The 288,358-nt window shown below is 41.0% G+C and overlaps 5 protein-coding genes across 35 annotated transcripts in view; 3 read left to right on the top strand and 2 right to left on the bottom strand.

Moving 5' to 3' along the window:
• Positions 1–512: 512 nt before the first annotated feature.
• On the bottom strand, positions 513–191,613 carry KCNH1 (potassium voltage-gated channel subfamily H member 1). 6 transcript variants are annotated; one of them, XM_068939746.1, is made up of 12 exons: positions 191,491–191,613; positions 177,452–177,575; positions 177,101–177,207; positions 166,996–167,124; positions 158,303–158,421; positions 150,269–150,661; positions 138,176–138,605; positions 98,361–98,560; positions 94,419–94,671; positions 77,427–77,623; positions 6,954–7,616; positions 513–2,669 (listed from the first exon to the last, which is right to left on the bottom strand). In XM_068939746.1, the coding sequence occupies exons 1-12, from the start codon at positions 191,561–191,563 to the stop codon at positions 2,592–2,594; spliced, it is 2,766 nt and encodes a 921-aa protein (XP_068795847.1). In that variant the 5' UTR covers positions 191,564–191,613; the 3' UTR covers positions 513–2,591. The 6 variants fall into 6 exon arrangements, 5 of the variants coding, with proteins under 5 accessions (XP_068795847.1, XP_068795849.1, XP_068795845.1 ...); XR_011140411.1 differs by having other exon boundaries at positions 2,586–2,669; positions 6,573–7,616; XM_068939748.1 differs by lacking the exon at positions 6,954–7,616.
• Positions 191,614–205,971: 14,358 nt separating this feature from the next.
• On the top strand, positions 205,972–235,232 carry RCOR3 (REST corepressor 3). 14 transcript variants are annotated; one of them, XM_068939749.1, is made up of 13 exons: positions 206,053–206,235; positions 206,920–206,976; positions 213,519–213,602; positions 214,256–214,333; positions 215,876–215,928; positions 217,763–217,924; positions 218,288–218,412; positions 220,033–220,129; positions 222,907–223,125; positions 224,792–224,869; positions 225,670–225,727; positions 231,275–231,516; positions 231,950–235,232. In XM_068939749.1, exons 1-13 carry the CDS (start codon positions 206,094–206,096, stop codon positions 232,292–232,294), a joined length of 1,740 nt encoding a protein of 579 aa, XP_068795850.1. In that variant the 5' UTR covers positions 206,053–206,093; the 3' UTR covers positions 232,295–235,232. The 14 variants fall into 14 exon arrangements, with proteins under 14 accessions (XP_068795856.1, XP_068795853.1, XP_068795864.1 ...); XM_068939750.1 differs by having other exon boundaries at positions 206,054–206,235; positions 220,033–220,111; XM_068939756.1 differs by lacking the exon at positions 206,053–206,235 and adding an exon at positions 206,421–206,507 and having other exon boundaries at positions 220,033–220,111.
• Positions 235,233–235,315: 83 nt separating this feature from the next.
• On the top strand, positions 235,316–264,021 carry TRAF5 (TNF receptor associated factor 5). Of its 6 annotated transcripts, none has more exons than XM_068939767.1 (11): positions 235,316–236,945; positions 250,515–250,739; positions 252,789–252,846; positions 254,103–254,204; positions 255,099–255,263; positions 255,705–255,782; positions 256,165–256,239; positions 256,505–256,597; positions 258,175–258,315; positions 258,834–259,002; positions 260,436–264,021. In XM_068939767.1, exons 2-11 carry the CDS (start codon positions 250,525–250,527, stop codon positions 261,011–261,013), a joined length of 1,674 nt encoding a protein of 557 aa, XP_068795868.1. In that variant the 5' UTR covers positions 235,316–236,945; positions 250,515–250,524; the 3' UTR covers positions 261,014–264,021. The 6 variants fall into 6 exon arrangements, with proteins under 6 accessions (XP_068795868.1, XP_068795866.1, XP_009667261.2 ...); XM_068939765.1 differs by lacking the exon at positions 235,316–236,945 and adding an exon at positions 237,444–237,537; XM_009668966.2 differs by lacking the exon at positions 235,316–236,945 and adding an exon at positions 237,855–238,288.
• Positions 264,022–264,223: 202 nt separating this feature from the next.
• On the top strand, positions 264,224–277,003 carry LOC104140282 (RNA-binding protein with serine-rich domain 1-like). 3 transcript variants are annotated; one of them, XM_068939776.1, is made up of 7 exons: positions 264,224–264,661; positions 266,316–266,387; positions 266,620–266,757; positions 270,569–270,621; positions 271,254–271,337; positions 271,569–271,661; positions 273,179–277,003. In XM_068939776.1, the coding sequence occupies exons 1-7, from the start codon at positions 264,592–264,594 to the stop codon at positions 273,227–273,229; spliced, it is 561 nt and encodes a 186-aa protein (XP_068795877.1). In that variant the 5' UTR covers positions 264,224–264,591; the 3' UTR covers positions 273,230–277,003. The 3 variants fall into 3 exon arrangements, with proteins under 3 accessions (XP_068795877.1, XP_068795878.1, XP_068795879.1); XM_068939777.1 differs by lacking the exon at positions 264,224–264,661 and adding an exon at positions 265,635–265,823; XM_068939778.1 differs by lacking the exon at positions 264,224–264,661 and adding an exon at positions 265,814–266,225.
• A 722-nt stretch (positions 277,004–277,725) lies between these two features.
• The window catches only part of RD3 (RD3 regulator of GUCY2D), a 44,861-nt gene continuing 34,228 nt past the window's right edge, over positions 277,726–288,358 (bottom strand). For all 6 annotated transcript variants that reach the window (XM_068939775.1, XM_068939770.1, XM_068939771.1 and 3 more), the window contains one exon: positions 277,726–284,014. In XM_068939775.1, the coding sequence (XP_068795876.1) occupies positions 283,717–284,014 (298 nt within the window). In that variant the 3' untranslated portion in view covers positions 277,726–283,716. The remainder of the gene's footprint in view (positions 284,015–288,358) is intronic.

Here is a 288,358-nt window from a genome sequence, read left to right on the forward strand (position 1 = left end):
GGATAGCAGAAGCCCCTTAGACCTCTGTTACACTTGTTTTAAACGTTATGTAGTAGGCACCAGGTATCGCAACAGCGAATGCAGTGCAAAACACACCCTGACAGCATACACGTGTCCCCTCAGGATATCCAACGATCATTTCGAATAGGCCACAGAGAGTCGTCTGGTGATCCTTGCTTTTGATCAGCCGTCAGCTGGGCTGCACTGCAATCTGCAATGCAGGATGCTGCCTATGGCCCTAGAAATTATTAACTTTACAGAATACTTGAATTCAGTTACAGTGACCCTGATTTTCTGATTTTACCGATGCACAGCAGACTAAAATCTAAGGAAATAACCTGAACTGTTTATGACCGAACCACTAATATCAAACGTCTCTATCGATAGCGCTTGAGACAAAAAACAACAGCAACAAAATTTCTAGCCAGAAGTTCTAGACAGTAACTAAAAATCCCCTTGTTGATATTATATGCAAATATTTAACACATAGAAAAGTACACCAAAGCCAACGGTAATGTATAAAATAGTTTATTACTATAATAAATAAAATTAAACTTTTTTTTACAAATATTATTTGTGCTTGTTTAAAAATGTTGAATAGGGATATCATTAATGTAGGTGGCTGCATTTGTAACTGAACATTCCAAAACAGTGCATATATAGAGAGAGAAATATATACACACACTGTCTATCTACTGGCAGCAGCTTTGCTGACCACAAAAATAGTATCTACTCATTCTTTTTTTTCTATTCATGCTTCATTGAACAAAGTGACAAATGCAAAGGAAAAGAAAGAAGAGTATTTGGTGGATTTCTGAAAGGATAAAAACAACTGAAATACATTTAAAAGCGCCAAAGCAACTGCGTAACTGCGTATCAATAAAGTGTCCATGCAGTGGTGGCTAAATATCGAAACGCAGACAGGTTTCCAACAGATGTACAAATATTGATTGTATGTAGGTACAATAATATAACACATTCATTAGAAAACATCATATTTCTTTATATAGCAGTTCATCCTGATACAAGATTATTGAACTTCTTTCATCTACAGCTAAAATGACGCTTTTTCTATGTTAGTGGTCACAGATTCAGTGGGAAGAAGAAAAAAAAAATCATTAGCCTTTCAGAACAGTTAGTGAAAACCCCACACTGTTTTGTTAACATTAGGTATTTAAATCCAGTTACAGAGATGTTGTGGGATTACACATCAAATATGTTTACACAACATTCAACAATCAGCTTGAAACAAATTACAGTCGCAGGTAAATTCACATTAGCTTTGTTGAACTGTGAAAAATGTTTGAAACAAACACTTCAGCGATATGACGGGTTGGCTCCCTGATATACAAAAGTGTTTAGACAATAATTATGTCTCTCTGTTTTGTAAGGGGGAGAGGGCTATTGGAGTAATTTATTATACTAATAAGAAGGCAATAAGTGGAGAAATAAACGTAATTACCAACAAGTGATTTCCATTAGATTTAGAAAGCTAATCAAAGTGCTTTATCTTTAGGCCACACTGTAAATACTACAGAACATTAAGAAGGAAGTAGAATGGAATCACAGTTTGAATTATATCACTTATGACAGGGTCTTAAGGCTAAATGTTGAATATATCTTATTGCAAAAAGCTTTATTTTTATTTAATTGAATCAATGCTTGCCACAACAATGTGGTCAAAACTAAATCAGATTACAGGATACAGTAATCTACTATACCCTACCTCAAATTTCTGGAGCTTTCCCTGCATGGGACTCTCTCTGAAAGGTTTGTCTTTATGAATCAGAAGTGCAGCTGAAGTACAGACTTTGTTATTGCCAATACACCCACAGGAGACTACGTGGAAATGAAGAATTCAGTAGAGCTTTTCAACACCTAATACCAGGAAAAGAAAGCAGAGGTGCAGTGACAAGGCGTTACACTGCCCGTGAAGAGACGGAGAGGCTCAGCACCTTAGAGACAGCCCCTGGTACCAGGAGAAAGAAATCCATTTATTCCACAGTCCCTCCTGCAGGAGAAGCCATGAGAATCGCTACCACATCAACTTAGCTTTGGAGATACTGAGGGAGCAACAAATGATGGCTTATGCACCATGTTCCCACCAGCTATGAACAGGACGTTTGCAGTTCCCCATGTATTCCTGGTTGCTGGCTATCGCAACGCTTGCCAGGTCGTGTCTCAGTCACTGTATTAGCCAGACTAACAACAAAAACTTGAGGCCCAGTGGGAGAAACTGAAGCAAAGTCATGGCCTGAAAAGTTCAGCAATTAGCAAACAATATACTAACTAGGACATTCAGTGGATATCTCCTGGGAAGATTTAAGTTCCCTTCTTGAACCATAATCATTAAATGAGGGATGTGCTGTTACTTAACAGAAACGCAACTGGTAGACTTATCTATACGCAGACATTATATATATATATATGTGCGTGTGTGTGTGTGCATACACACGTCTGCACAAGTGTAGTCGTACACACTGTTGTTTATATAGTAAAGATAAATCATGTATTACATTGTTTCACAAACTGCTTAAGAGCAATTGGAAAAATATCACCAGTTATGCACAGCAAATATCTCGTTCGGTTCATTAAAGTGAAGTACCGTAGAAGCAGAACATCACCTTCGAAGCTGTTAAACAGGGTGTTCGCTGGGATTCAGGGCAGCACTGCGAATGAGATTTAAAGCAAGAATGGTGTTTTTACAAGTATATCAGTAATACCAGGCAGAAGTAAATGTATCTGAACACAGTAGGGTTGGGGGTTGGTTTTTGCTTTTTTAATCCTGTACCAAATACAGGTATACTTTTTAATATTTAATTCTTTCAATAGTTTAAGCACAAACTTCTAGAAGTTCCCATTTTACCAAATCATAACCCAAATTCCTCCTCAGAACTACCCGCTTTGGATTCAAATCTAATTCCAGCGCAGGGTAAAAAAGGAGAAGACAGTGTCCTTTTGGCAAGCACAGGTTCTTTAGCAGGTTGTTAAATGGCTGAAGCACTATGCTAGAACACTGTTAAAACTGAGGGGTTTTTGTTTTTTCCTTTTTTATGGTATGTCCAAACATTTGGTTGTAAAGGGGCTGAGTTTTATGTTCAGAGACCATTCATTTCTAAGCCGAAAAATAATTTCGGTGAAAAGGCTTACCCAACACAAGAGAAACAACAGAAAAAGGAAAAGCTGACAAATAAAAGGACAAGTAGCAATTACAGTGGGTACCCACACCATCCAGCCTTAGGCATCTAATTTTAAGGCTCAATTTCACCGTGGAGAAAGACAGACTTGTAACACAGGCGCTTTCCGTCACTCTCTAGAGGAGAATTACTGCATCTCCTGAGCCTGGGCACCTACAATACATCTCCTAATTAGTCTGAAGTTCAAAGGAGTGAACTTCAGCCCCTTGCAGCCGAGGTTTTGCTCACTTCAAGCAGCTGGTAGCCAAGGGAATCCAAAGATTCCAACCTCCTCCTAAGTAATATATTCTTTTCAAATTCTCTTACAACATATAGGGGTTATTGAGGGATGAGGCACCCTCCTACAACTTGTTTTAGTATCTTCCAGTCCATAAAATCTTAATAAAAGGGGTCTGACCTCAGTTACATCTGTGCAAGCCTGAATGACATCGGCTGCCGTCAGCGCTGACTGCAAGCAGACGCTCTGCAGTTGTCGCTGTAAGGAGCAGAGTTTCTCTGGAATGCCATGCGTGTGCCAAAATCAGATTTTGCCTTTATCTTCAGACACGTGAAATTTTGAGTGTAATTTCAGAGCATATTACAATCTGTGATGGCTCTACAAATGGATCATAAATGGCTTTACAGGCTCTTATAAAAGCCTTGTAAAGGCCTTAAAATGGACTCCATGCTGCACCCACCCATTGTCATACAGCTTGTGGTTTCTCAACGGTACAATACTGCACTGAACTTCAGGCTACGATAGAAGCACCCCAGAAAATGGGGAGCTGTGTTCCTTTATTCACAGTACTACGAGTGGTGGTGTGGCTAATTATGGGGCTCGTAGGGTTAATCTTGCCATGACTCCAGCACTGTGCAATCAGCAACATCAGAATAACCTTTAACATATCCCTGAGGGCACATGAAAAGCACAGCTGAAACACATGAACTCAGTATCAGAAACAAGGTGTGAGATAATCTGCACCTGCACATTTAATTCTATGCCTGTGCTGCAATACTTGAGATACTAGACACATGCTTTGGGGGTCATAACATTTCCTCCCTCACCCACCTGGGATAATTTAATTTCCCTGTTGTGCAGCTGCACGTAGACGGGTGACGCTTTCTGAAAGTGCCTGCTGAGTTCAGGAAGACTTTCTGTCTTCCAAAAATTGTACCGAGAAAAGCGAGTGTTGGAACGTATGCTGAGGAGCAATTTGCTTGGATTATAAAACCGGCTCCAAGTTAGTCTCTATACAACATTGCTGGAATTTTGGGGCATCAGTTATGAGTCCTTAAATATTAGTAAATCTGTGGTTTACTTAGGCATAATTTCACTACTCAGTGAATTTACTGACTGAGGAGACTAGAGGGAAAAATCATGTAATAGTTTCTAATTGAAATCATTGGTGTATGGATTTTTTCTGGTAATCATGACACAACTATTACAGTTAACTGTTGTCATCGATGGTGATTAAAACACCAAACAGACAGTCATGTTGGCCAAAAAGAGCTTTTCTCAGTACTGTATGTCTTTGGTGCATAACTTTAAAAGACACCAGTTAGCGCTGGAAAAAGCTAACCAAGGAACCACAAATAAATTTAGGAGACGGGACCTGAGTTTCACAGCAAGTCCCCTCTCTAATGCCTTTTCTTGTGAGGAAAAAAGCAACCTCCAGATCTGATTCCAATAGCTGTTTCTCAGGCGTATTTCAATCATTAGCTATGAACTTACAGGCTGTGGCATACTGAACCAGGGTGCAAAATCCTTGCAAGCCGATCCTAACCCAGCTGCCTCTGGACTTGGGGATTATGGTGTTGCACTCAGAAGAATTAGCATCTTTCAGAGCAGGGTAGTTACCCCAGGACCAGCTATAAACAGATAAACTGATTTTTAAGACCTAAGCGAGTATCGTTGCACAGCACAGCCTCACGCTATGTCACTTCACCAACGGACCTCGCACTTGCTCAGCGACCTCTGATGCAGATCGGCACCGCACCATGCAGATATTAGGCCAGCAGCAATCCTCTCAGATTGGTCATTTCCCTTGCCTCCTGCTTTCCTAACATGAAGTCTTCAAAGAAACTTTTGGTTTTTTTGTAAATGAGTTAGTACCACGGAAGAACGGGAGTTAACTACTCCCATTCTGTGGAAAGACTTATTGCCATTAGGAATGAAAAGCCAGAAGTGTTGCATGATGCTTCTGATCTCTAACCTACTGTTAAGCAGTGAGCATACTGGATCAGTGGAGAGAATTTACTGTGAATATACACCTATATCCTGATAGGATCCCATTTATGCTACCCTACTTAGTGAATAACAAATAATAGTTTTGATAAAGTGCTTGAATCTTCCTCCAAAGAAGTTATGAAAATATAAGTTTTGAAAACATCTCCTTCTTTAAGAAGCAGATTTTCTTTTTCCTTGCTACAATAGCACTTGCATACAGTAAGCACTGTGTTTCTACCTCTATTACCCATTTGTTTTCTAGCTAGATTAAATCAGGAAAAATAAATTTGGATGTACAGAAAAATGCCACAGTCTGAAATCTTTAAAAGTTCTGTGAAAGCCTTTGGCTACAATAAACATTATCAAAATAGAAACTTTTGAAAAATAATTTAACTAGAATTAAAAGTGCAGATTTGTAGCAAAAACAGGACATAAATGCCACAATATATTTTCAGGATGGCTCATCAGATCTGCAGAACTGGTTAATGACACTGATGCATCACAGTACATGCTACAATGGGCTGTGCTCAGGCACACAGCACATCTGAACTTTCCTCCTCTAGCTGTTAAAGACAAAGGTAAGAATATTCAAAGACATCTGAGACAGAACCTGAGTTTTTGAGAATCAGTATCCTTGCCCAGTGAATGAGAACGTGGAAGATCCCATTTATTAACAAATGTGAAATACTGTGACTATTCAGGAGGATATTGCTAAATGCAATGAGTTTAGCAATACGTTAATATGTAAATAAAACGTACATTCTTTCCACCTTTTTAGCCCTCCTTTGACCACCCCAAAATAACTTTGATATCAAGTAGCATACTTTTGACTGAAATGACATGCACACCTCCCACTGTTCTTTCCATTATTACAGATTCGTGAAAATATACTGTGACATTTAACAGGCTGTACAGGTGACTGGGACAGTGACAGCAGCAGCAAAAAAAAAAAAAAAAAGCTGAAAACACAAGCACCCTGGGCAAGTCCTTATCATATAGGCAAAAACTGAGCTAACTACATAAGGCATGCTCCAAAAACCTAAGAGGTTGCCTGGCGCTCACTGGGCTGGCTGCTGTGGTCAGAACTCTTATTCCCACAACTCTGAGGGAAGAGGAGGAGGAGGGGGAATATGCACCGATGGAGAAAAGAAAAACTTTATAAACTGTACCCTTGCTGTCAAAAAGGCTTCACAGTCAGCTGCCATCTTGACATGAGGTTGCAATTCCTGTTACCGTACCTTTTTACACACAGGGAACATGCTTAGTGAGCTGGTCCCTCACTGGTTTTCATCAAGAAAGATTACATTTAAAATGTTGGGGGGGGGGGCTGTTTGTTTACTTGTTTGTTTTTAAAAAGAAACACCTCAGCTAGCTCCAAACATGTCTTTTTCTGACTCTGGAGACTGGGGCCTTGATATTTCAAACAACTCCTGGGGTGACTGGGAGCTCCTTCTTGAGGTTAATATCCTAAGTATCTCAGCAAGCTGTTTTTCTATATTGGTCATTTTTGTGTTTAAAGCCTTGATGTCCTCTTTCAGCTCGTGTCTCACTTCTAGCATGGTAGCCTGAAGAGTCTGTTCTGGGATAGGGTAGAAGGAGTGCTTGACCTCTGCGAGGACTGGACTGCGGTCCTGCGGGCTTCTCGTCTCCCCGGCGTTATCCAGGCGCAAGTCACTTTTTGTAATGCCACTGTCACAAGAGTCTGTCTTCTTCAGGGTAGCTTCTCCCGAAGCTTTAGTTCTCTCTGGTAAAGTCTCCATGGATTCTGCTTTAGAGACTTTGTTCCAGTCTTCGCCTTTCCCACAGGCATCTCTGAATTTGGCCCAGCCTTTTCGCCGTGGGTAATCCCCTGACACTTTACACCCTGTGTAGTCCGATGTCGGGGCCTGTAACTTTGCATGATCAGATGCACCAGAAGTTGAAGCAGACTGGTACGATACAGGGGTTGCTGGGCTCTCCCGCACCGTTACGATGCTGGCTTTCACCACCGAGCGTGCCGAGGAATGCTCGCCTAAAACGTTGCCTTTCTCCACGTCCAGGTCATCTGGATCTCTTCCTCTTTCTGCGGCTAGCCGAGCTTCTTTCTGTTGCCTGAACCTCTGAAACAGCCGGCGGACTGGGTGATCTGGTGGTAAGATCAGAGGTGCTTCGTTCTTCCTTTTCATTCTCTCCTCTTCTTCACGTTTCACGTCGCTGATTTTCCGGAATACAATCTACAGAGAGGAAACATATTTCGCACCGTGATTAACCGCACGCTCTTTAGGGGGCAAAGGTTGTAGAGAAAGAATTATCTGAAAGAATTTAACTGACAATTGCAGAAGCTACGCACATTCATAGTAACATTCCTGCAACTTTCAAGTGTCTTATGTTGTGTGGAATGTGGTTTATTTCTTTAAGAGCATACATCATCTGTCTTATAGCACCAAAAAAAAAAAAAAAAAAGGAAAAAGGAAAAGGATCGTTCCAGTTCGGAGAGGTCATCAAGGCAGTGCCATTGCAAATATGATGATCCCGGGAAGTTGCTCGTTCTATTTTGTGTTATAAGTAAGTGATTTCTTATGTTTGTTTTCCTGAGTCTATGGTTTAGCAACAGTTTTCTAATATAGCAAAGAACCGCTCCCATGTCTCAGAGCAGTCTCATCCTAGAGCTCACTAGCTACACATCATGCAAAAGACCTGGTATTATTTTCGTGCAGCTTGGCCACTAAGGGGTTTGTACTGCAGAGATTACTCAGGACCCTCCAAGTAGCAGACAGAGTTTGTAAAGTGCTTTTTGCCCTCCCTTTCCTCCCAAGCTCCCTTCTAGAAGCAAGTTACAGATTAGGGATGAGGCAAAGCTCAAGCCAATCCCACAGCTGAGGTACAAAGACAGTGGAAAATGAGCCCTGAGAGACAACAGGAAGCCTTCCATGGGCAGATTACTACAGCAGCTTGAATAGCATCACATTTTTATTAATATCCTTTTTTATGGAAAAAAAGGACTTTTTGCACAAAGAAGAAAGTAATTTTCAGTCTGCTCCCCTAATTATATCTTCCTGAGCCTGTAGGCTGAGTGATCTGTTGGAGCAGCCAAAGGGTCTTACAGTGCTGACGAATGCCTCATACTGCCCACACATCTCCAAGATGCAGCAAGGGACTTCTTCCTTCCCGAACTTACTGGCAACATATTCCCTTCAAGAACTCCATGGGTTTTTATATTCGTATTGATATTTTCCAAGCCAGAAGACTCAGGGTACTCTCCAATGCAGTATTAAAGGAGGTTTGGTTTGAAAATGGAAGGTGCCCTACGCTGAGATTTTCAAAAGGGAGTATAAAAGATATAACCCCCAACTTCCACTGAAAACTGACATCTAATCTCTTTAGCTGCCTTTGGGAAAACCCACTCCAAATCCTTATATTCCAGCACAGAAAAAATCTGCAGATTCAAATGGTGATTAGAAAACGTGTAAATAAACTCATCCCTCTGTTGCAGAGAGATTTAAATCACACAAAATGAGTGTTTCTCCTGACTTCAGTGCTTCTTGACATTTTTGCCATTGTGAAGTGAGGAAAAACAACATCTTAACACTGGGTCTTGGAAAGAAGAAGTTGTCAGAATCGGCAGTGTTTCCTAGACACAAAAGAATAAAATTAGCAGGAAGGATATTTTGTTTCTAAGCTGCAAACAGGAAGCTAAGTATAAGAAAAGAGTTCAACAAAACAGAGTACTTGAGAGTATTTTTTTTCTCCAGGAAACTCAGCTGGCCATGGGATCAGTACAAAGTGGCCAAAGGAGCCCAATCCTTAGAAGCAGAAGAACAGCACTTACTCGCTGGGAAGGGATAACTAATACTCCAGGCTAACGGCTTCCCACGCACGGACAGACGGCCCGGCGCGTTAACGGGAGGAAGGGTGTCAGTCCAGTGTACAGCACGGCTGCACTGGGCGCTCTGCTAGAGCAGGGATATGAGGCCCCGTCTCCGGAGGCTCACTCAAGCAGCAGGCTAAGGCTGGCCTTGGGAGCACAAAGGCTCAGCAAACAAAGGCAATGATGAGCCAGGGCAATTAGCCTGTGCAAACGTCTGCGCCCCTGAACACCGCCTCTCCCAGAACTCGCGTGTTTGGCGCTGTGCCAGCTGGACACGCGGTTAACGGGAACGATGCCGCTTTGCAGGTGAGTGTGTCTTGGCACAAGAGCGGTTTCAGCCTGACCTACTGATCTAGACTGTGCCTCTTCCCTAAACGTGCAGAAGGGGTGTGTGACAACGGCTGCCCTCGCAGGTCTCACCAGGGAAGGCGTTTGGGCACTTTAGGGAGCTAGAGGCCAGGCCGCTTCACAGAGTCCTCCTCTAGTCCAAGCCCTGTTCAACGCCAGCTGCTCAGGCCCTTGTTCGGCCGGTCCTAGAGTACCTCTAACTATTTAAGGACTGGCTACTGTCACAGAAATGATGGCTATTGTCACGTAAATGGGCAGGCTATTTGACAGAAGCTGCCCTGCTACTGCATCACACAGATGAAGAGGCAGTGCAGCAAGTCCCAAGCGGTAATATATTAACAGCCTAGCCCAAACCGTATTTGTACTAGCTCTTAATTCTCATGCCGCAGGTAGCCCAGGCTTGTGCTTGAGTACAAGTGAAGCAAATTTACTAGAAAACACAAATGGGTGAACACCGAGAGGCCCATTAGCAGCAGTGCACAGGTTCTCAAAGCTCCTGCTGCTTTCCATTTTGCTGCCCAGGTGAGACCTGTTTAGGCTAAAAGTGTCTGGACGTGGAGGAGCTGCACGGTGGTCAGCTGCAGCGCCCTGTACAGACCTTCTCCTTTACCTTCAGGAGATCAGTGTGTAACAGAAGCAGGAACACATGTGGAGGCAGTGATTACTCGAGACACTGCCTTTATCACGGGCTAATTGGTACTACGCTAATGAGATCCCTGATTTCCTTCTTCCATATGAAGCCTTACATCAGTTACAAGGCAACTGCACCACAGCAGTAATCACTGGTATTAATGCAAAAATGCAATCCTCAGGTATCCGTCCTGTTCAACATCTTAAATACATATACATAAATACATATACATCTATGCACTCATGCAGTACAAGTTGAATCTACACACACTTGTCGGGTGACACAGCTTCCAACTCCCATATTGGCTCCTTTTAACTAACTCATAAGACACTGGATAAATATCTATCAGACAGCAACTTATCCTTAGGAAGAGCAGTCAAAGCTGTCACTAACCTCCTCTTCGACAAGCTCCTCAATGCCATATTTTCTCAAAACAGCTCCATAGCTCCATACTCAGCAGAATTTTAACAACCATGCAAGCCTTAGCAGTAACTGAAAAGACTTTACACAACTGCATTTTGGATTTCTGTTGCTGTTATCTTTTTTAAGATTAAATGCCAGCCCTTACAAATAGAAGTAGGAATAACTTGTTTTGGATGGACTACTTTCCTGCAATTGTTGAGGGAAAAGCAATGTTAAAATGGTTACATAGTTTCAGCAGCATCCCAGGCATTCAGAAAACCTGTTTGTTATGCTGACGTAGGCACATCTGCACCCACAAGCAGGAAGAGTACAAGGGAAGAGAAAACGGGTTTCGTTTGTTACTAGGAAGAACAGTCTGGCCCTTCCTCTTTCCTTTATGGCAATTTTCATGTGGAATTTGACAGAGCTACAAATATGGACCTTAATCAAAGTTAAAACCCAAAATATTATGGCAAAGATGCTAAGATACTTTTTAGCTCGCTTCCTCTTTATCACTCTTTCCAAGCATTCATTTTTGTCTCGGAATGGATACTGCTTATTTTGTATCCCTCCTAGCATGTGTTACACTCCAACCAGTGCAAATATAGGGCACCTCTACTTTAAAAGCTAGGTTGTTCTCCATAATATCATCTTCTTCAGGAACTAAGCACAGAGGAAAAAGTCTAGTGGGAGCGCTTTATCAACATATGAAAAACGAGATACAGATGAAAGGGTGAGATGAAATACTGAAGTGAGACGAAATAATAAGATATGCTGGCCAAAATTTAAACACCAGGCCTAAAACACATTATACGTCCCTTCTCAAGTCTACTTTCGTAACTCCATCTTCAATAAAGAGGTTTTAGGTCAGGTAGCTTCACTGGAAAGCTTTCCAAGCTGTCAGAAATGAGAGTACTGTGGGGCTTCAGCCTAGATTTGCAACAAGTTTGAAAAATAGTTCTATTAGGCACAGATTACTGCAATCATCTCATAAGCATTTGACTGAGGCATCCAGTTATGATGACTCAGTAACAATTTTATTATTGGACAATGCACTCAAAGAAATGGAGAAACGCACTCGCGTGTCCTGTTGCACTCATGCACCCATATGTCCCACTGACCTGCGACAGTACCCTGGGGCCACATTCCTGCATGCGCATCAAGGGTGTCCAAGGAAAGAAAGACAGGATTACACCCAGCACATTTGCCTTCCCTCAATGCTAACTAGCTGTGAAGGTGTCACAGTCTTTAGCAAATTTGAGGGAAAAATTCTGCCTTTGTAAAATCCTGAAACAGTTCTCAAGCTGTAGAATCAACACATAGCTTTTAGAGATTAGGGCCAGGATTTCTCTCCCAGATATCTAGAAATCTGGGCGGACATATATGAAAAAATGAAATATCTATTTGGTTTTCAAATGCAGAGCGCCCAGCAATGGCAAACTTGAATTCATCTCTGCTCAGCACTGAAGAGCAAGCATCATTTAAACAACTCAGCATGGACATTTTTCAGTAATATGGCTTTCATCGATTCCTTTATGATAAGGCCAGAAGAACCAACCGTGATGTGACATCCACTGTAAGACAGGCCACAGGATTGCCCTGAATGGGATTCCCTGAAGGGAATCTTATTGCAACTACCTCACATCCTTTAGAAGAACATCCAGACCCACATTTAAAAACTGACAGCAATAAAGAATCCATCATCACATCTTGATAAGAGATTCCTGCAAGTTTTGTTTCACGATTGAATTGGCCTAGCATCAGTGACAACTTCTGTTCCTTGCTCCCTCAGGCACTTAAAACTTCACCTTTAGGAACTGATTCTAGAGTCTTATGTTTAAAAATCTCTGCAAGGTATTACATCTAGTCAGTTTGTGAAGGATTTAGAAAATAACTTTTTGTTGATAGTAAACAGGCAAAATCCAAATGTTTAAAATTTCCTTTTAACTCTAAACTTTCCAACTTGAACTCTTTGAAGACGTCTGAATTATTTCCTACCTTCCAACATCTTTAACTCCAGCTGGCAGTGCTTAAATTCTCACTCTTGTACAGAGGCAGAATATGTAGTAGATCTAGTTAAGTATGAAGTTCCTTTCAAAAAGTCAAGGAAAAGAAGAGGGGACTGGGTACTCACATTGCTTCATGAAGACATTTCAGAGCACCTACACTAAATTTTCTTATCTATCCAAAAGTTATATGTAAGCAGGCCATTACAACATAGGAACACCTTGCAACAACATAAAAGGCTGACACGCTTAACAAACAACAGTGTTATCTCATTTGACCAAAATATTGATACAGTAATTTAAATGCCTACTTCCTTTACCCAAAGACCAGGGTATGGAGGAGAGGAAAGAAGACGGCAGGGCTGTACAAAATCAAACGTGGCGCAAAGAGCAGTTTGCAGGAATTGATTGCGCAGTGTCTTGTCCAATATGGGAAGTACAGCATCAAATGACACTAGTAGGTGTCACGCACAAGCTAAAGTACAAGGTTCTTCCCTCAGAGGTAGCAGACGTGAAATATGTTAAAAAGGGATGTTCTGAATGCAAAAAGTTTGCACAGATTCAAGATGAAGCAAGTACTTGGTAGAGAAAGCCATTGACAGTTACCAAACAGACAAAAACTGTATCCTCCTCAGGAAATCTCCTGAGCTAAAAATAGTTGGAAGCTGCAAAAGTACTTGTGGGAAGTGTCACATGCAAAAGTCTTGTTCTTATTGCTTCCTTAGGCATTTCCTTATGGCCATGGCAGGAGCTAGGATCCTGGGCTGGAAGGGCCCTTGGCTGACCCACTACAGCTGTTCTGATGTAATGACACAGGCTAAGTCACTCCTAGGGCCTCATCATCCATCCGAGCACATTATGACTGGGCCTTCATGATCCCAGAACGCAGTCAATCATAATCCGAAAGATAATACCTGTCTGAAAACCTGCATTACAAAAATAAAAGTACCGCTCCTAGGAATCTGGAATAATTTAACCACCAAAATGTAAAGAATCATCTAGTCCTGCCTTTCAGTGTGTTAGGAGTGTTTCTTCTGTCTTTATACGGTCTGAACTGAAAACTAGCTAACTGAGTGTTTTGTCTTCAAATAAAAAATGATTGTCCTGGAAACAGAGCGGTGAGCTGTAGCCTTCTTTCCAGAAACTCTGCTGCAGAGAGGAAAATGTCTTTATTCTTAATTTTTGCAGTGGGACACGCCTTGAGTCCACCACTTCATATGTGATGACGGATCACATATGAACACATATGGACATCTTTTTACATCTATGTATATTAAATTTACCAGCTGTTTTATCACCCAGTCACTTAGTAGCCACTTAATTCTTTGCCGCTGGCCCTCCTCTTTAGTACTCTAAATAATATAGCACTGCCTGCAAACTCTATTGCCTCCTGTTCATCCCCTTTTTGGATCATTTATGAATGTGTTGACTACTTGTACATATACATCAAAGGAGGTCCTCAGGGAACACCTAGGCTGCCACCCTTCCATTGAGAAAACTGACCATATTTTGTTTCTTGTCTGTTAACCTGTTATTTATCCATGAGATCACGATGGTTTCACATGGTTTTCTAACACAGCACGTTAGAAAAGTGGAATAGAAATGAGGAACTTTGTAAAGGAGAACTAGATAACATCCCTTTGCATCCTACTCTGTCATTTAGGCTATGCTGCTCGGTTTTACAGACATAAAAAGATAAAGCGTCAGAATTGCTGTACTAAACTATTCTGGTCTAATTCCTCTTTAATCAAGAGAACTATCTCATATAATAGTGACAAAAAATCTGTCCTTCCAAAGTCCTTGAAAAATATGTAATTTGAACAGCTAATCTCTTCCACTGGACAGAGTAATCACAGATATACCTGGATTAATCCCTTGTAGTTCTCCCACTTGATAGAAAACAGTAAATCAGCAGCACACTTTATGGTTTTGGGGTGAAATGTTCAATACTATGGCCACAATCCTGTAAGGATAAAGTACACTCTTCATTTTCCACGTGACCACAGATCTAGACAAACTATGCATTCCTGTGTGCTTTTGAAAGATCGGATCCCATGCTACTGAACAACGAGAACTAATATCTTTCAGTCAATTTTTGAAAACTTAGTGATCCTCAGTCCAGCCTAGTCATGATACTCGCTGAGTATGTTTTCCCACAAAAAATAATTACACAGGCCAAATCTGGAGCTGCTGTCTCATTCACTACTGAGGAAGCATTCCCATTGACGCCGACAGAAAAAAAACACAGTGGAAAAAAAATCAGAAGAAAATATAATTAAGGCTGAACTTTCAAAATTGTTGAAGGTTTGAAAATCTGAACTTTTAACATCTGAGCAGATTATTCATCTATTTCAGGCAAGATTTACTCTCCTCCCTTCACTTATGTATAGAAAGAGGCAGCATTAACAAAGCCATTAATGTGTTGCACAAGGTAGCTCTGACATAGCTTTGCAGCTTGCCCAGGTTTGAATGAAACAACTGAAAATGGCATGTTGTTTTGCTACAACAGGGAGGACCACTTCGTGCACACGGGGAATAAAGCACTCCACTGTCTCTGGCTAGTATTGTAATGGCCTGCCCCCGGAGGGGTTTCACCACCTCTAAACTGCTGGCCATCCACAACATAGAGCAGAACAATGCTGTCTGCAGAACAATAGCAAGTCACACTCTGTAACACTCTTCCCCAAAACATATGCACGGTTCCAAGCAGGAAACAAACAAAAAGGTGGGCACAAGTAATGTATTAGTAACCATATTCTAGTCTAGTCGCCATCCAATCGAAATTGCAACCACAGTGCCAACACTGCATGAGACAGTCTTAAAGATGAGGGGGATGCTCCATTTAAAATACATTATGAATATATTGAAAATCATATCCTGTCAAATGCTAAAAAAAAAATCTGCCTGAATCTGAAGTGGAAAGGATCTTTCAGCCTTGCACAAAAATAGCCGAATTTCTTTTCAATTTGTAAGAACTGATCCAAGACTCACAGGAATAGATAGAAATAAGGATTTCACTTGTTTCGAATCAGTCTCTCATCACGGAGTTACAATTATGAGGCTCCTAGCCACAAAGCTGCTGCTATTATTAGCTCCCCAAGCTTCCCTTCTTTTCACCTCTATAGCACGCGCATACACTGCAAGATTTGGCAGGTCTTCCTCAGCATTAACAGCAAGTAGCATGGCAGCATTTTTTTGCTGGTGCTTAATAATTCTCTTTCATGGATACAGAAACATTCACACAGCCTGGAAGCGCCAGATATCATAAACAATTAAAAGCTTAAAATTACTTCAGACCATGCTCACGGAAAATGGACGTAAGCAAGAAAAACAATCAGGAAAAAGCCATTTATTAGTACTCTGCCCGTCTAGCATCTGCCAAGAACTGATGAAAATATCTTCAGGCTGATGTTAGTCTGATGAAAATTGGAGCTAATCTTTTTTTTTTTTTTTAAAAAAGAAGAAAGCAAGAAGAAAGAGAAAACAGAGAGAGAGAGAGAGAGAGAGAGACAAGGCTTGACAATAAAGATGCTTTTGACTCTGAGGTTAAAGAAACTAATGCTGCATGCCATCAGCATAGTATATGATGGTGAAGAATTACTACAGCAATGTATTAACAGGTCTCGAGAAAAATGGTGGAGAAATGAGACTTTGTGTCTTTTGCAATTACATGTGAGGGCTTGTCAGACTGGTGGGAATTATTGGTCCTACCTTTTCACAAAAATATAGGCTCAACCATGCAGGCTCATGAATCTTCCCACTGAAATCTACAGTGGATTTCATGTCCGTCACCTGTTACCGTAGAAATTCCTAGGTTAAATGCTACTCAGAGTTACATCTCTGGGATGTAAAGGGAATTTGCATGAGAAGGTATATAGGTACACAGGTCACATTTATGTCAGACAAGAGTGCCGACTCCATTATACACATCATGTTTGAAGACACAATCCTCAAAATACATACACTTGTTAAAAGGCTGATGCAACTGCCCTGGTTTGTAGTCAGTCCTAGGTTGTCTGGCTTTGACCTCGGGTTTCAGCAGATGATTTGTGCATGGGACTGAGGGCCACATGCAAAAGCACAAGTCTGCCATAACACTGCAGATATCAATAGATTTTCTCCAGATTTACTGTCTACAACAGTAGGCTTTGGTTTCCAGCTGGTATCTGCTTCTGAAGAGGAACAGATTTCTCTCCAGTTAATGCCACATCTCTCCATGGTACTCCCAAACATTTCTACTTTTTGAGTAATAACCTGAAAACGTAAAACAAACGAAGATATGGAAGGTTCTGGCAGCAGGGCTGTAAAGGAGTGGAGGTACCAGGAAACCTCAGCTACACCAGGCACACAACACAGTCCAAGAGCTGCTGGGGCAGTCAACACTGCCCATTAGACAGAGGAGCGTGTGCTTACCTCTTCAAAAGTCAGACTTCCGTGCACCACCAGACCATTAATATACAAGTGTTTGGAAGAAACACAGATTCATAATTTAATGAGTACCCACGTGAATAGAAGTAACAAAGTTTTTAGTCTATACAAAACAATATGTTACTGTCATGAGCACCATCAGCTTCAACAGTACCGAAGCTCTTCTCTGTGATGGCAAACGTTGTAGCCTAATTACAACTTCTAGAAATCCTGACTTGAATATTACTGTTTAATCACGTCACTATTATTTATTTATAAGTTCTACACCACTCAAGACTCTAATCCCTAATGCAAAACTCCTCATTCTAATTCAGGCTTACAGGCTACACTACTGTCTAGAGAAAAGGAAAAAGATTTTACAAAGAGACTATTGAAAATAAGACAGCATTCTATGTCCAGAGTAATTAGGGGAAGCGATAGACAAACCTTGTATAACTTGATCCACAAACTTAATGGCTCTTTAACAAATTCTGAGGCATCTAGAGGTACCTTTTCCCAAAAATAGACTCTCAAATAACGTCATTGGTAAAGTTAGACAGCCACACAATTAAAATGTCAGACACTGGTCAACAGTTTGGATAGACATTTGCAGTTATAGCACATTATATCTCAGTTAGAGACTTCCTCCTCTAACTTACGGAAAGAAAAAGAACAATACGAAAAGCCACAGAAATATACCTTGCTAAAGATCTACTAGCACTGTATTATTTCTGAGAGGAAAAGCAGCTGCTACAAACAAATATTTAAAGTGCAGGCAAGAGATTTGCAGAGTGGAGGAATGTTGCACTAGCTGAGAATTAAAACGTCCCTCAAAATCCGAAATCTCTGTATGAACGTCTAGTTTGTAACAGATGAGGAAAAACTAATGCTTCTGCTGAGAGGTTCTGCCTGAGAGGTGTCAGTAGTTTCTAGCAGCAACACCTGTAAAACAATATTTGGTTTTCTTCTGTTTTTATTTTTTTGCCCTTTAGCATTCGGGATACTTTTGTATCTGTGCACACGCACCAGACACACAAACAGCTCATGGAGCCACATCTCTTATTCTAGACTAACACACCACCTTCATCCTTGGGCAGACAACTCTGCCTCAAGAACTGCTTTAAGCAGAGCCCAAGGCAGAGCAGGAACTCTCCAATCGCTCACTTACCTCTCTGTCACCTAAGTTACAACTCCACAAAATGTCACATACTCCAACATCTAAAGAGTACAACATGCCTTCTCAAGAGTCAGAACCTGTTTCCCCATACTCCCCATGACTTGTGGCCATTTACCAAGGAGTTCTTGCAAGGAAACAGGAAATCTGTGCGAGTTCACTTCACTTGGGATTTTTCCCCCTCTGTCTATCACCGAGGGACAATTTGACTTGACCTCTGAGATTGATGTGGAGGTTGTGGAGCTTCAGAAAGTAGTGATGTGTTCAGATAATAATTAAACTTAAATTGTAGAGTTTGTTTTCAGTGATAACATTTTAAATAGTCTAGCTTGTCACTAAGATAATTTCTTTTTAGCCAGTGTGTTTCCTTTATGCCCCTTTTTTCTTTCATTTGTCTGCTTTCTGTGATTAGGCTTATAGCGATTGACAGGTATTTTACTTTCGAAAAGGGTATCACATATATTTTCAAATGTATTCAAATCCATCAAGTAACATCAGTCCCACTAGCTTTCAAGTCACTCAGCCGCTTTTGAAATCCCATTCATAAACCAAGCCATACAAATACAATGTTCAGTGTCCCTGATGTATAAGGCTCGTGCTGCTCCTGAAATGCTAAACTGAGAATTGCATTAAGCCCAGCTGTAAGCTCCTTGCATAAATTGCCTAGATAGCATGAACTCTTCCTTATGTATTTCTCTCTCTGAGTTAACAAGCTTAAAAATTGAGCAATAGTATTTTAGAAAAACAAACTAACCTGCAGCTCTGCATAAAAAGAAAATAAATCCACTAGACTAGCTAGCCCAGTACGACAGCACAGCTGTGCACACCCAACTGCTCAGTTCCAATCAACTGCTCTGTTCTTTCCCTTTTAAAGAGCACTGTTTGGGTATAAATGAGAAGGAAGCAAAATGTTAATGACTGAAGGAGAATCAGCAATTAAAAGTACATTGCTCACTATTTCCCGAAGAAGCTGTCAAATCTCTTTAGCACAAAGAGCCAGGGGCTTAAAACCTTGAAGGGAAAGAAACTGACTGCAGCAAGTAGCCTCAGATCTTCTAGTTGCAGGGAACTCCTCTTAACTAGCAGTTCCCAGGAACAGGTCTCCGACAGTTTGCTGCAGTCTGGTTCCAGGTGGCAGTAAGTGATGACCCTGTATCTTCCTTGTCTAGGGTCAAAACTGATAGCTGTCTCCCACCTGGCAAATGCACAGGTGAGCTAATTAAAATACCCCAAGATTGACACATCCCTCCAAATAACTTCATAAAGAATGTTTTAGAGCTGTAATTCTTGAGTTTGTTTAACGTGTTTTTATTCTGCAAAGAGAGACAGTAAGGTCCCACGGCAAAGAGTGCAGATTCAAATACTCAAATAGGTAGATGCTTTCTGTTTATCAGCGTATTTCATTCATGGATCTCAAAGCATTTTACCGCAATTCATCAATTGTCCAAATATGATCCACATCATTACTACTGTTTATTATTTATATAGCAGAAATGCTTAAGGCTGTATTGGCTTTTTTGTTTCCATTCAGGCATGGACACAGAAAAATGGCATTATTCAGTGAGGCAAAATGTTATATTTCATGGGAGGACAGTACAGATCCAACACATATTGCAACAGCTGATGTCAGCCACACAAGAATTTACGAGTAGCTGAAATGTTAATTGCGCAAGATGTTCCTTTTTGTTGTGACTGGTAGAGGTTCACTGTTAAAAGTTCCACATCAAGAGAGCCTGAATATAATTTGTCAAAAGACTCGTGTTTCCAACACAGCTAACTTGAACATTCTGAATTTTTGCTGAAGAAAATAGTCGGTCTAGAAGAGGAGAAAATAGGATAATTTAACAGTAGCATATTGTTTCCTGACAAACAGACTGAAATATTAGTTTTTAAAACATTTATGACCACGTGTATTAAAAAAATGACAAAACTAAGTCTGAATATTGCAAATCACTACCTGTCTACCTCTGTTATCAGGAGCAGTAGTAACTGCAAACTCCAGCATCGCTGGCACTATCAGGGATTCTTGATGGCGCCTGATGGATGATTTGAGTTCCTAAAATCAGTCTTTGGCCCAGCCCTCATTTATATCACACCTCTTCCACTTGCATATCAGCAGACACGTATTCACAATGGTTTATTCATCCCCAAATGCCATTTCCGTTACCATAAATTCAGACTGAATTTGCAACTACTTTTGTTAAAACACTATGTTTAGAAAAAATATGCTTGTGTCGGACTCTTGGACTACATAGTCATGATGTTTTCTCCCTCTTTCCAAGCAGTTGATAGCCCTCACATAGGTAGCAGAAAGCAAATTCAATTGTCCTCTCTGCCAAAAGGATTTGAACACCCCTTTTCAGGAGCATGCTCCAGTCACCACATTATGGACAGAGCCACTCAGCCAGCACAAAAACTCAATTCAAATTCAGAGATGCGGAAAAATTCAACGGAGTGAAGCTCTCCCTCCCCTTCTTTGCCTCCCCCGAGCTGTGCGTTGTGACAAGGCAGTTGTGATAAGTGATGTCCATTAATTGCTAGCAAGACACGAGCCAGTTTCTTGGCCTCCCTCTTGGCTAGGATAGGTAAGTTACTCTAAGCAGAGTTGCTCTGTCGCCCTTGCCGTTCCACCTTGGATACACAACCGTTCAGCAGAGCAGGTACTGGCACAGAGAAAGTGTGTCTTCTAGGCTACAAGGCCAGTTTCCATCTTCCTCACCAAATATGTCTCCAAACAAGTAAAACAGCTCAAACTGGAAGGACTGAAGGAAGTTCCCCTGTTCAAAAAGCAGGAATTTGAACTAAGGTCCCTTAACATTCAGGCCCGTGTCATATCCTGGCTGCTAAAGGGCACAGAGATGGCACATTCACTCTCTTCCACTGGAGCTGTTCCACTTTTTATGAAACAGTTGAATATGCATTAGGCTGGACAGGGCAGGAAGATGACAAAAATGGAGCTACAGCCTGTAGATAAAGGCCCTCACCAGAGAGGTAGGATGCTCACGTTCTAATTCCTCCTCCAGCAAACGCTTTCCGTATTAATTCAGAATAGAAAATATCAACTGGAGAAGACACCCAATCCCAGAAAACTCCTTGGATGGTGGTTTTGGCACTCTCTCCTCATCTTCTCAAGTCAATGAGGACATTGACCTTCCTGAGCCTGAAAGCTGCCTTACTTTTAACTAACAGTCACTTCATTCTGCTTTCCAACTCTAACTCTTCATTTCCCCAAACTAAAATATTTCATTTCAACTTAGGGGCAACACTTCATTTAAGTTTTCCCCTCTCCCCTCATTTTCCTACCTTGCTGAAACAATGCAAAACATTTATTTTTCACCTGAGAGGCAGGTTTGAAGAGCACAGACTGCATCTCAACATGGTTATGCCCTTTTAAGCGATCAACAAAATATTGATCGCTTAACTACTGTGCTTTGCCATCTCTTCCTCTCCCATGTTCTAACATCACATTGGCTAAGTTTAAATAACTGAGGTGAGGTCTCCTTGCTTCCTCATAAGAGGCACTGTAAAACAGTTTTCTCCTTATTCCGTTGCTCTGAGGTGAAGAAAGAAAGAGGTGACACACAGCTCTCACCCTTGCTACAGCTTTTTATTGAGGAAGCTGCCTCTCCTCCACTGGTAGCACTGGAACTGTGACTCTTAACTCCTATAACTAGCTAACACGCTGAAATGTGGCATAATTGGAGTTTGAGTTGTACCGGGATTCAGCAGGAGCCACCACCAAAGCCACTTCTCAGGCCAGGAGTGCAGCGGAGCCTCGTAATCTCGACTTAACTCCTCCTACCCTGCTGATAAGGGGCACACATGCCAACAGTTAGTTCTGTGTGTGTATCTATGTCTTATATTTATACAGCAGAATTTTATCTTTTTTATAATAAGAAAGGTATTTTCAACAAGCTTGCATACTATGCTGTATATTACTCATTTTCTAGACTCATGTTCTGCACAAAATGATTACCATCCCAAGTGAAAGAATATAAAACACCGTCATTCTGACCAGAAATAGAGGCTCTAAACAGCATGCTGCACTCGCACTTTCCTGAGATGTGAAAAGACTGCAGACACGGGGAGGTCGGAGAGGCTTCCGGAAACCTGGTGGGTTTCATGCTGCTGTTGACCTTCGGCAGGTGGTGTGATTTTCTACTCTGGCACCACACTGTTCTGTTTTTATGCATAGAAAGATGAAATAAATGTTTGCAACACTCCTTATACAACTTGGGGTACACAACCAGGGCCTTGTGCAACTTGATATCCGTTTGGGACTATTCCCCGTGCAAAAGGTGCTGTAAAAATTTTCTGTTATGACAATGACTGTACTTGACTACAGTGCACAAATTTGCTTAACTGTTCAGAATTAAGCAAACAAAACCAAAAATCACTCTCTTTCTCCCTTCATGAACTCTCTTCTTCTTTCTGCTCTTTCTTATGTCTTTGTAAGACAAGAAGTGTGCAGGAATTACTAGTCCCACAACTCACTTAAATGTGTTCACATGAGAAGACAGATGATGTTACACTAGAGGCATGAGCTGAGACATGAAAAACATATATCCAGAAAAGGAATGTATTTCCTTAGCAACTGAAGACTGTGGCAGCACTTGAGCAGTTATGTACATGTAGAACTAAAACCAGGTGCCTCAAAGGGAGCGTCTCAACATACTGGAAACAGTCATTTAATGGAAATTCTAACCAGAGAGAGCAAAAAGACACTATTATCCAAAATAATATGGTAGACATGGATCTAAACTCCAGCAATGATAACAGCAGGTAAAGCCCATTTCACTGCTCTGAATCTGAGTAAGCAATAGTCAGGCCAATCTGTTATCCCTGGATGTGCATATTACACAGTGACATAGTTGAACAATTTAAGAGAGACCTCAGAGAAAATAAAAGTGTTTGCACATTCAGCAAACTATACAGGAGAACCTCTTTCTGATGGTTTTTTTTTTTTTTTTCAACTAAGAGAGGTTACAGTCCTCAAAAACGCAGAGCATACAATTATATAAGCAGCATTAGAGACTGAAAGCTGAATTTTGGCAAGAGCATCCATGTTTCACATAAAGGAAAAGCGCTCTCAGTTTTTCATACAATGACATCCTACCGAAATAACTGGCTTTTAGGACCATCTCTCTCACCATGTAATAACCCCATTTCTCACGGCCACTTGCACATCATATAGAATTTGCCACCTAACTTCTTTGCACCCTTTTGCAAATCCCAGGCTTTCTCTAAGAGAAGTTTGTACTGAAATCGTAGCTCAAGAGCAAGTGCACCTGGGCCATCATCGTGTCTTTCTCATCACAGGCTCCACCGGGGCAGGAAAGGGCGAGCAGATTTTAGATGGCTCATATGCTTGTCAGTGACACAGCTGCTCCCCCCACCCCCGCTGTCCTCTCACTTGCCTTTAGTAAGCCCCTGAGCTCTCCCAGTGTGCATCTTTATCATCAATCTGCCCACAGCACAGGTTTATATCAGCTTGTGAAATTAAGTCCTTAAAAGGCCTCTGCCTGGCTCTGCGGTGCCTGCCAGTGGCATCCTCCCCCAGCTGGATGCGGGCCCTGGGAGCACAGAGAGAGGCAGGGATGCAACCGCCCGCGGCTCGCCCAGCCTCCAGCACACCGGCCTCGCTCCGAGGATTTTGGCATGCATGACCTCTTAGGAAATTAAACAGCTGGTTTATTAATAAAAAGGATTATTTGTAGAACATTGGTTGTGGTTAAAACAGCTAAAATTTAAACTATTGGTCTTCAAAATCATCATCTTTGGAATATTATAAGTTGAAAAACTGTTACTTCAGAACGTCACGCACTTTTTCAGCATCCATCTTAAATAAGGCTGCGTATTGCCACCTATTGTGCAGGCCAGCTGCCCTTAGCACATGCTCTCTGGAACTGAATTTGCTGAAAATATGAATTACAACAGCATCATCTGCTTTTCCTTTGTTTGCTTTTTTTTGCTCTTATATCACCTGCACCCAAACTTCCAACCCTGTTCAGGTACAGAGGTGATTAAAGGAAGATCCTTTTAACTTTGCTATTAAAGTTTCTTGCTTCAAAGAGCCCCAGGTTTGCCAGTAAGGAGAGTGGAGCCGGTCATGAATGGCTAGTTGCCTGCTGCTGGTGTAGCAAGCAGACCAAAAAGGATTAAGCAGAGGCACAGAATCCCTGTTAGCTAATTCAAACTACTTGACAGGAACTATTGTAACTAATCAGACATCGCACAGACATCATCTGTGCCAGGCAGGAGGGAACAGCATTCCTGGGAGGAAGGAGGGGGCTTTTCTAACTGAACAGCTATTTGTCATATTATGTTGCATTCGATTATCCTCTTGAATCCATCACTCACTAGATACGCACCACTTCAAAGCTTTAAAGAAGCACTCCTCAGACAGACGAAATGGCTTAGCTCAATGTGAGAACACCATCTCAATACCTCCCATACACTGGCGGCAGGGAGAAGCTTGGCTTATCTCTGCACCGCATCCAGCTACATTTGATTAGGCTAAACTGGTTCCTCCACTCTCTGCAAGTATTTGGCCAGTGTGCATGTACTGGTTATTTAAACTGCATCTTGCAAATGATCCCCAGCATTGGTGCTAAAGCAGTGAGTCACTCTCCATTGTCTGAGAATTTCCAAGGCGCTTACATGTTTTAGTACAACATATCGTTCTCAAGGAGGCTTCTTCACATTCAAAAACTCTTCAAGGACAAAGCTACAACAGGCAATTACTGAAATTAAATGGATGATGAGGAAGCATACCATTCTTTGCTAAGACACTCTAAAATTCGTTGTTGGTTTTGTGGCTGTTTCTGTTTTTTACACTATCAGACAGAAAGCTACCCTGTTACTACTGTGTCCAGAACTTTAACTGTGTTTACAACCCTAATGGGCACAAGGCCGAGGAAATGGCACGTCTAGCCTCCTGCCAGGTTCATGCAGCAATTCACAGACCAATCACACATCACAGATGTGACCTGGCTGCTCTGCAGCGTCTAGCTCAACCTCAGCAAAGTGGGAGTCCTATGGCAAAGCCACTCCTTTTCCCTTCTGCTTACCTCAGGACAGCCAAACTGACCTCCTGAATTGCATGAAAACATTTTGATGGCTGTGGTGGCTGCTGTTGACAGATGAAATCAGAACTCGGAACAAATCATGTTCCCTTTTAATAGAAATAGAGCATTATTTCTCCTAACTGCAGCCCAGCAAGACGATGCCTTATTTATTTTATAGACAGGGAACAGAAGACTGGAGGAAGTAAATGATTTGTTAAAGGCCAGTAGGGAAATCTTTTGCAGAGCAGAGAAGTGGACTATTATCTCCCAAGTCCTAGTTTAATATCCTAAACAAAGGTCCGTCTTCCTCTTGTAGGCTTGGGACTAATTGATCATAAGTTTTCTAGGCAGCTAGTAATATCAGCAACTGCGGAGGTCCTGCAGTGACCTAAATACTGCATAATGCTGCATAATGTCAATAGGCTGTTGTAGGAATACGATGATCCTACTGTTCTTTGCTGGCTTTGCAAATAACCACACACACAAAAGCTACACTGGGTTTCTGGCTAACCAAAAAGGCTCCAAACAACTCACAGACCAAACACCCAAAGGGAATACCGACTCTCCTATGTCCTTATTTGAAGTGTAGGAACAACCTGTGCAATAAATTTGCAAATGCATGAAATACTGCATAGAGATGTGTTTTGCATACAAGGGGACCAGGACTAGTACACGCCAGACCTCCTCTGCCTGACAGCAGCACCTCGACTATTTTTGGTGCTTGCTAATTTGGCCTGAACAGAGGCACCAGAGTCAGGAGTCCGGGACAGAGCTCAGCTTGCTCTCGGGAAGGTCAAAAACTCCTGGGCAGTGGAGGATGCAAGGGGAAAATTCATCATCTCTGATAAAGCCATTGTTCCAATTAGGTCTTTTAAAGCCAGGTATTTATAAGAGAAAACCTAAACACCTGAACAGGACAGAGTGACAGATCTTCTCTCCCTTTACTTTGCCGAAGCTGAGAAAGGGCCTGGAGTCAGATGTATGTTTTCCCTCTTCCCACACCTACCTGCCAGATTGAGGCCTAAATTTTGTGCCTAAATATAGCTGGCACCCTCTTAACACTGACATTTTAAGTAACCAACAGATGTCACCACAGCCTCTAACACACTGCTGGGCATAGTTTTAAAACGTCATGATTTTGCTGGAAAATGTTCCCAATACGTATTAGGTTTAACAAAACCAAAGAGCAGACTACAGACAAGGTTCAAAGAGTTTAACAGATAAATTCTTTTTAAATAACATACAGGAAGTGTGTGTCACAAACACTAGGCTCGGAAAATTAAATCCTGTTCTCAGATGAAGAAATAAGCATCATCCATACAGTTTAATTTCCTGGTCACTTTCTGTCAATTCTGTAAATACCTTGCAATAGATATATCTCCTGCACTCTGTCACGTCTAGGAAATGGACCAAGAATCAACACACAAATAACAATCAGAAGGAAAAAGAAAAACACGATTGATGCAAACCAAGTATGTTGGATTGTGGTTTTTACAGGCAGCTTGCCAGCTTGCCATAAACTTCAATCATTATACTTAAACTCGTCCCCACAGGACATTTACAGCACATCTCATTTTAACTTTAACATTAGGCCCCCATTTAAAAGGATTTTTTAAAGACGAAAATAAAAATTTATAGTTCAGAGTCTTTAGGTCACAAAGATGTTTTCGTATACTCAAGGAGCTCCACCAGCAGCTGTCTTCCAGCAGGCCTCTTATGCAGCCCTCACAGGGGCTCCAAGTCAAAGAGTTCGCAAGAGTTCCCCATGGTGTAACAACACTGCAGGGAAAGACGGCAGATATGTGGGAAGTCCTTCATTTTAACTGCAAGACTAATGATCACTGTCAAAACATCTGTCTTGCAGTACATATCAGATTTAGTTTTGTTATTAACTCATGGTTTCAGGCAGAACTCAAATCTGCAAATAAACCTCGAAATTTTTAGTTGCCAAAACCAGCAACTTGCTATCTCATATGATCCAGGAGCTGTAACAGCGTAACATAGAAAACATACTCAGGATCGTATGGTCGAGTGAAAATACCTCGGGAATCCTCCTCCCACCCCAAGCAGCCCCTGCTCCAAGGCTGTTCGACAGCTGCTCTGTGCCCCCAGGAGAGGAGGACGGGGAAGATCTCTCCCTCCTCGCATCCTGCAGTTGAAAGAAGATTAAATTTGTCTCCATATTCAGAAGGTTCTTTAATCGCCTTAGGAGACAGCTGTGAGCCTAGAGGGATTTTCAAAAGTCGGGTTTAGACACCTAATGCTTACTGGGCAAGTTTAATCCCATCAGGTACCTATCTGAATCTACAGGTGTTTAGATTCTTTCATAAGAAGAATGGGAGAATGGCTTTGGGGATCAGAGCCTTTCTCAGGACAGGCCACATTTTCCAGTTAGGCACAATTAGTGAAGCATCAACTATTGCAATGAGGCAGCACCTCACCTCCTCTGCCACTGCTAAGTCACAAGTCTTCATAAACCCAGCACCTTTCAGGAACTAGGATGGAGGTGGCAGAAAACAGCAGGTAGACGACTCTCTCCTGCCCCTGCCTTGCATAGGTTCTAAAATCCAGCTCTTTCTACAGGAAATATGTGGCATTTGTGGACACAAGCCAACCATTTTAGGAAAAAGTGGGTGACTGCTAATAACTTCTTCAATGATGCAAGACAAAGAAAACGCTTTAAGGAAAATCGGAACCTCAAGCTCAGGGTACTGCCTCCCTGAATCACGTCCCCTTGCAGTGACCAAAACATTGTTTCTCTCCTTGTCTGTGACAACAAAATAATTTCGAGTTTTGCAGCTTGACAGGCAATAAGATCACGTGGTTCCAAGGCACACAATATCGGCACTAGGACAAGCAGGCACCTGACTAGATGGATGTCAGCTCCTGTATGATAAATCTTATCAAGCCTGATACAGTAACCTGTGTCAGTTACAATAAAAAACTCCGATACACTAGAGTTAGCATAATTACCTATCTTTTTTCTCATGCAATAGTTAGTATCCAAGTATCTGATGATTTTTGGTCTATATTTGCTTCCTACTTTTACTGTATACATTAACTACAGAATTAAAGAATTAATTGAAGAAAGAGGAAAAGGACAAAGTAACTTCACAGTCCACATGTAGGATATGAGAGCTAATTTTCTAATTGATTCTTTCAGCTAGAGAAAAAAATGGAAAAATCTTTTAATATATGAGATGCCTTATTCTCTCATATTTTAGAAGATCATAAGTGAACTTTAAAATGAATGAGTTCTGAAGCTATTTTGGGTAGCAAAACTTCCAACAAAACTTAGTAACTTAGGATTTGATCCAAAATTTATAAAGCAACAATAGTCAATTTTACATTGTGCTGTGGCACAAGCTTCAGTCTCTTAAATAATATCTTTCCATTTTCATACCACCTTTTACATAGGAATCTTAAACAGATTCAACTTCATAACAGCTTCTGAGGCAAGAAAAACACTACACTTTTTGGTGCCTGGATGAGAAATGATCAGAGTAAGTAATCAGCCTAGTTTCCTCACTAGATGCCTGCAGCAGGGAGAAAAGCAAGGCTAATTTTCCCACCAATGTGAGACATTCGTTGCAAGAATAAATATTCCAAGGATTCATATATGGTTGTAGAATAGTTATATACAGTACACTGAATTAATAATGCAGTAAATAAATGATTTTGACTTACGTACTGCAACAATAATATCCTACATGGTCCCTACTTTCAGTTCACTGTGATCAATTGCTCTTAAGCAAAAAGGAAGATATACCAGAAAAGCAATGATTCTACTACCACTTTAATGTATATCAGAGGAATTAATTTACTCTGGAGCATTAATTTGACCATGCCCTACTAGACTTAAGTGCAGATTAAAAGTTCCCTTCAGGTAAGTGCAAGTTGATTTCACTCTTACAATGGTGTGCAGATCCCATGAATTTGCATTACTCTAAAGAATCACATATTGCCAGGCAGTCTCAGGTAAGCTTCTCAGGTAGAAGGTACTGCATACATAAAGTGTGCAATTTGCATATCTTTCCATTGCTGGAGGAGGATACCTCAGTTTATGAATGCTGGGGGATTTCAGCAATTGCAAAATCAAAACCAGTTTGATTTAAATGCCTAAACAGAGATTAAACAACTAGATTTTCAACAGAGTTGAATTCCCCCAACCTCCCCACAGCTCAGTGCCTACGCACCAGTGCTGACCTCAAGTACCAGTTCTCAGCCTCAGCGAAACCCTACATAGATAGCCCTCGTCCACACACACGTGCACACGCATTCAGAAGCTAATTACACTGACACAAGGTTCAGGCTGGGCTGGAGTGTTAAGAAATCCTAGGCTTCGGCTGTCTGTGACACTCTCCTTTTATGCCATGGTCATTATTTATACAGTTACAAGCTCTGCCCTCCAACTCAGGACTCCGCTATTACGAGCAGTGCTAAATTTATCGGTCGTTCTTTTTCCACAGCATTCGGCATGACCCAGTCTCTCAAGCACTGGCATATGCAACATCCAAACCCTGCACAGCAGACAGAATTAATTTCCTCATAGGTTTTTCTCACTGCAGTAGCTTTATCCTTTCCAAAGATTAATGAATTCATCTTTGCAATGTCCTGTGACATCACTATCTCATTTACAAGCGACTGCTTGACTGCTCCTGGTACAGGTTCATGCTTAATAATCAAGCCAGAATGTGTCTTTAATATCAGTGCATACAGCTGATCCTTTAACTTACAACATTAAGGATCAAAGCAGATTGTGACTTATATGCATACAATAAGGCTTCAGATAGTCTATAAACAGATGTATGGATTTTGTGGAGCCTGAAGGATGACTTTGTGGGATTTGCTGTCAGGAGCATTAAAAGTTGCATATTTTCAAATAGTCAGAAAAGGAGGGAAATAAGCTAGCCTCAGTGCAAGTGCATCTCTCTACCATGCCAAAAATAAAGCAGGATTTTTGATACATTTAAAGCATATTGCAATGCAATATTTAAACATACACCTTACCCCATACTCCTTTATGTTATGTATATGTGAGAATTTCGGGAGAACTCATAAAACTATACTATGGTTTATCTTCCTACAGGATGGTTGTTTGTCATTTTTTCTAGGCAACTCTTTAAGGAAGTGACAGATAGGAGGAAAAAACAGCAATCTGAAGTAAAGAATTTCCTTCTCTGACAATGAAAAGTGAACTTTCAAAAAATACAAAAATCCACAAGAAACAATGTCATATGTGCCCTACATTTTTGTAATGAGAACCACTGCTATGGGAAAAAAAAAAAAAAAAGTCTTCAAAGACCTCTGTATGCTAGGGCAGTAGAAATTTTCCTTGAGTCTAAGGGAAATTCAGACAGACAACAGCCATGATTCAAGAAAATTTATCTTCTGAAATGTCTGCCTTATCAATTTGACACATTTATATTGAATAACATGAAAGAACAAAAACTTAAGAGGCATGACTCAGCCATACAGTAGGCCAGGATTCATCTTTCCTTCCACTAAAACGAGCTTGAAGAACCTCTGGAATGCAGAAGCGTTCGGAAGCAAGCAACTTGAGGACCTTTATACTTTTCTCAAGATACACAATTGGGAATGATCGGACAGAATTAACGGGTGCTGTGCAAAAACCCTGCGGTCACAGTGATATGACTGTTGCTACATTGCTGTTATGCAGCCCATGTATATGGAAATATATATTTCATATTTATGTGCTTCAATATATTTACACTGCAAGCAACAAAGATTTCAGGCAATCAGAAACTGCTTCCTACACTGAAAAAAGAAATCGTGGCATTTGGATTCTATTTCAATACAGCTGACACCAAGAAAACAATTTTTTGTCATGCCAACTCTGTGCAAAGCCACGGTGACCCTGAAAAAAATAAATTGTCAACTTTCCAATAGATATCCACTACCAGTCTGCACAATAGAGACAAGATGCCTCATCTAATGGGGATTTCATTAAAAACAGACAAGAAGAAGCACTGAGCTCCAGTGAGGAGATGCTCCTACTGCTGACTAAGGTGTAACGGAAACATATCACGGACAGATAACTTTTGAGAAAAGACTCCCAGTTAAAAGTTTCATTTCCATCATGTATTCATGTGGAATAACTGTAGCTAGCTTGTTTCAGATAGTACAGAAGGCCAGGCTTTTGAGATTTGGCACACAGAATCCAAAATGTTACAGACTTTCTTAGTCTCCAGACTTGTTTCAGAATCAGTTGCATTCATTTCTCCCTGTTTTCATTTATAAGAAAACATATCTGGAATGTCTCACTGCGGACGGCCACAGCATGATTGTAATGCTCCTGAAAGAAAATTTTAAGGTGGGTATTGAGCAGAAGCTAAGCTCCTCAACCCAGAATGAAATCGAACATCCAACAAATGGCTGAAAGTGAGATACCTAATCTTCATCACAACAAGAAGGTAACATCTTTGTCTGGTGCACTGGAATTACATTTGCAGGAAATCTATTTAATCCCTGAAAGACGGTTTTGCTTTGTTTTGGTGTTCAAGCTACAGCACTTACAGGCCTAAGTTCCCTGTAAGTCGACGGCACTTCTCTTGAGCGCTGCAGACTTTTATAGCTTGAGCTTTCGAGGGACAAAAGGCTTTGTGACAAATGAGAAGAAAGATCAAAAATTTCAAGCGTCTAACAGCATCTTACAGAGATGTTCCAAAGCTGCCTGCATGCAGTCATTATTCTGCCTTTATTCCATGGCCAACATCACTTCCTCACTGTGCTACGGTGTTAAAGCCAATGGATGGATTGTGGACCTTTTCACATTCACGTTTTGCTAAGCCTGAATCTTCAATGTTCCAATTTTACTATCCTAGACAATAAAAAAGGCCTACTGAACAGCAGTGAACAAATGCGTTATACAATGCCTATTAGATTAATCTTTGCTTCTCTCACCTGAGGTATGCTTTCAAGCCTGAATCTACCTTCAGGCCTGCAGTGCAAATCCTCTGCAAATTTAATGCATTCAGGTTAAATGCAATTGTGCAGCCTAAGTCTGTGTTTTCAGAGATTTAACTCTAAGAAGTGAGAAGTAATCAGGAACCCACTTAACACATTACCATTGTATCCTGGCTGTTAAATCCCATCAAAGGCAAGTGCATGCACGCACTTGCTGCTCAGGGCGTCCAGTTCCTGTTCCCATTCTAGAAGGAGCTCTTCTGGACTGGGCTGCTCCAAAGTGTAGATGTGTATGTTCAAAATCTGGCTTTTAATAGGCCATCAGTAATCTCTGCATACTGCTCTGTATGTCCCTTAGGATGAAGAACAGGCAACTTTCCAGATCACGTGTTTTTCACATTTATGTAGGAAAACACAATGAAGACATTAGGTTGACCTGAATTGGGAGTAAGCAGCAATTATATGGCACATTCTAAAGCCAACAGATATAAAAAAATGCAATTGCTGATCAGAAGGGAAAGATTTTAATACATTAATGCCAATGACAAATAACAAAACTTGTACTCACATGAGCTTTCCCACGTAAGAGTTACCTGGGAGTTTTAGTTATTTTTCTTTTTACAAACCAGTATCTATGCAAATCAGATTTGAATCTAAAATACAGTACTCAAGAAAGGTGTGTGGATTTACTATAAGCCTGTGGATTCAGAATCCAAAAATATTAAAATATCTTCTAGAAACACACACTTTTCCCTCTGCCATAGATAGTATCTTATTCTACTACTTTTCTGGTGATTCATGGGAGTACAATGCCAATTTTCTTCCATTCAACACTCCTGCACTAGAGCAAGTAAAAGTTATCGCTCAGGCTTAATAAACGGGGATATACAGGCCTTATTGCTCATCCTTATGGGATGAGCAGAATTGGTATAACTTTTAAACTGGTTTTATAACATCGCATGCGATCGATCACAGCTGAACAGAAAGCTCTTTTTCAAAATGTAAGATAAGCTTCTGGCATGATTTGCTTTCAGTTTATTCATAAGGCACAGGCCATGCCATTGCAAAAAGCTGGCTGGGAGAGAGCAAAGCTAGGGGACACCTCAACTGAAACAACAAGCCTGTCCCTTGCATACATGACCCTCGCGATAAAACACTGCATTCCCATCTGCATGATGCTGCACTATAGAAAGGTCAGGTATACTGTATTACCAACCTATAAATAATTCAGGGTTATAAAGCTTCTTATCTGATGTTGAAAATGCAGAGGGCACACAAGAGTGCTCTTTGAATAAAGTCTGCATAAACCTTACAGATGTGGGTGTAATAGGCCTTTACCACAGCACTGCTAAAGGATGCATTATTCCCTTAGCCCACATCATACTCCCCTGGCAGGTCTTTGGGGTTGTCTGCACAAGTCCCTGGTGGACGTATGCTGCAAAGAAGTCCAGCTACCACAGCTCCTGCTTCAGAGGCTGAGTGCACAGGCTATGTTGGGCTGAGAAGCTGCAGAGAGGTAATTTACGTGCCTATGGGCCCTTTCACATTGGATTTTGTACAAACACAAAATAATAGCTGGTGTTTTCCACAGTGAGCTTTAATCTAAACAGTCACGAGGGAAAGATATACTTTCTATCACACCAGTGCAAAAACAGGCATTTATCAGAAAGCAGGATAACACCGCCTCCATACTTCTATGCTCTAAACCCGCATATTGCCGCATCTGCAAACTTAAATGGGCAAAAATCAGTGAATAAATTCTGCTGGCAGCTCTGCTGCCCCTATGTTACTGTGCCCATGTACTGCCATTCTCATGTAACACACAGTTTCCTTTCTCTATTTCTCGTAGTAGAGAAATTTTAAATAGTACTATCAGAATTTTATTTTCACAGCTATTCTATTTTAGCATATGACTTTTCAAATTGTTGAAGTAGACTAGACATTAAATACCAAGCTGCCATTTTAGAATCTCATCTTCCGACAATTATTAACAAGAATTCATTTTCTTTCTTCTTTTCCTTACTAGTGACTTAGAAAGTTCACCCTGCTTCTGTATGAAACGAACAAGGAAGGAGATGGCTTTGAAAATGACTCGGCTTTATTAGCTATATCAAAGCTAAATGTTTTTCTTTCTAGATGACATTTTAAAATATTTGCTATAAAGCAAAACGATACCCTTAATCTATCTGAATCCTTTTTCCTCTTTATATATTTTCCCACTCTCTTTTTATGGATTAGAAAGACAAAAACGCACTTCAAGAAGAAACATCTTTTTGATCTTAAAACATACAATCTGTCCATTGTCTCCTATCGAAAACAGAAACTACCTTGATTTTCCAGACTTTCCTTTCCTTTCTGCAATGAAAAATTGAAAATGACTTCAGTATGCTTAGAAGGCCTTAGACTAGAACAGCATGGTCCAAGCTGGCAACTCTGCAGGCCAAATTCATCCTTCAGGATTTTTCTACCTGCACAACTATCTTTTCTACAGAAGAGACTGGGAACAGCTGCAGGGGTATGTGAGCTCAGACTGATGAATGTCTCTGCAGGTGCCTGCGTGGGGCCCTGTATTTATAGCCCAAACTACAGTCCCATCTCCACTTTGGTGGCAGGCGTGGGATGGTGATGTACTGAACATGTGGCCCTGCACTTAGGAAGACTTATCAATAGGAATGGAGTTGGGGGCAGGGGGCAAAAGTCGGATCCACCTCTGACAGCTGGTGAAGCAATACAAATACCTTTATCCTTGCTGATTTTTAAAATATCAGTCCAAAGCATGCAATGTACTATACAGGCATAGAAAAAGAAAAACTCTCGCTGTAAAGGGAGGAACTGCATCCTGTATTACATGGCTACCATAAGACTACTCAGAGACTGCCTTGAATCACTTCCTCACAACTTCAGCCACACATATCTAGCAGCAAGCTACCTGCCTGACCGGGGTGAAATGCAAGGAAGCAAGTCCTCCGCCTCCTACTCCAATGAACCAGCCGTACAGCAGGTGGGAAAACACAAGTCAGGACAGGTAATAAACGCAGCCCTTCTCCTGGGGGCTGCAAATTACTATTTTCTTGGAAAAAGGGGGTGCTATTATACTTCTTGGGGCAACAAACCCTTCTTAAGGTGCCTTGAGGAGCAGCACAGCTATATGCTACAATTTACAGAGTGATTATGAACTGTAACGGAAGGCCATGCTCTCCAAGTTAAATCACTCCTTGTACAGGAATGAACTTTGCCAAGAGACCTAGGGCACTCAATCAACTTCTCAGAGAGAAAGTACTGCAGAACTGCAGTAAGTGGCAGAGCAGCACCTCACATGGGAAGGGGACAAGGAGCAAAGAATAACAGCAAAAATTGTCAGGACTTCCTGTTTTTAAGTATCTTTCTTTCTTTTCATTTGTTTACCTTGTGCCAAAATTCTTATTTCTGATATAAAAAAGGAAAGCAAGTCCCAAATGTATTATATAACTAGCCTAACAATATGGTCTTAAAACTTTAAAATTAGTGCTTAAAATGCTCTTTTCATTTGGATTTGGTGAGACAAATAATTAATATTAATGCAGGCAGCACATTATCAATTTACATTCATTTTCCTTTTGCTTGTGGTTTAATTGCTGTAAATTCCCTGCTCACTCTTATTACTCACTGCTATTTTCCTGCTCCCGAGGTAGCTGCAGGAGAGAACTCTTGGCTGCTATCTGTCTGCAGCATGTAGCTGTCTCTCAAGTAGCTTTAGAGCATTAAGAGTCATGCTCTGATAAATCTACTCTGGTAGGAACAGGATTAGGCCTTATGTTACTTCAGCAGACCAGGATTAAGCTTTGAATCCTTGCATATGTTACACACATGCTTACCAGCCAAACACCTTAGTGATTCAAGAGCCCTGTGGTACTTCGGCTTTGTGCTATTTGTTATAAAGGTTATTAGGTACTTCAGTCAATGTAAGTCTCCTGTCATACTAGTCATGGGCTGTGTTTGGCTGGACATAGGGTTCAATGAACAATGCCCAACGAGCCACTATATGGCAATACAGCACAGCAAAGGCGAGCATGGCTGCCCTGGAAGACACAGCAAGCAATGCTGGGCACAAAGCATCGCATCAACAGCCCACAGTGTCTCTGTGGCTGCTGCAACACACCAGAGACTAGCCGAAGTAAAGGTGGGTGCAACGCCCAGCAAGTAGCAAAAAAGGGTCGACCACTGAGGAAAGTTCAGGAGATGACAGAAGTGACAACAGACACAGGCTGGTTCAAAAAGTGTGTGGAAGCATCTGCTGCGCGAACGTCCCCTGCACCAAATGCCTACTCTGGCAAAGCTTTCTTAGCAACCAGGGACCCAGGAAAGGAGCCATGAAGGGACACATCTACATCCATCCTGTATCAAAAGCTTTGTGCGTGTGTATTCAAAACAGCTATCTGGGGAAAAGGGAAGCTTCCTTCGTGCAGCAGCCCTGAACTGGTTTGGTGTTAGAGCACCAAACATCTCACTTATTCAGTGACCCAGCTCAAAAGGACATTGCCCCTTCCAAATAATACCAAAATGGTGAGAAATGACCAGCGCAAATAGCATGTTCTCTGAAAGTCCACAGCATGGGACAAAATTTGCCTTGAAGACTTCCATTGCAGCTTCTTGTCACCATTTTCTGATGAGGACTGTGACTTCAGGTCACGGTCTGACCCAAATGGGGCAGAATTGCAATTGCAAATGTAAGTAACAAGTAGCTGGTCAGAGCTAAGGACCTCTCTAACTCTACAAAGAACAGAGATATACAGATATAAATGACTATAGCAGTATTTAAGAAGAAAACCCTACACCATGCAAAATACACAGATACGGAACTACGTGATGGACACATCTGCTGGTTGGATTTCAAAGTGAAGCCAATCTTCTGACGTTCTAAAGAACTTCAAAAGGCAAAAGTGAGTCCTCTGTCATCTCTCATCAACTACAGCTGCAACCTTGGAATGAGTGATAACGTCAACGAATGGAAAATCTATCCTGATCAATGATATGCATAAAAGAAACTGCATTACAGCAGTTAACTGCCTAGCTGAGTGAACAGTCCATTCAAAAGTCTGAGAATCCCATTCTTTGTCAAACAAACATGCAAGAACACTGCAAGACACTGGAGAGAGACTTCCCTTGGCCTAAAATGCATGGCTAAGCTACCCAGGTAATCTTTATGTAGTGACTTGTGACACTGAAGATACCAGACAAGTCAAACACTACAGTACGTGGAATCCACCACTTCTTTATTGTAAAGAGAATTTTTATTAATATATTGTCTAAAGGTTACGTGCTTTATTATATACCTCTAGATGGAAGTAGTCATTGTAAACCACTATTTAACATTTTGCTTAAATCTATTTTGGTCTTAAAACCCTCATTAACAGATAAATAACCCTCATTAAGAGATAAATGTGAATGCTCTTACGTGGCACACCCTGTGAACATGACTGGCTTTGAGGCTTTGCATGCGCAAGGCCTGGCACGTTCTCTCCCAAAGGCAGTGTCTGCTCTTTGTTTTCTCTATTAAGATTTAAAGCACCATGCAGCTAAACCATGTGTAAGCAACAAGGGCCTGAAGATCCACTTGAGCAGACACTTTCCATATTAAATGAATTATTTAAAAAAAAAAAAAAATCAGAAAGGGGCAGTTTTGGAGAAGCAGAAAATGAATCTTTATCCAAGCTTCCCCTCCCACCCCAAAAGCTAAGCCTGGCTTTACTTTCAGACATGTTTAGCTTCTTTGTAACCCAACCATCGCTGTTGCAGCCAGGCTGACTGAAAGGTGTCACCCACAGAAATCCCTTCTCCAGCATCTGCTCCAAGAGGAGCAGAACTGCTGCAGGAGGAGGACCACAACTGAAGCTGAGCATCGACTGCACTGAGCAGGTTTCCCCTAAGACACCAGCAGCCACTCCTTCCTCAGCTCAGTGGCAAGGTTTTCGAGTATGAAAAGGTCCTTGTAAGGACCTTGTAAGGACCAATGTACGCAATGTGTACATTGCGTTCAGACCACGAAAAGGGCCATTAATATCCTTCTCCACAGGCTAGCTTCCCAAATACACGCTACAGGGATGGTTCTGACAACTGGGGTTCAATTTATTTGCTTTGTAAAAATGAGTGGAAGAGTCTGCTTAAAACCAAATCCTGTTTCTCACATGAGGCAGATCCAGACCCTCCGCACCCAGCTGGCAAAGCTGCTCAGAGCCAACTTGCATCAGAAGGACAAAATGTCAGGATAAAACATGTTAGTGGAAAAAAAGCCAGAGCAGAAGACCTTCCACAACATGCAAGAACCATTTGCAGGGGAAACTGTAGCTATCCCTTTAGATAGCTTTTGTGTAGACTTCAAGGGAGACCTTGGAGGAAGTGGTGCATGGCTGCATGGCTGGAGGAAGTGGTGTAGCTCTGTCTGAGAGTAGGCACACTCCCTTCGAGGGGAGCCACCCTCTGACAGGGGCCCCAGTCTCCAAGGGCCAGCACAGCAGTGTTACCCGCCTCCTCAGGTTCTGGTCAGAGAATTTCAGAAATAATTGTGTATAGGTCACTTCTATTGCCGTTGGTCAAGCTGAAAGCTCTGGCTTATAAAATATACATAGCATAGATAACAACAGGATTAGTTCCGTTTCATCTAATTCAGTACTGTTAATATTTTTCATAAAAAAGCACTCAGGATTCTGCATTGCAATCATCCAGGCATTACTTAGTTATCATGAACTAATTATTATAGACAGTTTGCAATGGCTGCACATTTCTGTCTTCAGGAAACAGATTAAATCACCACAAGATATCTAGAGCAATAATCACGCAAGAGTGTTAACAGTGAAACCTCCATTTGCTGGCTCTTTTTCCTTAATATCACAATCAACTGAATGTGATTCAGTCATGAGGCTGCCTGTAGGACCGTCAGTAAACATTCAGTATGAATACGGTGCTGTAGCAAAAATGCTGATAACTTTGATTGAAAAACACAAAAAATATAACCTCACTTCCACAATTTTTTCCTCATAGTGAGAAAGGAGTGTCTTAGTGCTACACGGCAAACCGATTTAAAGAAAGTTTATCCTTTCCTCCTTCACAGGTGGTCAGGCAGAACAAACGGTAGCAAACACCCAGGAAAAGAGAGAGAGCAGACAGTTTACAGGAATGCAGGACATCATTCATAGGCAACAGAATTTTCAGTGATCTACCTACCAATTCGCAGTAATGTAAATGAAAGCCAATCTCACTGATGTTTATTTTTCTACCTGGACCTCATCACTCTCCTGAAAATCCTTTCCTGGAATTTGCTGGAGTTACAGCTACAGAGATAAAAAGCAGGCATTTCACCTACACGAGTCTTTTAGAAAGCAATTCTTCGCTTCTGGTGCTTTGCCACCTCCAATTGACTGATAATAAATTATAGCTGTTGGCCGAGTCAAGGATTGCTTTAAACACCATCATCTGTAAAAACTCATAACAATTTTTTGGTGCTAGGCTCCAATGAATGGAAGATGACAATGTCAAAATCCATTTGGAGTGACATCTTTACTGTCAGTATTTTGTAAACAATCTCAAGGCTGGTCTGGGTATCAAAGGAGCATTTACATTAAATAGTTAGTTATATCATCTAGGTATATATAATGCACAAACCACAATTAAAGATCTTGGTTGTTCAGTTAAACGTGGTGCCCTTCATTCTTTGAAACAAAATTCAGGCATGTAGGAACCTCACAGTGCTGTCAGAGCATTTAACTGGAAACAGCTATTTTCCACCCTTTGCTTCGAGGTGCTGCTACAGAACTATTGTTTTGCTCCTGATCACAAGCTTAATGGGATGCAAAGTTCCAGAGGTTAGGGATACAGGTTTGCAGACCCCATTTATCGATTTTGCCAGTATTCAAAAAGAAAAGGGCAGAGAAATGTTATAAATACAATGAGCTTTCTACCTTGGTCAACCCTACCCCTAGCCAGGGTTGAAGCCAAACTAGCTAAGCCAAGACTCACAAGAGTTTCTTAGACCCGTTTTTATGAAGAGGACCACATCAAATATAATGTAACTTGTGTTATCACTCAATTGCCTAGAAATTACCAGGTACCTTCATATTACTATTGGAAACCTATTATCATTAACAAACATATTGATTTCCATTTAAATAGATGTCTTTGAAAGGGACAATTTCCTCTTAACAACATGTAGTAGCATATTATGATCCCCTACTCGACAGGTTGTCCTCTACTTAAGCTATGCGTGTGAGAATTAGTAAAGGAGCACTTTGCTCTTTTTGTATTTTATGATTTACGGTAAAACGTATGCAAGAACGGAGCTTCTTCCTTTAATGTCCTCCCGATATGACCTAAATCTGACTTGGAAGAACAGTATGTCATATTTCTGTCTGCACAAACTGTGTCAACAAACAACGTCCATGAAATCCATTCAGCGTCCATATTTTTGTTAAGATGACAACTTACTAATGGTTATGTTTCCGTGATGCGTACTTCACCTAAAAAAGGGGCCTTGATATTGCTCTGCTAGTCCATTAAAAGAGGATTCTGTAATCTCTAAGGTGCATCGCTGAAAGGAAAATCTTTTGCAGAGCCTACATGTCCCATTCAGATTTCATCAAAAGTTAGGAAGAAATGGAGTCATTCTGTCACGAGGCTAGTAACACCATGGAGCAGAGGTCCAAAGACTAGCAGGGGTGGTCAGAGATGTTCACCACAAAAAGAGACAAAAATTATTCCTGTGACATCTAATGACTGCTGCCTAGTTTGCATATGAGTGAGTTCAGAACTATTTAAGGGCGGAAGGGCTGGTATCTGGAGAAGATTTTACCCTACTTGTGCCAAGTCAGAGGACAGTACCCTTCCTTCCAGAATCAAGTCTTAAAGAAACTGTGAACCTCTCTTCTAGAAACAAAGCTTTTGATATATAAATATGCAAACATAGACTAGTAACAGCACCATGAAATTCAAAAAGAATAATTTGCCAGCAACACCTAGACTCTAATTTTAGAAGGAAATAATATATTTAAATTATATTGCAGATTCAACAGTTCATAACAGATTTCTCTCAATTACCATGAAAGAAAGCTTTTCTCTTAGCTCTTCTATAATACTTATTTGGCTTTTAACTAGTTTCCCTACAGTCATATACTATAAAGGCATAGGCAAATTTTTATACTGTAACATCTTAAAAGCTGCATACCTGAAGCTACCTTAATGTTATTCTTTATTGAAGTCAGCACAGTCAAATTATTTTATCCTTCACAATCTTCAGATAGCTGATGCAACTGCATTAAGAGCCAAATACGATTGAGCCATTTATTTTGCCTGACTGTTGACAGTTCTAGCACGAGTAGGAAACATTTTAGATTAGCTGAACTAAAGCACCCTTCTAGCAAATGAACTGTTGACAGGGTATTATTTTCTATAGTTCAGTGAATTTGTTAGAGTTCTCAATATTTAAATTTGCTTAAAATGAAAGTTCCTCTGGGTTTGAATTTTATCTTTATACCTGTTTGTACCACAATTTACTAATTATTACCTCCATTCTGAATGGGGTACCCGGGAACGGGAGTAATAGAAATATTTCAGTTATTGCAGATGTAAGGATTTACCTTCTGCATCCCTCTGTCCAATACGGAGCCAGAAAGAACTTATTCTTTAGGGGGTTTCAGAGATTATTTTTCATAAATTTTACTTTAGCCAAGATTTTGACTTCTGCTCTTCCATGTAAAATTCCTTGTCATTCTCCTACTCATCAGATGCCTTCATAACTTCACTTCTACTTACTGATCTACCCACACCCTCACCTGCATGGACTCTCTGGTTATAGGACAAACCCGTAAGGTTCTTCTCGGCTCTTGTTCTCTCAGGGGAATTACTTCAGACTTATGTTGCTGCCAGAGAACGAAGTTGGACCTTTACAAATGACTATGCAGAGGATCAATAAAAAGCTAAAAATAAACTTTCCAAATAACTCTATTACAGTACATTTTCTCTTCTGGAAGTCCATTTTGGCTAAGCACATCCTATAAAAGGGCTTTACCCTTTTGTAACAGATTAACGTTGTGCTGCAGTCTTCACTGCAAAAAATTCATAAAGGCCGGGACAGTATAACAGGGGTAGGCTGTTGGACTGCAAAGCAATAGGAAGCAAACGTACCCTACAGAGCCTGTGTGATTTCTCCATGAACACAAAACTCAGTCACAAGTGAAGGGCACTGTAGAGTCATATCATCCTACAAAAAATGTGCTTGTAAACATGGAGGAGCCTGTCCCTAAGGGTAGTTAAGTGCAGGAACTACCTCCACCTTTATATTTTTCATGGAGAATTCAGAAAGCTTCTCACCCTCTCCCCCATCCCTTCCCTTCATGTGAGCCACGGGCCTTTTTACACAGGCGTTTCCCTGAAAGCACTACTCACTTCTAGGGCCCACTTTCGACCAGGTTCATCCTTCCCTGTAGGAAAAGAAACACTTCAAACACAAAGCAGCACAGATCTTCAAAATCCTGCAGAGGAACTCCTGGCCTCTACCCAGTTCTGTTCATCTTTGAGCCTGCTATCCCTGGTAGACGCCATCAGCTGTGAGCCGGAGCTCCCGGAGAGCAGGGACCGCAACTGTCTCGGCCTAATCCCCGGAGAGCAGGGACCGCAACTGTCTCGGCCTAATCCTTGACTGGGATTCCTAGACAGTGCCATAATATAAGGAACAGTGGAAGGAGAGATGACTTTTGTGATTAAGGAAGGTTTCAGTTTCACTTTGATGTTTAATTGTCCGCAGAGTAGCCTTTTCTTGCACTGTATATGCTTCTGCTCTTCACATTAGCTCTTTGTTGAATTAAATGACTACCCAGCCCTCGTATTAACAAACTCCTGCAATGCTTTGTTTCCCACAGCAGATTCCAGATTCTATAAAATACATGGAAACAAAGGGCAGATTTTGGGGGCAGGGACACAGGAAGGAATGGGGAGATGTGCTCCTTACAGTGAACAATTTATATGGATACACTTCTGTGCTCTTCTATATATAACATGATAACAATGCTTTTGGGAGCACTAATAGGCTCACTGTTAAAAATGGATTAGGAACTACATAACTGTTTTCTTTGCTGGGTCATGCTTTAAATAGGCTAAACAAAAATTAATTCATTTTGCAATCAATGGAGAGTTGAGTGACACAGCATTCTTTTTACTGGCTCTTCATCAGGAATGCTTCTGCACCACCAAAATTTTACAGTACATATTCAAAATTAACAAACAAAACCCACCAGTTGTAATGAATGTTGCGCTAAGTTTTCTTTTTAGCAGGAAAAAGTATCAAGACAAAGACATTGTTACTCTTTCGGTAACCCCAGTATAAATCAGAGATTCCTTTCACATTGACTTTTCCAGTCATGGCTAAATGATGAACAATCATTTAGCCTTTTAAATGCTCGCTTCCCTAAAATCTGATCTAGCGTAGCTGTTTTCTCTGACACATCTTCGAATCCTACTGCAATAAAGCCATGCTTAATATTAGCTATCAGCAAACACTGTCATGAAGTTAACTCTTTTGTCCCAAGAGGAATTAGAAAAACCACCCTTATTTAAGTATTATAACCTCATCAAAAACGCTAACTCTTACTAAGGTGTTATTTTTATTGTTTGAAAAGCATTAATACCGCTACTTTAATACAACATACCATATTTTTCATCTAAAAATGCTGCTTTAGAGAAATTATTAAGTTATAATGAAGCGACAATCTAGTGCAGGCAACAGAATATACCATCTGACAGTGAAATGGCACTGACTAAAAACATACTAATTTATCTTCCTACTCTGTCAGAGAAAGATTTTGCCTCTTTTAATTATATTAAATTAAACTGAAACCATAAAAACCTTAATCTAATCTCCTTGTGACAAGGAATCACATCAGAGGTAGATACAAATCAGTGCTACTTTTTCAACCTACTTTCCCTGCTCAGGCCAGACAGTGCATTTGCAAGAGGCAGAATTAGCACAGTGGTATGATTTCAGTGACTCACATACACCCGTTATTACATAATCATGCAGAAAAGGATGTAGTGGCCTCAGCTCAAATTGATTATTTGTGGAAGCAATTATAACTATGAGCAGAATACGGCAGTTTGTAGATGCATTTATGCAATAATTCAGAGGTGATGGAAGCAGTAACACAGGAAGGGCATTTGCTGTATAAGTTATTTGACTTAATGTTTCAAGACTGACAAAACCAAGGTGTATACAGAAAGACACCATGCTGGAACAAATGCCGAAAGTGGAGGGCTTGGAGAAACTTCAAGCCAATGGATTTTACACAAGTGTGTGTGAACATATGTACACCCAGACATTTCTGTGTGGTAACGATATGATCTGAGAGGGCAAGGAAGAGGGCGTGAGGAAGGGGAATGCCAGACATACTTATTGATCCCTTCTGGGCTCTGCAAACACCTCTGGCTCTGGCATACTGTAAAACATGGAATTGCCTTGGCAGATATCGGATTTTGCACCTCAAGCATTAACACAGTCACACAGGCAAGGACCTAAAGGCCCAAGTGATTCCTTCAATAGTAAGTGGAATAAACACAGCACAAAACAGTTTGTGCATGGAGGACAGGGGAACACACGCCTGGAAGGCAATGATCAGCTCCTCCAAGTCCAACCCCACGCTAGAGAGACAGCTCCACCCTTTCCATCAGCTTGTCAAGCTCTGTCTCAGACCTAGTTTGAATTTTTGCCTCTTTGAAAGCCAGTTTTAGTATCTGACCCCTTCAATAATTAGAAACCTTATATTTTTTAATCCAGTTTATCAGTGTAGCTCTATTTGGCATTAATCTTACTTTTTCCTTTAATAAGCAACAGTCCTAAATTCCTATCTTATTTCTTCTCATCATTCACCACTAATGTTTTGTATCAAAAGCAATGATATGCCATTCTCTTCCTTCAGATTAGTGAAAACATATTGGCAGAAAACTGCTTGACCACCAACTTTAAAAGGGTTGGAAGAACAGTATGTTTTAAAACCAGCACATGAGAAAAACAAAGATTTTGATACTGATGGAAGCCATCTTGACCTAAGATCATTCTGTGAAGCATTCTTTGTGGCCAGGAAAATAGTTTTGAAAAGCCAATTTTGGCAGTAAGGGCAGGTTCCTCACTGGCAATGAGGTTGTTCTGTATCTGTTAAGAGGCAGTACCCTGTTTCCTATTATTCTGAAACTGCCGGGATTTCTCCACAGTTTCTTCAGGTAGCTTTTTTTTTGGTACTGTTCATACTTACCGATTATAAAAAAAGAGCCATATCCCTAAGTCATCTTGTTACAATAGGTTTGTTTGTTATTCAAGTAAACATTATAGGTGGGTCAAACAATTAGTTAAACAGCCCACGTTTAGGGCTTTCTCCTGACCACTGACATAGCAGTCAGTCTAGTAGGATTTCCACTCAGTGCCTTAATCAGATGCCCACAAGAGCTTACAAGAGCACATACATACAAAATGTATAACATGTATATGTTATATTTCTACGAATTAAAACATCATTCTGCTATACGAGTGTACGCCTACATCTTTATAGGAGAACAACAAAATAAATGCCTGCGCAAATCTTTTCATATCCAAAATCTTTAATGAAAGTCCTGTGGCTTGTGACTAGATCTTTTTCCCTTTCCTTAATTTGATATTGAAGCAGCTATCTTGTAAATAAATATTCAAATAGGAGGTAATCAAACTTTTAATATTATTTCAGTGCTTTTTTTTTTTTTTACAGCTAATTTAAATTTTAAAATTTGTTAATTTAAAAGATGTTGGTTATATAAAGAACACAGGACCAATAAGAGGCCTTGTAAAGTCAGAAGGATATAAAATAAAGGGCTGGTTTTTTTCCTCTTTTCTTCATAACAGGGAGAAGGCTTAAAGTTATCAGCAATATTACTGCTTACCATAATCATCAAAAGGTCATGAGACTAGCTTTGGAATTTAGAAGATTAAAAACCAAAAATACACTGGTTTTTAAGGTTTTTACCATGTACATTTCCAAAGATTTATAATTCTAGGGTTGCTAAACACAGGAGCTTTGTTTCTTGCATAGATGCTTTTGTCCAGGAATTGTGCCATTAGGAAAAAAACACCAAATATGGTATTTTCCATGCAATCACAGGAGCTGGAAGGCACTGTGACTCTTACATGTTATTGTCTCTCTTAAACTATAAAGCGTTTTTTTGGATGGCCTAGCTCTCAGAGCAATGGAGAACAGCGCCTGCAAGCGAAAATACTTTCAATACACAAAAGGAAAGAACTAACTGTTGTTCTATAACGGTAGGTTGGCCAGAACTCAGAAGACTATTTCAAAGTTATTTCAAACACAGGGTTAAAAAATTCTTCACCATCACAGGAAATGAGATTCCTGGCCTATCCTGAACCTTTCGGCTTATACCATCTGCTCCACCTCTCCGTTCTGCTCCACGTACTCTCCTGCAGGCTCCCCCTCCTAACTCCAGTGAGACAGGAGAGAAACATGTTGCTGAGCACTGGACAAGTGTAGTTTTTTTTTTTTTTTTTTTTTTGCAGGCTCTTTCAGTCATACTCTCATTTCCCTAATACTGCAGTGCAGGCAGAAAAACAGTTAAATACAAGCCATTCATCATCCAGAGATTACGCACAGAAACGGTGCCAGAAATTAATAAGTAAACCAGAATATATGTTTTTTTAAACAGAGGTAAACAGTAAGACTCTCTCAATCAGAAAATGGAAAAACCATTGAAAGTGATCACAGCATCAAAATCTGAAAGATTCAAAGCAGCTGCAGGAAAACAGGGAAAGTGCTTGGGGAGCGTATCTGCAGATTCATTATGCTTTATTCCAGCAACTTAACAAAGGCAGTCTCAAATGGATTTACAAACGGCAAGCGCGCCGTGGACGTACAGACCGTGCACAGCCCAACACAGTTCTGCATTACGATTAGGTTGCATGCAGCATTCCCGCCACCATGTAACCTAGAGGCTAAACAGCAGCAGATGACAGAAATAGATGGGGGGAAGGAAGAGCAGGAGGACAGGAAGAGCCTTATTGCCTGCTGCTGGGGCGCTGCTGGCAGGCTCTGCCTGGCTCAGCTCATTCGGCAGGTCTAAGCTAGGATTAGACTTCTCTATAATTCCAAGTACATTTTACCTTTTCCACAAATTAAAGATTTAAAGGTAATAGCAAAAAGCAAACTATTTCTATTGCACTATTTTAATTTCATTTTTCCCTACTTCAGGAGATGCTCAGCACTGGGGTTTTTAAAGAAATAACAGAGAGAATTACGACTTTGCAAGCAAAATCATGGACTTCACTGTAGAAAAATGAAGTCAATTAAGCACCTGAAAACTGATATGAATGCTTAGCTACTACATTAAACTGCAGAATGAATGGAATAAAGTCAAAGCAGGCTAAAACATAATTTTAAACGTCACAATGATGTACATTTGGAAAAGAAACAAACTACAGCCATTTCTACTAACGTCAATGACGTCCGTTCCACAGGAATTAGTTAGACAAGTGGCCCACCCAAGTTCCCATCTCCACACCATTAAAAGCTCTTAAATTCTAACAACTTTGCTAGGGCCAGTGCTGCACACTGTGCACCACTGATAAAAGGCACTAATGGGCTTTCAAACATCCTGCTGTGTGGAATGATCTCTCACTTTTCAGCACCAGCTTCTCTTCCAGAATTGCCTAACCTGGAAAACACACAAGATAATGCCACTAATTACTGCTATTTGTGTAGTACTAGGAGTTCATGAAGGTTTTTAAGATCTATTTGGTTTACGAATTAGTTGAAAACAGTGCCTGCCAGACCATAGATAATTCTAAGATAAAATAGACTTCTCTAAAGCATTACAGACCAAAATTTCCTGTGTGTAGTAAGCATGGGTAGGTTGAATTTATCAGTGAAGAAAACACAAGAGTGTAGTAATGACGAAAGCCTCTCAATCAAGTTGGCCCTGCTCAGGTTTGTGGAAAGGTCTCGTCCACATAGCAACATTCAAAAACATAAACCAGAATCATGGCAGCTTCACACTATATTATCTTTCATTCCTTTCATTCCTTGGTGGAATGGCAAAAGAAGAGATATACATAGTACAAAGATCAAAATTAACAGAAGTAATTTTTGTATGCATAAGTCCTTTAGGTTTATCCAGAAGACACCATGGAGAACGGCATTTAGAAGATGTATGCACAAAAAGGAAGGAAGAGGCAGAGAACAGAGGAGGGCAGATTCAATGCTGGAGTGGCTGTCATTATAGAGAAGGGAGAGCAGGGTTAGGCGACAACGCTGATGACAAATAACGTAGGGGGTCACCTACACTCAGGATCTCAAGCCTACAGGCTGAAACAGCTGGAGTATCTGAATTATTCAGACAGAATGTATTGCAGTGATACTATACGGGAGACGCTCAAGCACTTTGAAGCCAAAGTCTTACAACTGGCTTCCTTATCATGTCTGGTGGGACAGCAAGGCGTTAACAATGCTGTACTCTGCACAGCCCTAAATGGCCTGGAACGCAGCCATCCTCCGTCATAACTATTCTACTCAGAATACCCCCCCCAAAATGCTTGAAGAAGCTCGTTCACTTCAGCTCTCTCACTTTGCTGTATCCAGCAGCTCAGCAAAGCTCTGGTTTAACAACAGCTAAAGAAGGTCCAATTTACTGTGCATTTTGTACGAATTTTTTTTGCAGTACTGTTGACGATATAACTGACTGATAATTCTACTGACTGTAACCAAATTTAACTAATTCATTACAGATGCCATTTAGTACATAAGCATTTTGCTCTTGCATTATTAAGTGCTTTTAGAAGTAATAAATCAATTAAGAAACACAGCAAGAGGCTTTCTTTTTCAGTGCTGATGAGATATGGACTCTGTTAATTTTAGATGTCAAAACCCATCGTTAAAGTAGTATGCCTACTACTTTAAAATAAATATCTATCCATCACCCTTAATTCCAGTTTTAATGCTTGCACTGTGACACTGCTTTACGTTTGAAGAACAATAGGTTGAAAAATTACCTCTGCTGTGATTGGTTATTGTTAAAAATAGAAAAGGAAAAGAACTATCCAACCCTCTATTCCTTTTCTAAGCCAATAAAAGATTGGTTTTGCTTTTGTTTTTTACAGTATGTTCTTCAATGATCTGTCCAAAACAGATTGGCACAGCGATTTCAATGTCTTTTGGGGCGCTTTTTCATTAACTAATACGTTCCACCAGTAATGACCTAAACAGTGTTTGAAATGTTTCTTGCTACCAGAACTAATTTGCATAAAAATGTAAAACCCAAGAGACGTTTTTTTTTCACCTTGCACCAGCCAAGGAAATTTCACTATCTAGCATGTTATATAGGAACATATATCTACGTAGGAAATAATTTGGCCCCCACAAAGAACAAGCAAAAGTGCTTGTCCCCAAGCCCAGTTGCTACTTGTGAAAAAGCGAATTGGGAGAAACCCGGGAGTTGACATCTGCTGGCTTTGCACTACTCACTCAGTGCTACTCACACACGTACCAGCCAATATGTTCATTTTTACTTCTTATTTCTCCCTGACACTCATCTCTGGCCTGGACCACAACCACATGAAAGATGACTTTTCCAGGGCAGCAGCATTTAGTCTGTGCATCAAACGTTGCATGATTAGTTTTCTCATACTGCTGTTAGTGGATATCCTCTGAAGTATTCCAAACCGCAACCCATCCTCTCTGCTATCCTTATAACCAGTGGATTCCCTGCTAGCCATCTCACGATGAATAAAGTGCAAAAAGTTTGGTTAAAAGGTACTTTTCATAAAGTCTGTCAGCCTTCCTCAGCAATGGCAAACAAATCTGATTCCATTCATTGGCTCCATGGACAAAACCAGCCGCGTATTCTCAGCCATGCCGTGAAAAACATGGCGGTTATGACAGTTTAGCAGAATATAGGGAAAAAGCAGTTTAAACATTTTAAAAGAAAAGAAATCCATATGTTCCAGAGGGAAACATTCTTATGAATTACAAAACAAGATCTCTGCTTCCCACTCACATTCCCCACTCAGACACCTCATCCTTCCAGTGGGAATGAGGGAAAAAATGACTGAAGGTCAGTCAGTTACAGTGTAATCCAAAAACAGATTAAAATATCCCTCTGTCTTTTCACCCTTTTTAAGAACCCAGGCATTACTGTAAAGTATTACAATGGCTGCAGTCCTACTAGCTATGTTTTGAGTTTAAAATCAAGAAGTAAATTAATAAAAACATAAATCTGAAAACAACAGCAGGCTCAAAAATTATTTTCTGCTTCCTGCTGACAGACAGACTATTTGTTTTTAATTTCCACCCACTGAGCAGAAAGCAGTAAGCTCTTATAGCATTTCTTGCATGCATGTCCAAAATTCATGCTGCTCAGTCCTCAGAAAAGCTTTGCATTACCATCTCTTGTTTTTCCAAACGCCTCTGCTGTGTGAAAAATAAATAGCTTCCCTACTCCATAGCACTATTCACTTAACATTGTGGTGCTAAATAAATATTAATGCAAGACTAGTATCAGCCTCTCTTATTAACATTAAGTGCTACCTTACTCTGCAAATATTTTCATTCTCTTTACTTCTTTAGTGTAAAACCTTGCTCTGTTAAAGGAGGCAGAGCCTGGCTCAGCCGGCAGCACCACCTGCTCCTCTTCCCCCCCACCTCAAGCCAGTCCGCTTGGGCTCCCACACTGCAAACCTGCCTCCTCCAGGAGCGAGCGGCTTTGGTGGGGAGGAGAGCACCGGACAGAGACACCCCCATCAGCTCCCGGGCAGCCCCACGCTCAGCCCCCCAACGCACCGACGCCCGACAGCGTAAGCACGGAGCAGGCTGGGCTAAGGGCTCCAAAGGAGAGCGCGCGCCTAAGCTGAACCCCCTAAGCATTCAGGTACAGGAACAACGGGTCATGAATGTGCACGTACAGCTACTTGCACCTTTTTTTCCTCTTAGGTTACTAGAATAGAATCTGACAAACTCCCTTGCTTTTTGAAAAAATGGCAAAATATGATTCGGCTTGTAGCCAAACATCCAGGCTTGCATCCAGACTGCCTGCAACTAAAAACAATGCTTTAGTTCAGCCCATACACAGGTTGCATACATTTTTTCTTCTCTGTATCTTCCACCTAGCAATGTTTCCAGATTTTCCTCAACGTTTTTGTAACCGCTCTAGAGTTGCTGAGCAGTCCTTCTTTTTAATCCCTTATTAAAAGGTCTGACTTGCCATTCCCAGCTTTTCAAAATGCCACCTATAACTGAAGAAGCACTGAAAGGATGAAACGTGTCTGTCTTCACGCAATTTCTTCTCAGGTTTGTGCTCATCATTATCTAGATGCTAGCTAGCTGAGACACCTGCCTCGATTGTAGATGTAGAGCACAACCATTTCTCTATGCCTGGCTAGAGTATTTGTCCTCTCAATCAGATTTCTTATACTTTTCTCCTAAGGAAAGAAAACTGAGCGATAACAGCCTACCAAATCACTCATTATCAAATCCCCTATATCATTTTAGTTAAACAATTTTAAAACGTTCACTCTCTGTGTACTTCCATAAAGTTCTAAATGGACAAAATCTATGGAGAGTCACTGACCAAAAAATTCTCCCTACCTTCATTATGTTTGTTATTGCAATCTAAAATATAATTAAGCCTCCGAACAGTTACTTCTCTGCGGAACAGATGGCACAGCCTTCCTGTTTTACCTATTTGCAAAATGAGTCAGAGAAAGGTCACAGACTGCTTTTCCAAAGTGATCTCTGCCTTGACCATGTCCCATTTTAGACCTCTGATTTGACACAGGTATGGCTAGACCTGCAGAAATGTCACAGCTTTTCTGATAATCAGGTCCAAAATATCTCAAATTAGACAACCAAAGATTTGAGTGCCCCAAAATCAGAAGCATCTGACTAAAAAGGAGAAGCTAGGTAATTTCTATCAAGATCATTGCCATAGTAGCTAAGATATACACAACAAACAATGTATTCAATTGCGCAGAATTTCAGATTGATCAAAACGTCATAAATCAGAGTTAATTAACAGCAGTCACAGAGAAGGTTTGATGATTCTGTAAGTTAGCTATAAAAAGAGATTAAAGCTAAGAGAGGGGGAAAAAAGCATACACCTGATGGTATACTTGTGATTTCTGAAGTTCACAATTTGTACGCAGGAAGACTAAAGCTGTCTTATGTCCATTTTTGTGTGTAACACTAGGAGCACTAAAAAAAATAAAGAAAGATTTAAGCGAGGAGTCTGTGCTTTATTTTCAACTTTCTAATTAGCAGTCAGATTGAAACTTTAAGAGTTAAACCGGTGAGTAGTCTGAGCCCTTAGCTAGCTGTTAAATCAGTCAGGAAATGATACAAATCCAAACCAGAAGTAACAACAGAAGCTCTTGTACAGAGATCTGCTGGGAGAATAAATTCTTTATAGTGAAAACTGTTTTCATATAAACTCCGGGCAAACCAGACCCTGGATTTTGGCTAGAACACGGTAACACATCGCTGGGGCAGAGCCAGCCGGTGCGGCTAGCCTGACGCGGCTCCCGCTGCAGAAGAGGTACAGGTTTGATGGCCTGGAGTTTTGCTAAGCACAGCCAGGCTTCAGAGAGAAGATGTGGTTCTCCAAAAGAGGGAAAATATCTGACATCTGTCTTGGGCTGTACAAACTCAAAAAAAATGCTGTTTTATCTTGGAAACAAACTCCTAAGAACATCCTCAAAAGATGTACTTTGAGTCAAGCAAAATGCTTCATTTTATTCTTTAGGGTTTCTTTTTTTCTGCTAAATTAAATCAATTGTAAAATGAAACATCTGACTTTGAAAACATGAAAACAATTTTTAAATGATCATTGTTTCTCATCATGCTTTACTGCCAAATTCAGCACGAAGTTGTGAATGACTAGGAGTCCCACAGGTACCTTGGGGGCGGGGAAGAGGAAGGGAAGAGGCAAAGGCAGCTATTCACATAGCTTGCTACTGACCTTCGGATCTCCTTGCCATGGCCCTTGTGCATACTAAGTTTTAAGGAGATTCAAAAGGTCACAGGGCAAACTAATTGAAGAAAAATCCATAGAGGGCTATTGAATAGCAACAAACTGCTTCTGACCCTTTCCCAAATTTGTTGGATGCCAGGAGATTATTCCAGAAAGTACTATTATATTTGCGTCCTGCACTAGGCAATACCACTGGTCACCGTCAGATACCGGATACCTGGTGAGATGGACCTCTGGAGCAACGGCTTTACGGGGACGCTTAGGCTTGTAAGGAGGTTGAATAAACATTGCTACAAAGTATCAACCCATTTAGAGCCACACAGCTGTGGATTCCAAACCCACGATCCCAGACCACACTCATCCTTTTTTCTGTGCTACAGAACTGACAGAAAAGCAGAGATCTCACTTTTATCTTCATTCATCAAATAATTTCACTGGCTTTGCAAAATGGTATTCCCTCAAAACAAAGGTGGTTTAGAAACCACAGCACAGAAGGTACAGGATTCAAATATATACTCAGCTGATCCGCTTGTAAAAATGCAAGTACAAGCACTTTCATTTGTCAGGACATACTGAATGACTGCACACACAGTTCTGGAGCACAACTCCATCAAGCTAATGCTTGCAAGAAGATATGAATATACAGTAACCCTGGAGTTTCCTCTGTGCTCAAGTTTGAATTTTAAAATGGTAAGATAGGTTTTTGTCAGGTCCAAGATTGTATATCTTTAAATATTTCAGCGCAAATAATTAATAGCACTAATCATCTTCAGCTGCTCTTTACTTTGCTTAACTAAGTATTACATCAGAATTTCAGCAAACTGATAATACGCTTTGCACTTAAAGAATACAGACGAGTTCATACTTCTTTAGAAAACTGGCATGAGTTTTTCTTAAAAAGGTAACTAGTATATGCAAAATACAAGACTTCAGTTTTGGCAACAGGGTAAATTAGAAATTCTGAAGAGTCTCAGTAAGGAAAAGAAGAAAAAGGAACTCAAAGTCGAGAACTGAGATTTAACACACCTTGACAGATAAAATGGCTCTTATTATACTGTTCTGTAATACTGAAATTCAAAGATGCCAATGCATACCCGAGACAAGAGCTAGAAGTGGGCAGCATGTGTCCCTGCAAGTTCTTTGGAGTTTACTCCAAACTCGCTCCTTCTGCTCCAGAGCAGAAGCCAGAAACAGATTTACTGGCTTTACATTTATTTACTTTTAACAGCGTATAGATCTACTAATTCTTAGCAAGCAAACATAGGACCTGAAGAGCTACATGCAGTCTCCCAGACTTTATCACAAATTCTTCATTGCTTATAGGGAATGTACTGCCATCATACAAAGATTTGAGAGGAAAGCAGAAAGATGCTGTAACAGGCACAAAATTTATATGAGTGATTGCTGTTTGCATTCCAAAAAAAGAGCTCAACATAACAATGAAAGATTGCAGAAGCATCCCATTGTGATTCTTGTTAGAATAAGTAATACTTAGTATTCAACCAGATATATTTACAATAATGTAACAGAAGAATGCAGTGCACACGAGCAGAGTCTGTTACTGTTCAGGCTGACGCACAAGGTTAGAAGAAAATCACATTTCTATTTTTGGTCACTGTGACGTTGAGTGCATGGGGTGCGTGTAAGACTAATAACTACCATTTACTGATTGCAAACGTTTAGCAGGCACGCCGACAAACTCTTCGCTGAAGCTCTGCAGAGACAATGCCATGGAGGAGATTTAGTACGTGATGGAAAAGCTGCCTACCTCCTTGTGCTGTGAGCACTGGGCATCACCGCACCACAGCTCCATCTCCCCAGCTGCCTGGGCCTCGCTGCTCCTTCTCATGGCACAGAGGGTTAGGCATAACACGGGGCCCTGTCCGCTTCCCAGAAAAGAAGGCAGCTGCAATGAGCCGCAGCCAGCATGGGACCCTTCTGTGCAGTCTGCTCCCCCTAGCCCCCCCCCCCCCCCCTTGCACACGACTGGGGAGCAGGCTGTGGGCTCCTGGCCATCGTCACTAAGGATGAATGAACGAGTAAACTGAGAGAAGGGTCACCGAGGTACATGGGCATTCTCATACGCTATATCTAAGCCTGCTGTCATGGATGGGGCTGTAGGTACCTTTCACACCCCTAAGACAGATGGTGAAACAAAGCTTGCTGTGGAAAAATCCAGACAGCCCTTCTTCAGTCCTGCTCCTAAGGGGCCCGGACCGCATCTGGCGCCAACCAAGTTGTCCTGGGAGGTTTTCAATGGCCTGTGGACGACAGATTGAGCACCCCTGCTCTAGGTAATTAATTTTTAATCTCACAGCAAGAATTCAAAAGAAATAACAGTAGGTTAATACAGTGGCTGCACCAGAGACTGCAGGACTGCGTTGTTTAGAGTTCATTTAGGGTTACAGAGCGGACTGAGCTCTGCCTCAGTGTCTGAGCTGTAATCAAACCCATGACAGGAGACTCCAGCTCCAGCCAGCCCAGACAGAAACCTCAACAAGACAGAGTGCCCGGCTACATTTTGAGGCCAAAGTCAAACTGCCACAACAGCGCAAGGGAACAGTGAAATTAAATTGCAGGCCCTCACTCTGTGAAACTTTACCATCAGATAAATGACCACAACACCACAAATCAGGCACTGTGGAAGCATATGATTAAGTCAAGGTCAGTTGTCTCAACACAGAGTTTTCTAGCTAAAGATAAGATTACGATTACAATGCGGCTCTAAAAGATTTTCTATAATTTGATATTTCAAATGACAACTTGAAGTGGTATGTCACTATGAGGCGCACTAACACTGTGTGAAAATGGCTGCAAAATGCAGGCTTACTTTGTAGGCGTCTAGTTTAAGAGGTATTACATGTTGCTGGAAGTGCCCCCTGATTGACAGGCTCTTTTTCAGGATCCAGCTTATCCACCTCAGAAAGTGCTTGAGGAACTGGACTAAGAATCCGGCCATCTGGGTTTAGCTCCTGAGTCTGTCACAGACTTCCTATGTGAACTTGGGCAAGTCATTTAGGTCAAGGGATCAAAACCAGAAAGATGTAGAGTATCATTCTTAATAAGGCTAAGTGACATTTATGGACAACTTGACCCTGACAAGCTTATGAAATGCCACAAAGCCTGTAACACTTTTGCAACTCCAGCCCTTCAGACAGAGGCTGATTAATTCTCCACCATTACAAGAGGAAAAATACACTCTCGCCCTAGACTTTTCTGCTTCAGACCAAGATCTTTGACATATTGACTGCTCCTTGCAGGCAGCAACAGGCAATTGTGAGGCTCTCAATTTGCTAAGGGCATTTAATTGTTGTTGAATTGAAATAATGAAATATCAGCATGATAATCACTGCCCTCAGCGAAGGCACAGGTAAACAGGAACCTTTCAGCACCTTGCAGTAACACTCATCACTGCCCAAGTCTGAGGTCTGGAGTTTCATAAGTAGGAATAGTGTCAGACAAGAAAATAGTCATGACGGGCATACTTTGTGCTCTAAGCCAGATCTGTTCAAGCTGAAAAACCAAGCAAGTTTATTATTCTTGCATAGCAAAGACAATTCACTCGCACAGGAGAAGCCTGTACTATGAGTAACGTTTTCTACCATCTCAGCTCTCTGGCAGAGATTCTGTCACTTCTCCTCAGATGCAGAGCTTACATATTCACCCCTTTGTCATTCTGAATTAGACTACAGATTGATACACAATATACAATTTCTAATTACTGTAAACCACCAATGCCAATCCTCAGTACCATAAGTCTACGGCGATTACATAATATACAATCTCAACTTTCCACTGAATTTCCAGGGAACATAAAATCTTGCTCAAAGTTCTTCTCTTCAGGTCTATAACTTAATTCTGGGAGTGTGTTAAAACTGTTGAAGTTCTAGGGGGAAAATCCTTGTATAATCTTCTGTCCTTTGGTATAGAACAACTATATTATAAAAACAAAGCTTGCTTGTGCAGGACATAAAGGTTTCTTATGGGTCACGAATTCCACTAGAAATAGGAACCCCCAAAACCTTTAATCCTTTAGTAGTTCATCACTGTTACCCTGGCTTTTTCTAACAAAGATAACTCCACATGCATAGAAAATTTAATATATTTACATACTGAAAAGTGAAAATACCCACCTCTCCCCAAGGGAAGAGCCATGCTGCTGGATGCTCTAGAAGGGGTTAAGACCCTACACCAACAAGCATAATATGAGAACCTGCCCAGAATCAGCAAGAAGGAAAGGGACCAAGGAGCAGCAGCATGACCTGCAGGTCACAGGAAGAATCTGCAGAACTGGCAAACCAGGGAAGGAAAAAAGCCAGCAAGAAATGACAAATGTTTTTTTCTAGGGAAAATGTACGTACAACAGTTGAATCCACCAGCTAGTTGCTGCCAAGAAGGGGAAGGTCTCACTATCCTGCCTTCCACTCCAGCTCCTTTCTTCAATCCTGTTTCCCAGTCACCTGTTTTCCCTCACTGATACCCAATGGCACTCACTGGACCTTCCCAAAACTAATCCCACTGAAAGATCAGAAAATCATACTCTCTTTTTTGCCACGTCAGTGAACTAAGGGAGCCTGCAGAGGGGGTCTGAACAGCGTTGGAGCTGATGGATGCAAGCCGGGAGCATGCAGCCAGAAGCAGGGATAAGGAGGTAGAAAAAATTCCCACTTTCAGCCACAAAGAATTACTAGATTAGGTCAAGCCACCTCAGGTAATTTTAAGTTATTTGAAGCTACTCAAACTTCTAGAATATAGATTGTCTTTCACAGGAATTTTTGAGAATAACCTGAGAACCCCTCTGTGTAACTTTCTGGATTAGTAGCATATTCCAGCATCACACATGGCACAATGCATTTTTAGAAGACTGCAGCATTACTTGAGCGCAGAAAAACTATCCCTCTGAAAAAGAATACTGAAAATTTTCCCACAGTTATCAAATGTTATCCATTCTCCACTCTTCAACGGGGATGCAAAACTGTTTTTGATTACCAATAACTTAACATCCTTATTGCTACATATAGAAAAGCTCAGTTTTTCCCAATATTTGCAACATCTCCTTAGGCATAGAGGTCTCATGGAAGAAGTTGCATGAATGGCTCTTTACCTCTTCCAAAAAGTGAAATGCCTAATAGAGCAATAAGAATGATAATGGTCTCCATTATTAAAGAAATGATCACAGATCATGAAAGAAGAACTATTCCAGGGGAGGATGGCCATTAAGAGAAGACTTCCAAGTGATTTGCTTGCAGTTCCCAATGCTATTAACGGACAATAAAAAAAGAAACTTGAATAAAGATAAGAAAGATGAAACAAAGAGGGTGAAGATTAAAGAGCTACTAGGAACAGAAAAGACAGAAATTAAAAGCTAAAAGAAAAGTGATTATCTACTTTTTAAATACACAGTGTACCAGGGTAGTTATTAAAATAGGACAAGTCAGTTGTTCCAAGAGACTGCAGGAAGTGTTTGCACCAAGAGCCAAACTCATTACCTGGAATTATCATTAGGAAAAGAAAAGAGCAAATACCCACGGGCTTTTCCTTGTTCAACTCAACTTGACCAGTAGGTGTCACAACAGTCAACATTTTCGTTGTACAGCAATTTCAATTTACTTATGTACCTAGTTCGAAGAAAGCTAAATTACGGTAGTTAAAATAAATCATGTTTAATTAACAAAAAAAGTCATTAGTCTTTTCTATGGCTTTCTATCAACTATTTCAAGTATCCTTAAAGAGCCTGGAAAATACGCAGAATAAACAGATTGTCAAACATGTCAGCAAATATCACCACTCTCATACCTGCACTTAGAGCTTTTGTGAGGCATTAAATAATCTGCTGGCACAGGTAAAAAGAAAAGCAATACTTACTGCCCACTCCCTGATCCTATTAGTGAGCCTAGTTGGCATGCAGCGCTGCGGTTTTTTCCCAAACACATTGGGCCCACGAACTACAGCTAGCAAACGTCAGGCTGCCACTATACTGACTCAGAGCTGGAGCAACATGGTGCACAGATGGAAAAGGATTTCAGAGGAATTTCTAACAAAAATCATTACTTCAGAGGAAATGGGAAACAAACATGTCCAAGTGAGTTTTTTTTGGCTTCTTTTTCACTTGCGCATATACTCCAGTAGGAAAACTTTGGGCTGAATGTTTTCCTACCCTTCTCTAGCACTAAGGGAAGCAGATGAGCTCCGATCATGCTTTGATACAGCAAAAAAGAAAAAATGCATATGATGGCATCCCCTATCATGAGTCTGCCTTCACGCGTGGCAGTCAGCTGTACGCACATAAAGCCATCATGACTTTGTTTGGCCTTTCCTCTGGAACATATGGTGATTTACTACGCAGTTTCCAGCAGGTATTGATGCTGTTTTGAATTGCACTTAAATCCTGGTCTTCTACTACACACACAAACACACGTGCTTTATGTTTAGGGGCTTGTCTACCTGAGAGCAGAAGAGTCCTGCTGACAGCTATGCAGCAACTGCTGAAAGCCTTTTCCATATGAGGGCAAAAGGTACCCAGACATTTAAAGTGGGAGGAAGGAGCTTCTGTGTTTTTTGGGGGACCATGGCAATTTGCTACAAAGCAGGACGGCTTTAGACAGATGACCTGTGCCCGCAAGACACCCTACCCCAAGTCTTTCTGCTCGATTGAGCACACCAAATGGTCTATGTTTATCAGCATCCAATTCTGCCCCATCTCTTTCTGCCTAAATCCCACTGGTTAGTAGGTTGCATAAGGATCCACAAACAGATCCCTAATACATGAAAATGATTAGATATGCTTACTAATAACCCCTGAAGCTATATTTTTCATAGCAGGCAATCACCTGGCAGGTTATGCAACTTAACATCCAAGATCTGAGTCAGAGCAGAAAAGAGGGAGGTTATAAACACATCAGCTAAAAAGGCCCTAGATTTAGGCACTGCTCAGTCCATACCAAGACATATTCAAGATATATATTTCAAGATATAGCAGCTGCTAGGACTGGATCCTCAAAACCTCAACAGCGTTGGAATAGATGACAGGTTTCTTTTCTCATCAGTAATGGAAGAGACAAGGCAACAATTAATCCTCTTTTTCCCATCAGAAAATACATCTGTACATTTCTTCTTCCTTTTTTTTTTCTTTAGTATGAATATGAAGAACACGGCTGAGATTTATCAGAGTCAGAAATTTCACTCAAATTTCATAAAATGAATAGAAACATCAAACATGTCCTGTGAAACACCAAGACTGGCATATTCTTTTACTGCATGCTTTTCTAAAAAAAATAAAATAAAATAACATTGGATTGCCACTGTGTAGTTTGCTAATATTTACATAGCAATATTTGTAACGCTCCTGAAATCTTTCCGAGAAGAAACATAGTTTGTCTTTTAAAAGACAGAATTAATTCCAGTGAATGACTTTTTAGCCTTTCACTCCCAGGGAAAAGAACTCAACTGCTCACAAGATGCATCTCATCAAGGGAATATAATACTGGACAGGGCTCTACTTCAACTGACTTCTAGGAAGCTGTTACCACTTGCTATTCCTGGTACAAGGCCCGTCATAGACCTCACCTTCTTTAACATGGACAAAGAAATCCTACTAAAACAAATCACTACACTGAACATACACTTACTTCCCCAGGATAAAGAGATGAGAAAGAATAAATCTCATATGACAGATGTTAGTGGTTTTGCTTTGTGTCTGACCAGAAAACATGGTGATAAAGACAGAATAAAAGCCTACATAAAGAGGAACAGAACTAACATAATAAACATACGTATGAAGAGAGAGAGCTATCACTATTTCAGTGACGTATTTCAGAAATAAAACAAGTTAGGTGAAAATATATTACTAATAGCACTTTTAGAGCCCACAGAATGAATGTCTTCCAAGCAAGAAGTCTGTGTTTAAACTTCTTAGCTTAGGGTAAATTAAGAGAGCCAGCTAAAAAGCACTCTGATTATTTACACATTTAGGTTAGTACTTCACCCACCTGAAGCTCCCATGAAAAGCTACTGACTGCTGGCTTTGAGATTTGAGAAAATTTTATTAAGGATCAAGAACAACATGAACTATAGTGCTTCACAGTGTCACGCTCAGTCATCAGAACAACAGCTTTCAACAAGGGACTTATTAAAAAGTGAGACTTCTGGGTTAAAATAAGATTGCTGTTGCTTTCCAAGGCCTCTGTTCCAATCTCATCTAATAGCACATACTTACAGATCCATGCTTAGAAGAGACAAATCAGAAAAAAGCCCTGATGTTCTATATTAAATAGTTTCCTGAAGACTAGTCATGGCCTTGTAACTCAGGGTCTCATGATATACTCCATGTTGAGAGGGGAGACATTCTCTGGAAAGCATGAGTTTCAGGGGAAATCAAAGCAGGAGTCTGGCCTGGGCAGCAGCATTAGAATCATAATCGAAGAAATAAAAGGAGCTTGACGGAACCCTAACAGCCACGAGTCAACGTATCTCAGGCTGGTATCAGGAAAGGCAGAGATGCTCTACCAGGGCCCAATACAAAGAGCACTTTAATTTCCAAGGTCTAGCAAGCAGCTTGTTCCAAATCTGTTGTTTACTCTACTGGAATACAAAACAAAATCAAAATTATACCATTTGTCTGTTTCTCCAAATCACTTTAGATATCTACAGGCAATTGAAGCTTTGTAATACTGAACAAAGATTACTTGGACTGCAAAAGAACCTTTACCAATTTATATCATGCTATTAAAGAAAGTATTTCTGAAATCTTTTCTAATTCATTCTCTTCCTGCATTAAGTGCAAGTTACAATATCTATACGCTCAAGGAAAAAATAAAACAGGAAGCTTTCTAATAAAATGATGATTAGACTCTCCTAAGATAAATATGCGGGAACAAAGGAGCCAGTGATCCAACAACAGCCAAACAGCAACTAGCATTAGCTACCTTTACACTACCCACTCTCAAGTAATTGGCTTTATATAATCAATAATCTTATTACTATTGCATTAAAAGATTTCTTCCCATCCTACTCCTACTTGCTCACCCTTGTCTTGTGCTCCTGACCACACAGATGGCTGATTCAGCATTTCTCAAAATTAAGGAACTAGAAACCTTTGGTGAAAGAGAGTTCAAGAAGTTCATATATAGGAGCATGTGCCATTGGCTTCAGATCCATCTTAGGGGGCTCCCACCCAAAAAACTCATTCCAATTTGTATCTCTCTCTCTCTCCCCCTCCATCTCTGCCAGAAGATACCACACACTGAACTGTGATGGATTTCAAAGCAACAGCTAATGCTTTGAACAAGTTTGAAGTTTGTGCTAGCAACCTCCGAATGATTAAGAACAGTAATCCTTTTTCTCAAACCAAGTTTTCCTCCAGATCAACTAATATTCACACTTTCATGGTAAAATTAGCAATATTCATTGTTTCACGGCCTACGTATTCTTGGAGACCATGCATGCGAGACAGCCTCAGGCTGGAGTCCGGGTATCATCGTTGTTGCAGTCCAACCTGGTGCCTCCAGCAGGCTTCAAGCAGTCTTCTGTGCATCCTTCAGCAGGTGCTTACAGGGAACTGCCACAGATCGCACCCTCCTTTGCAGCTAAACCCATTTGGCCTTGGATCCACAACTCTTTGTCCACATCCTGCACACTCCTGTGACCTAACACAGACCTACGGAAGGGGTTCTGCCTGGCTCCGCTACCTACTAGCAACTCTTAAGGTATGGTAAAGGGGAATGCAGAAGGGCTTCCTCAACTGCCTCCCTAGGCCTGTCTGGGGTCATGCCTAAAATGTTACCCCCACACACACATATTGGCACTTGTGCCAGTGGACCGGGTTTGCCCACAGGGGTCACAGCATCCCTTCTGCCTCCTTCCCCAGCTCTTGGCTCTGTCTCCTGAGGATGTAGCGTGCCAACTTGGCAATACGAAAGCACTCATGAAGCACGAGATGTACTGGCTATCCAGACTGACACAGCTGGCCTAAACCACCTTTACAGGTTGCTTAGAAGGTATAGGGCACAGCTGCTGGTGGGCACAACAGGGAAAAACATACACACACACACACACACACACACTCTCAAGGGAGAACGTGACCTGGCAGACACATTCAGGCAGAGGAAGGCAGCACAGTGTGCTGAGACTGGTTAGGCCCATCCCAAGGTCGCACAAGGTCGCTAAGTGAGTCTGGATAGTCTGACAATCTCATATTCAGTACTCCTCCAGCAACTGTGGAGATGACATGTTCTTTCCCGAAGCTGGGAAGACTGCAGGATACAAGTGCTATACTTCTTCTGGACCTTAAGGTGGCAGTCACACATGGTCACATGGGAGGAGCAAGATGACGTCAGTCACACATTATATGGATTACCATGTGGAAATGCCCATTAGGATTGCTTCTGATGAGCACCAAGGCTCAGGCCCAGCAACATGGCCCGCCCCATGAGAGAACCAGGCTCCATACGCATACCACGCAGCTTGTAAAGAAGCAGGTTGGGCAATCCTCTTTCTAGCATGCTTTGTGAAAGCAGTAACACGTGATGTAATCTTGCCTCAGATTTCCTCATAGCACCTACAGTGGTAGGGCTAGACTCAGGTACTTTCTCATCCACTGAGAAAGTATCTCAAAGTACTGTAATGGCATTAGAAGGTGCTCTTGACTTCTTCATCCCCTTCCATTACCCGATTTAATAATGTTCCTCAGGAGCCAAGAGAGTGTGGATGGCGGGGGACTTCTGGCTTTTTGAGGAAGTAGGGCTTGCTCGTAACAAAGCACCAATGATGAAACTTTATTACTCCCAGCAAACATTACTTTCTAGCCTTGGAGCTGTCTCAGCGTAAGAGAAGAGCTCATTTAAGCCAATAATGATCTTGGACCATTGCGCATTCCTACTGTATTAGCCATTCCCACCAAGGGGAAAAATAGTACAGGAGCCAGTATCTTTACTGGGATACAACTCATTGATTCTGGAGACAAAGGCCAAGGAAGTATCCTATTGAATAAGGAGTTTGGTAGGCATAAAGGGATCTTAATCAGTTTCACTGATGAAACTCAGTAACCAGGACCATAGGAAACTAAAAAATAACCCCCACTGCCACCCCTTCAAGCCCCACAACTGTTTTATGCCTGAACAGCGATGCTTGTGCGGTACAGTAAAGTGTACGTACCAGAAACAGATACCTGCTTTTGATCTCAGTCTTACTGTGAATTTGCTCAATGAGATCGAGGGAAATCATCAGTAACTAAACACAGTCCTGTGATTGTCTGCTCTCTTCCAGCAGAAAACGAAAAAAATGCGAGAAAGCTAGTGTGTCCATACACAACATGGATCCAAAGTAGCCAATCATCTGTATAGAAATAATGAGACTAGAAAATTTGTTGCACATATCAGCAAGACTGTAACACCTAAAAACACAAGAGCATTTACAATGTTTGTCAATTTCCTAAAAATATACAAATGATACTAATGATACAAGGCCACCTGCTAGAACAAAGTTCAAACACTGTGATATGCTGCTACAATTTCAATAGTAGGTGACCTTGGTATTTCAGATTCCCTCAGTATCTCCAGGGACAGGTACTCCTCTAGTTGTCATAGACCCCTAAATCACGCAGTTTTATCAAAATTTCCCTCACTTCCATCTACATTCACCTTCTCCTCATGCCCAATGCACTCCCTCCTTCAGCAGCACTTACAGGAAGCTGCTAACTAAGCGCATGCAAACAGCTAATCCTTAAAACAGTACTGACTGCAAGCAGCTCTATTGCGACTTCTGCTGGCAGGAAAGGGCTCTCAAATAGTGTGATCAGAGGAGTTTCTTGATGGCCCCCTAAGGAAAAAGCTGGTGAATAAGACAATTTCAGGTAGCCCTTTACTGCCTTTATTTCGTCCACCTGGTCTAGGAAAAGACTGATAGAAAATGAGCTACCTCTGTCCCAATCACTTAGTGCTCCGTCCCACAGACATGTGGATCAGACTCTACTGGCTGCTCTGTTTGCCCATTTTTTTATATCCATCTCCACAGAACGATACCCAGGTGCTCCAATTCTTTTCTCTCCTCCCTCTCTCTCTGCTGGATGTGCTGTTTGCCTTGCTCAGCTACTGAGAGGATCTCTTTGCACATGCAGTCTCCAATAGGCCAGAGGGATAAACTTGTGCTATAAATACCATTTTTGTAGTCTCGCTTAGCACACTTGTCCTTGTTTTCACTCTCACTCAGTTGCTTCCTTTTAATACACTTATTATTTACTATTGAATACTTATTATTCATAGGGTAACTTGTCTTTCAGACAGAGGTAGCAAATACAAAAGTCCTTTATGAGACTGCAACACAAGGTAAATTATATTAGTCTGCTCTTCCACAAGACACGGCATAATTCAATGTACTACAGTCCACGTTGCAGACCTTCAAAGTATGATACTGTATGTAGAGTACAGACCTAGAAAATTTTGGTTCCATTCCTCACTATCACTGAGGCAATAGACAGAGGTATATTACTTTACAATCCAGAAAATCACTGAATACTCTACCATTTGAGCTTCCCTTCATATAAGGGCAGGCAGTCACTCAGTATTTTATCAAAAAAATAAAGAAACATAACCCTACATGAGATCCTTGAATGAGAAGTGCTCCATCTGCATACCTTAAAATGCTCAGTAAGGAAATTCCAGCCAACATACAGTTAATGACAAAATTACTAAAGAAAATCTGGTAGGGTCCTTATAACTGTAGCAGGATGCCCCACTCCCATAGCAGCTCTGTAGTAACACTAATGGGGTTTCGAAGATCTTAGTGATGGGGAAAAAAGGCTGCACCAAGCAATATACAATATTTAATAATAAACGTTTGGAAACCACAATGAGAAAACCTCCTTGTATTTCCAAAATTACGTCCTCTTATCACTAGCAAATATGCTAGAAATACTAAAAATAACAGAGTAACGAAAAATTTAAATAAAGTATCCTAAGTTTCTGAAATATATTACAACTCACAAGCCACAAGTTTTTCAAACTCCCTTCACGGTTGCATCTGTGTTACATGAAGGTTTGGGGATGAATGGTGAAAGTCATTTCTGAACCGTGCCTTAATTATCAAAAGCAAATTATGGTTTTGAATGTTACTGACAAAGAATATCGTAATGTTTTTATATTAAAGGACAGAATTGTTCCCAAATGACATCCCAAATGAAAGCGTTGCACCATTACTTCTTTGACTTATTCCAGCAAATTTGTCATTGCACTAAATGAGAATCTCCTCTCTCTTGCTGGTTGATTAATTAAAAAAAAAAGTAGGCAAGGGAAATCAAATGTTAATAAGATGTTTCTACGTCAGTTCTAATAGCAAAGCCAATATCCATTTGTTAGGGCTAACATTTTTTGTTTCCCTATTATTCCTCTATATCTTAACCTTAACACTGCAAGGGTTGCAGTGTCCTCATATTTCAGTTCCAGCCTAAACTATCTGATCAAGTATGTGATGGAAGTCACCCGCAATTTTGTGTTCTTTAATCAAGATTAAAAATAACTAGCCATAAAAACATTTTTCCTGCTACTACACAGTAACAGTGAAACCTTGAAGAACAATTAACACATTGCTCATCCCCTTACTCAGAGGAAGACTGCAACATGCATCATGTCTGCAAAACAGTACAAAGAATGCTGGAACTAACATCATGCTTTATCCAACATTTGTACAAAAAAAAAAAAACAGGCATAAACCTTGACAATGAGAGAAAGATTCATCTATTCTGGTCTTTATAAAATGAAACAATAATAAAACAAAAGCTGAGTATACAGTTAGCTTTTTTTAAAAGGTAATGTCCTCATCTTTTGGGGTTTTGGTTTTTATATTTTAAGAATAAAGGGAAACATTTCCAAAAGGGGAACTTAATTCTGCTTTTTCACACAAAGACAGTGCTTACGGCAATTTACAAAGCAGATCACCCAATGCGTTACAAAATGATTTTGGCAGGAATTTTCTTGGAGCTTCTGATGTCAGCTGTGTAAATGAATCACAAAACAATTTTGTTGCGTGGTATGTTTATTACAGAGAACATAGGGGGAACAATGAAGGTTGAAGTTTATCAGGAAGATGCAGGCAAACCCTCTAAAACGTTATGATGAGGGCACACTATCTTTAGAGGAACTGAAAGAAAAGACAGAAGTTGGGCTGAAGTTGCATGTTTCCCGGGGACACAAGCAGGAGGGGACTTGCTGCTGTAGGTGTTGTTTGCTGTTTGCCAAAGTCACAAAGACTTGGAGTAATGCATGTGTTGAGCTTTTCCCTTTTTCCATTTGGAAAAGACTGCACAAGATAGTGACAAGGAAAATGAAGAAATACTTAGGCATATGGGAACAAAAGCACACAGCATTCAAGTCTGAAATAATGTTTTTAATTAGGTATCAGCTTTTCATATTCATAAGGCTGTACTAATTAAAAAATGGCATAAGCAGATTCAGCTCCTGATAAAAATCTGGTGAAAACGTTATGCAGTCTCACAGCTCAGTTAGGAAAGAATAAGGAGACAAGGGATTTGGACCTCTGGTTAATTAAGATCACTTCATGTCCAGCTACACAGTCATTTGTGGATAGCGCTGTTCCTATTCTAAGTCCTATATGGACAGCATCTGGGGACATGGAGTACACAGAGTAGCCTACCACTGCATGCTACTGCTTCATTTCAGGGAGATATTACTGAACTCAGTAAAAATGTAATTGCCATTACATAACGACACTGAAGTTCACACCCCATTTTGGAATGTGACAGGTGGAAAGAGAAAATGAACTGGAGCACAAAGAAGCGATATCAAGAGGGGAAAAAATGACAGGGTTTCCAAGAGGGGCTGAGTGGAGGTCCCCACTCCGATTGCCTAATTTAGAAATTCTAATTTAGAAAAACTGCTGTAAAAATGCTTAACACATTCATTTACAAAGGGTTTTCAAATTGTTTCAGAATGACAGGTATCATGTTTCAAACTGAAGCATGTAATCCAAAGAGGAATTTGAAGTAATACCACACTTCCTTTTTGAGGAAGTAACCATACACAGTTTGAGAAGATTACCAGGTTGGCTGGTGCAAAAATAGTACCAAATAAACTGGGGCGGATTCATTACCCTAATCTCACAGTATTTCTATCAGTTCATGCACCGAGCCACAGCCCAATACTACACCTTCCTTACCACTTGACTGAGCTGTGGCTGTGGTCATAGCAGGTGACTGGCAAAATGCCATATCAAGTTTTGTTTGCAATTGGTTCATTCCCATGATGTTAAAACCTACCGGATTTTAAACGCAAAAAACTTTCACAAGGCCACACCTAATAGTTACTCCACTTCATGTTCAGCAGTCAAACACTTCAAAATATCATACTTGAATGAGCAGCAGCCAGTAAAGCAGGTTTACATCAGACACCGCATTACCTGCGTGACTCTGTTGGGGCAGGCTTGAGAGTAAGGAACGTGGGTTGTTCCTAGCTGCATCCCCCAGCTCTGTACACCAAGATACTTGTTTAAAAGACAATCAGAGGGCTGATTCTCAGGGATGGATACGGGAAAAATAGAAGGTGTCTAAAGACGTAGGATACTTTGATGCAAACCTCCCAGTATTCATAATTCATAATTCAAATTGCTGTTTCATGCAACAGTTTTAACAGCATTTCTGTCACACGTAAGGTGAGCTACTTGTTCTATGACTGCCCTGGTGCGTATCAAATGGAGTCCTCAAAGGAGCTGTGGAGACCCTGCTGGGGCAGGGAAAGAGGACAAGGACCTCCTCAGTCTTGCCATACAGTAACTCACAGTTAAAGACCCCAAAATTTAAGCAAGAAAAACAGAAGTCCAGTAGCTAGGCCTTGGTCTGGAGCAGGGATCACAAGGTGTCTGCACCATATCAGCGCTAACCTCCAGAATTTCATTCCTGGAAGCTATTTCAGCTTCCACTGGAGAGCTGAACCATGGACCAGTTCGATCACTTGGGTCACAAAGGTTGGTTTGCTCAAGGATGTAGTTTTGCCACTGTAACTCAGCTTCCATATTGCACAGGTACCTATATTCTCTCTCCTTCAGGGAAGGCCTTCAACAGATTGACTGTTTGGATTTGTGGTCTGGGGAATTAGCCTTTCAGTGACCATACAGGAGACCAGAGGATCAAACCTGCTATCTTAGGAAATCACACCCTTTTAGCAGCAAAGTAATTGTTCTAGAGTCAGCTGCTTCCTTCACCACATTCCTGGACCACCAACACCAGAGGTCATCTTTAAAGTGGAAAAAAAAAGAATACAGAAACATATAAGGTCACTGCTCTGACTCTGGTTGGTCAGTAACGCTCCCCAGTGTACGAAGCAGCATGAAACCTTACCAGGGTGAAAGCAATCAGGAAATATAATCACTAGGGCACAAAGGTTACGAGAACACTGACATGATCAGTGTGGTTATAATACATGACAAAACATGACACATACAGGCAAAGGCATGGGTGACCATGCTCATATACTTGAAAAAGTGCATATTTGATAAAAGTCATTTTATATGTGTGTGTATATGTAGGTATGTATGTATATTTACATATACCTACACATACAGGGATGTCAGGCCCCAATATTTACAAAAAAAAAAATGAAAATGAAGGAAAAAAGAAAAAGAAAAAGGAAAAATATGGTGGCCTTGAAACTCTGGCCAGTCAGTCATAGTAAGTAATAGAAGGTAGACTGTAAGCTTTGAAGAAAGGGTAGAAACCCTTTGATTTTCCATGGAACATGCTCTCCATCTTTGCCAGCATGATCCAAAATTGGACTAAGGAACCTCAGTACTCTTAGCTGCAAGTAGGTGGTTGTGCACCACACACATATTGAAAACAGTAATGAGACACTACACAGACAGAGGCTGCTGTTCAGTCTCCCTTGTGTATCTGCATTATGCTTCTCCACTTTATCTAAGTGAACGCAACAGTGAAAAAAATACCAGTTTAAACTAAGGATGATCCTTCTTACCGTAAAAATAGTGGTAAGCATTTTATTGTTTACACAAGGAAGACAAGATTCCCAGACCGCATACAAGGAGTTATGCTGCCTTTTGGATTATTGTCTTCTGTCACAGTTCATTTAGAATTTCCCCAGTTCCTAAGAAATTCATTTTCTATTTTTAAAAGGCTTAGGGAAGCTATTTTTGGAACCCTCATTCTTACTAAGTAACCCTTATCTATATTATAATTATTTCTATGCTTTAGTCAATGTGGGTGGAGGGGAGGGATCAAAGTAATAGATTTTTGTCTGTTGGGATAAACAAGCTGATGTAAGTGGCTGCGCATGTTAAAAATGTGAAAAAAAACCCTTTTTTGTTAACTTTCTATTACTCATCTGAAAATAGCTTCCCAAAAGTTCCCAAAAGCCAAATATGCCAATTCTTTAAAGACTAAAATATTCTGAGAATAAATTTTATTTTAATTCATCAACTGTATTAGCTATATTTTTCATGTACTCAGAATAGGTTTGTCATATACAGAAAGAGCTTATGAACACTACAGATTTTGAAAAGGTCAGACAGTTTTTTTTTTTTTTCCTTCCTTTTTAAGGCAATATTTTGTAGGTTGTTGAGAAATTTCAGAAACAGTTTAAGCAGGTCTACTCAAAGTGTGATTAAAGAGACAAAACCTTGATCCTATTACTCTATTATTAGATGAAGTGATTAACCTACATTTCAGAAGGACCAGAACTTGTTCCATTTACCACATTTCTTTGAAATACTGACATATAATTGGAATGTCTTTCCAGTTATTGGCACACTGACATAGTTTTCCATACTTAAAAAACATATGGGAAATAGATAAAATTCTGTCTTTATAAATCCATTCCGTACAATTTTAATTCTTAATTTAGTTGTCAAAACACAAATGATCATAAGTACGTAGGGATCAACATGGGAATACCTACAAACCTATGAAAACATAGAATAGGAACTATTATTTTTATTGAATATACTTTGAGGCAGTTAAGGTTTCTGTATCAGCCTCATTAAGAAGTCATATTCTTCCATTTTAAGATGAATTGTAATTGAAAATTCATCTTTATCAGCTCTTTCATCAATTTCTTTTATTAATAGTTATTAATAGTTAATAATCACTAGATTACTTTTGAGTTTAGTGGGATTTACTGGTGAATGATTTATCAAAATTTCAACAATTTAAATCTCCTTTGGGGAAAAAATACTTTTCTTTTTCTACAGTATATTAAGTTATTTTGTGATAACAGTTCTACAAACATGATACCACAGCATTTAAACACATGTAAAATTGCTTATTACTCATACTTGGAGAAGGCATCTCAAACAAACAACAAATATGTCAAACCAGAATTCAGAAGGGAATATCTATTTAAGAACATTTTAAAATGCTTTTCACTACTTACCTATGTAAATCAACTTAGCTTACAGCTACTATTTACATAAAAATGTATCATGCATAGAATACAAGCAGCAGAACACACTCTTAGTTAATTACATTATGCTACTGTATGTATACATCCCCATTATATAAAATATACCACTCATGTGCAGCCAGACCCTCCTTAACATTAGCATAGGATCCTAAGACTCAAGACGATAGATATTTAAATAGAATTGAAAGAATCTTATAGTAGAAAAGTTTGGGAAACTAAACTTTAAGATGATGTCTTTGAAAGCTAATGACGTTACTCTGGGCTGAACACTTCCCACCAGTGTAGAAATATGGGTGTTAAATGCTTACAGTCAGCCAAATCCTCTCAAAGTCTGGATATTAATGCTTTATCTGAGGAGGTCCAACAAGCTTCAGGAGATGAAAAGGAAGAAATTCAAGGACATAACCTCCCCAGAGCATGGGTTTTCAATTCATTGATAGTCACATCACTTAAATTACACATAGCAGATCTGCAAACCTAACACCACAGAACATGCCTCAGAGCACTTTCGGTCCAGGGTGTAAAGACTATTTGCAACAAAAACCTGTGAGCTAGATAAGAGTTATCTGTCAGAGATGGATAAAAGTTAAAATAACCCATCCAAAGCCAGAGACAGGATAGCAGCAAGAATGCAACATGGAATTTACTTACGAGGAAACAGACTTAAATTTTGCTTAGACTGGCACAGAGAAAACGGGGCTATGAGAACATTCAACTACGTGAAATCGTTTTAAAAAGCAATATGGAAAAGAAGAGATTTGAGTACTTAAGCGTTTGTTTACTTTTTTTTTTTTTTTTTTTTTTTGGAAAAAGGACAACTCCACCTTCTGCTCAGCAAATAATGGCATAAGCCCCAAGCCACAGACCCACGCAGATGTTTCAACCACGTCCAGTGCCATGGGCTTTCAGTGTTATGAGCTGCGTGTCAATCAAGAATCAGTGAAACACCTCCACCTCCACCTCCCATAGGACTTGTGGCATTGTTTTTGGTGAGTACAAATGCACTAGAAAGAAGTAGGCTGTCAATTGAACCATTCTGAAATGGTCACAAATGGGTCAATATTCTAAAATTAAATACTTTCACATTTCTCATTTACATTAAGAAAGCTTTGTTTAAATCTTCCAGCAATTCAGTCCTCTGTATCAAAAAGAATTCTCGGATACCCTTCTGATCATGAAATGATGGAAAATATTGGAAAACTTGTCATGTGGGAAAGCAAAATCCAAAGTCTCTTTGAAAACAACCTGCTGCCAAGCCCCTCGAGATTTAAAAATCAAGGCTTGAAGCACTGTTAGCTGAAATGCTTGATCTGAGAGAGGTTCTCTTTCTAGCTAGAACTGATAGGAGAAAACAAAGAAAGGTGAAGCTAACACTGAACAGGAAAGCATAATTATATTTTAGAATAGTTTTTAGAAAGAGGTGGTGGGAACCCTTTCCACACACACAATTAGAATGGCATGGAATAAGCACACCGCTAAACGTACCAAACCATGCAGTCTTAACGCTGGCAGGGAGACAGACTATTCTGTTGCAATCACTGCACTCTCACAAAATGATCTTCTGACTGGGAGCTCTGGATTTAAATCACTAAATCACCCTTGCTTGCTTGCTTTGTAAAAATGCAGTGTTGTTTGCCATTCTTCTCAGCCTGATAAAATTCCAAATAATATACCTGTCTCCTACTGCATTCTTTTTTTTTTATTCCAGGACACAGATTTTAACTGCTGGGAAAACTACTTGCCCCTTCTGTCATGAGGCTCCAAAGCACTTAGAATCAGTTGTTTAATCTCTATCCAGGCTAAAATGGCTTACTAGAGAAATCTCAGCGTCATAAATTATGTATAAGAGTTCTCTCTTTTGTATAGCATGAGTGATCATCTGAGCTAGAACATCATTTATGGCTGCAACAGAATGAGCTGAGCAAATACACCGTGGTACAACTTAGTATAAGTAAATATTGGTCACGAAGTGCATACACACAGAAAGAAGCATCTGCCAAAAGCAGAATGCTTGCAAATGTTGTCAAAGGCCCTTCACTTTCCTCCAGCAGGTGCCTTCACAAGAAAAAGAAAGTGACAAATAGACAGCATGCAAGCTTCTCCTTTTCCTTAAATTATTACTAACTAGGGGCATGAAGTTCAGACTGGAAACCCAGAAGTGTTTCAATATTTGTTGGGGAAAAGTAGACCTCCATCCAGCCTGTGAATCCCGCTGCCCTCCAAACTTCATCTAACGCTTCCTTTACTTCTAGCACACCCTCCATAAGGGTGAATCTGTCCCTGGATCATCTCACATATCCTCAGTGTCCCTACTTTGCCTCCTATGCAAGATTCCAAAAAAAAAAGCAGGAAAACACTACATTGACCGGCTTCAATTTCACAACATTGTTACACTAGGAAGCGCCCAGAGAAATCCTACATCAGCTTCCTTTCAGCTGCAAAACCCTCGAGCGTGACAGGCAGCCACAGAGCGTACTTTCAGATTTCAAGACATTAGCGACGCAGAGGAAAAAGCTGATTCTTCCCCCACCCCTCCCCTGCTTCCAGTTAGATGAAAATTTCAATGACTGGTGGCAGAAAGAGTTAAATAAAGGTCTCCTTTCTCTTCCCCTTGAGGAAAAATGTTAATTTCTAAGTCTGAACTCCAGCAGGAGGTAACTAGACAGCTAATAACTTTGCGAGGGGCTGTAATCGCTTGAGGAAACTGCTGGGGAGTCACCTGACAGGCAGGTGACAGTTTGAGAAGAGGACACTTCACTGCTGTTGCTAGAGAAAGCGAGTGAAAGGAACTGGTTTCACAGCACAGCCACTGAGGAGCCCAGCATGCCGTGGGAGAGGGCACTGCAAGGGACCTCCTCCACTGCAAAGTCCTCAGATCTCCCAGCAGATCACATCGTGCAACCACTGCCTTGCTCTAGGGAGAGCTCAAGCAGGAACATGCAGACGGGAGCATCCTGACACCCAGCTCAGCTCCAAGCATATTCAGGAGCGGTAAGGGCAACACCAGAGGGACCGGAGGGAGATGCAGGAAAGGGAAGGTGCCTGTTACTTTGCCTAAATCCAGCTCTCGAGTCAGCTACGGTCAAGAGCGATTGGGTTTGGTACCTCAGAGGGCCTGCACACCAGCTTACTTCTGTCATGGCCATTAGCGAATAGACCCAGACCCAGGAAGGGCTGAGGACACCTGGAAGGTCAGCCTCGCTCATGGGTACCAAAGGGGCTAAGCCAGGGAGTCCCAACCCAGGAAAGGATCACCACAGGAGACCTATGCCCAGGAAATACGTGAGCATGACCAAAGAGAGAACCAGGTCTAGGGCTCCCTTAAGCTAAAGGAAACTTGGCCAAAAAGCACCTTGCACTACGCAGTAAGACTCATCACCTCAGGCAAGTGAGGACATACGCACCCTGGAGAGGAATACCTCAGAGGAATAACTAAGTCTTAAAATATACCTAAGAGATCCTTCAGGGGGGGAAAAAAATCCTAAGCTGCTTTTTAATTTGCTTGGAATCTGTATGAATATATTTAGAATGAAGATACAGTTATCTACCCTTCAACTAGTTGAACAGTTTCAGAGTCAGAGATGAAATTTGTTATTGAAATGAAAAGTGCAATTCTGATATTTATATTCCAAAGGATATGCAATACACCGCAAACACAACTCACAGAAGGTATCGGTTCATCTGAATCCCACAAGACTGCATTTGCAGAAGTAGAGCAGGAGAAGTGTTAGAAGTGACAGGCTGGGGAGCTATTTCTATTCGAGATTCACAGATTTTTTTAACCAGATTAAATTCCAGACTCTAAAAAGTCACTTTCTGATGTGCATTATCTCCAAAGTATCATACCTTCTGTGTATTTCCAAAAGCATACATTCTTTATATTATTTAAAATTTGTACTCTGATTGCAATCAGTCTTTCAATAAAATAAATAAGACTACAGTTCGTTAACCTAGAACCATCAAACTCTCACTTCCATTACTAATCAACACCACTTTTCCACTGACTGCAACTCAGTTAAAATGCAATTATTTAACTAACTTGATGGAAATTGCTATAATCAAACGTACTATTTTAAATGTTTTAAGAAGAAGCTTGATAGTTCACAAACTGTGATATTGTGGTTATAAGTGTTTCGTAACACAGGTTGGGGAAAGGTAGGCTGATGAACTTGGAGGAAGAGAGTCTCACTTCTGGATTAGGCATTTGATTCAAAAATTGGAACTTTTGGCTCAGAGCAGAGCCAAAATGATGCAATTCTGCCAGCGTTACTGTGAGCTTAAAGAGAGTTGGTCCTTCCATGCCCCCAAGATAGCTATTTCTACCTTTTTTTTTTTATTATTTTTTAAAAAAAGTAGACTGATATATTCTTAGACCATCTTACCACATTACCCACGGTGTTATTTTAAACCCTGCCAGAGTCAGTTGCATTGATGCTTCACACGGTCTCAATACCTTAATCTTTCATTTCTTTTATTTAACACCAGGAGAGTATCTGGTTTTTAAACTTAGTTCTTACCAGCAAGCGTCAGTTAATCTTCTTGCACCTGTATGTCTTTTCACTGTCCTGCAGTAAATCAATGGCATTTGATAAACTATCCTATGGGAAAAACCTCAAGTAGAAATTTGCATCTTAGTTTTCAGTTACACCGATTTGCTACCAGAGCTTTGATTGGCTTTTTTTGTGACCGAAATGGGGATAAGATACACTTAACTTGACCAATACTGAAAAGCTAATTTCATCGATATTGATATCACATGCAGACAGAAAACATTATCGCACTATTTTCACTTCAATATGCCTATTACAGGTACAAGAAATCGATACTCTAGTCTTAAAGTCTAATTTTACAAATCAGACTTCAAAGATGAACGCTTTCTATTTTTTTCAGGTATAATTATCCAAGACTTTCTTGGCACCTGGAAGGTATCACAGAGAACTGGTTTTAGGAAAAACAACAAAAAAGAACTTTCCAAAATATATCTTTAGCTAATCTCAAGTATTGCTATATTAGGATGTTCTTTTAAAACACGTATCACTGCTCCATTTATTTTCAATGTAATGTTATTGTCTTCTACATTACATCATCAAATCATATTAACTGAATTATACTTACTACAGTCTTAAAATTCTACACTGGTGGTTCACTGAACATTACACAGAGAATTTAAAATGGGATATTACATTACGATGATTCACATTTGACATAATACCTTGGACTTGCACATAGGAAGAAATGAAAAGAGGCAAAAAGTCAAGGGAAAGAAAAAGGAAACATTAATCAGGTGAGCAAAGTAATTCCAAAATGTGATTGATAAGAAAAGAATCAGCTCCTGATAGAATCAGTCATGTTCGGGTTACTTTTTCACTGTGATGGCAATTGTTCACTTTCCTTCCCTGTAGATTACATTTCACGCCTCGCCTTCCACCTTCCTCAGAACCTCAGGCAACACCCCAACATCTTTTCATTTGCTTTACAAACTAAAGCTGCAGAAAGTAGTGAACACTGTTCATCCGAGGTGCATTACAGTTTACAAATACGTTGAAATCTCTAGAGACGTAAAATATCATTCACATAGACACAGCCCGGCTCCCTATAGAAGTAGCACTGGATCATACACTTACAGCCTTCTGACTTTACATGCAAGCAGTGGCTCTTAGGCAAGCTCTGAAAAAACCTTCCTACGAAAGCCTGCAAAAAATGCCAGAATTCCAGCAATTCACTCTTTTCATACAAACAGTCCTTAAAAGTGGTCATCTCTGTAGCACACTAAAATCAAAGCTACTTACCCTTTTTCTCAAGTTGTAGGTCAAAATGAGATTCCTGGAGAAGGAATGTGAAAAGGCCGTATAGAATTCCAGCACTTTCTGCAAGGCATCTCTCTTAATCACATGAAGATCACAGTAAGTCAAAGCCCTTACATTAGCACAGGACTGGGCAAGGGTAGACTCCTTCCAGAAGACATCGCCAAAAACATCTCCTTTGCCTAGAAAGGAGTAGAAAAGAAATAGTAGCACTGTTTCAATAATGGTATGATTTCCACCAAAAATATAAAAGAATACACAACTTATTTGTGAAATCTAGGTTCTTCTACTTTACACAATCATAAAAAAAAATCGGTCTAGAAAATAAAAAGTCCTTGAAATATTCCATTTATACCCTTTTTCAGTGTCTTTTTGTTAATTATGACACCTCAGCAAAATTTTATCAGGGTAAAACCACAATCTAAAAAACATGTCATATAACAACTATACATTTCCCTTTAAATGCCAGCAAAGGTTTCTCTCAAAAAAAAAAAAAAAATCAGGAAAGGAAGTTCTTTCTTGATTCATATTTCCCTTCTGATCCCTTTCAAAGGGATTAAGAGGAAGCGTTATTTCCCTTTCTTCTTGCAACTGACATTCAAAGGATTTGTTTCTTACATCTACGTTTTTGAGCTTTCCTAATCTGGCTAATAATTACCCATTATTCTGTCAATAAAATCACCTCATTTAATACATCAATGCAGTTACAGGCTGAAATGAAACACCACTATACATCAATATGATAATAAGTTTGGTCTAATCTGCTAGATCATCATCAGAATAGTCAACAGCATAAAAGAGCAGATCTCACATTGCTGGTAGCTCTAATGTTTTTCAGCTGTCTTCTCAACAGAAAATCTTTACTAGTTGCACATGGGCGCACCCACACAATGCAATGGAAGTGTTGTACAAAACAATAAGAATAGAGGTTAGTTATTACCAAGATGGCACTAACAAGACAAGAAGCTGTAGACGTTATGCATTAGAAAACCGAAAACATGGCCACTTCCTGGAAACTTTCCTCCATGCATCTCTTTTCCTAAGTTGTCACGCACATATCTCTATGAGCTTGGGGACAGCCGGTGAAATCCTTGCTGAGGGATACTGCCCTGAGGGCTTTTGCACCAATCTGGGCACTGCAACACATGGGAAGTTTATCAAAATGTGCTTGTGAAACAGTACTCAGTGGGAGCTTCACTGGCTATCCCTGGCTCAGGCTGGGCTCAAAAGGGAGCCTGGAAGAGCAAGTTATGAGCTCCTTTACAGAGTAATGACCTATTTAACATATACGGCTAGCAAGATAAGAACATTCAGTTGTTACCTTGACAATGAATAATTGCACTATTCTTGTTTTAAACAGTATTTTTCTCTTAAATCTCAGCTGTTTTATGCCACCACCGCACATCACTATCAAGACAAAACAACAGAAAAATACACTGTGGTGTTTATCAAGTTCTCGTAGGGATGGACCAGATAGATGGTACTCTTGCCTTGCAAGCAATACTTTGCCTGTAGCAATTCAAAGCAGGAAAACATGTATTTGTTGACTTTACCTGGGCCCTTTTAGATTTTCCTCCCTAAATAATCATGTTCTATACGAAAGTCAAGAGAAACACCACGAATAAAGAGGTCAAGCAAATTTCTGAACTAAATCCAGAACTCCTGTGTCAGCCCTTGAGCTGTACTTCCACCTCTTCCATTAGACTGTGTTTTCTCTTTGAGGGGAAGCTATCTATCAGCCTTGTGGTATGCTACACTGCAGTGCAATCAGCTGTGGTCCACAACAGTGCTCCCATGCTTCCACAAAACCCCTATGCAGTCCACCATCCAGGAGCCATTTTTTCCTCCAAACCCTTTGGGGGAGTGTAGACTCTATTTCCATTTTAAATACATACATACACTGAAAACACTTGCTCCATAAGCACATTTTTTCCCCACAAATTTAGGCAAAGGCACCATAACAACACCTTTTCTTCCACCTCTAGTCTCTTTACACAGGACAGAGCCCATGTCTAGAAATACTATAAAGGCTGCATATCAGCAAACGTGGTGGTAGTGCAATACCCCAGTGCAGTAAGCAACTTTTCTTTTTTTAACGGCACTGAGCTTTCACATGTTCTCATGTAGTTAAACATATGCTTCTTCAACAGACATGCTAAAAATCGGCTAAGAAGATACCTTTCACATACTTAAAGGAGACCAGCATCCACAAGGCTCGTAGACAGACAAACAACAAACTCAAAATTGAAGTGATACAATTTTTAGGCACCATAAAAACTGATACGCTTCACTGGGTAAAAGTGGATTGTTTGCCTTTGGAATAAATATGCTTTATTTGCAGTCTTCCAGGCAATTAGCTAAGCAACTGTTTTGATTAACGCTCTGGAATCAATCAAGTATAGAAATGTGCCATCAGTGAGGAACAACAGTCAGAGCTAATAGTCCAAGCAGAAGTGATAGGAATTCCAGCTCTTTGCTTCTAAGCCTATTTTTTAATATTTCCAGACAAGTTTCCCTTCTTTAAAAAAACAACAATTATTCCACTGCCCTATAGCAGCATGAAGACTAATTAACACAAAGCAAGTACAAACACCATGGTCCTGCTTAGCCTACACAGGAAGTAGCATGCAGTAGAGGTTAGTTAGATCTCACCCTTCCAAAAACTTAATTCTGCTTTTCACGTGACACAGAAGGACACAGCTGTGTCCTTCTACTTGATACACTACCCATGACAGCAACCCCAGTTTCCCCTTGTTATTTTAACTGTCCCCAAACTCTCCCTCCAGCTGCTTCTTGCTACCCAAGGGCAGGCCCTCCCTGCTGCTGCCCATCTGTGGCAAGCAGCAGCACCTGAAGGAGCTGCCTCTGCCAGGTGCCCAGTTAGCCCAGCCAAACAGATAAAAGCAACAGATGAACCAAAAACCAAATCAGATCACAGGAGCCTCGTTTCTTAAGAAACAAATCAGGCTAAAAAAATACCTATAGACAAGATGTTGAACTGCTTTCTATCACTGACAATTTCCTTGAAGTTAACAGAGTCAACAGCCAGTGTTCTAGTCCAAAAATCAATCCTATATTCGGGCTAGACTTCCAAAGCAAAGCACATGTGCAAGCACCACACTGCTTTATTTCAGTTAGGTACATTTTTTAAATGATGCATACCTAAAGCATCAGTCAGGACTGTCAGATTCTAAAAAAATTTGTGCTTGACATTTAGAGAAAAATGGCAAAAGAGGAGCACTGTGCAGTCTCTTTGGTAAGCAAGAATTAAATTTCTACCCAGAAGTATCTGCACTGGATTAGAACAATTGTCCTCCTATACATAATAAGGAACCGCAACCACGCAAGACCAAGGAAGGGGAAAAAAGAGAAGGTAGATTAAGTGTCTGTTTTATTTTAAAAAATCAGTAATTGGAAAGAAAGAACAGTAAGGAGAGACTCCAAAGTATGTCAGAATGTGTTTGGCAAAATAAAGTCTAATGGCAGCAACAGAGAACCTGAGTCAAAAGCCTCTTTTTATATGCAACTCTAGCCTTTGGGTATCTCACCTTATCTCTAAAGATTAAAAAGCTAAAAAATGCAGATGACCATTTGTTTGTCAGTGCTTTGTTTCTCATTGCTAGCTTACTGCATTCTAGACATTTGCCAGGAACACGATCTGTCAGTCACACTTAAAGTGGATGATCGAAGCTTTTACTATCAATCATTTATACTCCCCATTGGATTTGCGGGCTGGGAATCTTTTCCACTGTCAGCTCAGTATGCATTGGAAAGCCAAGCAGTTTACTGCCTTTTTGGTTCGCTTGTTTGTTTTAATTATAATAACAAGTCCCCAAACTCTGATATATTTAAACTCTGAAGAATGATTTTATAAAACCAACACTTTGTGTTCCCATATTTATTCTTTCCCAATCTTTTCTCCACAGCAAATTTCCTGTTCATCTTACAAGTGAAAAATATGATTTCTCTAGCTGCAACCACTGCAAATTCAGACTGAGTCAGGCAAAAGGTCAAGCCACATCCACTCTGCCTCCTAAAAGCAGCCCCAGTAATGAAGACATCATTGCAACTTAGCTAACTGTTTTGCTGACTTTGTACAAGAACCGAACCAAGCTCACGTTTTGTAGCTCTATTGCTGTAATATGCTTACCAGAAAAACACTTACTTTCTTCAGTAATGCAAACAGAAAACATTGAAGAGGACACAGACAGAAGGTGTTCCACCCTACTCCCAGAAAATATGGCTCTATATGAAGCATTTTGACCAATACTTTACTTATATCACCTCCAGGCTCTGGATGTCTGGGAGTCATGGTACAGTTTTGGACATGGGTGAGATGAGGAGGTAAGTCTTCCAAGTCAGTGTGGATTTCAGTAGGATTTCATAGAATCACGGAAGGGACCTCTGCAGATCATCTGGACCTATCCCCTGGTCAAGCAGGGTCACAGGGTGCCCACAACCGTGTCCAGTTGGGTTCTGAATATCTCCAAGGATGGAGACTCCACAGCCTCTCTGGGCAACCTGTCCCAGTATTTGACCTCTTTCACAACAAAGCGTTCTCTTATGTTCAAATGGAATTTCCTGCATTGCAATTTGTGCCAATTGCCTCTCGTCCCAATTGATTTGCATCAGTGTGTGGATTTTCAGCATGTCAAACAAAATTTTTGTCATTCTCAAGTCAATAGTAACAGTTGTTGCAGCAGTGGACACCAGCATCCGTCCTCGTGACTGTCCTTTGTTCAGTCAAAAGATCAAACTATGGAGGGTGCAGCAGGTTGTCAGGATATCTTGGGTCAGAGTTAGAAACACTTTTCAGCTAGAAGAGTAGTGAGGTTCTGGAGCATGGAGCAACCTTCCAATAAATAGAGCCAAAAAGCTGTTTTATTTTCAGAATAGAATAAGAATTTGAGTGGCTGATGTAAAGCATTATATGGTAGAATTACCTGAAATAATTGGAAGAGGAAATCCCCCTTCCAGAGCTGCATTTGTCAGCATAGTTGGACTACAGAAGAACTCTGGTATGACACAGTCTCAACATGACCTAAGGATCAGTGAGACTGACTGAACGCTGCTTGACTGCACCTCAGCAGCAATGCAGCACCAAGCATATCTTGGAAATCACATGATAGGAAATACTGCTACCTGTGAAGCTGATCAGACATGCACAGTAACTGGCAACTTGCCACACCTGAGCAAGCAGACTCCTGGTGCAGCTCACCAAAACACCCACATTGCTTTGAGCCCTCAGGATTCATTCTCAGTCTCCGAAGAGGGAGGTAACTGCCGTAAATGCAAGCACAGATTCTCTCTGTGTGGTTCTCTACTCTAGTAATTGCTCAGTTAAAATGCTAATGAAATTTAAAAACAAAACAAACAAACAACATTGGCCTGAACTTCACTCTTCTTTCTTCCTGAACAGGTTTAAACAGAACCAGAGGATTTGGAGCTAATCCATATCACTGGGTCCTATCAATTGTATTCAAGCATAATTCCATTAAGGACAGTGACTTTACCCTTAGTGCTCACAGCTAGTGATGCAAGAGGCAGACCAACCCCCCTCGGTGATCACCACTTATCCATTTGGCTTCATTTGAAAATCTTTCCCTCTTCACTCACCTCCTCATCTGAGCAAGATATGGAATTTGAATTTTCCTATTTTACAGAAAGAAGAAAGATTTAAGGAAAGTAGAAGCACCACTGCAAAGTAAATTTTCCTCTTGACAGTGCTTTGTTTTAGGCAGCGAATAACTCTCAGCCAGAAAAACAGAACTACAAGCAATTTGGCATCAAGAGGGAGTATGCAGTATCTGTCTCACAGACCAATTACACAACTTAACAGTCACCGAATGGCCTGTAGTTGCGTCCTCCAACACAGTACAGCTAGCAGAAGATGAAGAAGGAAAGTGATTTGCTGCCTTAAGATTTTTCTTAAGACTTTACATGTCTCAGGTTGACCTTGCAAGGAGAAGTGAATGACCACTGGTGAGTTATGCTTCATCTACGTATTACAAAGGCAATGGCTTATCAATTTATGACCTGTTGCACATATCAGCCTACAGAACAGCCAATAAACGGAAAAAATGGAAAGAGATGGACATGGAAACAAAATTTCCCATTAATACTCTGTTTTTGGCAGAACCAAAAGTTAAAGTACAGATTGCCTTTGTTAAATTTTATTTATGTTATGTTGCATTTATATTTTGCCTGAATGAGAGTCAGCATTTTCACTTCGCAAGAAAATGCTATGTTTTATTACACAGTTGGGCTGCCCACTAATACTTTGATCTTAATATTTTATTTGCTTCAAAGAAGCACAATGAATAACCTCTTTTTTCAAAGACAGCAATACAAGACCTGGAGACTGACTGGTGTAGTGGTCCAAATCGGAAGACTACTGTACATCGGGCAGTTAGTGATCCACACAGCAGTTGATCTGAATAGGTGCAGGCATGTATTGTACTGCACACATCACTTGACCTTCAGGACTGTACTGTGCTGCACATACCTCTTGATGTAGGATGAACTTAGTCAGCTAATCATAATGGAAGAGCCTGGAGGTAGCAATGAGGCGTCACTTTATCCTGAAGCAAAGCAACATATTTTATTCCTATGCCGTAGTACTGTAAAGACCACAATATTGACAGACTTCACAGACAGGATCTGCGCTGCATGCCATGGACTGACTGGAGATCCATCTGATGCTGTATCAGCTTGGGGTTCCCAGCATCAGAAGACATGTAAGATTTTATAGCACGCTATTATCTTTTCTGGGACGTTAATAAAATAGTGATCTTTCCTGAGAAAATTTGTGCCTTGCTTGTGGGGTCCAAAAGAACCAGCATCTCCTCATTCAAAATAACTGGAGAGAGAGATTTTCTGCAGGTCTGCCTTGCTGACAAAAAGTGCACAGAGTATCTTCACAGACACATTAACAGAGAAGCCAAAACAGAATGCTAGAGAACAGGAGAGATGGTATTTGCCAACCTCATGTTAACTCCTAAGACAGTGGGACAGCCTAAACATTGAATTATTGTTATAACAAAAACTCTCCATGAGCAATGCTAAAGAGCTTTTCCAAGAAAACGCTGCCAAAACACACACACCCCTAGAAACCAGGTATGGTTTTGGCAGTAAACACATATAATGAGGCAAACATATGAAATGCGTATACACATTAAAAATCCTCAGCATGCCTGGTAGCTGAGGTAAGAACGGATGTGCACGCACGCATGTACGTACAAAGTGTAGTTACTTCATTTCAGAACTTGTCTCAAAACAATTGAAGAGCCAGGCCTGGAGCCTTGTCAACAAAAAAATCATTGATCTAGCGATACATGTGCATGTAGAATACCAGGAGAATGGGAATAGCCTCATTCAGAAGGAAGGGTTACTTCACTATGGGGGCAAGGTATGTACTTGGTTTCATGCAGATGCTTAATTGCTCTGCTGGATCCCAGGACGCAACACAGAAGATTTTAGCCATACTGTCTGGTCAAATTCCAGCTACAGAACTGTGCTCCCTCCAGTAATATCAAATGTTTATCTACACCTCAGAAAGGCTAGCCTAATTACAAATACAAACAGGGAATTTACATATTTACATTCCTAATAGTTTCTTTGCAATGTTTACTAAAACATAACACTGATATTAATACCATGCACAATAAACATAATATTAATATCAACTTTAATAAACAGTTGCATATCTTCTTGAAGCTCAGTTCTGCTTCTTTGTGCAGACTTTGCTTTCTCAGAAATTTAATGCAAAAAGCATGCCACTAAGACTGGTTCTGGTTCCTGGCCTCACTGCGCATTGATGCAGTGAAACAGTGGAGCGAGAGTGCACATACAAAAGGACTCCTAGGTGCTAAACTATATAGACAATTCATAAAGCAGCTCAGCTAGTCAGAATCGTAAGCACAGGGAGCTGTCCCATAATTTTAGTCTATCAGCTTCTTTCAGGATGAAAAAAATCCCTGTATATATGTATGACATCTTATGTTCACCACAGGTATTGTGACTGAAGTCACAAAGGGAACAGTTCTACTTCAATAAATAATTTCCTGTTCTAGGGCAGTGTTACAGTTCTACTTCAATAAATAATTTCCTGTTCTAGGGCAGTGTTACACATAATAAACTAAAATTATGCTTTCAGTGATTTGCCAGGTGCATTCATAGAATCACAATGTATCTGTTCAGGTTTCAAAACAGACTGTCAACATTTTTGCAAACAACCTGCATCCATTGGCCTTTGTTGAAGCACGCTACCTTACAAGAAAAAAAAATGAAAACATTTATTTTAGAGCACTGGATGAGTACCAATGACATGAACTCGTTACTGTTAAGATTTCTATTATTGTTATAATTAATGTGTTTATTTGTCTCTATGAATAGAGAGTGGATTATATTTCACTATGTACTGTGATGGGAAGAACAGTTTTAAATCGTCAGCTGGGTCCTACAAGGATTACTCACAAGACACTGTAGGGCTGCACCAGAATCTGAATCTTTTTATCTGTATTTGTTGTTCAATGGCTACTATAAAAGATGTTATAAATATGTGATCCACGTGCACCATGGATCGCTGTTGCCAGCAACCTGCCAAAAACAACCATCTTCAAAAGGGAAGTTCTTCCATGTGATGGCATCAGACTATGTAAAAGTAGCAGGCATATATTAAGCAGAGTTGTACCAATTTGACAGAATAAAGCATAAAACCATAGAAAATTTCATCTAATTTGAAGTGCCAAAAATTGAACCCAACCTCCATGAATTGGCTGAAATTCTTGACCAAGGCACAGCAAATCCCCCTTCTTCTCAAGTATTCCAGCAAGTAATTTATTAATTGTTTTAAAAACCTGTGTTATTTCTGTCTCCTCCTAATTCTTTTGCTAATCATATGCTTAGATATGCGCTCAGGAAATCTGACTTTTTAGATATTTCCTTCTGCTAACATTCACTGAACACACTTTAGAGAAACCTCCTACTTGTCAGACCTGCCTATATGTCAGTCTGAATGAACAAGCTTTAAACGTCGTAAATAGCACGATACAACTACTGAAGACGAAGCTGGGTTTTAATTTCAGTCATTCTCTTTTCAGAGTAAACCACCATTCACATTACCGTGTGTTTTAAGAAAACTCTGCTAACATCCATTCTTGAGACTAAGAATGCAGCAGCTTGGCGTTTTTAAAACAAAGTCAGATACAACAAAATTTGAAAGTCGGGTGAAAAATGAAGTAGAGAAGTAACTTTTTTGAAGGCTCATCGTTAAATAGCAATAGGCCCCAAAGGCACACGGTTAAATTCTGAAAATTGAGTTGTACACAAAGCAATCTAATTTATGGACACCTGAGTTAGCTCAGGTACTGGGGCAATCTAAGCACAGCAGCATGAGCTCTGTGCAATTAACTTTTCCAACATCTTCAAGCCGGCTGAGGAGCGACCTCTACACGGTTGTGTGGAAGATGTGACGCTGTTCAACTGGGAAGGTCTCAGACAGACAGCACTTCTGTAATACTATTTTCCCTCCTCTAATATAAACCATCCCACTGGCACAGTTGCCCTTACAATTTGCACTACCCTGTCTGGATGCAAATCTGTCCCAACAAAATCTGAATCAAGCCTCTTGAGTCTACATTTGAATGAAATGCTCATGGCTAAATAAGTAAGCTAAATCAATTGCAAAGAAAACAAACAATTGTTCTTATAATGTTCCTTTAAGATTGCAATTAGATAAAATTAAATCAGCGGGAATTTCTCCACACAAAGCAAATGGAGCATTTAATATCCTGCTGAAATAAAACATAGCACACTAAGCTCTCTTACAATATCATGTTAAATCCACAAATAGTCCAATCTTGTCAATGTTATCGCTTGGCAAATAATAATAATAATAAAAAAGACCTGTACGTTAAGGACATCCAAATTTCACTTCTAGTTCACAGGCGATCTTAAACAGCATAAAGCTGCATCCTATGGTCCCCCCCCCCAAAAAACCCATACATTCCACTTTCCACCAACAGAGGTAAATACGACAGCCAGGTCTAAACTACAAATTCCCATTCTTTACATTTATTTTGCAAACATCAGTCTGTTCTGAGTTACCGCAAACTCTCATAACCATGTAATGTCTTCATCTTATTGTTTTCCTTCAGCTCTCACAGCAGAAATAAAAGGAATAGATAGCAACAGCAAACTGTCCTTATGGTGGTCAGTGATTTTCCTTGCTCATAATAGATCACTGCCTTGATTTCCCTTCCTATCTCATTCACTTAACCTGCCAGCTGAAAGCAAAATTATGCTCCATATGAGGTAAGGAAAGTCCATGGTCTCCTCCCTTTGGAAGGAAAGAGCACTGACATTTTTTGACCCACATACAGAGAGCAGAAGTGAGGGCAGACACATGGCAGTGAAGGTTCCTCTTTTCATCTGCAGACAGCTGTGGTCAGGTTGACCACATCCCTATTTGCTTAATTGCTAGTATTACTGCTTGCTTCCTTGTAGGGTTCTGCAGTATGTTTTAAAGATGAGGGGCAGGGGACCACCACTCTCTAGGGACAGTGAAGTAAAACCAAATCTCTGCGCAGCCCCCAAAACTTCTGCCTACACTCTGCCACAGGATCCTGCTCTTTGTAGGTCACTGAACAGAGCAGAGGCCTTATGCATAGGCTCCCTTCCTTGCTGAGGAGCGTACAGGGCTGGGACAACACCGTTCCTAACTCATCTCAGTCAAGGCCATGCTGAGCATTCAGCCTATCTTAACCAGACAGTTTCTTCTTTTACGTTCATCATCATTTTCTCACGTACAAAAAGGGTAAATTGCTGTAGTACTCGGTTAAAGGTGAGGTAGCAGACAAGTATTAAAGACAGACTTAGAAACACAGCGATGTGTTCTTGAGGATAGCTACAGCACATCTCAGTCTAATAACAGATCCACAATCCTAATGGCTTTCCATTAAGCCCTATATGCTGGGTTTAAAAACAAAAAAACCTCAAGAATGAGGGGAGAACAAAATGGACCACAACCCCCAATCCTTAACCAGCCAGGTTTGCCTCAATCTGTTTGCTGCAGTGCAGGGTTCAGCCAAGCTAACCGTGAGGTACAACGCTGCAACAAAAATCTCTTCTGCCATGCTTAATTTCATACAGCCGAACCTAGCCCCTCTCTAACGGAATGCATCTGACCAGCACACATATTGTGCAAATAATATTTTTACATTATTTCTCAAGCAATTTTCAGTCATGAGTCAGCCAGCTCTATAGCCATACAAGGAAACCCACAGGCATGCCTTCGTGTGACTGCATGGTAGCACACTCAGAACGAGCCTGCCAGGCACTGATTCAGAAGAGAGTACACAAAGGGGAATGGTCATTGCCTTACTGAACTGTGAGGCTGCATGAATAAACCTGGTGCGAAATTTCCTCTTTTTCAGGTCTTCTTATGACTTCTGACCATGACAGTCAATGGTTTACAGATCAGCACATCTCAAAAGCTATGCACTGCTCACCCAACCTGCCCACGTGACTGGAATCCTCTACTCTTGTCCAGGGTAGACAAGGAAAGCCTTAACTGCCCATTTGAAATCTGAGAAATTTTATGGGCATTCTCTTGTGAGAAAATCTAGTGTGTGCATAAAGTTCTCTACTGACTTTTGATTTCATACTTATTCACAATAATATGAATAGTTAGTTGATCTCTAAAGAGGGTCACAGAGCATAATTTTAACACCATTGTGGTACAAAAGGGAATGTGACCATTAATATTCTTTGCTAAACTAAGAGTCAGCAAAAAAGCTTATTCTTTTGAAAGCTTCCAGCTCAAATAAGGAAAATGAGAACATAATAAATGCAGCACAGCTGAGATACAAGACTTGGGATACCCAACTGCTTTTTGTGCATGGGTTTTGTTCTTTCTTTTTAACTAAACCTTCTAGTAAGTTTTACATTTCTTATCCGTTTACTCAGCTCTGAAGATCACTGAGGTTTTCAATTGTTGTTCTTGTTAAATAATCGCTTAAAGGTTCCCAGTCTTTAATCAGCTCTGTAAAACTAGCCCTGAGTCTTGCTATCCATATGTAGAGGGCCCCCTTGCAGAGATCAAGACCAGTTCAGCAACTATGAACAGCTCCCTTAAGCATAAGTCTGCTTGACAAGTTCTGCTGTAGTCTGAAAATTTAAGGACAAGACACAGCCTGCCCCACTGCTTTCTAGAAAAAAATCTGTCACCTTAATTTCTAAGGTCTTCTCCTTCCTTTCTCAGTTCCAGCTTTTTCAATGGAGTATTTTCCTAAACTTCAAAGATCATCCCAATTTCAAGTAGAAAGGAGTGGACGTTGGACCTAGGTCCAAGAATCATTTGCTTCCTTCAGATTTCCTAGAAAAGCAGGATTTTCTATTCAATCTTGGAGTTCAATTAGGTTAAGCATATCTGATCTATACCTTAGTTTGTAGTAAGGTGAAAAATGGCATTCTCAATCATTCAGATATTTCTACAAACATATTAACACTACATTAATCCTTTTCTAACAAGGCCTTCTGTTACACTGTTTACCTGCATTTAAAGAAAATACTTATAAAAAAATAATTTTGCTGCTATGCAGTGATTTTCTACAGTTTTTATTAAATTTTCCATGCACACATGCAATTGAAGACATAACACCAGAACCAGCACTTCCTCTAGCAATGGTGCAGAGACGCCTAGACTAAAAGGCAAAGCAGAGGCTCAGGAAAGGCTATCCTATTTGCCTTCGCAATGGTGTATCATCTGCTCAAATAGACTTAATAATCAGGAAACTGTTACAGAGTTCTAAACTGCATCTCATGCTACTGCAGGTACCCTAAACACCCTTCCCAAGTATCATAAGCCTTCCTTCAAACCTTTCCTTCAAAACTCACTTGCCCTTTTCCACAGAAACATTCTGGCCACAGTGACTGCATCTTCCTCCTTACATTGCTGAGATATGCAACAATCCATTTTCTCATGCTTCACTATAGAAATGCATACGTTTACAGTGTAAAAAAAAAAAAATACAAAAAGTAAATTAAAAGACAGTTTAGGTCCTCAAGCTCTCCTAAATCAAGGAACGACAACTAGCTATGCAGGCTTAATTCAAGCCCCTTCTACAATCTGACCTCTTTTCCCCACACACGTTGCAAGAAAAGCTGCAGCAAGCTCTTACATTCCCTGCCAGGAACATGTTTAATATAGGCAAAATCTTTTAAGAAGATATTTGTTAAATTAAACTCTAGCAAATCTCTCCTGAGCATGAGCAATTTTTATTTTTTCCAAAGTCTGTGACATGGGCAGGCTTTCAAACGCAGCCAATGGCTCAGCTTGAAGGGTCTGTTCCAAAGCAGAGACACTAGGAGACTGCCAAAGGAAGTGCGGGGACATGGTTGATTGTTTTCTAACAGTGACAAAACAACACATTTTCCCTAACCACATTTGGATAAATGGTTAAGTTTTTAAGCAAGAGAGCTTCAAAGAGATAAGTCAGCCTCAGATGGATAAAGCAGCATCAGTCCAAATGGGTAAAGCTTAGAACAGTAAAAAGCAAAGCAAAGCTGAAAACAGACTCTTAATGGAAGTACTGTGTGACCTATGCTTCTTTCAGTTGTCTTCAGGGCGCAGATTCTGTAATTTGTCTCTATTTTGTATTAAACACTGAGTGCACTCCAGTGCTTTATCCTAAGCAATAATAATGGTGTAAATGGAAGAATAGTGAACTATAGGAAACTGAATTGTATTTGAATCAAGTAACTTCATGTCAGCTAATCTTCACTTCTGCATAAAAGCACTCATACATCTACTCGTTAACATAGAAAATCAGTTATACAGTGGCCTTCCTCGCTGTGTCTTGCTTTTCTGCTGCTCCCATTTATCACAGTATGAATCATAAATAACTTAAAGGTAAGTTATTTCCTATTTCCCTACTTGTTCTTTGTTTCTGTGAAATATCAAATCTAACTATTGTGTTACATGAATGTTACTGATTTGCTGACTTCAGTAAAGTTTGGTATAGGATTCAAAAGTGTGTTCCTTCCAAGAAATCATCAACTTTAATACCAAATTTGTCAATTTCTTTAATCTTTTACTGTAAATGTTGTAAAGAAATTAAAATTTTGAAATTTACTCATTTTGTGCTTCTCTCTATTTCAAATTTACAGGCATTGCAATCTTAGATGACATAAAAAGCAAACAATTTTTCACTTCTGATCTTGTGCAATTTCTAACTCAATATCTGCATTAATCCAAGTCAATCAAAGTCAGTGCTCTGTTATGAGAATACACCCCGAACTGAGAATACACTTGTCACTTGAGTATTAGATAGAACTGATTTAGAGGGATATTATGCAATCTACTCCCAAATCCAGAGCTACGCAATACACTTTTATATGCAGGTCTACAAGCGTAAATGATTTCAGAAGTTGAAGGTGTTTCATATGAACTGGATTTTTTTTTTTTTAAGGATCAAGTTTAGTTTGTGCTTGTTTTATGCAATGCTATACAACAGTCAGACTAATTCAGAGATGCAATTTATTTCTCCATTGTAAGGAAGAGACAGGCTATGGCAAACGGAAAAGGCTCTTTATTAAGTGACAGCTAAAGCTGGGCAAATAATTCACCTTGAATAGTTCATGCAGTTAATTTTTACTTCTATTTCATGGATGTCTGTGAGGAGATTACAGTCACTCTGATGTTACCTGTTAACTGAAATTACCCTACAGAATTCCTCACGTGGATTGCTGTTAGATGCCTGATGTTTGTAGCTCTGTTTAGCTGTGATTGGTAAACAAAACTTACGGCATGCACTGTTCTGGCTGAATAATCAGCAACAATCATGTTTCTTGTGCAATGCAGAGTCTAATTTATTTCCTTGTAGTGCCTTTTTGTATCTGGTGTGCTTTTATCACACATTTTACAGTTTAGCTTAACAGGAAATTTTAAAATATATATATATTGTTGTGGTTCTATTAATAAGAAAAATAACAGCGCAAAGAAGTTAAGGAAGAAAACCTGTCCCAACTTCTATAGCATCACTCAGTAGTGGGGCATTATGCAATGCTGAAGGAAAAAAAAAAAGTCCCACTGATTTAGAACAGGGAAGAAACCTCAGTTAAGCACACTGTTTCTTAACAGGAAAGAGAAACCTCCATGGAAGGCTTCACAACCCGGGGGAGGATGTATGCACACATATGTGAGGATGGAAAGGGATTCCTTAGACCAGGAACTGAAACAAAAAGATTTCACACACACACATCCAAAATGAAATCTCACCCAACAGACGCTTCATTACACTTTCATCTCAGACTACTAAATCCACAAAGAAAATGACAGAGCTCAACAGCTTTAGTGGAAGCTAGTGAGCTGACCCCAAATTTCAGGTAGAGAAAAGGATCAATAGTTACTGTCCAAGGAAAACAGCAATAACATAAAATATTCCTATTCATTCAGATACCAAGGGATCAGCCTCATTTACCTGTAGCCATCATTCTACAGCAGCAGAGATTAGGACTCCAGCTTTTCTTAACACTGATTTCTTCAAGAATCTAGGCTGAGCGTTCTCTAAATTGGACTTTGTAAAACAGAGACGGTACTAGCAAAGACAAGGAGGAATTTTATGACTTTAAAGGACATTTTAAATAACCTATTTCAACTTTCTGTTAAGGACCTTTCAACTTCCCTGTTAAGCTAACTTGCACGGATTAAACAGAGTAGCAAGTGCGAGGCTTTCTGAGGTCTACAAGAGGAGGGATTAGGAGACAGAAAATGACACAAACCGAGAAACTTTAGGTAACGTTTGCCATGTTAATTCATGAGAGTTCAACAAGGCGAAAAGTAGCAAGTTCTTGATGTGCAGCTTTAGACTGATCAGAAGTTTTTAGTATCATATGGCATTGAACCACACAGGCGATCCCAGAACAAAAGAAAACCAGTTATCCTCCTACCTCTCACTATCTTTAGTTTCTTGGTGGCACAAAATATCATGAACTTGATTCCCCAGGACACTAAACTGACCTTGTGCTGTAGTTCTGTGCAGTTCTGTTCAGAAGCAGGAGAAAACTGAGCTCTGCATATTTATTAGCCCCCTCATTTTCCAGTAGAAATTCCTCTTACAAGATGTCGCTGTATGTGTTCAGAAAGATTAAGGTTACCAAGTCATTTTCTTATTTTTTTCCAGGCTGCTATGAGTGACAGATACTGGATTAAGCCACCATGAGAATTTACTTCATCACAAAAGGGTCTGACAGAAGCAAAGGACAAATATCACCTTCTCAGTGCTCCAGTCACCTCACCATTTATCTACGTCTACTGGACTATTACTGTCTTTTCGCCTAGTTGTGCTTCAGAATGTTGTTCGCACCACTGTCAACTTCTTTTTAATGCCTCTGACCTAAAGCTGTCATTCCAAGTTAAAACAAATTGTCTCTACATTTTTATATTACTTTGACTTTGGGAGATGAATATTGTTTCAGAAAGAGATCTTAAATAAAGCTAATTGGAAAATTTTCCCACGAACCTGGACATCGATCTGGGGTGGGGAGAAGGAAGCACTTCAAAAATAAGTTTTCTGAAGTCTTAGGTAGAATTTCTAACTGAAAGAGATGAGGTGAGACAGAGAGAACCCCAAGAATGACCAGAATCCTGATGCTGAAGTAAAGCTTCCATCAACCAGAAAAAATAGGATTGAGATAATCGCCCTCCCTATTTGCCTATGCGGAACAGGAAGGACAAGCCAACAACTCTAAGCAATATTCCTGCACGATATCAAGCAAGTATTTTTCCCCCGTTTCGATGTTTCCAGACAGTAAGCAGCTAACACCATACAGCTGCCAATTTCATGAAAATATGCCTCAAAGCTAACTTGACTGAAGCTTTTTAAGAAGGAGTTAAGTACTTGAGTAGAAGAAGCTATAAAAATGCTCTGTGCAACTGTACTAGCACACAGGGCACGTATAAGCTGTGAAACTCACCCAATATAGCAACGACTTCATCATCCTGAATTACTTCCAAAGACCCCGAAACCACAAAGCAGAGACTGTCGACACTCTCGCCAGCGTGGTAGATCAGATCTCCTGGGGCACAGTGCACTGTCTGAAACTCCATGGCAAGCGCTCGAAGGCACCCATCGCTTGCCAGCCTGAAGGCTGGGTGCTCCTTGAAAACTTTGCGGTTCAGATGCACACAGATGTCTGCTCTCATGTCCTTAGGGCATATCTGCAATACCTGCAAAGGAAATTAGGCAATTAATTCCTGTGCATTGCTTAACTGAGCCACACAATTATCCCTATTTTACTACACAGGGTTTAAGAACTACTTTCACTCTTATAAACTTTTTACTCTCTGTCCATACATTTATTTTTATAACATATGTACACATAGGCCACAATACTAACTTAGTCTACTTCACAGTACCTGAAGGAAAATAACGTTTCAATCTCGGTGACACGCTCTGCTGGAAATTGAATTACCATGATAATGCCTCAGGTTTTTTAAGACAGTAAAATTAACAGCACAGCAGTACCAAAAGTGGTGGATAAAAGCCAGCTTAAGGACTGTTTCCAGTGGGTAGATCACTCTTCTGATAAGCAAGTTCCATGAAAAACCTCACAAATTATAGGTTCCAAGTGAGAGAAATACTGTATAGAGGGAAGTGTAATGTCATATCACTGTATCAAAAAGAAGAAAAAAGTAATTATAAAATGCATAACTCATAAATTGAGCTTTGCAGGGATACAAACTCCCCCCTCACTGGCAGTAATGAATTTTTTGTTCATACATGAAGGGAGTTTAGGGTATGATAATGCGTTGGGCAACTTTTGACCTTCCAAAGGCAATGTTCCTCATGACACTTCATGTTCTGTTTACCAAGCCAGCTGCAAGCTCCTAAGGATATCTCCGACCAATTTCTTACACAGTCAGGGCTATTTCAGAAGGTCTTAATAAAAAACAGGTAGCTGAGTGGAAAGAATAAAGACGTACTGCTCCATATATAGATTTAAAGTTCCCAGCAAAAACTACAGAAACACCTAACATGAACAGGATTTTGGGATGACAAAATCCCTGGAGGATGAAGTCTGATGAAGCACATCTCAAGATGTAATATTTGAGAAAAACATTCTGAGTAGTATGAGTCTGCCTCAGCTTTTCCTCAAGAATAACTATTTCATCCAATTAAGGAGCAGTCTAGGTGAGCTTCGGACTACTTCTACACATTTTCCTGGACGGAAAAAGATGGCTGCTTCAATGCAAATACTTCTGGGAAATGTAAAGTAACACAGGAAATATTATACCTATGCCTACACCGTGCAATGCAGCTCTGTGCAAGGTCTTTGAGTGGAGAACTGAGCTTGTAGCTCTGTGCAAGGCAGTGGTACCCGCTATTATGCTCACTACTCCAAAGGCAAATGGCTCTACAGCCACTAAAATCATCTTTGGCCCACCTCCAAGCAAACCTGCTATTACAGACACCGCTCCTGAAGGAGAAACATTTCTATAGTGCCTAAGTGTTGGGCACTCATGGGCGACGCTCTCGTCTGCCCCAAACTGAGCAGCAGCAGAACCTGCCAGTTCTCAGTCTTCAGCCTCACAAGAAGGGGCTGGGGCAGAAGGAACAGCCTTTAACATGGAACAGACACAAAGACCATGGCTGTTTTTGCAATTATCTTGTTTACTCTGGCAACAAATGCATACTCTATTTGCAGATGCTTGCCAAAGTTTGGCACTGGAATTTCACACACAGACACTTCACAGTTACTTTAATGCTGCACACAGAAAAGGCTGCTGTCACAGAAGTAATAATAAGAAAACCTGAATACATAACAGAATATTTAAAATGATGCTCTTATCCAAAACCCTCTTGGTTTCCCCAGTCTAAGAGCAAGTTAACTAATTTTCCTTTCTCCTTTTAGAGAAATTTTCTCCAGATTTCATGAAAATTAAGAAGGATTAAACATACTCAAGAGCTGAAGGCAAATGGTAGACAACTTTGACTTGCATGGGAGATGAACAGATCATCATGGCTTAATTTTAGTATTTTTCAGCAGCTCCTTGTTAAATTTTGTTATTCAGGCGTTTCCTAGACTTACAGTTTTGTGTTTGCTTTTAGCCGATTATTCACTCGCTGACATACCTGCAGTTAACACCACTCTGATGCATTTGGGGCCTACAAAATATTGCCAAGTGATTCTGGATGAAGTTTCTCTTTAAATATTTGCTTCACCTGTAGAAAGCTGCATTGCATTACACAGCAGCACAGCTACCACTGCTCTGTTATAGGATTGATACATGTTTTATTCGTTGTATGACATCCTCTAAGTTATACATAGGCATCAAACCAATGGAGCTCAGACCTGAGAATTTATGGATTGGCACAATCATTAGTCAATCTTATATCTGTTAGCTTTTGCTGTGAAGATGAAAGATGGTTTCTCCGTTTTATAGTCAGCACTACCAGCAGTTCAGCTATAAACACACCAGTTACTGAAATCTACATCATATTATGCTCTTTGATGTTCTGGTAATTGGAGGCTTTTTTTTTTTCTTCTTCTATTTATTAAGATAACTCTGAAAGGCCTACAGTGAGTTGTATTTAGTTTGGTTATTCTGCTGTCTCCAAAGGCACTCTTGAAGCATTTCTCTTCTTATCAGAGTAAACCAAGAATGAACTTTGAAGATAAGCTAAAATGAACACTTTTTTACATAGCAAATTCTTCTTGCTGTCTTGTTAAAATGATGATAGGTGCTTTTATTGGGAGTGAGGAAAGCATTCATTACGCTGGGTATCGTCAGGTTTGGTCTCTCTACCTTCCCCAAACTTGCCTAACTCAAAACTTGTAATCCCACACACAGACATTTTGTGAGAAAATAGAGCAGCTTCTAATCAGCACTATCTAGCGCTAAAATAACATTTCTTTTTGATAACTAGTATTATGTACAGTGCTTCCTGGAATCACTGTCTAGGATCTAAATGGCATATATGCTGATGACCATTTAGGAAAACAAATAGCACCCTGTCTACTCATTGATCTCCAGGCAGCCCAGTACAAGGCCACATCTGTTCCACTCTTCCATAACGATGCTTCAACTGCTAGACAGAAATGAGATTGTTTGTTCTTAAACCACAGCATTTACAGTTCTGAATAATAAATTAAAGAGCCAACCAGAAGGTTGGTGACTGAAGCACCGGTATGATTTCCTGAATGAACCACCCCACAAATCACATCTCTTTACTGGCACAAGAAAAACAGCATCTATCTCCCTAAAAGCTGGCAACTAACATGAAAGCAACAAGGAGTCTCCTTGTACATTTGTTCTGGTGAAGGGCCGTTTGTTATTTTAAAAGATACAATGGGAATTTCACTTGTAAATTCAAAGAATTAGGATGGTAACATTTTCCTCACATAAGGTAGATTTCAGATACAGTATTATTACAGTAACAGCTTCCAGCTTTCATTAATATCTTCTACCTATATATAGAACATAACATTCAAATTTTATCAAGACAAATCAAATTGTACTTTGTATTTAGATCCACAGAGCTGCAAACAACCTCACGCAACACAGATGTTGCAAAAAAAATCATCTGAAAAATCTCTGAGGTTGTGTAAGAACTTGGAACTTTGTATTTAGTTATTTTATTTTTCTTTATTTACTGAAAACTGAGCTTTTTCGTTCACCACCGTTATACTATTTCATGGCATATCATCTGCGATATACACTCACTTCTACTGCTAACATATGTCAGTATGTCAGAATAGCTGAAATACTATCTTTGAGTGTTTAAAATGAAGGGAAGCTGCTACTTGGTACTATTTAAAGAATATTTGTCTTCTTTACTAAGAAAGTACCTCCTGTTTATTTTAATGAAATACTTTCAGGATGTGACTTGTTTCCTTGCAGTTAAGTTTACTTACCTTTTCAGTATCTATTCCTCTGGACATTGACCAGGTGGAAACAATGTAATCCATCACACGTTCACTCAGTCCTTTGGGGACCTGGTAGAGCTTTAGGAAGTCTCGGACACTGTTCAGCATTTCATGATACCTGTTCGTATTGGCATACATTTGCTGAAATATGGTTGTCACATTACCAAATATGGTCGCATACAGAAGTGCTGTAAACAAAAGAAAAACGATAGATAAAATGATATATTGCATTATCAGTCTGTGTTCTGCTGTGCTGTAAGGCAAGAAACATCAGGTCCAATGGAAACGTATGCAATTTTCGCGCTTGTTAGGAAGGCCTGATGAACCTAAATGTTTTATGGGTCAGCTCCAGCCCTGCAAATTGAGGACCACCCCCTACTTTGGCGAGTCCTCCAACATGGCGTTCCTGCAACACAACTACCTGTATTTGCCCAAAGAATTCAGTAGTATCCAAACCCTAATGAAAACAAAATAGAGGTTATGAGAATTTTAAGGCAAATAGCTTGACAGCAAATACTTTAACATTTCATCTCCGGTTTATAGTGCCTGTGTTAAAATGTCATCAGTGACAGATTTCCAAGCTTTAAGTGCATTACCACAGTAGTAAGTCGAGTCATCATTACCCACCTCAGTGTGACAACAACAATGCATCAAAGCAGAAGATGGAATATGTAATAAACAGCTACCATGGGTCAGTGATTTACAGATGCAAGTTTAATAATACATAAAAACTTGCATTATGTTTGATATTCTTCAGGCAGAAGAACAGCAAGGCCTCAGGCAAGAACTAGAGCCCTCCGACACGGAACGCTGCACAACCTTTCTAACTTCACTCAGCAGTTACAACACCAGCTGATTTAGTCAAGATATGTTTAATAATAAACATAAGAAAGATAAAAAGCCTATTTCCAGGTGGGGAGAGAAACAGATGAAAACACACAGGATTTGAGAAGATCTGCCTGCTGAGGGCCGAGACAGCGGGCTGGTGGCAGCCTCAGTGGTCATGTTTTGGTGGCTGGCAGAGGCTGGGGCTGAGGCTTACCCTCTTCCAGCCAGTCCACCTGAGTGAGTGGGAAGGGGGGAGAGTCTCAAGGGCAGCTCTCCTGTGCTGGGAATTAGGATGGAGAGAAGCAAGTGAAAAGTTGACTGTAGAGAGAGAAAAGCAGTCAGAGAGCAGACGCGCTAATAATCTCCACCCACAAGTGTTTCGGCTTGCTGAGGAAATTCTTCGTCACTGCCTGCCTCCCAAAACAGGCTCTGAATTTTCAGATCGTGTGTGTTCCACTTGGAGATAAAAATAAATACTTGAGAAGTCACAGTTATAAAAAAAATAAGAGAAGATTTTGCCTTATCTGAATACCCCTTTTTGCTGTTTATTTCACCCCTCACTCCCCCTCTTCAAAAAAAAAAATATATATATTTTCTCATCCCATTGATTCTTTTGAGAGTGTGGCTATTTATTCACATCAGCATTATAGCCAGATATCCTTAAGCCAACTAAGATGCTTCAGGGTTTTATGACCAACAAGAAACCTTTAATAATCTGTAAGAGAAACTTCCCGGACCATCTTTCTCCTGTCATCATTGAGAGGTACTGAATAGACACAATTTAAATTTAGACTAGCTCAAGGCTTTTAAACAGCTGTTTCTCTACAGAATTCCTTCTTGACACTGTGACTTTTTTTTTTCCCCTCCTATGACTTTCTGCAGATACCAGCTCTCCCCTTTTCCAGATGGGTGGGAGCTTAGGCCAGGGGGCACTTACTTGGCTTGCTCAGCATAGCAACATCTTTACTTCCTCAGTCCCTTTAAGTGATGGGGGTGCACAATAAAATATTTATATTTGCATCCACAGACCAAACAGTGAATTAAATATGAATGAGGCGCTCAAGCCTGTTGGGCTCCACAGTGCCTCAATGGCAGATATGCTAAAGGCTGAGTAAGAATTTCATGTTTTAGTGCAACGTACCTGTTCCAGATATATGCGCATATTTTTTTGCTATCAGAAGTGACACAAATCAAACACAGCTACTAAAAAGAGAGTAAGGCAGGGAACTCTGCTTTAAGTCAGACAATTCTAGCAAAACCTGAACTACTCTTTGAGGACCAATTCATCAGTCTGCATTCAAGTCTCAGGGGGTTTGTCTGACGTGCTGTATAGGTGCCAGAGAACTTACTGTTTGCAACAGAGTCAGAAAAAAGGTATTTAGAACACCTAGCTTCTAGTTAAGCACCTATGTTTCCCCTGATTTCAATGGCTCCATAAATACTTTTTAAGAATGGTCCTTGGTGTTACATTCATATTTTACTTATTTCCTGAAAGACTAACACTAACATATCTTGGTCTAATGTTTTGTCCTGTTCAAAACAAAGCTTTGTTAGAAGGTACCAAACACAGCTTCTTCCTCCTGCATGTTTTTTGTACTTTATAGCTGACAAAGCTATTTTACATGACACTAGAACTCAGGATAACAAGCTGCAGCATAACCAAGGTAAGCAAACAAAGGTAAACAACAGCACGACAACATCCAATAATATTGCTTAACGGGCGATATCATCCATAGCCGAAACACTGGCTGCTCAAGCTACTAAAGGTGCTAAAACTGTAATTATTCTAGGAAACAATTCTATATTCCGGAATTATCTATATAATTAAGCTAACAGCTATGGATTTATGGATATGATTATATTTGGCCTAGAATGACCTGAATGGCCAGAAAGGTTGAAAAAGGCAGCTCTGTTTCAATTCAATTCAGTTGGCTGGCATCACATTATTAAACCTTGTCCAAGACATCTGGCACACGTAATATACTTAAAGAAAAAACTTCTTCATAGTGTTAGGAGGACACTAACACTCCCAACAGGAGGAGTCTCCCACGTCAGAGTTGGGATCTGAACTCCAGACTTATGTTAGAACTTTTCTTTCTATATAGGAGGACAATCAAACCAAATGTCATGAACAGATACATCTAAAACCCAAATGCAAACTTCCTCAAACAAGCCCATTAAAAGAGACTCAAGCCTTAAACCTGAATAAAAGCCCTGGCTAAAATGCAGCGCTCTAGGTCTCATAATCCTCTGCTTTCATGGAATATTCCTTTCTCCTTCTTCTGTATATATCCAGATACCCAAATTTAGCATAAAAGAATTGCAGGGCGGCTGAAAAAGACCTTAATACCTCTTCCTATAGATCAAGTAGATTAACTTTCCTCTAGAAGTTCATTTTTGGCAGGCTCCTGAGCGTTTCTGCAGGAGAGCAAAGGGATGCCATTTAAAGCTTTAGTTGAATCTTACAGACGATAGACCTTGTCCTTGATTCTCTTGGTGAGATCCAGTCTCACCAACTCAGACGTGCAGTAAAAGTGGATGGCAAGAAGGATTTATCACTTACTGCATTTCAAATTGTTTGCTTCCATTGAACAATAACAACATGTTAGTTTGCTTTGAAATATAAAAAGAAGCAAAATCAGTTTAAAAAAAGAAAGGGAGTATTAATAGGGACACAGTACTACAAATGAATAGATTATTTCTCTATTTAAACTTAATTTTTGCCTGTGATAAATTATTCCTGAAAATCTGATGCAATAAAAGTACTGAAGAATGAAGAAAGGCTTTAAAAAAAAAAAAAAAAAAGGAGAGAGTTACTATAAACGCTACTTAATCCACAGTACTTCATAATCAAACAACACTACCTTTTTCTTGCGCTGGGTCTTCTTCTGCTTTCTTATGCAAATACAAACAAGACCTTGCAATGTTGTTGCCTTAGGCCCTGCTTATACCGACTTTTACAAGGGTCTCTCAGCGACAGTGAGCCCAGAGCCTCCAGCAGCACCAAGGCCGGCTGGCAGGATGCTGCAGTGGGGCAAGGCACCCACATACATCCTTCTATTGCTACCAGTACAATGCTGAAAACAGGTGACAGATTAGGGAGAGGGTCAGAAGCAAGTTCTTATCTCTAGATTTCTGGGCAATCCTGCCTGTGGGTATGCAATTATCTTTTACTCCGGCAAACAGTGAGACCTGCTGGTTCAAGGTCTTGTGACTCACGACTCTGCTAGGAAAGGTAAAATGGAGTCCTCGCTCCATCCCATTACTGCCCAGCTACATGAAGCCTAGTGAATGAAAAACAGAAACTCAGTATTTCATTTTGATTATTATGAGTTGTGCAATCCTATAGCAATTTCCACTGCAAACTGCAGCCACTATGCTCCAGTATGACAACTACCTTGGCAAGAAAAATGATTCCTGCCTACATTAATTTTTTACTAAAAAAAAAAAAAAATCTCAAAATTACAATCCTTAATTTATCATTAGCTAACGATTTTATTACTCTTGAGGACACATTAAAGCTAAGGATTTTTGCAGCCAAAAATTGGGTAGATACATTGGCATATTAAACATTGACCTTTTCTGCATAGAAACAGCTAGGCTCTGTCGTTTCCTTTCTTTTCAAAGGAATAACTAAATGAATCCATTGCAGTGCATTGCAGTCCCAGAAAGATTTCAGAAACAAAGTTGGGCACTTTAGGACAACACAAAACCCTCAAATCCTTGTTTCAACATTGACTGAACACTGTGACATTAGACCACTGCCCTGTGACAGTGGTAGCGCAAGTCACATGGTTTCATCGCTAACAGCCGACGCTGTCTGGAGCCGTGGGCCGGAGTCTGTAGTGTTGCCCTACAGACTGTAGAAACTATCAACTCCTTAGCACTGCAATGTGCAGGGGACCACAGGAAGAAAGAAAAAGGAATTTTAGGGTGGGGAGAACATTCTGGAGTGGGATGATTTTGACCCAAGCCAGGTCTCAAATGCACTGTGCAGAACAGTCATAAATTAATTTGACCCCAAGAGTGTCCTCACATGCCTCAGCTCTGAGGAGGCTGCATGGCGGTCTTTGAGGACCTGCCTCTAAGAATAAGCCTGTAGCAATCATGCCTACACATCAACCAAGGAGAGCAAGCAATAGCCTGTTCCAACACTGCATGCAAGCTGCACCAAGGCAAGGGGACAGCAAACACCGCCTGTCCATGAATGTCAAGATCCCCCAGAAAGGACAGAGAGCTCTTTTCTCCTCCCAGGACGTAAATATTCTTCTCTGGCAAGAGATTAACACATTTACCCCAACAATGCAGCTATCCATTTACAATGCAGTCAGTGTCACTCCATTTAAACCATTAAAACCCCATTTAAAGTGTTTAAATAACATCAAAGACAAAAGTGTAGCAATTTCAATAGCCAATTACTCGAACAAGTGAATCATGAAGGTCAGACACAAGTTGGAGAGGTCACCATACAATCTGCTACTTTTAATGATGTAACAAAGAATAAAGAAATAAATTAAAGCCATTACAGGTCTCAGCTACCATAGCTACATTGTTGTAGCATTTGATTTTAGAACTGTAAGAGGAAGAATTTCTATTTGCTAGAATGAGAGGTTTGCAAATACCCCAATTACAGATGTAAGTGCTGCACATGGTTCCTGAAATGAATCATCAGACAGATGACGACTTGTTCAAAATGCACTCATCCAAAGTCCTTGCATGCATCCTGTGTGCAGAAAGACTACACAGCAACAAGTGAGTCCAACAGCAGCTAGTGAATAACCTCTTCCATCTCATCCCCAAGACCTGCAACTCTTCCTAAAACCGAACTGCCTTAATTTTCACTTCCCGGAAAGCTGTCAAGCTGATTCAGAAAAATCTGCCTGCCTACATATAAATTCCATTCGACAATAAATAAAAAATAAAAAAACTCTTACTTAATAAGCAGGCCGTACTAACCTAAATACTATCCAAGGAGCGAGTACCTGGATTTATAAATGGAGTAGATGATTTAAATGTATAATTGCACTTTTGTTTCACTAACAAATTCCTAGTTCACAACAAATGACTGAGTTCATGCATGGTTGAGAGAAAAGTACAGTCTTGAAAACCTGTCGTACTATATCACTTCTCGCTGAAAATGAAACATAACAGTAAATTAACCATAAAAAATGCATGCCTCAAAGGCATTTTTCAGATAATACATTGTGAGGTCAACACAAAATTAACATCTGATCAGATAAAAAGAAAAGCAGAAATTAATAATTGTATGGATTATAAATTCATTATTTGAGAAAAACACATTGTTTTTAAATGTGCAATTAGAGCAACGTAAGAGCTTATAATTGCTTGAGATTAGGGGTCTTGATTAGTGATAATTATGCCCACTTGGAGGTATATAGTATGTAGTTAAAAGAAAAAGGCTGTTAATTACAGTCTGCAAACAAATTCCAAACTGAACAGGTATCTTATCAAGTTATTGTTTACAGTTAGTTTTGATATTTGTCACTTGTAGTCTTGTAACTTGAAATCAAGCCATCTAAAGTAAGACTTTATCTAATAAGTATGTAACTTTCTAGCATAGTACAGAACTTAAACATGTGGTATCGCTTTGCATCAAGACAGATGCAGAGCTGCTTAATTCAGTACTCAGGAAACTTCGCATATTGGCAACAATTTCCTATTTGTAATCTCTTATCTACCTCTTATTTTTTATTTATATGATGCATAGACATATAATTTGGCTTAGCTAGTAAAGAACAAATGTAAACGACTTAACCATAATCTAGTAGGTCAATTAAAATTATGCCGTTTATGAATTTTCACAATATGTTTACATAACATTATAACATGTTATAAAATAAACCACAATTGCTACTGTCTTGTTAGCATGTACACTAATTCCTGAATTTCACAACTCGGGAAAAACCCATTTTCTGAAGTGAAAGTAAATTCCTAGAGGAAACCCCTCCCCAACCCCCTAGCTGTTTCCAGTAACTGCTAGCTCCTGCTCTTCCCACAGCTCTCTAGTCTCCCAGATTGAACTCCTCCACCTCCCTCCTATTTCACGCTACCACCTTGTAATCTGCATCTCAGTTTAGGTACCCCACAAGCAAGGGCCAAGCGGTAGCATGGCAAAGTTCAAAGAAATGACACACTACTATCAACTGAGCAAGTCTGAAGATCAAATCAAATACAAAGAGCAAAACAGAAAGCCTGACCGTGAGAAAACGTGAGGGATGTAAGCACCAGGCTTTGCAGCAAAACCATTTGATTTCTCTAGGAAGAAAGATGGGAGTTGACAGGCAAATTATGCTAAACTCTTAGTCAAAACCTACTGCAAATCTACTCATGTTCACCATCGCCTTGCTGAAATCACCCAGCTGATAACAGATGGGACATAGAAGGAACACAGCTACAATGAAAAAATCTCCTCAACAGAAGGCCACCAGTAAGGACACAGCTGATAAGGGCAGAACAACAGAGCACCAGCGACATTTTTTCCTTTCCCATTGCCAAAGGAACCAGAAACGCAATGAAATGAAAACAAGGGAAGAGTCACTCTGAGAAACCATTTAAACAACTGCCGAAGACTAGAGTAGCAGAAACACCTATGCACCTTAGAATTGGCTATCCACAGTGTGCAAGAGTCCAAAGGGAAGAGAAGAACAGCCATGGAACAAACACCACAAACAGCTCCCAGCGCTTCTCTCCTCACACCTATTCCTCACAACACAAAGAAAAAGGAAACTGTTACTACAGCAACACAGGCCCACAGCAAATAGCTTCCTATCACAGGAGCTTGAAACCACTTACATTTTGCCAGTTTAAGGATTAAGATGGAAGAAGAGAGGCATGTGTTGGTAAAATGCAGAGCTTCCAAAGACACTGAACTCCAGCACCTCTAACGATTCAGAGGTGAACTTTCTTGAATTTGATTTGCTCTGGTAGCACTCGTGCAGCTGCTAGCCAGAATCGCAGGTGTTGGGCAGCACAAATCTCTTAACTGGTTTTGCTTTTGCCTTCAGCATGTTTGGGCTGAGATAAACAGCATGAGAAAACAAACAGACCAAAACAGATCAGAGCAGTGATCAGAGCCGAAGCGAATAAAAGCCAGTAAAACAAACTTCAGCATCAGCCGTGCAAGAGAGCTCTCCTACACAAACAGCTCTGTCTAAGTTCACAGCGAAGGGCCAATACCAGTTTGCACTCTATGAAAAGCTGCATCTTGGATCCAAGACGCTGTTTCTGAAAAGAGAGGATCAAGGACCCCCTGGCCACCTATAAAAAGGAAGGGTAGATGTTACCTCCAAGGGCCAAGGCCAAAATTCCTACTTGTGTGCAGCATCATGTGAATAAATTAACATAATCCCTGGATTTCACACTGTAAAGAGTGGATTTTGTGAAATTAACAAGTGTACAAACAAGTCAAAGGGCAAACATTGAGACTTATTTCTTTTGACAGCTATAGTTTAGTAATACATTTGCCCTGAAAAGTGCTAGGACTTGTACGGAAGAGGGATCTAACGACAACCACAGGCTCTATTGCAGCGAGTCAGGGTGGAGAAGAGAAAAGCACATTACTAATCAGACACGCAAAAAGTCAGACCTAGCCTGGGCAGACTTGGATATTTTTCTTGTTGTAGAATTAAGGACCAAGAATCTAGCAATATGTTGCGTTTCTGCTGTAAAGAAAAGCCAACAGAAGAAGACACAAGCACGGCACTGAACGGAAATAAAGAGAAGAGGATCCTGGACACAAATATACCTCAAGTGACAGACTTTGAAATCCCTATCAATAGCTTCTCCCACATTCAGGAGAACAGCACTGCATTTTCTTAATCTATGAATAAACAGGACCAAGGAGTTCACCTGACTCTTCTCATTAAAATCACCTGAAAGCATGAATATTTCTGCAAGGCTCTGAACTTCTATTAGTTATTCCAAATGGAGTAAAGTTACTTTACTTCTAAAGGTGCCTCATAAAACAGATGGGAAGATACATGTATTGCCTCCATACACAGATAATTTCTCAAACCTGCAAAGATAGCCATGATTAACTTTCTACACAATAATGACTATTAATTAATTGAACTTAGGACCTTAGCTATTGATCCCAAAAAGGCTTTCCAAGGACCACTCTCTTCTAACCAATGAGCCCACAGAGAGCTCCCTGCAGAATCAAATATGTCAGTCACGTTACAATATGGGATAACAAGAGCAAAAGGCGGGAGGCCAAGTGAGGGGAAATGTCAATAACATTATTCAAAGATTTCTGTAAAACCCAAGAAAAAGAAATGTCATTATTCCGTGGAGACGGCCCTTCCAGTTTCCTCTCCCTGTCTCCCAACAAAGGTCCATCTCTGAGAGCAAAGAGAGAATGGCCAGGAAATAAAGCCATTTTCACAACCAGTTAAAGGGGGAAAAATAATGCAGGAACTACATTTCCTGTAAAGAAAATATCCTGTACAGATACTTACCAGAACATCATCCAGAGAGTCATGAAGGGTTCTGAATATGGAGCAGTATCTTGATGATACTCTGAGTTTTAAGCATGTGTTCTTCAGCAAATTCCAGGCCTTGCTCTAGACCAAGCTAATTTGATTATTGAGAGGAAACTAACTGTACAAACAGATTACAACTGCAAAAACCATCTATATTCCAAACATATGAAACCAGATTCACCACTGGGACACTTTTATCAATAATGGATAACTTTAGTTTAAGGTATTTACTAGCAGGTTTTATCATGGGGAGAATTATTAAAACGGTAAAATCTGATTAAATCCCCCGCAATTTGCCAGAAAGGACACTATTTTACTGTTTTGTGGAATTTTATGGACAATAAAATTTAAATTGTCTAGAAAATTGAAATGGATTTCCATTTCATTCCGCAGCACTAATGAACAGATCACCATTTAAATGAAGACTGAGCCATTTAAGGGCATCATTTTTCTTCCACAATTTATACAGGGTAATGCATGGCCATTTTCAATTACTTGGTTAAAATTAAATCTCCAGATACTGCTTCTAGGTTTCTACTGATTTGCACCAATACAAAGGCTTTTGCTTTGAAAGCTGTTTTTTTTAATCTACCCTCAGCTTATCTGAAATGGTTACCCCCAATTAGGAACAATCTCTGATTTTTTTTTTTAATCTATTACTGAAAGAGAGTTACACATAAAGTAACAGCTAGGGAAAGATTAAAGGCAGGCGTGAACAAAAGGGAAAAACTGTTTTCTTCTCATATCAGGCCGCACACAGTTTTTCTGGCTCCTCTCTTAACCCTATTTGCTCCGTGATTTGTATGATGTTTTCCACAAAGCCTTGGGGGAGGGAAATCTAAAAACAAAATGCAGCAGAGAGGCTCAAGGAGATCATCTTTTGCCTGAACTTTCTAGCCCTTTCTTTACAATTTCGCCGCGCGTCCTGCTGGTGTTGGTACTGCTGGCTCAGGCCCATTGCTGTTGGCAGTGGAGCCTGCTTTTCCAGCAGGCAGCCTGTGGCATTTGAAAGTTCAGAACTGGATTTGAATACTGCACATCCAAGCTATCACTCAGCACTTAAGTAGAATGGATTTTGGTCTGTATTTCCTCCGTCACCGATGCAACACAAGAGTTTCCTAGCTAAAGTCATTTGCCGAGAACTGCCCAAGTGGCACTTTGCAGGGTGATCCCTTTCGATCATTACTCCAGACTTCATTTAATTGAGGTATCTCCATCTAAAGTGAGATATTTATAGTAATCTCCTCCTTCATGGTGATAAATAGATTCAGGTAGATTCTTCCTACTCCAATTAGACTCTTCATAAGTGAAGTTCATAGCTAGCTGCATTTCTTGCTGGGTATATTCAGATCTCAGTGCAGTAGGAGGTACCAAAGGCCTGCTCTGAGGCTGCAGAGATCCCCTTTCTCATAAGGCTTTAAACTTCAACTCATCTATTCACTTAAATGTAACTTTAAACACTTAACTCTACTGCTGTGAGCATGTATGCCTGTGATTAAACTTAAGGACACAATGAGGGGGAACAGAGACAAAGCAGCTCCTAGACCACTAACTTGTAACCACAGATAAAGGCTTTTGCTGTCTCTGTAGTAAGTACATCCCAGTCTTTTGTTCTGCTTTGTCTCCTCCAAGAAAAAACAAAAGGTAACATATTAATGACTATTAATTATCCCAGTATAAAAGCAGAATGGATGAAGGCACTATGGTCTCATTGTGACGTGAACCTAAGGGTGGGTAGGAGAACGCTGGCCTCGCCCAGTCAGATGATATAAAAATTGCACAGCCCTTGTCCTCACGTTAGATTTCCAGGATTAGTTGCATCGCCCCAAAATCAAAAACTAGGTAAAACCTAAACAAAATGCCCCAAGACAGTTGAAAACGTGTGTTTGGGAAGCTTAGGTCTTCCGTAGTTCCGTACCCGATCTACACTCATTAGCACTATTCAAGCTAACTTTGCTTTAAGCGGTCACACTGCAAAACAACCAGTGAGCTATACAAAGGGATCACACTAGCTTCACAGAGCAGTTGTTTTAATCACTGATGAGTTGTCAAGCCCATTCAGTTGACAGGCCAGCCAGCTGGAGTTAAAAGCACCACTGCACTTGACCTGATGGTGGTATGGATAAGGATGAATGGAGACTTGAGTTAAGGACAACAAGAAATTCTCAATTCAGGTTAACTTAGCTACAAAACCAAGCCCCTAACGCTATTGCACGGAACTGGACTGTGCTGTACCTGACTGTTTTGCTTCCCTGTAGCTTGGGATTTGAAGCTCCTGATTCAATAACCTTCATAAGCCAGGTTCCCGAGGTAGCTTTACTTCAATAACCACTGTAAAGCTGCACGAAGCTCTTCAGCTGGCACTGAGTGACCTGCAAATTCCATCTTGCATATACACGTATTTTACTTCTGGGTACAACAAATACAAACAAGTTATGTGACTGCATTTCATACAGGGTTTTCAAACAATTCCCCAAAAAACCTAAAGACAAACTGATCCACAAGAGCTTTTCTCTTTTTGGTGTCACCTTCTCTACCCTCTCTCAACAGATAAAATTCAAACACATTTAAAATGGAAACACAAAATCATTAAATAGGTAGAAATATTTAATGTTGTTTATAACACAAATGCGAATACTCAAGTTTTTAAAATATGTTGGGTAAGCCAATGAGTTCTGAGATAAAGATGACATCCATAGATGAAGACTAATTTGGGTGGTTAAAAAAAATAATTGTCACTGGAATGACTAGGTCTGAGTCATGCTCCTCCCACACACTAATCACAGATGTTCTTGAAAATGAAATCAATAGGTGCATACAGTATGATGAGTGAGATGACAGATTAGCAAAGACACTTAAGGCTTATGAAGAAAATAACTGAAGCAACTGTTTGGGTTTTTAAGGCGAAACCATGGATGACCGCATGTGAGGTGAATATTCTTCTCTGGAGTAGTGAAGGGGGTTTATAGCTTAACCTTCAGGTGTGGGTAATTATTATAGTCTCCATGGCTCCAATTTTACAAGCACTTATATTTCAGGTTGACTCTGTTACTTTATTAAAATTCAGCAGGACTACTTGCAGTAGTAAAGGCAGACATGCATATAGTTGGAGGTTCCATACCTAACTTCTAAAAAAAGTTACATTCAGGGGTAGATATTACTGCGTAGGAGATGCTGCCTAATTTCTTTTTAGGGTAACTGTTACATAAAAATCACCTGACATCTACCAAAATACTTCAGGTAGCTGGGTTTTGCACTTTGGTAAGCATGTTGGCAAACTAGCCCAAAATGCAAGTATATTTTCGTATATACAAATATATATAGCCAAAAGCAATGATATCGTTACCTACCATTGGGACCTTTTTAGAGAGCTAGACACCATGTGTGATGCCCGAACAAGTGAGGCACACAAGAATGACATTTGCAGACACTAATAAACTGAAGCTGGCCAACAAAAATACAGAGGCTCCTCAAAGGTAATGAAACGATTTTCAATGATTTTCAGCTACAGACCTTATCCAGCAGAGTTAGGCACACAAAGCTTTTTCCCTGAGTAGGAAAGAAGAGGAGCAGCTTAGGGAAGACTGCAACTCTACTTCCCTGTAATCAGTATACATCTGGGATGCATTTCAAATTCCAGTGCAGGAGTAGAAACCTGAACTCAGGTCTTCCATTTTCCTGTACAACTCCTTCACCTTTAGGCTACTGAGTATACAGTGGAAGGAAGGGGAAGGAGAAGGAAAAAAGTGTTTACTGTCAGATATGCCCCATTCTCCATAAATACAGCTCTTCACAGCAGGGAAATGAACCCAATTTTTCCATATCCCTGGAGACCTCTAGCCATAAGGTTATTGCTTGGAATGGGAGAGGCAGATGTGTGCGCCCAGGAACACCTACCTCTGCTCTCATCTCTTCACTGAGCAACGTATATTCTGGCAGGCATACTCCAGGAGGGTTTACTTGGCCAACCCAGTAGGTGCAGAACACCTGCCCCGGCACTCCCAAAAGATCCTAGGTGCAAGGTAATTTCTAAGGTCACTCTAAGTCATTTCATATGTGTGCATCAGCAGAACCTTAGGAACCACTGGGATATTAACAGGCTGTAGTAACTGGTAAAAGTAATCAGAATCTCTGTTTAAGTTAGCCCCAGCATATCATCTCTTTTAAGGGTCCAAGCTCAGAGTAAACTTTATTGTCGTGATACAGGTTAAGTAATACAAGAATAGGGGCTACCCCTGAATTTAAAATCGTTTTGTTGGATTTCAGTATGAGAAGTCCTGAGATTTCAGGCCCCACTCTCATACAACAGTGAATCTAGCCTAATTCTGGGGCAGTCTTGAAATAGGGAGGGTTTGTTGATACTGCTAGTAGTTGGGGAATAATTTTCATGACATCAGAGGAGTTCCAGAAGAGGAGTTTTTGCAGTTATTGCATCTCTCCCTTGTTTCAGCACTAAAGCACTTTCCTTCCGTAATTCTCTGCTACATACAGTATCATTTGAACAGTTATCTACCATATCTTCCTCAGTTCTTCCTTCCCACAGACAGAGGCAACAGCAAGAACTTACAGCTCATAATTAGAGACTAACAGTACGAGTTGGGCAAACAATTGTGGTAAATATATTTCATGTCATTTACTGGCAATGAAATTATCAAATTATAAAGAAGTAAAATGCAGAAACTCATTTTAGCACTTAACAGACTGTGGTAATAATCTGCAAGCTCATCTTTTAAAAGCCATGTGAAGCATAGAGCTGTTAGTAGGCTACGTGCACTAACGTGAATATTCGTTAACTGGTTTCAGGAACAAGGCAAAAACAGAACACCTTTCAACAACCGGAATTTTTGATATTATATAGTTGCTATTGGCTGTCAGCTATTAATGATTCTTGACAGAATACTTAGCTTTGATCTGTTGCTGTAATCAATCAGCACATGAGCACCAGACTATTAAAATGTTTTTCTATCAAGCTCACTCGACATGCTTTGAATGGAATCGAGCCTCAGGATTCCTTCCATTTTTTCAAATAAGAGAGTCTACCTGAGAACTACACAGCTAGATTTGTTGGATAAGCATCTCTTGATGCTATCCCTGAAGTTAGCACTCCATGCGTTCAACATTCAGGATTTGGTCACTGTGGTTTCAACTCCCACTGACAAATGATCCTCTGATAAATATTTATCATGCCATCCTCCATTTATCCCAGGTGCACGCACATATCCTTTGAACCCTACCTAATCCTGTCAAATCCTCATTGTCTACCTGGCCCAGAATTATTCCTCATGCTTCCTTCCAGAAGTTCTGTCATCCTGTCTTCTCTCACCTCTTCCAATCTTCTGTTCAATACCCTGTCTACCACCAGCTTTTCAGAAATCTGTCATGGGAACAGTGATTTTGCAGTCTCTCTGCGTCACAGAGCCCGCAAAATTTAAATCAACAGTTTAGCAGACCCATTAGCCTTGCTAGCCTCAGAAGAGAAGCCTAATGACGAGGACAGTATCAAAGTTAAATTGGATGGTCAAGGGAATAGGGAGAGTCTTCACAAGTTGGGACGGGGGAAGAGGGGACAGATGTAAACCTAAAGGAGTAAGGGCTGGGATGGAGGAGCAGAAAAGGAATCGAGGTTAGATTAGGAGGGCACATCAAATAGACAGAAACCACCAAACAAAAAAAAAGGCACAGGTCATGCGAAATACAAAATACCAGACTACAGATGAACTGGTGAAAAACACAGAGAGGGTTTAAACACCCAGTTTTCTGGACAAGCTTGCTTTTACCGCTACCAAAATCCTCAAAGTCAAAAAGATGCATTTTAGTAGTGCTGCAGAGGGAGGGAATAACTGCACAGAGGTATGGATTTAGGGAAAACAGAGTTAAGAGCGAGGGCCCTGCCAGGATGTTAGTCTTGGCAGATTTTTTCAGAACCATAAAAACATAAAACTAAGAGAACTTCAGGCATGAAGCACTCAGCAACAATAACTCAGGACAGAACACGTCTGGATGACTCTAAAGAGCAAATATGTGAAAAATAATCGTGTTCAGCATCGTACAAAGCACAGTAAAAGTCTGAACTTGTAAAACATGAAGAGTTAGAGAGGCAACGCAGATAAAGTAGAGGCACAGAGTGGTTTGCACAAGGGCACGTGGAAGAGTTTGTGATAGAGCTAGAAACTCAGCCCAGACCCACCAACTCCAAGTCTTCTTTCCCTATGCGCTGGCTTTCTCAGTGTTTGCTATTTTGCAGCCCTGATGAAGCAAGCTGCAATTTTTTCACTTTCCCCTTTGCCCACCAGCTTCTTTCCTTAGCAGGCCATAACATCCCTTTTTCTAAGGGACCTTCCTAAGCTTCTAGAAGCTAAGAAACACTGGTTCTCTTTGAACATTTGGTAATCAACTCCCAAGAGAAAGCAGAAATAACACCGTGTCTGGGTCAGTCTCTCTCCTCCGTTTCTCAGGAGAGAGGAATTGTACCAAAAGACTGCTTAATGAAGAAATTGTTTGAGTTAGGAAGACATTCACTAAGATCAATCAGGGAAAACCAGCAGGAGTAGGCTGAGCTGTGGCTAACAAGTGTTGTTTGAAGGCTATGTCAGCATTGTGATTGCAATGCCAGATGCTTTGGACTGTGCAAGTCAGACCAGAGAAACACAGTGGCTATAGTATAGTGCGAATGTTGCCTTCACTAGAGGCTGATGAAAATAAATGTGTGTATGCGTGTGTATGCATCTTAAAGCAAATACTCTATGTTTTTTAGGCAAGAAGTCAGAAAGAAGAAAGAATAAACACTTTAGAACAAGCCAGGGGGACTAGACAAGAAATCTAGAGAGCTTATGGCAGAGGGCACTAAATAAAACAAAAATATTAGGTCCTAATAGCATCCTTCATACAAAGACTAAATAAACAGGTTTTTACAAGCAGGGTGTGAGAGGGAAGACCAGAATTCTTTGTGCTGCTCTGCAGACCAGAAAAAAAAAGCTTCAAGGCCTGCACAGTCGCAAGTCTCAGCAGCATTTTCTCTTGCCCCAGCTCTCCTCATCACTGTGCTACCAGGAACTGCATCCATCCATCTACAGATCCCTGCTCCACAGGTGGAAGGAGAGGAGATGCTGGCTCCTCTGTTCATGCTGCCAATATCCCGACCCACTTCCCCTCCCCATCTGTGCGGATCCATTTTGCCAGGAGCTACTCCTGTTTGACACTCTTTCTCTAACACTCATGAGGCAGAGATGTGAAACAGAATCACAGAATCGCAGAATCACAGAATCGTTTGGGTTGGAAGGGACCTCTGGAGATCATCTAGTCCAACCTCCCTACTCAAGCAGGGTCCTCTAGAGCATATTTTCCAGGGTCACATCCAGACGGGTTTTGAATATCTCCAGGGAAGGAGACTCCACCACCTCTCTGGGCAACCTGTGCCAGTGTTCTGTCACCCTCACAGGAAAGAAGTTTTTCCTCAGGTTCAGATGGACCTTCCTCTGGTTCAGTTTCTGCCCGTTGCCTCTTGTCCTGTTGCTGGGCACCACGGAGAAGAGGCTGGCCTCATCCTCTCGACACCCCCCCTTCTGATACTTATACACGTTGATGAGATCGCCTCTCAGTCTTCTCTTCTCCAGGCTGAACAGGCCCAGCTCCCTCAGCCTTTCTTCATAGGAGAGGTGCTCCAGCCCTCTAATCATCTTGGTAGCCCTCCGCTGGACTCTCTCCAGGAGTGCCATGTCTCTCTCTCTTACTGGGGAGCCCAGAACTGGACACAGTACTCCAGGGGAGGCCTCACCAGGGCTGAGGAGAGGGGCAGGATCACCTCCCTCCACCTGCTGGCAACACTCTGCCTAATGCACCCCAGGAGACCATTGGCCTTCTTGGCCACAAGGGCACACTGCGGGCTCATGCTTAACTTGCTTAACACCAAGGCTCCCAGGTCCTTCTCGGCAGAGCTACTTTCCAGCAGGTCAACCCCCAGCCTGTACTGCTGCGTGGGATTATTCCTGCCTAGGTGCAGGACCCTGCACTTGCCTTTGTGCAACTTCAGGAGGTTCCTCTCCACCCACCTCTCCAGCCTGTCCAGGTCCCTCTCAATGGCAGCACAGTCTTCTGGTGTGTCAGCCTCTCCCCCCAGTTTAGTATCATCAGCAGACTTGCTGAGGGTGCACTCTGTCCCTTCCTCCAGGTCATCGATGAATACATTGAACAAGACTGGACCCAGGACTCACCCCTGGGGGACACCACTAGCCACAGGCCTCCAACTGGACTCTGCGCCATTCACCACAACCCTCTGAGCTCGGCCATCCAGCCAGTTCTCAATCCACCTCACTGTCCACTCGTCTAGCCCACACTTCCTGAGCTTGCCTAGGAGGATGTGATGGGAGACAGTGTCAAAAGCCTTGCTCAAGTCCAGGGAGACAACAGCCACTGCTCTCCCCTCATCTACCCAGCCAGTCGTTCCGTCATAGAAGGCTATCAGATTGGTCAAGCATGATTTCCCTTTGGTGAATCCATGCTGACTACTCCTGATCACCTTCTTGTCCTCCACATGCTTAGTGATGACATTCAGGAGGAGCTGTTCCATCACCTTTCCAGGGATGGAAGTGAGGCTGACAGGCCTGTAGTTTCCTGGCTCCTCCTCCTTGCCCTTTTTGAAGACTGGCGTGACATTGGCTTTCTTCCAGTCCTTAGGCACCTCTCCTGATCGCCAGGACCTTTCAAACATGATGGAGAGTGGCCTAGCGATAACATCCGCCAGCTCCCTCAGCACTCGTGGGTGCATCCCATCGGGGCCCATGGATTTATGGATGTCAAGTTTGGACAAAAGATCTCTAGCCTGATCTTCCTCAACCAAGGGAGTCTTCCTTTCTCCAGCCTTCCTCTCTTGTCTCCAAGGTCTGGAATTCCTGAGGACAGAACCCCGCGCAGTTCTACATGCTGTGCCACTCCATGCCTCCTCATACTAGCATGATCTGCGAAGGGCACAGGAAGGAGGGAAATTGTTCACTAAACCATTTTCCACTGGAATTACCATCAAAATTCCTAACCCAGAAGGCTAAGGACTGCATTTTCATGTTTTTAAATCAGAGTTCAGGAGGGAGAAAACACACACATGTATCACACAGAAGGCAAAAGACGCTTGAAGTAAGATGTTTTATATTTCACCCTGCCCATCAACATGTTTCTCCTTAAGGGCTTTGACCACAGCGTGATGGAAGAATATCAGGAGCTAATGCCCAGTCCTGACTCCCCCTGCTGGTACTTGCACATGGTCCCCTTTTCTTTATCCTTAAAACGAGAGCAATATCAGTACCATAGTGGGAAATGTGCCATCACAGCAGTTTTATGAACATTTATAAATATTTTGTAAAGTGTTTAAAAAATATACTTTGGAATGTTCAAGTGTTCATTATCAGTTTTTTTTTCCTTCCTGTATTATACTACTCTTGTACAATCTGGTAGACTCAGGCTTCTTGCTAGACTAAGTTAGGGCAGAATTAAGTTATAATGAATGTAAATCTGTCACTTGCCTTAATCCCTAGTTTCATATTCCACAAAAAAAATGCAAATAAAAGTCTTTTAAAAAAGAAAAATTCTATCAACATTAAAGTAAGAGTGAAAGCGTAGAGAAAGCTTTAAAAACTAAAAGTTGCAAGCAGAAAGTATGGTAGCTCATTAAAAAAAAGCAATGCACAAGAATGCTCAAGGCAAATGCCATTCAAAATTTTTTTTCTCTGAAGTTATTTAATCGTCATAGCAATCACAGGGGATATGGCAACGTATGAAGGAATTGGCTGCTGTAGACTTGCTGCTGTTCAACCTTCTGGAAAGGTATTCACTGTAAAAATGCCATCAATTTAAAATGCTTCTCAGTCCTGAAAAGCAATCTTTCTAACCTGGGGCTTGAAACTTCAAGCTGCAGAGCACCTTCAGCTTTCACAAAACAAACGATGTGCAGATTCTGAGTGCCCCAAAAGACTAGAACCCCAAAATGGGGGCAGACTGAAGAGTTCAGCAAAAAGAAATATTTGTTTTACCACCAAAAAAAAAAAAAAACATACACCCACACAAGCTGAATTCCTTCTCTTTTGTGTCACTCACTCCAATAAACCATCATCAGGACAATATAGTTCTTTCTCTAGTTCTCTCAGCCCATTGCTAAGCATTAAAAGCTGGGTTAGCAGGGCAGCTTCAGGAAAGTCTGTGTTTCCATGTAATATACACTTGTACTGAACTGCCCAGTTTCTCTCTTCACCACATTTACAGTCATTTATGTCATTCTGCAAAGAGTGAATGAAAACATGCTACAAAATAAAATAAACATGGAAATGCTTATAGCCATGTAAATTATTACAAATACTACTAGGCTATGGAGAATCCTAGGCATACATTTAAGTACTGAAATTTAAAAGATGTGAGGTATTCTAAAAAACGTCTAATACATTGCCACAGAACTCACTCCACCACGATTACAGTCTTTCTGGCTAGAGTAACCATTTCTTCATTGCTTTTTATAAGCTATACCGAACTCCTTCATTCCTCCTAGCTTTCAGGAAAGCCACAATCTGGTCCAGTTTTCCCCACTATCCTTTCAACAAATTGCTAGGAGAAAATACAAGTGGTTGACTGCAAGTGCCAAGGCTGAGCCAAACGTAGGTACCGCCTCCGACCATGAGCTTTTAGGCCTACATCCTTTGTGTAGACTTAATGTGCAGTACACCTCATTTCTAAAACCAGTACTACCTCCCTATGTCCACCTCCTTACTCCTCTAAATTACTGCCCAAATCTCCCTGGGCATGTCTATTCAATTCAAGAAGACCCAACACAAATGAATATATCGTTAATGATACAGTCTACCACCAAGCACCATTCAACAGCACCACCAGCAGTGTGTTTAAATTGCTGTTCCCTAGTCTAAAAGGTCAGTTCAAAGCCTGACATTTTCAGAGAGAGAAACAACCAGATAACAACATGTGTGGGGAAATAAAGGAATTTATTCACTGACCAAATCCTTCTCTACCTTATGGTACTTCAAGAGGAGCATCACCCGGCACCCATCAGCAGACAAACACTGAACCACTATATTGACTCTTTTGCAAAGAAAATTGACAGCCCCAGCAACATCTCATCCCAGAAGACAAAGGAGAAGCAACTAGTATTGAAGAGCACAAGACTTAATCAGTGAGGCTCTGCCATTCTCTCCTTCCAAGAAGTGAAAGAATCTGCATTTCTTTTCTACCTTGAAATAGAAAAAAAATGTGTTTTCCTCTGAAAGCCCCCACCTCTCACAGATTTGCAGCAGTCCGCTGCAGACCCTCTAAACAGCACCTCCCCTAGCAGAAACACCAAAAGCCACTGCTCTTAAACATGCTTATCTCAAATATTTTATCCCACATACTAACTGCTGTCATGAGGGCAAAGCTAAAGAGTAGTGTGCACCAAAATAAATTCATATGAACAAATGATATATAAAGGAAACATGCACTGGCTACAAACTGTTCTTGATCTGCATACAAAATTTCTACCCAACTCATTGGGAACTGCATGCACCAGGCACTCGAGGAGTTAGGCTGAGGCAAAGGCAGCTACTGTCACTTACTGTGAAAACTTGTCTCTAGAAGGCTCTCAGGACTGCTCTTTATCTTGTTCTATATGCAAAGCTTCACATCAGGTCCACGAGCGCTTGAACCTCCTGATATTCTGAACTTCATTTATTTCAATACAACTACCAAACGTGAGAATATCTCATAAAGCCAAAAAAACATCTTTCACTTTCCTATCATGCTAAGCCACTGCTGGTCCCAGCAAAGATAACGCTGGAGTTCATTAGGGCTCAACTCCCAAATCCTGCCCCTTCACAAGTCAATGGTTTTCCAAAGCAAGCGGTGATGAAAAACAGCTCATTATACTGAAAAAAAATTTTTTTTAATGCTACAGCAGCAAAGCAAAGCAAAACTTTGCATTTCTTGCAGGAGCTATGCATCCAGCACAACCACCAAAAGCATAATACGAAGCGGTTCGTATGCACCAAAAGGCAAACTGGTGCAAAAAGCCTTTCTCTGACAACCTTGGGCATACCTTCAGGAGCTTCCACAGAACAGCAGCACAGAAGTCAATAAATGTCATTTTAAAACCCTATTGTCAAATTTTAAAAGAGAAAGTGTAGGATTAAGGAGGAAAAAAGGTCTAAGTACTATTGGCAACAGTATTACACATTAACCACTCAGCTCTGCCAACTCAAAACAGCACGTTTCAGAATGACCCCAACTGAGGGGCAGCCTGAAGGCAAATGATTAAACAGCTGCTGTCCTGGACAAGAGTTTAATTAATGTAATCAAAACCATAATTAGGTTAATTGCAGCATGCAGATATCACCAATTAACTCACAAATTGCCAACCACACACATCTAAAAATCAGTGCCTGAAATGAACAGCACACAGCGCTGTCTCTGGTATCACAGTGGGCTAGAGGCAAGCACAGCAAAATGGAATTTGTGCTCCCAAAGAAGGCAAAGAGGAGGAACCTCTGAAGGGTTTCAGAGTCTTCAATCACTGCAGCTAAACATCCCAGAGTCCATCTTTTCCTGAGTCACACCAAAGTCAGGTATCTCCCTGCCTTTTCCATGATTTTCAGTCTCTCGTAATTTATCCCGAGGAGACATTTTTTGTGTCTATTCAGCACTTCTACTGACATCACGGTTGGCTAGCATACGGCTAGCTGGATAAACGCAGGGTCTTTTGACTCTTGCAAGGCCAGCATTTTCCAGTAGCACCATTAAAGGTGATTATACGTTTGGTATGTTTCTTGAAGCAAGGCTTGTTTTTTTTCCCAAGAATTCCTACAATCTCTCTTCCATAAGGATTCTCTTGCTGCCAAATTTCAATTTCCAGCCCTGCTGCTCTTATGTTCTTGAGTGCTGTTCTGCACTCAAGGTCAAGAACTTGCTTTGTTAAATGGTCAGACAACTCCTGTATTCGCAGAAGTGGCCGACCCTGATTATCTCAGCTTGAAAAGTGAAAGTTTCAGAAAGTTAGGAACATGAGTCAGATGGAAAATAGAAAGAAAATGTGTAGACAACTCTAATTATAGATGCCACAGCACTCTGCTTCTAATACTATCATGATGGCAGCAGACAGATAATGGCAGTAAAATCAGAAATGGTGGGAAGGACTCTGAGCACAAGCAATTACATAAAGCACATCATCAGTCTGTGCAAGGCACAAAGCCACCAGTAAAAAAGCTCTTTGTTTTGGGGTTGGGTTTTTTTCCCCCTTTTTAATAGGAAGACACTGGTCCAATCAAGCTGTTTTGAATCGATGATCATAGTTGTTATGCTCTGTTTACTTGTCTGATTGTAATTTTAAAAGCCCACAGTCTGAATTACAGCATATCCAGTGTATTCACTGCACGATGATAAAACATGGAACCGGCATAGAGTTCACCCAAGGAATACAGAAGCACAGTATGGTTTTGCTGCACAGGTATCAGTGCTAGACCTATCAGCTGATATTGGGAAGGTGTATTCATCTCCTTCACGAGAGCGACTGTGTATCTACGAGTTGCAGCTCTTTCCTGACAAGACCAGATAAACTAATTGTATGCCAGTATTGAAAGTGCAGTTTCCACGAATGACTAGAGGGTTTAAGTTGGCAGAATTAGCCTTATGTTACTAGGTTTCTCTTTAAAGTTTTTCATTTGCATTTTAATTTTACAATCCTGCCTAGCCTTTTCTTTTCTTTTTCTTTTTTTTTTTTTTAAATATTCTGTTTAGGTGCTGTTGATACCTAGGTATATTCATCATTAACCTGAAAAATTGTACAGTCTTATAACTCTTCCCTGTCTTTCAAGGTCACCAGTGGGTCACCAATAGAAGGTGCTTACAATTCTTGAAACCAGGTTTAGTGTTTTCATAAGTACTAAGTACTCACAAGCCCTATTTTGTGTCATGAGCTTAGTAATGTAAAGTCAGGTTTGGAGTGTATCAAGTGGGGAAAACCAGAAGCTAAAACACCTCAAATCATGAAGCACAAAATATTGGTCAAAATGACTTGCCAGGTGTAACAGAAAAACAATGCAACACCACACAAATAGTCTCCAAATTCTATCTACATAGAATTTTTGTTGCACAAAAAACTGTCCGTTTGAACACGTAAAACTTCATTTTTTGATTTGTTTTTTTTTTTTTTTCCACTTTACATGAAGCTACAGCCTAAGCATGCACTCCTGTAGCATTTAAAATGACCTGCAGCTAATAGGTATTTCAAACAGCAGGACCTTTGGGAAAGAAGTTCTTCTTTATAGGAATGCAACTGGTCCACCAGGCAACCAGCGACTGATGCCAACATCCAAAAAAGCTGTTAAAATAGAAGTACTACTGTGTAGCCAGTAGCAACTAACTATTGAAAGATAAAACTTTCCTGTTAGCGACCAGTGAAGAATGTGGTTGTGCAAGCCTCAGGCAAACACTACTGTGCATCAACTATTCTGTGCATTGCTGCATAGAAAATAGTACAAGAACAGATACTTTCCTCTTAAAAGTATAAAGCAGTACTCTCCTGCAGCACAAGATCAGAGACAGCAACTGCAGGAGGAAAGTAATGCTAACACCACCCCACACACACCAACAGTAATGTCAGATTTAGGTTCTTCCTTTTTCTCTACCCATGCTACTTTTTCATGGGAAGCAGCTTATTTCACAACCCAATTACCCAAGCTTTACTAAACTCTTCATCCACCTGCAGCGCTATTTTAAAACATGTGCCTACAGAGTCAGGTCCCAGCTCTAACCAGATAGTACACTATGTCTGAATATTGTACGGGATATCTGGCAATTTCCCACAGTAAAAGCTTACAGGAAACAGCCTCTCCCATTCACATGCAGCAGTAAAACGCTTTTCCAGATTCCTTCCCCACTTGTGACACTATCTCATGTTAAATTTCAGCTGAAGAAAGATCACAGCCATGTTGTGGCTATCCCACTGCTATCCCAGAACAGCCGTAAGAGGGGAAACCCATAAATACCTCTATAAGGACACTATTCACGATGTCATCAACACGCTTTACAGAGTGTGCAAGGCTAGAGAGTTAGCTCTCTTCCTGATCAGCTCTACCATAACCGTTCCAATGATACCTCGGGAGAGGACAAGCTTCACAGCAGACTGCTATCCTTTATACCTAAATGCAAACAGCTTGAGAAGTGTGGCTATACTCAGGCTCCCTTCTTTTCCCAGTTTTTCTGAATCTCTAATCTACCCTATTTCACTGGCCATTGAACTATTAAAACTGCTCATATCACCAAACTGTGGGGGCTTGAAGTCTTACTAGTACTCTGTGCATTCAGCCATTCCTAGTTCTTTGTTATAGTTGTCTGCTGCATCACATTTTCCATTTTAACCTAAAGTGGTAACGGCAGAGAGCATTTTATTCTTGTCTGGCCACCCAGCAATAAAACACAATGGTTCCATAAAACACTAGTTTTCCCTGCAGTCTTCTGTATGACTGAAGTCGATGTATGAATAAAAGAGGACTCCATTCTGTATCTGAACCATGCCTTCATAAAGGGAGATAGATTCTGTATTGGCATACATCGGCATCAGAATCTCACACGCTTTGAAGAGTGAAATAACTCATCCTGATAAAATAAGTACAGACAACTGGCCATACTTACTACCTCCTGCCCCAGCACCTGCTCTTCCCACATACACAAGCATCTCAACTTTCCCTCTCAAGTCTTTGCCTGCCTCAACACATCATGCTTCAAACCATGCTCTTTTAGCCATGAAGACTGAAGAAGAGAAATACTGCTCATCTATTGACTACAAGCCTGTAACTATCAAAAGTAACCAGCTGTCTTAAATATGCACTGCATAAGATTCTCTTTCTTGGGAAGCAGTTTAAGAAGAAGTTTAAGAGGGTTTTTTTCTTAAAAAAAAAAAAAAAAATCACAACAACTTCAGGTTCTTGTTTTCTCTTCCTGCTCCTGTCTCCCTCTTCGCCTCCTCATCCTCACATGCAAAAGTAAACGAAGCAAGAGAAACTACCTGCTTCCATCTTCTACCTGTCAGTGCATTCACTAACAGACCAGCAGCAGCCCAAAAAGCAGATGGTCAGCTGTACAGCTCGGAAAGGACAACCTTCTGATTCCCTAAGTGGAAAACAGGAGCATCCATCCACTTGGCAGCTTCAAGCTATATCCCCAGGAGAGGCTTGGCAGTGTCATACAGACCTCTGCCTCACAAGTACCGCTGTCCCTTTACTTCTACACACAAGTGGAAGGGCTTTGATTGATTTGTCTCTTGCAGTTTTTGCAGGGAGCGTGCTGTCTTCTCTTAGACCAGAGAGAATAAGATCTGATTCCCTTTCCTGTGTCTCCAGAAAGCTCACTCATGATCAGACAGCATATTCCAGTGCAATTCAGTATGTCTGTGGATTTCAAACGTGCCACACTTTTCTCCTCATTAACTAAATGGGAATTCAAGTTTTCCCCAGAGGAAATGAACTGACCCAGCGCACCACAGTCTCTTCTCCCTTATGCACAGTACTATGATTTTACAGCAGCACCTTTTGCCTGCAAAGCTGCAGAGATTTTCCTACGTGCAGCAGTCTTGGCCCCCTGCCTCTGCTCTTTGCAGAAGTGTGCTCCTTGTTTCCAGTCCTGCTGGGGACTAGGTGCCCCTGGCAGCACTGTTCAGCCTGAAGGGTCGCCCAGCCTGGCAGGGTAGTCCTGCCCCATGTTTGATCATCATCCTGCACCATCACGTGCCTTAAACTGTGCCTCTCTCTCTCTCTCTCTCTCTCACACACACACACACACACACACACACACACAAGCTCCTCTCCCTGGAAAAGCAGCAGTAAGAGAGCTCCAGCGAAGGGTTTCCAGCTGCCCTCAGCTCTCCCTCGGTCTCTTGGGCCAGGCGCATGTCCAAACTCCTTTGACAGGAGGGGACTAAACAACACTGCTGCCTGATCTGTGATGAGCACAGCTTTGAGAAGGGCACTGCTAGTAATATCTCCTAGTTGCACTATGCAGAAACTCAATGTGCGCAGAAGTTCACAAGTTCAAAGTTCAAACTAGGATCGAGGCACTCTTTGGAAAGGCCGTTCCCTTCCCATACACAGTTTAAATACAGAACAGAGACAAAGGATGAGAGGAAAAATAAGTTACAGAAGGTAACACTGCAGCTTAACACCTGGATCCTGATGCCTCTTCTAGGCAACTTCTCACAAGGCTTCCTGTCTCTTAAAGTTTTTATTATATACAGGAAGGTCCAAAACAGGATTAGACATTCTCCAGCTACATGACTAGGTCAGAATAGCATAATAAGCCAAAGAAAGCATGTAGCTAGATCTTTTCCTCCTTCTAGCTGCTCAGAGTGGCATCTACATGACATAGTGGTTCACTTAAAGTCATTTGCCAGTTTGGTAACTCCTCTATGATTTTCACAGGAGGTGTTTAAATTATGCGAGGTAAGGTTCTCTGCCAGAAAACGCTCCCTCTCCCCTCCCACGTTCTGTCACTACTAGTATATTATTAACCTGTAGTCAACTTACTTGCAAGGAGTGCGAGAAAGTCACTTCCTGGAAATTTAATTTTGGCATACTTAATTCCTAAAACAATTGATTTTATCATTTCCCTAATCATGTGAAGAAACGGTCTTATGAAGGAGGAATAAGTAGAATCAAAAATACTTATTTCAAAAGACATTTAAAAGTGAATGAAGAAAGCAAAGCCTATTTTGCAGTTTTGCAATACAAGAAATATCTTTCTGTCCCTTCCCTCCGCATTTCAACGCACCAAACTGAATTAGAAGATACAAGGTCCAACAAATGTCCAAGGAATAAGTTGTTCAAGGAATTACAACTTATGATACCTTCCCTTTCTAAAAGCAAAGGGGCAGGACAAGGCAAGTTGAATAGCTTTTCCAGTTCCATGCTTCTTTTGAAAGTCTCCCTGTGCAAAACATATAAGATGAGCTACTAGCGCAAGATGACAAACGTTAAAGAAGTGACAGGCCCAGAAGTGACGGTTTGTGCAGGGAAATGAGAGAAAAGTGGGAGGAAGAAACTCATGGTCCATAACAGGAAAGAGAACTGGAAACAGCAGAGTAGTTTCAGCAGATTTAAGGTGCATTTCTGTAAACTGGACTCAGTAGATACTGTGTTATTTCTACAAACAAAATCATTGTCAAACCTATATGGCTGTTTGATGCAAAAGGACTCATTCTGCCCAGGCACACGCATACAAAGTGCCACTGTAGATGTGACCACTAGGAGGCAGAATTTCACTCATCTGCCCTCTAAGTATGAATCAGGTAATAGTTTTTCAAAAGTTAAGATAGAGTTGCTTCAAAGTTGCAGCAAATGCGTGGCTTCCTATTTTATAATAATTGCACTAAAAATGCAAGCTATCAACAAATGTTATAATTACAATAAGCAAGCTTAGTTTTCAGAATTCATTTAATGAACTGCCTGGAACATCTCAGATAGTTAAAGGTCTTTGGGGGATAGAAATTGTCAAAAAAAACTTGGCACTGTTTTAAATATTTTTGTAGTAAGTCTTAATTTTACCAGAAAAAAAAAAAAAAAAAACTCAGAAGAAAACTCATTTGAGTTCAGTTAAAAAAAATTGTAACTGAAAGAAATGAGTCCTTTTTCTTAAGCCCTCTTTTCTCTCCTTCAGCTTGGCCTTCGAACAGTTGGAAGATGTTACCAACTTCCAGCTCCCTTGTATTTTTTAGTGAAAACTCCTCAGGATCTTTCCATTAACAATGGGAACAAACTGACCATGAATCATCCCATTCACCCATGCTTATCAAGTGACAAATTTTTGCTTTAGAGACAGTGGCAGGCGAGGGCAAGGTTTGACAATTATTTGACCAGAAGAATTTACTTCTGCACCACCCGCGTGCAATTAGGGGTTTGATTTAAGAGAAGGGAAAAAGCATTTCCAATTCAGGTTGATGCGAGTAAGAACACTCAGGCTTTAATAGTTCAACTACTCCATTCCTTCCCATAAGGCACTCTGGATTTTAGACTTCACTGGCTGTCGAAACCCTTCAGTTAGAAGAATAAATTTTCTACTTTCCAGCCAAGAAGACCTATTAGAAGTTACTTGTCTCCTTGCACATTTTTCCACCAGTTGCAGCAAGACTTACTGGACTGTGGATAAAAGATATTGACATTTTCACATATATTCCATATTTTCTCAGGAGATCAGAATTTCTTCCATCAAGCTGCAGCTTACAACAGGATATGTCTTCAGACACCAACTCAAGCTCAGATCTAGAATATTTCAGAGCTCTCAGCCTCAAGAAATAAACTGCATATGACCCACAACAGCATCTAAATCCTCTAGGATATTACTTACCATTTTCATTAAAAAAAAAAGAGGCAAATCTTTCTTTAAAATACAAAAACAGCCAAATGCATTAAAATTCACTGATCTGGCAAGCACAGCTAATCCTTATTCATTCTCAGGCTACAATGTGATAGCTCATCTAAGTAGTTAGCGACATCTCATGATCCATAAACCACTTAAATATTACAGCAATTCAAGCTGTTTCCACTCTGACATTCTGAAGCCTACAGCAGGTCTGTCTGAGATCGATAGCAATTAGACAGTAAAATAATTAGACCCTTTTCAAAGACGATGCAGAAATGAAAGGTGCTTAAAAGATGCTTCACATCTTCTGTCATAGTCCATATATTAGATGATAAGTGGCACAACGTGTCAGATGATTGGATGTGATATTTTGCTTTTTTTCCCCTTTCCTGCCTAATTGGATTTTTCTTAGATAGAAACGGACTTTGAAATACAGATTATTCTTATGCAAAACTAAATCCTTGTCCAAGATTTCTATCCTTCAACAATGGAGTTGCTTCCTAGGAAAAGGTCTCCCAGCACTGCAGACAGGAAAGAGACCTCAATTACACTCTTGTGCACTACAGGTATTGAGCCAATTTCACTGGTGGGAATCTGGAATAAAACTCCACTAAGATCAATCATGCTCTTCCAGATTATACGTTTGTGCCTCAGTAATTTAAAAATAAAATCGTAAGTTGAGCCCCTAGGTTTGCCGTGCTGCCTATCAAAGCACAATGTCTCTTGCAGATTCTTGAAGTTCTTTTTGTAAGGAATAAAACACTCATCTTGTATGTTATCCCCTAGTTACCTGCCTAAAATAGTCCTCCTTCCTTTTCTGCTACTCTGGTGAGAAGGTGACATCAAGTAATGAAGAGACACACCTGTGGCTGGGATACCTATTTATTTTCCTTGTCTTCCTCATTATTGTTAAATCTTTCAAGGTAACAGTTTTGCACATAAAGTTTCAACAAAGAGAGAAAAAGCCATCATATATAACACAAGATCCCACCCATGCCGTGAAAAACCCCAGACAAACCAGGAACACTGTACAGCTTCCATCATCTTTCCTGTCAAATAGAACTCCCCCCCTCACACCCCATTTACAATGCTTTCAGAAGTTGTGCAATGCCTTGGAGATCAAAGTAAAGCTCTGCATGAGACAACAGGTTTTAAGAAACTTGTGAATTACATTTCTTCACAACAAGCTCACTTTAAAAATTATCCTGACTGGTTTTGCATGAGTCTGGCAGTGATTTGGAAACAAAATCCCCTGGGACCATTCTAGCAACTAAATTCTCATATACGTTGAGGTGGAGTCATTCACTAGATCTATTAGGCTGAAGTATAGCCTCAAATATTTAAAAGTCATTAGGCAAAAAGACACATCATGGGAAGATTCACCAGTAGCTTTGTGATACGGCTGGGGAGATGACTAACCCCCATATGAATAGGGCACTCTTCATACAGCCATGGTCGTCAGCTCAGACAGATTTATTACAGCATTAGCACCACTGTTGTGAACCCGAAAAAACATTCCAGTCTATCTTAACCTGGAGACAATGATTTTGAGAGGAGTTAGTTATTTACCTATGTGTCATATGTCTGCTCTATTGCTGTTTTTGACACCAGGGCTTTAAGTTTCAATAGCAGCAACCATTTAAAAATCTGTAGGCCTCTAACGTCCTTATCCTAAGGAGAAGCAACTTTTAATAGCTACAGTTCTAGGTTTGGAGTTTGGCATGTTGTGAAGTCTGTCAGCACCGACTGCATCTCTCCAGCATGTCTTGTCTGCACTGAATATCAATTATGTAACTCAGCATAGGCCAGACACTCCAACGCTTTAGCTCATCGGTGGTTTTGAAAATGCCACCATGAGCTGGTGAAGTCCCATGCTTACTGATGAGAGATACCGATTCGCTTCATTGAAAACGACATCCCTTCGGACTCAACTGTCTAAAGGATTGTTTATATAAACAAAAAGTTCAAAACAATGTTGTCTATCAATTCTTTGGTATCACAGTGACTTTTTCTTTAAAAAAAAAATCTTTATTTACTCTTAACAGGAAAAATCAGGGTATTTTCACATTTAGAGATAACCAGCCCAAGTTCTGCTCTGATGCTCAAACCCTCCTTGTAACCTGCAAAGAAGGTCCATCTAGGTTTTCTCCTGGCCCTAGCTCTTTGCTGAAACTTGGTGTAGCAGAGAAAGATATTCACAACACATCTTGTTCATTCTGACAGAGAAAGCATCCAAGGAAAATAGCATTCAGAAATCCTAAAGAAGTTGCTTAACAATTACACCACTAACGCACCTGCTCCTCAAATATCATGAGTCGCTTCAAACAACAACCAATAAGGCACAGTACAAGAGTAAGAGGGAATAGATCTGGAAAGACTTTCCCTTTCTATTAAAAGCCTACTAGCAAGAAAAAAAAATCCAGGTCTTTAAATTAGGAATTACTAGCTTAAGCAGTGCTGCTGGTGGCTAAGTACGAAAAGCAATTCAAAACTGACCGGCCACATGTAGAACATGCCAACAGTTAGCACTCAGCAACTCTCAGTTGCTCCCAAACCTCAATGTCTAGCAAAAAGCCTGTGGCCTCTAAAGATCTTTGCCATATTGCCAAGATTAGTGACAAAAAAAAAAACAAGTAACCAAGAGATCACCTTCCCAAGAAAAAGGTTTCTTTTCCTTTCCCAGCGTGTGTCTAAACCAAAATAGCACATTTGCAATTACCACAAATAGAAAAGATAGATGCTTGTGTTCAAAGTCTGAAAGGCCTCCATGCTCAAACCCTGGTTCTCACATCTAGTCCTGAAGTAGCACCTAAGGGGATTTTTCTCCAAGCATCCTCTCTGATGCTGTAGCACAAGCAGTACAGTCACCAAGAACCATTCAATACGTGCACTGCACGTGCTCCTCTTATGGTTAAATATGTTTTTGGTAAGTACACACACAGCACAGCCACATCCATTTTAAGAGCTGATGGACCGCATTATGAGGGAAAAAACATACCTCAGGAACATCAAGAAATGCGATCCTGCAGTGCATCTGTATCTTGTTTGGGTATTTTGATAATAGCAGGCTATTTTTCTATCAGTTTCTGGCTACCCTCATTCATATGAGCCTCTGAACAGCTCCTGTTTTGGTGGGGGTCACCAAAACACACAACTTCCTCTGTGCAGCTGCGAAGGAACTACACTGAGTTATTTGTCGTGATACCAAAACACTGAGGTTTTCTCATAACCCTCAGGGGACATTCACAGCACCAGGGAGATTTTTGTTCCTTTCAGCAAGAGCACTAAAAACAGAACTTCCTAATTATATTTTCAAACTTACTTAATGTTATCCTCATTTCTGTTTTTATGAATAAGAATTTATTCTTAGACTATTGACCAAAGCTTAGGCAGCTACTCTGTGCTCCTGGGATGTTTGTCTACCTTTCTCAGAGACAATGGCTGAAGAGCTGGAGGGACTGTATGATGCTAGAGTGGCACAAGACCAATTAAGATGAGTATTTTCAGTCTCTGGCCTGTTTTGATTAATGAACTCAATGGCTGAAAAATTATTACAGTATATCTACATGTATTTCCTTGAGTCTGATCATTTCAGCTCCTACTTTTGTTCTTTTTCCATCATCCCTCTCACTATCTGAAATAATTAGTTTATGATAATATACTAGCTCATATTAATAATTAGTAATATATTATTTATTATTGAGAATAGCAGCTCAAAATAATAATTAGCACATAGTGAAAATTATGATCGAGTTCAGCACTCAAACATATGCCTTTTCCTTCGTGAACTTCATACTTTGGATGAATCAAACTCTCTAGTTCTAGGAAGTTTTTACCTAAAAATAAGCATTTAGCTTGACCAGGCACTCAGCTTGGGATCTTTCAATGTAACAACAGAAAGAACTACAGGGAGGCTCCCAAAACAAAAATGATAGATTTTGCTCAGTTTCTCCAAATGAGCAAAGCATCCATCAATACTCTTTTACATTAAAAGTAGAAAATACAAAGCTTTTTTAGAACTGCTCATCCCTACTCTACTTGCACAGCAGAGGGACTGCTGACATAATGCCCAGATATGAAAAAAGCAAACGAAAGCCCCCTGGTTTCTGCTATTGCTTAGGGAAAGAAAAAATATATATATATAAAACGCGACCTGACAGCTTCACTGAACAAAATATATGAGAACTGTTATTTGGAGGCATATGTCTCCACAGGGAAGAAACTAACAATTGAAACAGCAATTTTTTCAAGTATTAAAAATGGAAAATATATGTCTTTTCACAGACCCAGACAGTGGTTTCAAACCTGTTTTCGCATACATCAACCTCTCTGAAAGATGACTCTGTAGATATATTCCTTATTAATCAGCAATTTAATACCCATCCGTGAAAAGCGATAAGCAAATGTGTTTTGATTCATCTAAAATGAAGCTCAGGAGTTAATTGCTTTTACTTCCAGTAGTGGCATTCATATTTCTCTCTATGTACACACACACGTACTCAATAAGTAAAATGAGGCAAAACCACGCAGGTTGGTTTGTTGACAGATGTGAACACAGACTGTTTTACAAAACTATAATTTACCATATGCTCATGAAAAAGGGCTACACAGTAATATGAATTGCATATCTTATCAGAAGCATCAGGTGTCCACAGAACAGGAATCCTCAAGAGCAACCACTAGGCACTTCATGTGCTGTCCCTATTTTCCAGTGTGTTTCTTCCAAGCAGATGTGTCCTATTTGAGGTCAAGAATCAGGACCCACATGTCCTTTCAGTAGAGCTGACCATTACAGCATACATCCCAGGGCTGCATGATGAGTACTGTGCGGTCCCTTACAAATCCCAGTAAGGGCTGCATTTACCCATGTCAAAATAATACGCATTAAAATGCCTTCACCCTAAAAACTGCAGCTGCGATGAGGTCAGTAGGACTGTGTACGCAGTCACCGCATTTGAAGACGCGAGAACATCTTCCCACAGAAAACACCTCCTGAGCAGCGAGCAGGGCCGCCGAGAGCAAGCCAGTCCACCTCGTGCTTTGTCCAGTGTGTAAAACCAAACAGCCAACCTCCATACGCAGCGGATCCACCTGAATCATCCCCTGCCAATTGCTAAGTACTGGTAACACGACATACCTTCCTTCTGCAAGTTCACATATCTTAAACCTTTTACTAGGTTAATGTTTGTACTCAGCCAAAACTCCCACTGGTCCAGGATAAATAAAATATAAAGATATGTCAGCAAAGTTAACTCATAAATCCAGATAACTGTTTTACCAAAACAGAAGATTAAGTAAAAAGGAAAATGGAAGTGGTAAGCTTACCTACTTTTTTTTTTTTTTTAAATGCTGATATGATAGCAAAGTGGTATTACCAGTGGTCAACAGGTCTACAAAGAGTTAACGTAACACAGACATTTCTGCCGCAGGACCAACTTTAAAGGGGGAGGGAGCACTGAGCAGAAGAGGGCATAACAGTAGCTGAGCAGAAGAGAAAACAAATTTGGTGTTACAGAAAATGGAACGTAATTGCACAGTATTCATTCCACCATTCTGTGCATGAGCATACGAAACCCACACACAGGGTACTCGTTATAAAGAGCTTTGGCTTTCAGATATCTGTAATATCCCTGGCCCTTCTGACACAAACGTCCTGTTTTGATGCCAGCACAGTCCCGCGCTGACTGAACCAGAAGCCTGCTAGGCAGCTTTCCAGCGGAGAAGACAGCAACACACATCTCTAAAAATCACTACTTTATTTACAAGCAACTCCAATCCTGAAATACAGAGGTTCAACTCAACACTCCAAGATCAAAGAAAAAAAAAGTATTGCCACAGGTCACGGGCTGTCCTCTCCAGAAACTTTTCAAAATGCTCAGCTAGCAAATAAAGCAAAACAAAAATAAATCAAAAACTAAGTTTGCTAGAAACAAGGATCTGAAACAAAACTGTGCCACCTGGCAATGCTCCTCAAGGCAGCACGCACCACATCAAGCCTTCCCATGATACGAGCATTTTGCACCGTCAACTCTACTAAAAGTAACTGGGGGGGGGGGGGGGGGGGAGGGGGGAAACAAATGAGAAAAATATATGCTTTTTCTTTTTATAAACATCATAATGTAGTGCATGTGCAGGTGTGCGTTTGTGTTTTTCTTTAACAAGTTCACCAAGATGAGTTCCCACTTTTAAAAGTGGATTCTTCATTTCGCTCCACTGACGCCAGCCGCTGCGCTCCAGGGAAGTGGTTGTGAGCGCACCCACCAAATCGTGCCTGCGTAGCTCACACAGCAGCCTCAAGTCAAGACCATTCCCACCAAAAACGAGCAACAGGGCGCAGAGTGCAGCACTATGACTCTAAATGCAATTCCAAAGAAATCCCTTTAGGAACGAGCATGCAGCGCACTGTTGCAGTTTCTCCGTCAGCCACCAGTGGGAGGCAAGTGCTCACCATGCACCCCACGGGCACCTGCGCTCCTTTTCCGTCTACCAGCTACCCAGCCAGCCAGCCGGCCGGTGCAAAGAGCCGGGAGGTCACCGGCATTTCACACATGTGGACCACCATCCCCGCTTTAATAAAATTCACTTTCTTACCAATAAAGAGAAGGTGAACATTTCAAAGGTGATCTTGTCAATAAAACTGTCACCATGGGTTTGGCTGGCCACGGTACGGTTTTACAAGCTGTTAGTTTTTTGACAGAGTGCTTATTATTATTTAAAAAGAGCAGAGGGGAAAAAAAACTCAAAGAGAAGGAAATGTCATTATTTTCTTTCTGTTGATCTAAATCTATACTCACTACGCTAATAGGATTTTTATTATTTATTCACAGTTGGGAGGTTAATTGGCCCAAAGGGAAAAAATTATCTTCCTATTAAGTATTTCAAGCCTATTAAAAATATAATTTTGCTGCAATCATTTTGAAATACTAATGCTAGGTTTTATATATTTATCCCTAAATAACATTTCTGGTGATACTACAGTGGCAGTTTTGGAACCTCAAAAGCAATCTTGCTAACACATTGTCTTGCTCAACTAAACAGAAAAGCAATCATCATCCCCCCCCCCCCCCCCCCAAAAAAAAAAAAGTGACAGGGCAGTTTCCATTTCATATGGAAAAAGGCTGTAAAATGACTGGCACTTTACTTCTATCACTGGATTGCGTGTGTCTATTTTTGCCAAGACCACATCTACCTACTCCAAAAAGAAGATGAATTCACGCAGTTCTTAAAGACTTATCCTTTAGCAGGGAAGCAAACGGAGCAGAAAATTTGAGGTTAGACTCTACAAATCCTACCTATATTCAACTGGAGTTTTACACAGTCAAAGAGTTAGAGGCTTTCTCCCCACCCTTCACGGAAAGAAAATAGTATACCCTGTGCTGCTGAAAGATTAGAAATGAACTGTTGCCTTTACACACCACTGAAGTCAGCGCACACATGGATGTTGTTACAACTGTGGGAATGATGAAAAGGATCTTCAGTGCGATCCTACATTTGTATGCTTATTTTTTAATAAAATGACATTATTCTTCTCCATTAAGGGGCAGAGGTCTGATACCACATCAAGCACACCTTAGCTGTTATGAACCCTGTCACAGTTTAAAGATGCTCAATAAATTGCAAGATCTAACCCAAAGCCCATATCCCCGTTAAATATTTAATCTATAGATGTCTATGGAAAAGTCCATAATCCACTAGCTTTCAAGGCTTCTGTCCTTTCAGTTTCTAGAACAATCAGATCTGAAGTGCTGTGAGATTACCGCAACACGCTCCTCTGATCTCTTTTAAATCTTTCTTCTGCCAAAGTCAAGAACTTTATGATACAAGTCAACTTGCACCGGAAGCTTATTAAAGTATTTTCTTTCACCATATTTCACCCCAAATAAGTCATTCATTGCATAGGCACCTTTATGAACAAATAACACGAAGTTTTCAGCCGCTTGCCAATTTAATTTCAAATGATTTTGAAGTCTACCTGCAAAAGACTTGCTTCTCAATACACGTACATCTGATTAGTATAAGCATGACCCGCAATCTTTGTAACACTTCTTATTTTTAAGAACTGCATGCCTAGATGGATACTAAAATAAATGCAGTATTAATAGCCAAAGTATAAGAGAGAAATCATAAAACTTTTACTTCTGCTAGTGGGCGGTAGCACACTGGCAGAACTGATTTGGAATTGCTTGCTTCTGGCACGTTGGACAGCCACAGCCCTATCCATCCCATGTGCAAATCTAAGTGATGTGACACCTGGAAAACGAGGAACATAACAAGACCAGATGGCTACTAACTGTGATATAAGTGAGTTGTCAGGGACATAGGAAAACATGTCAGTTGGCCAGGGACAAATATGGATTTTCCTGTGTGACATACAAAAGCTTTAGCTAGACTTAGATTTTCTTTCCCCTTTCCAAAATCGACCTCCTGATACATTTGCTGTGTACCTTTCAGGCTGCCAACAGATTAGACAAAGTCCTCATAAAACAGCCCCAGATCAGTGTTTGAGAGCTTAATTCCACAGACAAAATAACGTCATTTTAACACGGAATTTTACAGTGGAGGAAAGCCGATCAGCAATTAAGCTCCAACTACCTGCAACCTGAACAAATCTATTTCATTCTTCCCATCCTGAGGAACTGCCACAGCTCAGAACCAGAAGCTCCATGTCAGCCACGCAGCGAGCAAAGCTGCGGTGTTGTGATCACGCTTGCTGCCAAAAGCAAGTGGCAGGACTGGCATTCTGCAGCATTTGCTGAATATCTGGAAAATTAGGGGTGAGGGAGAAAGACTGAGTGGGTCATGCGTCACGAGGCTGCCCGGCGGAGGGGGCGAGGACTGCTGCTCAGCAGGGCACCTCTGAGGGAGGCGGGCGAGCAGAGCCGTGCGTGCAGCTCCCAGCAGGGCTGCGGGAGGGTAGAGGCCCAGGCCAACAGACTGCCCAACAGTGCCGGTGACAGCTAGGGCCGCCTCAGGCCTCTCCTGCTCCGGTCATGGCATGTGACTCTTGCTGGAGATATGTCAACGTTCAAATTACTATCTTGACAATACCAAAATATTACCTTAACACAAGCAGCAATGCACAAAGACAATTTTCCAAATTCAGCTAAGCCTGACAATAATTCCTTGTAGAAAGAGAAAAAAAGAAAAAAGCTACTTACTTTCTCCCTGCTGAAATTCAGAGAAATACTGCATCAGAGCTTCTCCAAAAGTCGCTGTTTCCTTTTGGAAGGTTCCTTACTAACACAAATCGCCAGGCAACCAGTACAGAAGGGTTTACTGCAAGCTCCCATCTAACAATCAGTGGAAGCTTCTGGAAGTCTCGAAGTTCGTCATGTCAAAAGTGTTGTGACCTTTACTGTCAGCGTGTTAAATGCAATCAAGCCACTATAAAAGCCAGAGTGGTAAACTAAAAAATTGGATTACTTAGCTGCTACTCAGGCAAACACGGATGTGAACAGTCCTAACGGTTTCCAAGTAGTTGTCCACAGGATAAAGGTGCTCAGATGTGCAGATGTTTACTGGGTCTGATGTTTAAGGTTCCAAAAGGCCAACAGAGTACAAACAAAATTGTTTACATCAAATCTGATTGTGTTCATGAGATAGATTTAAAATTGCTAGATCGCCCTTCCCCCCCCCCCCAGCTTGCTGAAATTAAAGTTCATTTTAGAATTCAGAACAGGTACCCATCAATATTAACCTCATAACTTCTGGGGTTTTTTTACACCATACTTTCAAATGAAGAGAGTGGAGCAGGTACAATTCCAAAACATCCCCACTTACATGCTGGAGTTTATGAAGATCATATTCACTGAGTACTCTCAGTCAGCAAATCCTTTTCTTGTCTAGCTAGTTTAATGAGCATAACATAATGAATAACAAGCCAAAGGTCAGGATATCTCCTATTAAACAGGAACCTTCATCAGGAAATATGTTTGGAAAGCTGCTTTATGCTACACTGCTACACTGTCTAATGCACTTCTCACAAGGAAGCAGTGTGTTTTAATGGGATGACAGAACTCAGCAGTGGCAGAAAGCTAGAATAACAAAATTAACAATTTTTATAGCTAAAAAATCTTTATCCCTACCTAAGCAAGAATGCCTGCCTTTCTACTTCCTCTCGCTAACCTTCAGTCTGCTTAACACTAAACATGTAATTTCATTACGAGTTCAATGTCACTGCAAAATGATAACATACATCAGAAAAAAGGCTACACGTTTGTATCATAACAGGCACTGTATTGCTGTTAGGTTTCATTCTATATTTGGCTTTAATTTTCTGCTTAACAAGGATTAACTTTCTTCTCCTTTAAATGGAATATTATCATATAGAAGCTGCCTTCTCTTTCCATACACTAATAAGCTTTTCTGTCTCTGAAGTAGTAACATTTTTCCCTATTTTCATCCAAAGTCCACACTTTTATCTAGAAAAAGTATGACTTAGTTTAAGGGTGGCCAAAGTACGGCTCTTAACTGCAAGCAGCTCTCAAAGCGCTTCTAGTGCAGATCCTGCACTGAAGTGACAAAACAGGACCAAAAGCTGGACAGCTGGGCAATGCGAATCCCTGGCCACAGGGAGAAGCGAGTCAGAAGAGGTGCCCCAGGCCAGTATTATCCTGGTTGCTTTGGGATCTGAACGTATGCTCAGCCCACAGTGGCAGGAGTCTGGGGCCTCTGCAAAGCTCCTTTAGTCTCTTTCTCACAAGATGCTCCTGGACCTCCTCCTACTCACTTCTCCAATGTACACAGCTCTCAGACATACAAAGATTTTGCCATATACCAAACAGACACTCAAAGGTTGTCTATGCTTATTCTAGTACATTAGTTTTTTGTACTTCATACTTTACACATTCTATTGCTTACTTACTACAGAAAATTGAAAGGATAGCTTCTATTTCAAATGAATTTTTACTAGTTACAGCAATACTTCCACCTGTGATTTTAAAACTACCCAGTACAAAAGTGTGTAGTACCTATATTGCCACCAGAAAAATTGCTTTTAAACTGCATAATAATATTTGGCATGATTCCAGAGCTATTCTTATTACACTCAGCATTCATAACACATTGCAGTCTAGCATAATGCAGGGCAGAATCTCTAATACTTACAGCCAATCATCATCATAGCGACAGCAAAGATCTTCTCTCCATCTGTAGTCGGGGCAATGTTCCCGAATCCAACGCTGGTGAGGCTGGTCATCGTAAAATACAAGGAGGAGATATAGACTGAATCTTTGCTTGGCCCGCCTTCCCATTTCCCAAAGCCTGACGCATTAAACCGGTAAGGTGTTCCTATTGACATCCCCAGCTGATAGAGCCAGCTCTCAGGTCGGATTGTGTTTGTATCCTCATCGATAACTTCATAGTCTCCTATGCTGTACCAAATGCAGGCCAGCCAGTGCGCTGCAAGACCAAACACACACACCAGCAGGACCAAGACCGCTGCTCCGTATTCAATGTAATGGTCCAATTTCCGAGCTACGCGACCCAGTCGAAGCAGCCTGACCACTTTAAGTGAGCTGAAGAGGCTACTGATTCCCTAGAAGGATAAAGCACAATGGGCCATTAGAATTCAACATTAAGGCAACAATATTCATAACTGGCATTTGCAAAGAGAGGGGCTGAGCTATCACAAATACTTGTTCATCAGATAACAGCTGAAAAATAAGATGGTGAACCATGAAAAAGGTTAGTGACCTTTTCCAAGGATGGACACATGCACTCATCTTGATGCACTAACATTTTGTAGGCTGCTCTCTGAACTCACCTTTTCAGAGAGTTTGAATAAGTCTACAAATACTTTTGTAAAGGCTTGAAATGATAGCCTATTTATTGCACATCCAGTTGTGCAAGCAAACTGTCTCTGAGCATCCTGATGCTACTTTGAGGCTGACTGAAAATAAACGCGGAGTCATTGACCATTAAATTATACACGTCTAATGTCTGAGAGAATAGTAAGACATCTATTGAATTAATTCCAGCATCTGGAGCCAGGAACCTCTTACGGCTATTTCTGACTCTATCGTGAACTCTCCTTATGATCCTGGGCAGGACATGTCCTCTCATTTTTCAAGATGTAACACAGTTTGCAGTATTTAGCTCAGACATATCAGGAAGATAAATAAGGAAGGCCAAAACTGCTGAAAGTACCTGCTGATTTGCAGTTTTTCAGTGTAATAGCATTTCCTATGACTACTTTCCCACAAGTATTCACCCACTGAAAAACAGTCCTCTGACAGTTCTCTGATGGACTACAGAAAAGCTTAAGTATTTCAACTATCTCACTGTCTAATCCTCACATCGTTATTCTTTATGATGTCTTTGTTATCAATATAGTATTTCGGAATTGATGCTAATTTGGTTCCCATAAAACAGAATTAAGCCAGCATATAGAATTTTATATTGTAAATTTTTATACAGGTCTGCATTCCCATGCATAAGATAAATTAAAAATAATTTGGGGAACAAGAAAATCTGAATAGCCTTTCATATAAAGGCCCTTTTTTTCCCCCCCTACTCCCCCTTATCAAGGTGGTTTTCCTCCATAGAAGTCTGATTAAAATTTAAGCAGACTGGTTTAATGACTATTTCTGGAAATGCATAATTGCATACTTCTGGTCATCAGCTTTTACTGGAAGTTTGTTTATTCCTGCATAAAAACAACTTCGTCAGTGTCTCTGGCTGGTTCAACACACTAGAAAAGATGTTTTGTTTAATAATTACATAAAGCATATTGACTCATGTTCCCCAGCACTGCAGCGATGTATTTCCCTTTTATTTCATGAATTTGTCATGATTGTATTGATTCATTTTCAGAGACAGATGTAGTTTGTTACCTTGGAACACACTACCAATTTCAATTAACTATTTGGACAAGGTTTAACACAACTAGGGGGAGGGGAGGAAGAAGAAAAAAAGAGGAAAAAAAGCAGCAGTGCTTTAAATCAGAGATATCTGCAGAGATCTAGAAGAGACCCAGGTGATGCAATCTTTTCATGATTCTTTATGTCAACCCTTTCAACTCACTTATGCAAAAATTTCTTCACAAACTATGAACGAATTCCTACTTCCCATTCATTCCATACCTGGCTTTGTTTTTTTTTTGTAACTCATGGATCGAGACCTTGATGCCAATTCAAAGGAGAAGACACGAAAGCATAAGGCCTTCATTTCCAAGGGAGGGAACGCGGGTACCTCTGAGGACCCAATACGGAAATAAAAACAGTAACACTGGATATACAAGTCCCTAAGGGACAATAGTCTCTGCTTTCTAAAGATCTGCATTCTGACACTACAACACAGGCAATACAGGTCTTTTTCCTCAGCACCAGTGCCCATTTCTCCTTTTCCTCTTTATGAACTGTAATAGCAAAACAATATTACATTCCATTTTAAGAAGTCTCCAATAATTGCCACTTAACAGTTGTAGCTTTAGTCTCCAAGTCAAGCTTTTCATCATGTGGTACTTACCAGTTTCAGGCAACGAGAGGAAAATTTTAAATCCCAGCATTCCAAATACCGATTTTATTTTTGTTCAGAAATAGTGTGGCAGAACTTGTTCTATAAATTAAAGCTCATCACTGGGATTTTAAAAAAGAAGACGACGACGACGACGACAAAAATATGGATCCAGGAAGGATTTAAAAGCTTTGAAATTTGGTTAATTCTTAACTGACAAAATAGTAAAGGATTATAAGTACTTGGAAAAAATCATAGAAGGGGAGTTTAAATAACTGGATGATATGAAAAATGAAAATGCAAAATAAAATATTCGAAACAATATGAGAAAAGGTTAAGGCAAACCACTTTGCTTTTGGAGTTTCAAAAAACGATATTTTGAGATCATTATACTGTGATCTCAAACTGTTCTGTGAAATTATCCTAATTTCCCTTTGGAAATTCACAAAAAAAAAATCTGTAAAACATTACTAACGTGATAGAACTGTATCATTTAGGAGAAAGTGAGTCTACCAAATTCTGACCAGAGGTCGACAGAATTAGGTTTTTTGTACAAAAAGCACTTGCTTTTTTGCAGAAAGTAAATGCTTGATTTGTTTTTGTTGCAAGAATGTACTTAATGTTCTGAGTAGTCAGAATATTTCATGTGACTGCATTGTCACATGACAATGCACATGTCAAAAGTTCAGAAAAGGCAAAAAAATAGCATTGATTTTAATCTCAGCATTAACAATATTTTATATTTGATTTCCTTGGTGAGGAACAGGGTTTGTCTATTCTAAATGGATTGTTATTAAGAGGAAGAAAAGCCCAGGAAGATAATTATTTATGCAACAGTCTTAATTCCTAAATGACACAATTTCAAACAGACATAAACAATGGTAAGTTAATAGACTATTTCATAGATGATACAGTAGGAAAAAAAATCAGATCATTCTTTAAGACTTTAAAATAGCACTTTTGTCACTAAGTTTAGTGAGTAATATTCTAATAGTCACAGGAATAGATCTGCTGGACTCCAACTGACATTTTTAGATCACCACTTTCCAAAATAGAACTGTACTTTTTAGATTACGGTCCATTTTAATGCTCTTATCAGTGCAGATTTTTTAATACTTTTATCATACAGATGGCTCCAAGACGTCACACAAAAGAAAAGCCTGAACTCAATTTGCTTTTCTTGACATGTCCCGCCCTCTTAGCTCTGCTACTCCTACAACGCTTGAGAGGCAGATTAAGAGATACCCAAGGGCCTTCTGCCCAAAAGGAAATACATCAGCTCCAGTTCATAAAAAGCTAGAAAGCGCAGTACAGGTCACAAGCAGGGACCCCCAGGGTCTCTGCTCTAAAAGAGCGCCATAAGGAAGGAACTTCTGTGTGGTGGATGGAGAAAGGACAAGACTAAGCAATATCCCACAAAGCCCTACCTGGGCCTGGTTTCCTCAGGCACAGTTCCACCCATTAGCACTCCATCCAACAGATCCATTCCCCTGTGGGCATGGTGAATCTCAGAAGTCTGTTATATTGCCAGGGTAGAAAAGGAGTACTAATTTACTATATTTTTGTTACAGGGCTCTGATCCAGCATTTTCTCCTGTATTTGAGCAAAATTAAACTCAACTCATGATTCATTGAAGAACAGAGTTCCAGCTTAAAAAATGCAAATTGTTTAAAAATTGCTCGTCTAAAAACAGCAACAAAAAAAATGCACAACGGACAAAAATAAATAAAAAAAACAACTGAGAATTAATTCATTTTCCCTTCCAAAGATGACATAGGATGAACAACTTTAGGGAAGAATTAAAATATGGCTTTCATCCCCTCTCTCACAGCTCTACTAAAGGTAGGACTTTAGTGGTAGGCTCAGTCTGCATGGTAGCATTCACTTTTTAGGCCATTATATACTTTCCACATGTGCAGAAAGAAAACGCACCCAACCCAAGCATCAAAATTTTGTTCCTAGTCTCAAAGGAAGTGTAATTTATTTCCTACCTCCTATCTGTTTTAAAGAAGGAGTATTCAGTATTGACACAAGTCTGCTCTAAGTCATCCAACACTTTCCTCTCACGTGTAACAACCGAAGTTTTGGCTCCACCTCAATTAAAGGGAGAAGCAGGAGATTAAAAGCTAACCACTAAAAGAATGAGAACGAAACAGAACAAAAATAAATTAATTATTCATTCCAAAAAAAGAGGAGACAATTAACAAAATTTATCACTAGCATAAGTGAGGTAAGAGCCGTGGAAAGCAACGTCTCGTTTCTTGACATTAGATTCTTAATTCAGCTGTGCTGCAGCCTGGCTCTGCACATCCGCAGTAACATGGCAGCACTCTGCCATCAGGTCTTTATTAGGACTTTCCATTTTTGTTATTTGCCTCTTCTGATTATCCTAATTAGGTCTGAGAACATGACCTTTCCTACAGATTGCCATATTTAGCTGCCAACAGATGAGATAACATTACGCTCACAGGTCAAAAATCAATACCTAAACCCTCTGGTTACTGCTGTGGTTCTCAGTGTTGAAGAAAGCAGATCTCTAGACTCACAAAACTTGTCTTAGTCAGACATCTCAGAGCTTGGTTAGAATCCAGACAGAAGCAGCAACTAATCATCCGTAAGAGCACAAGGTGACAAGAGATGAAATGGCTGATTTTTCTTTTATAAACCTATGTCCGCAGTTCCCTGACACACACACACACACTCAGAAAGCCAACATATGTAGGAAATGAATCTTTTTTTTTTTCAATCGACTTCAAGAGGAAGAAGTAGGATAAAGATAACACATAAGTAAACTAAAATCTCATAAAGCGTTATTCCCCACCCCACACTAAAAAAACAATCAAAAATTTGCTCCTGACAGGCAGCTATCCACTTCCCAATATTTCTGATTCAAAGAAAAAGTCAGTTCCAGAGCTTTTTATTTATCTTGAAGAGGCAAAACATCAAGATAAGATTTAATGTTAGTGACATCTAACACCACTTCATCTTAAATTCTAATCCAATCCCTATTATGAAATAGACTATCAAGCAACCATTTAGCTACTCAAATACTTTTTGCTGTCCCATCTGACTTTCTGCCTCAGATCGATGCAAGTATTCTCAATTGGGGGAAAAAAACAGGTAACTGATCTAGTGTCTTAAACATGCTTCCCTTTATATGCAGTGTAAGGATCACTCTAACAGCAGCTTTTTGAAATAATTCAGAATCTAATAAATTCAACTAGCTCTCCTTGGACAAAGGCTATGACCATACATTACCACTGAAAATGTAATTCACCATTTTAATTTTTTTAGCCCTATACAGATTGAATAGCTTATGAGGAATACTGTTCTCTCTTTTACAGCATGATAACTCATGTCATACTTTTCAAAGCTACAAGAAAGTAGCACCCTTACTTATCTGTAACTTTGCAATAAAGCCTAGTCTGGACATTAGTAGTGCAGGAGAGGTGCTAACTGGCATCTTGACAGCCACAAGCAGAACCTCCAGAGTAGGCGTTGGGCAGCAAGGCATCCTTCTCCGGTATTCTCTTTTGGGAAAGGCTATGCATTAGCAGACAACGCGGATGTCTGAGCCACCAGGGGGTATGAACCTGGGGGAGAACAGGGGAGTAAGCAGAACTTAAATGAACTTAACAATTCAAGTAGGCTTACTGCACAGTATGGAATTTAATCCTAAAGTGGTTAAACGGTAGTAGAGCACTGCAGTGTCTATGTGTGACACCAACACCGTTTGGAAACCAGAGGTAATCTGCTCTTTGAAAGGCCAGCATAAAGGAGGCACTTCATTAGCAGCACAAAGGTTGGGCTTTTAAGGAGGGAAGTTAGAGGAAATTAATATTTGATTGAAAAAAAATGGGAGAAAATGCGTAGAGAAAGGAGAGAGACAAACTGGATTAAATCCTCAAGAAACTGAACAGTAAACGCTGCTCTGTCTCCTTGGTTTATCCCGGCAATCTGTTTTGCCCCTTTTGCGTTTCCTCATATATTTCTTCCACCTACCTGCCTGTTAAGGAGCAATTCCTGCCTGGCACAGCTCCTTGGGACCAGGCTAGCAGCTCGCCTCCTTAACGACCTCTCTTTTCTCTTGCACCCACCTCCTTTCACAAGTCGAGGCCCCCAGGCTCCACATGATGCTCCCAGCAACACCAAGGGACCCCAATAACCCTCCAGCGTTGCTCCCAAGGCCTCTGGCAGCTTACAGCCTACAGCACTACCTCCTGGGGCTTTGCCTATTTCCCAGAGGTCTCTCACCAGGGGATACCCAACCAAGGAGTCCTCTACCGCTGCCGTCCCAAGGCCTGTGCCCCAGTCTCTTGACTCTCCCCCAGAGGCAGCTGTGAGGAGTAACCCATCCAGGGTGGGGAGGGGTCTCACCCATCCCCTCTCACCTACTGTCAGCATGCCCCAGAACTGCACATTGCCCACCTTTCCTTTGCCCGGGGAAATATTTAGCTGCTCTGTTATAGCATCACTTTGAAATTAAAGCATTCCTAACCTATTTTCTATTAGCCATGGAAAAATATTCACTCATTACCAGATTTATCAATAGACTCGCATCCAAAACACTCCTAGTATTTCCCAATTAGATAGATCCAAATGGAACAGATGAACCACACAGCTTTCAAATTATAGCTATTTAAAGCCTAAAAGACTCTAAAAATTATATTTTTCAGTTTGCAAAATTCATCTAATCCAAAATCTTTCCTTTTTAGGCCCCCCTTCGTTCTACAAAACTGTAAGTATCATGATAACTTATTCCCTTGCCCCTTATTGCAAGCAAATGATGCAACAATGCTTGGAAAGTTGCATGCTTTTCAGTGTAGCTACTTCAGTGATTCCTAGAGAACTAATCTGCATTAGCATGAGAGACTATTCCACTAATTAATCTATTGCAAAAGAACTGCCTCACAAAGTTGCCAAGCATCTGACCAGCAAGACATTTGTTTTTTCCTCTCGCACAACTCACTGTTTACTTTCAAGCTACGCCATGCTCACTTAGCACTAAATTGCTTAATTTTCTTCTATTACTAGTGTAGTGTGCTTTTTCTGGGACTTTTTCATCACCATGAATTCTGATCTTTGAAAGCTATATGTCTTCTTTGTCTAAATACTAGCTTCTCTCCTATTCATACAGTTAAGTGAACACTAGATCATTTATACTGAATGCATCTTTCCTGATGATCTTTTACTGTGCTTTTATCTCTCTTCTACCTCAACTAATAAGAGTGATACATGGTTTTCAATTTGGTATCAGCCAACAATTGATCATATTGTTCCATTCAAACACAGATAGCAATTTTTATTATAGACTCCCTATTCCAGAAATTTATTTGGTGGTGACATGACTAGATTCCACTCCTGCCATGAGATTTCACAACAAGAGTGTCACATGTAATAAGTCAAATTTTTTCCAACATAAATTATATCTTATGGTATTATGCCTGAAAACCACAGTATAAAATTGCTCAAGCTGACACTGCAAAAATATGCTTCAACTTGCCTTTGGAATTCAAGGTCTTAAACCGAATTGTTCTTGGCAAAACTCGTGGAATTTTCTTTAAGCCTGTTTTCTATTAAATCTACTGATTGATGTCTGAACACAGAAAGATAACATTATCCCCAAAAGTAGGTGGTATTTCCTTAAGTGAGGAAAAATACTTATTACTGTAAAAAATTACTGACAAACGTTATTGTGATCACTCAAATTCAAAAGAAACTGATATCAGAGACTTTATGAGGGCTGTGTAAACTTTATGCCAATATTTTCATCTTAAACTAAACTAGAACATGTTCTATTGTTTTAATGGCAGGAAGTCTAAGCCTAGCACTAGCCTAGCACTATGTTTATGCATCAATAAATGTAATATTTTCTTTCTGAGGAGTTCTACAGCAGGTCAAGAACGTAATTTGTATTTAACTGCATAATCAGCTCACCATATAGAAAAGGCAGGAAAAGCACTTACAACTCTTCTTTCATTTGGGTAACAATGGGAATTGCCCTACAGCTTTTTTTTTTTTTTTTTTCATTTGCTGAATTCTATTAGTGTCTGAAAAGGAGATACTGTATTCTGTCTGTATGAGCAGCACCTGGGAGTACAAAATTCAAACATTTGCATATTTAAATCTATAGCTTTGAAAAAAGACATTAATTTTTTTTCTTTCCTCATCTATAGAACATGGCTAATTAGACTTGAGTGCCTCTTGTATTAATTGTAGTTGAATAACAGTTGCGCTGATTAACAGTTAATGAATCCAAAGTATTTTCATGGACAAAATATTCTCAACAGTGCAGAGAAGAAACTGGAATTTCAACTGGAATTATATAAACAACTGTGAGAATTGAAAATATCCTAGTGTTCCAAATTGCAACAAACCCAAAGAATTCTGAAGCTGCCTGACAAACAGATGTCACACTCATTTTGTTTCAAAATATATTTTCCATTATATTTTACAACGGAACAATAATATAAATCGCAAAATAACAAACTGCTTCAAAATGAAAAAAAAATCAAAATATTCTAAATGAAGAAATCAGAATTTTTCTAAATCAACTTCTTGTAAAAAATATCAAGCAACTCTCATTTCATATGTTGTTACCAATCTTAGTGTTGGAACACCTTAAAGAAGACAAAGATGACTTCATTATTAAACTAGCTGCTGCAAGAGCTAAGTGATGGGACATTCCCAATATTTTCCAAAGAGGCAAAAAGTCTGTGAAACACACTATCCTCACAGCTTTTTACTTCACCAGCTCCAGATCCTGTAACTCATGCAAATCAATCCACTGTATCCATCACAGGAGTTATGGCATTCTTAAGAACAAATGGGCTTCTCAGGTTAGCTCTTCCATAACATCCTCAGTGACAGTTCTTTTACAAAAAAATGACAGCAGGCAGAAAAAATAGTCAGTTTTCAGCTGCTTTGATCTCCCTCTGCAATAGGGACTACAACAAAGCCATGGTTATATTTCCTCTTGCTTAAAACGATGTACGGAAAATACTGAAACAGGAAAATGATAATTTAGAGTCTTTATCTCATTCTATGACCATTGCTGACACTGAGCATCATTTAGTATTTAGCATTTTTTAAGACTATTTACTGGAAGCAGTAAAAAAAAAAAAAAAAAATTCCAGACTTTCAATGTGAAATTCTCTGTCCTTGCAACAGCCAGGACCACCTACTGGCTCCAGTTTCACGGTTCCACGGAAGTTACCTTTAGTAAAATCAAAATAGCACCCGGGTACCAACTCAGTTTGGCCACTCCACTTCTAATTGGGCAGTGCAGCCCAGCAGCTAACTTAACGCATTTTTTTTTTATTTAAAGCTGGGAATTTAAATTCCCAGCTGTGAACTAATACGGTGCAGAGTCCAGAGTGAGAGAGAAGTAAAACCTAAGCCAGCAAGTCTGAAAGAGAAGGAGTTGGCCCACAAGGGAGTTCTCTACACAGCAGAGAATGAGGTATAAGCTAAGGCTTTTCCACCTTCAAGATTCTTTGAATGTGGCTTTTTTCTTTAATAAAAGGTTATCTTTTCCTCTACAGGCAGTTCACGAAACAGTGATCAGCATATACTGTTCTAAATCCTCACCTGATGTGCACTGCATTATTCTGCTGAAGCTGCTCGCAAACCCCCTCAGGTGCTGTAAACCAGTCTATGAGCCCTTAACAGAAGTACAGCAATTTACACCAGTGGAAAACTCTGCTCTAACGACCCTACAATGATTTATACCAGCTGAATGTCAGAACCCACTAGAGGAAAAAAAGAGGAACAGTCTTGAAAGGACAGCATGAAGAAGAATGTTTTTTTCCTTGGGCATGATAGCTAGAATAACTAAAACTAACACTGTTATACTGATTAAAGAGACTGTTGAAGAGCCATAGGAAAACTAAAGTACCAATCAGCTGCTCATCATAGCAAGGCAGCATGAAGACTAAGAACCTGGAGAAATTCAAGCTAGCATATAATTAATTTCTCTGTAGAATTGTAGAATCGCTACCACGAGTCCAAGCGCGTCTGTGCTCAGCTCAAGGGCTGTGTCACAGCCACTGGTACAGATATATTCCTCAGAGATGTCCTGTAGGTCACATCACCAGACTGCAGTTATGAAACGTCTCTCCAGCAAAATCATTAGCAGGTTGCTCCTATCTGTGGAGGGTGCGGCAGTTGTTTTCTTTTAACTTTCAGTCTAAATGCTGGATATTGCCATACCTCTGTGCCTACTGCTTTATCAGTGCAACAATAAAGTAAAATGTGAAAGCACTGCATGGGAACCTGCAGGCTGGGTGCATTTTGTGACAAACAAATATTTAAGGACAGGTCCTTACAAGGTTTTTTTTTTTTTTAAAGATGAACTCATTCGTGTTATTTCAGTCTGTAGCTTTATATAAAATGAAAGCCTCTCTAGGGAATTAAATATCAAATAACATTATGTTTGTTCCACTGCATCCAAAAGTTTGCCTATTTATCCTTAAGTCAAAGAGGAAAATAATGCTTTAAATGGATCTAGTTAAATAAACAACCTGTGTGGTATATTTTTACAAAAATAATGTGGTTTTATGTTTTTACCCAGACATTTCACTGTGTATATTTTTCTTTTAATATCTTAATTTCAGGACTGAGGTAGGTAGGTCTTATTTATAACGTAGTCATATTTTAAAGGAACTCATAAAAATTAAATATTGCAGGCTAAATATGAAACGCTAAGCAGTGATGGGCTGTGTATACATGTTACAGGTTTAGTATGCGTCACATAAATATAGACACATAACGGGTTTATGGTACAGATGATATAATACTCAGTTAATAACTAAGTGAACTGCTGGAATTATCTCCAAGGTTTTATTAACAATTCATTAACTCTTTGAACTCTTCATGCATGGAACCTTAAAGTAATATTTAATTTAGAAATATTTTCTTTGCAGCCTGATCCAGTAGGAAAATAAGCAGTTAAGCCAGAGCAGTATGGTGGTTTTAAGTGTCCGAATGTTAGTTCTTTTGCTGGCTTGTAACTTGTTCCCAAAGAAATGAGCAAGAAAGAATAAGGAGTCTAGATTTCCAGATTTCCCCCCGTCCTTTCTTCTAAATGTGAAATTATCAAACAAGCATCAAAACAGCATCTTTAAATGTTATATCTTCCTCTAAAACAAACAATCCCAAACAATGATGCACTGATCACCAGATATCTCCATGCAGTACTCTGTGAGGGACCAAGGAGAATTAGTCGGTCACACTGCCTGCCTCTTTGCCACCTGCTATATCACATTAAACCCAGCTGAGAAAAGCACATTGTACTTCCCCATTGTTCGTATGAAGGATTGCCAGTAGTGGATGTACCCTGTTCAACTTCAGTGAAAAAGAGAGGACCCTGCCCCAGGAAACTGTCTTTACTCTCCAGTTCAAGCTACTCACGGTAAGTTAGATTAAGTAGTTTTCCTCAGCAGTGTACCCACGTTCTGTTGTCTGCTCCTGCCTGTCCTCCCAAACTCCAAGAACATAGATTGAAGGAAAATAAACATGAATTTCGGACACCAAAAACCTCAGCTCCTCTCAATGTAGCTAAAGATGGACCCTTCTGGCTAGGATTTATCAGCAAACTTCTATGTGTGCTGAGGCCTGCTGCTAGAGACATGCATACACTAACGCAACCTATTTAAAAGCACCCATTTCTTTCTTGTCTTTCCTTTTACCCAAACACTAAGTAAAAACAAAATCAAGGGGTGGAAGCGGAACTAGTATACTGACCTCATCAACGTTCTCAAATGCATTGATGACATCATACGGCAAGCATGAGAGTAGATCGATCACAAACCAAGTCTTCAAGTAATTCATGCGGATCAGCTTTGGGTCAGAGATCACCTCTCCTGCTGGCCCCACAAAGGTGGTATGGAAATTAAGCACAATGTCTACCAAAAAAATGACATCTACAATGCTGTCCACTACTAGCCATGCCACATTGTTCTGTTTGGTTTTAAAGGAGACATTGTAAGGAACCAAAATAGCAGTGTAGAAGGTTAAGATCAGGATGATCCAGTCCCAGGTAGTCTTGAAAACACAATAATGCAAAATTATATGCGGTGGAGTCTTTGGTGCCTCTTGTTTGTACTGTGGGAGAATTTCAGAGCCCAGCTGCAGTACCTGTAGTGACAGAGATTTCAGGAGAAAACGGAAACATGCTTAATTTTCAATGTAATTTTGCACATTGTAGATTCTTGAACTCAGCACAACAGGTGATAAGAACACATGCCCACTAACTGCCTTTAACGCCATCGAACAGTAAGCAAGTCAGGATAAGTACTCTTTTAAATAAACCAGCATCAACCTCAGAAAAGTTATTTTCTTTAACGCCATTATTTTTTTGACACTAAGCCTAATGTGCTGAGCCTCCAAGATATACAGGGAAGAGACAGCTCCTTCCACAATCTAACTGATAAAGGATGGGAAGGAAGACAGTTGGGGGGGGGGGAGGGGAGGGGGGAGAGCAGCAACACCAGGAACAATACCACAACTTCTGACTTCCAGCCCAGGACCAATGTACCACATTGCTTCTCAGCACTTTCTATTTAACTCTTCACCACTGTCTATTTAACTCTTCACTATGCTATGTCTGAAATCAAGTTCTGCACCGTAATGTATCATGAATGCATGGGCTTTTGTTCCTGTTCTCTGTGTAGTGCAGGACTAAAACCCAGAGGTAGCTATCATTAGCCTCAAAAAACCATGCCCATTTTTAACTTTAAATTTTCACTGCGAGAAGATCAGTGTCTTCAACATCTGATGTAAAGTTAAGTTGCAGTACAGTAAAATCTCAATTCAAAAAGCACTACAGCAAAAGATTATCTATAAGCAAGTGCTTAAAAGTCTGGATCTCAAGCCAAGCACATATAGATAATATAAGATACAGTTAACAAGTGGACTGCTGGAATCATCTCTAAGATTTTATTAACAGCTCATTAATTCTTTGAACTCTTTATGCATGGAACCTTAAAATAATACTTAGTTTAAGAATACTTTCTTTGCAGCCTGGTCCAGTAGGAAAATAAGCAGTTAAGCTGATTAGTATTACAGTTTTGCATTGATCAGCAGTGTTCATTTTAAGTTTACTATCCTCCCCACACTGCACGCTCGTACAAAAAGAGTAGCATCGCGTCTCTAAATCTTCAGAACTAGAGTTCCTCTTACATACCTATGAACAGGATTTTCTTTGTTTACCTCTGTGGATACACACGAAGATGAAACCAGAAAAAGAACTTGTTTCAAAATAAAAATAAGTTTAATTTTAAATTTACCCTGGTGAAAACTGAAAAGAAGATGGAGGTTTGCTCAAGTGAGATGTGTTTCTTAACCCCAAACTCACAGAACTCTGGAAAACCATTTAGATCATGGTTCCTTTTTCACATTTATTTTCACCATAGTTCAGAGCAATAGGAAGCAGGGAAGGAAATTAAATGGCTGCCATCTCTGGGAAAAGATCAGATATTACAGCTATAACAGGAGAATGTCTTCCTTTCATGTTTCTTATCTCAGCCTATTAATGTCAATTATTTAGACACGGATTTCTATCTGCAGGCTTTTCTGAGTGCTTTTTTATTATTCTTTTTTGTGAACTGGTGGGCTTTTTTCCAACAGATTAAGTCAAAAGGGACAAAGGAAAACAATCAGCTACAAGAGTCCTACTTGGACAAAACAGCCTTAGATCAAGTTCCTTGCTTCTTTGAACCTCACATAATCACTTACTCTTGTGCACAACAGGGGTCAGACACTGTCAGATCACAGTCCCTTGCACGTGTGTAAATGATGATGGGAGCCGCAAGGCAAAAACAAGCCTGCTGACTTTGAGCCCGGTATGTTCTCCAGAAGAAAATTGGCATGACCTGCTTAGAGAGATCTCCAGGTTAACAAAGGGACAGCAACACTTTGGGGAAAAAAAAGGAAAACTTAATAGTTTTGTTTTTCTGAGTTTCAAGAGCCAAAGCAACGAGGGAAAGGCATGCTATGCTGAATCCTGGCAGATCAAGCCAGGATTCAGATATGGCCACCACAGTAGAAAGCAGTCTGCCATTCCTGAACCTGATTCACCTATGTTCTCCATGCTACAAAAAGAAGTTGCCTTGTGGTGAGAGGAGCTGGAAGCAGCAGAAGACAGAAGCAATCTCTTCTCCGAATGGAGGCTGTGCCAGCTGGTGCAGTCTCCCGCAGTCACTGATAGCGACTGGGAGGCGTACAGGTCGTGTACTGAGATGGGACATGTACACAGAGCAATGTTCCCTACGGGGCTCATTTGGAGTCTCAGCTACAAATATTAGGATGTCTTTTCTTGGCAAAAGCTTTAGTAAAAGAGCAGTATTGCAAATGGCTCCTGCCATCCCTTTTGAGCATAGCAGCTGTATGTGGATCAGTTAGAAAGCACTGGGCAACAAGGAGGATTTGCGTGAATACCAATTCTAACATAAGATCCTAAGCCTGAAATTTGCTCCACTGAGCAAGGAGAATCCTGTGCAATATTCAGTCAGTAAAATAACTGATGAGCAAAAGCAAGTGCTTTCCATCCCAGAGTAATGTTTTGGAGTCAGTTAACTGGATTTTAGTTCTAATGCTAAGATCTAGTCACTACAGGGAGGTCATACAATCTCTTTAAATTTATATAATCTCTTACAAGGTGAAACCATAATTTCTTCTTACACATATGGGAACTTAAGTTCTAGAGCAAGAATTGTCAAACGCACTCCATTTTGGTCACCCGACTACTTGTGGAAGTTTTGCATCCTGCAAACTAAAGTTACTAGAAAAATGTACTCATGTTTTCTCAAATATCTGAATAGTAGGAACAAAAGGCAGAACAATCTCTGTTTAGCAAATAAGGAAGAAGCTAAATCAAGGTATCAGTTATTCTGCTGTAAATCAGAAAAGATGTCAGTAAAGCTACTGGAACTGCATGGATGTAAGACTGAACTGAATGCACAGAAAAAACAGACTTCAGGTTTTGAATCATTAAGAAAATAAACAACTTTGCTGCCTCAGTGTTTTAAAATGTCATTATCAAGTACAAAGCACTCCTCCCCTAGCTTGTTTGAGATTCAAAAGGCTACAGCAGAGAAACATAAAAGAATCAATGTCTCCTTCCCTTTTTATTTAGAAAGTAAATGTACTCCAAAATACCTGAATTGTTAGAGACTTCATTAATATTCTTCCACCTTTTGAACTTCCCTGCCACCCCAGAGTTTCTGGTTAAGCTCGATCAGCAGCTAAAAACAGGTGGCCTTGGCTTCACCTGGTCTCTAAAGGATAGATGTGCACCAGCAGTGTGGGTGCAATTCTCAAAAGGGGAGTTAGGGGCAGGGCAGGAGATGGGAATCAGGAATGACATAGGGATGGCAATCACTTGCACAGTGGGGAAAACTACCTGAAGCAAGCCTGACATGTCTCCAATCTTTTGTTCAGGTGGGAAGGGCTTGACAAGTTGTAGCTCTGGCTCCCTTTCACTACCTCACTAATGCACACCTTGTAAAACCACTCCAGTGGCTTGCTGGCACTCTCACAAGGATGAACTATCATTTCACTGCCTGAGATGGAAGAAGAGCACTGGCTCAGCTCACACTCCTTCTGCCTGGAAAGCCAATTTCATTTACAGATTAGCAAAGGTCTTGCAGTCTCCAAGACTACCAGGCTGGGGCTTTCAAAGGCACCAAATTCTCCTTTTGATTGAAGGAAAGGGAAAAAAAAAAAACCCTCTAATGAAACTGAATTTTCTCAGATAACAACAGTGTGCCTTTATCATTAAGTACAACAAGAGAGTTCACTGCTGTGCAAAAGCAATTGAAGCAGCTCCACAGAGCTTAGTGCTAAAGCTCCTGATTTCGTGAGATTGCTGCACTGCAAGCTGGAAGGGGTCTTTTCTCCCCTTTTCACATCAAGGGCCACACAGTCTGACTATTTGTTCACCATCGTCCTAGACATGCACACCACCCCCAGGTAATCTGCGGATGAGGGACTATAACCCCACTCTCTCTGCACCATCCAGAAAAGCCAAGTAGATGCAAAGAGAAGTACCTGCTGCCCTATTCCAAGGTGCTTTTGCTGCACTCCTCCAACTTCTGGGGAAAACAGCGCCAGCCTGAAACACAAGATTCGCTGAAGCGACCAGGAGTGTTTACCCACCCACATGAACCAAGTAGATTCAGACTGCTTCTAAAGATACTTCTCCTCCTGGAGAGGAAAAAACCCCAAAAGATGCATATGAAAGTAATTATTAAGAAAATGTAAGCAACTAAATAAACCAGCATACTAGACTTCCACCCATTAGCAATGAGAAAATATTTCATTACTGTCATTTTCTAAATAATTGAAACAGCCCTGTTTTTGGAAGATTTTTTCCCACTGTGCAGTTATACTACAATAAAATAAATATTTGCTGCAGAAAGTTATTAATGGAAGTATTATTCCAATTACTTATGATTCATCAGCCACTACTGTTGTATTATCAGCAATTATTATTTGTGGTAATGATGAATGATGCTTTAACAGCTCTTTAAGGCCAGAAAATACTATTTCAAGAGCAGAAATGACAGATTTCATCATGGGTTAGCTGCATTCATTTTTTAACTTAACATAAAACAAACAGTTTTTATCCTAGATTTGTTTAAAAAAAAAAAATGGTGACTACATCACCAGTCAGGACTCATAGTATATAACTTCAACAAGTGGTTATAATGATTTATTTATTTTTAGGCCTGCATGACTGGAAAAAAAAACCCAATCATTATTTTCCAGCTTAATCTCTCCCTTTTGTGCTTGCAATTGCATATGTTTGCTTTCTCTTATTTTGCTTTTGTTCTCACAGGCACCCACACAAATTGTTCCCAGGCCAAGAGCTGGGTGCTAAGTCTCAACTTGAAATAGATTTTAGTGGCAGTTGTAAGTCCCCGGTAAACAGGGTTTACAATAAGAATAGTGGAATGTCCTTTATTAAGCAGTGTTAGTAAGCACCATTATAATTTTTCTACTTTTATTTCTCATAGCTATGGCAATTTTAAATTATGACATTGTTTTCCAGAACTGCCTGGTAAAGATACAGAATGCACCAGCCAATCTCGTGAGTGCAAAGGACATATGCATTGTGCAGTGATCAGGAAGAATGGTTCCTACAATCAGCTCCTTAGAGATGAAGCCACAAAAACATTATCAATTACTTTTACTATCATTGCAAATGTACTTTCAGTTTCCTCACACACTTGCATTAATTGTATAATGAATTTAAGCACTTTCCGTATGATTGCTATTACGGAACTGAGGCTAAAGAAATCTACACCAATTGGTGAAAGTCAGAGATTGAGGCTTAAACAGAAGCTATTTGTACTATCCATAGTCTGCCGATAAAATAAAGTCGTTTGTCGCTAACATAACACCTCTCTTTAATTTATCATAAATAATAGCACAGATTGTAAGCCTTTGTGGCAGGCTCTTTTTTTTTGTTTTTTTTTTTTTGCACAACACCTAGCCCCACTCAGATTCTAGGATAGAGCTGGCTCCTCAGCTCTTCAAAAATATAACAGCAACATTAATGATCTCCCAATTAATGAAGAGCCTTCAGGGGCAAACAAGATTGATATGAGATGCCACAGTGAGTAAGAAAAGTAAAAGGATGCATTTTAATTTGAACTTAAGACTTCAGATAGGTTACTGCAGAGAGAAAGAAAAAAGATTTGAAAATACAATGGGGAACACTTAGATATCTCACTTTGAATATTATCAAGAGTTCTTTCTAGAATAAGAAGCCTGCCAAACCGTATATCTTCAAAGGAAGAGAAGTGAGCTTCTCTGTATGATTATCTGCACTCTGCTTTTCTCCAGTGCAGTTCTATTGACTTCAGTAAAATTACAGCAGATATACAATGAGGTACCTAACATCACAGTTGGGGCTAATGTTCTTTTTAAGATAATGACTGCAATTCCACACATGTAAACTATATAGTTGCCCTTTATTATTTGTAATGAATCCACGAGCTGTACTATTTGCAAAGGCTTGTTGAACACATCGGCCAGCAAGAAGTTTCAATAGTGTGTAGTCTCTTAGATCCACACTGAGGTTTACTGAGACAAAAAGAATAACCTCAGACAGAGCCTTTGCCTTGCATTCTACTGCCTACATTCTTGCATGAACCAAAACTCATGGGTAGACATCTAAAGAGAAGGAAGGATTGTTTGCTGCTACACCTTAAATGTTTTAGAGGAATGCATAGAACAGGGCAGACTATGGGAGTTAAACAAAGGAGAGTGCCCCAAATTCTAGGACACTAAAAAGAAACCTCAGGGTGAAAACACGATAATCACGTGGCATTCCTACAGCATAGTGTCCATGTGAACGCCTGACCCTCCCCTACACTAGTACGATCTAAGAAGTTATTTCTGCCTTCTTGCCAAAATACTCCCAACAGAAATCAGTTTTCCATTCTTGAGGGCATCTGTATTAAATATGGAATAGGTTAGCTCCTGTCCATGGGCATTTCACAGCCACATGTGATAGCAGCGCAGCCTTGGGCAGGAGCTGTCTATCTTGCATAGAAACCAAGATGTATACAGGGGAAGAATAACAAGAGTACTGACTCTGCAGAGATCCCACAGAGCCCATTAACAGATTACAGCTTCAGCTATATGGCAACATTACAAACTACTGTCAAGAGTCACAGCTGCTCTGTTGTCAAGGCATTGACAGCAACAGGTGATACAGGAGTGCCATATTATATTGGCCTGTACTCTCATTAGCACCACAGCAAGATTTTTTCTAAGCTATTTCTGCACAAAGGATACCCTGCTACTGGCCCAGGAGACAGCTGCGGGAAACCTGAGACTGCCTCTCCCCCTCGTGGTGAAAGCCCTAAAGCCCTAGCACTTCAGGGAGCCTCCTCTCAAAACTTTGACTCTATTTAGGTCACAACGTTTAATTTTCCTAAATTGTCTGCAGTGCTGCTTACGGCATCTTATACCTGTTCTGTCCATAAAAGCAATAGTTAAAACAAAAATTTTAACTAGTTTGTAACACTCGTTGGGGTCCTACTAAAAAAACAAAACAAAACCTGTAAATAAAGGAAAGGACTGGGACACGTTCTCATGGAGCACACTTCTAATTACCTTGAGTCACGTTCTCCCAAGAGCAAAACGAGGTATAAGGAGCTGTTCATTTAGCTATTTTTAATATTGGAAGAATTTGCAAATCTAATCTATAGTGGCTGAGTAACAGCAGGGGACGAGGGAGCAGAAGATAATAAAGATGTGCACTCAACAGTGCATCATCTTCTGAAATACAGCTCTTCAGATTTCACGTGCTCCTTCCTGCTTTCTCAGCCTGCCAACACCTTCAGCCTCTATCAGAACAACCCTCCAGAAATTCCTTCTGTATTAGCCATAGTATTCTCACCTCAATTTTACACAAGTGATTAGTCTAAGATCCTACTAATGCTGAGATCCCAGAAAAAAAGGAAAAAAATAAGTCAAAAGTATTATTTTAATAGCTATACCATTATAAGATGTTGTTGACATACGGAACCCAAAAATTACAACTAGTTTACATAAGGCCTTTGGGACAAGAATTTCCATTCCATTGTCCCAGGACACACAGCACAGCACAGCACAGGTGACGTACCCCTGAGCTCCCGTGCCTGACACCAGGCCTTGGATTTCCAGGGCAAAGGGCGACGGAGAGGACTCGGCTTACACAGAGACGATGCACTCACAAAGGGTAAGTGCACTTCTTTACGGTTTCTCAGGGAAAGAAAACGTTACCTCAGCGAGTCGCGAATGCTTGTGAACGTTCTCTCCTTTCTGCACGCTTGGAGCAAGCTGCTGCAGCACACCTCGGCTGCTTGTGAGGGCACGGGTCAAACGAGCAAACTTTCCCCAACCTTGAGAAAACATGGAAGATTATAAACATTACAAAGCAAAACCTGCAAGTGTACCACATAAAGCCTCTAAGAAAAAAAGAAAAAAAAGTTTAAAGCAGAGCAATCTGCTTTTGCACTGATCACAAGGGAGTATAATTTAACCGAACACCACAGAAAAGCAAGTCACAAAAGAGATGTCAGGGTGGTAAAGTAATAAAATCCATGACTGCAGTGACTTTGTATTCAACGGCTCTACAAGAGTGTTGTAACATGAATTGCATTATTTCTAAGGATAAATGTCCCCCTACAATAATCTTTTATAATATTCAGTGGCCAGATTTGAATCTCACACCACTGCAGAAGACACTCCAGGCTAATCAGGATTTAAAATGAGAATCAGGCACAACGAGAATTACATCTGCCTATAACAGAAGTGAATCTGGTCACAGATGTACTGAGCCATGTACTGAGCATAGCTCTCGTATAAACAGAGAAACAGACATCACATATTTAAAAGCAGAACAGATGAAATGAAACCAAATCATTTATTTTATTCTCTCTAAACAAAAACAGGGAATATGGATTTCTCAACTAATAAAACATTTAGTAGATTCTGTCAGAGAACTCGTGCTGAATTTTAATTCAGAATATTTTTTACAGTCCTTTCAAATACCCTTCAAAAAGAAGGCCTTGAATAACAGTCACAAGAGCTAGTTGTAAGTATGATCTTTATGAACAGTACTTTGCCGTAACAGAAAGTCAGCCAGAACATGCATCCAGATATTTCTGGTACTCTAAAAGAAAAGTATCAGTGCATTTGGTCCCAACCTTAGAAAATGCTAGCACCACCTAGGAACTGTTGAGTAATCTCACCTCCTAATTCAGCTGAGGATGATCAGCACTTTGCAGATTCAGCTCTCAATGGGATCCTGCTTCTGGAAAAAGTTCGCTCCACATTACGGGTTCATCACCAGAACAAATGACACTATTAGGAGTGACTGTTTTTATAGACCAGTTTGGAGTTTAGCCTGCAAGTTATCTATGACAAGTACAAGGATTTGGGTGGTTAAAATATTGCCTAGTACTCTGAACATATCCTTGTTTACACCTCTGTGATGGGAGTTTGCAGGAACATATTTGCTAACCTGAGAGATGAGCATCAAAAATAAGCAAATTCTATGAATCTGCTATTGCACAAAATCTCCCAGGGCAGACCTGAAAAGGCAATTTGGCTTTTTCTCCTTTAAAAATATGAAAAAAAATCCAATTACTAAATGGAAGAACCAAATTTACCATACATCTCCAAAAACAAGAACAAAATCACATATTTTCTTAGGCCTTAAAGCACATTTTAAAGGAAATCTGGAGCTAGTGATTTAGTAGCTGAGCTGAGTAGAATTAGCTAACTCCTGGCAGTATTCAGCAACAAGTGGATTGTGTGATTTCCATCCAGGCCAGATATTTCCTGGAAAGTTCATACAAGTTCAGCTTCTATACAGGAGTATTTCTCAGAGAAACAAATCACCTTGACAAGTCCAAAAGTGAGGTCGGCTAATATCTGCTGTACACCCGACTCAAAGCCCTTGATTTTTCACAATACATCTCCACAGAAGTCTTTTTTTTTTTTTTCCTCCTTATGATGATAAATTAATAGAGAGTATTCTTTCTCCACTGTACATGAAGAACTCCAACTACAACCAATAGGCTGAGGCCTAAAGGCCTTACTAATTTCTTGTTAGAGCCAGTAGAGGTTAAAAAAAATGGATCAGGTGGGAGAAACCACTCATAATGGCCAATCTTGAGTTAATATAAATCAGAATAGCCATTGGGCAGCTAATGCAGCTACAACAATTTGTCCTAACCTAAACTTTCACTTTGATGAAACTTTTATGCCAGTATTACCGCATTTACTTCCAGGGAGTCACTCTTGTCTTACAGGAGCGAGGGAGAAGGCTATCAGTGTCAGTGGATTTTCACTGATGTAAACGTAGACTGACGAGGCACTGAGGGGATATAAACAATATAAATATCCAAGGGGATATAAACAATAACCCAATTTTCCAAACGTGAAAGATGTGCGATACAAATAGAGCGTGTTTACTGTATATGAACACGATTAGCCACACCAATGCTGACCATGGTGCTGAAGCAAAGGGTTTCGCGTGCAGCTCTGAGCCTAGCGAAAAAGGGCTTTGCTTGCAAGTGCAAGGCCTGGAAAGAAACAAACGACAGAGTTCGAGGTTCGTATGGGAACTCCAGACCAGCCTCCCTTACCACATGCCTGGTATCTTTAACACCAACTAATATGGACAGCCATTTTCACTAGCCCAGAACAGCCTGATAGGTACAGCATTTTCCTGGAAGATTCAAACCTCGATTCAAATAAAGTCAGAGAACAGACTCCGAGTATATATTTTCTTTGTATCATTGAGTTTTCTAATAGCTGAGCTATCCAGATATAAACATAATGAGCGAGGAGAGAAAGCATGCTTCCTTTCCTCTCCTGAGCTTTCTTACACAAAAGCCATGAGAGTCATCTCTGAGGTTTGTGGCTACGAATGCTGAGCATCTGCAGGTTCCTCACCCCTCCCAGGAGTCATCTGCTTTTGAAAGCTAGAGCTTAACCTATTCCACTGTCCTCAGCACCTCCTATAAGCACCCGCCATGCCCCGTGTGTTGCAGATCTCATTTGTGGGTGCCTAAGTGATATGTAAATGAAGTGTTCCACAAATCAGCACAAGATCTCTTACCTATGTCCTCCAAACTCTGATCTGGAAACAATGTAATTGTACAGGCAAGAGACTGCTGAGAGGTAGGGCTTTTTAGGTTGGACACAGTGCCTCTCCAAGATGATTACACGGCTTTTGCATCAGTGCTGACCTGCATCTAGCAGGCTAGGAAAAATAAACCTTAACTCCCTCTGTATGTTGGGTACAGCACCTGGGAGCCCAGTTTGAAATTACACATTCCATTATGTGATGAAATGCCTGAAATACAGTGAAACATACTCATATCACCGTGGCCATGTCCCAGGTTTATGACTCTCACCTTTAGGGCAGGACACTCTCCTCATATTGCCCTTTTTTTTTTTTTCTTCTAAATAAAAGGAAGAAAGAAAGTACAATTATGGTGGTACCACACAAGAAAATGAAAAAGAGAGAGAGAAAGACAGTATTAATCCTATTGAATGATAACTTATCTAACACTGCTGAAAAGGTAGCAGTCCCTGTTGAATTTATTGCAATTTGTCCTTTCAGAAGCCTGAAGGAAGACACAGCCTACAAGAAGTCAGGTAATTATCCAGTGAAGATAGGTCACATAATTGCCACAGAAGAGAACATAAACATTAAATACTAAAGGTCATGGAGCTGGTTACAGAAAGTAGATGGAGATTTCCACAGTCAAAAACTAGGTTCCAGAAATGTGTAGGAATATAGGGCTAGGGACAAGACGATATGAAGTAGGAGTTCTTGGTGATATCCCTACATCCATTATTTTCCCCTAGAAATAAAGAAAATATTAATTAAATTTAAAACAAATGACCATATTTGATTCTCACAGGCGTACATATTCCTCGAAAAGTCAAGAGCTCACATAGCATCAGAGAATGCTTGGAATCAGGAAGAAAACATAACAGCTGCATGCCCACCCCCAGTTGTGATTACTTGTGCCTCTGTCTTAGATTCTAACCCATTTTTACCATTAATCGGTCTCCCTTTTTAATACTCTCCCTGCATGTTTTCTGCAAAGCAATCAGAATGCACTAACACATTCTCTGCTTCAAAAGGATAAAGCACTTTCAAAATGAAGAACACTGACTTCAGCTGTCCTGCACGATATGGTGCTCTTAGAGTCTTTCAGCATTTCACTGCAAAAAGCTGAACAGAAATTGCTCGTGAAAACATCAAAGATGACAGACATGCTAGATGCCTGCCACAGGGACAAAAGCTATCCCCAGAACTTTGTTTCATGAGGAAATATGGCAGCACAATATGTCATTGTGATATTTAACTCATCAGGACTTTCTTTAAGATAGGAAGCTTCATTTAATGATCTTCTTAAGCTGAAGAAACCCATTTTCTGCATTTTGAGAAAAGCAGGATCTGTTGATACTCAACCCACAACAACAATTTATTTTTCAGGTGGTTTCTTTCCTACCACTCTCTTCCATTTGATCATGGTGACTCGCAAATTCAACCGTTAAGAACTGTGGGAATTACAGAACCCTTGTTATGAGGTTGCTGATCCATGACTTGCACAATCCCTGGAGTTAGAACAAGCAGCCACTGCCTGCTAGAGAATAAGTTAGTCTGCTCAGGTGTCTATTGCTACAAGCAATCAGACAGCCTGCTTTCCCAAAGAAAAGTTGGAGTGCGAGCAAATCAGCATTCCAGCTGTTCTCACCTCTACCCAAATCACCTTTGTTTTCTTGCATATCAAATACATATCAAAGATTGCTGCCTACATCCATCATGCCTCTGCAGTCTTAATGCTCCTTCCCTTTGAAACTTCATGACTAAAATGGTCTTATTTTTCCATTTGGACTGAAAAAGCATACCAAGATTTTTAATATTCTTATCACTCGCCTTTCATTTGTTTCCTTTTCTAAGAAAACAACTCATCTAGATGAAAGTAAAGCATAATTTAAATTTAATATTTCAAATACTGGCTCTATTCACATAAATACATCTTTAAAAACAGAACAAAAATTTAGACAGCAACAAAAAACAGGGAAATAAAGAGAAAAAAAAGAAAAAAACTAGGATGGAGTATCCCTGAATTAAAATGAAAGCAGCAATCAAAATACTACGTTTGCATAGCCCTGCTTGTGATGCACAGGACAACATAGCTGCTAAATGAAATAAAGCTGCTTCTGCAGAGGAGATGATAACTGATGATTGCTACAAAACACGGGAGGTAACAAGAGCTAAGAGGCTAGCAATCTTTCTCCCATATGGTTCAGTGATGTTGAATATGATAGCACATGTTTGTTATAAAATAATGAAAGCAAAAATATAAGATCCAAAACATAATTTCCAAACTTTTATGAAGCAGAATAGAATATGGTTCATGTTGTATTCACACATGCAAAGCCCGTTAAGGCAAACTTCTTACTAGCTACTCAGATTGCACGCATAGAGTCTATTTACTGTGGTCATAAAATGATATACTCCACTTTATACACTGCTCTCAAACATCTGGTGCTTGGTGTGTTTTTATCTCTGAGAAAAAAAACCATATACAGATAAAATGCATCACTTCCAGATATAGCACATATTCTAAAATTCAGCAAAGAAGGTCACCTACCACTTTAGAAGCCAAATTTAGCAATGACTTAACTTGATTTTGCCTATTCAAGTAAACCTATATTTTCCTGAATTTTTTAAAGGGGCAAGCACATGGGGAAAGAGTGGAAAGAGTTTTAAAAAATATCATCAACATCACTGACGCACTATTTTTAAGTAGTTTTATTTAGAATGTGCTATTTTTAATGCACCTGCATTTAAAAGCAAATTTACTTAACTTCCATGACGTTCATAAAATAAACTTCTTTTAAATTATCTGAATCAAATAACAAATGAGACCACACTACAAGTCTCCGTTGTACTTGACTTTAGAAATATTATTTGTTTCACCTATTCCGATGTCTGACATTATTAATAAAAAAGATTAAGAATGAAAAATGATACCAGGACTTTCCATCTTTCTCTGAGTCATCTTTGGATAAGAGATGCATATTAATTTTTGCATAGAAGTCAATCATCCATCATTAGAGCTCAACACTCTTTTCACTCAACAAGTCACTACATCACTTGTAGCCGAACAATCATGCTTGAAATTACCAGCTGGGGATAGAAAACTGAGATATAGCACAGCCAAGCAGGTTCAGTCTAACAGATTAGCTGCTCTTTAAATTGGCCATGTTCTTGCACAACAGAACATTTTTCTCTACATAGACATACAGACACTGACTTTGAAAAATTCAAATACTTCAGACCATGTCCATCTGCAGCTATGCAAACAGCACACACTTTAACAAAATATCTGCATATGCAGGGCAGCCTGTCAGGTACTGACCAAAACACACACGTGAAACTGATTTTGTTTAAATAAACTGATTTTTATATTCACAGTAAACAAAAAGTAGTTGATAAATGCTGATTGAGATGAAAAGAGGAAAAGAGAATTGATCCAACAATCAGTTTTCATTTATTTAAATCAAACATAATAAATCTGTAAGTGCCCTGTTTCAGATTTTTGGATTGGGAGTTCATTTGTTTCCAGAATATGAGAAATATTTCTACAAAAAGTGTATCTTTCAAAAATATGTTATGAATTTGCTACGTAATGCTGTACACGGTGCAAAGAATATGCCCTCGTCAAAGCTGAGGTCTATAAAAACAGTGATTATTAGAAAAAGCTACGAAATAAACAATTTTATCTTACTTCCAAAAATTTTTTCCTTTTTTCCTCCATGAACTTTAGCTCATTACAGACAATCAGTTGTCTAACACTCCAGAGCTGTCTTTTTTCCCTTGCAGTATCTGATAGCACAATGCGATCTGACATAAAAGAATCGTACATGCATGACCATCTCTTTAAATTGTTTGGCAAGGTAGCTCTTTTTCCTAAGGAACTGATCATCTAGCCATCAAATGACTGACGTAATATCACCTCCCGAGATGCATGCAATAAAATTCCAAGCTAGCCCATAGGGAGTAACTTATGGAAGAGGGAAAGGAGTAGGAGATAAGGAATAGAACAGAATGTGCGATTTCACTTACATCATCTTCCAATTTGTGCATGTAGCAATAGTGAACCCTACCAGCATGAAACTTCGTTAATTTTAGGAGATTCAGAAGCAGCACTTGGAAGACTCATTCAGTATATAAACTGTTCCGTGTATAAAGCAGCACCATTCAGGGAAGGAGTACAGAGTTGTGAATCAATGGCCTCTAAATAATATGTCCAGCTCTTCTGCTTTCACTGCCTGTGCCTTTGCAGTAGTAGTGACTTAGCCAGTTTCCATGGGCCAGATGAAAAAATTTCGCTTAGTACATAAACTCCTCTACAAGTTAGCCCACTTACAGATAGGCTTAGTCCTTACATTGCTTTAGGTATAAAACTGCTAAGAATTATCATAATCACTGTAAGAATAGCATGATCTGAAGATCCAACAAAGGATCAGGCTTTTTAAGATTTTATTAGCGTTTTCTTCCTTCAATATAGTTCTCTGACAAACAAAAAAGTTCAAACGCGTCCTTGTGCTCAAAGTAAAAGGACAACCTCTTTTCCTGAGAGTGCAGATCACTATCGCATTAAGGATCTTCTGTAGAAGCAAAGGGAAAAGGCACAGCTATCATTCCTGAACGAAAGCTCTGCTGATCAACTGACTAAATGAAGCAAGGGCTTCTTTCACTCACAGCAAATAAACAAGAGCCAGCTTTACTGCATCACAGGGATTTATCTTTGTTGTCAGTCCTCATCAGGATACAGTGAAGACCAATAGGTGGGGAAAAAATACTGTAGACCAAACCTTTCTGACAAGATACATCTTTTAGTTTTATTAAAGCAGTGAAAAACCAAACAAATAGCATGAATAAGAAAAAAAATAATAATAATAACCCATACAGCTTGCAAGACGGTAGGTTTGTCAAGGTAGCACTTCCTTTTTCATGATAACAGGTGTTTCCACTTTGGGAAACTGCATTTTTAAAGAATAACATTTTCAGAATAAATGTAAATCAGTTCACCTTCACAGTAAGTTTCCTGTTTAATTTAATACTACAAATATTATTAAATACTACAAAAATGCAAACAACAGGAGAACTTACGTCCTTTTCTCCCCAGAGACTTAAGTCTCTAATTCTCCATATGGGTACAAAAGGTCTATTTTTGACAGAATCTGAACCTGTCAAGTTTATGCCTCTCTCACAGCCAAATTTGCTTCCAGGTTTTCAGGGTGTAAGTCAAAGAGTTAACAGCAAAACCCAGCAGTGCTACTTCACTCACCAGGACAGCTTGAACCTGATTCAACTTAAGGCGATGGGAATCTTTTCACTGACGTCAAAGGAAACTAGTCCAAAATTTTAGTATAAAGAACACCATAATAACGGTAAGTAAAGTCAAGCCAAGCAGAATGAAATTATTCAAACCTTTGCTGGACTCAGACAGGGTTAATACCTCCATTTTTGCATAAAGTGTCAGGCATAATTCGGACAGGGCCCAAGACTCTTCAGTTGCCTCTAATATCAGAGGCTTTTCAGCAACACTGTGATTGCTTGAAAGCCACGATGGAGTGTGGATTAATAATGAAATTAAAAGGAAGTGCAGCTGCTGTTCGCTAAGCAAATGCCAATTCTTGAAGCACTTGCAGATTTATTTGGTGATCACCCTTTCCAGGGCAGGCCAGAGGCAATTTGCTTAGGAAGCCAGCAACCATTTCTTGCACAGACACTGTTCTTGGTGGCATAGCTACAGGTTGCTTTCTAAGGTCTAATTCTTTGCCTTTGGTACTTAGAGGACTTGAGCTATTTCAAGACCAGGGCAAATGAACAGAAGCAGCAAAGATATGTAATTGTGAAAAAGACAAACCTTTACATGAATCATCCTCAATGGGCTGCTTAAAAGCTGTTATATCATTGAAAGTGCAAAGAAATAAAACCACTTTATCCTGCTCATTTCGAATCGGAGCAATTTTCACAAAGAACCAGACAGGTGTTCCTGTAAACAAACATAACAAGAAGTTGGTCAATCGTAGGTGCAACAGTAAATGTGGTAGTTTAGGTGTTTACACTTGAAGTAACATTTACCGATGGCTGATTTTTCAATGTTTTTTTTGCATCTGCATCATTAGGTAAAATGACAAACCAGCTGACAAAAGCGTTAGTTAAGTTCTCCGCTCTGCCTCTGATTAGCTTTGTAATCTTAGGGAATCACTCGCTCTTTCTGGGCTTCATCTGCAAAGCAAATACATGAATGAAGTGCTTTGAGATGTCCTGATAAGAGTCCCATGTATGTTGAAAGGGTGCACATAACACAGTCTTGCTAGCTCTTTGCAAGACTTGAGGACAGGCCAAGAGTGCCTAGATATCATCATAATACAGAGTTTCTCAGCTTAAGAGTGTAGCCAGTTTGACTGACCTTATGTTTACCTGCAGCCAGGGGGCACGATCCCTTAACAGCTATGCCAGCCCACCCGCAGCTTCAAGAGCTGGGCTCTGCAAGCTCTGGCCTAGCCTGCAGACCTTCCCGTGCAAGGGAGGATGCAAGGGAAATTCTTTGCAAGTTGCCTTTCTGTCTGCCCTTTTCCGAGCCTGTTCACACTTGCTGTAGTGAAAAGCAAGAGAAATTCCACTGAATTCAGGATCAAACAAGCCATCAGGACCAGGCCACGGGCTGTGAATGATGCTAAGTTATACTGCATATAGCTATACTTTTCCAGTTACTTCAGTGGATGAACTACTAATGAAAACTCCTTAAGGGATTAGAGCCTGTACATCACAGAAAAATATGCACCCTGATAACGACCCAGATGTCACTGTCAATTTTCCTTGACATCCACCTTGACAGGTCACCTTGAGGAGGGAAATTGTCAGTCAGCCCTGCCTTTCTATATTTCTGGCGGTTCTACTGAGAAGATACTAGTGATAGGACTAGAGAGATAGTGAGTACAAGCAGGTTGAAGGGCTCAAGGAACACAGCTGGGTCTGTGAACCCAACTCTTGTTCTTGGGTCCAACCCAAGAACAAGGACCGCCTGTTCTTCTCGACTGTCAACGCAGCACAAGGAAACCCTCAGGCAGTTCACAAATTATTGTTCAAAGCAAGCAAAGGCAGCTTTCTCCCAATTATATTCATATAACAGACCACGTTGCTACCAGTGCCTCACCTGGCTGTTTCCCAGCCTCTGTGCTCATCAATCTTTTCTGGCCACCGAAAGCCAGGGCATCTCCAAGACCTATGGAGAGCTTCCACAAATGAAGCTTGATTCTTAACACATCCCACTGCGTGTGCATAGCACAGGCAGCTTCAAACCCTGGATGAGCTTCTATGCCATATGTACAGCCACCTTTATAAACAGTAGGGTATTTGATGCATGGAGGCCTCCACGCAAAAAGCAGAGTAAACCAGATGGAATCACTGATGGCCATTTCTGGATCACGTCCACATAGCAAAATATATTCAGGGATCAATGTATTTTTCAGAGAATTAAAGTTCCTTAACACTCCCTTCCAATAAAATATAAGCAAACAAACTGCTAAAGGCAACAAAAGATTCAGCAAAGTAACTGCCTCAGTAAAATCATCACTAACTTGTTAACGAGCCTAGAAAACTCTGCCGCAAAGAAGCCAACAGTGATTTGCAAGACAGTAATGCCCACTACACTCCCCTTCCTCAGGGGCTCTTAAAATCACCTGTCTCCATTTCTAATTGCCTATTTGTCCTTCCCATCGTCATATGTGAACTATTCTCAGGCTGAACAAATCCATATCTTGCCTTTGCACAGCCACCTCAGTTGACACCCAGTCACTTTTTATTTTACCCACTCCAGCACCCTCCACTAATGCCATAGGTTTTTAATCAGGCAGGATCTTCATCCACAGCCTGCGTGTACTAGCTTTTTCAATTATAAATTTTTTCCCCTCCCCAAAAAGACTTTATATTGTTTTATGACTTCAAGCGACAGCCGTTCTGCTATGGGCTGCTTGTAATATTAACCTTCTCAGCACTGAAGCTGAATTACATACTCAGCATCATCTCTTCCTCTCATAGCTGTAACAACTCTTATCTTGCTTTTGAAGATGCTGTACACATATCACAGAAACAGAAAAAATACAATTCACCCTCTTATTCTGGCAACTCAGATGCATGCTTCCCTCTTCTCTTTGTGCTTATGGTATGATATGCTACTGCAAGAGTTTTGTAACATGTTCTGAATGCAGCAAGAGGAAAGACTCTTCCTGATAAGTTGTAGAAGGCTGCTGCAGAGCAAGGAGTTTGTATCGACACGGTTCCCACCTTCTGACTCCCTCAACTACTACTTCTGTGCTGCATTATTTATATTAAAAAGAAAGGGAGAAATGAACACTGTTTTACTCAAAACTAGCTATAGATGTTAGTGATCTGCCCGCTGGCAACAAGAAACAGCCAGATTTCCTTGCTAGCCAAAAGCAGAAGAGGCTTCTGTTGCCTGCTGCTATTCGGGTACTCTCAGTATTTCCAGAGGGCAACAAACGGGATGTTCCAGGACAGAACGTTAAACCAAGGTGGCACACATGGTCTGGGTAAGCCACCTTCCAGTTTTGGATCCACCTAGTAACAGAGCAACAGCGTAAATAAGTAGATCTAAAATTCTGTCAGGCCATCCTATCTGCCCCCAACGCTACTAAGAATTTTCCCCTGCAGTGTATTCCCCACTATCTTGTCAGTCTCTTTCGGGGATAGGGGATAAGTGGATATGAGAATCTAATCATGAGGTGAGTGCCCACAGTGCTGGATTATGTGGGTTTTCCACAGTGCTCTGCAACCAGGAGCTTAGTCATAACAGGACTGGGATCTGAGCTGTGGGAACACACTGAAAGGTTTAGCCAAGCTGTGACTGTGCTCGACTTTTTTCCTGCATACTGGTTTAATTATCAGAAGAATTTTACTTTTTAAACATTAAACAGTTTATTTAACTATTAAACAGGAAAGCTCTAAGTATAAACCAGTTATAAATCAGGTCGGAAACTAGAATTTCAACCTCCTTTAGGCAGCCCTCATATTCTTGGTGTCAAAGCGGATGTCCCTGCTCAGCCAGACAATCACTACTGGCAAGAGGCACAAACAAGCCTATTTTGATGAAAGATGTGATTTTCAGATTCAGTCTATGGGTTATTCAGGCAGTGAGGGAAATTGCGGCATATATTTCAGAGCTCTCTCAGCAAAACAAGAGTAACTTCACTTTATGCCCCCAGCGTGCATTGATGTACAGCCACACAGAGACTGTTTATCAGCGTTTCCAACAATACAACTACTTTCATTTACATTTTGCGTTCAGTCTTGGCAAACTCTCTCACTGGTGAAGTTCAAAGACAATGCCAGTGCACAAACAAAGAAGTAAACACTCGTGAGCCACATTGGCTTCTGTTAGATTTGGAATCAAGAGTGAAATGGAATAGGACCAGTTTTGAAATGACGTTCCTTTTCTAGCAAAGTTGGTGGGGAAGCAGCACGAACGACTGGGAAGAGATGAAAATCTACAACAAACTTGACAGCAGCCTGTAGGACCAGCCTCTCCTGTTGTACCAAAGTTACATAGCTAATCCTAGAATTAAGGGATGCAACTCTTAATGGTCTTCAGTGGCCTGAGCACAAGACTAGGGGCGTTCCTTAAAGGCACAGCAATTTTAAGAGGTTTCATTCAGGTTCCAAATCTTCTCCAGACTAGCACAGTAAATATCTCTGCACCTGATCATTTCCCATCTGTAATGTGAATACTGCTGTCTCTTCCCTTTCCTCTTTTCCAGTTCTGAGTATTTCAACAGTGATATGTTCTGCACCTTGCTAGCAGCACCAATATTTAACATGTCATTTGACTTTGGTTGAGATCCTCAGAATCTTTCATAATGTCGAAGAAAATGAGATATTAGAAGTCTATTCCTGCTCCTCCCTCTGTGCGCATCACTGAGTGTATTGATCACCCTCCTTCAGTTTTCCCTCCTGTCAACCAGAAACAGGCTATAATGAAAATCCAAATCACTTTCTAAACGTGCCCTTTCCCCATACCTGGAATCGTTTAATCAAAGAGGTCAAATTAACAGCTGTTTTTCAAAACCACAAAACTCCTGCTGTTTAAATAAAACTGCAGGAAGCAACGTCTCTTTCCCCAAAGTAAAACAAGATTAGTTTCTAAATACAATGAAAAAAACGTTTGACAATTCAGCTGATGTCTTCACTGTCCTTGCTGAATAGGGCAAGTTTTCTCAGAGCAGCACCGCCTCTGTATTACTTGATAATGTTTCAATCAAATGATCATCGTGCAGATATTGCCCTGAACATAAACAGTCAAGTAGTATGGAAATGAAAAAGTTAGCAGCATGTGCTGTGTCTCCACCAGTTACTATATGCAGTGATGCAGACAGCAGGATTTCAGTTATATAAAGATCACAGCTGACCCCTGCAGTCACCCCTTCTGGAGTTTCATTTACGCCCAGGTCATTATGAGATTGTTTCTTTCTGTCCCATACAGGCCAAATAGTTTGTCCAATATCAAACTGACAAGCTAACCAATTAGGTATGGACAAGACAGGTTAGGCAAGTCGCTATATCCACATAGATTTTAACTAGGAGCACAGATGAGTGATATTTGACCAAGTAACATAAAGAGCAAAAGTCTTCCCCTAGACTCTACCTTTCAGCAGTGAGCGTGCACTGAACGAGAACAAACCAGCTCAGTATGGAGGAGCTCACCATGCTACGCCAATAATGACAGACTTATGATACATTTTCCAGCACTTTAAAGCTGCTGCCTTCATGTTTTTTGCAGCTGGTGCTGCTACACTCTGACAGCCACAGCTTTTAAAGGTCAGACCTTTACATGTTAAGATAAAGAAAATCAATTTCAGTCCCCAAAAGTGGAATTGCTAGGCACAGGGGTTATCCTATCGCACTGGAGCAACACAGGAGGAAAAGATTTGGAGCATGCCCTTGCACTGCGTCAATATGGTTTACCCGATTCTAAGCTCTCTGAAGAACAGAGGGGAGTATAAGGAAGGGGAAGACGAAGAGAAGTCTTGAGATCTTCTTCACATCCACCTCACGCCTGTTCTGTTAAAGACAATTATTGGAAAGTCTCATACTAAATACATTTCGGGAGATGACAGCAGCTCTGCTTGGGAACACACTAGAAGTTGTCAAGATCGATACGAATTACCAGTCTTATGAAACCAAGCTACTTTGGCCTGACCTTCACGAAGGTAACTAAACTCACACAGATAGATTTCACAGAAGAGGAGATGCAGGTGTACATACTGTTTGACAAATACGGAGCCAGATTTAGGTTTACAATAATTCCCTCTTTCTTTCCTGCTTCTGGTCCTATGCAACGATTTGGATTAGTGATTTATAAACCAAGCACTTCCATATGCCGACACTAGAGGCACAGCGCACATGAATATAAATTGTTTTAACCCAAATCAATTATGAGAAACTCTCCCTAGTGGCAGGAAATCACAGGTCTATCATTCTGAAGCAAATTTTGTGCTGTATAAATTAAGATTCTTTTTTTTCTTCCTCTGTAGAAAACAACAGGCCCAAATATAAGCGCATGTAGAGTCTGCTACATCATTATTCTGGGCCTATTTGCCATTCTTTGGCACCTACAAGCCTCCTTATACGTGAGGGGAAAAAATAAACAAACAAACCAAACCCCAAAACAAAATCAAAACAATTTCTCCCCTTAACCTTCATAGTATTAAATTTATTAATTAAATTAAAGCACCCAGAGATCTAGAGAGGTGAACCCCAGCACAGTCTGGGAATGAAGTCCAGCCTTTTGGACCCTCACCATAACATATGTACTAGGAGAAGAGCTGCTGCTTATCTGAACCACTTCGCAGGATGCAAGGGAATCACCTACAACCCATCCTTCAGCTGCTGCATCCACTGGCCTTGCCTGGGCTTGTAAAGAACCCCTCAGGAAAAAAAAAAAAAAAGCATCTCTGCAGCACTGCTACAGAGTATAAGCAATGGGAATGTCTTTGCAAAGATAAGGGCATGTGGAGGCTGTTTGTAAAGCTGCATGGATTTTTATGCACACATGTTCACAGACACCTCCTGTGCAGCTGGAAGTTCAGGTAATGGAGGCCACTATTTCAGCTGGAAATATTCTTCACAGCCTGCTCCACTGTTCAAGCCCGAGGGTTGTGGTTCAGGTTTAAGGGCGCAGCCTACTTCAGGTGCTCTTACACTGAATCATGATCTCACACTACACAGAAAGGTAGGGTTAGATTTTGCACGGGCACCATCTCTTCAGTGGTAGACAGGAATTTATTGAGTGAATTTACATTCTTAAAAATCTGCTTCATCAGCAACGGAAGCAAGGGCATCTGGAAGAGGCCTGCCTTTGCACTGCTTGAAATCTAGACCTATGCTGTGGACACAAAACTAGGCAGTGAAAGTCCAAGTCTAATTTACTCAGACGTTTTTATTTATAAGGATGAGTGTAAAGTGTAGAAACCTAAAAAACAGCACTCAAAGTCTGAAGAGAAATTAAACTTCTAAAGCTGCATCAATTATTATAAGCTAAGATTAACTAAGACGAGCTACAAAATCTTTGAATACATCAGGCTGTATCCTTCCTTGGTGTGAGGCAGCATTAACTCCACTGATTTCAGTGAGGGCACAGCACTGTTTTCATTTTCCACATAAGCAATATTTCTGGCATAAACAGTACATCTAATCAAACAACGGAACTGAAACTCTCACATGGAAATTACTGCTAACCTGTCTGTTAACATTTTGCAGTACATATGAAACAAAGTCTTCACTTTGTCTCCTTCCAGGTATGACCATGAATCCCCATTGAATGCAATGGGATGGCAATACTGAGGAAAACCTGGTGGCTATGCACCTGCTTGTTCCAATTGCTGCCAGTTACCCTGAAGGTAATGACTTCTAGGAAGCAATTCCTCTAGCAAACAAAAACAATAATCATATCTGCTAAGAAATCAAAGGTCCAGCACAAGGATCCATGAAATCTCTACTGCATCTTAATTCCAAGTTCTGAAAAGAGGGGGAGACAGTCACTATTGGAGGGGTGAGGGCTGGAGGAAGAAAGAGGAGGCCAGAGTAGAGAGAGTATCCATACACGTAAAGGCAGAAAATGAAGGCCTATGCCTTTCTGCCTATGAAGGCAGAAAATACCATCTTTTTTCTCAGTACTACAGCCGATTTTATTTCTAGTGTCGATACTGTGAATCACTATGAAGCTTACGGACCTATTGTGCCAATCAGCACCTGGATGGATTATTGTTAAAGTGCAAACAAGTAAATACTAGCACGGGGTCACCACCATGGAGAGTGCTGTGTCAAAAACGCGTATCACTTATAGAAGTATTATTAAACATCTCAAACTGTTGTTGACATGTCTAGCGCAGGATCAGGACATAATTCTTACCCAGACAAAGAAAGAGAGAGGATTGCTGTTCATAAACATACAAAATGAAGATTGACCTGCATTAACAGTATCTATTTAGTTCACCTGAAACTCTTGCTTTATTCTTTCTTTCCAAATAGATAGACTGTATTATTAAAACAGTCAGAAGTACATTAAACATATAGGCTGTGGAAAATGTCTCATTTATTCAGCAGCATAAAAATGGAAGGAAAGCCTGCCATTTTTCATGACTGCTAGCTTAAAGGGACAGAGGGGGGCAGGTAAAGAGCAATAAAAATATATTTCTTGTTTAATTTATTGGCTAAATTGAAGAAGAGAAATAGAACTGGGGAGAATAGAGAGGAGAAAAAAAACAAATGAAGAGCAGAAAAAAGGTGTCGCTGTAACAAAATTCAGGGGCCTTTTCAAAGTCCTTAATATGAGAATAGGTTGAAAGTGGCTGGTTTGCTGCCCAAGCAGGTTACTGCTGTAGTTGCAGGCTGAGGTTATGTGACCACAAACACAAAAGAGATCAGCAGCCCGGGTGCAAAATGACTGGCGAATAAGATAGTATTTTCTATGATGTGGCTTATTCTGTAAAAAAGCTCAAAGACTTCCCGTTTTTGGTATTTTTTGGTTACTAATCTCTATTGTTATTAGTCAGAGTATCTCTAATAGTAGGTAAGGCACGTCTAACGCAGAAAATCCAACAAACATAACAGCACTGTGTTTTGTTACACTTAAAAGTAAGCTCTCTGCTTCTTTCTTCCCATGACCACCTAGGCACATAGCAGAACTATCATAGCTCTGCTTTTTGGCATGTCGCACAACACAGCTTTTGCACAGCTGGACTTTGTTCTAGGCTGCCTCTCCTCGGGGAAGCGGACAGCAGGGCAGGAAACATTCCTCACTGCACAGTTACCTTGCTATTAATCTGCGTGAAAGACAGAGGCCCCAGGCTCTACTACAGGCCATATGCTGCGGCAGTGGCAGAAGAGTAGCTGCATAGCCTCTTGGTGCCAAGTCACTGCTAACAAAGAGAGAATTCCAGATCCCATGACAACAGCTTATTTTCTTGACTTTGGATGGATATGTCCCGATGGCCACTAACTGAGCTAGGATCAGAAATGAGCTTTAGGAAATAGGTAAAACCACTGGAGGCAGATGACACTAGAGGGAAAGAAGCACAAAGCAAAGCCACTCAGCTAGTGCATACAGCTTTTCTAATGAGCTGAACTAGCAAAGCTGCACCCCAGAAAAGCCCTGAGCAGCAGCACAGTGTCAGAGGTCAGGATGCCTTGAACAGGTGAAAAAGAGAGAGAAGAAAAAGACCAGAAGAGAGAGGAAACCAAAATCGCTTACAGATTTCTTTTCCCTAAATGATGGCAAAAGCCAGTTACATGTACTTTGGCACCACCAGTTCTTAAAAGAACAGATTCATTCCGTTGGAAAACGAGCAGCTCCGCATGGATCAGCACTAGCATGCATAATGATTTACTTCAGTAGCTTACACGATTTACTTGTGTTTCTCTCACCAGACTCCAGCAGTCAATACTAGCTGGAGCCATGTCAACAGAAAGACCAAGGACTTCACACAAAGGGAGACTGGATTCCCTTTCCTCAGAAAGCCAGTCCTTCCAAGAGTAACTAAGGGACAGCAATGAGGTTAACTCTGAAAAACTGCACTGCAGCAGTTCATGTTATACTTTGTGGTTAAAGTCCCCTCTGCCCACTATTGTATCCTACTGCAATACTGATCATAGCTGAAGTGAGAAGCAGCTGCTAGCAGGATACTCCTGCAGGGTACCCTCCCCATGGACAGATACTAGCAGCTTCACGGTCAGAAGGCAAAAATCTTTAAGAGCAGAAGAAAAGTTACAGAACACACCCTTTTAGCTTTACATTTGGCAAGGCTGAAGATCCTAATGGATGTGCTTTTCAGGTCACGTTTGGTAGATGAAAGTAGTTGTGCCATAAGATAGTCAGTCGACACTAGAGTGGGACAACAAATTTTGGAAAAGTAGTTAATCTGCTAACATGTGCAGTCACAGACTGAAATTCCTAGCAATTTCCTACTCCAGCTGGGGAATAGTTTTGTCCAAAATGAAAGACAGCTTCGTCTGAATAAATAAAAGGAAAGTAGTTCACCTTCTACAATAAAAGATGGGTTCTTTTTGTTCCAAAACTACATTTAAATACCAGCTTTGTTATACCAAATTTCAAAAAAAGCACATTTTCTGTGACAACACAAAAATTATTTGCACAAACCTACCGCAGGTATTACTACTACCGATGGAACCTTAACAGCGTTGTCTTAGAACGTCACACGCAAATTGCTCTAAACATCAGAACAAACTAGAGACCTCGGCTACCTCTGTGAGCGATTCTTATCCCCAGCATACTTGGTCTTCCCTTGTATGTTAACTGAGAGAACTAGGCCTTATTTTACCTTAAATTAAACATCACAGTTCTCCAGGCTGACAGACAGCAGTTTACACTATAATTTTACAATTACAATTTTACATACCTACATTAACAAACAAACAAACCAACTACTTACTGTTCTTCTTGTACATCAAGATTTCAAAGGAGTTCATCTCATAGTTCTCAAATGTTTGCCGGACCTTGTCAATTGTATCTTTGTCTGTCAGCTCTCCATACATAAAACTGCAAATAAAGCAAGGAATTTCAGTCAGATACTAGGCAAAGGCACAAAGCCATTTATTCACAGTATGAAGAGAGCCTATTTAGACATAGCCCTTCTTTGATTTTGTTTCACCTGCAAAGCATAATTGACAGGTGCAGCCCCAGGGATCAAAGACAAAACTGGAATAAAAAGATTATTTTTCCCTCAAGCAACAAGCACAACACGACAAGCTGTTTAACAGAAAATAAATCTGTTCTCAAATACCTGCATGTGCTGCTTTTTTGCATAACTTCTGCTCTGTGATATCCTGATAGCTTGCAAAATCCATCGTTGCTGTACACAATGGGCCAATCCACTATCTGGGCATTACCCAAGACAAAATTAGTATCTGTTTGAAAGAACACATCAGTTAGACATTAGATAAGCCTATGGTTGCATTAGTGGAAATATTAATCTCGGGATCCGATCCTGACTGCTTCAGTCCCTGCACAGCTGTTCCCAGATACTATTCCCACTGCAGTCAACAGGATTATTTCCTGTTTTAAGTAGATTTTAACTTTAAGGAAATTTTAATTATTTACACAAAACTGAATAAATTGGTTCTATGCAAATGAAACACATGATGCTGGGCAGGAGAAATTCATCCCTTGTCTGAAGACAGATTCACCAAACTATTTCCCTCTGTGCCTCGTGCACTGATCCATCATGACACTCAGTTTGCATCTGAAGCCTCTACAGAGCCACAGCAGTACATGAAGGAGCTTTCTCTTCTCTGAATGTAGACTCCGTGGCTCCTCTCAATATACCCATCGCTGCTGGCCACACAAACTCAAATACTTTTTGTATGACACTTACAATGCAGCACTGCAGCCTAGACACCAGACAACTCAGCTTAGTGCTTACATTAGTAGAAAGAGCGTTCTGTTGGCTATCCAAGCTAGAATGAGTTTCAGCCCCTAAAAATAAACTAAGCAGGATTCAAGCCTCCATGCTTACTGGATCTTTGCATGCTACTTTTGCATGATTGAGATCTCATTGAAAAAAAAAACATAACCCGTGCTGGGCCCAGACCTTGGTTCTCTGCTGCACTGGCTCCTGTGTAGTCAAATAACTACACGTGTGCCAAGACAGACAGCAGTGCTGTCGCCTGGGCACTGACAGGCAGGAGGAGATGGGGGCTCCTTTCATGGCTGCAAAGCTCCACTGGCTTTAGAAGGAGAGGACAGGCAGCTACGAGAGATTAAAAGAAACCAATACAGGAGGACAGTCTTTAAGGAAGTCCACTATGCTGTCTACTGTTCAGGACCCTGACTGCTCAAACAAACATAGCTGCCATTAACAGTTCCTGCAAGTGAGAGATACAAACAAGACATTTTACCTATTACTTACAAAAAGTTTTGTTTATTTTAACTTCCCCTTCCAAAATCTTTTGTCCTGTTGCAAACTTCAAATGGATTTAAATAAAACACTCCTGTAGCTATCTAAATCCATTGCCCAATCCCATGTGCAAGATTAAGTGTATCTTTATACACTCTTTAGAATGAAATATGCCAGTAGTATAACCTCAGGACATTTTAACTGCTTTGTTTCTCACAGGCTCTTTTAAATACCATGGTTTTTGCTTGGTTGAAGCACTTTGTTCCAAAAACAATACGTGTCTTTTACCCTTTCCTATGAATAAGTAAGCCAAGTCATTTCTCATTGCTAAAGCAAGTGCTTTTGAGTGTTTATTATAAACACTGCATTGTACTGTGTCAGGATATTTTTAAAATTTCATCAGGAAGTACAAAAAAAGACAACAAAATATGCAAATATAAACGTTAGGTCACATTCTGCTCTGATCTCAATGATGTTGACCACTTCATGCATTCATTCCTTCCCGCCATCTTCCCATCTCAAAAGGCAACTTGCCCTCCTCTCTGCTTCCTCAAGAGCTCCCTGAAAAGCTTCTGTTAAGTAACGACTTTCCTTTCACACAAACCTCAACATTGTCTTTAGACAAATAATCTCCATTTTTTATTAATAACTATCTAGGGTACTTTTCTGACCATTACTATGCTGATCCTACTTTTATCTAGCCTCACAACACCTTTGGGAGGTAGGGCTATGCTCTCCCCCCCCTTTTTAAGGTAAAAACAAAGCACTGAGTCCACAAAGGAATTTAAGCACCAAAAAGTGGGGCTTCTTCAGGCTAGCCCCCAGATGCCCAGCTCCCAAAGGCTCGGGAAATGTAAGCTCCCAGCAGTGTTGAAGAAATAGAAGGGAGAAGCATTAACACAACAAACAGAAACAGGCAAGCAACAGAAAACACTGCAAAAGGGGTGTATTTTAAGTTTTTTAGCTCTATAGTACTTAACAATCCCCAATATTTCGACGTAAGAACAGTTCTCGCGGATAATACCCACGACTCCTTGTGCCAGGTGAACAGCGTTCGTGCAGGCATTCAAGAGCCACATTCCCACTTGCTTACTTTTTGGCCCGATGAAGCTTGATTTTTTTTTTTTTTTTTGGACCGGCAGGGCCTCCAAAGGGTGCTTAGAGAACAAGCACACGTTTCCCTTCCTCCTGACAGCCTAGCAGTTTGGGTGTTCGCCTAGGACAAAAGGAGCTACCTGAGGACAGCAAGAGCTGAGCCTTGATTTCAAGTCCTGAATTACTGTTCTAATTACCAAGTCATTGAATACAGAGATGCCAACATCCTCACTAGGTAAACTTTTAAGTCAGTGAGGCTTGGCTGCTGTATTTCATGTGTCTCTATTAGGCTATTCTGGTAGTCTATATTTGGTGAGCTTCTTAGGGGAGGTAGGGGATTAAACGCTTCATTTGAAAATCCAGGTTGGGTTTAGTTGCGAGTGTCCAGAGATCTTTATGTGCCTATGAAGTTTTAATGGCAAAAACTTGGGCACCTATCAATCCAATGAGTGAGGCAGGGGTTTTGAGGATCCCACTCTTTTATAAAAGAGTGTCTCCCTTCCTAGCTAGTCTCCGTTTCATGTGCCTTTACCCTTCTTTGATCCAGGCCTTACCTGGCTTTGCCACGAGCACACAGGAAATAAATACTGCAGTGGGACCCATTCTCTGGAGTTAACATCATAACCCTGACTCATCTTCTGGCATGCTCCATCGCCACACTTCTTTTAGTGCTCAGCCAGAGGTGGCCCCTGCATCCAAAAAAAAAAAAAAAAAATGCCCTGCAAGGACTGGTGCTCAGGAACTCCCTGTGCAGCTGAAGGCTAACAGAGCAGCCACTTGCCCCTGTGAATGCAACAGCCAGGCAGCAGGGAGAAATCGTAGGATAGCAGCATCCAAACTGCAAGGCCAGGAAAGAGGTTTCCAACCCACCACCCTCTGCCAGCTTTCCTTAGGAAGTTACCAGTCTCAGGTTGATCGATTCCTTGATTTTGTGGTGAAGGGAGAGATGCTCTGCACCTGTGGTTTCCATAGTTCTTGCACTTTTTTTTTTGTTTGTTTTTACTCACTGTAGCCTCAAAGCCCACAGTGTGGGAACCCCAATGTCTGCACAGTGTGTGGAGGAAGGAGATTCTGCCCTCATACCACAGAGTAAAGAAGGGGTCTCAGAAACAAAAAGGCATTTTTTTCCAGTTATTCACTCCTCTTCCCAGACCCCTTAAAAGATAAAACAATGACACAAAGGTGGTTCTATGCCTATGCGGAGAACATGCCTGTATTTCTTCAGCAGGAGTGTCTCAGACAATGGTATTTTGTCTGTGTGAACACCAGTAAGACATAGCCAAAAATAAGGACTCCCACTTATAACTCCCCTGCATCGTTTATTCTGACAGATAACCTGGAGGTAGAAGGGCTGTTCTCACTGCTATCATTTACATTCAATTGCATTGACGTCCCTGACAACGTACTGCTTGGAGACAGCTCATAATCGGCTAAACAGTTGTTGCTAACAGAAGAAAATATTAAATAGCATCCACTGAGGCAAATATTGTCTCTGTATCTGCAAGGATACAGGGTTCCAGAGGCCAGGAAACAGCTGTGGCTTTGTTGCACAACAAGCACAAGGGATGCTCTTGTGAACACTTTGGGCATCACAGAGAAAGCCTCTTGGGGACTCACAAGTGGAACAACAAGGCCAGGAAAGGAGCAGGTCAGAGGAAGACCATGGAAAGGAATTCACTGTTAAATCCTCTTCAAAGATAGGGAATAAAACATACATGCGAGAGCTGCAGTCCTCAGACTGTATGGTGACCTGAGGTACCTCTCTGAGTGTGTACCTCCCTTACCATGGAATCAAGCGCAAGATTTCTATCACAGTGTCAGTTGGGTTAGCAGTACTGCCTGGCACAAGGAAAAGCCATAAGCATCCTCAACCCTTCTTGTCGGCTCCAAGAAGGGCTGGGGTAAGAACTGAAGAGGGTCGATTCATAAAAAAAGAAGTCCTAGGGTTCTGGACTATGCTGATTCGCAGAGGTGTTTGGCACAGCCAGAGCAAGGCAGTTGGGAAGCTCACACTTACTTGGATATTTCTCTAACATCCTCCCCCCACTGCAGAAATACATGAACTGTAGCATCTCAAAGGCAGCACCGTTACTTGCATGAGTAGAGTGAGCTTCACTGATCAGGGTCTGCCACGCAGGCTGCTCGTGAAATCCCCCAATTCACGTTCTCTAGGCTGCATTTTCACCAAGTCAGTTCCGTTCAGTGTGGTATATCCACATGTCAGCCCTTACACGCTCAAATGTCAGTCCCATTTTGGATTATTGCTTTAAGCTAGTCATAGCTGCTTTAAAGCGATGAGACAAAAACATTTGAACTCCTTCCAAAATGTAAGAACGGATTTTGCTCAGTCACCAAAACCAATACCTTCCTCCACTTACACAATACATCATCAGGGAATAATCATGTTCAGAAAATGTCTTTACAAATAACACTGATTCTTTGACAGCAGCGATAGCAAGTCTGTAGGATATCCAACTCCAACAAAATTACCATATCTACGGAATCTTGTTGCTGCATATACTGCTTTACTTAATGGAAGCTGCCCATCAGCTCAAACCTCTACACGCCTGAGGGCAAGAAGCACATCACAGACATGTAGCTGGTCAGGACTAGCTGACTTCGGAGAGGATGCTTCCTTGCAAAGAGGATAGATAGATCAAGTTATTGAAACGCTTCCTCCCTATCACTCCCCCATCCTGCCACACATTCACACCCAAACTGCCCCAGTCTCCCTGCTTGGCAAGGAGCTGAGCCCCCCACCTCTTTCCAGAGGCCAGTACACCCACTGTGCCTTCCCTCTCCCCTCAGTCACAAGGAAGCCTCTTCTGGGACACACTGGCAGAAGCACAGAGACCGGCAGCCAGACATGCTCCCGCTGCACTGCCCGTACAGAGGACATACATGGGGCAACCAAGAGAAAACCTCTGCTCATGGAGCTGTAGCACAGACCTTGGCAGCCACCGAGGCTAGTGCCCACAGTACTTCCAGATATGTATATGGGTCTAGCAAAGCCACTCACAACGGTGTTCAGGTTGGCTCTATCCACAAACGTGATTTAAATATATTAATATCTTCCCCCATAGTCGTCACACAACTATACAACTCAAAGATTTCCTCCTAGTTTATTCCCCCTTCAGTGGAAGGAGTATCAGGCTGACCATGGCGAGCAGACCTATTCCTCACCAAGCTGGCTAATTATTCCCATCAGTCTCAGAACAGCAATTGGCCTCCTGATTACAAGCCACAACCTTTTTCATGTTGGGTGTGAACAAAATACTGAGAGATCAGCATGTCTCCTTTTTCGCGTCTCAAATCCCTCCTTCAGCGGGGCAAACCTGGACTTGTAGCATTAAAAGGCACTAACTGCTACTGCAGAACTAAAAGAATGGCTCAGTAAAAAGGAGTTTTGCCCTATCATTTGATTACCAAAATACTGCATTGGCGCAAATGACAGATTTAGGCCGTCATGTCACTGTACTTTGGGGGGGGGGGGGGGGGCGGAGAGCAGGAGGAAGGGCAGGGATAAGAGACCCGTTAGCTACAATGCTGCATTAGCAGGGCATAAAGCAGCATAGGTGATATGTCACACACAGCATCAGAAATGTGCAGTAGACACTGCACTGCAAAACTCTCATGTAACCATCATATGACTAAAGACTACCTCATAGACCTTAATTACAAGGGACAAATGAGTTTCCAAACAATTCTGGTATTTACAAACTTCTGACTGCATCACAAGTAGTATCGTTTTAATACAGAGAACAAAGAGTCGGTTTCATTTTTCGTAAGGAATACACTGCATGGAAATAGAATATTGTTTATAATTATGTCTGTTAAAATTGCTACAGTCATGTTCATGTTATGCTTTTGCATTAACAATTTGCACAGGATAGGTATGTATGTATTTTTATTCCGGTTGAGCCCTACTTTTGAAAAAGGGAGTAGAACAGCAGTATTCAGCCACACTGTTTAGCTACATTGCTCAAAAGCAACTTACGAGATCAAAATTTGGCTCTAAATCAGTATAAATAAGTCAAACTGAAAAGAATTTCAAGAACCTGTTCAATGCTTTCTTTGCACCCCTGTCATTCAAGGCTTACAGTTCAGGGAAGAAAGACGCTGGAATCGAGCAAATTTTCATCTTAATAGAAATGCTGTAACTGCGTCCAAAGAAAGTACAAACTGCTCAAAGGACAGAAAGACTATTCACATAGTCAAAGCAAATTAGTAAGACAAAATTCTACTTTTCCACCCACATTCTTATGTAAGTCAATGGAGTTACACGGATACAAACATCCACTCTGTATCTCTTCCTATGCATATCTAGAGTGGGAGTGGGTCAGTGATTAAATATCCTATCAAACAACCTGATCTCTCTATAGAATAATGACATAGGGGCCTCAAAAATGAACATCCTTAATATTAAGTCTAAATTATTTTAAGCTGGCAGCCTCACTCTATAATACAAAACAACATATTATAAAATCCTCTAGATAGGTTCATCTGGGGTTACAAGTTTTATACAAGTTTTATATAACAAAATATTCATTTCACAGAAACAAAAAGGGATTTAAAAGCTCCTCAGCTGCTAGAGCATGAGCAAAATCCACTAAGCGCAGACATTTCATTGCTCTATTCTAACATGACTTATACAGCATGCAGAGCATAGTGCAAGCACAGGCTGAAAAGAATTACTAAAAAATGAATTTCATCATACTTACCACAAATAACAAAGGAGACACTAACTAAAACAAAAACTTCAAGCGAATCAGTTTCAATCATTACGGAAAGTGAATGCTAATTTCTGCCAGCAATAAACACCAAAAAAAGGTTCCGCTGCAACATTTGTTATTTTGTATTGTTATAGGAAATATTTCACAGTAAGCCTCTACCATGAGAAAAATTTAAATTGAAGAGAATAATACACTATACGAACATTGGTAGCTATAAAGTCTTGATAATTACCTGTATTTAAGAAGGTAAAATAGAAATTAGTGCAGAATAATGGAACATGAATGGCTGAAATGAAAAGTGCACAGAAGCTGTCATTCCTACTTTATGCATAGCATCATTCTGTGCCTGTCTCTGAGGTAGTGGCCATACCGAGAGTTAAAAAAGAAAAGACATTTAGACAAAAATAGTGGCTAGCATGAGATAATTTTCAGAAATCAGAAAGTTCATCAGCTGCAAGAGTCACACATTGTACCATCCTTAATAAAGGACAAAAATACTGTTTAACAGTGAGACTTCACCATTTTATTGGTTAGGTTTTTCCCCCTAAGTCTGATCTTAAAAGAAATCCAGGAAAAAACATGTTTTAGTTGCATCAGTTACATGGGTCTTCCATCTGTTTAAAAAAGCCATTTGATTTACTGATTATAGCTACAGCCATCAAGACCCTTAAAAGCATTTGACAAGAGCTAACACTCTGCTTGCTCACTTTTAGCTATATGAGTAACAAAAATGCATTAACAAACTCTCCAGTGAAAGGATTTCATTGAGATTTGTTTTATGATCTTGTTCCAGTATTTAATGCAGAAATAGACTGATAGGTTGAATTACCACAGTAGAACTTTTTGTGCTTTCAGAACACTAATTTTAAAACACATATCAAACATCTGTGTTGTACTTTTTTCCTTACTATAAAAGTCATTTTAAGGAAATCAGGTCATATATTTCCAAATGCATGAAGATGCACACGCAAAATTAGAAGCCCTTCGCCTAGTAACAGTCAGCAAAGAAACATTTTATATTCAACTCAAGTAATACTGAAAAAAAAAATTGTCATAAACGTTTTGATTGACTGACCAATTGCATGAAAAGCACGGTCTCCCCCTAGTTGGTGACTTAGAAAAGGAGGAAGATCAGGAAGAAACAAAACCTTTTTCTTTGTTTCCTTCACCATTTGGGAAGATGTCCCTGAGTCTACAAATTGTCCCCTTGTGGTCTATGACAGTCTGCTGCTTGCATACCTAAATGCATTGATTTAATCAGTGCTAATAAATAGACCTATGCTCATGGACTTTATTTGAATAAAAGTGTTTTTGGAGGGAATCCTGAATACAGAGCATCTTGTATGATTAGATACGAAAAGAGATGGACGTGAATACATCATTGGTTCATCCATCAGATGCCAAATTCGTAGAGGACCAAATTCACTTTACACAGGGCAAACCATAGTAATGCAAGAGAAACTAAGTCTTCACCTAAGACCAGTCTGTACATACAATACCATTTTATTACTGGCCCAGCAGTTTTCCACGCAAGCTGTGGCTTTGGCCATATGCCTTCCATGCAAGATAAGAAGAGTGTTCTCTAGGCCCAGATCCCTCTAAACCTCTACGCTGATTTTTTTATGCTGGAATTAGCACACTGGAGCCAAAAGACGGATGAGACTTTAAACTGGCAGCAAGGAGCAGAAAACCTCCTGAACGCCTGCTCCAGCCTTCCAAGTCAGCCCATTTGGGAGCCTTAAGAGTTAGGCTAGTTTAACCCAGACATTGCATCTCATCAATATTGCCCCTCCCTGCACACAGTTGACTTTGTTTGCTCAGCAGTTTCATGTCCAAAACAGTCGCTAAAATATGTTTGCCTATTCAACAGAACCTTGCTAGATCACACTGGGACATAATTTACCTGCAGCACAAGGCTTCTGAGCTGGTCCTCTTCAAAGACTGAATTTCACCTAGACTGGGTTGAAGACTCACTGTACGTTAATGGAAATTTGTGAACTTGCAGGAAACCAAATATATTCCATCAAGAAGGAAGAGAAAAGCTTACTGTACCCCAAAACGTGCTCGCTTATTTCAAGAACAGCAGTTCTCTTTTCTTTATGAAAATCCTTTCTTACCAACTGATGTTATTCACCGAAAGCGTTGCCCAAGACCTGACTACCCCAGGCATCCTTTTTATTCTAAGACTCAGTGACTCCTACAAACGGCAAAAACTCCACTCTACAACTAAAGCCACTCTAGATGCATCTACTTTGTATAGAGAAGAGTGATGCAGAACTTGTCACGTTGATATTAATGTACCCTACCATTTTAACAACTCTTAGCCTGAATATGATTAGACCCACAACACCTAAGATAAGAAACTTCGTCTTTTGGGGAAACATGCCTACACTGCTTCTAAACCAAAGCTGCCACACTGACTTAGCTGTAGCCAGGTCTCTGCCCCCACACAGTGCTCCTCCCTGCTTTTGGTTATGAAGTGAAGGCAGGCAGAGCCAAGTCGTAACAGACACAGAGCTGTGAGGGTAAGGATTGGTTATGAACACTTCATTTAAATGAATATTTTATTCAAAGGCAAAAAAATGAAAACACAGCTCAGTTTAGTTCCTCGCTCTATACGTTAGTTTCTTTTGCATTTCGCTCTGGCTGAAGACAAAAGCAGGTTGTTTGGTTTCAGAGCTGTTTACAAGGAATGAATTTCTCTCATAGGTCTCAGGCAAGGGTACAAGGCCCAGGTTGCAGAACGTTTATTGTACTGAGACTTTACAGTCTCCAGGGGAAGCAATGCCATAAATCAGGACAAAATCTGTTATTCTCAGGACTTGTAGAAGGAAACAAAAAGCACTTTCAGACACAAGGGACTCGCTACATCCTCCACCAAAGGCTACAGGTTTGCTTCTACACTTGGTGTCTCCTTAGGCTGCTCTTAGTGGATTTAGCAGAAACAAGACTAAATTCACACAAGCCCTATGCCCTCAAACTTGCTCTTCTTCCAGCCTCCTTGTTTGATCAAGGAACAAAAAAAATGCCTGCAACTTCTACTGAAATTCCAAAGTCGTGCATACAGGGCCTGGTTTTGCCAACCTTACAAATGAAAAATTCTCACACATCTCAGGGAGAATTTTGACCACAGAAGGACTGCAGAATCCAGACAGCAATTATGTAAACCTGAAGTATTTTTGACTCCAGTTATTGATAAAGCATTAGAATATCACATAAAATTAGTTTTCTCTATAACATACTGCATCGTTTGAATTGAGGACCTTGGCCATGAACCAAGATTATAACTGTTATTGTTATAGTGCTTTGTATACTGTGGGTGTATTATGTTACCGAAGGAAAAACATTAGTATCACATTAGCAGTAACCATTAGGGGCTAGTGATTCTTTACATACTGCACTGTTTTACAGCCTGGGCTCATTTTCTGTCCCATTGGGCGTTCTGGTCTTTAAATATTTCAACGCTTCAAACAAATTTTTTGTCAACCAAGCAGTATACGCAACATTTATTTTTCTAATTCTACGTGGCTAGTTCAAAAACACAGCTTTTAAATATTAAATACAAGGAAAGGAGGATTACAGTGTCCCAGGTGCTTAGAATTTTCTCTCCAGACTTTCTACAGGATGTCAGAGAGACTCATTTCAAAGAGGGAAGACCCTTATTATGCTCACACTTCATTCAACAGGTCTTCCTGTGAAGTGAAATCACAGAGGACCAGATAAGATCCACAGGTCTAGGCTAATCAAACTTTATATTTCCTCTGTGTGCTGTCTTAGGGCTATCCTAACCCAGAAGCAATCCGAGAACAGACTGAGAAATTCTTAATTCCTTCCTTACTCCAATACGGGGAAAGGAAATACAATGCAGCTTCTAACCTTAGCATAGTTCTTCCGGCTGGCACTTAGTGTGTGAGAACCTAAGAAACCAGAGGTCTCCCTCAGTTTATTTGCAAGCTAGGGAGAAGCTCTTGCCCCTAAAAACTCTTCAGGAGACAATTCAGACTAACAGAGTTTGGGGTGAATCTTGCTGCAGATGGTGTGATATAAATACGAGCAAAATACTGACCCTAAGGGAAAAGCCCTCGGCTTGCCCGCCTACATACACTGCTATTACCTTTAGCTATTAAAGCTGCATCAGCTTGCCAGTCTCACATCTAATATGAAACGCTGTCCAAAGAATTACTTGTTAAATTACTGGTAAAAATGGCATAATGAGCATTGTCTCTAGAGTAGTGCCTCCAAAAGTAGTGCCTCTCTCCACTACTGGAGAGAGTCCAGCAGAGGGCTACAAAGATGATGAGGGGACTGGAGCACCTCTCCTATGAAGAAAGGCTGAGGGAGCTGGGCCTGTTCAGTCTGGAGAAGAGAAGACTGAGAGGTGATCTCATCAATGTGTACAAGTATCTGAAGGGCGGGGGGTGTCAAAAGGATGAGGCCAGTCTTTTCTCCGGGGTGCCCAGCGACAGGACAAGAGGCAACGGGCAGAAACTGAACCACAGGAAGGTCCATCTGAACCTGAAGAAAAACTTCTTTCCTGTGAGGGTGACAGAGCACTGGCACAGGTTGCCCAGAGAGGTAGTGGAGTCTCCTTCCCTGGAGATATTCAAAACCCGTCTGGATGTGACCCTGGGAAATATGCTCTAGAGGACCCTGCTTGAGTAGGGAGGTTGGACTAGATGATCTCCAGAGGTCCCTTCCAAACTCAACCATTCTGTGAAAAAGTGGTTGCATGCCAATTACTTTATTACCAAAAGGCCCCTTTCACTGAGTTAACCCCCTCCATTCCGTAACATGTAGCAAGAGAGTGTTTTCTGCAGTTCATCTGCAACTGTGGAGCATGTACAAGCACCACAAGTAAAGCAATTATCCAGTATCTGTTTCAGTTCTATGACTAAATTCCTCTCCTTCCATAGGAGAAAGGGAATCCTCCTCAAAGTGGGAACATTCATATATATGCATCAATTCAATATCTGTTGGCACTACTTAACTTGCAGGTGCCAGCAAATACAATTTGACAACAAGCCCAAGGTTTATTTGGCAAATCCCAAATGACCTAGATAGTTTCATTGTGGGTCACATTATTACCCAACTGAATGAAACCGAGAAGGGGGAGCCAAACCTCAAACTTTACAGGCCCATTTAAGCACTCCTCCTGCGCGCATCCCAAAGGCCAAGCAGGCAGGCCAAGAAGAAACAGGCAACAAGCAACTGGGACATTTCCATACTGCCCCCATGCTGACCAACAGAGTCAAGCCAGAAGTGGAGAGAAAGCAGGCTATGCTGAAAGAGATGGAAGTTAGAAGGGGCTGAAGGTCCCACATTTGAACTGATTCATACAGCAATTTTATGTGATGCCATCACGTTTACAGCACAGCTAGACTGGGTCCAGCGAAGGCTAGAAGCCGCGTTATAGAAGGAATGGGCTTCTAAACCTGAGTCACTTCCCAAAGCTTCTCCTAATACGTCTGAACTGTGCATCATTTCCTACCAGACTTAATCTAGAAACTTGTATTTATTACAGCCCTCAGGATTTGCTGAGCATTTGGAACCTGAGTGCTGTCGTTTTACCTGTGCCGTCTAGCACCACACTCTGTTATGACACAGTCTTAATAACAAGGCAGGAGGGGGAAAAAAACAGGGCTGCTGCACGACCCCTCCCATCTCCAGCCCTCGACTGATTTGTCGAATCAAGCCCTTGGCACTGACAGTCAGTGGAGAAATTTGGTTTTTAATGAAGAAAATCATTCACAAACTCAAGGCAGTTTTGAGAAAAGCATTAGATAACTGGTGTTGGAAGATTAGAGGAACAGCCTGCATGTAATAAAATGTACATTTCATGTTTTAAAAAAGATGGCAGGATTCACCGTAAGGGAGGCTGGTATTTTATCAGGCATGCAGTTTTCAACCCTTTCTATAGGAAAGTTAGGGAGGAAAACTTGCAGTTCTATGTGAATATACGTTCATCTTTGTTCTTAATAAAGGCTACTTCTGCAATAATAACCCCTAATTAAAGACCTGAAAATCATCCTTTGCATTCCTTTGCTAATTTGAGGTTTTAGCTGCTTATCAAACGAGTTAATTGTCTTAGCCTTATCAGAGCAAAATTGACTATATCTTTTTAAATAATTAAGTCATCTTGTCTTGCCTTCATAAGGAGCTTGATCCTGCATATTCTCCATCACGCTAGAAGTTCTTAATCCCTTAAGTAACCCCGCTGAAGTCAACGGAAGCCTTAAAAATGGCAGAACTTGGGCTCAAAGCTTTAAGAAATGCACATGCTTAGGTTTAAACAAATGCATAAACGTTGGCACGGGCGCGGGCTTACTGAGGGAGCAGCTTTCGGGAAGCCTCTAAGTGAAAGAATCTGGATAACATTAATGCATATTGGCATGCAATTGTGAAATTCGAGGCATTTTCCACTCCACAATTTTCCAAGAGAAAGACCTGGTTACAGTACACTAGGGAAAAAAAAAGATATGTACATATACATATATATATATATATATATATATGGATATCTACCCTCAGCCCTCGAAATGGTAAACTCTCTCCTCACTTATGACGAACCTTTCCGCCCAACTCCCAGCCCTCTCCCACCGCCCCACGCCGGGTTCTCCCTTCCCAGAGACCATCTTGAATCCCCGCATCACCTCGGCGGCCAAAGCCGCCTTGCCCTCGCACCCGCGGCCCCCCGCACCCCCCGCCTCCGGCCCGGCCGCTGCCCCCGGGCGCCCACTGCGCCCCGCAGCAGCCCCAGCCCGGCCCGGCCCGGCCCGGCGGCGCAGCCCCGCCGAGCCAGCGCACCTGCAGCCGCCGCCGGCCGCCCCCCTGGGCGCACCGGCTCCCCGGGCGGCGGCGGCGGCGGCGGTGGCAGCTCCCGCAGCGCTCGGGCAGCGCAGCCCGACGGCGGCTCCGCTTGAGCCCCGGCAACCGGGAGGCGCCGCTGCAGCGGCACCGCCGCGGGGCGGCCGGGGCTCAGCGCCCCTGGGCGCGGGGGTGCCCCGCCGAGGGAGGGAGCGCCGCGCCGCGCCGCGCCCGTTGCCCGCGCGGGGCCGGGGCCGGGGCCGGGGCCGGGCAGGGGCGCCCGCCGCCGCTCACCGTTAGACCTTCGCACGATGTTCTCCAGGAACGTGTTCTGAGGCGCCACCAGCCCCCGCCTTCCCCCGGCCATCGTCGAGCCGCCGGAGCGCCGTGCCCGGGCTGCGCTCAGGGCCGCGCCGCGCCGCGCTCTGCCGCCGCCGCCGCCCCGCGCCCCGCGCGCCTCATGCCTCCGCCGGGACCGGCACGGCTGTGCGGCATCAGCCCGCCCGCCCGCGCACCGCAGCCCCGCGGCCGCCGCCGCCGCCGCCGGACCTCCCCGCAGCGCCCCCTGCCGCCCGCCCGCCGCGCCGCGCCGCGCCGCCGCCCGCCGCCCGGCCGGTGCTGCAGCGCCATCGTCTGGGGCCGGCGGGGCGGACGCGTGAGGGCAGGCGGCAACGGCGCCCCAACGGCCAACGGCCGCGGGCCTTGGCGGCGGCGGCGCCGCGGCGGGAAGGCTTCCCGCGGGGAGCCGGACGGGGCTCCGGCGGCCCGTCACCTGCCGGGGGGCCTGCCGCGGCGGGGCTTGGCCCCTCACTGCGCCTCAGGGCTGAGACCCCCACGCCCCAGGGTTTGGGGACCCCTCAGGGCCTCCTCCAAACGCCTGGGGTTCCCCCTGGGGCCGGCTCCGACCCGCTGCTGGCGGTTGCCTCCGTCATCCCTGCTGCTTGTAGTTGGTTCTTTCCTAAGACGGTTTCTTTTTAAAAAGGTTACTTAGTGTTACGGGGTCAAAGCAGGAACAGCTCAGTCAAGGTGATAAAATTATTTCAATATAACCTTTGACAGGTCTTAAAGTCTTTGATGCCTCTGAAATGTTTGATTTACAAAGGATTTTTTCTTCGGGGATTAAACTAGTTTGTTCTTCCCCCTTTACCAATCTATCAGTAAATGGGAAAAGCTCTGATCTCTTTGACAGCAGATTTTCTCGCCGGTGTGGGCAGTGACTTGCTGTAACGCCTCATTAGGTTCAGTACCTACACACTTGGCATCTTAGAGCAAATATCCAGGACAATAATACGCTTTTGCGTGATCACATAAGGGGAAAAAAAACTATTTTTGTTACGATACGAGCGAATAAAGCAAGGCCAGCACAAGGGTCCACAGTCGTCCAGGCTTTTTAATTTGGCACCGGCCAGCCCGCTCTCTCCCCAACAGCACAGGGACAGAGGTCGGGGCGCAGCCGGGGCGACCGCAGGGGGCTCCCTGGTGGCGGAGGGGCGCTCGGCTCTGCGAACGGCCTACGCGCCGGGGAAGGGTCCCGGGGCCGCTCGGTTCAGCCGGGCAGAGGCGGCCTGCAGCTATAAGCGAAGGATGACGGTATGCAGACGCCGGATCTTGGAGAGCTGAGGGGTGGAAGGACTCTGCGATGTATTTTACAGGCAGGGGACAACTTCACTGCAGCAGGAGCTACCGGTAAGTCCCAGAGCATCCCAGTGAGGGCAGCAGCGCCAGCAGCCCCTACCGCCTTGCTTGGCTCACAGCTGGAGATCTGGGTGACTCCTAAAATCCCAGAATGAGCCAGGCTGCTCTCAGGCATATGAAGTAGCTGCGCGATGGGAACTGCTTTTAAAACGTTCTGGAAAACTGCACTCTGGCTATCGCTGGATTTATTGCCAGAGGGAGGCAGGTTAGCAGAGATAATCAAGCACCTGGAGTTGCAAATAGAATCTGAATTTTGAAATGCTGGATTTTGAAAAATGCCATGGAAGTGTTTGTTTGCATCTTTACAGATCTAAATCAGTCTGTAACAACTGCACATATGAATAGTCAGGTTATTGAGTTCCTGCTAGCTTCACGCTGGCTTTGTACTGCTGAAGCTGTCTTGATGCTGGAGTTACACAATTGGCAACAACCGAGAGTGAGGTTTTGAAAAACTGGGATCCCAAAGACGATTTCCTTATTTCTCTAAGCCCCTGTGCTAGAGGCCTAGATAACTGCATGCTATCTTAACTTCTGCAGTGCTGTGCAGGAATACCTCTCTGCATCCTAGAGACGACTGGCAGCTGGCGTACATTACAGCAACTTTGAAGCCTTGCAATTTCTTTTTTTTTTTGAGCACTGAATCAGCAAGTGCACAGAAATGGGAGCAAATGGCCACTGTAAAAAAGAAAAGCCACATATGCTCTGGAACTCTATGAAGCATGTCTGGCTGCAGTTCATGTTCCACTCATTCAACCATATATTCATTCATTCATTTTACAAGTAAAAACTTGGTCCAGTCTCTGATTATCTACTTTTTCAAAGCATCATGCTTAGTCGCACAAGCTCAGTATCACAGTTAACATTCTAGCTAGGTTGGGGTTTATGCCTACCTTTCCATAACATTGCACATAAGTAAGTTATTATATATAATTCTCCTTTATCTTCTACCTTCTTTAGACTTTCTCCTCACTGCAAAATAATGATGGCTGCTGGTAGTAAGAGTTTTTCCGCCACTACTGCACAGGAACACTGTGTTAATGTTTCACTGTGAATATTTTAAGTTCTATACTCATTTTCTTTCCATTACTGGTAAATTTTGCAAATAATGCAAAACTAGAAGCAAAGCCCCATTTGAAGTAGCACACAGACATGATCTTTCTGACTTCATTATTAGATGGTTACCTGAAGAGACATCTCTTCAGCTATCATTTTTTCAGAAAAGCTAAAAGCTGGATTTGCCTTTTTTTTTTTTGTTTGCTGAAGCCTATTGGATGGAACTTAAAACCTAACACTTCTATGTAAGGCTAATATATAAGAGGTCAGAGGTTGCTGATCATATCTTTCATTACAGGGGACATTCATCTGTAATTTATTATGATACTCTTTCAGCCTGTTTTTTTCCAGAAAAAAGCCCCTAGCGCAGGACAGCTTCTAGCACTGCTGTTAAGGGACCATCCCTTCAGCTGCAGAGTCTTAAGCTGCTGTTCCACTTTCACTTTGAGCAGCTGCTGCAAAAAGGGACAGATTCGCCTTCATCCAAGCTGTGCACAGGCATCACCCCCCCTTGAATTGAAAACCAGCCTGAAAAGACACCCAGCACTAGGGGTGAGTGAGGAAAGGCAGCTGAGAGCGGGGAGGAAGCAGGTGAGACCACCCTTTTCAGCAGCAACCTGTACTTACACCCACGCAGTTACTAACGTCGTTGTAAGCTCCCGTGTCGATTCATACAAACGTGTTGAAAATCCCATCATTAATAAAAACAGTAGTTCCAGGCACTAATTCATGGAATGTCTTCACTAAATCATACAACTGCATTAACTTTGGCAAGTTAATTAGCAGTCAAGGTCTAAATACAGTCTTTAAACTGGTGCTACAATGGTAGCCTGTGCACAGTAAGCAATATTTTACCTGGCCTTTCATCTGGGAAAGATCACCCCATGACATATATAAAATAAAAATGTAGGAACAGGAGGATGTAATGAGATCATTTCTTTCACCTCTTCACAGGGTTCATTCCTCAGAGATACTACTGTGACTTTCTTTAAAAACTCCAGTGATACAGCCATACAACGTCACTAGGTAACCTGCTCCACACCGACTAAATCTCACGGTAAGAAAAAAAAAATTTTTTTTTTTTTAAAGAAAAATATCCTAAAATATAGTTAAATCATGCAGTCCTTAAAGACAGTAAAAACTCTTTCGTCTGTGGACACAAAAGTCACCATCCCTTCTGTAAGTTTTCAAATATCCAAAAAGTTGTTTTAATGCTCCTCTTTCAGCTCTCACCACTTACTCTAGGGCCTTTTCAGTCTGAACAAACCCAGTTCTTCCAAAGTTTCAGAAGACTTTTGCTCTTAGACACTGAATTGGTGTTAGTTCTTTGCAACCTGTCATATCACTTTCACAGCATCAAATCAGTAAAGTAAAATAGTAGTTAGGAAAGCCAATCATGCTCAAAATCTAATTAATTGGTATTGAAAAACAGTGGTTTTATTCAAGGTCTTTCCAATTTCTGTCCTGTTCTGCAAACCACCTTTTGTTCTTTATTGAGAAAGTTAACAGTCAAAAAGTAAAACAAAATTATAACAATTTTAAGTGATAACAAACAACTACCAACTTTAAAAATAAAAGGAACTTTCGATCTTTAAATTGACTTTCATTTGTATACTACCATACAGCTTTTGCTACACTGTCAAAATAAAAAATGTGAATTGATAAAACACAAATTTCAGAAGATCATGCACAAGTTACTCTATCATGTAGAGGCTAAACAAAAAAAAGGAAAATCTGAATTCAAACCGCAATGGACAAACATTTACTTTATTTATTTATATCAAATCAATAAGACAGCAGTTATTTTACAGATTTCTTACCCTCAAAAGTTTGCAGGCTAAGGTCCCATCTAACTGCACACACGCACATACATACATATATGAATACTTAGTTAATTGTCATTAACACTATTTGTTGTGTTACGGAAAAAGCAATGAGAAACAAGAGTCAAAACTTAAAAGAAAGGGGAGTCCATAATATAATAAGTACACTTATGACTATTAAAAGGGAACAATTTGGGAGGATGGCTACGCATCTTACTCAAACCATTAAACTGATTTCTACAACTTGTCTTAACCAAAAATGCTCCAAACATTGTCGCAGTTCAGCCTGAGGTTCTTAAAGGACCAATTATTTCTGCACCCTAGAACTAAATGGAACTTTCAACTCAAAGAATTATCAAGTGAATTATCTGCAGATCTGAGACCTGAGTAACATTTAGTTGTTCCCAAATGACCATAATAAATTTGTCAAAAATAAAATACGGACACTTTTTCCAGTTTTTGAGTTACTGAATTCCCTCCTGACTGTTTATGGGAACAAATACAGGAAAAAAAAAAAACCCTAAGAAATCCTAAGTTCTAAATGGAAAAAAAATTCTCAAAACAAAGCTGATGACAGTAAAAAGCCAGTCTCACACATCTAACGTTTGGAGTGTGGGCTAATAGGGAAGAACTGTTCCCACTTAGAACAGTTCAAATGGACATAGAAAATTTCTTCTCATTTGGACAGCATGTCTATCTGTATTTATTTCAACAGGAGCTGGCACACTGTCCTTCCAGATTTAGGAAGAAAAAAAATTCTGATTAGGATATTAGATCTATCATCATTCTCTTTGCTGCAGGTTTCTCCATCCAGCCCCCCTGGTTCAACCCTGCCCCATGGTCTCTTCTCCCAGTGCAGTGGCCATCTCGGAGCAGAGGTGGTGACCCACTCCTCACAGCAGGAAAAGAGACTAACCAAGATTCATTCCGGTAGGTTTTTTGTTAACATTTTTGTGTGGTTTCGAGTTTGCTTTCTGTAAGACTGGGTCAATGTAAAGCAGAGCAAACTGAAGCAAATTAGATGCAGCCTGCTTAAAATCTAACACTAACTAAATAATAGTGATGAGGGTTTTTATTTTTGTGACCTGGCCACAATAAGCCCAGGGACCCACAGTTCTTACGTGATAGTTTTTTCTGTTAAGTAGCAAGGAACACTGTAGGCTGTATGACTGTGCTAACATCACTGACTGCATTTTCTCTCTCAACCATGCTTCTGTAGTCCCTGATTTAACAATATAACAACAGCTACCCAAATTAAGTGATCAAATCCTACCTTTTCATCATGTGCTGTGCAAAAATAAAAACAAAACCAAGCTATTTTACACCTAGATTCTGAAAGTACTGTTAGCTAGGAACATGCTAGGACCAGCTAGCAGGCCTTCCATCTCTTTTCTGTATTTAGGTGCCAATACATCCAGTTTTAGCCACTGCCCTTGATCTAGAAGACATGACATAGCTTTCTGAAAAAACTTCTGATTCCATGATACAGCAATTTCCAAATACCTAATAACATAAACAAGAACTCCTATGTAATATGGAGACAGACTTCCCAAATTATCCTACATGGCCTAAAATTTTTCATTTAACATGAAAATTAAAATCTCTTAAGGACAATACTGCCCATTCTCTGGGCAGAAGTATCACTGTGAGCCTGACAGTGATAAAGACACCGCTAGTACCACATTTTATAGTGGCCGCTCCAAGAAACAGACAAAGCGTACCCAGTACAAAAACATACTTAACAGTGTATGAAGTTCTGCATAGGGCCTGTATTGTGTAATTTCTGCCTTACAGATGCTCACAGTTCTTGTTTTGGAGTTACATTTATAATAAAGCTGATCTCTTACTTCACAATTTTAAAGACCATAGCTATTGCTTATAAGGATTTCAATTTTTTAAAGTTTTTCAACAGACAGAAACCAAAGTTGAAAAAGCTAACAACTAAAGACAGAAAAAAACAAAAACAAAACAAACAAAAAAACTCAGAGAAATTCACCACTTAATTTGAAAAGCTTTACCAAACCTAACCTTTCATCAAATATTTGCCACTTACTGTTCTTCCTGTGATCAAGCTGTATTACTCACAGTATTTGCTTTGACAGTGGGAAGGATATGCAGAACTACCTAAGCAACTTTGGAACACAACTTCCATTAAAAAAAAAAAAAAAAAAAAGCTTTCTAATGAGTTTAGTACAATTTAGATTTTTTTTTTAATTTGAAATTTGATTAGTGATCTTCTCCTTCTAACTAATCACTGTTATCTTCTGCAGTGGTACTGACAAGAATTCTTAGTTTTCTAAGTTTGATTGTATCTTAATAGCAGTTTTCCAGTGCCTTTATCTGGACACCTGCGTTCTAGCAGCCAACATCAAACGGCCTTAAAGTCAGATGGACTATTGATTTTTGTAAACACTAGAACTCCTGCTGTGTTTTTTTATGCCATTTCTAATCCTGATTAATTTTTTATGATATATTCTGCTTAAACACTGCCAGGTGCAATGTTCATAAGGAGCTCATATTTTATAGATGTTCTGTCATGAATATAAATGCTTTAAGGCATTTGAAGTGTTTAAAGGAAACACAACAGGATTCCTTTACGTGCTACTATTGATTATGGTGAGGTAAAGGCAACAGCTCCTAGTTAAGTTTTACAAAAGCCTCTGTGTAAAATCTAAAAAGTACAGTGCAATATCAGGACATTCTTTAAAAAAAGAACCACAACACCCAAACCTAACTGCAGTAATCTAACCAAATTACAGCTGCAATGTATGGCACAGAGGAAGAAACCAGGGACTAAACGGGTGAGCTGGGGGGCATACAAGTGTTAAAAGCAAACATTTATATAAGATACACCAGCACAGGCATTATCAAAGTTGCCTGCGACAGTACCGCAGTATCTATGGAGCGTGAATCTCCAGCAGCAGGTTTAAAGTGCAGCTTTGGAACCTGGATTATCATTTTGTTTTTTTCATGATACCATGCATCTAATACAAGGGGACCTCATAATAGGCTGCCAGACTACATGGTATTTCAAGTTTTAATTAGGTAAGCATAAAAACTAAGGGGACAAGCCACCTTCATTAGAAGCGATATACGAAGCTGAAAGATAACGAACTATATACTGAGCAAGTAATAACCTCATCTGCTCCAATATAGGAGTGTTTAATACACTAGTTGAGAGAGAACCTACAGAAGGAATTTTTCTAAAAACTATTGTGGAAACCCAACTATAGGCAAGATCCTAGAGGCATCCAGTATTTTAATCCTCAAGTTACTTAAGCATGATGTTTCATTTTTCTTCTTGTTTTAACAGACCCTCTGGTAGAAATACTGGAAGCTGCTGAATCTTCTACCTTTGCACTTGCTAAGTAACCCAAGGAGAACTTTCTCCCAGTGTAGACTGGCCCTAAATGTATTCATTCATATCCTTCACAGATGCAAGACCGTGGATTTCACTTTTACACTTACATAATTTCATCCACCTCAGACCAGGAAAGAGGGAATCAATACTCCTGAAAGCATTATATAATACAACCTGAAGAGGGCCAGACATAGCCATCTTGATTTGTTTTCTTAAACAGAATAGAGACCTAAGAGAACCATTTGTACTCCTATGAAAATCTAGTGAAATTGTATTATAATAACAATTTCCATATGGGAAAATAAATCTTACAGATTTCAGAAAACTTAATTAGCAATATTTGGATTGCTTGCAATTCAGTCTTATAGATATTCTCAAAATGGAAACTCTCGCTGGTCCTCTCTAAACTGCATAACTGAACTGTGGATCATTACATCAGCCAGACAATAGTCAGAGTAGCAAGAGACACAATGCACTAGGAGCAATATTGTGGATAGCAATTTTGCTATCCACACTGTCCAGACACTGACCTCCGATATCCCGCAGAGCTCCATGAAACAAGGATTTCTAAGAAACAGTGTATACTTTTCTACAGAAAGCATGAGATGGAAAACAAAACACAGACTCTTGTAATACCTCAAGAATCTTCTTTTGGTCACACACAATCAGTACTATTTCCCACTTTTTTTTTTTTTTTTTTTTTTTTTTAAGAAATCACAGAAGCCAGGTAGTATAAATCTATGGAGAACAAAAATTTAGCAGGAGGCGCCAGTATGCTGTAGCATAAAACATTACTACGCTCCAAGGCCTGACGCATGCAGCAAAACAAGCTGCCACTACTTGTTAGTAGTATCATTCTTTATACCTTCTTTCACAAGCATACATACATCGCCTTCCTCAAATGAGGTTTGTAACACCTACCTTTGGCTATTTCAAATCTATCAAGATTACTCCTGCACTGCCTCTATGGGATACTGCCAACTCTTAAATAGATGGGCAGTACAGAGTTATGGTAATCTTACTTGGTTTGTTCACATTAACATTATTACTGATATTTCCCTTATTCTGCTCCCCCCCCTTTTTTTTTTCCTCTAATGTTGTTTACACACACTGACTGAAGCCTTATTAAACAACAAACTGTTTGGGGCTAGGAAAAAAAATATCTTTCACGCTATGTTCCTTTTGTATTGTTGCTTCACAGAAGAAAAAGAAGGGGAAGAAATAGGAGGGAGGACAAACACCATTTACTCAAAGCACTGGTTAACTCTTAGCTTCCTACAACGGCAGCGGACACCCCGACAGGTAAGAATAAAGCATAAGTTTAGCATACAGATCACTAACCACATGAGATAAAAGCACTGATTTTTGCTTCCCCCCACCTTTTTTTTTTTGTGTGCACGAGTAGACTAGTTGCTATGCAAGAGAATCAAAACTACATTTCTTCAGAAGTCTAACATGTTTAAGTATCAATTAGATAAGAGCTGTTTTTCACTGAACAGCCTTTTAGAAAGTAGTTTTAAGTAACTGTACGCAAAAATAAGATCAGAGTAAAAGCATACTAGCTTACTAGAACAACACCTTTTTCTGCTGTGCTGTGGGAAGTAACTGGACCCAAAACCAAAATTTTTAAAGAAAGACACTGCCATTTCAGCCACACACATGGGCTATTAATACACAGCCTGAGAATCTTCACTGAGAATACCGAGTACTAGTGTTTTAATTCAAAGACATACTGCTAGCTGTTACCAAGATTTCCTTTGAATAGGGTGTGGAAAAACATAAGTAGTTAAATGATGACTTTCTGAAGTGACCCGTTGACCCAAGTTGTCTGTGTGACATGAGGTTAAGCCAGATGACTCAGGCTTTTCCCATAGCGTGCTACAGTAACAGCTGGACACAGAACCCTCTTTATTTTCTGCAAAGGCTACAGTTTACCAGACATTTAGGTTACCGAGACAGAAATAAAATGATGAGATTGGATAGGCTGACCATGAACACCTGTTCCTTCTGTCAAGAACAAGAGGGTACTTGGCAAAATTGTCATTTTTCTTTTAAAACCAACCAACCAACAAACGTCATACAGTGTCAGGGGAACTCACTGCTACAGAAAGTCACTGAAACAAGAATCTGCCAATATTCAAAGTTAGAGCAGATATTTTTGTACATATCTAGAGGATTCAAAATTCTAATTATCTTTTTTTTTTTCCAAAAGGTATTAAGCTTTATGCTTCAGAACTTCAACAAATCTTTAGAAGATCAAAAATAGGCTTCTTGCCAAAAAGAGAATGCAGATTATGGTATCTGCCCCAAACCGAGTTCCCTTGCAGCCTTTGCCATTAGTCATTTGTCAGAATCAAAGTACTGAACAGAACGGACATCAGTACTAACCCATTATGCCAGGTCTTAGATCAGCTAGCCTACAATGCAGCAGACTGCTGTAACAATCTTGTATCAAAATACTATTTTTACCAGAGTGCCAAGTCCTAACGTTCTCCGCTTCATTCAACATATCAACCACCAGCACTCTACAACACAGCACAAATCTCCAATTTCAGCAAAGGTTTCAAAAGAGTAAGATGTGATTGGCTGGCAGCAGGTATTTAAACACAGAAGAGCGTTTACAATTGCTAAAGTTCTTAGACTTCTCAAAGAAATTGCAACATGATTTTCTCCATTGTCCAAGAACAAGTTACTGACTGCTTTTACCAGGCTGAACCTCATGATTAGGTTACTCTATAGTGCTAAGTAAATTCTAAAAGAGTTCTGTCCAAATTTGGAGAGCAAATAGCTTTTGAAGCCTATAACAGGAACATAGCACTTCAAAAGAAGAAAAGAAATCTTTTGACTCTCAGCTGGGGGACATTAACAATTCAGTCAGCTGATGTTTTATCACTGTTGTATTTCACTGACCAGGTAGAGAACAAAATGTAACTTCTGCACTGTTCACTGATTTCTGCCTTAATAAAACATTAATATTAGAATTCATAAATATTAATATTAAGTGGCCAGTTTGAGACTGGTGGCCTAATTTTCCAGAGCTGTAGAAAACCCATGACTTCCATGATCTTCCACTGAAACACGGAGTCCACTAAAAAACATGGAGGAAAATTCAAGAATGTGTTACATGTAATACAGCAACCACCACCATTCTGAAAGAACTAATACAGCTCATCTGGTCCACTCTAAGCCATCCAGCAGACTGAGCTGTGTTGGCTATAAAAGAAACATAGTACTCGACTGATGATACCTAGATGTTTTCCAGCAGAGCAGTGAATGGACTCCAAACAGTCTCAGTTACCTGAAATTACCTAGATTCCAGGCATGCTTTTTTTGATGCGTTTAGGACGACAAAGGGCATACTTTTCTTTATGAAACGTTCACACCGAAGGCAATTATAAATCTTCACATTAAAGCACAAGCTTCCAGGCTGAAGGTTGCAGAAAGGGTTCAAGGTCATCCCATTTTCCCCATTTTATACAACACATTTTATACATTTGTAAATTTTCTGAAGAAGCAGCGCAAATTAATTCTACCTGCTTCAAGAGATCTAAAAAGACACAGACTTTAAACTGTATAGAGTGACATTCCCAAGCTATGGAACCGTCAAAATGCTCTTTCCAAAAACCAAAAAGCATGAAGTTGTAACCATGAGATAAAAAGGCCAAGCAGGTGACCTGTAGTACTTTAGATGTGCTAGAAATTCATAGCTAAGATGAATACAGTATAATAAAATAGGCATGTGAAGCCATTTAGTGTTTTAAGAAATTATTTTGTTCTGAATAAAAAGTCTTTGCTTTGTTATTGAGCTTACCACTCAATAGTTAACACGGTCATTGTCCCTCAGTGGAAGGTAATATAGTCTGTGGGCTCCTGAATTCATTATTAAGAGCCTAATCTTAAGCAATGAATCCCAAAAGTCTCTTCTAAGAAAGATGATTTCAAGAGTCCTCAGATCTATGTGGAGCATCCTCAGAAGCCCTATGTGTTAGAAGTTCAGTTAATTCATGTATAGTGAAAGCAGATTGCCTTTTTTTCCTGTATTTCTACTAAAGCCTTTTAGCGATTGTTGAAAGGCAGAAGCAACTCCTTCACCTTCCTTGTCTGCAACCTCTCTTCATTCCTTAATTCCCTTCCTCCCTGTTGCAAGCCATTGTTCAGTCCAGCAGTCCCTCCCTCCTGCCCAAACACTACCAACCTTCCCCCTCCAATCTCTAATTTGGGGATGTAAGTTTTAAAAAGAAATGCTTAACCTCCAAGATCCAAAAATCGGCAGGCACGCAAAAAGAATCTTCAGGCTGTATAAATATCAGTATTTTAAACTTCTAATTTTTCTGTTTTGGAAGAGGCAAGCAAGCCTGAGTCATACTTTCTGAATGCTCTGGCTTGATCACATTGCTGTCCTCTGTGGCCTATGTTTAAAAAGGAAAATTAAGATTAAAACTATTATTAATCCTGTATTTCCTTAACTGTACTTTTCCTTATATGTCTATTTCCTGATACGTACTTTCTATAGCAAATGAAGGACCTATCTCATAAGTAACAGTATACCTTAGCATGCAGCAGGTAATCCAGGAGCACCTAGATACTGAATGTGACAGAGAACCTACAGGAAAAAAAAAAAAATGGAAGACTTCCATACAATTAAAAGCATATTCTGAGGCAAGACAGCTTTAAGATTGCATGGGAAAAATTTTACCACAGGCATTTGCTTCCTTTAAGTGCTTGACTTCATGCATCTGTGCTCTTTTAATGTAACCTTCTGAAAAATGTAATTTTAACAGTAGTCCCGTGAATAACAAAGTAAACGAGGCCAGCTCATACTGCAGTCCTCTTCCCAACTGTACTGACAGGGAATCTTTCCTTCTTTCAGGTGCTTACCTTCGCAAGGCTCGTTAACAACTTAGTATTCCTGAGAGCTGTGTTTTCTAATTAAAATTTTCAGTGGCTTTATCAGTTAAGAGAACAGCTGACAGACCTATGCAGTCGTAACGCTACGTGTATGCCCAAATTTCGCATCCTTAGAAGACCAAGCTAAAAAGCTGTACACAGTTGGTTCTGGGAGCACTGAAACTTAACAAAGCCAAACTTCCTGCAAGTTTTCTTTTTGTGTCTAAAAAGTGCACAACCTTGTTGGAGATTTTTCTGTGGTTACGGTGAGTGCGCTCTCTTACATGAATTCTTTGGTGTTTATCATAAGGATGCAAGGTCACATTGCAGCTTTTTCCTCACTTGCAGAGGAACCTTACAGGTAGTCAGCTACCTTCACAAAGCTTGTAGAACTTAGTTCTATCTTTGAGACCTCTACCTCTTTGTTACATTTAGGTGAGACAAGTCAACAAATTCAAAGATTTCTGGGATGAGAAGGGAATCAGACAAGCATACGGAGTGAGATCACTAATCTTCCACAAGAAACTAGTCTTAAAGAAAAAAGATCACATCTTGACTCCTCAGCAAAATTCAGTCCTTAAATCCACAGCACAGGCCCTTCTTCACTTCAGTTAGTTTTTCCTTGGTAATAATTGGTTCTTCCATGTAACAAAGAATAGCTAGAGCGTGATAAGGCAAATGGTTTTTTCCCCATCTTTGGGTTTCTGCAGCCTCTTCTCCATATTGTTTACATCCGCAATTCTGCAAGGTGCTTCCTACTTGTCCGTACTAGTCCTTCCTTCCCACTCCTTGGGAGAGAGGACAGCATACCTGCAAGAGTCGGTGCTCGTGTTCTCTGACTTTTGATCCTCAGCTCACAAAAGCAGTCTGAAAAAAAACCCAGTTCTTCTGAGTTTGGAATATTCTCAGTGCAGAAAGAACAAGGGAGATGTATTTTGTTTGTTTGTTTGTTTTTTGCCATATTCTAACAAGCTTATGTAAACTAGAGTTTTTCCAAAGGTTTAGAATGTGATTATACTTAGGCTAATTTTAAGACAAGTTCAAAAGACGGTTCCCTGCAAATGCAGCAATCCACATCAGATTTCAGTCCTACCACAAAGCACTAGGCACAGTCAAGTAGTCATTCTTCCTTAATCTCACTGTAAGAAACCAGCTACACCATTTTAACTAAAACCATTCAAAAAAAAAAAAAAACCCACACCTTCAAACTGAGGCAGACAGCCACCGGGCCAAGTTCAGTAGGAATGGCTGTACTGTGACAAAGTCAGGTAAAACGGGTTTTGTCACATAGGTAGAACGTGAGACTTGACTACTACACAGCAATGCTAGCTTTAACAGCTCTTTTCTCCCACTTCAGATCAGACAGCCAGGTCATCGCTGCATCATTTAAAACACCTTTTAAAGCAGAAGTACAGCAGCTTTACATGTACGTGTGCAGAAACAAAACCAGACTAAAAGCACTTCCAGGCACCACGAGCACTATCATTGCGGTAACTCAACCGCTATCTGGTGTCCGCCTCAACGTTTTATCTTGGAAGGCGGATATTTCGACAAGAAACGGGTGGGCACACCCGGGCACTCAGCAGTACAAAGGAGTCAGTTTAAAAAACGTCCTCCCCGCTGAGGCCACTAACGGCCGCCACCACCGCCTCGGCCGCCACTTCCCCTCCCCTGCCCTGCTGGGATCCCTGCGCGGCCGGGGGGCAAATAGTCCCGGCGCCCCTCGCCCCGCCCGCCGGGAGACACCCCCTCCCCCCCGCGCGCCGCCGGGAGTCCCCGGCCGCCGCGCAGGCGGGATCCTTCCGCTGGCGGCATCCCCGCCTCCTCCGCTAGATCCGGCCGGGCCGCCGCGGAGGGATTCCCGCGGGCCGCGCCGCGCCGCGCCGCGCCGAGGGAGGGGGAGCGCGAGTGCGAGGGGGGAGGAGGCGTCGGCGCCGCGGCGGCCGGAGTGGGGGGGGGGCGGGAAGGGGGCAACATGGCGCCTCCATATTAACTCCCTCCCCCCCCCCAGTAGCCAGCGCCGCTGCCGCTCTCCTCCCCCCCCCCCGCCCCGATCCCCCACCCTCTCCAGCCCGGACATGCCGGGCGCGATGGAGAAGGGAGCGGAGTTCTTAGGGGGCAAGAGCCGGGCAGCCCCCAACGGCGCCAAGAGCAGCAGCCCCTCCAACGGGCACTACTCGGAGCCGGAGAGCGGTGGCGGCGACAGTGGCGACGAGCACGGTGCGAGCCGGGGGCCGGCCCCGGGCAGCCCCGCCAGCGGCGGAGGGGAGGGCAAGGCAGGGCAGGGCAGAGCAGAGCAGGGGGCCGCGGCCGCCCGGCCGGGGGAGGGGAGGGAAGGGAAAGGGCGAGCCGCCTCGTCTCCCCTCCTCTGCCCTCCCTTCCTCTGCCCTCCCCGCCGGCGGGGAGGGGGCGGCGCGGGCGCCGCCGCCGCCGCCGCTGCAACCGCCGCCGCCGCTCCTCTACGGGAGGCGGCGGTGCCGCCGCCGGCGCGCGTGTGTACTGCGGCGGCCGGGCCGGGCCGGGCGGGGGAGGCGGAGGGGGCGGGGAGCGCGCGGCGCGGCGCGGCCCCGCGGTGCCCGGCGATGGGGAGTGTCTGCCGGGAGCCGCCGCCGCCGTCCCCATTGTTCTGCCGAAACAAACTCCCGCCTCCCCCCCCTCCTCCCCGCCGCCGCCGGCAGCGGCGGGCTTAATCCGCGGCGGCGGGGAGGTGGCTCGCTCGGCACCGCCGCTGTGGCGAGGCGGCGGCGGCGGCGGCGGGGGAGGCGGGGGAGGGGGGGCTGGTGCGCGGCGGGCGGGCGGGCGGGCGGCGGAGCCGGGGGAGCCTCGCGCGGGGCCGCCACGCCACGGCGCGCCCGAGCCGCTAACCGCTGCCCGCCTTCGCCCCCTGCCCGCCTTGTGTTGCAGATGTAGGAATGAGGGTCGGAGCGGAATACCAGGCGCGCATTCCTGACTTCGAGCCCGGTAAATCGCTTTTCGCCTGTAACCTGACATCTTGTCGCCGCTGGGTTTGAGGCGGGAGCGGACGTGTTGGATGCTCGTTTGGGGAAGGAGTGGGGGGCGGGCGGGTTGCTGCGGTGCGTTGCGTTTGCAAAGGTTAAAGCGGATCCTTCCCTCTCTTTTTTTTTTTTTCCCCCCTTTTCTCTCCCCCCCCCCCCCGAGCCCTTTGTGTTGGCTGTTGGATGCCGGTCGCCGGAGGCTTGCAGGGGCAGCCTCTGCTCTGTGCGCTCGGGGGGCAGGGTGGAAGCATCGCAGTGGGCAATTGCCAGCGTTGGTGCGTGTAGCCGGCGGGAGGTGGTGAGGCAGAAAAAGGTTAAATTATTTTGGTTAATGTTGTTGTCACTTGGGTTTGTGGTAAATTTTTTTTCTCTCCCCCCCCCCCTTTCCCGTAATGCATATCATAGATAGCAAGGTGATTTAAAAATACGGTATAGGGGGTGGTGGATGTTCTCAGGAAAGGGTGGGAGGTGATGCGTCCTTCCGGAAGCAGCGCAGACCTGACCGCATGTTAGAGGTGCTCAGTGAAAAAATGTGCCTGGCTGGAAACTCGAGCACCTCATTTTGTCTGGTGTAGTAGCCTCGATAGCCCTGCTGTTGCAGACGGAGCTGCTCTCCTCCTCCTCCTTCCTCTCCCCCGCTCCTGCCCCGAGGAATACTGGGTATACTTGCATAGCCTGATACTCCCTTTTAGCAAGTTAATTGCTAGAGTGCTATTTGGTGTTACTACGCTTAGCAGTGAGATTTTTAGGAGCGTTTATCAGTTTTGTTGTAGTGGTCAGATGAAGCCTATCTACTTTCCTGTTCTCCAAACAGGCTCCATTGGTGTCAGATGATTTCCTACCGGAAGAGGATTGGGCCAGAGCTCCTCACATAGTGCCTCCTAAAGCTGGAGTCCCTGTTGATGGGCAGAAGTCCCCCATAGGCCAGAGAAAAGGCCGGGGGGAAAGCAAGGGGGAAGGTGGGATTAAACGGGCACAAATCCTTGCAGTTTCAGCATAAGGGAGTGCCTCTCCCCTAGAAAAGAGTGCATAGTTTAGGTAGTAATACAGACCGTTTGCACATCTTATTTTTACATTGCTTAAATATAAATAAAAATGATAATTTATAACATGCAGCCTGGGCTTATTTTTCCTAAAGGCCACGTAGATTAGAAAAATGGTTAGTATTTGTTTTTCCTCTTGATTAAAAGAACGTTTTTCAGCCCTTGTAGGCCACAAGAACTTCCATAGTCTCAATTTTGTAAACCAGGTATGCATCTGTATCCTTGCACTTGTAACTACAGAGCTAATTTGATGCTCGCTAAAGAAGAGACACTTTTTAGAGCTTGTAAGTGTACTCTGGGGGAGGGGGAGAATCTACTGACCTTCCCCTTCTTCCCTGGTAACTGAGATTAATATATACTCCTTTACCCTATCAGAACAGTACCTTAGTGATGAAAGTCATTCTTTAGGAAGTCTTGTGTAAGAGGCATACTATATTGTAATGACCTTAGTAGCATGCGTATTTTGACTTGCTAAGACAAGCCAATAACAAGTCCTTTTGTAACAGCTAAATCTTAAAATACGGCTCCATAAAATGTAAAAATACATATTTACCATGTTAGTAGGTTGGTTATCTAAGGAGATCTCAACGAGTAAATGCTTTCATGCATCTTCTTGTTGATAAATCTTGAGGCATCACCTGTTAGGTGCGATGTTGGACAGAAACGGTTCTTATCACAGACACACTTAAACGTTCTGATAATAAATTGTGTAACAGACGTACCATCATACTTCTAAGTTTACATATATGGACATACGCACTATCTGTAATGCACTGACTTTAATGCTGCATGTTGTTTCTTGGAGTTGTTCTAGTGCCCCTTTTTAAGGGCTTACCAGAAACGTTAGAATGGGCGTTTAATTACAGTACTACAATTACTTTGCAATGGATACTTTTTTTTTAAGCCCCTTAAAACAAATAGGTGGGAGAAGGGAATCAGTAATGGATGAAACTAGACAGAAGTCTATGGTACAAAATCGGCCCTCTGGTACACATACAAAATAATAAAACTTAACAGAATAAATAACATAACAGAAAAACATAACAGAATAAATACTTGTAGGTCTCACTTGGCCAGTGTTTATTGCAGTGAGCAAGGCTCTGCAGTGATACATTGAGGAATAAAATGTTCATGATTAAAGCTGTAAACTTTTTCTTATCTGAACTTTTCTGTGAAATAAATTGTTTAAAGAAAAGTCAATTGACTTTGTGTCGCTTGGGGGGAAAAATGGATTTGGGGTCAAAGCAAGACCAGGGGAATTTAGTTAAAACATTCTTCTGCTCACCATCACTTCCACCTTCAACCTCATTTTACAGGCTCTTCAGGTAGAGCTTAGTGGAGACAGAATTTTTAATTGTCACTTTATCTTGTAGCAATAAGGTAAACTTCTTTGCAGTGAAAATGGTTTTCATAAAATAAAAGTCCTAAATCTTGAGTAATTTACCAAGTTAAGAGACCATCTCCTGCTTTCCAGATTTTTTTGTCTCTTCTTGCTGTTTTTTCTTGCTGTTTTTTCAGTGGTACCTTACATTCTTGAGGTGAAAGAGTTTTTCCCTGACTTTTTGAGCCACTTTATGGGTTGTATGTTACAGTGTCTGCACCATACTTGTATGATGCGTGCCAAAGGACTGCTAGAGAAGTTTTTCTGTACTCAGAATAAAGGAAGAATACAGTCCTAACTCTGGCAGATCATAGTATATTTGGAGTTTCCAAAGGCTTTATTGTGAATTTTGCTTATTTAATGCTGAAATGCTTATTTTCCTTTCACCCACTTTTTAGAAGGGGTGGTCAAGAAGAATGTGTTACACTATTTAAGGTCACTTATGGGTTCCATTTCATTTTGTGTCCTTAAAATTTTTTTTTCTCCCACTAACCTTTCTACCTTAAAACAGACTTTCCTATACTGAAGTTATTAAATGGTGTGGTAAAGAATGTGACGTTTTCTCCTTTTTTTTTTTTTTTCCTTTTTTCCTGTGCCATCGGTCCTCATATTTCCTGATTTGTTTTTTTCTCCTCCCCTTTTTCTCCACCCCCAGGATTCCCAGTCCTTTGTTTTCAAAATTTAGTTCTTTTTACTGTTGGTTTCTCTCATTCTGCTCCTACTCCAAAAGATTCTGGTTAAGCAGAGAACAGTACTTTGTATGTAGATAACCAATGTATTTTTAAGTTGTTATTCCCCCTTTTAAGTTTTGCATGCTTCCAGGTTTTCACTTTATTCTCAGCGCTTCTTGTATTTGAGTATTGAACAGCGTCTTCCCAGCCTACCTAACTTCTTCTAATATGGAGCCAAAATTTAAAAAGTCAGGTTGTCACTGCAGTTGTTCCATTATGGAAGCAGTTGAGAATACTTGTAGATTATGGGTCATCTTCAGCTAGCCCCCTTTTCTAAGTGGTATTGGCAGAGGAGTGAGTGCTGCAGCTGAAGTACCAAAACACTTTCCTAAGTGGTTTGAAGGTGTATGGTGTGGCAGTGGGGGGAGTTTTGTTATAGTTGAGATCTGGTTAATGGTCTTTCTCTTCCTTCATGGCTTACAGCTCTGCTCTTTTCACATACTTTAGTTGATACATTGCCTAATATTTCCAACTACTGGCTTCTATCTGCTGTCCGTAATGAGAATGGATCTTGTGGACAAAGATCATGTTAACTTTGGTACATGTTTGTTTATTTGTTTTGGGGGGGGGGTGCTGCCCCCTTAAATGCTTAGGGCAGGGAGGACAAGAAACAGTTCTCATAAAGATATTTCATGATCCTACATATGGAGATGGAGGGATCCCTGTAGCTATGGATGCTCTGTGTTGAGGATAGGATGTGTTCTTACCAGCACAGGCTTACCTGTATGCATCCCATCCTTCCTTCTTCACCCTTGCTTTCCTTTTAGCCATATGGAGACTTCTTCTGAAAAGTGATTCCTGCTGGGAAAATAGTACTGCTTTGTAAAGGGCTGTTCTGGTGGGAGTTGCTCTTGTTGGTAACGTGAGCGTGGCACATTGTGGAAGAGTGGTGTCACCACATAGGTGGCCTTAGCCATCAGGTAATATTTACAGAATGGGGAGGATTTATATGTTTGTTTCGTCATCTGTTACCATGCACCGCTTATCACCCCAATTCCTATTTGCTTCTTTGAGGACCACGCTGAAGAAGTGTAGTGAACAGGGCGCAATGGAATTAACTGACCACTCGGAGTTCCCTTCTGAGGCCAACACTCAACCTGCGCAGCTGTCAGTTACCTCTACAGGGATCTGGAAGACACTGGCTTGGGGTAGAAAGTGGAAAGCTATCAAGAGGAAGGATGTCTTATTTTCACTCTCTCTCAGAGCTTTCTTGTTCTGCATTGCCTCCCCTCCACCCCATCACATTAATTAGGTTCTTGGAAGGAAGAGGGTAGCAACTTGAAAGCTAAGCTGGGTGGACTCAGGCTGCTTCTTATCCAGAATTATGTCTCGGTCTTTATCCTCTTCAGCGATGATAGAATGAATTGTGACTGTGCGCGGTGTGGTGTCAAAAGTATGCAATGTATGTATATGCACACAGTACTCACAGCTTGCAAATGTAGACAGCTGACAGAAGTCGACTGTCAGCAACCTATAGCTTCTCCTCTAAGCAAATAAATGAATTAAGCGTTCCTAATGTTAGGGTTGAAAGATCTAGGTTAAGATTCTGGCTATAATTTACAATAAGAAGTTGCTTAGTATTCTTATATTAAAAAAACTGTATGTAGAATTATAAAAATCTAATTACTGCCATCTCGTGAGACAGTAGTTCTTGACCAGAATTTGAGCAAAAGATCTTTCTTTGTGCAGAATAAGCTTTTTAAATGCTCCTTTCTTATATGTGCAGAAAATGATCATTTGGTAGACTTTGCACTGTTTTCTGTTTGTAATGAAACAACTCATCAGTCTTTATCTCTTCTCCTTAAAGGACCACTGTTTAAGTCTGAAATTACCAGTATTTAAGTTCGAAATTTTAAGAATTCTTCATTCTGAAGATTTAGGAGGAGAGGAGGGTTTAGAGGTTAGGCTTGACATTTTTTAATTTCAAGATTTTACAACAATCTCTTAAATGAGTTTAAAAAATTCACCATATGATCCACTGTTCCGACTTAGGTGTGCTTTTTGTTTGTGTTTGCTTTAAATGGGATTCAAGCCTAAGCTAAGCAATTTCCCCATGAAGCAGAATCCATATGGAGTTGAACTTTCTTTTAAAAGTAAGTTCTGTTTTTTCAGTTCAGGAAAAATTATTGGTTTTTTTTTCCTTTGGCTTTTAACTTGTAAAATATCTCTAGCTGTTCTTACAACTAAACTATATCATTGTACCCTTTCTGCAGTTATCTCAAAGCTTTGTAAAATACTCTTTAAGTGCAAGTAATATGACTCTGAAACTAAGTTCTTAACTTAAGTACCTGAACTTTTGATATGTGATATTATCCATGACATAAATCGTATAAATTACAGGGTATCTGATATTTTTTTGGAGGAATAAATGAGGCTATAATCATGTTAGATTTGGACATTTCATGCTCACAGCTTGAAATTCTGATACATTCTCCAGTGATCATCCTGTTTTTCCCTTGTCTCTTAGCTAAATTAGTGGAACGCATAGATAAAGAAACAACTGGGCAAGAGAGAAATGATAAGTCTGTAAGATGTTTGCATCACTCTTCAAGAAAATACTGCATTCCTAATAATTAGAATGACACTCCTTCTTGTTTTTTAAAATAGAAAGTTATATTAAGGAATGTGCTCTTGCACTCAAAGCTGAAAGATTTTGTTGTTGTTGTTGTTGTTTCTTTTTTTGTATGTGTGCTGCTTATGCTTTGTAACCTGTGCTTTATGACCTGTATGCACTTTCTTAAACATAGAGTTTATGATGCATTTATACCAGTTATGTCTTGCACATCTTACTCCAGAAGACACACAAGATCTTTAAGTTTTTCTAATTAACTGATTTGCAGGTTGACAATCACAGTGCACCTGCAGACTGCAAAGCTGATAGCCAATCCAAAACACTGCCAACTTAAAGAGGGAAGAGCAACAAAACATAGTACATAATTAGAAAGTGATAAATATTTCTTTTCTCCAAAGCCCTGATTTTTTTGTTTTATTTTTGTTTTCTGCAACAAACTGTAGAAATATAAAGGGCGGAAACTTAAAATGGCATGAAGATAAATTATTTCTTTCAGTGAAATAAATAGCTCTGATAGTAAGGGGAGGGGGAAAAAAACCTGTGCTTCTCCAGAAGGCTAGGTTTCTCTGAGGGTGCTGCCTCAAGGAATTTACACTGACACAAGTGTATTGCTCAACAAGTAGAGCACATGTCTTAGCAAGATTGGTTGTTGTAAAGGAATACACCGTAAGAGGTTTTATGTACTAGCATATATTTGTAAAATATTAATGAAAAGTAGCTATTAGTTGATGCTTTTTGAGTATTGGAGAATTTCCTTTTCTTTTGCAATACTTTTTTTAGAAATCAGAATCTCTGGAATCTACAGTACTTTGTACAGTGTCGCATCAGTTCTGCAAGAATTGCTCTGTCTTCCTGATAGGTTAGGTAATTTGGACTGTTTCCCTTGCTACATCGGGGCGGGGGGTGGAAAACACAAAATTTTACATCTAACTGCTTTCTGCAGCTACACAGTTTGGTTTGCTATGAATATGGGTACAGATATATATGTGAGACTTATATAATGAACAAAATAGTTTCTGGTGTAGTTGTTAGTATAATTTCCTCTTTGTTGAAAGAATCGGAGATTAGTCAGCTGTATTCTACCCTCTATCTCATAATTTTGTTATGCTAAGAAAGCCTAGCTAAGCGTAGTAGATCCAGATACTCCTATGGTAGTCGTAATAGAGTAGTCATAGACTCTCATAACTGTCCAGTAAGTGTTCTAACTCAAGTACACAAATACCTGTAGACTGGGCATCCTTGCCAACTTTAGCAATGAACTGTAACGCTCAAGTTACAGTAACTGGGATCCTATGTAATACCAGGTTGTGATGGTCCCTCGTGAAACATTGAATGGTCAAACCTGAACACTGCTCTTGAGGAATTACTGTATCACCAGCTTTATGTATTTATTTTCTCCTCCTTCACCTTATTCATTGGGCTGACCTTTTTAATGTGGTTGACCTTTACTTACTGTTCTGTGAATAGCTGTTCTCTAGGTCATATTTATAAATACTAAGACTTAACTTTTCTTACAGGTGCTACAAAATACACTGATAAAGATAATGGAGGGATGCTTGTATGGTCTCCATATCATAATATTCCAGATGCCAAGTGTAAGTCTGCTTAGGAATTTGAATGCTTAAACGCAACTGTGAAGATTTGCTTCTGATATCTGTTAACTGTTTATTTTACACACAGGGAAGTTGCACATTAGTAAATTAAACAACAAAGCTTCTCTTGTTTCATTTAGAGAACTACTGGGAAAGCAAAAGACTACCTTCTCTTTCTTCCTAGTTGAAGTATTTGTTTCAAATCGCACTGGCCATGTTGTAGGATGACCGGCATCTATGAAACCTTTTGATGTTAATAGGAGAACAGAACATTTAAACACGAGGAACTCATCACTGTAGATTGCCAGGAGAAGAAGTTGCAATGGGTGTTTTCAGGGAAGGTGCATTCGGACCCAGTACAAGGGGAGATGATATTGCTGTCTTATCAGGAAAAAATAAGCACTTTTTTCCCCTTCAAAAGGGACCTGAAATGTAGGAGTAATCTGATTAAATGAGATCACTGGTCTGTTTCATGTAGTTTAAACCTTCTTCCTGTGGCAGGCAGCCATACCTACTGTACGGGAAGAAAGTTTGAGAGTGTAGTCATGAGAACTTTGTCTTTAGAACAGTTTCTGCCTCTTATCAGTTGTTAGAGGTTCATGTCCCCATCTGCATTTGAGGGGAGCATACCTTCTAGTACTGTAGAAGAGTTAGAAATAAAATAGTTCTAAGTATGATTATTAAAACACTTTCTTCATTCCTTTGAAGTACACAACAATTAACTCTTTGCTCTGACTGTTCGTGACAGGAACATCTCTGGTCCATTTGAGCAATAAGGGTATAATTATTTGCTTTTGTCAATTATGCTTCCTTTTAACTTAATTGAATTGCCGCTTAATTGTGAACTGCAGAGGATGAAAAGGAAGAGTTTATTTTCTTAAAAAAATAGATGTTAAAGATCAATACTAGCAGGTCTTTCAGTGAACTTAATTGTATAATGAGGGAAAGTGTTCAGCTCAGAGGTGTTTCTAATATGGACAGATACAGTTTAAGGAAATGTAGTATTAGTGAAGTTGGTAAACAGATTATCAAATGTGCATATTCTCTATTGGAAACTGACTTCATGTTGTGGTTGAAATTAATGTTGGTCGGGGAAAACTGTATTAATGTCAAGGTTATGTATAATCATTGATCTGGTATCTCTTTACGTTGATTTTAATCTGTTTGGGAATACAAACAGTGGAAGTACCCCAGTTTGAAACTACTCTGTTTTACTTGCTCCTCAGAATGAGTTCCAAGAAGATTTAGCCATTTTTTTAAACCCCTGTGGCTCTGATGCGGTAAAACTGTGGAAGAAAACATCTTTTTCACTGAGAATTACCTTGTATATAAAGTTTGTAAGCCCAATGACTGTAATGCAATGTTTAATCTTATTTACTATGAATACAGCTATGAATGTATTTAAAGTTTTGAGGGACCTAAAACTATGCTGTGTATTAAGAGCATGGGAAGACCATGTCTTCCCCCGTTAGATGGCTAATTCTGCTTGACCTTATAGCAGAACTAACAGTACTAAACAATATTTCTGACATTGCTCTGTTACAGTGGATGAATATATTGCAATAGCAAAGGAAAAACATGGATACAATGTGGAACAGGTAAGTGCTATGAAATGAGAGAGCTGATTTAAAGGATTTAAAAATGTAAAAGTATAACACAACTCTTTTTTTCCCTTGGTTACCATTAATTAACGCTGTTTCTCTTCAGGCACGGCAGCAAACACTGCAATTAAATGGATCTGCATACAGTTGTGGTCTGGATTCTCTGCAAAAGATTGAGCTCTTTGTTTTCATGACATGCTCAGCTTGTAATGTGCACTTTTGAAAGGTTTGGTATGTTTCTTGGTACACTGGGCATGTCATGCAATTGTGTGTGTATACTTAGCTAAACAGTTTCTCAGGCCAGAAGCTTACAAATTTAATAGTTAATACTAGAATGCGAATATGGAACAATATTGAACCGTTAAGTGCAATAGGGACAGCATTGGAAAGGTCTCCTGCATATTTAAAAAAAAAAAAAAAAGGCAAACCAACTTTAAATGACCTTTTTTTTTCCCAAAGGTAGGAAAATGTTATCAAGATTTTAGATTTGAGAGTAACAAAAAAATGAGATTCACAGTTTGTTTTATAACCTTAGTCACTGTCCCATAAAAAGCAAAGGATAAAACTCTACTGGCCTACACTGACTTAGTTCTGCTGCAGTCTTCTTTATAATTTAACCGATTCATTTAAAAGCAAGGTTAGCTATTTCAAACAAATATTTGGTGTACTAATAGAAACATGTTGTATGATCTTGTTTTGGAGGATGAAAGCTTGTAATAGCCAAGACTTACTAGTCAGGTGCTATCAGAGGGAGAGGCTGCCAAAGACTTACTAGTCAGGTGCTATCAGAGGGAGAGGCTGCCAACATTATGACATCTAGAACACCTGCAGTTTGGTAATGTTAGTTTGTGGCTTGGCTTGTGGTAGAGGGGAGAGGGAACTGAGAGATCTCCCACTAAAAAGAAATCTACAAAAGAGACTAATTTTCAAAGCAATTTGTCATAGAAAATATCTGTAGATGGTTCACAGTGGAATAGAAAATATCTTTGCAAGAAGTGCTGCTTTGTTCTTGCCCTTCTAACAAGAGAATAGGTTTGCTGTGTCCAGGTTGTTAGAAGATTTGTAATCAGGGGTCTGGAGAGCTGATGAACAACTGATGATCACGTCTGCACTGCATGGTTGAAACTGAGTGGATTACTTTTCCCAATTCCCATGCCAGACTTGGCATCAAATCTTGTCATTGATTCTCTGGCAGTAAGTCTAATTAGTCTAAAATTCTGTAAGAATATTGAGAAATGAAATGATGTAAGAAAATATACTTAAATTTCCATTCCTTATTAGGTACACATGACATGGAAGTGGCCGTGCTGTTATTTGTGGATTGGAGAGTTGTAGAAAGAGCACTCTCACTTTGAACTTTCAAACTTGCATTTTGGATGACCCCCTGGCTGCTGAAAAGTATTTTTTTTTCTTTTTTTGAGTGGGCTGATAACATAGGCCTGAAGGCCTGTAAGGAGCTGTGTAGATGATTATATTTGTGAAGGAAGAAAACAGGTCAGATTTCTGCCTACCAACCTAGTTAATGCTAGTTTAGAAATGCTGCCATGCCGACCTTAAATAGTCTGGATATCATAGCTTTAACACAGAATACAAATGTGCCCGCTCTTCATACAGTCTCCAAAGGGAATTTTGTATCCTATAGTGCATAGAGACAATGGAAGAAGTCTAAAATTGTAAATACTTTTTGAGAAGGGCTTCTGATAATCGTAAAAAAGGAAAAAAAAAAAATAGGGGGGGGATTTTGAGGTTTTTTTTTTTTTTGAATATTGTAACTTGTCTCAGCATTTTAGAAAGCTGACTAAAAACAAAAAGGGATTATTTCTTTTTAAAGGCTCTCGGCATGTTGTTCTGGCATAAACACAATATTGAGAAGTCCCTTGCGGATCTCCCTAACTTCACTCCTTTCCCTGATGAGTGGACAGTTGAAGATAAAGTCCTATTTGAGCAAGCATTTAGCTTCCATGGAAAGAGCTTTCACAGGATCCAGCAAATGGTAAAGTAATGTTTTGGTCTGAAGCATTGAGCAGTTCAGATACACTTGAGCCAAGGGCTCCCGTTGGACTAAAGTTTCAATGTTGATTTCTGTGTAAAAGCTTCAGGAAAAACCTGGAATGTAAGACCTAACTTCATTTCTTCATGTTTCCTGGAGCTAAAGTTTTTCCTTTCTGATGAAAAAGCTTCCCCCCTGCCTTTTTTTTTGGTTTTTAAATGCATGTGAAATGCATGCTTTTCTCCTTTCTGAGTTATCCACACACTTCAGGTGTTTGGGTAAGGGTGGCTGTAAATAGAGCAGAATTATAATCTTGGATAGAATTTGAATAAAATGTTTTATTAACATGTTAATGAATTCTTCTAGCTTCCAGACAAGACTATTGCAAGCCTTGTAAAATATTACTATTCTTGGAAAAAAACTCGCTCTAGGACAAGTTTGATGGATCGTCAGGCTAGAAAACTAGCTAATCGAAATAATCAAGGTGACAGGTAAGGTTTATGCTTTTAAGTAGCTATCTCTAGTAGAGACAGAAATCTTTCTAGGTAGAGATGCTGGAGTAATTTCCAGCCATCATGCTTCAGCATGACCTATTCTTTCAGGTTTGAGCATCTGTGATGTTGTCTTTGCTTTCAGCAGGTGATCTCTGATACCTCTGCTTTAGGAACTATATTACTCTGGTCAGTATCAGTTGTAATAACACACCAGGCTTTAGCGGATAACTGCAAAAACAGGGGTTTGAAAAACATGAAGTTTGGGGATGTGGCTTAAAAATAATGTTTTGTTTGGGGAGTCTAGCCCTACCTGATTGTGTTGAGTTAGACTGGCATGTTGCGTTTTCTCTTAACAGAAACTGTAATGAGTAGGGCGTGAGGAGGAGAGCGTTTTCATTATTAAACGAAAATAGAACTATAACTAAAAGGTCAACCCATATGAAGAGCTGTAGCAATTAGAATGCCAAAATACTGTTTTATAGTGAAACTTTAAGCCTTATCTTTATGTAAATCTTATTTTGAGCGCATTTAGAACTAATATCTGTCAAAGAGAAGTAGAGTTCAAAATAGGGCTAAATATTCTTGGACAGAAGAGAATGAAGCTTCCCCTAATTACTTTGAAACTAAAATTATACTGCACTTAGTGTACTGGAATATTATCTTAAGTAATTTAATGTTTTGGATGTGTAAGTACTGTATTTTTGTTTATATGAGCAAGTATAATCTATTTCACATCTATGGAAAACTGCCTAGCCAGAGGAAAAGGGTCTCTTTAATTCTATGTTACTAGAAAACCAAACTCCTGTAGTTTAAAATTTACACGCTTGCTTAGTGAACCTATAACTGAAAAATTACAGAATTAAAATTACAGAAGAAAAACACTTTGTTTCTAATACAGCTTTTTGGTTTTTGTAATAACTAGAATTTTTTGAATTTTTTACGTTATAGTTAGAAATTACATTGTGTGAATGACTAGACTGGACTAAGCTAGATTAATTCTTCTCTCTTTTCATCTTTTCCTTTGGTTTAATTCAGCAGAAGATTTCCCTTCTTCCTCTCCCTCCTCCCAAGTTGTAGTTCTTGAGCGCTCTGAACTGGTGAAAAAGCAGTCCTGTATTTTTCCATCTCATGTTGTCCCTTTCTGCTTCCTGCAGACTGACACAAGGGGTTATTCATACACCTGGTGCAGTGGTTGGAGAATTGATCTGTTAAACTAACCTGGCAAATGAAAACTTAATTCTAGCCCTGATCTAATTGACCTTGTAAATGTTCATGCTGGTACAAGTGGCTGAATTAAAGAAAGATGACACTAAATTTTTTTTGGTAACAATGCCAACCCTACTGGCTTAAAGTGTTTTTGAAACTCCAGCTTAGGACTTTTTACTTAGTAATTATAGTAATTATGAGAATTTAATAAAGGAAACAAGTTTTTTGCAGCTATCAAAAACAGAGCTGCTACAAAAATGGATGTCAAAGAGTATAACCATAAAACTTGACTACTTAACTGTATCTGAAGTATCTACTCTATTTGTATCTTGCCTGGATACATTTATATTTAAGGCTTAAAAAAATAGAATGACAACGTAAAATGACCAGCTTCTTGTCATCTGTTCTTAGTGATGATGATGTAGAAGAAGCTCATCCAATGGATGGAAATGATAGTGATTATGATCCCAAAAAAGAAGCCAAAAAGGAGGTAACAGATAATTTAATGGTGAATGTCAGTTTGTTTGTTTTCCTTGAATGTGTTACAGTGAATAATAAAACTTGTAGTAGAAGAAGCTTAACATCCACCTATTTGCAGCCTGCTGAAATCACAGGATTCTTAGTTGATCAAGATTTTGACAACTTTTGAATGAAACTAAAATTTACCCTTTATTTTTGCCATTCGGTGTGCATATGTGCATCTCGTTACTTTTGCCAGCTGGTGAAAGATCTTAATGCTTTCTAGGAGATGTATGCTATGTCTACCTGGTAAAAATAACGTTTCCCCCACCCCTCTCTTGTTAATACCCGTTTCCAGTTTTACTGATTGGGAATTATTGGAAACTGTGTTCTTTATGCATTTAAAAATTAAATGATATTCTTTTCAAGAGTAATTTACTTTGTTCTTCCAAAGCCATATTGAGGTTATGCATTTTAGCTCTCTTGTGGCTTTATTCAAATGCTTTCTAGTAATAACAATGTACAGAAAACCATTTTACTGTCCTCAGTAGAACACTTACTGTTAGCTTTACAGATGAGTGCTGTGTTTCGGGTATGTTCAGAGTTTGGGGTGGTTTTTATTTTTGTTTGCTTGTTTTTTGGTAAACATTGTTGCTTACGATCAAGACTAGAAGAGCACAGTTTAATGTCTAAATGTTTCGTTGTTTTCTTAAACAACTTAATACATTTGGGTTTTTCCTAAAATGGAAGAGTTAATGCCCCTTGAAAATGTGAGAGGAGAGATGGTGCAGTTTCAACGTCTCTTTAGGATCATGAAGTGGTATCTAGGATTATTAATACAACTTTGGACTTCTGCCAGAAATGATGCTGAGTAAGAGATTGATAGTATTAGATTCCATTCCCAGTTTTGCGATGACCTTCAGCATGTCACTTTAACTACCCTAAGAGGGGGGAAAAAAAGAAACCCCTCTCTTACAAAGAGTTTGAGACTTTTCATGGGGGGGATACATTGTTTAGAATTTGAAATGGCACAAACTCTAACATGAACCTTCTTACCACCCCTACCCTCAGCACTGTAACAGTCTTCTTGCAATCTGTTAATTTGATTTGGTGCCTAAGCCACTCCTAAGTAATGGCTCTCTGTTTTAACCTGCTCTCCTTAGTTATTGTGCAAATCGTTACACACAGTTCAGAATGAAAGTAGCATGTTTGTAGACTTCTAGGAACAAGACAAATAGGTTTGCAGCTTCTGAAAAGCTATTTGGATCCACATAATATTGTTTTGTGGTCTGATATTTCTGGTAGGTTTTGCATACTTTCACTTCCTAAGCAGAATATAAATTGACTAGGTTACTTGAATGTGTAGAGCAATGGAAACTTTCTTATCTGAGAAAACTAAAACAAGCCAAACGCTAGCCTAGCGAGCTGAAAGCTTGATAGTGTAAGTTCTCTTTAAATCCAGACTGAGCAGACAGGAACTGCAGTTTCGCAGTAGAACAGTGTTGACCCAAAAAACAAATGGTGTAGATAGGCCAGAAGTAAACTTAACCTTGGGATTTTTAGATGTCAAAGATATAAGACTATATCAACTTTCCACATGAAAGCAGTAGGGTCAAGTGTCCTAAATGCTTTTAAGATAGCCTTCATGAAGTCTATGGCCTAGATTAAGATATTACATTAGCTGAGAAGAGGATGTGGCAGAAGGTCAAGCCTAGTAGATGAAAATACAGTTTGCTAATCTGTACTAATGCTACAAAACAGAATGGCTGCTGCAATTTGTTTTCTCTTCGCTGTGATCAGATGACTACCTCCTCTTAACCTGCATGGATGCCAGACAGGGAGGAGCAGTAGGGGGCTGCTTGAGTAGCAGAGAGCCTGAATCTCATCTCTGCTCTGGTACTTAACAGTGCGTTGAACTGAAAAATCCTTATAGGAAAAGTCGTTTTTGCTTCTCTGCTTCTAGTCAATAGGTAACCTTCCCAGTTGCTCTACTGGAGTTATGTGCATGCACGCTAGCTGTTGTGCAGCAATGCCCCCTGAAGACAAAGCTGAAACTTTGAGCAAAGATCTGCCAGATGTCTGAGTATACCCAAAAAATGGTTATAATGAATTTTTTCTCCTCTTTGCTATCCTTTTCCATTTCAAAAAAAGCAAACAACAAAGGCTTAACTTTGCTAAGTTAGATAGATTTTTACAGGGGCTGCAAAAGTAAGTCTGTGCTATTTCTTCCAAATCTCAAATCCCCTCCCAAAGCAAATGGCACTTAAGCTTTTCAAGGTAGAATGCTTGCAGCAGGGGAAGGTGTCATTTTGCCCTCTTGCCTGTCAAGGTTGACTTCCTGACTTTTTTTTCCCCCCCCCCCCTCCCTTGACCTTCGCCTGCCCCCTTCATATTTGACCTGAAGTAAATGCGTTAGTTCAAAGTACCTTAAAATGTTGTTAGCGGTAATACTGCCAAATCCAGTCATGACTTGGTTTAAAGATGCTGCGTATATATATTCTTTACCTTCTCGATACCTCAGAAGTTCTTGATTGCTGCCTTCTGTCATAGTATTCAGACTGTGATTTCTGTACCATTTATTGTATCTTTGGTTATGTTCAAGGAAAAAAAATTGAAGTTTGGAAAATTCACCTGCCTAAGGCTAATGGAGGCCTGTCCAGGGTTGTGTGCTGCATCAGCTCATCTGTGAGATCCTACGTGGAGATAAAGCTGTTAGCTTAGGTTTTTTTGGTTGTAAATATGATGTTACAAAGCGATGTGATACTTTATTAAAGTTATATGTAAGACACTGTTATTCTTTAACAATTTATTTCTTGTGAATTAAAGGGCAGTAATGAGCAGCCTGTTCAGACCAGCAAAATAGGGCTGGGTAGAAGAGAGTATCAGAGCTTACAGCATCGTCACCATTCTCAGCGGTCCAAATGCCGTCCACCAAAAGGCATGTACCTGACCCAGGAAGATGTGATAGCAGTTTCCTGTAGTCCCAATGCAGCCAACACAATTCTTAGACAGCTGGATATGGAACTAATCTCATTAAAGCGACAGGTACCATGGGTTATTGGTCTTGTTTTATTTTCATCTCAAATTGCTCTTGTAAAGTTTTTGAAGGTTTTCTGTGAAGATTCTGAAACTTCTTGAACATAAGTCTTCCTAATTTTGTTCCACAGTAATCATCAAAAATGCTGGACATTAGCTGTTCTTCGGTTTTATTGTTATATTTTCCTACCCTTGTGGATAACATCAAACAAGATGACTTCCTTTAAAAAAAAAAAAAAATTGTGGAGGGGAGAGAATGACATGAAAGCAGTGTCGATTTGGGAACAAGGGAGAACTGAGGTCATTTAGTTTAGTGCGTTTTTGTTTAGTTGGTTTTTACTTTGTGAAAGATTCATGTGAGAATGAGTGAGACCAATGAAGCAGTGGAAGTTAAATATATATAGATAGATATATAAAATATTTATATTTATATATTTTTTAGGCTAACAAATGTAGCTGTATTCAGGATGGGACATCCAGGAAAGCATGGCGGGGAGGGGGAACATGGGCCTAGTTATTTTCTCTGTTTAGAATGGTGAGCATTCTTACGGCATTTCGGAAAACTACTTTGTAGTCCTCACCTTTAAGAGGACTATAACCTGATTCCTTTGCAAAAAGAAGTTAACTTGTGGCCTGGAATCTGTTCAGCCTCTTGGGACACTGCAGTATGTGCATGCTTGCTTTCTAGGAGGGATGTGGCAACAAATTCAAGGCTTATCTTCTGGAATTTCTGCCTCATTGTAGACTACTAGGAGCTGCTGTGTTGCAAAATCATGGCGCGCACAAAGGGTTTCTTGGGCTTTTTGCTCCCTTGTATTCTTTTGCAGGAGAAATACGCTTCTTTCTATCACAGCAGGATTTTGGGGCTGAATAGCGTAGGTGGGTTTCACTCTTTAGCCTAAGTGTAGGTGAGTTACATCCTTGAGGGTGTGGGGGTTTTTGTTTTGTTTTTTCTTTCCTTTCAGTGATCTCAGAGAGATGCAGCCTCTGGAGCCTCCCACTGAATTATCTGCTTTTATGCCCATACTTAAAGAACACTTGTAATAGCTCTGCACCATAGTATGCAAAATTTTCTCGCCTGCGTTCTTATGTGCATTATGCAGTCAGCTTTAAATGGTTAATAAATATGTTTGTGTGAGTTCTCTCCTTCTTGTAGAGTAAAATATTTCATTTGCATATATTGAACTATTTCAAGAAAATGCTTTAAGGAAATTGTGATGATCTAAGGTCAATAAAAAGTGTCTGTCAGAAGAATTTAACTGGAAATATCTCATAAGTCTTTCCCCCGCTCCAAGTACTTTTTGGAGAAGGAAGAAGTTTGTGTACAACACATATCACTTAGAAGTCTAAGAACCAAGCTTTTGTGTAGAATATTCTGCATTCTTCTTCCAGAATATATATAACATGGTTAAAACTTGCTTTCTATGTCCTTTTAATATTCCTGCAGACAAACTGTTCTTTCAAAAGGCTGGCTTAAATATTTTTTCTCTCCATAGTAAACTCTGTGTATCTTTTTTTTTTTTTTCCTCAAACAGTTAAAAGTAGAGAAGCCTTAAACCATAATGTTTCTCTTTCTAACTTAGGAGGTACACTTGTGGCAATCCTAGTGAAGATATATGTGTAAAGTGACCAACTTTCTTTGTGGAGCTGATTAACTTTGTTGTTTTTGACCAAGGTTCAAAATGCTAAGCAAGTAAACAGTGCACTTAAACAGAAAATGGAAGGCGGGATTGAAGAATTCAAACCTCCTGAGGTAAATCAGAATAAATACTAGAACTTGTGGCCTTGCACTTACATTAGCGGGAAACTACAGAAATGTCTTTTGCTGCTGCATAGTGTTTGCATTTCAGCAGCAGCTTAAACAGGATCCATTGAAATGCATACAGTGGTGAGTCTGGCCTCTTTGTAAGAAATTAGTAGTAGGCTTTTGTTTTGTTCTATGTAAACTGGCTAAATAAACGGAAAAAACAGAAACGACCTGACTCTTCGTGACAATAGGGAGTTGAAATCAAGTCCTAGTAGCCTTTTTTTCTTTTCCCCTCCTCATTTAAAAGCTAGTTAATGTAGACTGCTAGCAATAAGTTCTATATTCGGTGTGAAACACGACTGTGTGTTAATTTGAGCGTCCGCAGTGAGTGACTTGTTACTATAGAAGCTCTCCTTTTGTTTGTTCTAAAGGATTGGATGTGAAATGTAACCAAAATGCAAAGCACTCTAGACACTGAGTTCTAATAGTTTAGATAAATTTAACTATATATTCAAATTCTGTCTGCATAAAGATCATTAGTTTGTGGATAAGTTACGATATAGGTGAAACCGAAGAACCGTGGTAAAGCAGAGGGAAATCACTTTAGTTCTAAACTGAAATCCTCTAAATACTACTTCCTCTTCATGAAAGCAGCCTTAAACTTTATGAATTCATGGTTTATTGAGCAAGAGGTTTTTACCTATGTTACAAACTGTAGTGCAATTAAAACACATTCAGATACTCAGATATTTTGCAACTGTTGAAACATTTTAATGATCTTTGTGCCATTTTTCTGATTTTAATAGTCTAATCAGAAAATCAATGCCCGTTGGACCACAGAAGAGCAGCTTCTTGCAGTACAAGGTATGTTAATAGTAGTAGTGGCTTGAAACCTGATGCAAAGGATTTTGAGAGCGGTTCAGGAGTATGTTTACACTTCCCTGTAAAATGAAAGCTAAATTTTATCTGTTCTTACGAGACAGTCACTGGGAAGACAAGAACAACAAAAAAGTGAGAAAATGTAGCATATTAATTTAAGCAAAATGATATTAGTCTTTCAGTTACTCTTATTAAATCTTAAATAGAGAAGCTAAGCTGGGTTTAACAGCTCGATGTAGTACCAAAAAGTCCCTTCATTCATTTTCTAAATGACGTTGTAAGAATTTCTCTAAAGTGGAAGGCTGAAGTAATGGTTGAAATAATAAAATTTTCAACCCTTGTTAAGACACATCGTTATATCCTTAAAGTAGGAAAAAGCAGAAGTAAAACTGTTTCAGTTACTTTTCTCCATTCATAAGGGAATAGCAGAGCAGATATCTAGCCAGTGGAGGCCTTTAAGTCTGAAGCCAGATATGGATATTGTACTAATGCTATTATTGGATAAAATTAAAATTTTCCAGATTATTGATACAGTGAACTTGCACTTTTTCATTTATTTGAAGGAAAACTGACGTTTGTCTCGCTCTAACATGCGCTACCTAATCAAGGAAAGTGTAAGGGAAATATTTATGAGCCCGTTATTGTCTTGAGGTCACTATATGTTGATTTGTGTTTATTTATCATCTTCTCTAAGATAATATAAATCAGCTCTAAGATAATATAAATCATTCATATCTTTATTTTCCTCTGTTCTTCACCTTCTTTAAAACTGAAGACTGAATTTTAGTATAAAACCTTCAGTCGCATCAGGGTATCAGTGTAAAATTGTCAGGTGTGTTACACCTGGTAATTATTAGCCAAGTGACCTATACTGAACCTAAAGTTAGGTTTATTTTGAAGTGTAAATGGAAATGCTGAAGGAAAGGGTGTGTCTGAAATCAGGCTTCTTGAACTTACATGCCTCTGAGACTGGGATTCACATCTCCAAACTGTTTGCAGTCTTTCTCTCAGTATGGCTACCTAGCTCACTCTTTTTCAAATGCATCTAAAAGCAGTGTCTACCTTTAGTATCTAGTCTAATAGGCAGACTGCTCGCTGGAGAAGTGGAAAACTCAGGTTCATTGTACCTGCCTTAGGATCAAAGAATTCAAACTACCTTGCATTTCCGTGGTTTGATTATCAGAGCTCTAACCAAGGATCGGATTGGGAGGCGATAGGAATGTATTGAGCTCTTGTTAAACTTGTTGAGCGTGTTGTATACTTGTTAAACTTGTTGTGTAATCAATAAGGTAAATAACAGCACTGGAGAATGGGCAGAAGAGAATGAGGGTTGGTAATGACTCCCTGGAAAGGAGTTCTAGGCTTGCGGTCCCTCCTCTAGGGAGTGCTTTCTGTTTTGCGTGGCTAGTCAGTTTTAGTACTTAAGGGCGGGATGGGAAGTCAAGACTGCTAGAAAAAAACTGTTTTCTCTGAATTACATGCCCTTCTTAGGGGTTTTTGTTTGGGTTTGGTGTTTTGGACCCTTTCCTTTGCCGCTATGTAAAAGGGGGGAGGGGAGAAGCCTTAATACAAGGGACTAAGTATTCTTACTGTCCCTCTCTTACGTATTGTCTGGTGATGGAGTCCGTCTCCTGGAATGTGAGAGTTAAAGGTTTAAGCCTCCCATCCCTCAGGCTGAGGAGCGCCACGGACTCAGATCTCTCACTTCCAAGTAATTGCCTGAGCTACTAGACTAAGATATGAAAGGTCCATGGTGCTATTTTTTTGCTCCAACTGTTTTTAAAGGAAAGTAGCCATGGTTGCTATACTAAGGTTTCCATAGTGTTTGTAAGGCTTGAACATCTCAATTAACTTGAGCAAGGGGACATTTAATATGTACATTTAAAATAGGTTTAGTCCATCAGACATATCGATATGACCTGAAACACACTTTTAGATGCTTAACAATTTTACTGAAATCATAAACATTAAGCAGGTAGGTGGCGCTTCCATGATTTGTTCACTTGAATTCAAGCATTAAATCCTACTGTGGAATCAGAAAAATAACCTGCAGTAAAATGATTTTGGTATTTTTTTTTTTTCTAAAATGAAATAACTCTTGCGGTTTCTATGTGGGTTAATGTGATCTCAGGAGTTTGGTAGTAACTAAAGAGGAGGCAATGAACAAAAATAATAAAATGAAGATGATTAGGTCATCTTAAAATTACTGTGGCTGCCTGCAAAGAGGGTTTCGGACTCAGACTTGATAAAGATCACTGGGCCAATCTTTTGCAGTATAATTCACCAGGTTACTGTTCAGCTTTATGCCTGAATTACTGAATGGGCCAGTGTGTCATGCAAGGTGTTTTATTTGTGTATAGAAATATATATGAGCAATTACCTTTTTCAAACTAAGATATTGGCCACATCAAAATTGTAATTGCAAAAGTATTTTAAGGCTTGTTCAAATCAACCAAATTGAAATTGAAAAAGCAATATATCGCTTTCAGTTCATTGAGGTGGAAAACAGTTGAGAAATCCAGGATCTAACACTGTGTGAGCTAGTTGTCAGGAGCACTATAACCACACCGCAGTAGAGCTGCAGCCATAATCCAGAGGTTAGGGTTAACTAACTATTTCTGTGTCATTGTGGTGCTGCGTTATATTGCTTTGTGAAGCAGGATAATGCTTTTTGTGCGTGTCAGTGTTTGCTCTGCTGCACGGTAGTAGACAGGGTAGGCAGTACCAAATTTGGATTTAGGAGTTTCGAGTTAGACATCTAAGATAAAGCACTGTCATACTGCGCATACCTGTGTGCAAGTGCACCTCTTACCTCGGCAGAGTTCTGAAGAGCTTGAAGAATCCCCATGATCAGGGCTAGTTTCAAATGAGCTGGGGGAAGCATTCATACCTGTGAAGTGAGGCTATGCAGTCGTCTTTTTGAACTTCATTGTCAACAGCCTAATAACATTCTTATCAGTTAGCAGATTAAGCACTTCGGAAGTAATTTGGGTAGTATTTAGCACAGGATTTATGTGAAGATGTGTAGTGTGCACCAATATGAGTTAAAGGGTAATATGTCCTCTTACAGATGTGTCAGCACCTTATGTATAAAATTTTCATAGACATATATTGAACTTCCTCTGTGTTTCCAATGCAAGTTAAAAGTGTTTTACTACAGTATTGTGTGGAAGTCACTATGGTGATGCCGTAGCAGCACTAAACCCTCTGAAAAGAATCCAAAATGGGTAGCGCTGGGTGTAGCTGAGCTACAAGTTTGGTTTTGTTTAGATGTTTATCATGGTTGGGTTCTCAGTGAAAGCATGATACGCTCTGTCTTCGACCTGTCTGCCTGGAAATAGGCTTTAAGACCTTGTCACTGTCAGCTTTAGATGGATTTAGCCTACAGGTTCAGTTGTTTTGCAGGTTAAGGGGAAGGCAGGAGTATAGGCAGCATAATAACAGAAAAGATTGAAATCACTACAAGTCTGAACTACGTTTTTTTAAACAGTGGACTTTGTTTTATTGGGCATGTTGTTCATGCCAACATGAACATCATGAATTCTGCAGGATGGTAGATAACGTTGCAGTGGACGCTTAATGATCATTATAAATTAGTGAGGGTGGGAATAGTGTGACAATCAACAGATATTGAAACATTAGAGGAAGTGTTGTGTGGGTGCATGCTGTTTTTAGAGAGTATAGCTAACACTTTGCATGCTGGATAATGCCTAGAACCAAATCCCTGTCTCTGGTCTTCCTAGATGTGCTCCCTCCCTTGTGGCACTGTTAGGTCCCTCTATTTTTCTTTCCAAGGTTCTTGCGGTAAGAATGGTTGAATGCCTTTGTAGGTCCTAGGAAAAAGGCTTAAGTAATGTAGCCGGACATAATTAAGCTCCTGACAGTTGAAACATCAGCTTCAGCTACAGAAACTGTTTCTATCCCAGAGCTGAACTTTCCTCTTAAATTGCATGTGTGCATACCACATCAGAAGCACCTATTAATGAAGAACGAAAAGAGCAGAACAAGATGAAGGCTGTTCTCTTCACGGTTTAGTTGAAAAGAAACATACCTTTTAGATTTGAAACAGCTCTCACTTTCTGAATCCTTTGCCTCACCTTGAGGTGAGGGATGAAATTGGGCATAAATTCCTGTTCCTATAATGAAATAGAATGCTTGTCCTCTAAGCACTATAATGTGTTCTGAATGGGTTTAGTCATCAGGAGCTTCAAATAACAAGTTAAATCTTGGTTCACTCATGCATAACTGAGAGCAAAAACGAGTCTTCTGTTTATGGAATCTGGACTGTGTCTTAAACTAAATAAATTTATGTAATGTTATATTTCTTTTAGGCTCCAGACTCTTGGATGCTTACGATGAAAAATGTGCTTAGTGTAGCTAAAAGCTGTGTTCTAGGATGCTGGAGATCTTGAGAATTTTTTTTCTCATAGGCAGAAGAGGATCTATACGTATACCCTAAATAAAACTGAGAGAGAACTGATAAACTTCAGTTTATAAATCCAAACTTGGATTTAAAATTACAGAATTCTGTACTTTTTTTCCGGTGTTATCATACGCAAAGTTAATTTTAGAATTTCAAAAAGCCCATGTTGAGATTTTTATAAAGGACCGGCAGCGTTTCCTGGTGAAGTGCTTGTAAACAAAACTGACCTACTGATACCAGCATGAAAATGGACAAAAAGAATGATGCAAGGGTCTTCTGTCATGCAGTTCTTTGTTGGAGAATTCACTTACTGGAGGCTTGTGCTGGGAACCGTGTTGTAAACGGACACCAGTAGCTTATGTTTCTTTTCCCCAGGCAGTTGTCCCAAAAACCCAGTTTCATCTACCAAATTTGAATGGTGAATGAGAACTTTAAAAAGATTTTGTCCAGTGAATGGCTGTCAGTTACCCTCTGTAGCCTCAGTAGAGCACATCACAAATGGAGGGGTGAGCAGTACACTGTGATGTACGAACCGTTCCCCTTGTTCTGCGCTTGCTTAGTCCAGTAGCTACTGAACTTTACCTGTCCCACTGACCAGGCTGTTGTCATACAGGCTGCTGGCAAAGAAACCATCCCAGCTGCACACTGCTGGCACAGAGGGAGGAACCTGTAGAAGCTGTCCACATCTGTCACTTCACACTTCCGGCATTAGACCCTGTTACACCTGTCCACACGTGCTCACTCACCTTCCCGCTCCCATCTTGAACTTGTCTCGGGCTTCTGCCCTTACTCCAGGCACACCAAAGGGTTTTATTTTATGCATCATAGGCCAGATCTGTGTGGTTTTTGGTTGGGAGGCTTGGCGAGAAAGCCAGAATCTGAGAAGAGTGGGGATGACCTTTTAATAAAGTTCTCAATTTATGTGTTGATGGCTATGCGATTAAAAATTATTTTGCTTTAAGGGAAATTGAGGCCTTCTCCTAACTGAGAAGTCCTCTTGATTAGCGAGTCCTTGGTTTGCAGGTCCCATAGGTTCTCTCTATAAATACATCACACGTAGCTGTGTCTGACTGATTCTTCACAGCTATGTTATTTACTTTGCCTTCCAGGTGTCCGCAAATATGGTAAAGATTTTCAAGCTATTGCAGATGTAATTGGCAACAAGACTGTTGGCCAAGTGAAGAACTTCTTTGTAAACTACAGGCGTCGGTTTAACTTAGAGGAGGTATTGCAGGAATGGGAAGCGGAACAAGGAACCCTGGCTTCTAATGGTGATGCTTCTGCTTTAGGGGAGGACACAAAAAATACTTCTAATGTGCCATCAGGAAAGAGCACTGATGAAGAAGATGAGGTGTGTTTTTGTGTACCAGATATAAGTAAGCATGGGTTGAGGAATAGCATTGTATTTAGTGATTTTAATGTAAGGTTAACTGGTGTGGAGTGGCAAAGCACATTCTAAAGAATGATGATGAGCTTGCATAGAGCTTCAGCCAATGTCATTAACCAACTGGGAACAGGACTGCACCTTTCATAGTGAATATCTTATTACTGTTTTATTGTTAAAATACAGTTCTTGCTCTAGAAAGAAGACTCTTGCTTCATAAATATTTTTATTCCTGCTCTCTATAATATTTTGGTTGGTGATTTCTTTTCAGTAACTTCTCAGTTTTTTGGTTTTGTCTTTTTAAATACTGTTTCCTGCATAGTGGACAGTGGCAACCCAACTGCATTACGTTCTGGCTAGGACAGCTGTTTATGCAATCTTGTCTTTGTCCTTTGTGCAGGCACAAAGCACGCCGGCCACTCAGTGTTTAGGCCCTTCACCTCCAGCACAGGCATCTGCTCCAGCACCTACCGCTCCCATGGCAACTTTAAACCAGCCGCCCCCGTTACTTCGTCCAGCGCTTCCTGCTGCTCCTGCTCTCCATCGTCAGCCCCCACCACTTCAACAGCAGGCTCGATTTATCCAGCCAAGGCCAACTCTAAACCAACCCCCCCCACCTCTCATCCGCCCAGCTAATTCCATGCCTCCTCGTCTAAATCCAAGGCCCGTGTTAACCACAGTTAGTGGCCAGCAGCCACCCTCACTTATTGGAATTCAGACAGAATCGCAGTCTACTCTGCACTGAAGAAATAAGGCAGAATTATGCTAACTCCTACATTTGAAAAATTGTATCAATGTCTACTTTTTTTCCAAGTAATGAAGGGGAAAAAAGAGCAAGCCTTCACAGGTATCAGACCAGTTCTATGGAGGAGCAAGCTGATAACTAGGAATGGAACCACATGAATGACCATCTGTATAAAAATATTTTTTGTGTAGAAGACTTGTACAGCAGAACAATGCCTACAATACAGTCCTCCTCTATATGAATAACTGTTGAAGGAAGCTAACTTCTTAAATGAATAAATGTTCAACACACCAAGATTTTGTTTAACTGATTTTTACTCTATTTATTTTATAACAGTTCTTCATAGTCGATTATCTAACTACAGGATAGTAGTTTGGCAAATCTAGGAGTAGATATTACTGTAGGACACCTACATGTAGGGTTGTGGTTTTTTTGGTTGGTTGTTTTTTTGTTGTTGTTGTTTTTTGTTGGTTGTTTTACTTTCTCGTGCAAAAAAATCTAATGGCCTTAGGTTCAGAATTTTGGCCGTGTTTAGATAACCGTAGAAGCATTTCATGCGCTTGTAAAATGTAGGTGTTTCTTCTCCTCATGTTTTTCCCAAAACACTTTCTTTTTTAGAAAGGTACTTTCTTATTAAATACTCCTCTGAAAGAGTATTTGAAAGACATGATGAGCTATTGTACCAAACACGTTAAATATCTCACATGTGTTCTAATCGTGTAAGTTAACTGAAAACAGGAGTCCAGTTTTCTGCCACAAAATCTCTTGTAGGCTGGGGCGGAGAGAAGGGCAGCAACTTGTGGCACCTGGGGGATGACAGGAGAGGAACAGTAGCAAGAACCATTATTCTTTTATTTCTCTGTAAATGGCTGTCTGCAGTTCATATAGATATTGACAGATCATTGATATCTTGCCTAAGAAGTCAGGATAAAAACATAGAGACTGGTGGTGGTGATAGAATATTGTGGCAATAGGGGCTATTTTCTGCCAACCCAATTTTAGTGTGTTAAATGAGTGTCTGATTTCTGCTATTTCTAGGTGAGTTGATTCGCTGGGCTGAGGTTTTCTAGGCTTTTTTTTTTCCTTTTTTTAACTAAGTTAAATCTGCATTTGGGTATTAATCATTGCTTCCAACTTTAGGAAACTGAAAGGTGTTTTCACTGTGCTCATTAAACTGTTCTTGTCTGAAACATTATTTAAAAAAAAAAAAGTGTGATCTGGATCAAGGTGTTGAAATATACTGCATTTTCAAGTATGTAATAACGTTCAGGTTGACTGCCGTACTAGTCTAAAAGGTTATTTTTATTTATACCTGCAAGTGTTTGAAAACCATTTTAAATACATTCTGTTATTAACTGGATTTGATTAAAATGAGCCCTTATTGGAAGGAGGAATGTGCTATCCCTAGTCTTTTTCACAGAGAAATTGAATGGTCTAACTAACGATCAGTTTAACAGTTGGCTAAGAGCTTTCATCTGTGCAATAGGAATCTCTTGTACCATTTCATTTGTAAATCTAAAGTTTATAGTACTCACGGCCTAAATTGCAGTTAAGGTATTGACACTGTATAGTTCAGCTCTTCATTCAGACACATTCTCAAAATCATAAACTTTAGGTATTTGCTTTCCAAATGGCTCTTTTCTGATGCGCCGAAGTCTCATACGAAAGATCCTTCTTAAAGAGTTTTCTCTTGCATCAAAGTAGATCCTTAGCCGCTACATAAGCATCAGATGGCCTCTTAGCTAAGAAAAGCAGCACTGTAAAACACGAACTGAGGAATTTGTGATCACTGAAACTTGTGTTCTGGGAGTCATGAATGTCCCCTCAACAACTACGTACAAATCTGGCTGCTCTCCAGACTTTAAAACTGCTGTGAAACCCACCCGGTACATTTTGACATCCTGTCCGAGTATCTCATTTTCGTTGTTGACAGTGATAGGATACATCTTCAGGGGTTTGTTTTGTTTTGTTTGTTCGTTTGCATTGAGTCTCCCAGGTGTGTGTATTGTACCTTTGCTAATTTTTGTCTTGTCTCTTGTCAATAGACTTCAGTATGCACAGTGTTGGGTGTTGCAGTAGAGTTGGCCACCACCAACTGCTTTAAAACTGTTCAGTACATTGTAAATCAGTTTAATCTTGTTTAAATATTCTATAATTGGGCAAAGGTGCTGTAGTTGAAGGGGGGAGGGAGGGTCAAAGATAGGTAGTATTTCTTAATTTACATACTGTAGCACACAGTAGGGAACTCCTAGCATTTGTAGTACTAAATAAGTATGTACATAGCAAAATGTCTTTATTGTGTGCTTTGCAGAATATGTGCATACGGTTTGCACGTCCTGTTTTGGGGGTAGGATTTGTTTTAAGCAGTGTTTGCCTGGAGAGTGATATGCTTGCTGCTTAATCAAAGGATTAAAGTTTTAAAGGAATCTGTGTCTTCTATTTTTATGTACCTTGTAATGGTCTAAAATGTTAGGGCCCTTATACTGTGATTCTCTTCTAAATTCATTTATTTTTTTAAGAATTAGAAATAAAATTATACAACGGTGTTAATTTCAGTGGGGAATTTCTTTTGACATATCTAGTCTCTGGTTTTTGTAATGTAGTAATGAACTCTGACTTCAAGGTTGGCTTAATTTTGTCACTTTAAGAAATGTAAAATGTTTGCACACTAAAGTTTGCCAGAGAACGTGTATCCTACATTGTTTAAAGCTAATGTAACTTTACAGCTTTTTGTACAGTTTATTTTAGTTAATAAAGCGAAACAGTACTAAAATGGCAGATTTTACAAATGCAAGGCATAACTTGAACTACATGTCTTCTAGGAACCGCACTGCAAAATTGATGTACAAAAAGAAGATATCAGACTTAATTGTTGCACTTTAATTCAGAATGGGAAGCAGATATTTCTGCATTAATAAAACGATCACTAAACATTGCACACCATAGTAAAGCAGTTTAATTTGTTTTACAGTTGATCATAAGCAAAAGAAACTATAGTGTCTGTATCTGTAGCTTTTATACTGTTGGGATTTTTTTTTTTTCATGATATGGTTTGTATTCTGGAAAATTCAGTCCACAGAAAACAAAACACAAAGTAGTAGCTAGTTTGGGGGAAAAACTGTGGGGGAATTTATGTATGACTAGATCAGAATTGCAAAGTGTAGGGAAGAGTTTAGGATGAGGGGTGCTAGAACAATGTCATGCCTCTTGCTAGGAAAAGATGGGAACAGATTAAATTAGAGATGGTGGTAGCAGAAATATAATTGTCAGAGCAAAAAGCAAAGACTTCTTGACCTTGATAGTTTGCTAGATGTGGATTTCAAAGTGGAAGATGCCCTTCAAAAAGGAATGCTACAGAGGAGTGGGCAGTTGCCCCAGCTACAGTGCAACAGGGGTATCTAAATACAGCTTTGTAGTTAACAGCAGGAGTGGTGAACCTCCAGCTTCTCCTGAGGCTGAAATAGCTATGCTTCAGTGTTTACCTTTCTCTGAGTGAGTTAAAAGCAGGCACTGTCATGACAGCTGTCTCCTTAAAGATCACAGGAAGTTGTATGTGAAATAAAAAGGACAAATATATAAACTCTCTTAACCTTGCCGGTGGCCAGCTGTACGCTCATACTGATGACTACAAATTTTTGATCCCAGATTCAAGTAGAGAGGAGTTAGAATAAAAAATACAGCTAAGAGTATCTGGGCTATATAAAACGGTAGTACACCTTTCGTAAATGACAACTTTTAAATTGATGCTAAAGTAGAACTCCTAAATTTTTCTTCATTTTCATGTTCACTATTAGTGAAGGCTGTTACTTTTCAGTTGCTTCAATTATTCTTTAATCTTAATGCTTTTTTCCCCCCTTAACTCTTGCACACTGAAATAATTATAGCAGTGAAACAAATCCCCATCTCCTCCTGACTTGAAGTTTTCTCTTGGACTGTCACAGAAATAACCACTGGGACTTACATATCATGATTGCTGCTGCTGCTTCATGGATACGAACTTCATCTAAATACAAAACATCTTTTGTTACACTCACTGAATCTTGAGAGTCAAAGTACGTTCAAGGTCTCAACCTTGATATTTGATGATCTTTTTGAGCGACCAGTCCTCTCCATCATGAAGTTGTGTTCCAGGGGAATTGTAATGTTCCTCGATGGAAGGAGGTTCATGAGCGCAGAAAACCTGTCCTGGGAACTAGATCTGAACTCCAAAGAAAGTAGTCATTTACACTTAAAAAATATTTACCTATAAATAATCACTTTTAAGTGGAAATCCTGTTGTTTTGACTGACTAGCGTCAGTCTGGACTCCCAGACTCTTAACGCGAGGTGAGCTGACACATGCGCGAGTGGCAGGTCATCTTTCAGATAGCTGAAGTCAGGTCTTTCCGAAACTGGCCTTTTTTTTATTCAGAGCCCATCTCAAACCAGTTCAGATAACGCTGCCTAACTGTTTCGTTGGGGTCAACCCGACTGCTTTTGCTCGCGTACGAACACGGTATTTTCCTTAGAGACTGGTATTTGTGGAAGTGGTTTCACGAGGAGGCGGAGGAGGGAGCGCGGTGCCGGGTGGCGAGGGCTGGAGGAGCGTCGCTTCGCTGCAGCTCGAGGGTGGCTGTGCTGCCTTCGGTTTCTTGGTTTAAGAGGTGCCTTCGGTACGCCGTGAGCAATTAACAAACACTACCGGCCTACGGTAACGTCTGTGGGGCTGTTATGCTGGAAAAACCAACTTGATCAGCTGCTTTGGGGAGCACTTTAGTCCCGGTGCGGTCCCCGCCGCCCGAGGCCGGTGCTGGGCGAAGGCCGCCCGCTCTCCAGGCGCACGGAGACGTTGCCTCCTGGCCTGTTCGTCTTACTTCCCTCAAGCAACGGCGTTGCCCTCTCCGAAGGCGCGGCAGGAACATCACCGCTGTAGCTTTACTGCGGGGCTACCAATAACGCCGAGCGCTACGCCGCGCTCCGGGGCCGGGGCCGGTCCCGCCCGCGCCCCGCCCGCCCGCCCGCCCGCCGCCGGCGGGGACTCCCCGGCCCGGCCCCGGGGGTTGCTGCGAAACCGAAAGCGGCTCCCGGCGGCGGCGCTGGCGCTTCCCCTCGCCCCGCCGCCGCCGCCGCCGCCGCCGCCGCCGCCGCGGCGCACGGAGCCGCGCCCCGCGCAGCCAGGGGCGGCCGCAGACCTCCCGCGCCCGGCGGCGGCGGCCAGCGCGGCCCGGCCCGGCCCGGCCCCGGAGGCAGCGAGCACCGGCGCAGGTGCGGCGGCGGCGGGAAACGCCCCCCCGGGCCGGGCGGCTCCTGGGCAGCGGGGGGGCCGGGGCGGCGGCGCCGGGGCCGGGCGGGGTCGGCAGGTGCCGGCGGGCGGCGGCGCCGGGGCCGGGCTGCGCGGGGGGCGCGTCACGCGTGAAGCCTTTTCTCCCCGCGCCCTTCCCGTCTCGGTAACGCGGGGGGAAGGCTGCGCTGCGCCTCGGCACGGTTTTTTCCCTGAAAAAATGAGGCCTGTGTGTTTTTTAAACCCCCTCCCCCCCCCCCCCCCGGACTGCGTGCGCCGAGGATTTTTTCTTTTTTTTTTAATGTTTTCTTTTTTACTCTCGCCGCGCTGGGAGGTTTGTCTTGTTGAGAGAGCGGAGCTTTGGGTGTGCTCCGGTGCGGGCTGGCAGCGCGACCTCATCCCTCCCCTCATTAAGAGATGCACAGCAGCCAGCGGCCAGGCCCCTCTCTCCCGGCAGGGTTGTTGGGGAAACGTGGGCCGGTAGCATGCCCTGAAGGCTTACGGGCCTGAAATTTTGGAAGATGAGAAGCAAAACCAAGCAAAAAACCAGGGACCGCCCTGACCAATGTCTCTGCGGCCGTGCTGACCTCTCTGAACTGCAGGGAGGCCGTAACAAGCATCGCTGCTGGCGGCAGTTGGATTCTGCGGCGGGGGAGGAAATTCCTCATCTGCACGTGCACAAGCAGCGCACAAGCAGCTCTCTGACTTCTCCCTGATCAACAGCGTACTGGGACGGTACGGAGCCCCCAGGCCTCGTGCTGAGACCGGATACTTTCAACACATTAAGAGTTAGAAGGAAAAACGGAGAGTTTGCATTGCTGCCCTTCTTGGATTGCTTTGGCTGTTGTTAGTTTGGCTGCTCGTTCCTGATGTCAGCCAAGAACAACTTTCCTCACAATTTCCGTTTTGTAAATGCAGGATGACTGAAAGATTGCAATAAGGCTCTAAAAATAACTCTCTTGGTGCGTTCAGGTCAGGCGCGTCTCTAGAATGGCAGCAGTAACACGTTTGTAATTTTAAACCATTCTAGCTAACTCTACACAGTGCACCCAGATTTAAAGATAAGCAAAAAATTTGGGTGTCTGTCACGTTATTATGCTGGACTGCTGACCCGGATGATATTTTACTTGGTTTTGTTTCTTCTGTAGACGACGTTGCATTATTGCTTTTTATCTTAGGGTGAGTAATGGTGTTCATGTGCTACACTGAACCCAAGCCCACACAGAGTAACTTCCTTTACTGTTAGCCTTAATTACATTTGGTATTGTTGTCACGTGAGGAGCCTTTGTCATGGGTCAGGGCCCCAGTGTGCTAAGGGCTGTGCACACAGAGTAAAACTGCTGTCTGTGGCTGAAGGAGCATGTAGTTCCCATCAGGAGTGGGGGACACGGAGGGATGGAAGAGCAGTAGGAAGCAACGGGACCCTCTGCACCAATGTGACAGTCAGTGGTCATAGCTTCCGGGAAGCCCGTTATTTCCAGATACCTGGCAGAAGAGATTTGAGTAGAATCGCTTGCTAATATTCCTCCAAAATATCTGTCCTCCTGGTGCACTCTTGCTTGACAATAATAGCAAGTAGACAGCAGAGCCTGGTATCGTTGCCTGGCCGGAGATGAAACTGGCCCTTTTAAACTCTCGAGGATGGCAGGGGACAAGGGCTAGGACCAGCTTTGCAACGAGGAGTTTCTGATGCAGCAGAGAAGGGGGAGATGGTGAAGGGATGGACAGAGAGTGGTGAGGTGGTTAAAGAAGTGGCCTAGAAAAATGATCTCTGCAGCAGCATTCTGGGTGGATGAATAAGTAAAGATTGCATTTCCAGAGAACTGAGTTTTGGAAAATGAAAGGCGGATGGGAGCCCAGAGTAGAGTTTTACTTGCATAAGTAGACAAGAAATATTGTATTGTATGGGGGCATCATGCAGGTATTTGTGAACCTCTAAAGCTTTAGGTCCAAGGCAGGGCCAAAGGTTATGAACCCAAGTGTAATAGGGGCAGGCTATCTCGATTTTAGCTACTGAGAGAGGGATTGTGCAGAAGGGCTGGTTGGGGAGGGCTAAGGGCAGTAGGTTAAGTCTGAGTTGATGTCCACAGCAGAGATACTGGAGGAGAAGCTGAGACTGCAGCTTGTGCAGAAAAATAGTCTGCAGTAATATGGTAGATCTGTGTGTATTTGACACAGAAATTTTGGCTAGATAGTTGTTAACTGCCGAAATACAAGATTCAGAGTAAAATCGTGACGAGAGGAAAGCTTGTGGCAGTCACAGAAACTGCAGAGAGCACGAGGAGGATATACCGAAGGAATAATTATGGAGTTTAGAGAGGGTGAGGAAGGGCATCCAAGAGGGGACAAGATTTTAAAAATTGTTGCTGGAGACTTTGAGAAAAGGAATTTCAAATAAGTGTAAAGAGCAGAAAACAGAGGTGTCTTTATTTCACCCCGCATGCTTGATAGGTGGTGTCCTTAAGAGAGGAGCTAGTTGTTACCTAGCGGGCACAGCAGGGAGCTGTGAATGAGGTCGGCTGCTGTTATTTCTGTGCTGCATACCAGTGGTACACACGCTGGTGTGTTGCTGCAGACTTACAGGGTGCCTGATTTCCCAGCTTTTGCGCTGTTCTTGGCATTCTTTCTTTAAGCTAATCTATAACCCCTTATCTTCTTCAATTCTTTGTCTGGCCTTTTGATTATAAATAAGTAGACAATATTTCTCATCGAGGAATAGTTGACTGTGGACTCCTCTCTGTGGCCCTCCAGTGAGTCTGTGTGCGTTGCAGTATTTTATGGGCTCCTGATCTTCTTGGGGCAATAGTGGCAGTGATACTGGCAGTTTTTCACATGCGGCACCTCGTAGACATCGCAGTCTCAGCAGTGCTTACTGGCCAGCCCAGAGCATCGTGCTCATGCAAGGATGCTGCATCAGGACCCAAGCCAGCTTGGTTGGGTGGTTGGGTATTGCATGCCCAAGGTGTGCTTGAGCTGTGCCCTGAGGAGCAACAGCATCTTCAGAACCTAACCTTGTCTGAGCCTTTTCTTTCCAAGTTTCTCCGCTAATGACCACAAGGAGTAAATGTTCCCGTTATTAGCTGTGCATTATCTGTACCAGTGGAGGTAGCAGTGTGCTGCTGTTGCACATTCGCCTTCCCTCTGTCCAGGGCAGGGGTGCTCAGGGAGATGAGGAAGCTGAATCATGCGTATTGTTAATAAAAATGGTACAAAAATTTCCATAGTCTCCACAGCTCAGTCTTGCAACAAGTAAATAAGTGTATGAGAAACTTGTCTGTACCCTAAGCCACAGTGGTTTTTGTATGGGACTGCCCAGAGTGCTTTCAAGTTAAGCGTATTTGTCTCTGTGTGTGGGACTGATTAACCTCATTTATATTTGTAATATAATGACATTTACAGGCAAGGGTTCTGTAAGGGTAAATACATTGCTCTGGATCATAATATCGAAATGAAAAATTATTGCTATTATACAAATCCTTCTAGTGCCTGAGCAAACTTCAAGGAGAGGAACAATCTGCAAACCAGTTTTGCCCACAGTGATGACTGTGAGACGCGCGCACGCACACACACACACACACACAGGGGTTCTTCACTGATAAGTCACACATGGTTTTCAGTCCTCTCTATTTTGAGAGGATATATTTGGGTTTCAGAAACAAAGTTTCTGCCCAAAACTGTAAATGTATCTGTGCGCTTGAAATTGAAATATTGGCCTTACTGAGTATGACGGAAACAAAAATCACAGATTTCATTTCTTAATGTTGTCTTAGAGACAGCAGAGATAAATGGTTATGGGACCACATATTCAATGGAAGATGGTATACAGGAGTATTGGGCATAATCTGTTAAAAAAAAAAAATCATCCTTTTGTCTGTCTCGCTGTCAGCAGTGTAACCTTGTGTCTTGGCAGCTTTTCACTGAGGAGTTACAAACATGGGAAGCTGGTGAAGCCTTGATATGCCTTGAGGACGCTAAAACTGTAGTGATGTTCTTCACTGCCGAAATACAGAAAATTGGTGCCAACTAGGAGAGCAGAGCAGGACGTTACCCGCAGCGTGTTAGCAGCCTTTTTGTGTTGCACCTCGTATTAGTAGCCTTTTTACGTTGCGTGTTGTCTGAGGTCACAGCAAGCCACTGCCTGGGGGCAGCTGGGCTCGCTAGTCCCGAGTGCTGCCGGAGCGACGCTGGGCCGTGAGCCCTGGCCGGGGCAGCAGAGCCGGGCGCCGCGGGCGGCCGCCGAGCTGTGGGACTGCAAGGCCTGCTCGGAGGAGGGCTGCGCAAAACCCCCAGTTTGTACTGCTGTAATTCTTCAGATGAAATCAAACATGACGCGGAAAAACTGCCTTAGCAGAATTTTAGTTTATCCCAGAGATTTGGATGTGAGGTTACTGAAGAAACTGAGTTTTTCCAGAGATTTCTGTGCACATGCTGATTAAATTACTCATTAAGACTAATTCGAATGATTAGGAGTGCAGAAAATTGAAATCAAGACTCTCTTATGCCTTGAATAGGTATTAATGGCAAGCCAGCTGAAGTCCTGGAGAGTATATCCCCTTGGAGAGGTAGTATCCTCCTTGGAAGGGGAGGTAAAGTTAGAAGGGGAATTATGAATGCCCATCACTAAGACCCAGTCCTGCAAAATATGTAGTGGCCTACTTATTTGTTAGCAGAGATGAGGACTTTGCTTTGGCTCTGATTCACTTCCGTTCAAGAAAATAAATTTAAAAGCACTAATCATCTTACTCTCTGTCTGTCACCGTAACTTCTTTTCAATAACTTTTCTCTGTGTTGTTCTTGTATCTTCGTTTCTTTTCCTTCGTTCTGTTTCCTAAATGCTGTTGCTGCCTATTTTCTCACATGCCTTCGTCCCCTTGCGCGTGCTTTAAGTAAACTTTCTAATGCTCCTTAGTGGTTCCTGCCTCCATGCGCAGGGTCTTCGGCGCTGTGTTGGCAGGGGAGGCCACTGAAGGATGTGTGTGAATGGTAACGCCAGACTATTGCTTGCTACTCATCTGCAGAGTGAAATTGTTTAAAATTAAGATCCTGCTCCTACTCAACTTCTCCATTTGGGGTTTTCCCCAAAGCTTCCCAGAAGCAGCTGGCGCTTCCTGGAGCTGTGCTGGCGAGCGTTGCACTGGCGGCTGGGCGGCCTCCTCCGCGCCAAGCCGGCCGGGATCTCTCCTTCCTCTAGAGCAACCAGTTTCATGGAAACTCCTTGCGAAGTTGGTTTGCTCTTCTGATGTCAACCAGTGCTAAGGTTGTATACAGGCAACAGCTTGGCCAGGATGCGTCGTGAGGACGTGTATTGATTGCAAAGACACAAGGATGTCTTCTACTTTAAAAAACTTAACCACAGAAGCGGGCTTACATTGTATCTAGGAATACAACTGGCATCAATTTAATTGATCAAGAAGTGACATGCCTTCAAATGATGGCCTTTTCTCTTGGTCAGCGTTGCACTGACTTAGCGACAACTTGGCCGTTTCCGAGCTTCAGGGAAGGTTTGGGGAAAACGCGTGGTAGGTGGAAGTGCCTCCTGTGAGGGGAGATTGAACCAGATTAGAAATGCTCTGGGAGCAAGTTCGACTGAAGGGAAGAGGCTAATGACTTGCATTTTCTATAAGATAGAAAGAAGCTTTCTTTGGTGTACCAGTATCTTAAATAACAGGAATCCTATAAAATACTGCTTTTGTAGAAAATAAGATGCCTTACCTTAGGGGAAAAAAAGGTTGTTATCACTTTGTTTGATTGGGGGTTTATCTAATTGGCCAAGGAAAGCAAGGTAAAACGCTCAAGCTGATAGCTTTTTTTTTGTTTACATAGCAAACAAAATTAAAAGATAAAAATAGAAAGCCAAGGGAGGCAGCAGAGGAGAGTAAGGAATGGGTGAGGCTGTAAACTGAGCCTGTGGCACTGCAGTAAGGGAAATACATTTTTGCCTGGGGAGAGGAGGCTGACATACAGAGAAATTGTGAAGAGGAGGACTGCCAGGAATCCTGCGTATGCAGTTAAGTTCGAGTTGTAAAATCAATAGGGAGTGCAAGCACTTTAATTATTACAAGCCCCAAAATAAACATCTATTTTCATAAAATTGATTTTATCTCATTTGGAAAGTTGTTGTAAATATAAAATGTCCAGGCAGCCTTCAGTGAAAGTTAGTGCAGCCTAACTTTACTGTGCTAACTTTAGGTTGGACCAGTGCACTTTCCTTGTATAAGCAGTCCCCAGTCTTCCTAAAGTGAGTTGATCCCGCTGTGTTCATAAGGGCTACTTGCAGAGGGATTTTCAAGGTTGGACCTTGCTTTTCCTTACATCCTCATGTGTTTCCTGCTGACCATTTTATTTTTAATTTGGTCACATCACTTGCTCCTTTTTCGAAAGTGATGCTATTAATGTGAAAACAAGAACTGTGAGGAAAGTTACTGGTAACCTTCTGCTGCTCCAAGAAATGAATTCTGCAGTCACTGCAGCACCTTAAGGGAAACTACTTTTCAATGGCTTGTCGTTTGTCCTAACACTTTGAAACATTTTTAGACATGATCTTTTCAAAGCTACGCTGGGGGATTTCCACGCCCTTGCTGCTTTAAAATGCTCGTACTGCTGTTTAACCACAGAGCTGACACTCACACACTCTCCCTCGCGCGCACGCTCTCGTTTTCTCCCCGTTAAGGATCAGCTACAGTTTTCAGGTATGGGTCTGTCAAAAGATAGCTTGTTAATTTGTTAATTATTGGCAGGACTCTGGCGATGTTATAATTATTTGCCGTCTTTAAATGGCTCTTCAGCTATTAACTGTTGCAGACTGATGTTTGAAAACCGTGCAGGTTTGTTAATACAAGGCTGGAGAATCTGAGAGATCTTAGACAGAGTTCGTCAGAAGGCATAGATACTGCCCAGAGTTTGTACGGCTCTGTAATGTCAGCGATGCTGGCTGGGGATCTTTTTATGTAAAGTTGTGTTGTTGCTGGGGAAGGCAGTAAAACATCCAGGTATTGATAAAGAAGTTTAAAGTGACTGCCAAATTAAAGAATTACTCAGTTTTGTGGTGGGTTAGTCTGAGCAAGGAAGATCTGTATAAGTATATTCTTCAGGAGCATCAGTATTTACCAACTTGAAATGCAGATATTGAAAGCTTTTTTTTTTTTTTTTCTCAAGTAACTATGTTATTAAGGACCAAGTGTTTCACTGATTTTTCTTTTTCAATGGCTATTGAATGTAAACTTTTTGTAGAGTGACTGCATGGATTTTAGGAACAAAATTATTTTCTAGCTGTGAAATGAGATTATTTTAAGACATAGTGTACAGATTACTGTAAGATAATATTGTATTGATTAGATATAGAGAGATTTCTTGGTAATACAATATAAATTCATTAATCAGTGATTAGGAGATCCATGGAAAAAAGTAGATGTAACAAATAAGCAAGCAGGCCACAAAATCAAAGCTACTTCAGCGCTAGATACACTTTGTTAGTTATATGGATGTATTTTTAGTGTTGTATTTTAATGTTGCCCGTAAAAATGATGAAGTCTAGTCTTATGGGAATTTATTGTAATGCCTGGCTGTAAATCTATGCAAAGAAAACCATGTAGTCATATTCTCTTTAATGAAAATTTGCTTATGGAGATTAGCAAGTTGATGCTTGTTTTACTGTGCTTTTAGAATAAGGTGATACGGAAATTTGAAGGGGATAAAAGTTGCCTGTATACCAAAGAAATCAAATTTGGTTCTGCCTGTAGCTACATCCCTTGTGGGTCCCCAGGCAGACATCCGGTAGGAAATTCCTGCTGTTAGAAATATTCTCTCCTGGGTACCAGTTGGTCGCTGCACTGTGTTTTTTAAGGGATTAGGCTATTAGCAGAGGTTGCCTTGCTGCCAGGAGTGAGCCCTGCACGTACACGGGGAGCCTACTTCGATGCAGCGGCGGATCTTTTTCCTCCTCATGTAAGAAGCCACAAATGTGCATCCAGAATCCTTCCCCCCTGTGGGGACCCCACAAGTGGGTTTTGTTGTCACTGGTCAAAATATTGTCACTCTTCCTGTATCCGAAGGGACAAGGATGATCCCATAGTGACATCAGATGGCATCATCTGTTGTTTTTAGATGACTCAATATAATCTGCTGTATCTTAAATACATACATATTTTTAAGTGTGTAGCTATCTGTAGTTGGTCTTTTGCAGACTTTATTACCTTTACAGTTCTATACGTTAAGTGTAGGGGCTTATTTTCCCCACAATGCAGGGTTTGTGTGGAGGAGCCTTATATTATTAGTAAGTCATATAACTGGGTTATTTTCGTTCAAAAATACCAGAGACAGCTGATCTACCTAGCTGATAAGGCAGTTTGGAGAGAGTAATTTTAATGCAAGTTACATTCCCTTCCGTCATGTTTCTGTCTATCAACTCCCAATGGAATGAATTGGTCTCAGGCCTCTGAAGTATATTGAATTTTACAAACATTTTCCCCGTCTGGAGTAACACAGGCTTCCAGTTCTAATATGCCATAAAAGATGGTTAATTTTTGAGGGAGGGGCAGAGAGTCTTCTCAGACCTGTCCCTGCCAAGTACCTTGGAGCAAAGGGATGTTGGTGAGCTAGAAGTGGGAGAGCATGACTGGAAGTCTCTTTCCGTGCTCTGTCATATGCATTTTCCCATCATATGCTTGGGGAGCCAGCACAGTGCTTTCTACGGAGCAATGCTCCGGTTTGGGAAGGTAACCAGGCACGAGCCTCCCCGTACACGGAGCACTGGGCAGGGACCATGCTGCAGCCACTGCCACCCACCTCTTTGCTAGCCAGCGGGACCAAGAGTCCTGTTTTCTTGTCCAAACATAATGACCAAAGCTGTGGTAACAATTCACATATTTGCCCTCCTCGGTCTAAAAGACAAGGTGGTTTTTAGTGCTTGTGCTTCGGTCAGCCATCCTCGATGTTTTGGTCTATTTTCAGGCCAGTGTTACAGCCTGCCTGAGCGGCTGTTGCCCTTGTAGCTCATGCGGTAATCCGATAACTCCTCTTGGGAGCTTGATTTCACATGAGGGAAAACAGGGAAACATATTCTCTTAGAAAAGAATTACCGCATTATAGAGATGTTTTTACTCTGTGTGCACGTTTTTGTTGCCCAAACCGTTTCTCTGCCCAGTGTCGTGCAGTGTGATGTAGGTGTTGCACACTGTTTCTCCTCCCTTCTGACTGCTGGTGGCCCAGATCAGCAGCGTCGCCCCTGGGGGAGACGTCACGGGGAGCATCACTGCTGGAGGGGAACCGCTGTAACGGGGGTGTGAAAAGCGTTCATATGATGGCTGTGTTTTCACAAGTGATATCATGCTGATTTTTCTCCTTATTAACACTGTCTGCTTGTGTCTTTCTCAGCACAATAAGATAAACCAAATGTGGACTATTTGAATAGAAAATATTTGGCCTCGCTTTGGTGTGGTGGTAGTTAGGATAGCGCACGTTTAAAACAGCTTATTTTCACTATGAAAATTCTCCACCTTGGATTTTTCCCAATGAACTTAAAAGCATCTGCGTACCACACGTTTATGGAAGAAGATGTTTCCGGAGCGTTCTGCCGTTGGTATGGGTGGCGGTATGGGTGTCGTTGGTATGGGTGGGGATACTGAGGCGATACGGCAGCGTAGCTACGAGCTGTTTGTGCTGTGTGGCTGCTGAGGTCCCGCTGTGCGGTAGTTATTTGTACGACTTGGGCTTAGCTTCTAGTGGCTCAAACTACTTTTCCAATGTGAGGTCAGAATTCGTTCTGCTTATGCCAGGATATAGAAAGGAAGTTTTCGGACGTATAGATTTTCTGTGTCCCCAGAGCATTTCATTTTCTCTACGCTTTTCCAGTGGCGTTGCAGTGCAAGTCTATTTGTAGCGTTGCTGTGTGCGTTGTGCCCCTGCCACGAGCATCCTTATACAGTGGGAGTCCACCACTGTCTGACATGTTAAAGCAATATTACAGCTTGCATGCTAAGCAGCTGTAGCGTATGCAAAGAAGGGGATACCTTGGCTTTGTTCTTGGCGGCGTAGCATGCAGAAGTGAAAGCATACCTCACCTCCTGTGCGGGGCAGGCATTAGCGTCAGCAGGAAGCTGATTCAGTTAACCATGGGCGCTCTTTCTTTCACAAAGAGCACTTTTTCCTCTGACTGTTTCCCTTTGGTTTTGGTTGAGAGGGCACAGGCGGCAGACGCTTGAAGGCAGGCGTGGAAGAGGAGCTTCTGCAGTCAGCGCCGGGTCACACGTACGCGCTCGGACGGGAATCACGCTCCGCTTGTAATGGTTCGGATGACATCACTCTTAGCGCTGACTGCAGTCGGTTTGTCACAGAAATGTCATTTGTCGACGCCTCTGGAATAACGTCACCGCCCCAACGCACAGCGATTCTGGCAGGCGATCCGGTGAAGCGACGTAAGCCAGCAGTGACTCCAGTGCAGCAAAGGGACCCTTTTCGAAGTTATCCCAAACATCTCTAAGTCCCGACACCATTCACGGCCAATTTGCGTAGGAAGAGCTGATAATACCTGAAGGCTTCCACTGAAAAATAGAGGGAAGCCGGCAGGCAAGGTGCTGCCGTCGCCCCGGGGCTCCCAGCCGGACCCGTGAAGGGGGGAGCTCTCACCGGCCCCTTTCCGCTCGGAAAGCCACTGCAGGCGCCACAGCAATAACCGCCAGGCCGGCGGCGGTGCAAACGTCCTAAGCGCTCTGCGCATCCGGACCTTTCCTGGCCTCAACCTCAGCAGCCAGACCCGCGTAGCGCCTAGAGCGCTCTGCCTGCGCCCGTGGCTCGTCCCTGCCTCGTAACGCAGCTGCTTGCTCTCTGAGCCGGGCTGGGGCGGAGGAGGAGGAGGAGGGGAAAAGCTGTGTGAACTAAGATGCTCAGAGGCTCGTTTTGAGGAATAGCTTTTCTTTTTTGGTGGGGGATATATGTGCATCTTGAAGGTGCTTAAGGAAAGAAGTGATCTCATTTCAGGAAAATGTGTGGAAGGTGTATTATATAAAGAAGTGCTTTCTTCAGAAAGGGATAGGAGTGAATGTTGTTGATTTAGTGAGCAGAGAGATCTATAAATGAGTTTCTGGATGGTATTTTGGGCTGGTAACTGTTTCTTCTTAACCTTGTTTTTGTTGCCTAGAATATTTATAACATTGTTTACCCCAGCTAGAAGTACATTATACAGTAAGGTAGACCCTAAAAGACAGAAACTGGTACAACTGGATTTCTGGTGGGGTTTTACATGGTGCAGCATTAACTTGCTAAATCCTTAACGTCAGGAGCTCTGTCCTAGAGTGCAGTAGGATTCAGGAAGTTGGATGTTATGTAAATGAGAAAAAGCATTAATAAGAAACTGAAAGGAAACGTGTTCTAGGGCTTTACCTGGCCGTTAACAGGGAGGGTTAGTAGGAGACGCGTCCTATAGGTGGTCTATGCTCTAGAAGTGACCGGTGACACTTACTTGTCTGTCTCAGAGGCAGCAGCACCGTCCGCTGTTGGAGCGAGTGACGGAGCTCCCCAAGGCGCCGGGCTGGTAGCTCCTCCAGGCTGCATCGCTGCGTCCCTGGTTGATGTGAAAAAAATGAAGTTGTTTCTAATTGAGCCTCAGAGCAATGGGAGACCCATCTTTGGAGGAGAAAGGGCCAGCCATTTAAAAACTGAAGGAGGGAGATGGGCAATTGTCTCTCGTTCCAAGCAGAAGGCTGTTTGTTTGGAGCAACCGAAGAGGGCTGTTTGCAAAAGATGTTCGCTGCCCAAGCAGTTCTCCGTGCGGGGGTGTATGCTGTGTCTCTGGTTGTTTAGCACACTGATTTTTTATTCTCATAATAGTATTATTAGGACTCATATTCCTGTGACATTAGATGATGATGTGCTTAGTTACGCTTGAGTAAATCTGACATTCGGTCTGGTAGAGGGCAGGGGGGCTCACACAAGCTGGCAGGTAAATGCAGCGATATAATAATGAGCTGTGTTTTGTGCTGTCGATAATGAGATACAGAAAAATGGCCAGAAGAGCAAACCGTGAGTTAAATTTTTCATTGCGAGTAGGTTGCTGTGGCAGGTGCATTCAGCTTCTGTCCACATCCTCTCGGTAAGAAGGGTCTGCTGAAGGTGAAGTTGTAAGTAATCAGTGGCAAATCTTCAAGGTTTGCAGCTATTAGGGCTGGAAACACAGGTTGCTGTTTTTTCCTATTACAGAGCCAACGTTGGCTGCCTGTGCTGTGCGTGCTCCATCATGCGTGTTGGTGGGCTGAGAGAAAAACTTAAGTCACAATTCTGATTGCAGTCTTGCTTTTTTTTTCCCCCACCGCATCTTTCAGACAGGATTAATATAGCCAGGAACTCGCAAGTAAGTAAGATTTTGAAAAATAGTGTTATAATTTACTGCTATAAATGAGTGACCACCTGGAAAAAGAAAGATGTCAAATTAAGAGGCTTTGGCTTCTGTTACACCTAAACTGAAGGTAAAAATCTTTCTGCTGCCCTTGTTTTGGTTCCTTGCTGTTAACCACAAAGCTGTGTTCTTTTTGAACCAGTGCAGTGAATTAGTAAGAAAGGGCGGGTGGGCTTTATGTTACATGTAGACTTTGCTGGCAGGCATTAGGGTCAAGACTTGACCTCTTCTGTCCCCAGCTAAATCTATGATAGTTTTAACTTTTTGCAACTAACAGCTGTTGCAAGAAAATTAGGAAAAAAGTCTCTCTTCAGGGGAGTAATTTTCAGGTTGTAAAATTCTTCCCAAAATGCGTTTTTGTACTGGTCACGTAACGAAGTGTGCATCATTTTGTAGTTCTCTGAGCTTTTTATTGCTCCTCCATATTTAATGCTGCATTTCCCTCTGAAATCTGTTGAAACCTTCTGTAAATGAAAATCCTCAAATAACGAGCAGTCTGCTGCAAGCTGTAGCTGAGGTGATTTAACCAACTGTAAATATTTAAAAGGCTTCTTTTTGCTTTTGGTTTTCTAGTATAGCTTCCATGGCCTGTGACGAATTTACTGGTCTCTCAGACATCTTCACACGCCAAAACTCTGCCAGCGGTGTTTCTCTAGACTTCGAACCCGACGCTGACTACAAGTTTGTCGAAACCCTAGAAGAGCGGTACAAGTGTGCCCACTGCCACCTAGTCCTGCACAATCCTCACCAGACGGGATGTGGTCACAGATTTTGCCAGCAATGCATTCTTTCTCTGAGGTTAGTACGCATTCCTTCTCTATTTACAAACTCCCCTTTCTCCCCTGATTAAAAAGAAGCCAGTACTTTCTATAAGTCAACTCCAAATGCCGTAACAATAGTAACGATTTGGTAAAAAGTGCAGGAGTCAATGGAAAGACTCTGTTGAACTCGGTCACTGCATACTCAGTGCTTTAAAGATGTCTCTAAAGACCTTACCTGGTGGGGGCAAGGAATATGGGATCACTTTGGTAATTGCGTAGAAGTCAGAGTAAGGAAATTTTTGCTGTGAACTTAAGCACGACTGAGTCAGATACTGTCTAGCAGCGCATCAAGGCTGTCTGTCTATCACTGTACTGTGCAGGTGAGTTTGTTGCATTAAACTCCAATGGTTTTGGCACTGGTGGTTGGATTAAAGCCGTTTGCTTTAGTGTAGCTTCTTTGATTTTAGTGGAGTTATAAAACTGATGTTTGTATTACCCGATACCACAGTGAGACCACAAGGTCACGGGCATCCATCTGCTTGGGATTTATCTGCCCATGAAATGTGTTTACCCCGGAGACCTGTCTGGAAATTCATTACGTGTTGTTTGGTGTACCTGAGGTAGAATTTGGCCCAGGAGGACTACAGAGAAGCTTAATTATGTAGATGGATTTCACGGTTTACTTTTAATGTATTTTAGATGCTTCACGTTAGCCATTTGCTCTTTCAGGGCTGTCTCCCCATGGACACTGCCTCAGTAAGCGTTTTCTCATACGAGCCATAGGACTTCTGGGAGCTTTTTAAGATAGGAACCGTTTGAACTTATTTTACTGTCATAATAAGGAATGTACGGCTTGCGCTAGACAAAGGCCGATCTTAATGCAGACTATGGGATTTTTCCAGATACGACATTTGTGAGCAACAGATGGCCACAGAGTGATAAAGTCCTCTTAATTAAAAAACATCCTATTAACATGTGTAGCACAAACTCTGCTTTCTGTTACACTGTTGCAGCTTACTATGCTCTTAGACCTGTGGGCAGAATTTGGCTTTGTAGTTGCTAGATCGGTGCGTTTTTGAAGTGCGGTTGGATTCTTATGGTATCCCACATGAGTGGGATATAGACAAGTGACATTCTTTCCATGATTTATTTTTACATCAGTTCAGGGTATGATCTTCTGTTGATTCATAAAGGAAAATGCCACTTTGACGTGAGTGCAGCAGGTAAGATTTATTTTAGCGTAGCGTTGCAGACGTAAATTAACTTGTTATAAAGGTGAGTAAAATGTAGGAAATTAAAGATTTTTCTGCAAATCAAGAACTGGTGACATATTTCTTCTTGTTTGTGCCTACAGGTTCTTATACTTGTTATGAATAGGCTGCATAAAGATTATCTGAAAAAGGCACATTGTGTATGGAAAATACGCAGATTATCTAGGGGTTTTGCACAGAACTGTTGTTGAAGAGTGCGAAAGTAGGATTTTAACGTATTTTCTCATATTGCCTCCTGGAAGCGCTCATGATGCTTGCTTTTTTCCTCACTATCCCCTATATTCAGGATTTTGTATTTCTCTCATAGATTTTTCACATAGCAAGACTGTTTTCACTTGTATTCTACCTGTCTGGTACTTATGCAAATGCCCAGATACATGTCTTATGAACACTGAAGGTATGCCTGATTTAGCCTTCTCTTCTATAACTTGTGAGTTCACAGGATGTTTTCTAACCAGGTATATATTTCTTGGATAATTTAACAAACAAGAATATGCATGATTTCAGAAGCTAAGTATCCCTGTGGTATAAAGCATCTGTTGACTTAAATAACAAACGTGTCAACAGATCCGAAAATCAGAGATGCTAAACTTCAGACTTCAAGATATTACTGACCATTTGAAAGGCTTCATAAAGAAAATCCTCCCCTTTACCCCTTGCAACACTGAAACCGAGCCACATAAATTATGAGAATTTTCTCTCTTGATGCTGAAGCATCTAGTACCGACTCCTCCCAGAGTGGGGTTCTAGCAGGGCCCAATTTTGTAAAATAAATCAAGTGTTCTGTGAGCTAACATGACTCTTTTTTGATCTAGAGAACTGAATGCAGTACCCACCTGTCCTGTCGACAAAGAAACAATAAAAATGCACGAGGTGAGTGGCTGTAGTTGCAGTTGCTTCAGCGATCAACATCCGCTTGAAAAAAGGAAGACAGCTAAGAAAAGGTGGCTCTTAGTCTCTTAGTCCTCAGGGGCAGAGCATCTTTTGTCTTCTGAAACAATGTTAAGGGAAACAGTGTGTTCAGTGATGTTCTGCAAGAAAGAAAGAAAGTATGGATGTATAGCTAAAGCTTTATTTTATACCCCATGTTCTGAAGTTAAATCATTTTAGTCCTTCGTATTTCCTGTAGAGTGGCCAAGAGTTTCATGGAGTTTTAAATCTTCTTTAGTGCTCAGTGTTTCCTTTAGTGGAGAATTTACTTACTTACTGCTTAATCCCCCCGCTTGCTGGGGAAATCTTGTTTGTTTGCCTTTGATTTTGACTGGGCTTTAATTTGCTGCCTTAACTCTTTCCGATTTACCTCATTAGCCCCGCAGACTTAATTTACTTTTTTGGTAACTATTTGGAGCAAAAGACAAGTTCATGCTTCTTATTTTGTAAGCTACCGAATTTTTTGGAATGGATTAATTTGTCCTTATTTCTATGCCAAAGCTTGAAAGTATGCTACCTACTTGATCCTACCAGAATGTATTTTCCAGTGACATCGTATATATCTCCTTCCTCTTTCTCCTATTCCTGATAGGAAATTGTAGTCTGAATGTCCATGAAGTTGTTGTTTTTCACTCACTCTCTCCTACACTGTGCAAATTTTGAGTAATGCAACAGTGAACAGCTTTATAATGCTTCTCATAGGAAGGTCTCTAAAGAAGACTGAAAGGTTGCTCTGAGAGCTCAGTTTGCTTCTGCTTACACAACTGGCGGCAGTGCTGTTTCCTGGAAGCAATGGAAGGGGTGTCTCAGCATCACCTCTCCATCTCAAACATGCACTGCTCAAACCTCGGGGCTGCTCGTGCAAAGCTGGTCTGGTCTGGTCTGACGGGGGCTGTTAGCTCAGGCACGCCCTAAAAGTAGCATGGCAGCTCCTGAACTAATGATCCTGCTGGATCGGCATCTGTGGAATAAGTGTGTAGGAAAAAAAAATCCCTATGCCTAATAGAAAATTCACAGTAAACATTTTCGCTTATATTTTTAGGATACATTTTCAATATGACTTCTCAAGAACCATACCTGTGGTTATGGAGGCTACACTTTTGTGTTTAAAAGGTTTCCTGTGATGTTTTGCTGTCTTTTTATATTCTCTGTAACATCCTATATAACCTCATATGAAGACTAGCTTACTTTCTTTACAGGTATTCAAAGACAACTGCTGTAAAAGAGAAGTTCTTAACTTGCAAGTGTTTTGCAAAAATATGCCTGATTGCAATTCAAAAATAATTCTGGGCCGATATCAGGTGAGTGAGTTTGATCAAATTTTGAAGCCTTTGATTTTCGTGCAATCTCTGATGTGTCTTATACGATCGACTTCAGTGATTGTCTTCAGGGTTATTGTAGCAACGTGGTTTAAGTGCGTAGATCGTGACTTACCTTGTCTGTAACAAATATCAACTGAAAATATTATAGCTGTAAGCTTGGTCCAGCTTTGCCTTAGGTTATTTAACAAGAACCGATTGCCTTTAGCTCACTGTGAATGCATCTGTATTTTTAAGTTCAGGAGGGTCTTAATGGGTGAAATGCTGAAGGTTTTCTTTGCAACAGTGAAAAAAATATTAATACGGGAATTTAAAACAGCAAGGATGATTCAGTCGCCTCAGGATGTCTGCACAGTGTGATATAGCGCTAAGGAGAGAGACCCAAGATAATGCAGCACGTTGATACTCAGCCTAGCGTCATGGCCACGCTTCTCAGCAGGGCCTTGGTTCGGAGAAAGCTTCCTAGCCCAGCGCCATGGCAGCTGTGCTGCGCCAGGTATCCGAGGGGTGAGCTCAGAGATAGCTTTAGTATTGCCATAGTGCCCAGACATGACTTGTACGCAGTTTGACACTATGTGATGGATGCGCCATGAAAACTCACAGCTGCTTGCCAAGATATGCCAGGCATTGTGGGGTTTTTTTTTTTGGTGTACTGAGTGAAAAGCGGAAACCAAAGAAAGGGCTCTCCAAATGTTCAGGTTCTTCTGCTTACCCTACTTTTGAGACAGTACCAGGAAAGAGTATTGTTTTGTTTGTTACCAAACTGCCAAATGTTTCTAGGTGCGTACTAGGCAAGTGAAGATGCAGTGAACCACGTTCCTAGCTGTGCTCGGTATTCATTCGTCTGCGAGTTTGATTTGCTGTTACATGTTGCAGGAGCATCTTCAGCAGTGTTTGTTTGAAAGCGTGCAATGCGCTAACGATGGATGTTGCGATCAAATTCTTCGGAAAGACTTGAAAGATCACTTAAGTCAGCACTGTAAATTTCGAGAAGAAATGTGTCAGTACTGTAATAAATACGTGCTCTTAATCAACATAAAGGTAAGATCATAAAACATTTCTTGGGAATCTATAGCACATGTTCGCCTCTTAATGTTGCAGAGTGAAAAGTTCCCAGCATTGTAAGGAGGCATTATAACTCATGAAATGGAATTTGGCCAACTACTTGAAAGAGAAAGCATAATAAATGTGTAAAATAAATAATACCAGTTGCCGTAGCTCTCATATGAACAACAAGCTGGTATAGGGCTTGCACTTGTGGTTTTTGTGATTCCTTTCTGCATGCCAGCAATTAATAGCTTCCTTTATGTATACTACTTTACAAAAATAGAGAATGGTGTGTTACAGGCAAGAATAAAGTAATATGTACATTTGAGGTACTTGCCTATTCTTGCTTATAATGTACTGTGTATCATTCTTTGATGTGATGTTCCTTGGGCCTGATACAAACCATTGCCTTTTTTTGTTTCTTTTTTTCCTCAGAATCATGAGAAAGATGATTGTCCTGACTATCCTGTGCCTTGCCTCCAAAACTGTTCACAGATAATTCTGAAAAAGGAGGTACTAATAATTTTTTCACGTACCGTAATTCAGCAAACTGCACACTTCTATGAAAATTGAAACTTATGTCGCAGACCACATTGGCCCATGTCAATAAAATCGGTTTGCTCATTTGCTCTAAGTATTTTCTTTGTTTTGTCCTAAAAGTGTTATGTCTCATCTTACGAATGAGGCATTCAGTCGTGGCAAAACATTGGCATTGCAATGCCAATGCAACATCTGGCTTGCTTATTGACTCTGACTGCTCATTTTCCCCTTTATGCGATCAGTGGTATACTGACATTAGCCTTTATTCATCCTTTAGGCAGACACTTAATTTTTATCAATGTAATAAGTTACCTAATATTTATTTAATTAGCACTTTCTTTGTTAATATCTGCAGATTGAAAAGCATCAGACTGTGTGTCCTGAGGCTGAAGTGGATTGTCCCTATAAACAGTATGGCTGTCTTGTAAAGGTACTGTTTTATAGGTCTTTGTTTGTACTGAGATTGGGATTTGTCTCCCAAATCAATCGGAGTATTTACCAAAATAACCGTTTCTGTTCTTTCACGGCTATTTCTAGTATTGGCTAAAATAAAGAGTCAGGACTGCCATTCCCTCGCTTTCAAAGCACAGAGGGGACATTTTAAACTCTTGCATCAATAGCATTTTTTACTAAACAACCTCAGAAATGTTTACCTTTTTATTAGATTCTTTCACTTTCTCCTCTGCCTCACTAAGGTTAAAAGAGGAAAACTTGCTGAACATGAAAATGGTGCCCTGAGAGAACACATGCTGCAGATTTTACAGAAGAACTCCAGACTGGAAGAACAGGCAAGTCACTTTTAATATGCATTCTTCAGCAGTTTTTGGCTGGTTGGAGGACGATATGAGATTTTTCATTCGTTGCCTGTTTTAGCTCAACTGCATTTTAAAAGACTACTTTTATCTTCTGTGCGCACCTCAAAAGCCAGAATAAGCCCTTCCAGCGCAGTCAGTCAATTAGATGGAAACCCTCCTGTGCTCAGGCACTTACGTTCTCCACCAAGCACAGTGGGAGGCTCGTTGCCACCTCTCACTTCATTTGCTTTCTGCCTTTGCTTACAGTGGACAGGAGGTTTGCAGATAGAGCATTTTAAATTTCAGTGCTTGCTGAGATTGCAAGAACACACTGAAGAGGAGCCTTTTAAATGCCCATGTCTTGCCCTCTGCAGAGACAGGACTAGCTGCTGGCTGTGTCCTCTAGCAGAGCGGATCGCAAGCATTTTTCCTTACATGATCGTTTCCGCTGCTCCCAACAGGTGACACTGGGCATAGGCCTAATACTGCCGAAGTGAATGCATCCAGCTGATGGTTGACTTACTCTTTTGCTCTTTTATTTTAAACATGAGTGCCCCAAAACGCAACCATTTGGTGATCTACTGTAGTTCTGGAGTCAGTACTCCTCACTTACGCATGCCTTTTGCTTGTTAGACCCCAGTACAGAAAAAAATATATCTGTAAGTATACATTCATATATACATATACATACACACAGAAACACACATACACATATATGCGTGCCGGTATCTATACTCCCACAGCAGAGGAGAATGTGTCATCTTGACAGAGATGAGAGGTATGAGTCTCTCAGTACCTATTACCCCGCAGAGCTGTTAAGAAATATGGCTACCTTATGGCTTTCTTGGGAAATCTCGTCTTTTTTCCGCCTGGAAATTCTGTCCAGTTAGACTCCAGGAATTTTGCACTTCTACTGGCATTTCTTGACATCTGTCGTCTTGATTATGCTCCAGGGAGCATTAGCTCCAATGAGTGACGTTGACATCCAGCAATCCTAGACAGCCCTCCTGCGCATGAACACATGCACTACGAGGCTGTTCCCAGGAGATGTCACACCTACTGTGTACGTGCTGTCAAGCTAAAATCGCATGTGTGCAGTGAGTCCAAAAGGTCCCAAACGCACTGCAAGTCCCGTGCGTGTGCGCTTCCTGTGTGGAAGGTGCACAGGGCACCCACGCTAATGGGAGGGCCGCTCCTGGGAGCAGGTGCAGCACATGCCATGGGCTCACATGTTTTTGTCTGGCAGATCCCCAACATAAATACAGTAAATGTTCAGGAAAGACTGTTGCACTCTAAGCTCCTGCTTAAATCCAAGTTAACACCGTAGTACAGAGAAGCTTTTAGAAATCTTGCTTTGCAACCTGGGCAATAATAAGTCAGATTTAAGAGGCAGAGATGTTCAGTACTTACTAGTGCTTTTCCATGAATTTTGAATTAAGTAGTGCTATACATAGTTAAGTTAGAGCATTTACATGGTAAATGTTTTTTCTTGTGTAGTTGCATACATTTTTATTTGACTGTTGTATATTTTGGCCTACCTGGTGTTTACTCTGCTTTTTTTCCATCTGTAGATATCTGACCTGTGTAAGAGTCTGGAATGTAAAGAGATAAAAATCCAACAGCTAGCAGAGGCAGTTAAGAAGTGCGAGAAGGAATTCAGGCAGTTTACACAGCTGTTTGGAAAAAATAGCAATTTGATGGTAAGCACACAGGTAAGACGTTTCACCTTTCTGGCCAATTGCTTTCTTGCGTCCTGGAATATGTTTATCCAGTGGTGGTTGTCATTAATATCAGGATGGTAACAAATACTGTCTCCCAAACTCTTCACAAGCTCTTCTTATTTTTTACAATATAATATTATCTTTTCATTTTATCCAAAAACGAAGTTTGGATATCTGGCTTGGGCAACAAGCACTGAATAAATCCTTCATGACCAGATCCCCATGGCAATTTTGCAGGTGTAAACTTGAAAAAAAATGGTTGAATGAAGTAATGCAGTGTGAATGGAACTGAATGAGGGTGGTTTCTCAGCGAGTAAATGCTGAATGAACCACGAGGGAGCATTTGGAAACATTCCAAAGGCAACCTACACAATATTTTCGCATCTAGCATGTAGTGGATATTGCTGACATATTAAAGACTTCTTTATCTTATTTCAAATGAAAGACTGATTTTATGAATGTCTCTTGTCTCTGCTTCTCACACTCTTCCAATGGCATTAATTGGGAAGGCTCTTGCCAGTCACCTGGATAAATCTGCACGACTGGAGTCACAAGTAAAGCAGTTAATACAAATGGCAAACCAGCAACAAAGTAAATTAGACTTGCGACCGCTGTTTGACACAATTGAAAATGTAAAACAGAAGATTGCCCTTATGGAGACATACGATCAGCGCTTAGGTATGTTGAGACTTTTGTTTCTTTTCTGCCTGGTTTTAGGATTTTTGTTCACTCAGTAGTGTTCGCAGAGGCCCTGATGCGATAGTTGGTTAACTGCAGCTCTTAGCTGGTAATCGCTTTCCTGTTCTTGATTTCTAAGAGCGATCGATGGTAGGGAGTGCTCAATCCTCCCACCTTCCCTTACGCCTCAATGTTACTTCAGGCCCCAGCTTCTGAACTTCTGTGGCGCTGCAGGGTCAGAGATCTGGGGTTGGTTAGGCCAGTAGATTGTGATGGTAATAGCACTAGTATCCATAGTCAGGTGTTATTTCTGCCTAATAGTCATTGTTTTTTTCTTATTCAGTTATCAGCTGCGATTACAATAAAAAATTATCAGCTGTAGCGTATTATTTCCTTCTCCATCTGCTTTCTTGCTTCATGTGCATAATGTGAGCCTTGTAAATTAACAAACATCAGCCTTGTAAATTAAATCAACATGTTTGTGAAACTTGTATGTACTTAACCAGAATTACTTGATTGTTTCAGCGGTAACAGTAGCCTTGATACTCAGGGTGGAAGACTGCTTTCACCTTTCCTTCTACATCACATAATTGCTTGCATTGCAGCCTGTCCTTTTAACCTCTACTTCCAGAGCTCCTTCTGCAAAAGAGTGAGGTAAAAAAGAGAGGCTAAGGTTTGGAAGAGAAGTTAATACAATCAGAGAGGAAACCTACTTGTATTCCAGAGGCTGTAAGTTACCTCCTACCCCTGCCCCTAAGAAGACTCACTGTAAATCAAAGAGCATCTTGTGGGAGGGAGGTAGATCAGTCAGGTAGGATGTGGCTTTCCGCATCAGTTTTTCCAGAGTAGGCCTCTAACATGAATCTTTTAAACAGAACAAGCAGCTATTGTAGGTCAGCCTCTGTCCTTTACTGTTACAGGTCCAGCCAGGCTATGTTCTTCTTTTGCTTCCATGGCGTTACTTTAGGTTCTGATGTGAGTCAGACCCAGATTTGAGCCTGATTTTCACGTGGTTCTTGTTTCAGCCTGATAATGTTAGCATTTTCCAGGATGACACTGTCGTAAATAACGAGAACATAAATATGTATATCAAATGAGTCCAAATAAAGAACTTCTATAACCTTGGAATCTAGATGCAAGTTTTGCTTCTCAGTGCTGTCTCTAGGATGGGAGCGTTCAATATACAAATGGAGCTTTTTGATACTGACATTCAAGAGTTTGTCTTGACTCAATCATAATGTCGGCAAAAGGCTGAGTGGAGTGGCCTGTGCTACCAAGTCAGTTGTCTCTGAAAAGCTCTTGGATGTGATTCCACAGTTTAGTCTTCAGCCTGGGACTTGAGCAATTGAATATGGTCAACTCAAGTCTGGTTGCTCTTTCTATCCAGGGTTCTGACAGTTTTATTTAACTGAATGTTTCTCTCTTTTCCCCAGTTGTTTTGGAAGGTCAGTCCAACAAGCATGATCTCCAGATCAATATTCACAAAGCACAGCTCAATAAAAATGAAGAACGATTTAAGCTTCTGGAAGGCACATGTTACAATGGAAAATTAATCTGGAAAATCATGGACTACAAGATGAAGAAGAAAGAAGCAGTGGAAGGCCGTGTCCTCTCTATATTCAGCCAGCCCTTTTACACCAGCCGCTGTGGGTACAGGTTATGTGCAAGAGCCTATCTGAACGGGGATGGCTCAGGAAAGGGAACACACGTCTCTCTCTACTTTGTAGTGATGAGAGGGGAGTTTGACTCACTGCTACCATGGCCTTTCAAACAAAAAGTTACACTTATGCTTTTGGACCAAAGTGGGAAAAAAAATCACATTGTGGAAGTCTTCAGAGCTGACCCCAATAGCAGCAGTTTCAAAAGGCCAGATGGAGAAATGAATATTGCCTCTGGATGTCCACGTTTTGTGCCACACACGGTTCTAGAGAACGCAAAGAATACCTACATCAAGGACGACACTCTGTTCTTGAAAGTAGTTGTGGATTTAACTGATCTGGAGGAGTTGTGAAAAAATACTTGATAACATGACTGCTTTAACTATTAAGAAGTGCTTTCTTGGTGGCCACCAGCCATGCAATAGTGAATTGCCACTAGTCAAGCTATTGATAATATTTTTGAGGCTTTTGGACTGTGTGACAGCTAATGAATTGCCAAAGCATCAGCCTTTCTTTTTTTAACTTTTTCAAGACTGCGGTTTTAAGGCAGCTATAAGTCCAGTTTGATGTTGTGAACGTGCATTCAAACCAGTGTTTTGACTCGGCTCAGTACTTGTTGGCGGTGAATGTTTGGCTCACATCAGAAAACTGGCATTTTGAGATGAATCTCCTCCAGTAAGCCCTTTGGAGCCCAAGCAGGCCTGTGGGTTCCCGTTATTTACGCAGAACCGATAGCATGCCCATCATCATAGTGTGCAAGTGCATTTCACTTTTCTGAAATGGAAACATTTCAGCATTAGGACGTGTGAATTAATGTATCACGATCCCTCAATTGCCTGAGTTTTTGAAGCAGGTAGAATGGCTTCAGCCAGGCAAGGAAAACCTTAGCCAAGGATCTTGCATTCCCTTTTTTTCTTTTCCTGAAAGTCCAGAGGAAGATGCCAATGCCTCTTGCTTTTCTAACCTGACATTTCAGCTGTATTGAGTACCCCTGGCTCACAATAGCTTTGTTAATGTCCTTTCTTTTCCTGCCTGGTGCCTTGGGACTGAGTCCAATCCATGATAAATATCCACAGTCCCTCCCATCTGAAATGAAAAGAAGCTGCATGTGCTTATCACCTCTCAGGATATGGCCAGAAGCAGGGTACTCAGCCAGCCTCTCAGCTCTTGGCTGCTCTGCTGGAAGAAATGGGACAAAGCTCCAGTATTTTTGCTCCAGCACCTGTGCAAAAGAAAGGTTTTCTGGCCTACCAGCTCTGCAGAAGGCAGTAAGAGCTTTGGATATCTGCTTGTGGAAAGTCCCACATTACATGCACTGTTCCTCTCTGCTAGAAATTTGGATGCGTGGGGGTGGAGGGAGAAAATGGTTTAGGAGATGAGGTTGCTATATGAACCCAGTTCTCCCTGGTAGTGAAGATCTAGTATTTGTTAAAAGGAGAAATAGCTACTGAGTAACTACTGATAACTGTGAAGCGTTTCTGCAGCTCTTATTCCAAGCTCCTTCCACACTGCAAGGGAGTATGTACACTGTATGTGGTTTACTGGGGACAGAATAAAAATGCCAAGATTAGGCACTGAGGAACAAGTAACAAAGAATATACGTGCCTTTCAAAAGCCTTATGGGTGCCTGTAAAGAGGGATTTAATTTTGCACACTCAGTCATTTTGTTGCTGCAAGTGACAAAATTCTGTCTCTGTCTTCTCTTATAGATCAGATATTGAAACATCTAAACGTAATCCATTGCTCCTGCAGACCAGTGGCAGAGCAAACCTGGGACTTTTCAAAAGACAGCAAGAAATTAATCTGGTTTTGCAGTAAGAGTATACTAGGCAGGCTAGAAATCAAAATGGGGCACAGAACGCAAGGAATAAGGTAGAAAATTCAAGAAGGCAGCAAATGTGGCAAAATCTAAAATGTCCAGACTTTCTGTGCAGAACGTTGGTATCAACTGAAATAATGAGATTTGGGAATTGATACTAAGATGAGGGCAAAACACACTATTTTATATCTGAAATCTCATTACTAGGCATTTGCTTTCCCATATGGTTTCTAAGACATAATTCAGACACAAATATTTTCAAAATTGGGGTGGGGGGAAAGAAGCCTAAGTTATGCATACATTCTGGTGGGTGAGCACATCTCAACACTGTTTCAATTTATATGGTACTTATGTCCTTTTTGCTGTAGAATGTCAGTGTGTGCTGGACCACTGTAGGGGTTTTCTGTGTTCCCAGGGACAGATGATGAGGGCCAAATTTTATTCTCTTGTGCAGTCCTTATTGACTTTAACAGTCATTGAGTCTGTGCAATTGAGAGAAGTAGGCCTTATGTCCATAATACTTTGTTACATAAAGAATAAGCTTGTTGTTAAATGGTGTGGCATTCTAGGACATAAATTACAAGTCGTTGATGTGGGCTTCATGTTGATTATTACTTTAATATTTGCCATGTAACTTTCAAAGTGGCACAACTTGCATAATAACCACTAATACAGATGGAAATGTACTACCCGTGTTTCCTAGAACTCTTTAATACCTTAAGTGTAAAATAAAGTGATAAGGAACTTGGAGAAGTGAGGCAAGAGGGAAACAGCGCAGTCTGTATTTCAGCAAATTAGTAACCCTCTGCCTCCACCACCCCAAATGCAGAAGTGTTAGGAGTATTTAAATGTTTGTGGAGAATTTTGAGCATGACAGGAGCTAAGTATTATTAAAACTCCATTTCTAAGTGTTAGAATAGGTGATGGCACTGTGATGTTGCTAAGTGTTTGGTGTGTTCTTGGAGAGATTTTGAAAGCATATTTAATTTTAACCAATTCATACTGCAATCGCTCTTCCTCTACTTACCAGCTCGTTTTAGTTTTTTGCCGTGAATAGTCCTTTTAAAATTTTGAAGCACAATGACTCATTCCGGGTGATGGAGACATCCCTTTTGAAATACTGCCTGTTTTATAAAGAATTAGTTAAGAAAATTAATTTTTTAAAGACAACTTTATTTAAATTGGTTCATTTTATTAAAACAGTTGAGAGTTTTATGTTTAGTTTTTCAGAGTTTTTTACTACTGTAAGCTGGATTTTAAATAACATCCCATTCGTAATAAAGAAAAAATGTTGAATAGCATGAATATTAGGGAAGAAGTTAGATGTTGCATGAAAAACACCAAAAAACTTTTCAATGATACCGTACTGGGTAAGTAACTGAAAGAGCATACGGTATTCCTACATCAGCACAGTATGTTTTTAATGTATTTATTGACAGATTTGTAGTTGTTGGAATATCTCTTACTACCATACAGACATTTTTCTAGCCAAATGTCATAACTGTATACATAAAATATGTAAAAATAAATAATATTACCGTATTTCTGCAGTAAGTGTGACATATACTCCTTTAAGCTGAATTTAAAGAGACTTTTTACAAGAGTGGGGGGTGCTGCATATTTGCATCTGAAATTGTGTTTACAGTCCAAAGAAAACTTTAGGTTAAGAATCAGTATGGTTCATAAATATTTTGGTTTGTGCTTTAATGTCCTAAAGCAGTGCACATACAAATTAAGTAAATTCTAAACTAGATCAGACCAGTGATCTCTTAGGTCTGGTATTCTGTTTCTGATAGCAACAGCTAGCACACTGGATATTTTAGCAGAAGTTTCAACCACAGAATCAAACCAGTATATTATTTTTGTTTGGAACAGATATGCGTTCAGTTGAGATTGGATTTGCTCCTGTTCAGGCCAGTTACACTATAATTGTTTCCCCTGACCAGCTGATGTTTGAGAACATGGTATTTAAAAATGGGAATGTAAAACTTCATGGGGTTATGAGCAAAGTGTTGGAAATCAGCCTGGGAGAAGTGTTAGCGCTGACCCCCTGTTCCTCTGCAAGAGCTCAAGCACCCACTCAGTGCCAGCGGTTCTCTCAGCTCCGTAAATATGACCTGTGTGGTGCCCAACAGTCAACTTACTTACATCTGCATGCCCAGAGATAAAAGAAAGGCACAAGGTATGTGTCCCTGTATTCATGTACAGTTAACAGGAGTGCTGGGGAAAGCTTAGGCTAATGGGGCTTGTTGGCAGCAGTAACACCCGGCTCTCCGTGATGGGGGAGCAGGAATCCAAGCCAGCTAGAGCGGGTCTCTGGGCAGTTGCGAAAGCCTGTGCACTGGGTTGAGTCCTGCTAGGACTTGCGGAGTTGAGCAGCACGGCATCACAGTGCAAACGCACGCGTCGTGTGCTGAGAGATGGGGAGGGTGCTCTGCAGATCCTAGGAAGCACGAGCAATAAGCCCTCTTCCAAAGAGGTTCCTCACAGGAGTCATTAGTTTCCTGGACAGGTACCCGGAACAAATATTTTTGGGGTTCGTTCTGGGTGAGGTTCAACAAAGGCTTCAAAATAAAAGTTCAGCACCATTTTATGGTTGAAGTTAAGGTTGAAGCCAACGTCAGCTTGGATTTGCTTCAACTGTTTCCCGGAAGACACCTGGCCAAGCATGCAATATTGTATACAAAAGCAGCCTTTTTTTAGGAAGTTAGCGGTAGGAAAGTATATTCACAACCGTCCTTTCATAGCTGCCTGCTCGGCCACATGGCGTTAAGCTCTGACCTGCTGGACAGAGCTGTGTGGGGCCCTCACCCCCACGTGCCAGGCACGTACCCTTCCCTCTCCACTGCAGACACCCTCCGCGCGCGCAGCCCCTGAAGCAGCTCTGGCTTCTTCTTTAATCCAACGTCAAAAGCGAAGGTTGCTCGGCACCTTTGGCCGGCCTCCCCAGCGCCTCGCCTTTCTGCGCGCAGCACAAAGCAATAAAACGCAGGCTCCTCGGCGGGGCCCCCAGCTGCGGAGGGGCCTCCGCCTGAAGAGAAAGGGGTTTTTCGGTTTGTTTGCTTGTTTTTGCCTCAAAACGCAGGTGAAGTGCCGCCAACTTCACGGGCAAAGCGCCGCCTGCCGTTAAACGCCGCGATCCCCCGCGGCACAGCCGGGTAGCGGGAAGCCTTCGCCCCGGCGGCCGGCTGCCACCAAGCTCGCGTTCAACGCGCGCGCCAACGGCCGTTAACGGCCCTCCCGCCGCCCGACTCCGTCCGGGTCGCTGCGGCGGAAGCGGCGGCGGCGCCCCCGGGCAGCCCCAGCTCTTCCGGGTGGCCGGCGGGGCCCGGGCGGCGGCTGGGGTGAGTGAGTGAGTGCGGGCCGGGGCCGGGGCCGTGTTTCCCCCCGCAGGGCGGCGAGCCTGTCCGCAGGCGCAGCGCCGGCCGCGGAGCGGGGCCAGGGCCGGTGCCTCCGCCGCCCTCACGGTCTGTACAGCCCCAAGGGTTTGGCCTGTAATCGATGAGTAGTGCTAAACGCGAGCCTATAGTCAATTAGTAGTCTTAAATGCAACTTATGTGCTCCCTCCCCCCCCCCCACCCTTCCTCAAAAGCGACTGTGCTAACTTCTTCACGTTTATGGAAAATCGCACAAATCCAGGGTTTTGGCCTCAGATTCTTGACTTACGAGGTTGAGAGGCTGCACAAGGGCTGAACTGTTGTGTAAAGCGCATGGTTAGAAATGGCGATGGTGCTGATCTTGCAGAGGTTCTCTGATTTCCTCTATCTCTGCACCAGTCTTTTTCCTTACCAAGAGTTTTGGAAATGTGCATTGAACGTACTTTTGTCTCGTACTAGGAATGGATAACAGGAAGGAGGAAAGAAGTAGATCGCTATGTGCAACATCACACGAAGAGCTGAAAGTCCGAGGTAAGCGTTTCTCTGTTGCAATGCTATGGTATTATTTGTATTATCCCTTATGCGTTTGAGTATGACGTTTAGCATGATGATATATGATGATATTAGACTATGACACAATGGAAGAGGTCAAAAAGCTTCCTCAAAAATAAGAGTTCATTGTGTTTAACCTCTATGAGGTTAAAGTCACCATCGTAGAGCAGCTGTTAGCATGCTTGTCACTGTTGCCTTGTGTTATCCTAAGGAAAAGAAAAAGGGAAACGAAAACGTAGTAGAAACAGATCATCATCAGTTTCATCCACATCATCTTCTAGTGCTACCGTGTCCTCCACTTCTTCCTCCTCATCACGCTCGTCATCGAGGTCTTCTTCAAGTAGCAGGGGTAAGCTGCCACTTGTGTACAAGTGGTTTTTACCTGTGTTGAGAGCATTCTTGGAAACATGTAGAGCTTATTTTAAATGTGGCTACGCTGCCACAAAACGATACTACAGATTACAAATATTACGTGTTGAGAGTGTTTTCTTACAACCGTTTCCTTTGGTAATGTTAAGGTGCCTCCTTATCCACCATATGCAATGCTCCTGTGTTAATTTAAATGTCTTCAGAAATAAAAGCGTCTTATTTTGTTTGAAGAAATGCTACTTTGGTAAGAATATACATAAGTATACGTTTAAAGCTCTGGGTTTTTTTTTAAGTAAACTGAATACAGATCTTTTTCTACTTCACCTCTTTAGACCAGAGTTAAGGTTTTTGTTTTGGTCTTACTGTGATCTTGAAGTTTCAAACACTTAAATATAAGGACTTACAAAAGGTATATTAATACAAATAACTGAGTTCAGTGGAAACACATCCAAGTGTTGTAGGATTAAGACTTTCCTATTAAACTGCTGCTTACTCAGAGGACTTGGAGTAGCTTTGATCTTTTAAAAAAGATAAAATCTGGAAGTAAGTGCAGGTTTTCTGTATGGCTCCAGCTTGTGGCTTCAAGGGAAACGTATTGCTGATTATATCAAGACTGCATTATTTTGATGTTCTGTTTTGAAATATTTTATATCATTGTAGGTAAAGTGAGCAGATTGCCCTTTTTAAGTATAATACATGAGGCTAAACACTGAAGTGTGTTTTTTTTCTTTTTACTGTGATTGGGAGGAAGACTCTATGGACCACAGTTCGCTTGACTACAACTCTTTAGCTTCAGGGTCAGATGAAGTTTCACTGTGCCATACTGGACCTCATATTTGTGAATATAAATTTTTTGCCATATATAACTAAGATTTTCTAATCTTTCCGTAATGCAAGGTTATAGATCGATTATTTCTTGGACAGTGCTTCAGGAATCATATATTTGCTAAGATTATCGGCCCAACTGAACCGCATTCACTTGTATACAACTCAGTAGAGCTGGAATACCTGTAGTAGAGGAGGAAGAAAAGGGAGTACTTTCTTAATGCCACAGATGAACAAAGACTAAGTTCCACTTCTCTTGAAGTGGATTTAATGTCTACATGGAAATATTATTTTTTCTTCGTACTTCAGTGACTGATTCAAAGTGTCTGACCGTTATTATTTTCTGAAAATGTTCATACTTGTGAACTTGTACATTACAAGTTCCTGTCTTTTTGAATTAATTTTATGCCATGTGACATACTCTGAAATTTTTGAAAAGAATTAAAATGTCATGTCAGGCACTGGCTGTGTGATGATTCTTGGCATGCTTTCTGGCACACTATGTTCTTAGTTTTTGAGACTGTATCATTAGAAATATAATTTTTTAAATTCAACAGCCTCTCTTTGTTTGTTGTTTTCCAAAGTATATTACTGCATGGTTATAAAGAAAGTTATCAAGCGATGTCCAGAGGGTTAATGGCACACAAAAACAGAAGGGAGGGTTTTTGTAATGTATAAGCATGCTGTTGAAGCGTTGCACTGATGATGAGCAATACAGAAGATGACTGTCATCTGCTATGATTCTCTTACCCCAACAGTTACTGTTTGAGATTTTACTTAGCCCTGCCAGCTCTGACAGTTGTCTGGCGTAAAAAATAGCATTTCCATATCCCATTCCAAAACCTTATTTCTGATATTTTGATACACCAGCCTTGGACATCTTACTAAAATTTTACATTTTGGCCTCCAACTAGACTAGGCAGAAAAAAACTGAAAAAAGATTGAAAAAAACCCAACAAAATAAGTCATTCAGAATTTATCAGTCTTTTAGAAGGATGGCAAGAAATATGTTATCTGGGGAAAAAAATCATTCTGAATTAGGCCCAAGTTATCAATTTGCGTGCTTGAAGATTTGCTAAAACTTCACAGACAAAACATTCCCTAAATTTTCCATTCACAAGGGAGAGAGAAGATCTAGAAAAAATGTCCTACAAGGGCATGTTTAAACAAGTCAATTTACTCAATTTAGATTGAGAGGAAAAGACATGAGGCAATCAAGTTAAGACAGATATATATCTATGTGTATGTATATTGACGAGGTCTGATGTGTCAGCTATAACAAAGTTGGAGTTGACCTTCCTTGGGATAGCAGAATAGAGGTTTCTTCTGTCCTTGTTTTTTATATTATTCTCTTTTCTTATTTAGAGACTGCAGCTGCAGTTCTGGCTGTTAAGTACTGTAAAAGTATCTGGGAAACCTGAAAGGAGAGTGGGGGAAACTCTTCTGCTTTCTGAGTGATATCCCCCACCTGCCTTCTCCAAACTTCTTGGTGATGTAGATTGAATGGAAAATAAAGCTGTCTAATTTGAGTGCAGAAGGGACATTGCTGGAAGAAAAGACACTGGGATATGGAAATTTGACTGCAGCCTAGTAAAGAGGTGGAGCAGGGAAGGGCGTTCTCCTGGGAAGGGAAGGAAGCAGACAGACCAGATGCCAGAATGTGGAGAGGTGGGATAGCTGAGTTCGGAAACTGAGACTGAACCAGTGAGAAGGCAAGATGGGGAGGGATGCTGACTCAAAAAGAGTGAGCAGGAGGAAAAGTTGGTCTGGCTGGGCCAGGAAATCAACAGTTGGGAGCAGGCTGGAAACTAACTGCAGCTGAAGTCTAGAGTAGTTGGTCTGTGGTTCGTCATCATGATGACTGTGGCTAGGATCATAGCAGATGAAAACTGAGGCTGGAGGAGGTGTGGATGAAGGAATCAAGCTAGGTGAATGGGCAGAAGTGTCTGTGCTCATCACAGTGTACTACTTTTCAGAGCCTGGAAGGAAACCCAGCGTTCTTAAATGTGCCCCTTTTCCTGATGTTGGTAAATATTTGTAAAAACCGTCTGGTGAGTTACATCCTCCCCTTTGGGCTCTTAGTCCAGTCTGTTTCTACCAGGAAACTGAACAGAGTGATACCATTCTCATGGGTTCTTTTGACACCGTTATGTTGCATTTGTTATTAGGAGGCCAAAAAAAGCCTTCTTGCTTGTGCAGCCTCACCTTAGACCTTCTTAACTTTTGAGTCTAGCTGTGCTCCTGTATATTCTGTAATTGATCTTTTGCTTGGAATTTATTGCGAAGAAACTGCAGAGCTTGAAGGCAGTCTGTTGGAATACTAGAAATTGTTTCTCAGTCCCTTTAGGCTTACAGTCCCCATATTCAAAGTTAGTGCTTCAGAATCAGCTTCCTCACGTACCAGTGACAGTGTAAGATGTAAAAGGTATGATCAGCTTATAGAATTTGTGGGTTTCTGTTTTACAAGGTTTATATCTTGAAGTTGAAAAGTGAGCTAAGTAAGTACAAAAAGGACTTTTTCATCGCCTTAAACAGTGATAATGTTTTCGGTGGCTTGTCAGCCCCTACAGTACATTTTGGGGACTCCTCTCTGAGTTTGGATCCCTGGTTGTAAAACACTAATGTAAGATGGCGTGTTAGAGAGATTTGTAATCTGTAAAGCATAGCTGCAGAAAGAGAAATTCTATCTCTAATATATTGATGTAAGTAATCGCTGCGCAAATCAAGTATTTTCAGTGTCCACGTTAGAACAGTAAGTGGCAGTAAGTTAATGATGTGTTGCATTTCTCAGGATTACTTTCAGCCAGTGTTTAATATATTTAGCAGAATTAAAGCATTTTCTTCTTATGCACTTCATATAGAATCTTTCTTATGTTTTATGTTCTACATACTTTTTCTGTAAAATCAAATCTCTCTTTCAGAATACTAAAATTGCAGGATTTGTTTTTGTTTTTGTTTTTTTTTAGATTCTCCTAAGTCTAAATCAAAGAAAAAGAAAAAAGAAAAACACAACAAAAAGGTAAACATTTGCTGAGAGGAATAAGTAGTTAACTGAACAGAAAATAGATCTTCATAACCTTAAATCTCATGTAAGATTTAATGCTTTTGTCTGTTATGGACATGTCAAACAGGCTTCTGGAGCAATCGCAGATCAACTGATAGGTAATTTTGCATACAGTTGAGTTTATATTAGAACAGAAATAATTTAAGGTTCCTTTTGCCAGTCTGTAGATTTGTTTCAGCTAGAATTTAGAGCAATCCTCAAAGAAAAGAGAAATGGGAAACTTGATATTTAAGACAGTATTGTCTGACAGAAATTCGATATAGTCAGTGAAAGAGAGTAATGGACTCTCACTGGTGTAATTTTTTTTCGTTTCTATAGGATCTTCTGTTCCAGGTTTTTATACATTTGGAGTACATTAGAATAAGAGATAGAATCAGTGATCATACCATTTTTACTTCTCAAGAGTCTAAGTCTTGCTAACATTGCTGCGCTACTTTCTGTGTGCTTCAGGTAGTATGCGCTCAGCAGTGGTAAGGGTAAGCACTAGGCGCTGTCTGACTAGCCAGGGCAGTAAAAGGCTACTCGTGGGTTGCTTTTTTTACCCTTTGCATCTGTAAACAGTTGGGATATATTTCTTATACTTGTAGAAGAGGAAAAAAGAGAACAAAATGAAGAAAAAGAAAGAAAAGAAGAAAAAGAGAGAGAAAGCGGGACCTGTCCAGCTTTCCAAGGTATGCTGGTGTGCATTATAACATCCCATTATATTCCTCATCTACACAATCTGCCCTGTCATAAAAATGTCTGTAACCACATCAATTTTGTCATCAAGAAATGAAAACAGTTTTTAATTTTTTGGACAATTGGACAATAACCTTTTATACTTCTTATAACTGTTGTTAAGATTAGTAATGTTTCAGAACAAAGGAAAGCTGATTTCCTTCTAATATGTGGTTTCATTTTAGTTCTTTAAAAACAAAAAGAAGAATGAAAACTACAGCATGATAACAGGAAAGAAAATAAAGATGAAGATAAAGAAGACTAAGAAGGATAAAGAGGTAATGATTGAAAATAGTCCTTACGTCCCAAGGGACAGTCATATCTCTTTTCATATCTCTCTTTTTCTTTTTTCCTTAATATTTGTATTTTTCAGAAGAGTGGATCTTATACTTAAGAGTTTTAATTTGAATGTAGCTTTTAATGCGGCTATGGTGCCACCTGAGAAATCTAAATTCATTCTTTTGGGCATATGTTTTGTGATATGTGAGTGGGCTTGGAATATTCGGGCATGAATAGATAACCAAGGATGCCTGTGCAGGTCTGCAGAATTAGTTTGTCATGCTTAGCTAATTTGTGTCTTTTCCCATTGATTAGCTTGCACTGTTTTTAATTGTCCTCCTTTCTTTCCAGTCTCTTGTAATCAGAAGTGGTAGCTGCCGCTTTTGTCTATTTTTATAATGAGAGTGAGACTAGCTATTATTTAGAGAGGAAGAGAAAAAGATGATAGCGTTAGGACCGCATGCTCATGCATTCTCTCAAAAGCAGTCGGTTTTTTTGCTGATATCCTCGGGGAACTGGATATCGTAAATAGCGTTTTGTGCTATTGGTATGGGTATTTAGACTCGGCGCATAAATAATAGGTGTGCTCTTTTCAGCAGTTTCCACGCCTTAGAGTGATCTGCAAGAGCGTGTCAGATACTCATCAATATGTGTTAAGTGTTACTTTGAGGTATCCAGTTTGGTGGATTCTGATTCAGCCATAATAATTCATTCTTTAGCTGCCAAAATACACCTGAGCATTCTAAGTTCCATTTAATCAAAGCTATTTTCAGTGGCACTAAAGTTTGTGTTAATTTATGCTGAATCCGATTTGCTAGTCCTCCTTGTTATAATTTTTCGATGCCAAAGATGTTGGCCCTTCTTTGCTTGGGTTGGGTGGCCATGGTCGTTAATGTGCTGAATTGAACAACGTGTTATTCACAGTATTTTAACCTGCAATGGTTCTGTAAATTGTGACTTTAAAACAGTGGAACCAAGTGTTTTGGCTGTTTGGGGCATTTTTTATGGTGCTTCTTTGCATCTCATATGATGCCTAGTGGGGCATCTTTAGAAGGTGCCTGAATTCATGATTCCTTTCTATTAATCGACAAGCTGCTGCTCATGAATAGAAAACCTGAGGCTTCCCAGGACACAAGATTTGCTCTGTGTAGAGTATAAAGAAAGGGATGAAAAAGGTGGCAGACCGGAGAAAGTTGCCTCAGACACCAGAGCAGGCTGAGAGCTACATGTTGACAACCACATGGAGCCTCTGCAGGGAGCCACTTAGAAATACCATGAAATAGTGACAATGACAGCTTGTCTTCTGTAGCATCTGTCCAGAGTACCCATTGCCTTGCACTTGCTCCAGACGTTCACACCTGTCTAGTAGCTAGTAATACCTAGCCGTTTGAATGCGGTGGCATTTCTTGTGCCACTTACTGAATTGTGAAAACCCACACAGAAGGCAGGCTTATGCAGCCTTGGCCCATTGAGTACAGGCCTATTGAACCGTTCCCTCTGCTTTTCTGCTCTACAGAGAGACCGGAACCGTGCCGAGCTCCTTGAGTTTCTGAACTCTGCCTTATGATGGAGAAAGTGCTGACCAAGGACTTGCAAATCTACCAAGCCAACAATCATCATGCCTCGTAAAACCCTAAAGGGAAACTCAGGGAAAAGGGCACCAAGTTGGACAAGACCAGACTCTCCTGCTGTGAAGACAATCAGGATGTCCTTTTTAATGGCAGAACGAAGAGTAACTAATACCTTGTTAGTGAAAGATCCATGTCCTCCTTTTGAGATCCTAAGGTAATAGCCAGGCTGTGATATTTTAAAAGAGCGTAAGAGTGTGTCATTGACAATGATAAGAAATGATACACTGAGGTCCAATTATGTAATCCGTACCGTAGCTGCATGCAGAATGCACTCATAATTTCAAATGTCTTAATGTTTCTAGTAGCTTAAGTGAAGCGAAGTATTTGTAAATGTTTATTTGAAAGATGAGGCATTTCTATATGTATATATTTTTTTTTTCCACTAGTAGTTTTACTTGTCCTAAAGAGCAAGCTGACCTTTGTAAATAGAACATACTTTTAAATAGATGATTCTTTGACAGTTCATTCATTAATATATTATTTTCTTTCATAGTTTGAGATATGATCCTTCTCTGGACAGTTTATTGCTCTATATCACTAGAAAGTGTAACAGTAAAATATTCTGGAGTAATAGAGGTAGCTGAATATTTTTATCTTGAAATAGGAGCAGGAAAGGTGTTTGGTTTTGTTTGCTTATCTGGATCAGCTGTTCAAAGGCAGCATGCACTCCCAATAGTTTGCCACCATGCCTGCAGTTGCTGATACCAGGGCTAAAAACATTGGAGATCTGGCCTGCCTTTCTGATCCTGTGAGCTGTGTTTCAAATCTTCCTCTGTCTGAGGAGCCTCAAAACATACCACGTATCTTAGCCTAAAAGAGCCATAAGAGTGATCCAGAGGCAGGTAGTGGCAGTGAACCTCTAAGTGTGCTGCTAGTCCACTGTAAGAGGAGACTGGTCTAGATATGTAGCTGGACCTGAACATAACGTGAGCGTGTGTGTTAGCCTTGGTAGTTCACTCACTGCTCGCCCACCCTTGAATTTTGAATACCCAACAGGCACCTCTTTTTGAGTATGTGACATAACCCCGATGTGGGAAGTCTGCTTGAATTGCTTGTGTAGCAAGTGCTCCTCAAGAACTACGGTTTAGGTACACCTAAAAAGAATAATTGATTTTCGTGAGAACATTGGGTTTACAGTGGTCAGAGTGTGGGGAGTTTGTTAAAGAGCAAACAAAAAGAAAACTCTTTGTATCTGTGTCTACTTGAGTGTTTTGGGTAGATCTGAAGATGCACGCCACTGTTCAAGGGATAATTTTTAAACTACTTGATGTGTGAAACCTTCTGAAAATGCCAAAAGGCTGTCTTTTCTGTAGTTTTTGTTGCAAAACATTTTTTTAATTGTTGCAGAGATGTAACTCTTTAGAGACTAAGACCCTGATTCCCAAGAGCACGAGCTTATGTTCTTCCTTGATTCATGAAAAGATATAGGTAAAAACTGGAGTTTCCTTGACTTTTATAACCTTGTGATGGAAACATTTTTTGGAAGCACTGTTGAAAAACAAAAAGAGCCCCGAGCTCCTCCTTTGCTTCATCGGATCATGCTTTCGTTCTTGCTACTTTGGTATCTTGTATCTAGAGATGCCAAAATATTTTGCCCAGATAAGCAATCAGCTTTTGTCTCTTGGCTTCTCTTAACAAGCTTAATTCCAAACACGCTCTTATAAGATATCAACATCCTTGCCATTCCATAGGTTACGTTATAGGTAAAGCTAGTATTATTTCCTGGACAAAGGAGAAAAAAGTGCAGCAAGATGGGAGCTAGTCCAGACGCAAATAGGAAATGGGAAATCCAGAAATCTCACTTTATGAAGAACTTCATTGGTTAGAAGGTTCAAACTTAATTGAAATAATCTGCTTTTTGCTGTCTTACTCAGAATCAGTCTGGCTTGTGAAATCTTGCGAAAACTCCTGCAGTATTGGGCTAGTAGGGAAAAGGCAAAGGACCTTTAGTAACCTTTGGTAACATGATGTGGTTTGTTCTTCCTTTAGTTTAGGTTTTTGGTACTTGCCCACTCTGACTGTACAAAAATGAGTCAGACCCCTTTTTCTTAAGGGAAAAAAATTGAGAAACTTTTATTTGCTGTTTTGGAGCAGAGGAATTTTACCTGTTTGATTTATACGTTCTGAGTATGCCTTTGTCATGCTTTGAAGTATTTCTGTGTTAGGTTTTATTTTTAAGCTAGCGTTTCTGTTAGAAAATCAAGCTTCAACTTCTGTTGCTGTAACCTATTTTTTTTCTTTCCCGTCCAAAAAGGTCTGAGTGCTGACTGAAGCTTCCCTATGGTTGTTGCTTCTATAAACCTCCTTTTCTTTCCTACCCTTCTTCATGTGAATTTTGGGTGTCTAAAGAGGTTGGAGTTCACATTGCCTCCTTCCTTCCCCATCCTTTGCCAGAAGCACAGAGATCCCGCAGGGCTGCTATGCATGCAGCTTGGTGGGACTATAGTACCTTTGAGATTGCTGGTTGGTACTGGCCAGTAGGTTCCAGCATCACTAGTAGGGATAGGCCCATACAGCCAGAGTAATTGTACACACCTTGTCTCCTCAGGAAAGAATTTCCCTTGGGTTGCCCCTTTAACTAAAGAATAGCTTCCTAATACTGCTTCAAGTTATTGTTGCAGCTGGTAGAGACTGAAGCAGATGAGATGATGATTGTAAGGTAAGAGATGTAGAGGAATCTGATGAAATACAGTTCTAGAAAATTATATGAGGGAAGCATGTAATTACATGAGGGAAGCATGTGGCAGTACCAGATGTCGACGTGATATACAAATAGATGATAGAGAGCCTTGTTACCAGGGCTCAGAAAAGCAGGTGTCATGGGGGAAGATGAGAGGATCGAAAAACAGAAAAATCATGAGATATGGATGGATGTGGTGCATCAGAAGCAGGAGCAGAGGACAGGTGATAAGAGGCTGCAAAGGCTTAGCTGGCTGGAGAAGTTGAAATTCCTGTTAAAATGATAAATACTAGAAGTCCTTCAGATGTGAAACTTGCATTTTTTGTGTGATGAAATCCTCCCTATCCCTCCCCTCTCTGTTGCCCTGCACTGTTTTCTATTTTGGGAATCATGACAGAAATTCCAGAAACAGAAGTCACTGTTGGAAAAAAAAGATATAGTCTGTGAGCTGTTGCTGCCATGGCCTTCCTCTTTGGCTCTTTAATAAGTATTTTCTTCCATTATGAACAAGATGTGCCACAAGCAGCAAAACTGATAAAACCTGGTCCCTTGGGATTTGTGTTCTTTGCTCTCTAAGCCTTTGCTACCACACTAGCCCTACCTGCCGCTTGTGCTGTAGTTAGGCAGGCACACATGTATAATGGCTGTATGCTTTTCATCTTTCCCACGGCGGGAGTGCTCATTTGGACCTCCTGGATCTAGTTGCTAATTGTCATGAAACAGGAAAGGAACCTATTCTTTTTGAAGAGCTCTCCACCTAAACAGGATACAAATTTGTAGTGGGCTTAAAAGTTGTTGGGAGGGGACACGGCACAGTTACGTAAGATTCTTTTCTTTGGCTAAACCCCAAACATTAAAGAATGTTTGATGTAAGTAATGAGGTGATTCAGCGAGTTCTCATGGGTAATGCAATCTTTTGTTACTCTTCTGTTTCCTTTATGGTTTGCTTGAACTTGACTTTCTTGCCTGTGCAAAAATGTACAAGAGATCAAAATGACAAAATACTAATAAAATACCATTTTCTCTTGGAGGTGCTTGCCTCCATTGAACTAGGATGTATCATCCTGCAGAGCTGAGCAGGGCCTGCGGTTTTGCCATCTGTTCCATACTGACTACAGTTCAACTTGGGACAAGTTGTGCTGTTTTGATGTTCTTGTACGGTTCATGTTGCAGGAGTATATGAGTTTCCCAGTCATCCACATAACGTCTCCATCTGCAGCAGGGAAAACTGAATGATTTCTGTATCCAGGGGAAAACTGAAGGGCTGGCATGATTCATGGGAGACCACCTGGAAGGCCTGCTGAAGTGGCCCTGGAGAGGTGTGGGTGGGGGCCCTGGCCACTGGATGGAGCTCTGACACTTACTGTAGCTGTTAAACATACTCCTCCTGCTCTTGCTCAGTGTATTTAGAAACACGTTTCCAAAATTCTTGCTCGGCTCTCAAGGTTGGGAGCTTCACTCTTATTTGGGCACTCTATGAAATAGCTGAATTTTAAGTAGTAGTGGGTTCTCCTGAAAGTATATGAGGTCCTGGGCACACCTGAATATGCTGCCATCTGATACTCATTTATATTTGAAGCTGTGGGATGATGAGCTTTTGAAGAGCAACTCCTTGATTAAAATTATGAGCAAATACCCAGCTGTATATATCCATATCTGGACAAAATGAGTCATCAAAATTAGTTTCCAGGAGAGATTGTTATTTATTTGGCTGTTGAGAGCAGGGTGTGGGGGTTTTGTGTTTGTTTGTGTTTTGGTTTTTTTTTTTTTTTTTCCTTACCTGTTTGGTTCTGGCCTTCTTAAATTGTGATTCACAAGGAGTGTGAAGCATCTAGACTTTTCCGTGGGAGAGCAGGGCATGGTGCCGATGGCTCTAAGCAAGCATGTTTTCAGCCTTTTTAAGCAGTGTGAAGAACATTCATCTCCAATCCAAAAAATGTGCATTAGCTGCTGAGGTACATTGCTTAAGAAGACAACTGTTCTGACATCATGCCAGCTGCTGGTTCTACCTTCCAGTATGGCATTAAACCCTACGACTAATATCAGTTGTGTTTATTTTGCTCTTCATTTGTGAGCTGTTCTCTAGGTGACAGTGATGTGGAAGAACAGTAGTGTAGGCCAGGCGCTGTGCCAGAGTAAGGAATGTGTATGTGTGAGGACAGGCCAGGTTACAAAGTTGCTGGCTGTTTTCTGGTTAATCGCTCGCTGCTCTAAAATCTACCAGCAGATGGCATGGCTGTCCAGACAGACTGGCAGGGAAAAGTGGGGTTTTTGTTTGTTTTTGTTTGTTTGTTTTTTTCCCCTTTGGACATTGGCTTTTTGCTTTCTTATTCTGAAACCCTATGAAGGGTTATAAAGCCTGAAAAGACTTAATTACATGTTGTTTATAGGACACATTTGTTATTGCTGGCCTATGAATTTAATCCTGTGTGTGTTCGTTTCCCCCTGTTGGCTGTTTGGCTGTGCTGGGGACAGACAATAACCTCTCGTGCCATGTCTTGTCTACAGAGGCAGAGGAGAGCCTTTAACTTCAAAGCAGTTGAATGCAACAGGAGCAATCAGCCGAGTGCCAGTAGGGACCTGGAAGGACCAGCTGTTCTCCTTGCACTGCCCTTACCTGGGACTGCTGAGTTCTTTAAAAACTGAGCTGTGATCTTTTCCACCTGTTAAATAATTTTAGAGCTCCAGTGCCAGAGTATAAAAACCTGAGAAGTATTTCACTGTCACTGCATCATACCACATCTGGTTATTTAAGCTGTCCTCAGGTGCAATCTGTTGCTTCAGGTAGCCTTACACTGCTGAGAAAGAGTACTTTGGAAAAGGTACTCTATATGGACCTTGACCTGATGGAGGCCTCTAATAGCATGGTGTAATGGTCACTAAATAGTTGTAACAATAATTAAGTTCTGAGAGTAGATATTCTGATATAGAAAGCATGCATGCTCTTTCCCATGTTTCTGCAATATCTCTCACTGGGCCAGGTTAGATTTATTTGGTTGCAGCGAAATGTAATTGTGACTAAAATACAGAGGTGAGATACTAGGTTGAGTACTATAATCTGGTTATCCGGCTAAGACCCTAGGGATCTGTAGTTTTATTAATTGTACTGTGTTCATGAATCACTGCATGATTCACTGTGTTTCTTGTAGCACCTTTCCTCACCCTTCTCTGTTATGCTTATTAAGATCTGATCTTAGAAAGATTTTTTCCCCGTAGTTTGAGAATATCTTTATGCAGCAATTGCACAGAAAATACATGCCAGGGTCTGTGAGACACCTGGGTCTGAGACCCAGTTCTTGGAGTGAGCACGGTCTCATTCTGATGTGAGCCAGCTTGAAACCCAGCTTGTGTGATCATACAAAGGAACAACCATTCCCTTGTGCTGGCAGCCCACAGTGCGGACGGCAGTACCAGGGAAAGGCAGGCATGGAGATGGCGATGTCGCTGCCTGGCACAGCGGGGTGGGGCTGCGGGGAGGGGGAGGGCCGGATAGTCCTTCTCCTATGGCAGGCACAGCCAGCAAGTGTTCTCTGACTCTTGCAGTCCAGTGTGCTTCCCAAAATGCTTTTTAGGCAAAATCATAGTGCAATGATGTGCTTTATCTGGGAGGTGAAGCAGAATACAGGAACATCAGCATGGCTTTCCATTCAAGGCTCAGCCCTCCATAGCTCATAAGAGAGGCCTGTAGCAATGTTTTGGGGAAATAGGGTAAGAAACAACAGCTATTGTGCTGGTCCCCTAGTATGTTTTCACAGTTTCTGGCAAGGAATGGGGGCAGGGCCTGTGCTGTAGGCTCCATCGTGACCGCTGTGGTTAACTTACCCTCTGAACTTGTGTAGTCCCTTTTTGGCTCCATTCATCTCTCTGATCTCCACAACGTGCTGAGTAATGTGAGCTGCACTTTGGTGATACTTTGTGTGTTGGGGGCGGGGGGGGGGGGGAATATGTCTTCTTGTTTATCACTTGCATGCTTTGCATATACAGTGCTTAGCATGAAAAGCCCTGATACAGCTGAGGCCTCTGCTAATAAGAAGGGTTTCTAGTAGCCAGGATCAAGTACAGAACTCTTAAAAAGTAGCTGAAGACAAAATATACATTTTTGTCACTTATAACTCCACATTTTGTGGTAATACTGATTAAACTAAGATGTGCTTGGAAGCATGTTGATGAAGACTTAAATTAAAGGTTGTATCTATAAGCCACTTGACTTCAGAGAATTTCAGACCTTTGCAGTTGTTTAATACTAGCTATGTATCTCCTTAAATCGTAGCATCTGTTTGTTTCCCTGGGTGGAAGCAGCAGGGTAGAACGCAGGTGGCTGCATTCATACCTTGTGGTGAGAGGATGTCTTCTGTTTAGCTGAAGTCTCTTTAGCCACTCTTGCCTTGATACATACACAGTTGTGCAGCAGGGCATTGGAACAGCTGTTGTGTCTGGCTAGATGTAGACAGATAAAGTTTCAAGAGCCCTTTAATTAAGGACGACAAATACAAAAATTTGGTTTGTATTTTACAGCTTTACTTTAATTCTCTTTGACGCTCCATGATGTAATATAGAAACAGTGCAATCACGGCAGACAGGTATTTCCTGTGACGCTCACTCCGGTGCCCCAGGGCTTGATGGCGCTGCCCAACTATATGCTGACACTGGTGAGGAACTTCACTTCCTGCACATCTTTGCAGGCTACCATGACCTGTGGGCCAGGCCTGTCAGCAGAAGCAGGGCTGCATAATCTCTCCCAGGTGAGTAGCAGCTCAGGAGTTTTAGCCCCTTGAAGCTGAGCAGTGTAGCTGAGGAGCTGTAGAGGTGTTGTCCTTACTTGTTTGAATGGATAGTAAGTCAAGGGCTGCATCTTTCCTGAGGTAACAGAACGTCCTTTGGCTAGTGTTGTAACGCTAGCATTGATGGGGCAACAGCCGATGCATTGGGTTAACACCAACATCCTTGCTTGGTTATGAAAGAATGGTTGAGGATTTGGAATGAGTCTACTTAAGTTCATTTGTTTGTTAATGGAGTTGTGCCCCTATTTGATGTTTTATCCTTTAAGAATTAGGACACTGGACTAGCTCTCAGGAGGGACTAAGCCCAGTAGAACAGAGATTTTGCATCCAGTCTGTGTAGGAATGTTTGTTTATATTTGCAAGTAGTGCAGCCTAAGAGGAGCAGAGCTGTAGAGGAACACAGTTATTGCTGAGGTCCTGATGTTCAAATTGTACGTGTTTCAGACAAGTATTATGTATGTATGTGGCGCAGACAAAAAGAAAGATTTGTCTCCTCTTGCTGACTGTAAAACAAGAGCACTGTCTATCTGTTAGCTGAAGATTATTAATGAAGCACATACTATGGCTGTAAGGCGTTCTGACTGATAGTATGAACACCTTTCAGGTGAATCCCTTGGCCTTGTACAGTGGTGTAGGGAAGTTAATTCCTCCTGATTCTCCTCAGGAAAGAGTGAGCACATTACAGACACAGTACAGTAACAAGAAGCTTTATACCTCTGTATCAGAATGACCCTCCTCTCCCAGCAGTCCATCAAATATTGCATCAATACAGTCAATACTGAAGGTGTCAAAATAGAACACGAATGCAAATAAAATGACTAGAGACCCATAGGGTGAAATTAATGACCCTATCTATCTCAGCTTTCAGTGCCATACAGTGTCTTGCAAATAAATAAAAAGATGCTTAAAACTTACTTACTTTTAAAAACAATATTTTTTTTTTGCAAATTGTGGTGATCCCTTGGTTAAAGATCAAACAGCTTCTAGAGAGCTAAGACTACACTAAATATGACAGGCTTTTGTTTTTACTTCATTTTCACAGCCACATATTTCTGCACAAGGACACACAGCTGAAAAACACCAAGCTGATTGTCAGAAGGCATTAAACTCTCTCTCATTGACCTGGAGTTGAAGTAGCCCAGCCCAAACTGAATGCTGTAGTTGGAAGCCCTGAGTTTTTGATGAAAACCAGCCTCGGCTCGCTGTCCATAGGGCTGCTGGCAGCAGTGTTTATCAAAGGACTAGATGCTCCAGCCTGATGCTAGTGGGAAGGCCACAGGTTCAGGCTTGGCTTGCCCGGAAGAGAAAGAGGAAGAGCCAGAACTCCACAGTCTTAGAGAGCTGTTAAAGATTTGATCTTGATTTTTGTTTTATGCTACCCTCCTCCACCAGTGGAAGAAGCTGTAGATTTATAGTCTAGGCTAGATTTCATGTGCTGGAATTCGTCCCAGAGTTGGCACAGCCTCAAAGGGTTTTATCTTGGCTGTAGTACCCACATGCTGCTGCAAAGATCCCCAGGGAAGGGAGTCAGAAAGAGGCAAAAGAACAACAAAGCGGGGTGGGGGGCGGGGGGGCCACGAGAAGGCTATATCCCACTGGGATGACTCTCCAAAAGCCAGTCATAGAGGGAGATCTTCCTTCCCCTCCTGCTGCTGGTCATCACAAAGTACACTAGCTCTTAGCTTCTCTACAGGAACCACAACGTTCAGAGTGCCATTCCTTTTCCTTTTCTGCTGAAAGTTCTTTCTAAGGATGCTGAGTTAGCAGGATTCTCCTCAGTGGCATTTTCCTGTTTCCTTGAAGTGTCATTTCAGAACTGTGTTGGCCTACAGGCTACTCCGTCTGTGAAGGAGATTGCATCTCCTTCAATAGTATCAGCTCACTGGCCAACAGCCTCTGATACATCAGAAAGCTGCCTTCTGAGCACTCATGAGGGAAGGATTAGGGAACAGACCTTCATCAACCCGAGCCCTTCAGTCGCTCACAGCAGCAGCTTGTTAAAATGCCCTCAACTCTTTGGCCTGTACAAAGACCCTTGTAGGTGAATGCAAATTCCCTTCACCCTTCTCCTCTGTATAGTGATATTGTATTCCGCTGTTCTTTCAAACGCAGTGATAAACATTAATTTCAGCCTACTGGGTTATTACTGGGACATGGGGTGGAGCACTTACTTAACACAGAACACAGAGGACTGAGCAGTGTGCTTGACACAGCGCTGATGTACGTGCTGGTATATCTACACAGCAGGTTGTTAGATTTCTATCTGCTTGGCATGTGCTATATTTGGAGGTGTCTGCCTGCACAAAAAAAGAAAATACCCAAGAAACCTAAGCATGCATGAACTGGTTGCTGTGGAATAATGTTGGTTCTTCCTCTCCAAAACCTTGGGTCTGTTTCTACTCAGGTTTGATTGCTAAATAATTGTCAGCAAAAAAAGTTGATCAAAAGCAGGACTACATTCACATGTGAAAAGTTGCCTGTAGCACTAAGGAAGGCTGTTAGGAAAGTTCAGTTCTAACTCATAGGCCTGATCCTGCAAGCCTTACTCATGCAAGCAGCCTCTTCGCTTTGAGCAAGCTTGCTGTAGCCAGCAGCTCTCACTAGTTTGGGCCAAAAGCTTTTATCGATAAGTACATCCAGGCTGGGGGAAGGAAAGTGGGAGAAGGAGAAGAGAGACATCACAAAACTAATTAATCTCCCATAGGAAAGCAGTAATAAAAAAAAAAAAATGAGACAGTGACGCTTGCCCTTAAGGTTACTGAATCGTACTAAATTAAAGGAAAGACTAGCATGTTCGGTAATAAATTGTGTCACAGACCACATGCATCAGCAGCAGTTACTATGGACACAGCTTCCAAGAGGGGCAGAATGGAAGAGAGAGCTGGAACAAAGATGGCAGAGATAAAAAAGGGTTGACTGGGAGTTTAAAGATCACTGTCTAAAAACTTTGTTCTATGTAGAATCAGTAATCCTTGGCATTCCGAAATTCTGGCATGCTCCAAACCCTCCTGGTGGGCTGGGTGCCCCGTTCCACATCCTCAGAGATAGTCTTGATGTCACTGATGAACGGGGAAATCCTGGACCGGGATTTAAATGTTGTTAAGGAGAGGCTGGTTTTGTTCTTTGTGTTCCATTGCCTAGCAAGCTTCTTGGCCTCTTCCTCCTCTTTGATCTTCTCAGCGGCTTCCTGCAGGACGGAGCGGAAGAGCCGTGATATTTCCTGCACTTCTGGTTCATATTCAGCAATGAGTTGCCGGAATCTGAAAGCATAGTCGAGGCACAGCTTTGATTAAAAACAAATTAGGGATCATTGCCAAGTCTCAGTATTAGGCTTGGAACTTGCACTCCCTTGCAAAGCGGGCCTCCCTGGATTGAAGGGGAAAACAACAAGAACAACAAGGAGAGGCCATGAAGATATGCTCAAGGTCTCTAAAACAAACAAACACACACACACACACACACAGGAAAGCCAGAGAACATGAGGAAACAGTGAGTCACTTTCTCATAAGCACTAGAAATAAGCAGCAGAAAACAAAGTGAGGTGGTGGCAGGTTCGAAACGGAAGTGCTCTTTTCATACAACACTGATTAAATCAAAACTGAGTGCTATCAATAGCTTAAGAAACAACATGATTAGCCAAGTTTTGGGAAAAATGTGTCCATCGCTGCTAATTAAACATGATTATCCAAATGCAAATTCTGACTTAAGTAGTTTCTGTACATTCATGCCTTTTGACTCTTCCTGTGGAAGCCTGGTGTTGGACCTATATCCTAACATGATGAACGCTGACATTTCAGCATGCTTCTCTTACAGCAAGTGTTGGCAGCTACCTGTACAGCTGTGGAGAGACCAGTACTGTGTGAGGGGACTTAGCGTCAGCAGAAGCACAGCCCCTTTCATGACCAAGCCAGACAAGTTTGACTCGAAACCTACCAAAGTCACCTGGTTTTCCCTATCCATTTCAGCTGTTCAGAATCAATTCTTAGTACTCCCTTCCCCGTACAAAAACCCTCTGAACTTTGAATATTTGGATGCAAGCAGCCTCTGAGGCACTGTAATTCAGACTGGCAAATAGGTACTTACACATTGATGCTAACCTGAATTGTGCAGAGCCTGGATGAGCAAGAGAATAGGTCTTGCTGAGGGCTAGCACATACAGCGGTAACAGATCTGCGGTATGTTGCAGATATCCTTTCTGCCTTCTGAGGAGGCACTTCAGTAGCATTACTGAAGAGCCAAGAATCCAGTCCTCACAATAGGTTTACTTTTCCCTTTGTCCTTATCAGAAGCTTAGACAAATGAGTCCATCAAAACCCAAGACTTTTCCACATTATTATTATACTGGGGAAAGTGTCTTGAAAACAACTTGTGTTGCAGAGGTGAATTGGATGACTCATTTCATTACTTTATCGCCATTATGTTTTAAAAAGAGATGCTGTCATATACGTATGTATGTAACGATACACCCTCTTCTTTTGTATTGGGAAGTATGCACCCCAAAAGACTTCATCATTGCCTCCTGTTTTAGAGGCTATGTAACAAACCGCTGGATGATGTCTCCAGATCAGATGGTAGTGTGTGTCAGGCTATTGCTAGACCTGTGAAAGACTGAAAATGGGTGTAGTGTCTCCGCCACCAAGCACAGGGATCTAAGGCTGATGTGCTGTGTTGCTAATTACACTCCTAGCCAATATAGCTGAAGTAAATAGTTTTCTAAAATCGGAGTATTTTTCCACCTTCACAGCCATCTGTCTGCACTCTAGTTAGCTACAACAGCAAGAATCGTGTGATGAACACTGCTAGTGCAGATGAGCAGATTTACCTCTGACTTTTCAGGACCAACACAAGAACTACTTCATATGGATTTAAGCAGGTCTGAAAAAACCAAACTGAAAGCAATCCAAAAGACTGTGTGCCAGTCACCCAAAGAAAGCCGCTGTCTTTCTGATGGAGAAGGGAAAGGGCACCTTTTCTCCTCCTCCCGATAGCATGAACTAACTCTTCCCTTTTTAAGGCCCACTCAACTCCAGTACAAGCAGGTTTATGTAGGGGACCAGCCACATACATATAAAGTTCAAAAGGTGTGTATACAACAAACGTTTCTCAATAGAAACAGTGGACTGGTTATCGGGGGCTGAGGCTATCAGGGACTAGCTATCCCAGGCCATGAGTCAGAAGAGATGTTTGCTGCAGCTACCTATGCATAACTGAAGCTATTTTCCTCAGCTATCAGTGAAAGCCAGTTGACGCACTGGCTAATCCAGCGGTCTGCTCTCTGCACAAAACACACAACATACAAATACAGTAAAAGCACTGGAATCAAAGACTAGGGGTTTGTATCCTGCATGCCACACTAGGAAACAACCACCACCCAGCGCTGCTTAGTGGCGTCAAGCATACAAAATTGCATAAGTCTCACCTATCTTCTCGCATAGGTTAATACCCTTACACTGTTGCATGAAATAAATAGTTTCAAATCAGGCAACTGCACAAGCTTATCTAAAAATCTCCCAGTAGGGTTTCCTTACTCATCAGAAAAATATACCTGTTTTATTTGTGAAATGAGTTAGGATACTACCGGTAACTAACCTGTAACGTACTATATAAGTCTAATGTAAATGTCTCAGATGTGACTGTCAATACACCTTGAGCCAGCACAGAAGCCTGTTGAGTAGGTACATGCACACATAGGGATGAGTGTGTTCCCTCATCCAGGTTGTGCTTTAGTCACAACACATTTGTTGTGATTAAACACATTCGTTCTTTAAATTATGATCCTTCAATTTCCCATAGAACCATTAGACTTTAAGACTCTGGCTGTGCTTGGCACATATTGGCACATTTTCTTAAGCAATGTCATCTGCCTACCTTGTTCTCTAGGCCCCCCTTTCAGTATGTTTCCTCAGTGTGGCCTGAACTTTAAAGACCTGTTAAAGCCAATGGAAGTCAGTGGACTTAAACAATATGCTTATAGTAAAGCACATTCTTGAATGCCTGCCTGAACTGGCAGCTCTAAGTAGGTTTAGTCATTCAAAGAAAACATGAGATGCTTAGTGCTAGTAATTAGCTGCTGACTCCTGAATCTATATTTTGAGCAAGATTTCTGGTTATATTGTACAGCTAGGAACAGCTTTGCCAGAGAAGGTTACTTGACTCCAAAAGGACTGTGGTATTCACGCTAACCACAACACTCAAGAAGTATCAACTTAGACTAAAATCGGAAATGGATTTGTTTACCATTTTGAGCCTTTTTTTTTTTTTTTTTTTTTTTTTTAACATTCAGGCACACTATGAAGCCTACTTCCTCTATACATAATCCTTAGAAAATTACAGTCCTTAGCCTGTGGTATTAATGACATCACAGATCACCAATATGTGGGTTTGCTTTTCCATATTAGGCTTTTTTATTTGTTTCTCTCTGGTCAGAGAAGGACAGAAGCCAGCAACAGCTTCACTTTTGCTGAAACTGAAAGAAACCATACAGACCGCAAAAACCACTGATCAGAGCTAGGTCTCAAAGTCAAGATGGCAAAATCTAGCATTCTGTATTTGCAAGCTAATAGTCTACTCATTCAGTTTAACCATGGCACTTAGGTACTAAACGCCTCACCAAAGTCATTGTCATTTCCTTCAAATGGTTCCAGGATTTAATTTTAAATATAATCAGCAAGCCTCCAACCCATTAACCTCTGACAACAGCTGAGTTGCACCTGAACATAACTGCTTTATATGTAAGAAGTAAATCGGACTCTCCAAATATTTGATGGAGGAAGTGATGGTATTTGAAGTGTATTTGAATCCTTCTAGAATTTCAAGAGACTAAGAAAAGTTTCTATTGACCCAAAATAGAACTTTTACAAAACAGGCCAACTGGATCTGGAAACAACTCTCCTTTAAAAAGGACTCCTCTCCATCCTCCTCCACAACTAAAGAAACAAACATATAGAAACTCTGCCTATCAGTAGATGCAACTGCAGGCACACAAAAAGACAACTTTGATAATCGTTTACTCTTTTGGAGATGAAAGTGACATCTTTGACAACTCATACAAACATGTTTTGTTCTGGCTTTGACTTGTCGCTGAGAATCTCACAAAGAAGGAGACTCTGCATGACACGAACAGAAACTCTGCCATCTTCCAAGATGCATGCTACTTGTGTCATTTAAGTATTATATGTTTGTGAGTAGATCAGAAAGGACATCAGCTCTTCAAATGGTGGAGAGTGAAGGGAAAGGATCAAGCTCGATAAGTCAGAGACAGAACCAAGGCCTTCCCCGAACCACATGCTCTGTACTGGAATTTCCAAATGCAAAGTTGGTTGTTTTTTTTTTTTTTGGTGGCAGAATTTACTAAAAGTTGCTAGATATTAGAAGGTGACAAGGTATTCAGCTGGGAACATTAGAAGTGAAGTGATCTTGTGATTAAAGTACTTGATTGGAAGTCTGAAGATTTTAATTGAATTCCTAACCATCATACTCATCTTGTACAACTTTGGGCAAGTTATTAAAATGTCTACATTATCTCACTTTGAGATGGGAATTAATACCAACTTTGAGTGTCTTGTAGTTCAATTGCATGCTCCTTCCTTATTCAATACATATTC

Source organism: Struthio camelus, chromosome 3, assembly GCF_040807025.1.
Source record: "Struthio camelus isolate bStrCam1 chromosome 3, bStrCam1.hap1, whole genome shotgun sequence".
Taxonomy (NCBI): domain Eukaryota; kingdom Metazoa; phylum Chordata; class Aves; order Struthioniformes; family Struthionidae; genus Struthio; species Struthio camelus.

What these genes read in the sequence shown, in the direction of transcription:
- LOC104140282 (XM_068939776.1), top strand. Translation starts at nt 264,592, where the DNA reads ATGACCTGTGTGGTGCCCAACAGTCAACTTACTTACATCTGCATGCCC. An exon ending in CGAAGAGCTGAAAGTCCGAG is followed by an intron (nt 266,388 to 266,619) that starts GTAAGCGTTTCT and finishes TGTTATCCTAAG; the next exon opens with GAAAAGAAAAAGGGAAACGA. An exon ending in GACCTGTCCAGCTTTCCAAG is followed by an intron (nt 271,338 to 271,568) that starts GTATGCTGGTGT and finishes GTTTCATTTTAG; the next exon opens with TTCTTTAAAAACAAAAAGAA.
- TRAF5 (XM_068939767.1), top strand. Translation starts at nt 250,525, where the DNA reads ATGGCCTGTGACGAATTTACTGGTCTCTCAGACATCTTCACACGCCAA. An exon ending in ACTCCAGACTGGAAGAACAG is followed by an intron (nt 256,598 to 258,174) that starts GCAAGTCACTTT and finishes TTCCATCTGTAG; the next exon opens with ATATCTGACCTGTGTAAGAG. An exon ending in GACATACGATCAGCGCTTAG is followed by an intron (nt 259,003 to 260,435) that starts GTATGTTGAGAC and finishes TCTTTTCCCCAG; the next exon opens with TTGTTTTGGAAGGTCAGTCC.
- KCNH1 (XM_068939744.1), bottom strand. Translation starts at nt 191,563, where the DNA reads ATGGCCGGGGGAAGGCGGGGGCTGGTGGCGCCTCAGAACACGTTCCTG. An exon ending in TGAGGATGATTCATGTAAAG is followed by an intron (nt 158,422 to 166,995) that starts GTTTGTCTTTTT and finishes TGTTTTCTCAAG; the next exon opens with GTTGGGGAAAGTTTGCTCGT. An exon ending in CGCTATGATGATGATTGGCT is followed by an intron (nt 98,561 to 138,175) that starts GTAAGTATTAGA and finishes TTTTGTTTACAG; the next exon opens with CACTTCTGTATGCGACCATA.
- RCOR3 (XM_068939749.1), top strand. Translation starts at nt 206,094, where the DNA reads ATGCCGGGCGCGATGGAGAAGGGAGCGGAGTTCTTAGGGGGCAAGAGC. An exon ending in CGACAGTGGCGACGAGCACG is followed by an intron (nt 206,236 to 206,919) that starts GTGCGAGCCGGG and finishes CTTGTGTTGCAG; the next exon opens with ATGTAGGAATGAGGGTCGGA. An exon ending in GCAGCTTCTTGCAGTACAAG is followed by an intron (nt 225,728 to 231,274) that starts GTATGTTAATAG and finishes TTTGCCTTCCAG; the next exon opens with GTGTCCGCAAATATGGTAAA.